Consider the following 273,416-nt stretch of genomic DNA (forward strand, 5'->3'; position numbering starts at 1 on the left):
CCTCAGGACCCAGAAGCCTTCACACTCAAAGAGAAGGGGTAGGTTTCCCAGACCCTCATTGGAGAAACTGCTGTCTCTACCTGCTCAGAGCCTGGCCGGCAACAGGTGTCTGGGATTTAGGGTGGTAGAGAGGGCAGGGCTTTGAGCAGGGTGTAGGCCACAGGAGCCCAGGGGTGCTAGCCCCTGAGGCTCATTTTCTGAAGCTAGCAAAATGTAGCAGCTGGTGTGACAGTGCCCGGTTTAACACGCTGGAGCCTGTCCTGCCCTCTTCTCCATGGCTGTCCCCTTATGCACCCAGCCCAGGCACTCCGGAAGGGCTCTGGAGGGGCTGGGCTGGCTCCCTTGGCACTCTGGAAGTCCTGTCCAGGGGGCGTTGTCTGAGAATGGGTCGGGGAGCAGAAGGTGCAAGAAGCCTCCTCCCCCATTGGGCTCTGAGCAGGGAACAGACTTAAGGCCCCCAGAGTGAGGCGAGGCTGTTCTGAACATTGGCTTCTCTGACAGGAGCCTGCTGCAGCTGCCTGCAGCCTTCAGGAAGGCGGCTTCCCAGAACTCCCGGTGAGGCTGGGTCTTTCGGCATGGTGGTGGCAGAGGGGAGACCAGAGAGGCATCACCAGCTTGGGAATGTGTAGGAGAAAGCTCTGCCTGCTTTCTTTGGTGGGTGGGGTCACTGTCGACAGTAAAAGAGCCTGCCCAGCTGGGACATTGCAGTCACCTTAGATTCAGCAGGCTGTGCAGCCCCCAGCTCAACCACTCAACAAGCTGCAAGACTTGAACAGGGTACTTGGTGTCTCCAAGTCCCAGTTTGTCTTCCTTCTGGAGGTGACAATAGTAGCAGCTTCACAGAGGTGTTGTAAGGGTTAAACTAGATGCTGCCTTTCAAGAGTTGCACTACCTGGTAGAGAGAAGCACCCAGCGCTCTTAGCCGTGTCACAGTTACCAGTCACTGCCAGCTCCTCCTGTGAATTCTCTCTTAGCTCTGTCCCCTATCCTGGGCAGTGTCCCCTTGGCTCCCCGAGGGCTCTGAAGGCCCCTCCTGTCACTCAGCAGAGGCAAGACACCCAGCCTGGGCTGCTACCCTGGCCCTTGCCTACCTCCCAGGGCCCCGCCAGCTAGAATAACCATGTCCCTCTCGTTCCCGGGGTGCCGTGTATGCACCCCAGCTTGTGGGCCCAGCTCAGCTCTGCACAGCCCAGGGATTCCACAGATGCCACCACTGCCGCCAAAACCCGGTTCCTCCAGAAGATGCAGACAGCCGTATCCTTGCAGGGTGTGCAGGAGCCCAGGGGGCTTCTGGCTCTAAACCTGGCAGGTTGAAGAGTGGCCCCAGGAAGGGCTGCTATGGGATGGCCAGGGCCCCTGCCAGACCTGTCCTTGGTGGGAGGGGAGGGGCCTGGTTACAGGGAGTTTTCCTGACCCATGTGCAGTCGGGCCGGCCTGGCCCCGTGCTCAGTGCTGTGGAGGTGGAGGCGGAGGTGGGGCACCTGCAGGAGGCCTGCTCGCTGCTGAGACTGCGCATGAGGGAGGAGCTCTCTGCGGGTCAGTGGGCCGATGCAGGTCCCGGGAGGGTGAGGGGAGGACAGAGTGCGGGGAGGGTTTCTAGACTGGCATGGCCCCAGCCTGCCCCCCCACCCCCCGCGACTTTCGCATAGCCCCCACTGACTGGATGCAGGAGTACCGCTGCCTGCTCACCCTGGAGGGGCTGCAGGCTGTCGCCAGGCAGTGTCTCCACAGGCTGCAGGAGCTGCTTGCCGGTAAGGCCCTGCCCCTGCCCTGCCACCTGTACCGAGGCCTGGACCTGGGTCAGGTACTCTGGCCAGCCTTGCCCGTGTCTCCAGGAAGGGTGTGAGCAGGCCCTTCCCACGCCACCCAGCAGTGCTGGGCTCTTGCCCGCTGTCCTGTGGGACCAGCCCACCTTCCTTACCGCTTCGGGACACCCCCCCCCACCGCCGGCTCGCAACAAGCAGACCCTCATCACTCTGAGCAGTTGGCTTGTTTATGCAGCGCTGAAAAAGCAGCATATGAGAATCAAAAAGACACTGGGAGGTGACTCTCCAGGTATTGCAAGAGGTGGTTATTCGGGGGCAACAGCGCTTCTTTTCTCCCTTGTATTTTTTAATTGCTTGAAGTTTTAAGAGTAAAGATATTTAATTTGTCAAAAGCAAAGTCAGTCTCAAAACAGTCATGTGTAAGCACAGTAAAGGAAACCAGGAGGCAGAGGGACCGCACAAAGGAACCCCCTGCCACAGTGAGCCCAGGCCCACCTCACCCCATCTTGTGCTGGGCTGTTCTGGAAGCCTGACTGCACCCCTGAAGGGGGGCAGGGGGTGAGGAGGAGGTGCCTGGACAACTGGGCACAGCCGGCCTCATGTAGCCACATCCTCCTGTCCACGAATCACTGGCAGAGCAGCCTCTGGGACCGTGTCCTGTGGGGAGGCCCTCCAGGGCCCCCCTGCCCTGTGGAGGTGGAGCAGACCCCTTCTGGAGCCCCCAGCTGCTTCTCTACTCCAGCACCCAGGAGCTGCAGACCCTGGCGACCCTCAGGCTGCGGGTGGCCATGCTGGACCAGCAGGTGCACCTGGAAAAGGTACTTCTGGAACAGGAGGTGGGGAGTGTGCGGCTGGGTGCCTGGGGGAGCCATTGGCCATGGGGAGGACTCCGGGTCTGGAGCCTGGTGAGGGCTCCTTCTCAACAGGACGGCCGGGGGTCAGGCTTGACTGTGCTGCACCCCCAGGACCTAGGGGGTGAGGGGTGGGCTCCTGAGTCTGTGCATGGGCCAGGGCAGCAGGACAGCCTGAAGGCTCAGAAGGCATGGGGGGCCTTGAAGCCTGTCCTGCGATCACCCCACCGCCTAGGCCAGCCACCCAGGACTCGGGCCCCCTGAGACCTGGCTCTGCACTGCCCCCAGGTCCTAATGGCTGAACTCCTCCCCCTGGTGAGCTCCCAGGAGCCGCCCTCGCTGGCCCTGTGCCGGGCTGTGCACAGCCTGCTCTGCGAGGCAGGCGAGCGCTTCCTCACCATCCTGCACGATGACCCTGCCGATAGCCCTCCCCCCACGCCCGGGCCTCAGGACCCCATCAGGGAGAGTCCCCTCCTCCCTGGTCGGAGTTAAGTGAGGGGGTTGAGGGGATTCTCCCTGTTGCTGTGGGCATGGGGACCAGAGACGCCTGTACCCCTAGGAAACCTGGGTTTCAGCTGCAGCAGGGCTGCCTGGCTCTTGTCCGACAGCTGAGCCTGGGGGCAGAGCTGGAGGCCAGAGGCTGAAAGGAGCCTTTCTTCACTGCCTCTGCTTCCTCTCACCGTAAACCTAAGGGCCGCTTGTGTGATATTAAAGCTACTTTGGAAAGCATATATATTTATTTATTTTATTTATTTATTTTTTTTTTTTTTTTGAGACAGAGTCTCACTTTGTTGCCCGGGCTAGAGTGAGTGCCGTGGCATCAGCCTAGCTCACAGCAACCTCAGACTCCTGGGCTTAAGCGATCCTACTGCCTCAGCCTCCCGAGTAGCTGGGACTACAGGCATGAGCCACCATGCCCGGCTAATTTTTTTGTATATATATTTTTAGTTGGCCAGATAATTTCTTTCTATTTTTAGTAGAGACGGGGTCTCACTCTTGCTCAGGCTGGTCTCGAACTCCTGACCTCGAGCGATCCACCCGCCTCGGCCTCCCAGAGCTAGGATTACAGGCGTGAGCCACCGCGCCCGGCCGGAAAGCATATATATTTAAATCATACCAAGGTGGGACTTGGGAGGGTAGGTTGTTCTTGCTTTTTGTTTCCTTATGGTTTTATTTATCAAGTATATCATTGCTTGATACTTACTCTGTGGGATAAAAAAGAGTATATGTCAAGTGCATTTGTCAAGCATCTGAATATCCCTTCCGTACAAAGTAGGGGGCGTTTGCCCCAGCACGCCTAAAACCCCCGCCCCCATGCCTAGAGCTGTACTCTGCTCATCAGACACAAAAGCCGCAAGCCTGCGTCGGAGAGCGGGCCAGTCTCTGCCCACAGCCACCTAGCTCTGCTTCCCGCTGTCTCCCGGTGCCTGGGTCCAACACCTCCTGGCGCTGGTGCTGTGGCAGGTATGAGGTCCGCCTCTCTCAGGGACAAGGCCCTTTACACCACCCAGTCCACTGTCACCTCCCAGGCTCCCCCCAGTCCCCGCTGAAGGAAGCATCGCTTCCCCAGGAAGGCAGCAGGGATCGTGGCGGCCACAGACTGGGGTTTGCATCATGACTTGTTTCCTGCTGTGGGATTTCCGGCAAGATCCTTGAGGAGCCTTAGCCTCAGTCCCCAGGCTTGTCCCCGCTGTCATGCCAGGGGACCAGTTATTACCCTGCAGGGCTGGCGTGAAGATTAATGAAATGGTACATCTAATGGCCTTAGCCGTGGAGGCTGCGGCATTAGCCGAGGCCAGTGCTCAGCGCACTCGGTAAATGGACCTTTACTGAGGGCCTGCGTGTCCCAGGTGATCCTCGGAGCTGGGCCTGGCCCTTTGTGTGGTCAGTTCTGGAGCTTGCCACACTGGGCTGTGGATGGGGACCTGCGACCAGGAAAAATACCAGCCTCTTCCCCAAGGTGCTCAGGCCCCTGCAGGCGGCAGCACAGGAGGTGGTAGCACCTGGGAAACCAGGTCTTCCCAGAGCCAGCTGAAGCGCTGGTTATAGGTGATGGTGAAGCAGCTCCAAGGTGGCTTCTCGGTGCCCGCAGGAGGTCCTGCTTGTGAGGACCTGACAGCTGGCAGGCCAGAGGCGTGCTCGGACACAGAGTCGGGGTTGAGGGCAGCTGAGGACCAGATGGCAGAGACCGAAGTAGGAAGCAGAAGGCTGTGGTCCTCACTGCACTGAGGGGCCCCTCTCGGGACAGAACAGGAAACCCAGGCACAGTGAGCCCAGAGCGGAGGAGACCCTGTGGGCTGCCCTGCCCTGCTAGGCTGACACCCAGTCCCAGGGGAGTGAGGTCAGCTAGCTGTGGCCTTTCTGGCCACCCCACTGCTGTCTCCAGAGCTTATACCCCAGTACTCTGATGTGAGGGACCCATTAAATCCCTGAATGCCACCACACCCTGCTACTGTACACCCCAGCGCTGGTAGTCTGCCCAGAATTACTTCACTGGCTGCCTCACTTGGTTTATTGTCCACCACCCCCACAGGGCGTTTGCCCAAGGAGGACAGGGGCACTATCCGTCTCTACCCCTGGCCAGGCCCAGGTTGGAGCCCAGCGGTCATTGGCTCAACTATCCACTATCCCGGGGCCAGTCCAAGGCACAGTGGTGTCCTGCAGGTCACTGGGGGCGCGCCAGGGCTTTCTTGGGCAGCAAAACGCCCTGGATATCTTGCGGGAGGAGGGTGGTGCCTAAGTGGGTCCGGGTCCCAACTCAAGGGTTCAGGGCAAGAAAAGCAGACTGCCCTCCGGATCAACAACGCCTGCCCACCCTGATTCCTCACCAAAGCGGGGAGGAGGCGTCTAACTCCCCGGGCGAACCCGATGGCGTCAGCGTGTCCCAGGCCAATTGGCTTTGACGTGACGGGTCTGGACGTGAGCGGGGACTGCGCGGCGCCCACACCACCCCCTGAGCGCGGGCACCGCATCAGCGGCATGAGCGCGCCAGAGCCTCCGCCCGCGGCGCCCACTTCGCCAGGCCTCGCGCACCCGGAGTCCCCCGGGGCTCTGCGCGCACTGCTCTTGGCCACCGGTGGCGCGGGGGGCTCGTGGCCGCGCTGTGTCCTGCCGTTCGGGGCCGTGGCCGTGCTGGCCGGTGCCGCCGCCACGGCCATCACTTTCTCGCTGCGCGGACCCCGCCTGGACCTGGCCCAGGGCGCGTCGCTGGCCGCGCTCGGCGCGGGCCTCGGGCTCCTGACCACCGCCTTTCTGTGCTGGCGCGCTCGGCGGCGGCGCCGGCGCAGGGCCGGGCGCGGGGGGCGAAGGGAGCCAGGGACGCCCTGAGCCAGCGCGCGAGGCCCCCTCCCTTCGCGGTCACAGCGAGCCTGGCGGGCGACGTGCCGAGCGCGGGTCGCGGAAGCCACCTCCCACACTCCCTCCGCAAACCGTTTCTTTCCGAACCCTTTGGGCGGAGGCGGCTACGGGCCATTTCCCTCCCCTGCCTCTCTGCGTTGCCCCCTCCGCTCAACGTCGCTTTTCGGCGCTTCGCTTGGCGCGCAGAGCTGGTCGCGACCGCAGGGCCGGCGTGGCTGAGCGCGGGGCGGGCGGGACGCGGCCGGGTGTGACCGCTCTGCGCCTGGGCGGGCGCAGCGAGCCGTGCCCCTCCCGGAGCGGTCTGCCTTCCGCACTGGGTTGGAAGGCCCTCGAGGCATAATAGGCGCTCAATAAATGTGCAATTCATGAACAAGTGGTGGCTTGCAAGCTTGGGGGGGGGGACATAGGTCCTGGGCTGGGCCGGGAATTATTTGATCAATCGGCCTTTTAAGGGAAAGACCCTCTGCTCCCTGCGGCTGGGGACGGTCATGTCCCTCCATCCCCTGTGCCCCAAACGGGAGCTGCCACCCGGGGGGAGGGGAGGCCCAGCAGCCCGAGGTGCAGGTGGGGGGAGGGGAGGCGGAGCTGCTTTGTCGCAGAAGGTGCCAGGAGTGGGCAGGGCCAGTGGAGAGGTGGGAGGTGTGAGAGGCCCCAGTCTGGGGCTGGGACAGGTGGCTGGGTCCACAGGGAGCAATGAGCCTCGTCTGGGGGCTGTGGGGAAGGCCCTCCCTAACTCCCTTACACCATCTGCGAGGGGAGGCAGAGGAGAACGTGCGCAGAGGACTACCCGGCAGGGGCCTTGCAGCCTGCAGCCTCCTCCCTGGGGAGCTGGTGACACAATAGCCCTCAGGGGCTCGGCCTCCCGCCTGCTGACCCAGATGAGCATTCGCAGCGGGGCTGAGCCTGGGCGTCACCTACTTCCACCCCCACCAGAGGCCACCAGACTTCCTGCAGACCCCAGCCCCAGCTCACAGGGAGGCTGGGCTGGAGACAAAGCCAGCCCCACTGACGGCTGGGAGAGCTGTGCCCCGCCGCGTCCACCCTCCGCAGCCTGGCGAATCCAGCGGGGTCCTGAAGTCCAGAGACGCCCGGGGCTTCCCTGGAGGCTTGTCTGTGGCTCGGTGGGACCCCTGTGTCAGGACTGGGCATTTCTCTGGAGCCAGAAGGACCTTGAAGAAGGTGGTTGGGAAGGTGCTAGGTCCGAACTTGACCCATTCCAGAGCACAGCATAAGGACCTGCGAAGTCCTCCACTCCCATTGTGAAAGACACATGCTCTGTGGGGAAGCTAAGAGTCTGTGCCCTGCAGCACCAGGGGGCAGGGGCTGGGAGGGGAAGAGAGAGGCCAGCAGCCCCTCTGCCCTCTGCTCAGTCCTGCCACCACCATCCTGCATCTGTGACTGTCAGGCCTGGGAAAAGGCCCACCAGTGGGTGGCAGTTGCTCCAGGAGCCAAGCCAGGTGCCCCATCACCCTGTCTTCCTCCTCCTCCAAGGTCAGGCCCTCCCGCCCCCTTCTTTGCTCTGGCTTCCCCTGCGAGGCCCCAGTGTCCTCCTGCTCCTCCCCTCCCAAGCAGCACAGTGTCTCTGCTTCTTGTCCACGCTTTGCCTGCTGGTCCTTGCATCTCTGGCCCTGTCCAGGGTAGCAGCTCTGCCTACACAGACACACCCATGTGGCCCCCTCCACGTGCTGCAGGGCCTGGCCTGGGGTCGTGTGTGGACGTTCAGGCCTCAGGGCTGCCCCTCTGCCTGGGGCTGACCCCAGTCCTCCCTGGGGTGCTTAGTCCCCTCTGTAGAGGACCTAAAGGTATAGGGAAGGGGATTTCTCTGTCCAGAGCGATCCCTGGCCATTCTTTGCTGGGGTCGGTCCCAGCAGCAGCTGCCCCCTCCCCAGCTAGTGCACAGGCCACCCAGCTAAGCTTCTGCCTCTGTTTCCCTGCCCAAACCTGCTAGGATGTGGGCCAGCAGGCTCAGGAGTTCTGACACTGAGCCATTTGTGAGCAGCCCCTCCCTGGGGATGAAACGCCACTCCTTGTCCCTCCAGGGGTCCTCAACAGCTAACCATGCCCCTGAATGCCACCGGCCTCCTGGTGGACCACACTGCCTGCGCACCCCTCAGCCGAGCTCAGGCCTTCCCCGACAGGAGGAGGGAAGACCGCAGGCAGCTCCTGCCTCAGGGCTGACACCTATGCCAGCTCGCCCCATCCTCCCAACCTCCGCAAAGTGGAGGAAACACAGGCATCTGGCCGATGAGGAAACTGCGGAACCCAAATCACACAGCCAGAAATTGGAGCAATTTGGATTCAAAATCAGACCTGCCCCCAATCCTGGGTTCTTTCTACTAGAGCAGACTGTTGCTTTGGGGATACCTCCCTAACCCCTCTCCCGGCTCCCTTACCCAGGGGGCACAGGGCCTCTGCCGTCAGACCCAGGCGAGCCCACCTGATGGGCCCAGACCCCCGCCCAGCGCGTGGCACAGCCCCAGGAGCAGTCAATGCCTGGCTCTGGGCCGGGGACCCTGCTGGGTGGTCCCCAATGGGCTGTGAGGCTGAGCTGCCCCCTCCAGACCCCTCCCGCCAGCGCCAGCGCATTCCTGGCTCCCTGGCCCCTCCCCCGCTCCCGGGCCTCCCAGCCCCCTCCCCCGCTGGCCCAGCCTGAGTCTGAATCTGCTTCTGATTCCAGCTCTGCCGGCGAGGCCCCCTCCCCTCCCTTCCCTCCTTCCCGGCCCGAGCAGCCCCGCCCCCGGCTGGGCCCAGGCTTGCGCCTGCTGCGCCCCCCACCCGCTCCTGGCACAGCTCGTCTGCCCTCGCTGCAGCCGGGAGGAGGCGGCGGCCCGGGGACCCCTGGCCCCGCCCGCCCCCAGCCCTTCCCGGGAGGCCGGGAGACCTGCTCCGCCCGGCCCTCGGTGGGTGAGTGCTAGCCGCGGGCGGCGGGTGGGGCCTCCTCAGGGCGGAGGCACCGGGGAGCGAGGCGACGCCTGTCAACGCTCCAGGCCCAGAAGGAGGACGCGCCAACATCCCCGCTGCTGCACTCGGCCCGGCGTCCGGCTGCTGCTCCCACCACTGGGCCCGGGCTGGGGCTGCCGGGACAGCACTGCGAGGAGCAGGAGGAGCCTGGGACCGGCTCTGCCTCCCCGAGGGCAGCATCGTGGGGCCCCTAGCTGGCTGACCCAAGGTGGCTCTGGCCATGCACTGCTGGCCTTGGGGGCTGCTGCTGACCGCCAGCACTCTCTTGGCCGCACTGAGCCCGGGGCCGCCTGTGCCCACAGACCCTTGCCATGATGAGGGGGGCGCACCCCGCAGCTGCGTGCCAGGCCTGGTGAATGCAGCTCTAGGCCGCCAGGTGCTGGCATCCAGCACGTGCGGGCGGCCGGCCACCCGGGCCTGTGATGCTTCGGACTTGCGGCGGGCACATCCTGCTGCCCTCCTGACCTCTGCAGGGGGCACGGCAAGCCCTCTGTGTTGGCGCTCAGACTTGCTGCCCCGGGTTCCCCTCAACGTGACCCTCACGGTGCCCCTGGGCAAGGCTTTCGAGCTGGTCTTCGTGAGCCTGCGCTTCTGCTCGGCCCCTCCGGTGTCAGCGGCCGTGCTCAAGTCACAGGACCATGGCCGCAGCTGGGCCCCCCTCGGCTTCTTCTCCTCCCACTGTGGCCTGGACTACGGCCGCCCCCCTGCCCCTGCCGATGGCCCGGCTGGCCCAGGGCCTGAGGCCCTGTGCTTTCCTGCACCCCAGGCCCAGCCCGACGGTGGTGGCCTTCTGGCCTTCAGTGTGCAGGATGGCAGCCCGTCAGGCCTGGATCTGGACAGCAGCCCGGTGCTCCAAGACTGGGTGACCGCCACAGATATCCGCATAGTGCTCACAAGGCCTGCCACACTCGCAGACACCAGGGACTCGGAGGCCACAGTCCCATACTCCTACTCAGCCACTGAGCTCCAGGTGGGCGGTCGCTGCAAGTGTAATGGGCATGCTTCACGGTGCCTGCCGGACACCCAGGGCCACCTGATCTGCGACTGCCGGCATGGCACCGAGGGCCCTGACTGCGGCCGCTGCAAGCCCTTCTACTGCGACAGGCCGTGGCAGCGGGCCACCGCCCGGGAGTCCCACGCCTGCCTTGGTGAGGCCTTGGAAGGTGGCCTGGGGATCTCGGATCCGGCCAGCATGCCCCTGACCTGTCCCTCCCTGCAGCTTGCTCCTGCAACGGCCACGCCCGCCGCTGCCGCTTCAACATGGAGCTGTACCGACTGTCTGGCCGCCGCAGTGGGGGTGTCTGCCTCAACTGCCGGCACAACACTGCTGGCCGCCACTGCCACTACTGCCGGGAGGGCTTCTATCGAGACCCTGGCCGTGCCCTGAGTGACCGTCGCGCTTGCAGGGGTGAGCCTGCTTCCAGCCACCCGCATGCCCTCAGCTCCTGGTCCCCAGAGCCCCAGATGGGGTTCTGATCAGGCCCTTCCCACCTCTGCCCTCAGCCTGCGACTGTCACCCCGTGGGTGCTGCTGGCAAAACCTGCAACCAGACCACAGGCCAGTGTCCCTGCAAGGACGGGGTCACTGGCCTCACCTGCAACCGCTGTGCCCCTGGCTTCCAGCAGAGCCGCTCTCCGGTGGCACCCTGTGTTAGTGAGTGACCCTGCCCTGCCTCAGCCACCCCAGCTCCCTGCTGTTTGTTGCCTGTCTGTCCCTGGGGCCCTGCAGACGCCCCTGCTCCTCCATGGCCGGCCATTCTCCCACCCTCTTCGCAGAGACCCCTGTCCCTGGACCCACTGAGGAGAGCAGTCCTGTGGAGCCCCAGGGTGAGTGGACAGGGAACAGGGGCCCTGAGTCAGGTATGACCATGGGGGAGGGTGCGACGGGTGGGGGGCAGTGGGGTTCTGTGCCAGCCTTCCACCCTCCCCCCAGACTGTGACTCGCACTGCAGACCTGCCAGTGGCAACTACCGCATCAGCCTGAGGAAGTTCTGCAGGAAGGACTATGGTAGGCCGCCTTGGGCCTCCCGCCTCGACCTTCTCCCCTTCCTCCTCCCGCCTTGCCCCTCCTCCGCCAACCTCCCCTTAGAATACCTTGACCCTCGCTGCCCAAGTGCCCCCCCACCGTCGCCGGCCCGGTCCCTCTAGCCCCCGCCGTCCTCTGTGCCCTCGCCGCGCCCTGTGCTCCCGCGCGCGGCCCGCCCCTTCTGACCCCGCCCCTCTCGCCTTCCCCGCAGCGGTGCAGGTGGCGGTGGGCGCCCGCGGTGAGGCACGCGGCGCGTGGACGCGCTTCCCGGTGGCGGTGCTCGCCGTGTTCCGGAGCGGCGAGGAGCGTGCGCGGCGCGGGAGCAGCGCGCTGTGGGTGCCGGCCCAGGACGCGGCCTGCGGCTGCCCGCGCCTGCTACCCGGCCGCCGCTACCTGCTGCTGGGGGGCGGGCCGGGAGCCGCGGGCGGGGGCGCGGGGGCCCGGGGGCCGGGGCTCAGCGCGGCCCGCGGAAGCCTCGTGCTGCCCTGGAGGGACGCGTGGACGCGGCGCCTGCGGAGGCTGCAGCGGCGCGAGCGGCGGGGGCGCTGCGGCGCGGCCTGAGCCGCGGGCGGGGCGCACAGTCAGGCGCAAGTTCACCCCGCGCCTTCACCCGCCGGGGAGTCTGCTCGCCTCCCGCGTGTCGCCGTCTGGGCCCCCGCCTCGTCCCCGCCCGGCACCTCCCTCGGTGCCTCACGCCTGGGTCTCAGAGGGGTGTGACGACGCCGCGACAGGCGCCCCGAGTCCGAAGTGCGAGATAGCTCTAGGTTGCTTCCTGGAGGCACTTGGGCAGCTGTTATCTCCAGGGCTCCCCGGTCTCCCCACCCTCAACGCTGCCTGCCCTCTCCCAGGGCACTGCGACACCCCAGAAGGCTGCAAACCCCCTGTGATGCCAGAGCCTCTCCGGGTTCAGAGAACATTCCAGGGGCTACTGTAATTAAAACCCTGCACCCCCCCCCACGCGGTGATCCACCCGCGAAAGCTCTGACCTTCCCAAAAGCCACGGTGGCCACCATAGAGGCCTGTGACCCCCATGGGGCTCGGTGACCCAAGTCCACTGCCCGGACCGTGACCCCCCGCCTCCTGCCGGGGCCCGCGGAGGGTGCTGTGGCCCCTCCCCGCGCGGACGGCCGCCCCTGTCCAACTCGGGGCAGGGTTCTCCGGTCCCTCCATCGGTCCCGGCCTGTCTCTGTGGCTGGACGCCCGTGTCCCTGCCTCTGGTCTCCGTCCGGCGGCCTCTGCGCCACATTTCTGAGCCTCGGGCTCCCCCGCTCGGGTCTCGCCCCGAGGACCCTCCTGCGCCCCTTATCCGCCGGCTCGGGACGACACGTCACGCCCTCGCGGCCCCGGGTTCACGCGTGACCCGGCCGGGCAGGACTCCAGCGGGCAGCTGTCCGGGCTCCCCACGCCCGCAGCTCCCAACGCGCTCGGCTAGCCCCGGGGGACCTCCGCCGGGGGACCGGCCCTCCCGGCGCATGCTCCCGCCGCAGCCGCCGCGGCGTCAGCGCGCATGCCCAGAGTCCGCCGGGCCGCGACCCGCGGGCGTTTGGGGTGGGCAGCGGGCGGCGCGTGCTCGGCGGGGGCGGGGCCGCTTGCGCGCGTGCGCAGAAAGCCGCCACCGTCGCGCGGAGAGCGGAGGAGCCCGCGGCACTGCGCGGAGGTGGGTGCGCGCGGGGGCGTGACGGGGTCGCGGGGCCGCAGGGCCCCGGCGCCGCTGTCACCGCGGCGGGGGACGCCGGGGAGCGGGCTTGGGGACTGGGCTGCGGGGCCTCGTCAGAGGCGGGCGTGCGGGGGGCCACGCGCCGCTCAGGGGGCTCCGGAACCTGGCAGCGCCCGGCGGACCGGCCTGGGGCTGGGGCACGACGCAGGAGAGGGCGAAGTGGCTTCGGAAAGAGCTGTCTCTGTGTCATTGTCTCCTCGGGGTACTTTCCGTCTCTGCCGGGTAGGAAATCCTCTTGTGGACTCCGTCAAAATTGCAAGATTCTCTGATAGGTTTTGCCCTCGAAGACCGGCAGCTCCTCCCAGCCCTCCACTTGCCCCAAGGTGACACACCTGTCCACCTTACCTAGGTGTCTACCCAGCTTCTGAGCCCTGTCCAGCGGGTGACCTCCTGGCCGCTGTGCCAGGCTCTGGCCTGGGAAGTGGAAGCACAGCTGGGGGTAGAGCTGGCACCACCTGGGCTGGCTGCACCTGGGCGTGCTCCCCTCTGGGCAGGGGTGCTGGGGCCCTGGCCACAGGTTTTCTCTGGTGACAGTACAGACAGGCTGGGAAGCGAAACATATGTGCTGCAGGCCTGGGTTACTACTTGCTGTGCTGACATTAAAGGCCGAAGGCTGTTAAGAGCCACCTGGGCTGTGTGCAGGTACAGGCTGACTGTTGGGGTAGTGGCTGTGGTGGTGACGTTGGGTTCGCTGTTTTTCCCCTGGCAGCTTATTCCTAGTAAGGAGGAGTCTGTCTGCTTTTCCAGGTCTAACAATCACCAGAAGGTGATTTTCCTTATTTTGCTGTATGGTTGCTCTAGAGTCAGCAGGTGATTCCTGGCAGTTTGCAGAAACAACCATTCTGTTTGGGATGTGCTGCCATTTCCTTCACTTGAGGGCAAGGACTTCACCTTCACGTTCTATCCCCAGCACACGGTAGGCACCTGTAAATGTTGGTTCAATTGCCGTGAGGACAAGCGGGCAGGTTGTTTTCATTTTAAGGAAACTGGACCAGGAGAAACTCGCCCAGATAACAAAAGACCAAGACATTCCTCCAAGATTTTACAGTTTCTGTGCCTAGCCAGTGGCACGACCCCTGCGTGCGCATCGTTTTATTCTGGCTTGATCCTCATCTAATCTCCTCAGCACTCAGATAAATCCTGTGCATGAAGTATCTGTTGGGTAACAAGTGCTGTGTTGAGAAACATTCCTGTTTTTCCCTGTGAGTAGGGCTAGAGCCACATTGTATCCATCTTGGCTCTCCCACGGCCTGGCGTGGGATGGGTCGGAGGTTTTCTCTGAATGGTTGTTGAAGTGGATCAGGGTGCTCTTGTCGGAACCATGGATGTGAACCAATGCAGTGGCCCTCAGCCGGGTTCAGGGTGACCTTCTGGGGACGCAGAAGTAAGCTAGTAATCTAGGCAGGGTTTTCCTAGCAGTACATTTTACCACCCTAGGTCTGCAAGTTCACCTGCAGATGGGCCTTGTTAGCTCTCACTGACCACATCTGCCAGCAGGTTTAAGTGACCTTGGGCACACAGTGTTGCTCTTAATTCTCTACAGATGGAGTCAACCTCGGAAGACCTATTTAAGTGTTTGCCTTTAGATGGTTTCTTGTTGAACTTACATAAGGACTATGCAGCAGGTTGTAAAAAAGCACTTAACGCTGACCCTGTTCAATGTTCTACCTATTTGAGCATAGCTTTTCTGTTATGACAACTCTGTACGTGGAAGAAGTCCTTTTCAACTCAAAGCAGCAATTTCAGTGGCTGTTTCAAACATTGCCTTTCAAATAGAGATAATATCAGAGAAAGAAAACCTCAGGCTTTGACTGAGAATGAACTTGAATTCATTGTTCAGTGATTTTCTCTATCCTTTTAGCATGCGTGGTTTTTTTGTTTTGTCCGAGACAGGGTCTCGCTCCATTGCCCAGGCTGGAGTGCAGTGGCGTCATCACAGCTCATTGCAGCCTCCAACTCCTGGGCTCAAGCGATCCTCCTGCCTCAGCTTCCCAAGTAGCTGGGACTACAGGTGTGCACCACCACACCTAGCTGATTTTTCTGTTTTTTTGTAGAAATGGAGTCTTGCTCTTGCTCAGGCTGGTCTCAAACTCCAGCCTCAAGCAGTCTTCACACCTTGGCCTCCCACAGTGCTAGGATTACAGGCATGAGCCACCACACCAGGCTTCAGCATGCGTTTATTGAATTCACACCTCATGTAAGGAGGCACCGTGCCACGTGCTCTGTGGCTAGGATGTTGAGTAATGCTTGGTTTCTGCCCTTGAGCTTACGGTGCGGTGAGGAGACGGGTGAATGGACATGGTAGGCGCTCTGACAGAGGCAGGGGAGGTTACAGTGGGTTCGGAGGCGTGGTGTCAGGCCGCATGAGGCGGGTGGTGGTCCTGAGAAGGACTTGAGCTTTGTGTTGAGGGTGGTTGGGAGCGGCAAGGCCGTGAGAGGGAAAGAGCCTTCTGGGCAAAGGGACAAGTGCGTGAAGTAACAAGGACGTGGCGTCCTCCCACCAGCTGCTGGGAGAATGGCGGTGGGCAGCCCTGGGAGGAGGGCTGAGCAGGGAGAGGAAGCGAGGGAGTTGGGCTGGCAGCAGACCTGGAAGGGCCTTGAGCGCCAGCCCAAGACTTTGACTTTCACCCTGAGCGGCAGGAAGCCGTTGAAGATCTTGGGTTTGTGAGTAATGGATCAGATTCATGTCTTTGGAGGATGAGTGGGAAGTGGAGGCCAGGGTGGGCTGGGGGAGGCCTGCACGGAGGCCGGGGTGCACCCAGAGACACGCAAGCACGGAAGGAAGAGCAAGACTCGGAGACCAGTGGCTGCAGGATGGGAAGGGCCAGGGAGGAGGGAGGGAACGCTGCTGGCAGCTGGCGGTGCCGGGCCCTGCAGGGCGTGTGTGGGAAGGGAGCAGGCCTGGGGAAAGGTCCTGACTTTCCCATGGAGATGCTGATCTGGTCACCAGTGACGTCCAGGTGGTGGGTAGACACAGGCTGGTCTGGAGCCAAGGAGAGCGTACCCGGCTGGAGAGCGTTTTGCAGGTGCCGTGTGGCGTCCGGGCTGAGGAGTGGATTGCGTCGTCCCGAGAGTGTGCAGGTGAGAAAAAGAGTGCTGAACCCTACAGGCACCTAATAGTATGTTCTAAGACAGTAAATAGGTAACAGAAGGCCAATGAGTAGCCCATTGCTTTTTGGGGGATGGGGGCAAGGAGTGGGCTTCTAACCTCTATCACAGAGATGTAGTGTGTCTCTTAGAGTGAAGGAACGTGAGCTGTTACAGCGGCACACTCGCACGGCTGCAGTGTCCTTCCGACGGCCTTCTTGTTTCACGAGTCAGTTTGCCTTTTGGGGAACCTCCAGACTGGGGGTCACTCACCTCAAAGGACCCCATTTATGTCCAGGCCAAGGGTCGGTCCTGTCAGAGCGTTCTCACTCTTAGAACTCTGGACAAAGCCTTCTCGAGCCCTGAGACCCAGGGTTGCTGCTGTCATATGTGCAGGCAGCATGGTCTGCCCTGTACAAGGGACCAAGGACACGCCACATGCGACTCTGGAACTGTGTGTCTGCCTGATGTTACACAGTCTTAATTGGCTGGTGGGTGATTCTGTCACCAGTAAAAGCCCTTCCACTGACTGTGGCCTTGGAAGTGGAGTTGGTCACCTGGGTCCCGCCAAAAGCTCTGTCCCTTCAGCCTTTCCTTGTGTCACATTGTCCTCAGTCCCTAGTTATCCTCCGTGATCCTTTCCCAGTGAGAGTCTTTCTAGGCTTCCTGTCTTGGTAAACTGCTGGGCCTTAGAAGGATCGAGGTGTGGACGTTAACTCTTCCATCTTCCGGGGCTGTCCCCTCCCTGCACACAGGGGCACCATTGTTACCAGCAGCCCAGTGGGTCTCAGGCTGCCGCCTCAGGCCCTGTGGCTGCTTGGCACCCGTGAGTCTAGACTATAGAACTATCTTTTAATCTGAGCCACGGAAGACGCCCACGGGCCCGCACTCACTGAGCCAGACAGCCCTGAACGGGCTCTGCCCTCCCCGGCCCCGTCCTTTGCCCACGCTGTCTCTGCTGTGTCCTGGGGCTAAGGCCCAGCTGGGGCAGGTGCTGGCTCCAGGAATCCTTCCCTGGTCCTCTGCCCTTGTGGGCCTGGGGCCCAGACGCCCCATGTGCTCCTGTCAGGGGACCTGCGCCTTGCACTGGCGTGGTTAGCACACGTCAACTGAGCTGGGGTGACTGAGGGCAGGGCAGGGTCGGGCCTCCGTGCCCCAGCCTCAGGATGCTGGCATCCGGGAAGCATGTCTCGAATGCTTTGTTAGAATGATTAAACCTGCATGACTTCGTCCTGGCTGGCTGGCTCACTCAGTCTGAAGACAATCGTGAAGAACCTGCTATGTGCCTGGCCTTCCAAGGCGCACCTGTCACGGGCACCCGTCAGAACGCACTTCCTCTGCTGCTTCTGTGCCCTGGCGGGTGTCTTTCCAGACCTGCTGTCGGGGAGACCCTTTGCGCTCAGAAAGTGCTGATTCTGGGCTGGCGGAGCCCGTTCCAACTCCAGCCCTGCCTGTGGGCGGGCCAGACCGGCTGGGGGAAGGCGTTCTGCCTGAGACAGGGACACAGGGACCGTCTTGAGAGGCCAGCCAAGGATGGGACTCAGACTGCCCTGTGGGACCCCCTGCAGTGGCTCAGGAGCCACCGTTAACGTGCGTTTGAACTTCCAGCCAGCAGAGCAGGTGGGCCAGCTGGCCCGTGGTGCCCTGACTCACACCTCATTGCTGGCCACACCCGTTGTACCTGGCACGTGCCACCATTGTGTGTCAGCAGCAGAGAGCCCACTATCAGGTTCCCTGGCAGCCGGCTACCTGGAGTCACTGCGGAATGCCGGGCGCCATTAATATTTGAAAAATCCCTGTGCGCTGCTCCAGGGCTGAGGCCAAGCACACCTCACGGTCCTGGCACGCAAAGGTGCCGCCCGGAGGTCTCGTGCCTGGGACAAGCTGGCTGATGCTCCCTGTCGTCACGTGGCCTTCAAAATTAAATTTTCATCTCAGGCCCAAGTAGCTTGTGATTTGCTTGAGTGTCTGCCTGTTTCCTTCTCCTGTTTCCCCTCCCCAGGGCACACTGGGTGTCGTGTGAGGCACCTGGGTGCGGAAGGCACCCTGCGCTGGAAGAGTGGCCATACGGGACGGCTGCTGGGGTGAGGGCAGATTTGAATGGGAGGAGTTGAGCTCTGCCAGCTCCATTCTGCCCGGGGGCCGTGTGAGGGCCTGGGAGGGAGGGGCGACTGGACGAGAGGAGAAAGGGGACACAGGGACAGGTGTGACAGTCCCTCCGAATGTAGCATGGGGACTGCGTTGGCACAGTGTGGCCAGGACTCCTGAAGCTGCTGCGGGGCCAGGCAGGGATTCGGGTGGAGAGCAGCGTGCCCGTGAGCCCGGGCAGCAGCGCCGGGCGTCGGAGCGAGCAGCACTGGAGGCAGCAGAGCACGAACGCTGGGACGTTCACAGGGCACCGGGAAGCAGCTGGAGGGACGGGCCTGGAGCCCACAGCAGGATTCCAGGCTCAGAAGAGGGTGGGCTCCCGCAAAAACAGCGAGGAAGCGGTGAGGAGATGGCGTTTGGGGGTGGCAGGCGAGATAAGGGCCCAAAGGGGTCCGTTAGACTTGGCAGCCGCGGGGAGGGGCGAAGGCAGCTGGAGGAAGGAAGGAAAGGGAGGAGGCCAGAGCGGGTCGGCCTTGGCGCTCCGGTGCCGTGTTTGGGGCTTGCGTGTGGCACAGGAGGTGAGAGCTGGGGCCTGGGGGGCGGGAGTGCAGCGGAGTGGGGTGCTCCTGCCCGACGGCCCCCTGCCTCTGGGGCAGTGGGTGGGAGGCTGCCGAGGCCTGCCAGGCTGCCAGCTGGCACGAGGCTCGAGCTCGGGACCAGGACGGTGAGCAGGCGGCAGGATGTCCCCCACCCCCAGGCTCTCGTGCCTCGGGCTGGCTTCCTTGTACGGTTTTTCCATGTGGCTGAGACAGGAGGAGGGACGCGGGGGCTTGGCGTGACTCAGCAGGCTGAGCCGGCAAAGGGGTAAAGCCGGGAGGCGCTGGCAGGTGGGAGGAGGGCCGTGAGGAGCCCTAGGACGGGGCTTACGACGGGGTGTAGGAGTATGTGACCTCTGCGCGGGGTGGTTTTCTGGGATGACCAGAAAAGAGGCAGAGATGCCCACTTGGCCCTCGAGTGGTGGCAGCACAGAGAGAAGGCTGGGAACCAGAGAGGGGGCAGGGTGCCGGGGAGGGGACAGCGCCCTGGGGAGGGCCTGCGTGCTGTCCGGCCGGGCGGAGGAAGTGCATGTTTGGGGAGGGGATGACATGTGTGTTTGCCATAGACAAGTGCCAGAGCAGAAAAGAAGGTGGGAGCTGGCGGGGGTGGGGGGTGCCAAAAGCAGAGCAGCAGGGTCAGGAGGCCTGGGGAGACCAGTGACTGGAGTCACCCTGGTTAGTGACACCGTTACCACTGGTTATCCTGCCCGAATCAGGCATCATCCTGCAGCCGAGGGGCTCACTGGGCTCTCACCTGTGCCATGCGGGGCCTCTCCCACTTCCGGCATTGTGCACGGGAAGCCCGGGCAGCCCCACCCTGCGTGCAGTGGACACCTGGCGGCCAGCCTGCCCCCTCCTCGCCACCCACCTTGTCGCCCCCTGGCCACATGGTTCTGCTGCCTCTGCACCCACCCTCCAGGCTGCCACCTGGCAGATCTTTCTGGAATGAAAGCCTGATCACGAGTCTTCACCTCAGTACCCTGGTGGCCCCCTTATCAGTGGGATGGGGTTGAGGCCCCTCCGTGGGGCAGAGGCCTCCCTCCCCCATTTAGAAACGCTCCCAGGAAGTAGCGGTTTGTAGCCCCCCAAACACAGCAAGTCTTGGATTTCCGTGTGGGGGCTGTGCTGGCCCCTCACCTGCAACGCCACCTGCCCCCCGAGCCCCCGCTTGGTGGCATGGCCTCCAGGGCGGCCTTCCGTGCTGTGGCATAGTCGCCCCGAGTTGCTTCTCTGCCTTACGGGTGTCTACAAATCAGCTCCGACTGTACCGAAAGGTGTTTTCTTTCCATATTTGCTGTACCTAGCTCAGTGCCAGGGACCTTGCATAGGCACGCGGAAGGTTCCAGAAAGATATGCTTGGTGGACAGAGGAGGCCAGTCAAGGGTCAGGGCCCACGGTGATGTCCTGTCGTTCCGGGGCTGAGGGGCCCTGGGGGTTGAGCATTCGCCCCTCGGGAGTTGCTTGTGTCGGCGGCGGCGTCCCGCAGGTCTCAGGAGGACGCGGTGGGGGTTTCCTGGCCCTCCCCAGTGGGCCGGGGGAGGACTGGGCCCTCCTGAGGAAGCCAGACCGGACCTGAGAGGAAGCTTCTTGCAACAGGAGGAGGGTGTCCACACCTGTGGGTGAATGCTGGCAGCCACCCTCCCGTCCCTGCCCAGTGTGTTCCTCCCGCCTCCTCTTCCCTGGCTCTGGGCCGCATGTGCCTCTGGGACATCTCCCGCTCCCCGCCTGTCCCAGCACCTGTGCTACCTGACTCTCCACCCAGATGCCCTTCCTGGCTCTGTCCCATGAGCCTGCCCGGCACAAGCCCTTAGTGCCCAGACGTGCCCTGCCCCACCGTCCCCCACTGGCCAGCGCCCTGGAGTGTCCCCACCCCCCAGAGCATCTCCTTGTCAGGCAGCAGACGTGTGCGCCCGGGGGCTGCAGTGGAGCTTGGTCGTGTCACCTCTGTTGTCCTCCCTGGCCCAGCAGGTTGGTGCCAGGGGCTCCACCCTCCCGGACCGATGGTCTCTTTCCTATCTGTGCCGGGTTAGCAAGGGCGAGGGGCTCCGTTAGGGGAACCTGCCTGCGGAGTGCGCCTCTCCCTGCCAGGCAGAAATCCTCAGGGACCAAAGTGCCTCCTCTTTGCGCTCCTGTTGTCCCCTGTCCTCAGGTGCCCAGGGCTCCCCACACGCTTGGGGCGCCCGGCCTTACTCTGCATGCCTGATCCCGCACCCAGACTGGAGAGGAGCTGAGCAAGCAGCACCTGATGCCCGAGCCCTGCTCTGTGACAGTGACTAAGGCTCAGCCGGCAGAGCCCTGGGGCCTTGTGAGCCCTGCGGGCCCCAGGGGCTGGCCCTGTGGCCTGGTGGGTGTGGTGGCCAGGCCAAGGCACCAGCTCTTCACGCTGGAGTCGTGGTGAGCGCCGGCCTCTCGCAGTTTGTCCTTTGGTGGCATCTGGGTGTGTGTGCAGCCCCCCAACTCATGTGCCGTGGGCTCGCTTGGGACACGTGGGCCGTGAGGCCCCCTGGGCCCTGCCTCCAACCCCAGCAGCGCTGGCATTTGTTTGAGAAGCGTCTGTACTGAAACTGGCACTTAAAACTCCAAAATGAGCAGAGCGCGGTGGCTCGGGCCTGTAGTCCCAGCACTTTGGGAGGCTGAGGCTGGAGTTCGAGGCCGCAGCGAGCCGTGATCCTGCCGCTGCACTTCAGCCTGGGCGACAGAAAACTCCAAAATGGAGTTTCCCTGGGCTGCGATTCTCTGTTCATTGCTTGACCCTCAGCCAGAGTCCCGTGTGGCCTGGTCTCTGTCCCCCTATCAGGCCACACTGTCGATGGGGTCCACCCTCCCCGGCATGGCCTCGTCCCGGCCCCCAGAGTCCCATCTGGACTCTGCCTCCCATCCTCCCCCAGCTCTTCCAGCCCCTCCTCCTCCTCCACGGCCACGAGGGGGTTTCTAAATGCAGATCTGATACCACCTGCTCAGACCTCCCCCAGCCCCTGTGGGGAGCCCCTCCTCGCCATTACCCTCCCTGCCTCTGTGCCTCTGGGCACGCACCGTCCCCCCCCCGCAGGCCCACACCCCGTCTTTGTGGGTTTGGGGTGCAGGTGCCCTCTGCTGCATCCCGCCTGCTGCTCTCCCGCACTTCCTGGGTGCTGGGGTGCAACCTCCTCTTGGGCCTCTTCTGCTCTCCCCAGCGCCCAGCCTGGGACCTGCACAGTCCCTCTGGGGAGAGGGGAGCCGGGGGCATGTGGCTGTGCCGGCCACTCCCCTTCCGTTAACCGTTAACGGCCCCCCCAGCCGCAGGCCCAGTGGGGAGTTAAGATATAATCACCTAAACCTGTGGTTCTGTTTTTGTCACATGAAAGAGAGTTTGTTTGCAAATCCAATTGTTTGGGAAAATCACATCCCCCACTTAAGAGGTGAGAAGTGCAGCAGGTCTCTGACTCCTCAGGCCCGGCAGCAGTGTTTGGGGACAGCAGGGCATTGAGAAGCTTGCTGGGGAGGCAGCTGGGGCACCTGTGCCTCTCTGGTGACTTGTGGGCTGGGGCTCAGGGGCGCTAGAGGGTGGCCATGAGCGCTCTGGAGTCCCCAGACTAGGATCCGTCCTCCCTATGCTTGGGGACCCCGGGAGCCTCTCTGTGTCGCGATCCTCTCCTCTCTGAAGTGGAGCCAACACCTGCACCGGCTGTGCTCGGGGTTGGCGAGAAGGTGTGTGAAGCTAAATCGCTGCCACCAGCGGCCCCCGGGAGGGGGCGAGGGGGTTGTCTGCTTGGGGGGGGCCCTGCTTGGTCCTGGGTGTCTCCTGCTACTGTGCACGGGGAGGCCGGTCCCCACGTACCACCTGCTCCTCCCACCCCACCTCCCGGCCAGACGGGCCCCTCGTGGAGTGGGGAGCCATGGACTCCTCCCTCCCTGCCCCCGGCCCCTTCCTGGGTGTTCGCTGGGGAGGACGGATTTGGGGGGTTATTTGAGCTCCCGTAAGAGTGAGCACCTGTGCTGCCGTGGGGCGTTCCTGGCTGAAGTGTCTCCTGTAGGAACCGCCATCCCCAGAGGAGGCCGTCCCGGCTCCAAGCCTGGAGCTATTTAAGGGGTGTCTGAGCCTGTGGTCTCACCCCTTGGCAGACCCAGGACCAAGTACTGTGGCCAGAGGGCACCGTGGTCATGTGCGTCACCTGTAGCAAGATAACATGCTGGGGAAATGGAAAATCACTCATTTCCACTTAAGTGTTCCTTTGAGGACCGTTTGCTTCCCATCTGCAGGTCCCTGGGTTGGTGAGGAAAAGGCCGCGTAGCTCACTGGAGGCGGCTTTCTGGGTGGGAAAGAAGCAGCAGGATGGTGGCAGTGGGGGGACAGTGAGGGGGTGTTCTGTGGGGTGCTGCCCACCCGGCCCCCGCAGCCGCACCCCTCTGCAGGATGGAGCAGGCATCGGCCCAAGGGGTCTGTTACTGCCCAGACACTTGATGCCTCCCTAGTGCCAGGCCCTAGACCCTGGGGACATCTGAGCCACCCTGGCCTGCCAGCTGGGCCGGGTGCCTTCTATGAACAACCTCCATTGATCCTCGAAACAGAAACATCAGTTGGATCACATCCCTTCCCTGCTTCCCACTGCTCTCAGGAGAAAATCCAACCTCCTCGGCACCACTGGGCCACCTGCCCCTCTAGCCTGTCTCTGCTGTTCCTGCCTCAGGGCCTTTGCACTTGCACTTCCATTGTCCTGACTACTTCCTTCTCCTCACTTCGGCTCCAATGCCACCTCTTGGGTAAGATCTACCCTGAGGACCCTTTGTAAAGTAGCCGTCACCCTCCAGACCCGCCAGCGCACTGTGTGGAACCCCCGCCACCTTGAAATGGTCATTGTCTGTACTTCTTGTGGGCCTAACACAGTGTCTAGTGGAATTTTTCCTGTTTTCCCAGAATTGCTGGCGAGGCCAAGAGACACAGTGCTTCCCCACCGCCCAAAGTCAGGGAGCTGCAGGTGGCTGGGCTGAGAGAGGGCCGCCTGGCAGAACCAGCCCTGCCCACCTCCACGCCCCTGCGGTGAACTCGGGGCTGTGGGGGGGCTTTAGGTGAGTGCAGTGTTTGTGGCGGGAAAGCATTTCCTCCCTCCCTCCTGAGGCCCAGGGAAAGGGGTTTCCCAGGAAAGCCGTCTCACAGCCAGGGGCACTGGAGCAGGGGCTGCGGGCTGCCCTGGGCCGCGCGGCCGGCAGAGAGTGGGTTTCCTGGGATATGCGCTCGTGGGCTGTCACCCGCACCCCACCCAGGGAGTGCAGAGTGAGCGCGCAAGGCAGTCGCAGGCGTTGCTTGGGAACTGAAACCCGCGAGGCGGTGGCTAGTATTTGTTAGCTCTGCTGTATAGACGGGGAGGCTGCACGTTTAGGGAGCGTGCACGGCTCGGCCGAGGTCTAAGCAAACAAGTGGCAAAGCTGGACTTCGTGGCCGGGCGTCTGGCTTCAGAGCTAGACCGTTCCCTGCATCAGCCCCGCGACCGCCCAGGCAGGACGAGGACGCTGGCGCCTCCTCCAGGTGTGGCGCCTCTGTCAGCAGCTGGGGGACCGCGGGGCAGAGGCGAAGCCCTGCTGGCGGCGTGGGAGCAGGTGTGGCCGTGCTGTGTAGCAGCAGCAGGTGGGCGACCGGGACAGGCGCTGCAGCGAGAGAGGCCCACCTCCAGCCCGTGGTTGCCCCAGCCTGTCGGGATCACTTTCCTCCCTCTCCTGCCTCCCCGGCCCAGCGACCAGTTTAAAGAAAGCCGAACTCCGCTGTGAGTGTGTATAAAGGCAAGGAAAAGGTTTCGGAGAATACATAGCAAACTGGTAATGGTAATTATCTTTAGGTAGAGGGGTTGTGGGATTAGAGGGGATGATTTAAACAGAACTCTAAGTCTTTACTCTGTAATTTGGTACTATTTGACTTTTTTGTGATTATGTATTCATGTATCACTTGTGTAATAAAAAAAATTTTTTTAACCTAAGGAAACCAACCCAGGCCTGGTTGTTATAAATGCCCTATGGAGGTCATTACAGACCTCGTTTGCCTGGCCCCAGAAACGCTGGGCTCTCTTTTTGGGTGGGGGCTTGGGGAAGAGGCGAGAACCCAGGGGCACCTTCAGGCTCTTCGGCAAGAGTCCTTTCCTCTGTGTGCCTCCGAATCCAGCATGTCCCTGGACCACTTGCTGCAGCCTAAAACTCAGGGTCTGCTTCTCCCTGGAGGAACTTTGCAAGGTGCAGTCATCGCTTTTGGAGCTTCCAGTTTAATATTCAACCTGAACCTGGGGCCAGCTGAGTGAAGGTTGGCGCTGTCCTGCCCAGCTCCTGTTCTGTTTATAAACATCTTTATTGCCCTGAGAAGGAGCCAGTTCTTTTCACTCAAACAGGATGGGTCAGGGGTTGCTGCAGAGGTCCGTGAGCCCAGAGCCGACAGGCGGGAACCTGCGGCCTCGGTGCTGCTTAGGTCAGTTACTCATGGAAGAGCGTGCGATGTGGCCTGGCCGCGGGACGCGAGACCTGCGGGGCAGCTAGGGGAGGAGGGGACCCTCCCGCCCTCCTTCCCAGGACAGCGCAAACTGATCAACTGCCATGAGGGTTTCTTTTCTCCTAAGGAGGAAGGTGCCGGCCCTGGTGGGGGCCTCATCCTACTGCGGGCGTATTAAAGTCAATTTAATATGATTTTAATGTTTTCATGAGAAAACCTTGTTTTAATTAATGCTTTCTGTGGCGGAGCCCCTGTGGAAACTGTGTCAGTGGACGTATCCCTGGACTAACTGAAAGCAGGGACTCAAGTCATCGTGCACCGTGTTCACAGCAGCGTCCTTGCCAATAGCCAGGGGAAGGACATGACCCAGTGTCCGTCACAGACGACGGATAAACCACGTGGTCTCCGTGTGACGGAATAGTATTCCGCCTTCAAAAGGAGGGACATTCTGACACTTGCTGTAACGCTGGTGAACCTTGAGGACATTACGCTAAGTGAAATAAGGCAGACCCAGAAGGACAGACACGTGCGATGCCACTTACACGAGGCACCTGTCATGGTCACACGGTGGCTGTCTGGGGGGTGAGGAGTTTCAGTTTGGGAAGGTGAAAAGGTTCAGCCCACCAGCGTGAAGACACTTAATGTCCCTGAACTATGCACTTAAAAATGGCTAAAACGGAGGCCGAGGTGGGAGGATCGTTTGAGCTCAGGAGTTCAAGACCAGCCTGAGCAAGAGCAAGACCCTGTCTCTACTAAAAAAATATAGAAAGAAATTAGCTGGACAACTAAAAATATGTATAGAAAAGATCAGCTGGGCATGGTGGCACGTGCCTGTAGTCCCAGCTACTCGGGAGGCTGAGGCAGTAGGATGGCTTGAGCCCAGGAGTTTGAGGTTGCTGTGAGCTAGGCTGACGCCACGGCACTCTAGCCCGGGTGACAGAGTGAGACTCTGCCTAAAAAAAAAAAAAAAAAAAATGGCTAAAACTGGTGATTCAGTGGGAGAGTGAGTGAGTCAAAAAAAAAGGTAAAAGTCAAAAATGGCTAAAACTAGCCCGGCTCAGTGGCTCACACCTATAATCCCAGCACGTGGGGAGCTCGAGGTGGGAGGATCACCTGAGGCCAGGAGTTCAAGGTTATACAGCTCTGTGACTCTAAGATGATGCCCCTGCACTCCAGCCTGGGTGACAGAATGTCTTTGAAAAAACAAAAAGGCTAAAACAGTAAATCTGTGTCGCGTGTATTTCACCACACACGAGAGAACACGGCATGGAGGTGCTTTCTCACATGTCTCACAGGTGCAGTTTCCACACTACAATTTTCTACCTTTCATGCAAGGTTTTAAAGTAGCATTTGCATTTTCTGTTTTTAGAAATAGATGCAGGGGAAGCCAGAACTCACTGAAATAGGCCTCTGTGACCTCTCTGGACACCGTGCCGTCCCAGGCGGAAAGGTCAGTCTGACGTGTGTGCCCAGGACAGCAGCCTTTGGCGACGGCGGCCGCCTGTCCTCCAGCGGGTCTCAGAAAGCACATCTTACCCGTTTCTTTAACGTCTGCCCGAACCCAGCCGCCGCCCGTCATGGAGACCAAGCCCCCAGTACTCCTGGTTCATTTGGACCCAGCAATGTCTCATTTTGAAGCTGTGACCCCCTCCATTTGTTCCTCACCTCTCCCTCTTGCCCGCGCCCGTTCCCCACCAGCGACTCTGCTCTGGAGTGACCTGCCTGAAACATAGCTTTCAAGCTCACAGTTTTATAAAGTTCGGAGCTGGCTTCAGAATTCCAGCCCGGGCACGTGGACCGGGGACGTGGACCGGGGACGTGTGCGTTTTCCTTACAGCACACGGCTGGCTAAAGCCTCAGAACTGGCCGGCGCCTTCTCACAAGCCCCCCGGCCACAGGGTGGTTGGGAGCCTAGCGTGACCCCCCTGTGCCCAGCAGAGAGTTGTTTTCAGCAGAGTCAGGCTCTCGAAGCCCTTCTGGGAACTCTGTCTCTGGCCTCTCGTTAGTCAGAACTGTGTGGCCAACGCCAGTAATGTCACAAGCTCCGTGAAGGGAAGCTAACTCGAGTTCGTGACGACTTCTCAGAATAGTCACTTGTCTTAGCTGGTACCTTTGTAATACTCATAGAAAGATTAAAGCAAAAAACGTTTTGTACAGTGTGAACCTTTAAACACACGACCTGAAAATGTGTTTTTACTCCTACAGAGTGTGAGATGGCGCACGGGTTAGCGGGAGGCCCTCGGAGAGGGGTCTGGAGGATTTAGTGCCTCTTCGTTCGCCCCCTGGCTGCCCGGGTCCTCCCCTGGGCACAGCGGGCACCATGGACTCCCCGGGGTACAACTGCTTCGTGGACAGGGACAAGATGGACGCCGCCATCCAGGACCTGGGGCCCAAGGAGCTGAGCTGCACGGAGCTGCAGGAGCTGAAGCAGCTAGCGCGCCAGGGCTACTGGGCTCGCAGCCACGCCCTGCGGGGGAAGGTGTACCAGCGTCTGATCCGCGACATCCCCTGCCGCACGGTCACGCCGGACGCCAGCGTGTACAGTGACATCGTGGGCAAGATTGTGGGCAAGCACAGCACCAGCAGCCTGCCCCTGCCCGAGTTCGTGGACAACACGCAGGTGCCCAGCTACTGCCTGAACGCGCGCGGCGAGGGGGCGGTACGCAAGATCCTCCTGTGCATCGCCAACCAGTTCCCCGACGTGTCCTTCTGCCCCGCGCTGCCGGCCGTGGTGGCCCTGCTGCTGCACTACAGCATCGACGAGGCCGAGTGCTTCGAGAAGGCCTGCCGCATCCTAGCCTGCAACGACCCCGGCCGCAAGCTGATCGACCAGAGCTTCCTGGCCTTCGAGTCCTCCTGCATGACGTTCGGGGACCTGGTGAACAAGTACTGCCAGGCGGCCCACAAGCTGATGGTGGCCGTGTCGGAGGACGTCCTGCAGGTCTACGCGGACTGGCAGCGCTGGCTGTTCGGGGAGCTGCCCCTCAGCCACTTCGCCCGCGTCTTCGACGTCTTCCTGGTGGAGGGGTACAAGGTGCTGTACCGCGTCGCCCTGGCGATTCTCAAGTTCTTCCACAAGGTGAGAGCGGGGCAGCCGCTCGCGTCCGACAGCGTGAAGCAGGACATCCGCGAGTTCGTGAAGGACATCGCCAAGACCGTGTCCCCCGAGAAGCTGCTGGAGAAAGCGTTCGCCATCCGCCTGTTCTCGCGCAAGGAGATCCAGCTGCTGCAGATGGCCAACGAGAAGGCCCTGAAGCAGAAGGGCATCACCGTCAAGCAGAAGAGGTAGGAGCCGCGGCCGCCGGGTGGGGCAGGGGGGTGGGTGGTGAGCAGAAGGGGTAGGAGCCGCCGGCCGGGGAGGGGGCGGGGGTGAGCGCAGACTGCCGGCCTCGGGCTGCCGCCCGTTGCCCACCCATCGTGAGTGGGCAGAAGGACCCTGGAAGACAGGAACGGCCCTCCTGGTCCTATCCTAGAGGTCGGCCCGAGGCTGAGATGGGAGCTGGCTGCCGAGCGTGGGGTCAGGAGGCCTGTGGGGCCGGGCCCACCCCCCGCGGTCATCGCAGAGCAGCCCCTGCTCTGCCCTCCAGCTCTGGGCTGCGTGGCCAGCCGTCCCGTGGCTGCCGGACGTGGCCTCCCTGCCCTGAGCACAGGCCCTGGGGAGCAGGGCAGGGAAGGGACATGGTGTCCCAAGACGGCTTAGCAGCTGACACTGTGACCATGCCACGGCGGGGCCTATTGGCATAGAGTCCTCTTTCTCCTGGGCCAAAGGAAGGTGCATCTGGGGACGGGGACTCACCACTAACCTCTCCTTGTCTGTTTTATTTTTCTTCTCCGTGTCCGTTGCTTCCTCCTGTTTTTTCAGTGTCTCACTTTCTAAAAGGTAGGTCTGAAAGCGCGTCTCCACGCCGGCTCTGTCTCTCTGCCGCCGGCTCTGCGCCGGCCGCTGGCTGTTTCCCAGGCCTGGCTGGCTCTTGCAGCCCAGCTTTCCCGGCCCCTCTGTCTGTCCGCGTGCCTCAGTTGTGCTGTCTGCCGCTGCTCGGCTGGCCCTGAAGCCCTGTCTTGCCAGAGCAGTCACTCTCTGTCTTGATTTCTTAGAGAAAAGGTGCTTTTGTCCCAACCCGGGCTGGGCCTTCTTCCCTCTCTGTAGCGGGGCGGGAGGCCCCTGGGAGCGGTCCTTCCTGTCCAGCCCAGAACCAGGCTCCCAACCTGGCCCAGGAGGTGAGAAGCTCCCTCCAGGCTTAGTTCCAGAGGTTCCGGGGGCCAGCTCGGGGCTGGGGCGTGGTCGGGGTCCTGGTCTCCCCGCACTCTGACCCCTGCCTGCTCTCCCCAGGCAGTTTGTGCACTTGGCCGTCCACGCGGAGAACTTCCGCTCGGAGATCGTCAGCGTGAAGGAGATGAGAGACATCTGGTCCTGGGTCCCCGAGCGCTTCGCCCTCTGCCAGCCCCTCCTGCTGTTCTCGTCGCTGCAGCATGGGTACAGCCTGACGAGGTAAGGCCCTGCAGCGGGGGCGGGGCACGGAGGGCGGGGCGAGCTGCGGAGCTGCCCCCTCGAGTCCTGCCTGTGACGGCTGGACGTGGCCTGGAGCCCAGGCACTTGGTGAGGTCCCGCCTCTCCCTGTGGTGCCTGAGAATCGGGGGCCCCTTTTCTAGGCATCTGTCATTCCCAGGCCATCCAGACCTTGGGGGTCCCTGCCGGGCACCCCACAGCTCAGGGCCCCGTGTGGGCCCCGTGGAGACACGAGGCGGGACTCCCACGTCAGGAGCTCACAGAACTGTGGGGAGAGGAGCACGTGGGCGACGGGCCCTGGCTTCACCCGCTGCCCCTGTGCCCCCAAGTGGTTTCTGACGGGCGTCCCGGGCACGCTGCCCTCCAAGGCGGCTCTGCTGGGCGCGTCCAGTGCTTGGCACGGCTCCCCTTAAGCCTTGATGGCAGGTGGCCTTGGAAGGTCTGGTCTGGGCCCCAGGTGACCTGGCAGAGATGATGCCGACAGTGCTGGCCCAGCCACCAGGCAGCACCGTCTGTAGAGCCACGAGTGTTTTGGCGCTGCTGAAGCCACACTACCCGGGCACACCAGGGACGCCAGCCAAGCCCTGGGCACCTCCCCAGGCTTCCCGGTGCCGCCGGCTCCCCACATGCCAGGCTCCCCAGGACACACCGAGCCTCCTGCAGTGGGACCTGTTCCGCTGGTTCTTGCTTCCCCGAAGCACCTGGCCTTCGGCTCTGCCCCGGAGCCATCTGCCACGAAGCTTCTCCCAGCGACACTGGGACAGACAGGCCCAGGATGGCCCAGAAGGGCCTGGGTGGGAGGAGGTCAGGGCGGGGGTGTTGTCAGGTCCTCGGCCACCACGCCTGGTCCCCAGAGAGAGGGAAGTGCAGTTCCCAGGCCCGTCCACCCCCAAACAGCCGGGTCGAGGGTCTGTGCGAGCTGGTCGGAGGCGCGGGGGGAGGGCGTGCCGGCGGCCGCTGGCACATGTGCTCTCTGGCCCAGGTTCTACTTCCAGTGCGAAGGACACGAGCCCACCCTCCTGCTCATCAAGACCACACAGAAGGAGGTGAGGAGGGACCCGAGGAGCAGGGTGCTCTGGGGGGCCGTGTCTCCCCGGGCTGATGTCAAAGTCAGAGCCGGGATGTCGCCAGCACACGGGGCTCGGCCTACGCTTGAGACCACGGAGGGGAATGAGGGTAGCCCAGAGGCGACCACCCACCTCCCTCAGGGCCAGCCCCAAGCCCTGGCGGGACAGGGGGTGCGCCCACCCCAGACTCTGCCTTTCCCAGGCTGCTGCCTCCCCAAGTGGTGGTGGAGACTGCCCCGCGGCACAGCTCCCAGCTGGGCCCCTCGCAAACCCAAGCAAGGTGACACCCGGGGCTGGCGGGGCGGCCTCACCTGGCCCTTCCTCCCCAGGTGTGTGGAGCTTACCTGTCAACAGACTGGAGTGAGAGACAGAAGTTTGGCGGCAAGCTGGGCTTCTTCGGGACCGGAGAATGCTTTGTGTTTAGGGTGAGTGGGGCCAAGCGCAGCCCCCGTGTAGGCCCAGCAGCCACAGTCCCCCGGGGAGCTCGGGGTCGAGCTGGCCGCCCCACTCCCAGACCTGCCTTGCTTTTGTCACAGTGGGTACCCTGCAGGACAAGCTCCTCGTTGCTTCTGGGTTTGGGTTCTTAGACTGTGTGCTCCATGACGGGGGCTTTACCTGCCTGCACACGACCTCCCAGGCCCCTGGCTCGCCCCCCACCCGCCGTGGGCTCTGGATAAAGACCCTTGGGATGAAAACGGGCCGTGGCTCTTGGGGGCCCGGGCACCAGTCCCTCATGCTGCCCTTCCGCCCCAGCTGCAGCCGGAGGTGCAGCGCTACGAGTGGGTGGTCATCCGGCACCCGGAGCTGACTAAGCCGACATCCCTCGTGTCCTCGGAGACCACTGCCACCCCCGCCACGCTCAGCCACTCCGTCTCCTCGGACCCCGCTGACCGCCTCTCGCCGTTCCTGGCCACTCGGCACTTCAACCTGCCCTCCAAGACCGAGTCCATGTTCATGGCGGGGGGCAGCGACTGCCTCATCGTCGGTGGGCCCCCCGCTCGGGCCCTGCCTGCCCTGGGGAGGGCACAGGGAGGATGGCGGCCGAAGCCCCCCGCCCAGCCCCTCTGACCAGGATGGCAGCTGCCTCACCGGAGCCCCCGTACCATGGGTTGTCAGGAGTGGCCCAGGCACAAGGAGCGGGAGCCATGGGCTGGGAAGCGGGGTCCAGCCACCCAGGGGCTTTGGAGGGTCAAAGGTCAGCCTGTGGTTTTCGAGAGGCCTCTGCAGGTGGGGAAGCCTGGGGCAGTGCCGACCGCCTGGAGGGGGCTGCCGGCCATCGGGTGGAGGGGCGGCCGCTGACCTGAGCATCCCACAGGCGGAGGTGGTGGCCAGGCGCTTTACATCGACGGGGACCTGAACCGGGGCCGCACGGGCCACTGTGACACCTTCAACAACCAGCCCCTCTGCTCTGAGAACTTTCTCATTGCTGCCATCGAGGCCTGGGGCTTCCAAGACCCTGACATTCAGTGACAGGCCTGCGCCAACGGTGACTGAGTCCCCGCCGTGGGGGGGCAGAGGCTGGGCCCCTCCCCAGGGAGCTGAGAGTGAACAGACCCGCGTGGGGGGCAGGGTTGGGGCCGGGCCTGGCACGGCTGGCCTGGTGCCCCCCACCCCCAGCACCTGGAGGCATCTTCCTCCCCTACCCCGTGCCATGGCTCTCCTTGAGGGGCTGCGTCCTGAGCTCGAGGCCTTGGGTGGGGGCTCCCTGTCATCACTCACTGTGGAGGCTTTGCGCCTGGGGGGTCAGGAAATGCAGAAGGAGCCTGCCGCCAAGTGTGGGGCCGCGGGGCCCCCTGCTGGTGCCGCGTGGTGTTGCTCCCCTCCTGAGTGTGGGTCCCGGGAGGAGACAGGCACCGGGGCTGCTTCCTGGCAAGATCCCCGCCCACCCCAGCCCCAGGACCCTCTGCCTGGCCTCTGGCCCTGCTCCCCAGCCCCTCCCAGCCTCCCCAACCGTGACCCCACGCAGGTCCACAGGGCTGCATCTGCCGCTGCTGGGGGCTCTACCCCCTCCCTGGGGGGCCGGCGGGATGGGGCTGACCTCATGTCCTTGTGTTTCTGCAGGGCCCGAAGCTCTTGCCGGCCTCACCTGGAGAGGTGGCCCTGGGAGGGGCCCTCTGTGAACGACCCAAACCAGCCTGATACACCCCCAAGGGTCTGCGCAGAGAAGCCGGGACCCACCGGGGCTTCCCAGCCTCCTCCTCTCCAGCCCGATGGCTTCCCTGAGCCCCCTGCAGCCTCTGTGGCTGCCCGTTTCACCTCTGTCACTGCAGTGACCGGGGCCCTGCTCCTGTCCACACCCCTCAGCGTGGCCAGCTCTCAGCCCACTGCCCCTCCTCTTCACCAGGCCCTGCGCCCTCCCCGGGGCCCCGTGTGGTGCACATTCTCCCTCTGCCCGTCGTGGCGCTGTGGCTGGCCATAGGCCAGAACTTTCCATGTGTCTCTCCCCTACAGCCCCGGGGGCTGGTCCCCTGTCCTGCCTGAGCCCTGCGCAGGCCACAATGCACAGGAGGTGCCGGGGAGGACATGCCACCCGGCACTGCAGGGAGCAGCCCCACCCCATGACTCCCCCTCCTGCCTTGTGACCTCCTTCCCCTGGTCTTGGAGGCACCATGGGGGGAAGAGGGGAGACACAGAGGCCCAAGGGCTGTGCCAGCGCCAGGGAGGCCTGGGTCACGGGTGCAGATGGCAGGGGTCCTGCCCCGCCCCGGCCCCACGCGGCTCCAGCCAGCACCATTCGGGGAGCCTGTGCCCATCTCCGCTCGTTTGCTTGCTCTTCCTGTGTGGGGGTCATCCTCTGCCCATCTGTTTGTGTCACCTCTGAACGTGGCCACAGTGGTTCAGAAGGAAGGACCAGAACCCCGTGTGGCTTTGGGCAAGCTGGTAACCCTGTCTGGAACTCAGTTTGCCCAACTGTGAAGTGGGCGCATCATTCTGCCCTGCTGTCCCCAAGGGGAGAGGGTTGGGAGGGGGTGTCCCTGCTCACCCCCACTGACCGAGGCAGCCCTCCCCACCCCTCCTCCGCGCCCCACAGCCCTGGTCTGGGCCGCCAACTTAGGTGTTCATTAAACACAGTCTTGTAGTGTTGACTCCAGGGGTCCAAGTCTGGTCTCTTCAGCCAGAGGGGTCCCCAGGGGCTTCCCTGGGGCCTGCAGCCAAATGGGGTCGGGGGCTGCACCTGCAGTGTTCGTCCTCGTCCTCGCTTTGTCACCGGGACACTACAGCCTTCCCCAAACGCAGCGTGACTGTGGGGCCCCACCGCGGACTTCCTGGGCTGGGAGTTGGTTTTCTGGTGAGAAAGTCCGGCAGGTTCTGTGTGGCCGCCCCGAGGGCCGGGGCCACTTAGTCACGACTTCGACGTCATGAACCAGGCTCTGTGCGTGTGTGTGAGATACTTAGTTTCTCTAAATTTAGTATCTTCTAACATTTCTGCTAACCTAGAAAGTATGTGTGATTATTGTCTCTATTTTTCTTTTTTTTTCTACTGTCAGATGGGTAATGTCGTAGCAAGGTTTGAGGGAGGCTCATCTCATGCATGCGCATGAAAACCCAATCATCATGCCTGTGAACTACAAAAGGACCTCTCTTTTTTTTTTATCATTGTCTTTGGCTGGGCACGGTGGCTCATGCCTGTAATCCCAGCACTCTGGGAGGCCGAGGTGGGAGGATCACTTGAGGTCAGGAGTTCGAGACCAGCCTGAGCAAGAGCGAGACCCCGTCTCTACTAAAAATAGAAAGAAATTAGCTGAACAACTAAAAATATATAGAAAAAATTAGCTGGGCATGGTGGCACGTGCCTGTAGTCCCAGCTACTCGGGAGGCTGAGGCAGGAGGATCACTTGAGCCCAGGAGTCTGAGGTTGCTGTGAGCTAGGCTGACGCCACGGCACTCTAGCCCGGGCAAGAGAGTGAGACTCTTTCTCAAAAAAAAAAAAAAATAAATAGCCAAAATTGGATGGAATTGCTTAATGAATTATTTTTGAGAAACATTTAAATCTTTATTCTTTAATTATTTTAATACACCACTTTGCACTGAATAAACATTTATTTTTAAAACAACAAAATTGAACCTAATTTAAACCAGTTTGTTAAATAAAATGAATTCGGTAAAGCAGACTGTAGCCTTTAGGGCTTCAGAAAAATCAGGTGTTTTTTTTTTTAATTTATAAGAGGAATGCTTTTAGATTTTATGAGTATTTCAGAGTTTTAATTATTGAACTAAAATATTTTCATGTTTTCTATTTTTATAAGCGGCCTGCTTAATTTTTTGAGTTTTTCAGTGCTATGTATTTTAGACCATACTGACAATTTCAGAAGGCCTTCAAATTTGTCTTATCTATTTCCCAAACCCAGAAGGTCTTTGCAGTCTCCTTAAGTATTTTATATTTAATAATTTAGTTTTCGTACCTTTTTACTTTGAAGTTCTCGATTTGAGGAGGAGTTGCAGAGGTGGCAGGGTGTCCACACGCCCTCACCCAACTTCCCCCAGCGTCAACGTCAAAACAAAGACATTAACGTGGACGCCGTGCCGTTAACTAAACCACAGATCCCGCGTAGATGTCCGGTTTTTCCCACCTCCAGGAAAAGATTTAATGTTTATAGCTATTTACTTTCTCACATTTTTACAAAGTCCAGAATGTCATCAAGATTAACACTGGCCCCCAAAATTTTTTTGCCGTTAATTAGGCAACGTAGCCACCGTCTCAAGCGTGGATTCACTTGGCTTCTCGGTGGTTCTCTTCCTCAGCCTGTGTCTTGTCTGCATGGAAAAATGACCGCGTGAAACAGGCGTGCCAGGCAAGCCTCACAGGCACTTCACGCGACGTCCATGGTATGCAGAAAAGTGTGTGGATTTTTAAAAATAATCTGGTGTAGTTTTTTTAATGATCTTCATCATGTTAGTGTCAGATTGTGCTCAAGAAGTAGTTACCACGTCACGTGATTCATTGCTGAAAACAAAACGCCTCACAGGTTTGCAGAGTCACTCATTTTACAGAACTGTGTGGTATTTGTCACCCTGCTTGGGACCACGGAAGCAGAGTCAGTGGACACAGGGTCACGTAGACACATGACACGGAGACAACACTAAGGAAACCTTCCACCACGGAGTGCTGGGTCCACAGTCACCTGGTGGCTCACCGAGTGTCACAAGTTAAAGCCGTTTTATCCGGCGAGGTGCTCCTGGCCTGAGGAGGCCTCGCCTCGCCCTGCGAGGCCGTGGGCGTGGGCAAGCTGACGCCGTCCTCGCCGCCCGGCTCCTGGTTCTCTCCCTGCGTGTCCGAGGACACGTTCAGTCCAAAGCCTGTGAACAAAAGACTGACGGGAAAAAAGAGTGGCAGGAATAATTTTACCTTCTAGTTGTTGTGAAGGCTGGTTAGTGGGTTTGAACAACGGTTTTCTGGACTGACTCTTTGGAGCATCCGAACGAATGTAATAAAAAATAGACGACTGCACAGCGAACAAATGATTTGCAGCCAAGTCCAGCTTTGAAAGAGTGAAAATGAGTGATTTAGTGATGTGTGTTTGGTTGGTGTTAATGTGAACCCTAAATAAAACTGAGAACTCACAGAACATCACTGTGAAACACTCAACGTGAAAAAGCTTGCCAGGGCGGGACGCCGGACGAGCAGCAGCGGATGCGGAATGCGCTGCCACCGTCACGTGGAATCGAAGAGACGGTTCGGCTGGTGGAGGCTGCCCGCGAGCAGGTTCTCTGCACTGGGCAGACAGGTACAGACCGTGCTCCGTTTGCTGCCATCGGCCACTGCAGCCCACAGGATTCCCTGGTTTGCTTATTTCCTTCCATTCACGGTGCCCGTCCCACGGTTGCACTCAGCTAATGTTCGGGGAATGGACAGGAGCTGCCATCAGGAGTCATTGTCAAAAGTCAGGAATCCCATGGATGAGACAAGAACCCACCACGGTGGTGCACGGCTGTAGTCCCAGCTGCCCAGGAAGCCGAGGCGGGAGGTCCGCTTGAGCCCAGGAGTTTGAGATTATAGTGAGCTGTGATCGTGCCACTGCCCTCCAGCCTGAGCAACATAGTGAGACCCTGTCTCTTAAAAAATTGTATGATCTCTTTCATTTGCAAAACCCAGTATCAAAAAGCAAACTCACGTCTCTCATTCAAAATGAGAATATTTTATTTGGAAGATTACATAAGTCAATATTAATATCCTTTCTAATATCTTATATTCCAATTGTGTATCTATATAATATAATGAAAAATGGAACACGTTTGTTTGTTTTTTGAGACAGAGTCTCACTCTGTCACCCAGGCTAGAGTGCCGTGGCATCAGCCTAGCTCACAGCAACCTCAAACTCCTGGGCTCAAGCGATCCTCCCGCCTCAGCCTCCCGAGTAGCTGGGACTACAGGTGCTGGCCATCATACTGGCTAATTTTTTCTATTTTTGGTAGAGACGGGGTCTCACTCTTGCTCAGGCTGGTCTCAAACTCCTGACCTCGAGTGCTTCTCCCACTTCGGCCTCCCAGAGTGCTGGGATTCCAGGCGTGAGCCACCAAGCCCGGCCGAACACCTTTTTCCTTCAAGCCCAGAACGGATGTCCCCTCCCTGTCCAGTTCCTCCCAGTGAGACTGTGGGCGCCCCTCACTCCCTTCCCGTGGCTACTGTGGGACTCTGCTTGCCGTCTGTGAAGCTGCCTCTGTCCACTCTGTCCTCTCCGATTTCTCTTACCCGGACTCGCCATGACGATGGACACATCCTCCTCTTCTGCCACCTAACATGAGCACTTTCCTGCTGAGCCCTCAGGTGATCGCTGGGGGACAGCTGGGAGGCTGGGCCTGAGTCTAAGTCCCCAGGTGCTCACTGGCGCTAGCTTTTGTCAGTTCCTCTGATGAACCAGGAGCCTGTGCTCTGGCCTTTGGGGGCACTGTCCCTTCCCAGGAGGCTTCCCCGAGGCCCCCGCCCAGCTGAGACCCTGTCATAACTGCCAGTCTCCCCCCACCCGCCCGCCGCCTGGAGACCGACAGCCTCCTGGGCACCCGGCAGGGCAGCAGGAACGGAAGCCCCCCCGGGTGGTCCTCCTGCCTGTGCCACTGGTGTCAGTCCAGGGCAATCCTTGAGATGCGTTCCTGGCGCCTGCGTCTGGGGGAGGCCCCCAGCGTTCCCTGCAGAAACGTCTTCCTCTTACTGTAAGTGCCTCGGACGGTCCTGTGGTTGACATTGGGCACTGACACAGGCCAGAATTGGGCAAGACCTGTTCCTGCGTGGGGAGCGGAGACTGCCCTGGCCCGGGTGGGGGGGTTGGGGGGAGGGTGCAGAGCTGTGTCCTCAGGTGTTTCGGGGGCCTGCCTCCCTCAGGGCGGCTCAGCAGGGTGGGGGGCACAGTGTTGGTCCAGAGCCGGACCAGGCAGGGCTGCCCTCCCCTCCGGCTTCCCCCGCACCTGCCTCCCCTCGGCCTGTCGTGGAACTCCTTTGTTTTACTGTCTTTCTCAAAAACCGAAGTGAAATTTGCATAACATACAATTAGCCATCTTAAAGCGCACAGAATTCAGAGTGTTGTGAAACCGGCCCCTCTAGGTGGTTCCACGGCATTCTCCCTGTCTCAGGAGGGAAGCTTGTCCCCTGTAAGCAGTTGCTCCCCATTTCTCTCCATCTTAGGGTTTTTGGAAAGGCGAAATGTGCACCTAGTAGAAGACGAATACAGAATGGAGACGTACGAGTGGGACGCTGGTCTCCCCAACCCGGACCACCCGTAGGAACCACGGGTGTGTGCGTGTGTTTGCGGGCAGCGCACCTGTGCCCTCTCCTCTGCCCTGCCTCCTGTCCCCCACCCGCATCGTAGGGACCCTTCCACAGTGAACTGTGGGTGCCTGCTTCAGGCTCATTCACAGCGGCCCGTGCTCCGTGGTTGGAATGGCTTGTGACTCATTTAAATATAAACTGGATCGTGTCTCTTCCCTGCTCAAAACCCCCTTCATCTTCTAAGTCCCCATCCCGAGATCACCTCTTCTGGGGACCCTCCCCCGTGTACCACCTCTGCTTCTTGCAAGCACATTTTTGGTTTAGTGCTGGCCGGGCCCCTGGGGACGCCGCTGCTCCCGTGTGGGCTGCCAGCTCTCCGAGGGCAGGGCGCCCCCGCTGGCCTGGGCGCTCAGAGCCTCACGCAGTGCCTGGCGCTCAGCCGCTCGGTTACAGCCCAGTGGGTGGGTTCAGGCTGCAGGCGGACGGGGCTGGAGGTGGGAGCCCTGGCGGTGGAATGTGAGGAGGTCATCCTGGCCTTCAGGTGTACCCCCATGCCAGACGTGGGGCCAAGGTAGATGTGGCGCCCCCTGGCCATCAGGGCTGAGGATTCACTGGCACTTTCTGAGAACCTGCTCCCTCAGCCCAGCCCAGCCCAGGCGCTGGATCCTCCCTCCACGGCCCCCTGGTGGTCAGGGTCATGGGGCTCCCTGCCTGCCCCGTCCGGTCTTGTCCTTTTGTGTCAACCCTCAAAGTTGGCATGAGCTAGAAGGGGGAGCTGCCCTGTCCTTGAGGTCTGCCCCGTCATCCGCCTCTGCCCTCTCACCCCTCTCGGTGTTGGTGTCCAGCAGGCACAGCTGGGGATTCTCGGTACCCACCTGCCACCCTCAACCGCACCTGTGTTGCAGGGAGCAACGGTGGCTGGTGGCGGGTCTTACTTGCACTGAGTTGTATTTGCCTACAGCACAGTTTTTACTTAAAAAAAAATTCTTATGCCAGGCATGGTGACTGGAGCCTGTAATCCCAGCTACTTGAGAGGCTGAGGCAGGGGGATGGCTTGAGGCCAGGAGTTTGAGACCAGCCTGGGCAATATATCAAGACCCCCATCTCTACCAACAAGAGAAAAAAAGAACCTTGTGTCATTTTATAAACCTAACTTTTAGTTATAAAAAAACCCCACCTTTAGTTATTACCGCCCCCCCCCCAGAATAGTACAACGGCATCCTCGTTCCGTATCCCCCACGCAGGCGGCCCTGTGTGTCCAGGTGGAGAAGCTGGCTGCCATCTCCGTGTGGGGCCACCTCTGGGTGTCTTCCTGGTGACTCAGAACAGGCTGTCCACGGGGAGAAGGCGCCTGCCAGGGCCCTCCGTCTGTGGACGAGGCCGCTGTGTGGGGCTGCTGCCTCCCCTTCCTTCTTCTCTGGAACAGCTTCTGGGGGTGTGTTCATCTTGCCAATCATTTGAAGCCACTGGGGACTTTATCCCTGGTCTCTCCCCACCCCCATACACACACCTTCCCTCAGCCTCTGCAAAGTGCCTGCAGCGTCTCAGGACCCCACCGCACGTCTCCCTCTACTCCCCCCATGGGAGTCTCTGACCCGACTTTCCCAAAACCTCTCCCCCAGTTCCTGGAAGTCCCCGCGCCTGCGGAAGCAGGGCCGGGCTGGGGCTCGTGACCTGTGACTGCACACCAGGGGGAAGTAGCTACGAGGGAGAAGAGAGATGTGTGCCCGGCCATCCCGGTCTTCAGCCCCTTGCCACCCCCACCCAGAGTCCACTGCACCCCAGGGCCCTGCCCAGTGCTGGGGACACCAGGGGGAAGGAGGCCTGGGTCCTGCCAGCCCCTTCACTGGTCACCAGCCGTTTGCCAAGCCCTGCACAGTGGCAGGCCCGGGCCCTGGGGCTTTAGTTTCAGTTCCGTCACTCACCGGCTGCCCGCCCATGACCCGGGCAAGGCTCTTAACTTCCCTGGGCCTGTTTCCGTGTCCACGAAATGATGGTGACAGTGAGAGTGAAACGTGCTATTACCCAGAAGGTACTTAGGACACGGCCTGGCACACCTCGGTGCTCAGTAAATGTTAGCTAGATGTCAGGGCACCCTGCCCCAGGGGCTAGGGGCCCAGAAAGAGGCACAGAGCCCTGCAATGGGGAAGCAGTGCGTGGAAAATAGTACCATGGAGTGAGAAAGGGGCACCCAGAAAGGGAGGTGCCTGGCGGAGAGGAAGAGGGGAAGAAAGGGAGGGTAGGAGGGCTTCGTGGAGAAGGTGGTGTTCTAAACACTGAGCTGCATTCTCTAAGGAAGGAGGGAGGGCCGGGCACAGTCGCTCATGCCTATAATCCCAGCACTTTGGGAGCCCAGGAGTTGGGGGCTATAGTGAGCTGTGATCGTGCTGCTAAGTGCCGGTTAGAAAGCTCCTGTGGTTCAGAGTGAAGACCTGGGTGACGGGGGGTTGGGGAGGTGAGACTGGGCAGGCAGAGCAGGTGAGAGAGGTGAGAAGACCCAGGCCGGCAGGTGGGGGAGAGCAGAGCAGAGAGCGGGGAGGCACAGACCTTGGGACTCCTGAGTAAGTAAGAGGGAGGCGGAAGGAGCAGTGGTGTCACAGGGCTGCTGGTGTGCGCAGCTTTTGCCAGCGTGGGAATAACTGAGTGGACGCCGGTGGTTATGGGCTGGGGGGGTGAGCTCAGCTTAAGACACGCTGGTTCGAGGTGACAGTAGCCCCGCTAGACCCAGCGTGAAGTCTCACGCCAGAACTGCAGCAGGAAATGAGAGGGCGGCAGACGCCAGTAAGACCTGCTCCCTATCCTGCCCAGGGAGCAGCCTCCCCAACGTCCATCTTGGTATTTCACCCGCGGCGGGGTTAAGTGCACTTTGCTCACCCCTGCGCGTTTGGCTGCGCTGTTTCTACTGCTGCCTTTCCTCTCCTTGCTCGGAATTCTCCTCCTGCACTCGGCCTCTCTGGCCCAGAGCCAGTGCCACCTCGCTGGCATGGGCTTCTCTGGGCCTGTACCCCAAGTGCCTGGAGTGACGGGCCAGGCACTGGATGTTCCCTCACTCAGAGGGTGGTCAGGCTGGACAGGTGCAGGTGAGGGACAGGACAATATAAGATGGAGGACAAAGCCATGGGAGGATGGGATCACTCAGGGGAAGGGCAAAGCCGGGGAGCCTTGGAGACACCCAGGACCCGCACTGCAGCTGAGGCTATGGGCCTGGGCCTGCCCTGTGACCACAGGAAGAATGAGGTGTCTGAGCTGTAGCAAGTCAGCCGGAGAGGGAAGAGAGGGTGTGGAGAAGTGGGCAGGTCAGAGGCCCACTCGGCCTGACAGATGTCCCTCTGCTTAGAGGGATGGTCATCACCAGTGACCTTGGCAAGGGCAAGGAGCTGGGGAGGGAAGGGCAGAGGAAGAGGTGGAGACACAGAGTGAAGATTCCTCTTTTCAGAAACCAGAGTCAAGCAAGAAAGAGGGAGGTGGAGGAAGGGCTTCTGGCCTATCTGCTGCTTCCTCCCCTTTGTACCAGGACAGATTTGGCCCCCTCTGTGGGCTGCAAGTTCAGAAAGTGGCAGACCCAGCCTAGCCAGGTGGAAAGGGCCTGAGGGCAGTTCCTGTTGTGGAAGGTGGGGCTGAATGGCCAGCTGGAGGGCCAGGCCAGGGAAGGTGACCCCACAGCCTTCAAGAAGAAGCTGATGAGCTGGCAACCAGGCCACTCAGGGGGAGCGCCCTAACCTAGGCTGAGGGCTGAGGGCTCAAGGGAGACCCAGGCCTGGTGGCAGCTGCCCAGGGCTCCTGAAAGGGATGGGATGGAGAGGGCACCGGGAGCCAGAGCTGGCGGATGGAGATGACATCTGGCTGGGGTGCGGGGACTGCCACAGGGGGATCAGCAGGGCAGTGTCAGCCCTGGCGGGGACGCCTGCACGGCGTTGGGAGCCGATCCCACTTCAAGGGTGCTCTGGAAAGAAAGGCGGCCCTGCAGGTGCGGGTTTTGTGCTTGGTCAAGGGACAGACAGGCAGGAGAACCCGGACGCCAGAACGTGCAGAAATCCGGGGGGCCTCTACACAGTGCGCACCGACAGGCCTTCAGAGCAGTCACGCCTGCACCTTGAAGGGCAGAAACACCCCTCAAGTAACATTTGCGTGCCAGATGCAAGGGAGGAGGGACGTTGGGGAGGCGGCTCCCTGTTCTCGGAAGCGAGGGGTGAAGTCACCGACCACTGGGTCTGAGGATGGTGGGTGGGTCTGGAGGAGACGGGACGTGGTGGAGGGAGGTGACCGGGAACAACACAGGCCAGGACTCCCAGGTGGGGGCCGGGAGCCGTCCCCGCCGGAGCGGAGGCGGCAGCGCCCCGCACTCGGGGTCTCAGACGCTTAGCTCGGCCCAGGGGGCGTGGAGAGATCCCGGCAGACCGTGCTCGAGCCCGCGCCTTTCCCGGGGCGCGGAGCCAGGCCTGGGGCAAGGCCGTGAGAACCCTGCGGGGCGGGAGGGCCCGGGGCTCCGCGCCGGGGAGCGAGGAGGCCTCCCCGGGAACCCAGCCCCGCGGGCGCAGCGCAGCCGCAGAGGAGGCGGGGCACCCGCAGGTCCCGCCCCATATGGTAATATCGCACTACCGCCCCGCCCCGACCCCGGGGCCGGACGGGTCCAAGCCGCGAGCTCGAGAGGCCAGTGGCGCCCAGAGGCGCACCCTTAGAGGCCGAGGGCGCGGGGCCGGGCGCCAGAGCCAGGCCGACAGGCCGGCAGCGCAGCCCGGGGACGGTCAGCGGGCCGCTCAAGTGTCCCAGGCCGTGGCTCCCCCGCCGGCGCGAAGTGGTACGGCCCTCAGGGGCGTGGCCCGGGTCATGTGACGCAGCCCTGGCCGCCATTTTGTTCTGCGGTGCTGGTATTTAGAGCGCAGCAGCTGCGGGGCCGGTCGCCCTCGCCGCCGCCTGTCCGCCCGCCTGCGCGCCCGCCCGCCGCACCCTGCCCGCGCGCGCCCCAGCTTCGGCCGCAGAGCTCGCCCTTCCCCACCCGCAGACATGTCCGAGACCAAGAGCCCCGAGTATGCTTCGTTTTTTGCCGTCATGGGCGCCTCGTCCGCCATGATCTTCAGCGGTGAGCGCCGGGGCAGGAGGGACCCGCGGGGCAGGGGTGCCGGGGGCGCGCGTGGGGCTCGTGCCCGTGGTTCGCCGGGGCTCGGTGTCTGACGTCACTCTGACGTAATCCCGAGCTGTTTGGGGGGCCCAGCCTCGCGTGACTGCGGGCGGGGGTCGGGGTCCCGAGGGCTGCGGGAGGCTAGGATGCGGGCCTCGGGGTTCCCGGGGGTCCCGGGCCGGCGGCCCTGCCAGCGGCCGTGTCGGTGCGGGGGTGGGGCGGCGGCGCCGCTGCCATCTTAGCCCCGGCAGAGGCGAGAGGAAGGTTGGGGTGGGGGCGCGGGGGGCGGCGCGCGGTCCTGCGCCTGCTCCGCACCCCCCCCATTTCTGCAGGCAGGTGTGACATCACGCCTCGGAAAGCTCCCTGTCCGTGGGCGGCGGCGGCAGCGGCGGGGGTCGGGCCCAGGAGCGCCTGGGAGGAGAGTCCCTGGTACTCCCTGGCCGGTGGGAGCCTGTGTCCCCGTCAAGGTCCACAGCCCTCGCCCATGTGGCGGCCGGGCCCCTGCGGGGGTCAGGTGGGCCTGTACCAGAGACAGGTGCTTCCGGTTAGAGGTGTCACGGTTTCCCAATAGCCCTGTCCTGTGGGTTGGTTGAGAAAGCTGGGCTGAGGGGTGGGTCCTGAGAGCCCTCAGGGACACAGGGGTGGAGTGTATGGAAATGGAGGGGGAGAGAGGAAGGCCGGCCGCTATCAGCGCTGGCTGTGTGTGTGGACGCTTGCTGCTGAGTGTCTGCTTTTGGGCGGGCTAGAGAGTGGCATGGGGTGTCAAATTTACAGGATTTGGTCTTTGTTCCTTAGGAGAGAGTCTTCCACTTCTGGCCCTAACGAATGGATGGATGCATGAATGAATGAATGACTTTCAGTTTTCCTTGCTGAGGCCTGGAGTTGGGAGGGGCTGCCCTGGGCCTGTAGAAGGGGCTTCCAGGGTTCTCCATGGCAGCCTGCTTTTGAAGTTGGGCCCTGACAGTCCTGGGTTGTCAAATTTAGTGGAAATTGGTTTACCTGGGAGAAAAGTGATTGAGCTAGGCCCAGGAATGCGGGACCCAGGGAGGTAAGTTGTGACCCAGTCTCGGCTCCTGTGGACTGGTCTGGCCTGGTCTGGTCCCCGCCTCCTCGGTTAAGTCTGGTTTTAGGCTTTGATGACCTCGCCCTGCCACACCCTCCCTGGTGAGAGTGGGGGAGGCTCACAGTTCAGGTATGTGGAGGGTTTGAACTCCAAACAGTCTCTGCTGCCTGTAAACACCTGTGGGGTGGGGGCTTGGGACTCAGCTCTCTTGGGGGCCTCCCTCTGCCTGGGCCTGTCTGCCAGTCGTTTGTGGCTGAGCTAGCCCTGCCCTTCCAATCATGTGCAAGTCAGGGGTCATTTGTGGTGGGAGAAACGGTCTAGACTTCCCCTTCCCCTCCCAGGCACCGCCTGCTCTTTCCACACCTACAGGGCTTCCTCAGGTGCTGCCACACACCCAGCCCCCAGCCAAGGGGGCTGTTCTTTGCCCCCAGAATGCCTCCTGAGACTCCTGTGCTTGGCCACCTGTGGATGCTGCTGTAGCTGCCATGCATCCGTCCATCTGCAGATTTTGATTGAGCTCCTCCTACCAGCACACTAGGTGCTGGGCACATCAGCAGACTAACGAGCCCTGCCCATATGGGACTCGTGTTCTGGCTGTCACTGCTTGCTCCTGAAGCCCCGAGTTTGCTCGTTGAGCCCTTTCTGTGCACCCAGCTTCCTGCTCCCCTTTGCGTCAAGAACCTACGTGTGCTTTGCAACAGAGCCTGGCCTTCAGGTGTCTGGAAATGATGGAGGACAGGGTATCAGTGGCCTAGGCCTTTCCTTCCATTGCAGATCCTGGTGTGACCCCGTGAGGCTCCTCTCTCTGTATCCTCATTTCCACTCCTTTTCCTCATGTGGGGCTCAGTGTGGCCCTGTGGTTGCTAGCCTCTCACTTGGCCTGTCAGGTCAACTTCTGACTTTGTTTCTGCCGTCCAGACGTGCCTTTCCCTGGGACTTGTCTTCATCTCCTTTGCTTACATGAACAAGCCCTTCCGTCTTCCTGTGGCCTCTGCTATTGCTGCCAGGCTGGCTTCAAGCTCTGTCCCAGCTCCTGGCACTGCCCGCCTAGGACTCGGCTGATTGGCCCATGCACAACTTTCAAGCCCCCCATTCCACGTCCCACTGTCCAGCTTCCCCCTTTTCCATATGACAAACATCCTGTTGATGCTTTCTTCATCATGTCTTCCAAGAAGCTGTCATTTGCTCCCTTTCCATATTTTCTGTGACTTCCTCCCTCCTGGTGGGCACCCCATTTTGGTGCTTGTGTTCTGGAGCTGCCTCCTGCCTCCACTCTTCCTGTCTCTCGCTCAGTCTGTCGTTGTGGTGAGGTCTGCCTTCTGCAGCCCTGGCAGGCTCGGTCCCCAGAGCTACTATCTAGGGCCCTCCAGGCTGGTCTGCTTTATCTCCTGTTGCTCTGGCTCCTGCTGCTCATCCTGGTTTCTTCCCCTGTTCCTCAGGTTGCCGCCCTCTTCCGCCCCACCAGCTACATGATTGCCCTGCTGCCTTCTGTAGGCACGGGCCCGGCTCACTGCCTGCTCTGCTGGGCGCTGGCCTCGCAGGGTCCCACTCCCGCTGGCGCTGACTTCCCTCTGTTCAGCCACCCACCCGGTGCTGCTGCAGCCTGTGCTCTCCCTGTCCAGTAACACGTCCCCACGGGTGTGAGCCATGCTCTGGTCTCTTGCGCATACATGATGCTGCCTGACGTGGTGCTGGACCTGCAGTGGGAGCCCCCAGAATACACTGTACCTAGGAGAGGTCCAGGACAGACCCTCGAAGACGGGCCCCAGGCAGAAGGCACTCATGTCTGGCCACTTTAGGGATGGTGGGGGGAGGCAGTGTGGCTGCCCCAGCCTCCTTCTTCCGTCTTGTGACTCCTTGGCCTGCGCCATCTTGTTTGGCTCCTCCACATACGCTGTCCAGAATCATTTTGTCTTCTTGCTCTGTCTTCCTGCGACTCCTTGCTCACTGCCATTTCGGCTTCCACTCTCCCCCCACCCTCTTTCCCACTCTCTTGTGACGTGTTGCCAGGTCTGGAGGTCACTGTACCTGTGTCTTCTGAGCCCTGGGAAGGAGAGCCCCTCTTACCTCACTCTTGCTCAGTGCTGAGCACAGAGTAGGCATCATTTGTGGCCCAAAGAGATGAATAAAATGTGCAGAGGAATGGCTGGGGTGGTCCTGTCCCTTCTGCCTCTGACCTACGTTGTCTTCTGTGGGTCAGGCCAGGTATCCATCTGCTCCCCCAAAAGGACCATGGCATGAGTGCCTTGGGCAGAGATGGGGAACGGGGCTCTCAATGCAGCCTGCTCAAGCAGCTTAGTAGGTCCCTGTGGTGGCCCTGGAGGGCAGGTGGCAGACATCAGAGGAGCCATCCGAGCCCCACCATGGCTCTATTCTGTGTTGACATTCTCCCTTCGAGGCCAGCAAGGGGAAAAAACTTCCTGAAAAGGAAGGCAGCGTCCCCTTTGGAGAGGGGGAGGGACAGCTCCAGAGGAAACAGGGCACCCTAGAGTCTCATTTCCCCTGTACCGATGTGGTGGGAGGCTCAGGTGGCTCAGCCAGGCTTCTGAGCCCAAGGCCTCGTGGTCAGGCTGGGTGATGACTGAGACAGCCCTGTCCTGTCTTCAGCTCTCCCTTTCTCCTGTCTGGTTAGTGGAGAAGATTCTCTAATGTGTCCAGGGCCTGCTATGTGGTCGAGGGTGCTGAGACCTGCCCTTTGTGGAAGAGCCCTCAGCCTTCCCTGTAGCGTGTTTAGGGCTTGGCATCTTGGGAAATTTGGTGGGCTGGGCAGGGAGTCAAGGAAGCTCTGGCCTAGTGGGGCCGGAGTCACCAGGTTGGCTGCCTCTGACCCTGAGGTCACACCCAGTGGCAGTAGCCATGCCATCTGGCCTGTGGTGGCTCTTCCAGCATGTTGTCCCTGGGCAATAGCCACAAGGGCTGGCTGGCTGACCCTGGCCCAACGTCTGGGCTGCTGAGATACAGTCAACTTAGTACTTTCCCGGGGGCTTTCCTGACTTGAGTGCCAGGGATTCTGGGTGGGACAAGGGTGCTCAGAATCCCAACCAAGGCTCCTGGGGCCCCAGCTGTCTTCTTCACCATGTGTCTGGGCTGCCTGAGGTTGTGGGTGGCTGTATGGAGGCTCCCAAGGAGTATGGGGTCTGTGCAGCAGGCTTGCGCAGGCTGGGGTTGCACAGCAGAGCTGGGAGCCCCAGATAGGCTTAGAGGGCTGTAAAGGCCACTGCTGGAGGAAGAGCTGGACTGAAGGGGTGAGGGGGCCTGGGGCCCCAGGTAGGGGAAAGGAGGGAGTGGCTGCCCTGGCTAGGTGCCTTCGCAGCTCCCTCTGCATGTGGTTACTTGGGATAACTCAGAGCTGTGCCACAGGCGCCCCCTCCAGCCCCCAGGTGGCCAGTGTGCTGCTCTGGGCTCACCTCGTCCCCCTCCCACAGCCCTGGGGGCCGCCTATGGCACTGCCAAGAGCGGCACGGGCATCGCGGCCATGTCTGTCATGCGGCCGGAGCTGATCATGAAGTCCATCATCCCGGTGGTCATGGCTGGCATCATCGCCATCTACGGCCTGGTGGTGGCTGTGCTCATCGCCAACTCCCTGAACGAGGGCATCAACCTGTACAGGTGAGTGCTGGGTCTGCCCTGCTCGGCTTGGAGGACTGTGGGCAGGGGCGGCGGGCAGGTGCAGGAGACCCCGCGGCCGTGCTCCCCTGGCCGGCCGGCTACTGATGGCAGGTCCGTGTCTTTTCTCCCCCCAGGAGTTTCCTCCAGCTGGGCGCGGGCCTGAGTGTGGGCCTGAGCGGGCTGGCGGCCGGCTTCGCTATTGGCATCGTGGGGGACGCCGGGGTGCGGGGCACTGCCCAGCAGCCGCGCCTGTTCGTCGGCATGATCCTGATCCTCATCTTCGCCGAGGTGCTCGGCCTCTACGGTCTCATTGTCGCCCTCATCCTCTCTACAAAGTAGCCCCACTCCGAGCCCACCAGCCACAGAATACGATGTAAAGACCACCCCTCCTCATTCCAGAACGAACAGCCCGGCACGCAGCACGGGGCGCCCCCGTAGTCGGTCTTGTACATGCGCAGTGTCCTAGTGCCCGTCCTTGCCCGCCCCGCCCCCGCCCCCGCCCCCGCCCCGTGCCTCGGCCGCTGGCTGCCCCTCACCCCGCCGCCGGCGAGGACCCCAGAGTGCTGTGTGTAAGGGTGCATTAGAGCTGTCATTCCCTCTCACTGGATGTTTATTTATAAAGAGCCGATCTGTCCATCCGTCTGTGGAGCAGCCCTCGTCTCCCTCCTCTATAGTACCCCAGTAGTTGCGCCGCAGGCCGTTCACTGGGATGCGGGCAGAGCCCCGCCCTCGGGCCTGGGGCGGTGTGCGGCCCGCGGCCGGAGCGCTGTCAATAAAGTTCTCGGTTGTGACTGGAGCCCGTGTCTGCGCCGCTTGTGGGGGGCGGGGCGGGCCGCGCGGGCGCAGCGTCACGGCTGCCGCTCGGCGCTGCCGGTCACGTGGGCCCCGCGGTCACGTGGGCGCGACAGTCACGTGGCGCGCCGGCCCAGTCAGCTGAGAGTCACGCGGGCGCGGCGGCGCCCTGGCTCCCGGTTCGGCGCGGGCGCGGGATTCGCCGCCGCGGGCTCCCGGCGCCGCGGCTCAGGATGCGCGCCGGGCAGGGCGCGGCGCGGGCCCCGGTGCTCCAGTTCACCAACTGCCGCATTCTGCGGGGCGGGGCGCTGCTCAGGTGCGCGGCTGGGGGCGCGGGCTGGCGGGGCGGGGGCCGCGGGGTCGGACGGCGATCCGAGCGCCTGCCGCTCCGTCCTTAGGGAGGATCTGTGGGTGCGCGGGGGCCGCATCCTGGACCCGGAGAAGCTGTTCTTCGAGGAACGGCTCGTGGCCGACGAGCAGCGGGACTGCGGGGGCCGCATCCTGGCGCCCGGCTTCATCGACGTGCAGATCAACGGTGCGGCCCGGGGCGGGGCAGGGGGCCCCGGGGGAGCTCTGAGCACCGTGCGACCCCGACTTTTGTGTGGTGGCAGGTGGATTTGGTGTTGACTTCTCCCAGGCCACGGAGGATGTGGGTTCAGGGGTCGCCCTGGTGGCTCGGAGGATCCTGTCGCATGGTGTCACTTCCTTCTGCCCCACCCTGGTCACTTCCCCACCGGAGGTTTATCACAAGGTGAGGTCAGACTCCGGCCTCCAGCGAAGGAGGCCCGCACAGCCAGTCCCTTCATTTTCAACCCCCATGCCCTCCTGCCCCAGCTCACGCCCCGTGGCACTTGGGCCTGGCCTTCCCTCTGGCCTCTCTCCACCTGGGCCTGGGGTCCCGCCGCTGGCCTTTCTCCATCACTTGTCCGTCTGCCTGGCTGCTGTCCCCACACTTGCTGGCTCAGCACCTGGACCTGCGCAGGCCCTCCCCACTCTGCTCGCTGCCTGCCTCCGTGCTTCAGAAAGCGCCCCTGACCGAGGTTGCGGGGACTTCCTGATTGCCACACCAGTCACCGGTCAGGCTCTTCCTCCTCAACCTGTCGGTGGTTGTGACTCAGTGGAGACTCTCCGGCTCCTGTGCGGCTCTTGCCTGCATCCCCACCCTTGGACCTTCCTTCGCCCTAGGAGGAGTTCTGGTGTTCTCGGTTTGGCTTTAAGTATTTATTTTTTATCTAGGTTTTTTGCTGCGCTTTATTATTCAGGTTCGTGCTGGCTGTAGGTATGTTATTGTTTTTTCTCTGAACTGTTTGGGAATAGGTTGCATACACTACGTTTGTTTGTTCCTTAATACTTAACTATTTCTTAAAAACATGGGTGTTTTTTTATGCACCCATGATAGCTAGTGAGTTTAGGAAATCGACACTGTTAATATTCAGTTCAGTGTGTTCTAGTTTCGTTGATTGCCCCAGCCGTTTTTTTTTTCTCAATTACAGGATTCATTGCAGGGTCATGATGACCCTGCCCAGAGGGTCCCTTTCAGGGACGCAGAGTCAGAGCAGGGAGCTGTTGGGGTCGACTGTGGGCTCTGGGTTCGGGCTTCCTGGGTTTGGTCCTGGCATCTAACTTCATCTGTCGGCTGGAGGACTCTGGACAACCTTACTCCCTCTGACCCTGTTTCCTCAAACCTGGAACAGGAACAGTGATTGGCTACGTGACAGCATTGTTGCGTTGGGCTCAGGATTGGGCTTGGTTAAGCACTTGGTAAATCTCAGCTATGGATGTCTTTCTGGGATTTTCCACCACTCTCCCATTGGAGTCAGTTGTCGAAAAACCAAACTTGTCTTCTGGCTTCAAACCGGTGCCTGATTCTCCCAGCTGGTCTCCCTGCCCAAGTGACTTTTCCATTATCTGGGACTCAGCAGGTCACCCCCAGCCCTGCCCCCGCCCTGCAGCATTCCTTTCCTATCTGCTGAGCCTTCTCTCTCCCCAGGCACACTCCCTTCTCCTGCCCCAGGTTCTCTGCCTGGAAGGCCTTCCCCTGGGGCCTGTGGTGGCCAGCTGGTTCCAGGCCTCCCCGCCATGCCGGGCACACCGCCCATGCTTGTGCACGGGAGGGACCGCCTGCTCTTTGTCCCTAGGAGTCTGGCAAGTAGCACGTTTTCTTCTCATATCTGCTGCAGTCCAGGTACCCTATAGACCCTCGTCAAACACTTCCCAGATGAAGCCCTTGGGAGGCGGAGCGTAAAACTGTTGAGGGTGGAAATTGTATAGGGCTCTGGACATGAAAACTTACTGCTGTATCTTCTTAGAAACCAGACAAGCCTTCACGTGGCTCATTCCCCCACCTTTCTCCAGGCCCCATTTCACCCACGGTGGAATTGGATGGCAGCTTTGCTGGATGGTACCCAGGTTTTTTGTTGTCATGTTCTGGTCCATTGAGACCACCTGCTCCTTTTTGGGTGGTATCCTCTGGCCCTGCCCTTTGCTGCCATACCTAGAGGCAGATCTGATTATGTTGTTCTCTGCTTCAAGCCTATTTGCTGAGCCTAGGTCAGGCACCTCCTCAGGGTGGCAGCCAGGCCACTGCCTCTGGCTCCACACGCCCTCTACTTAGTGCTCATTTGCTTTCCCTCTTTAAGGCTCTGGAAAAACTCAACATTATCTCTTCCCTAATCTGTAGTGGACTTGTATATCCACCTGGCTTGTTAGGAAAAAGCAGCCCTTTGTCCCAACCAGTTCCAACCCTAGAGACAGTCACTTTCAATTCAAATGACTCTTTGGAATTTGCCCCTATGTCTCTAAAAAATAAGCTGGTATCTCCACTCAGCTCTTTAGTTTCAGGCAGCCGTGTGGCTTCCCACCAGGACAGTTGAAGATTAGCCCTCTCATCCTTTTCTGTCCCCTCGTTCTCCCCAGGTACCACTGCGTGGATCAGGCAGCAGGACTGTGAGAGGCTCCTGGCGCAGTTATGTCTTCTTACCCGCTGACCCTGCTTTCCTTGGAGTCAATATTGTCTCCTTAATTTGTTAGCTACTAGCTGGATTCCAAGTTGCCTACCCGTTGACCCACTTTGTTGGGCTGTGTAGACTCACCATGGGGTCTGTCAATTTTGTGTTTCTGCAGAAGCCTTTGGGACCTGGTCTCCCGGCACTGGCTGTCCTGGGAACTCCCTTCCCCTCACCTGGGGATGTCCCCTGGCCTCTTTCTGCTGGGTCTCTTATGCCCAGGGTCCAATGTCTTTCTCTTGGCTTGTTTATGGCTTCATTTTGGTAGAGCAAATCCTCCAGTAACTTACAGAGAAAGGATCACAAGAGGTCAAGTTTTTGAGATCTTGAAGGACTGAAAAGTCTTTATTCTCTTGACTGATGGCTTGGCTGGGTTAGAATTCTAGGTCAGAAGTCGTTTTCCTCTAGAATTCTAAAGGTACTGCTGTGTTCTTCCTGGACTGCAAATGGAAAGTCTGAAACTGTTTGAACCCTGACCCTTTGTAGGTGACCTGTTTCTTCTCTCTGGAAGCTTAAGGAATCTTTCCTCTGTCCCTGGATCCTGAAGTCTCAGCGTGGCACATTGTGGGGACAGGGGAGTTCATCCATTTTGCTGGCTGTTGGCAGGCCTGTCAATCTGGAAGTTCAATTTTTGGTTTTGTTCTTTTGCTTTTTTTGTGTTACTTTTTTGATGATTTTTTTCCTTCTGGTTTTTCTGTTGTCTCTTTGTAGGAGTCCTGTTAGCCCACTATTAGGCTTCCTGGACGGGGTCCCTACTTTTTCCTTTCATTTTCTTTCTCTTTGACTTTCTTTTTTTTTTTCTTCCTTTTTTTGAGACAGAGTCTCACTCTGTTGCCCAGGCTAGAGTGCCATGGCATCAGCCTAGCTCACAGCAACCTCAAACTTCTGGGCTCAAGTGATGCTCCTGCCTCAGCCTCCCGAGTAGCTGGGACTACAGGCGTGCGCCACCATGCCCAGCTAATTTTTTTTCTATATATATTTTTAGCTGTCCAGGTCATTTCTTTCTATTTTTAGTAGAGATGGGGTCTCGCTCTTGCTCAGGCTGGTCTCGAGCTCCTGACCTTAAGTGATCCTCCCACCTTAGCCTCCCAGAGTGCTAGGATTACAGGCGTGAGCCACTGCGCATGGCCGACTTTGATTTTCTTTTCTGGACATTCCCTCAACTGTTTTTTTTTTTTTTTTTGCTATTAGAGACAGGATCTTGCTGTGTTTCCCCAGCTGGAGTGCAGTGATGCAATCACAGCTCACTATAGCCTCCAACTCTTAGGCTCAAGCAATCCTCCCACCCCAGCCTCCTGAGTAGCTGAGGCTACAGGCGCACATCACCATGCCCGACTAATTTTTTAATTTTTTGTAGAGATGGGGTCTCACTCTGGAGTGCAGTCTTGTGATCACAGCTCACTGTAACCTCGAACTCCTGGGCTCAAGCAGTCAGCCTCCCGAGTAGCTGGGACAGCAGGTGTATGCACTGTGTCTGGCTCATACGTTTAATTTTGAAGTGCTTGCTTTGTCCTCCCCTACCCTGCCCCGTGTTCCTTTTTCTAACACTTGGTTCTTGTTTCATCGATGCAAACCTCTTACCACCTTGAGGGTATTAATGATGGCTCTTTCCTCTGTCCTTGTATCCTCTGGGGTTTGGCTTCCCCTACTCGCTCCGTCCTCGTTTGCTGTGCCCTGTGTCTCCTTAGCGGGGCTTTCCCAAGCTGCCTGGCAAACTTGATTGTGTGCTGAACAGGCACCAGCAGACTGGCTGGGAGCACCCAGCCTGGTGGCGGGTTTCCTGGGGACAGTCGTAGGTTGGTCCCTGGGTCCTTTCTCTTGGGCTGGTCCTGTCCCGGGAGAAGAGAGGACAGGCCTGGCTGGCACCTGCTGAGGGCCACACGAACACACACTTCCACTTAAGTACCTGCTTCCCACCGTGCCTCAAACTCCCCCTTGCACAGAGGCCCACGGTTACTTCTGTGTATGCTCCGCTGGGTACGCTTGGGGCGGGAGCTGCAGGGACCCAGCTACGCCTTAGTGAGTCTCCTTTGTTGGTCCCCATCACCCCGCGTCTCAAGGCACCAGGCGCTGCCAAGGCCTGGGCCTGTGGGGTCACTTTCCCCACTGCGTGTGCCCACCCAGTGTCTGCCCCGTGTCTGCCTGCTGAGCTGAGTCTGCCTGCCCCCTCCTGTCCTTTACCCCTGGGTTTGACCCTATTAAAAATCCCTTAGTTTTGTTTGGGGTGGGGAGTTCCAGTGGAGGGCATAGTCCAGCCACCATCCTTACCCTGCCCTTGGCCATGGATCCCATCGTTGTGGCGGCTGTGCTTTTCCTGACTGACCACTGTTGGGTGTCTTTGGCTACCTTCTAATACCTGAGGGATGGCCAGCGGGTGCTGGGCCCTGAACTCTGTCCTGTGATCTCTGACCTTGGCTGGGCTGTGACCTCTGGACACTAGGCCATGGGGGCAGGGCTTTAACAGCTGGTTCCCCCCAGGTCCTTCCTCAGATCCCTGTGACGAGTGGTGGTCCCCATGGGGCAGGGGTCCTCGGTGAGTGGCTGACCCCCTCTCCACCCCACCCTGGGAGGCTCCTGGGGCACCTGTTGGCAGCCCCTCCCCCTCCAGATGCCCAACTGCGGAGGGAGGGTGGGGGGGTGAGGTGAGGGGCTGGGGCAGGGTGGGGGCCCTGCTAGAGCCGCTCTGCTCCCTCCCCCAGGGCTGCACCTAGAGGGTCCGTTCATCAGCCGGGAGAAGCGGGGCGCGCACCCCGAGGCCCACCTCCGCTCCTTTGAGGCCAACGCCTTCCACGATGTGTTGGCCACCTACGGGCCCCTGGACAACGTCCGCATTGTGACGCTGGCCCCCGAGCTGGGCCGCAGCCACGAGGTGATCCGGGAGCTGACAGCACGTGGCATCTGTGTGTCCCTAGGTGAGTGGGGCCATCTCCATGGGGGGGCGGCCAGGGGCCCTGGGCCAGGTGCAGAGTCTGAGTCCAGGCCCTTGCCCAGGGCACTCGGTGGCTGACCTGCGGGCAGCAGAAGCAGCGGTGCAGAGTGGAGCCACCTTCATCACCCACCTCTTCAATGCCATGCTGCCTGTGAGCGCCTCCCCAGCTCCCCTGGGGGGTCCGAGGTGGGACGGGGCTCTGCCCTGCTGTTGCTCACCTGTCTCCTCCTGACCCTGTGCAGTTCCACCACCGTGACCCAGGCATTGTGGGGCTCCTGACCAGTGACCAGCTGCCCCCGGGCCGTGGCATCTTCTACGGGATGATCGCTGATGGCACACACACCAACCCGGCCGCCCTGCGAATCGCCCACCGGGCCCATCCCCAGGGTGAGCCTCGGGGTGTGGCGGGGAGGGGAGGGGATGGTGGCCGGCGGGCAGGTCATGAGGTTCCCTTCTCCCCAGGGCTGGTGCTGGTCACTGATGCTATCCCTGCCCTGGGTCTGGGCAATGGCCGTCACACGCTGGGACAGCAGGAGGTAGAGGTGGATGGGCTGACGGCCTACGTGGCAGGTGAGCGGCACCCGCCTCATTCACTGCCCTTGTGAGAATAGCCCCTCTGCCCCTCTGTGGTGGGAGGAGAGAACCCAAATGTACCCTGCTTGCCCATTGGACCCCAGCCACGACCTGGTGGCCCACAGCCCCTCAGAGCCCGGCCTCTGCTCTCAAGGCACCACGACGCTGAGTGGCAGCATAGCGCCGATGGATGTCTGCGTGCGGCACTTCCTGCAGGCCACAGGTCAGTGGGCCAGTGCTGAGCATGCGCATCGGGGCCACGCCTGCATCTGGGAGAAGCTGGAGGGAAGAGTGGGGCCCCCCCAGGCCCTGTCCCGCATCCTTTGTCTATGGCTGATGGGTTCCCAGGGCATGGACCGGCCCCTGGGGATTTGCCAAGGCCCTGCCTGTGCGCTTACGCAGTGACTCGAGCCCAGGATGACAGGCAGTCCCCCTGAGCACTCAGAGCTGGGGTCCTTGTTAACCTGCTACAAAGTCCCTGAGATGGGAGCTCTGGAGCTGTGGGGTGTGGGGGCTGCTGGCACAGCCATGGGGGTTGGGGATTGTCACCAAGCTTTGTCCCCTGAGCAGGCTGCAGCGTGGAGTCGGCCCTGGAGGCTGCGTCCTTGCACCCTGCACAGCTGCTGGGGCTGGAGAAGTGTAAGGGGACCCTGGACTTTGGAGCTGATGCAGGTGAGGGCTGGCGCAGGGCAGCCCGGCAGCCTTGGCTTTGCCTGCAAATGTGAGAGTTCTTGGGGGGCCTGGGAAGGGCGGGTCTTCCCCAGTGTCTACTCCCAGGTGGTCTTGCCTGGCTGCCAGCCTCATCCTGGTCCCTGGTGTCTGTCAGGCTAGGCTTTCTGGTGTCCAGGACAAGGCCGGGCAAGGGTTTGCAGGGAGCATTGTCCCTGTTCTCAGCTGCTGGGAGTTGGAGCTCTTGGTTTCAGCACCTCTGTCAGTCTGTGATGGGTCAGGGTGTCCTGCACGAATTGCTCCCTGGGCCTCAGTTTCCCCACCAGCCTCAGGTTGTGGGGAAGGATTCCAGGTGGAGGTGGGGTAGTGGCCCTGCCCAGCCCTTTCCTCACCGGCTGGCTCTGACCCAGACTTCGTGGTGCTCGATGACTCCCTCCATGTTCGGGCCACCTACATCTCGGGTGAGCTGGTGTGGCAGGCAGAGGAGGCCAGGCAGTGATGAGGACCTCGGCTGGAGAGGACACCTGGCCCCAGCTGGACACTCGTCAGGGCCAGGCAGTTGGGGAGCTGGCCTCCAGGGCGAGAGTGGAGCCCTGCCCCAGGCTGACAGCTACAGCTCTTGTGGCCACTCTGGAGGCGACCGGATAAATGTGCGCCCAGCGGGGACTCGCCCGTCTCTGGGTTTTGCTTGCACTCGACACTGGGCTCCTTGCTGTTTGCTCCTGCCCTGGTACCCTTCTGGGGACAGCATTTGTGGCTTGGGGGTGGGAATGGCTGGATTCCAGCTCAGCCCGGGCCTGTGGGGCCCCAGTGGAGGAGACAGGGTCCCTCCCTGGTAGGTGGCCCTGCCTGAGGCCTGCAGACACACAGGAAGACGTTAGGATGAGCAATGAATGGGGGCAGATGGGGACGCTGGTCAGGGCGGGCAGCATGGAGTGGAAGCCATGGGCTGCAGGTGGCAGAGCTGGCAGGAGTGGGCCTGGCATAGGGAGTGCGGACAGCGTCAGGAGTTTGCTGTCTGCACTCCGGACCTGGGTGGGCAGAGCGGAGCCCAAGGCCTAACCTGGGCCAGGGCACAGTGCCAGGGCCTGCACTGCAATACTTGACCTTCGGGAAGGAGTCCACACTGGCCTCAGCACCCTCTGAGTACAGGAGGCGGTAGTGGCCCGAGCGCCTGACCCCTGCTCCCTGGCCTGCCCAGCGCTCAGTCAAACCACCTCACAGCCCTGGTGGATAATCAAGGTTCCATTTCCTTTGGCGTCTTCTCTCAACAACCCCATCTGCTGGCCTGATCCCCATGAGCTCTCCCACGTCCCAGTGCACAGGCAGTGTGGGGACCCTGTCTGGTGTTGGCGGGCAGCTGGGTGTCACCAGTGTCCTGTGCCCTGAAACCGTTTGCCCTGTTGGTGTCATCCTGCAGCCTTCCCTGTTCCCTCGGCCCTGGCAGTGCACCCCCGATCCACTTTCCCACCCCCGTGGGGAGCACGGGCTGTTGGGCTTCTTGGGTAGCTTCGAGGCCGGTGGGCTTTGGGGACCCCCTGGCTCTGAGGACGACCAGGACATGGGGGACAGATGTCGGGGTGGGTGGGTGTAGCCCCAGGTCTGGGGTGGGCGGCCCCCTTCCCCTTGCATACAGGTGCTTGCAGTTCTCAGTGCAGGATGTTGTGGACGCCACTGCACCTGGCTTGGCCACTGTTTCCTTCTGCGTCTGCTGCAAAGCCCACCAAAGGAAATGTCTGCAGGCCCAAAGTGACAAAGGTGGTCTCCAGCTCCCACCTGTGTCTGAGGGTGAATGGCCTTCTGCAGGGCCTCACTGGCCCAGGGCTGAGGGAGGGCCTGGGCAGGTACCACCTGTGGGGGCACAGGGGACCTGTCTCAGCCCACATGCCCCCAGGGTGCTCACCTTCAGTCCAAGAGTGTGCCGAGGGATCCTGACCTGAGAGGCGTGGGGTGCAGGGGTGCCTGGGGCCCACCGTGGACAGTGCTGGGCCCTCTGTATGTGGCTGGCCAACCTCTGCATGTGCCAGGTCCTAGGGGAGGGCCTGCCCGCAAGGCCTGTCCATGGGATAGCGGTGGCAGGGGGGAACAGATGGACTTCTCGGCAAACATTAAAAGCTCAGCAGGGCTTGCACACCTCCCTTGCTGGTTGTAAGTACTTGGTGTTGTCCCTTCTCTTACCAAAAATCCAGAGGTGTCCTCTGCGTCATCCCATTTCTCAGGTGGGGAAACCAGCACCAAGTCCTGGAGCTGGGGAGCCCCTGGCGGGCCCTGCTCCGTCCAGCTCACCGCCAAGCCCCCTCTCTGGTGGACAAGCTGGTTGAGATGGGTGGGCAGCAGGCTGCCCAGGGTGACAGGAGCCAGTACTGGGAAGAGCACTTCAGGCCAGGGCCAGAGGCCAGGCAGGGCCTTAGTGTGTTGAAACAAAGCCGGTGGGGCGTGGGGAGTGAGTGGGCGCTGGGCTGCGGAAGGAGTGTGGGTCTTATTTGAGGGGGGGAATGCTGGGGGCGGGGAGCTTTGGTTTTTTTTGTAACTGTAACAGTGGCATTAAGTACATTCACATTGTGTCCATGGCCACCATCCATCTCCAGAACTGTTCCATCTTCCAAACTGAAATTCTGTACCCCCAAACACTCCGCGCCCCCGACAGCCCCAGTCTGCTCTTTCCGAGCCCCTGAAGTCTGGGCGGGAGGCTGCGGACGGGGAGGTGGCGCCCAGGTGTCTGGATGGCGCGGAGGTGGACGTGTTGGGGAGACCTGGCGTCGTGGCCCGTCGCGCCCTGGAGGAAAGTGGACGCCAGAGACCCCGCGTGGGCCCCACGCACAGCGCCGGGCTGGGAAGGCGCTGCTCGGCTCGCGAGGGCCGCCTGGTGGCCGGGCCTGGGAGCGCAGCGGCCTTCCACTTGGCGCGCCGGCCGGCCGCGGGTTCGAGTCCCGGCGCTCACGGACACAGCCGGTCATTTCACCGTCCGGGCCTCCTGGGCTCCAAGCGCGGCGACGCCATGCGCTCGGGGCCGCGCGGCGACTCGTGGAGGGGTTCCAGGCCGTCCGAACCTGAGAACCTGGCTGGGAGGTGTGGGGGCGGGGGCGTGAGTCAGCGGCCACCGCGCCGGGACGGTGGCGGGCCCGGGCGGCGGGATGCCCGCGATGGATCCGGCCCTGCCCCGTCCGCCGCGCCGCGCCCGCGTCCTGCGCCCCGGGTGCCGGCCCGCCCCGCGAGTGTGGGAAGGATGCGGCGCGGGACGCGCCTGCCGCGGGCGGGGCTTCTGGGGGACGGGTCCCCGCGGGCGACCAGCGAGCACTGCGGTCGACGGGCGCGGGCCGGAGCCGAGAGCCCGCTCTCCGGGCGGGGAGGCCGAACGGCGGGCCGCGGCCTGCTCGGAGGTTCCCGGGCTCGGGGTGGATCTGGTGTCGCGGAACTGGATGGGCGCAGCGCGGGGTGGCACCAGCGGGGGAGGGGGGCAGCTGTGCTCCGACCCGAGGCCGGGGGCGTCTCCTCGGCCCCGCTTCCCAGCTCCCAGTCCTCGGGAGGCTGCCCGGGCCGACCGAGCCCCGCGTCCCGTTCCGCCCGGCTCCTGCTGCGCCTTTTACCCGTTTATGTCACGTGCTTTTTTTCTGAATGGGTCTGCGCTTTTGCCGTTGCTTTGCTGTTCGCCGCTTTGGAGTGGAACGGCACGAGTGGAGAACTCCCCAGGTGTGGCTGTGCGGGTCTGGCTCGCCAGTGTAAGAAGGTGCCCGGTATTCCCCAAGGTGGCAGGGTGCCACCCAACCTCCTGGCCAGACCCCACCCCACCCCAGCGGGGGACGCACCTGGCGGTGGGGGACCCCAGACCCAAAAGGGGCTCTGCGTGGCACTCCTCTTGGCCCTGTGGGTTTCTGGCCCCAGAAGGGCCCTCCGAATGAGTTTCCTGTTGCTGCTGGAACAAAATCACCACGAACTTAGCGGTTTCAAACAACACATATTTATTATTTAGCAGTTCTGCAAGGCTGAGTCAGAAATGGGTCTCAGTGAGCTAAAGTCAAGGTGGTGGCAGATATTTGTTTCTTCCTAGAGGCTCCAGGGGAGAATCCATTTTCCTACCTTTCTCATCTTCCAGGGCTGCGGGCGTTCTGGATGGCGGCCCCTCCCATTTGCAAAGCCAGCAGTGGCGGGTGAGTCCGTCTCACTTTGCGTCACTGCGACCCTCACTCTTCCTGTCTTTTGCTCTCATCTTTTGGGAATGCTCGGGATTATACTGGGCCCCCCTGGGTATCGATGTTCTCAACTGTTAGGGACTTTTACCAGTTTTTGGAGTGAGCCCACTTTACAGCTGAGGAAATTGAGGTTTAGGGAGGGGAAGTTACTTGCCTGAGATCTCATGCACGTCTGTCTGTTGTCTGATTCCCAGTCAAATTTTTTTGTCACTTGGCATGGTTTATATAGGAGGACATTTGCCCAGGGAGCTTGGAAACCACAGGATTCCTTTGTTACCTTTCATCGGAGCATCTGCAGCCACCAGCAAATGCATCCTGGAAGCCTCGGCTTGGTGAGCAGGGACTTGCGGGGCAGAGGCAGGAAACCATAGCAGTTGTTTTTTGAGAGCCCCCCTTCTCTCAGCTGAGTGTACCCTAACTGGTCTGTGTGCCTTTTCTTTTGTCCCCGTTTTCCAGACCCTGCAGAGCAGCTGCAGGGACAGTCTCAATTCCATCCCTTTATTAAAAGGATTTGTTTTGTAAAATTTGGATTCAGTCAAAAGGTCGCACTCAAGGACCCAGAAGGCCACATGTGGCCCCAGGGCCACAGGTTGCCCACCTCTGGTCTAGAAATAGAAACCAGGCTGGGTCCCTTGCCTGCGGAGTTCTTGGGCTTTACAGTGCAATGCCTTCTACAGGCTCAAAAGCCTCAGACAGCAGTTGGGGGCTTGGGCTGCACTTCTTGCCTGGCTTCTCCCCGTCTCCCTGCTTGCTGGCAGGTTGGAACTGCCTGCTCTGCCAATGACTAGTAGCCGTGGCTGCTGGCCTTGAAGGTGGCCCCCCAGTGATGGACCCTCCTGGAAGTTACACTCTGTGTGTCCCCTTCCACTTTCTATCAGGGTTGTGTGTGGGACCAGTGGATACGGTGTTTCACTGCCAGAGTTAGTTTACAAAACACACTGCAGCTTCTGTCTTCATTGGGTTCTCTCTCTTTTCATAACTGGCCTTGAGGAAAGCCAGCTGCCGTGGCACGAAGACATTCAGACTGCCTGCAGAGAGGCCCACGGTGTGGAAATAATCCTCTTTGGAAGGGGATCTTTTGGCCCTATTCCAACCTTTAGATGACTTGGCACTGGCTGCCCTGCATGGCACCCACATGAGCACACCCAGGGCAGCCCATACAGCCAGGCCTCTCCCAATTCCCGACCCGCAGAAACCACGAGATAACATGCTTGTTGTTTTATGGGTCTACATCTTGGGATGGTTTGTTACACAGCAGTAGGTTACTAGTACACTAGCTGTCCGATGTTCCTTAGGCTCTGAACCCCACTTCCTCCCTTGTGCCCTGAGGGTGGCAGGAGTGAGGGCTCTGAGAGAAGCAGCACAGCCACCACAGCCATGCCAGAGCCCGGGACCTGGTGCACAGCCAGCGAGCACTCCCTGTACCTGCACAGCCCCCAGCCCCTGCAGGTGGTCATCTTGCCCCTCCCTGGGCAGAACATGACCTCACAATGTCAGGCAAGTCACTGCGTCCTTGGCCCGAGGTCATCCTTTGGCTCCAGACAGTCTCTGGGCAGGAAAGAGTCAGATAAGAGGCAGGGGGTGGTCCCTCTCTCCAGCACGGTGTCAATGAACTGCTGGGCCAGGCGAGACCATCTGCCCCATGACCCCATCTGCCCCATGACCGCTGTCCACAGTGAACTGTGATTGTGCTTCCTTTCTGGTACAGCTATTTCTTGGGAATATTCCTAATCTCTCTGTCAGCTTTTCAATTCAACTTTCTATGTGGTGAGAATCTATCGTGTTCAGTATTTTTCTGGAGTCTTCTGGAACCCTGCTCCACTTGGGTCCAGGTGCTCCCTGCTGACAGCTTTTATTCTCCTCACCACGCATTTAAACATGTACTTTCCTCCCTGGGGCACTCCTGCAACTCCATTTGCCTGATTTTGTTTCTTCCCCACAGCACATATTGTCTGCTAATGTGCCATAAGATTTGCATGTTCATTATACTTGCACTCTTCCCCTACTCCTGCCAGTGGTACTGGAGTTCCACAAGGGCAGAGACTTTTGGGTTTTGTTCACTGATGAATCACTAGTGTCTTGTGCAGTACGTGGCCTGGAAGGGAGGCTCAATAAATAATTGTTAAATGGACTTCTCTTCATCACACTCCTGTGCATTCTGTTTCTTTTTGTTTCCTGGATCTCAGGTCTTTCTTGGTTTATTCCCTTATTTGGTAGAGCACATCCTTCAGTAACTTTCTGAGAAAAGGTGCTCGTGATATATTTAGATTCTATAGTTATGCACATATTTACACTCATGTTTACTGTAGTCTGGCAGATTTCCTCACATGGAAGATGGTATTAAATACTGAGTATCTATCTCATAAGGTGGTAATGAGAAGTAAGTAAGTCATATGAAATGGTTAGCATTCTCTCAGTACAAGTTTGTACTACCTTTTTTTTTTGGTTTGTTGTATATGAAGGGGTGGGGGTTTGTGAGGACGGGTGCTCAGTTGCCTTGTTTGTTTTTTGTTGAGACAGAGTCTCACTCGCCACCCTGGGTAGAGTGCAGTGGCACCATTGTCACTGCAACCTCTGACTCCTGGGCTGTAAGTGATCCTTCTGCATCAGTCTCCTAGGTAGCTGGGACTACAGGTGCATGCCCCACACCTGGCTGGGGTTTTTTTTTTTCTTGTTTTTTTGGTAGAGATGGGGTCTCACTCTTATTCAGGCTGGTCTTGAACTTTGAAACTCAAACAATCCTCTGGTCTCAGCCTCCCAGAGTGCTAGGATTATAAGCATAAGCCACCGCGCCCGGCCTTTTACTACTTTTGGAGGACTAAAATAAATATAAAAGAATGGTTATTGGGTGGCAGTTGAACACAGAGGCTAAAAAGAGGGCATTGGAGTTGATCATGGCTAGTTCTGAGTCCTGTGCTCTGTGACCTACTATGATGAAAATCCCTGAAGCCTTGGTTTCCTCATGTAAACAATGGGAAGGATCATAGCACCTACAATTCATGGGGCTGTTGGGTGGCACAGGCAGATACACTGCTCTTAATACGTAGAGGGCTACTGATGTAGAATAATGTTACCCATGTTTTCCAATTTTTTTTTTTTTTGAGGCAGAGTCTCACTCTGTCACCCTGGGTAGAGTGCTATGGTGTCATCATAGGTCGCAGCAACCTCAAACTCCTGAGCTCAAGCGATCCTCCTGCTTCAGTCTCCTGAGTAGCTGGGACTACAGGTATGTGCCCTGACGTCCGACTAATATTTCTATTTTTAGGGGAGATGGGGTCTCACTCTTGCTCAGGCTGGTCTTGAACTCCTGACCTCAAGCAGTCCTCCTGTCTCAGCTTTCCAGAGTGCTAGGATGACAGACGTGCGCCACCGAGCATGGCCCCATGTTCCCAAATGTTGAATGTGTCTTGGTATGGTGACAAGAGATGATGTCTACCTTGAACTTGCAATTCCATATGCTAAGAATTTATCCTAAGGAAATAAGTAAAAGTATGCGTGGATTTAAGTGCAGGGCCTTGTTAATGAGAAAAAAATGTGGGAACCATTTTAATGTTGTTAAGAGAGAGTTTGGCCTGGGAAACATAGCAAGACCCCGTCTCTACAAAAAAAATTTTAAAATTAGCCATTCGTGGTGACAAGTGCCTGTAGTCCCAGCTACTCAGGAGGCTGAGGTGGGAGGATGGCTTGAGCCCAGGAGTTTGAGGTTGCAGTGGACTGTGATGATACCACTGCACTCTAGCTCAGGCAACAGAGTGAGACCCTATCTCTCTCATGCACACAAAAGGGCTGGGCACGGTGGCTCATGCCTGTAATCCTAGCATTTTGGGAGGCTGAGGCAGGAGGATCACTTGAGCTCAGGAGTTCTGGACCAGCCTGAGCAACAGTGAGACCCCGTCTCTACTAAAAATGGAAAGATTAGCCGGGCATGGTGGTGCATGCCTGTAGGCACAGCTACTCGGGAGGCTGAAGCAGGAGGATCACTTGAGCCCAGGAGTTTGAGGTTGCTGTGAGCTAGGCTGATGCCATGGCACTCTAGCCCAGGCAACAGAGTGAGACTCTGTTTCAAAAGAAAAAAAAAAAAAAGAACTTGGTGAACACAGGGATCCATAAACTATGGAATATTTCCCCATAGGAGTCCTCTTCACGTGTTGCAACTGAAGAGAGCTGTACAGGATACAGAATGATACATTGTTAAGTGAAAAAAAAAAAAAAGCAAGTATCAAAGCAGCGTGAACAGCTTCAGCCCTTCTTGGGGGTAAGGATTACATTTGCTTTTTGTTGTTGTTTAAGGTGTATAAACATGCAGAGGACAGGAAGACTGGATAGTTAGACAGGGTCTGTGTAACCTAGAGGCAGATGTACAGACTCTGGCACGTGTCTGTCCTGGTACTACACTACCTTGGGCAAGTTACAGAATTGCCCTGTGCCTTGGTTTCCTCATCTGAAAAGTGGGGCAACAATACCAGGGATGCTTGTTTAGAGTAAATGAGATTAGGCATGAAAATGCCTCACTTAGAGTAAGTGCTGAGTAAACGTTAGTGGCTGTTACTGCTATTCAACAATTTATTCTGCCCACCTGGGATAATGGATTCATTTATTTTATTGTTACTTGTATTGTCTAAATTTTTATTTTTTATTTTATTTTTTTATTTTTTTGAGACAGAGTCTCACTCTGTTGCCCGGGCTAGAGTGAGTGCTGTGGTGTCAGCCTAGCTCACAGCAACCTCAAACTCTTGGGCTTAAGTGATCCTACTGCCTCAGCCTCCCGAGTAGCTAGGATTACAGGCATGTGCCACCATGCCCAGCTAATTTTTTCTATATATATATTTAGCTGTCCATATAATTTCTTTCTATTTTTAGTAGAGACGGGGTCTCGCTCTTGCTCAGGCTGGTCTCGAACCCTGACCTTGAGCGATCCACCCGCCTCGGCCTCCCAGTGCTAGGATTACAGGCGTGAGCCACCGAGCCCGGCCTAAATTTTTATTTTTTATAATAAAGATATATTTCTCTTGGAAATAGAAAAAAAGGACTATTCAAAAATATGCAAAGTGTCAGTAACAAGGATGATCCTAATTTTGCTTAAAACATTAACATCGCACAATAATGTGAATGTAATGTCGCTGAATTGTACACTTAAAAACTGGTTAAGATGGTAAATTTTATGTGTCTTTTATCACAATTAAAAAAAAAACCCCAGCATCAACATCATCTTCAACAGTTACAACGACAAAGGAAAAAAAAGCCCCCATACGCATATTTATAGGCAAAGACAAAAGTTCTGAGAGTGTCTTCGGGACTATGAACGGTAATAGGATGGGCTTATTTTCTGCCTTATAAATGTGGCTTTACAGCCCGAATTTCCCTCCGCGAGCGCTTGTTAGCTGTGAAACTAGTAAAGTTGCGTCTCCTGGCGTTTGCGAAGGCCGGCTCCAGCGGCCAGGCCACGGGTTCGAGGCCAGCCCCGCCGTTGCCTCGGGCGTGACCTTGGCAGCCCCTCTGAGCCTCAGTTTCCCCGTCTGTCAGCTCGGGATGACAGCTCGCCCCCCGCCCTGCCCGGCCCCGCCCGCGGGCCCCGGGATTGGCTCGCGCGGGGTCGCCCTCCCCAGGCGGGGCCGGGCCGCTCCCGCCCGCCAGGTCCCAACCCGGAAATGCAGCTGGGGCGGGGGCGGAGCCCGCCTGGGCCGCGGCGGAGCGATGACGGGCTCGGCCAATGGGCGCGGACGGCGGCGACCGTGCGGCGGAAGTTCCGCCCGGCGTCGCGCGGGGGCGGGGCGGCGCCGGGGGCGGCGGGCGGCGGGGCGGGCGCAGGATGAGGGCGGCCATTGCTGGGGCTTCGCTGCGGGGAGGAGGACGCTGAGGAGGCGCCGAGCCGCGCAGCGCTGCGGGGGAGGCGCCCGCGCTGACGCGGGGCCCATGGCCAGGACCACCAGCCAGCTGGTGAGTGCGCGGCGGCGGGCTGGGCGTGGCGGCCGCCCGGGTCCGCGAGGCGCGACGGCCCCGGGTCCCGAGGGCCGGGCGGCGCCTCATCTGCTGCCGGGCGGCCGGGCCGGAGACAGCGGGCGCCGGCCAGGGGCGCCGCTCGGGTGCTGTGGGGAGCCGGGGCTCCGGCCCGGGCTGCGGCAGGCGCCGGGGGCGCTGACAGACACGCGGCGGGCGGGGGAGGCCGGGGAGGTGTCACCGGGCCAGGCGGGGTGGAAGTGCTTGGAAAGTTTGTTTTCTGCTTGGCGCAGGCTGGAGCCGAGTCTCCGGGTTACCTTTCGGTTGTGTCTGCGGAGGAACCGTCCTGGGTCTTCACCTGGAACGGGGTTCCGGTGCCTCCGCCTGCAAGAGAAGCAGAAGGTGCGAGTTCTCGCTGAAAGCACCTGATGCTCCAGGACCCCGTTTCCGAGTACTTGAGTAGAGCGGTCTGGTAAACTCCTTTCACTGCCCGGCGAATGGGCATTTGGGTGCTTTTCCTGCCTTGTGGCTCTGCTCGGTGTTGTGGGAAGCCCCTGGGAGGCCGGGCTTGAAGGCGTCACTCCGAGGAAAGTAAGCTTGACAGGTAGGAAAGATTTTAGGGGAAAAGACCCAAACGAACCACTTGTTGGGTGAAATGTTTTGCTAAAAGTATCTCTGGCGTGTCTGTGTATTTTCTATGTTGCTAAAAGTATCCTTAGTGTTTTTATGTTTTTTACTTGTTAAGTTCTGGAGTCTTAGGAGAATGGTTTAAGAATTTATACCTTGTATGCAATGTGAAGTGGGCGATGAAAGAATGTCTAGAGAACTTGCAAAATTTTATTTAAAAGACAAATCGTTTAAATGAAGGAAGAGCCAAGAAATTTACTTGACCCCTTCCAGGACTCAGCTGTGTGGTAGTGGTTCTTATTCTTTTTTGGAGGGTCATGGGGGGTCATGAGCCCCTTTGAGAATCTGAGGAAAGATATGGTCCCTCTTCTGAGAAAAGCGCACAGCTACACTGAATTTTGTAACTGCTTCAGAGGGTCTTTGAACCTTCAGCTCATCTGTGGATTCAGGTTGAGAACCCTGTTTTATAGAGATGTGTGGTAATTGATCTGAAGTCTCAGAGAAGCAGGACCTGTCAGTTTAGAAAAACGGTGAAAGGAGAAAGGGATGCCTTTTTACTGTTGAGACAGATGTGGCTATACCCTGGAGTGCCTGGGCTAACTCGCAAAAGCACGAATTAGGCTGCTTGGCGAATGTCAGCGGAGGCTGGGGCCTTCGGTCAGAGTGAAGCGTATGGAGTGAACTTGCGCACAGTGACACTGTTGCAGTGCAAGGTGTGTATTTGACAGCATCGTGGGAAGAAGAAAAGAGCACATTTTCTCATGGCTTTGGCAGTTGCACATGCGGACATTTGCGCTTTTCTTGACACAGGGCAGCTTTTTAGTGCAAAAACACTGGAATCCAATGAACAAAAATGATTTACAGAATAGAGGATAGAGTTCCACGTAAGGAAGTGTGGGGAACCAGGCTTTTGCATCTTTGTGGAGATTCACCCACAGGTATGTATGTGCCATATTTCCTGTCAGTAATGGCAGAGACAGCCCAGTGTTGGATTTTCACCTGGGACAGATAGATTTTCAGGGTTCAAGTGGGTTTGCATCTGGACTTTAAGGTGGTATCCTAGGCCCTGTATATGAGAAGCCCCCCTCCCAATGACTGACTTTCCCATGTCTTTGTGCGCGTGCACAGCCAACAGGGGGAGCAGTGCCAGCTGTGAAGGTAGGACTGGCCAGCCCGGTCTGAGTCCAGCTGGGCCGGAGGCTGTGAGTACCCTTTATTGTGCTGACTGGCTGGAAGGCAGGCACTTCGCTAGGTACCTTCACACCATGTTGCAAGGTGGATGTCCTTCCTATTTTACAGGGGCAGAAACTGAGGTACAGTGAGGGTAAGTACCTGCCTCATTAATTAAGTAGAGTGCAATTTGGCAGTGACCCCAGTGTCTCCTGCCCCTCAGGTAAGGAACCCCAGAGAGAGGGTCTGCCAGGCAGCTCAGCATAAGGAAGTCCTCAGTGCCACTGCCAGGATGTCTTTCCAGGGGCTGGGCCTGAATGTGTTGACTGTGCCATGCTGGAGCAGGAGAGATGTCTTCCTATGGAAGGACGGCACACACGTGTTTTTGGGCAGATGGCTGGGCTCTGTGACCCCTGGGGCTCAGCCTACTGCTGTCAGAAAGCAGCTGTTAGGAAAGAAGCTCTGCTTCCGCCTTTTTAAGGGCTGCTACTCCTGAATGGGGGGTGAGGCTTGGAATCCTCTCTTTGGAACGACGTGTAATGATTTTGTTAGACATAGAATTGAGGGATTAGGCTGAGTGGCTCTCTGCACACTCTAGGGTGGTTCTGTCTTCTGTAAGGGTGGCTGCAAAAGCTGTAGGAAAAGCAGACAGCATGGAGAAAAGTGGCTTCCGATTTCTATACTCCCTCTTGGGTAGCTTCTCCTCATGTGGCTGGTCCAGTGTACATCAGGATTTGTCTCTGTCCCTGGCAGTGTCGTGACAGCTGGAACAAACTGAGTCCAGAGCTGGCAAGGTGAGGTCCTGATACTAACAAGAGGTGGAAGATTAGGTAGGTTCTGCTCTTCTGACATGTGTTGTATGAGGTGGACCTAGCAGCAGAGTTGTGGGGCCTGAGAAGAGGCTTTGGGCAGCTCTTCAAGGCAGGTCTTAGACTCTAGGCTGTCTTCAGCACAGCTTTGAGGAGAGGAACAGGTGGCTTCTGGGTGTGTCCCCCTTTTCAGCCTCTGCTCTCATCCCCTGAGCCAGGGTGTGAGTGCTCATGGGCAGCTGATTGGCGCTGCGGGGGCATGTAGTCAGGCAAGCGGGTGAGCTGGGAAGCGCTGCAGAAATGAGGGTGTGTGCAGCCAGTCTCTTCAGGGATGATGTGTTTGGAGGAGAGTGAATCTTTGTGGAAATAGACTTTGCCAGGCTCGCACATGGTGTTTCAGTTCTGTGAGGAGAGCATGTAGTCGCTGCTGAGGAACACTGGGTGTGGAAATGACTCCCTCAGCAGGTGCAAGGGCTAAGGCCAGTGTGTGTGTGTGTGTGTGTGTGTGTGTGCGCGTGCGCGCGCACGCACGCGAGTGCACCACGCCTGCCTGTGTGATGACAGGTGGCAATGGGGGTGCACAGTGCAGTTGTTTTGAAGGCAGGTTCAAAGGGCAGTTTGCTGGGGAGGAAGTGCTGGTGTGGAAACTCTTAGGTTTTAGGCATGGATTGCTCAGGTCTTTTCAGCAGTGTGTTCTTCCGTAACTGGACTGCATTCTTCACTTGCTCAGACCATTTAAAAAAATTAATTGAATATTGAGAACAGGTTGTATGTTCAGGCTCTAGCTGGCAGATCCCAGGCAGGGTGCATTTTCTCAAACAATAATGGGGAATGTGTTCTGGTGTGTTCTTTCAGAGGAGAAAGGCCTGTTTGGGTTCATGATGGTTGTTGGGATCTATTTTCTGTACCTGATATTGGTTGCATTTATATAGTTACACATCTGTTTCTATTCGTTTGTCCTATATTTAAACGGCAATTTTTACTCCAAGAAATTCCAGGTCATTTTGAATCTGTTAAGAGAGATACTCAGTGCATTATAAAGGAGTGGCTTTTAAAAGGGGCTTCAAATCCCTTACCAGAGCACCTGATTCTGGTTTCTGTTTAAATAGTTGACTTACACGTAAGCCCATAGAATCTAGAAGTGACAGTGTTGCAGATTCTGTGTATGAAGAGCATGGGTGAATCTGACATCAGCAGCCCTTTACTGAGCACAGCCCCCTACAGAATAAACAGTGTGTGGTTTCTGTCTGGAATTTGGCCTGATGAAGGTGGGCATATAATAGTTCCTGGATGGGCCAGTGACTTTCTTCCCTTCACAGACAGGATTAAGGGCCCTTTGTACCAGCCTCCGTGCTGGGGACTGGCCCAATCTGTGTTTCATATCAGCTTGCACCTACAGGGAATCGAAATATTTAAAGACGTGGTTGGAAGGTATGTCTGGAAGTTGGTTCTGGAGGTCCGCGTCTTCTGCGTGTTTGTGGAGCGAGTGGCAGGTCTGCCCACGTTGGAGGGCCGGTGAGAGGCTGTGTGTCTCAGCAGTATGGCAGTCAGAATTCATCCGGCTAAAGGTTTGGTTTTTACAATAAATTCATTGTTAAAGTCCCATTCTTCAACTTTTTTGTCCCATTTTGGAATTAATTTTACTGCAGTAGAAAGGGGTTGTGGCTCAGAGTGACAGCTGTACATTGGCTGCCAGAGAGGCTGATAGGACTTGGGGAGAATCCTCACTGATGTGCTTTGACCCGAGGGAAGTCTAGAGGAAGGTTTGAGCTCCCATTGCAGTTCTCCCTCTGTGCTTCCAGAGGTGGGAGACAGGACAGCGCCTGCAGCAGCCTTGGTACCTTCCAGTCTTTTTTTTTTTTTTTTTTGAGACAGAGTCTCTCACTCTGTTGCCTGGGCTAGAGTGCCGTGGCGTCAGCCTAGCTCACAGCAACCTCAAACTCCTGGGCTCAAGCCATCCTCCTCCCTCAGCCTCCCGAGTACCTGGGACTGCAGACATGCGCCACCATGCCCAGCTAATTTTTTTCTATATATATTTTTAGTTGTCCATATAATTTCTTTCTATTTTTTTTTTTAGTAGAGACGGGGCCTCACTCTTGCTCAGGCTGGTCTCAAACTCCTGAGCTCAAACGATCCACCCACCTTGGCCTCCCAGAGTGCTAGGATTACAGGTGTGAGCCACCATGCCCAGCCTACCTTGCAGTCTTGAGTGTGGTGCTGTGTGCCCCCCGGGCTTGTAGTGTAGCTGGGCTGGGGGACAGGACGGGGGGGGGGGGGGGCGGGGCCAGGACGGTGAAGGAGGCATTCACCTCTGCAGGGGGCCGCTCTGCACGCTGCATTCTCCTCTTCCATGACCATCGCTGTCCTTCTTCTCCCCCTTTTCTGGTGAGGGAGGATGCCAAGGCCTTGCTGGCTGGGTCCCCAGGTGCTCCTGCCTCTCCCCCTCCTCTCCTGGCCTGTCACTGTGTTCCTCTTCCGTGAGGGGCTCTGCCTCAGATGACCTGCCAGGGCCTCTCTTACCAGCCTGCACGGCCCAGGGACTGTCGGGATGTGCATGGCTGCTCTGTTGTAGTCAGTTCTCATCTTCTCCAGGCCCTTCCTCTTTGCGGGAAGAAATTCCTCCATGGGAACCCCCCTGTGGCTGTGCAGTCTTTTCTGACCAGTCTGCCTTTTCCCCCAGGCCTTTGGTCTGCACTGGAGTCTGTTACATGGTCCATGTTCTGTTTCTCTAACACAAGTTTTGCACCTTGTTGTGTCTTCATTTTTCTGAGCCTGGAGTCTCTAGGTGGCATCTGTTACTCTCTTTCGTGCTTTCTCTTTGTGGTTCTCATACCTGGGCTTCCTGTGGTGTATTGGTCACACGCCTGCCTGTCTTAACCATTTTTGCTTTTTATTAAGAAAAACGTGTCTGAATCCTGCATGTAGATCCTGACTCTCCCTGGTTCAGAGCTGTGTATGTTTGAGGGGTGCAGGGTCTCACCATAAACTGTTGTCTATTTAAGGCCAAATATGAAGGCTTTCCAAATGATGACCAAGTCAATGGTTAAAAACACGGACCCATGTTCCACCTGTTCATTATCCATGGAAATATTTTAAAAGGGTATAACTTTTTTCTGTATGTATATTACACTACAATAAAAAGTTTGTTTTTTTGTGGTGGAGTCTTGCTTTGTCACCTGGGCTAGAGTGCCATGTCGTCAGCCTAGCTCACAGCAACCTCAAAGTCCTGGCCTCAAGCGATCTTCCTGCCTCAGCCTCCCGAGTAGCTGGGACTACAGGTGCTCGCCACCATGGCTGGCTAATTTTTCTATTTTTAGTAGAGATGAGGTCTCTTGCTCAGGCTGGTCTCGAACTCCTGACCTCAAGCGATTGTCCTGCCTTGGCCTCCTAGAGTGCTAGGATTACAGGGGTGAGCCTCCACGCCGGGCCTACAATAAAACGTTTTAAAATGTAAATAGTTTAACAACACTTTGCCAGGTTGCAGGACAATGTGAACATACATAATGCCACAGGTTAAAATGGTAAGTTTTATGTATCTATATTTTATCACAATTTAAAAAGAAATCACTTTCCCCAAATGAAATGGCAATAGGTAGTGTTTGAGGATGGAAGCTGGAACTCACTGCTGAGGTGGGGGTGGCACTGGTAAGTCACCAGTATGCATTCAGAGAGAGAGAGAGACTATTTGATATAACAATTCAGTTTTTGGGAATTTAAGTTCAGAAAATAATTAAGGTGTATGAAAGATTTTGCTACTAGAATATTTGTCACAGCTCTGAAATAGGGGAGAATTGGAAATACCCTGAATTCCCCTCAGCCAGAGAGAGGCTGAGAACACTGATGAGTCCCTGTACACAACATGCTCAGCGCAGACGCAATTTTTTCTCCCAATACTTTCCATCTACTTTTGGGTGAAGGCCAACTGTGTTTTCCTGAGAGGTGGTTGCAAAGTGTCTGTAAGTGAAAAGACCTGGTTGCAAAGCAGCACCGTGGCATAACTTTTCCAAGGCCCAGAAAAAAGCCTGGAAGGTGGTTTCTGGAGGAGGTTGATGGGGCTGGAGCGGGACCAGGCGTTCAGCTCGCCGCAGGGAGACGGCGGTGAGTGGGGGGTCCTGGCCCCTGTCCTCTGGGGCTCACCGAACTGACAGTGGTCCTTTCCCCTTAGTTTTTATTTTGAACAATTTCTAAACTAAAAAGAGTTGAAAGCATAGTACGATGAATATCCATTGTCCCTTCCTTAGCTTCTGCCAGTTGTTACCTTGCCTGATACTTGTTGTGTGTGCTCCCTCACCTCCAGAAGTTTCGTTCTCTTCTTTTTATCATGTGAAAGTAAGCCACAAACGTGGTGGCACACAGCACACTCACCCCACATTCTTCCCCAGGTGCCTTTGGAGCACAAGGGCCACCTCCTCACACACTCATCTTCACCACCACACCTGAGACAGCTGGCATCGACACTAAGTTATCCAGTATGCAGGCCACTTGGTCCCCAAAACCATCTTTTTTTTTTTTTTTGAGGCAGAGTCCTGCTCTGTCACCCTGGCTAGAGTGCCATGGCGTCAGCCCAGCTCACAGCAACCTCAAACTCCTGGGCTCAAGCGATCCTTCTGCCTCAGCCTCCCGAGTAGCTGGGACTACAGGCATGCAGCACCATGCCAGGCTAATTTTTTGTGTATATTTTTAGTTGTCCAGATCATTTCTATTTTTTAGTAGAGACGGGGTCTTGCTCTTGCTCAGGCTGGTTTCGAACTCCTGAGCTCAAACAATCCTCCCGCCTAGGCCTCCCAGAGTGCTAGGATTATAGGCGTGAGCCACTGCACCTGGCCTCAAAACCATCTTTATAGCTATCTTTCTTTAGTAGCCAGGATCCAATCAAGAATTACTCATTTATGTGTCTCTTTAGTTTCCTTTAATCCAGAACAGTTACCTTGCCTTTTTTTTCTTTCAAACAGGGGCATATTTTGAAATATGAGGCTAGCGATCTTGTATAATGTCCCACAATCTAGATTTATCTCATTGTTTCCTCATTAGATTAGATTCAGGCTAAGTGTTTGTGGCAAGGGTACTGCTTAGAGTGTCATTTGTAATGCATTTTTTTTTAAATAGACTTTATTTTTTAGAACAGTTTAAATTTGGAACTGTTGTTCCACAGTTGTTACAACTGTGGGTCAATTGTAAAGACAATAGAGTTGCCAAATACCTGGGCCCAGTTTCCTCTATTACTGACAAATCAGCGTTGTACATTTGTTACAAGTAATGGACCAGTGTTAATACACAGTAAACCAAAGTCTATAATTTATTCAGAATTCCTTAGTTTTTACCTCATAGCCTTTTATCTCAGGATCCCATCCAAGGTCCCAGTGACATTTGGCTGTCATGTCACCTTAGGCTTCTCTTGGCTGTGGCAGTTTCTCTGACGTCCTTGCTGTTTGATGACCTTGACAGTTGTGAGGAGTGCTGGCCAGGTGTCCTGTAGGTGTCCCTCCACGAGATTTGTCCGGTGTCTTTCTCATGATTAGACTGGGGTTACGGGTTTGGGGAGGGAGGGCACCGAGATGAAGTGTCATTTTCATCACATATCAAGGGTCTGTGCTATGGAAATGCTGTATCAGCGTTGATGTTGACCTTGATCACCTGGCTGAGGCAGTGTTTGTCAGGTTCCTCCCCTGTGAAGTTATCCCCCTCCCAGCCTTCCCGTACTGTATTCTTTGGAAGAAAGTCACTGTGTGCAGCCCACAGCTAACAAGTGGGGAGTTATGCACTCTCTTCATTTATATTTTGTCAGAATCTACTAATTTTTTTTTTTTTTTTTTTTGAGACAGAGTCTCGCTCTGGTGCCTGGGCTAGAGTGCTATGGCGTTAGCCTAGCTCACAGCAACCTCAAACTCTTGGGCTCAAGCAATCCTTCTGCCTCAGCCTCCCAAGTAGCTAGGACTACAAGGCATGCACCACCATGTCCGGCTAATTTTTTCTATATATTTTTAGTTGTCCAGATAATTTCTTTCTATTTTTAGTAGAGATGGGGGTCTCGCTTTTGCTCAGGCTGGTCTCGAACTCCTGAGCTCAAACGATCCACCCGCCTCGGCCTCCCAGAGTGCTAGGATTACAGGCGTGAGCCACCGTGCCTGGCCAGACTATACTAATTTTTATTAGTATGAGCATGTTTACTTATCACAACTAATTTGGTATCAGTACAAGCTGCATTGGCGCATTATTTCTGGACAGGTTTTGGCATTGTTGGAGATGATAAATGAAGAAAAAAAGGTAATAGTTGGAATTCTAGGCCTGCCTTTGAAGTTTTACCTTTGGAAAGGGTGATAACTAGGTATTGTTTGCATAACTGAGTGACAGAACATTTGGTTTTATTGAAATTTAAAATTAAAAGTAATCTCGAGTTCAAGATGATATCTTGAATCTGTCTTTGAAGCAAGAGATGTCTAATTCTTGGGTCCCTGACTGATGGAGGATCTCTGGTGTAGCTGGCCGTCACCAGTTGTCACTCCCATCTGTCTAGAGCTAGCTGTTGTCTTGATGTGAGGGCGCGTGCCCTAAGTGGACAGTGCTTCACAGTCTGACTTCTGGGATTGAGAGGGATGCATCTTTTGCCGCTAACATCAGCGCAGGTGTTATGCTGGTGTGGCCTTCGCCCACGGCTTATCCACACGAGGCTTGGCAGCCTCCCAGCTTCCCTCACAGAAGTGGAGAGTGACTGAGTGGCTCGGGTGCATGGTTTTGGAGCCACAGCCTGGGGGAACTGGATCTGACAATTGAATCCTGAGCCCAGAGGATGGGATCTTTCTTGCATCTCTCTGTCATCTAGATCTTTTCTTTTCATTCATCAGGACCTACCTGACCGTTGAAAGGTTATATTTCAAAACCATTGGTTGCTTTGTATACTAAGACCCTTCCTGGGAATTTTTCTTTTTTTTTTTTTTTTTTGAGATGGGGTCTTGCCTTGTTGCCCAGGTTGGATTCCCACTCCTGTGCTCAAGCAATGCTCCTGCTTAAGCCTCCTGAGTAGCTGGAATTACAGGTGCTCGCCACTGTGCCCAGCTCCTTCTTGGGAAATTTTGACTACCAAATGTTGTATTAAATCTGGGTGAGTTGAATATAGTGTCAGGCATGCAGTGTTCTGAGCTGACACTCTCCACATTGGCCCTGCCACCGTGTCCTCACATGGCCAGGCCCTGAGTTCCTAACCTATGGGAGAGCTTTGCCCAAGAAGCACCATGCCAAGGCAGTCACCACAAGGCAGTCGTTTTCCCAACAGGATGACTCTTTCCCTGAAGATCTTAGGATCAGATCCTAGGGGCTCTTCTGACCTGAAGCTCCTTTTCTTCCCTGACATGCGGGGCCCTGATTCGGTCGTCTCTTTTGCTGCTTGGGCAAGGTCCAAGAGGGCTTTTCCTAGGCCTTGACTTTTTTCATATTTCTAAGGTGTCTTGTGCTGTCTGTGGGTGGGTGGTGCAGCTACCTGCAGAGCCACAGCTGGGCTCCCAGGATGCTTGTGTAGCTGGTGGTCCTGGGGGACCCCAGCACTCAGTGTCAGAGGAGCCCCCCTTGTCTCAAGGTTTCCTGCTGTGCACCCAAGCAGGGTGTCCAATGAGTGTTGAGTGAGTGAGAGCCCCACGACTGGGGGAGGGGTGGGGTGAGTCCCCTGTCAGACCCTTAGACCCAGTATGTGCCCACATGGGCCAGGATGTATCACTACCTGGACTTCCCTTTGGGAAATGATGGGATGGACTAGTCTTTGGGAGAATGGCCTGAGCATTGACTTTGCTCAGTCATGTCTTGGGAAGCTTTGATCTGGAGAACCCCAGTGGCCAGACACTGGGGAAGCAGCGAAGTTATCAGCTGACTTAACCAGCACGTCAGGAAGTCTGATGGCTGCTCATTTCCGGGTCGTGTCATTATTATGGGGAGTCCTTCCTCGAGGGTGAGCACTTAGCTGTTTTGCATGTCTCTCTCCCAGCTGGGACTTGCGCTGGACTGAGGACTGCACTGTTCCTCAGAGCACTTGCAGCAGCTCAGCATTTACTGCCTGCTTTTTCCATTGTTAACTCATTTTTTCTTCCTGCAGTTTGGCATTTTTATTTCATGAGTTTTTTTCATTGGTCAAAATTATAGTCTTTCACTGACTGTATGTACATAGCTAGTTATTATCAGACATACAGTTTTAAAAATGTGCATCTAAATCATCTAAATATAGATTTTATTTGTGAATGTATTTTATTCTCCAAAAAAAGGTCTTTTGAACAAAATGATGCTTTTTTTTTTTAACCTTAGCAAACTCTGCTTTTGTTAAGATTTTTCAGGTATTTTGTGCAATGTCCCTCGTTTGGGTTTGTCTGATGTTTTCTTATGATTGGACAGGTTATGGGTTAGGAAGAATCCCACAGAAGTGAGGTGCCCTTAGTGCATCATATCAGGGGTATGTGACATCCACATGACTTATTGCTAGTGATGCTGAATAAAATTAGTTTTACCTTTGCTTTTTTTTTTTTCCTCGTTGAGATGAGGTCTTGTCATGTTGCTCAGGCTGGGTCTCAAACTCCGGGGCTCAAGTGATCCTCCTCCAGGCTCCCAAAGTGCTGGAACCACGTGTATGTGCCACCATGCCTGGCAAAATTAGTTTTACTGTACTAAAATTAGGTCTATGGTCCTGCTCTACTCTCTGCTACTTGCAGTTTGTGTCATAGATCATAGGACAACCACGGTATTTTAATTTTGGGAGAGATCTTTATGGTTACCCAGTTGGATCCTTCCACTTTCCAGATGGAGACACTTAGGACCTGGAGGGCTTCTGACCATGTACCACATGGAGTCCAGGCACCTCCCTGCTCTGACCACTTTCTGCAGGCACGGACACTCCCAGGGCACTCTGCAGAGACAGAGACGTCCTCAGCAGTGCACATGAGCCTGGACTTGCTCACAGAACGGCTTTCTAGTCAGAGGCAGGTCCGTGTCCCTCTGGAGGACTTGAAGGTGGCTGTTTGTGATCTAATCTGCTCCGCTTACGCGGGCTCAGTCGCTGTGTGCTTTCTTGGCAGGTGGGACGATGGATTTGTATCACCTGGCCTTTGTAAAATAGGTGGTCAGCTTTGATACATTCTCCTCTAGTTCTTTTTCTTTCAGGTGAAGCTACAGTGTTGTTTATTGTCTGCAGACCTGTGCCTTGGGACCTCACCTGTGGGCTTTTATGTTGTTTGAGGCTTTTAAATTGAACAGGGTGGACGTTCTTCTAGTGCAGAACTCAGAAGGTAGGCGTTTCAGGAAATTCGTGAGTTTAGTTTGTTTCCTACCCATCTACAGATTCACCCCTCCAGCTTCCTTTCCGCACGACCACAGCAAAAACAGGACGCAGACGGTAGGAGTTGGCTGGAAGACCAGGCACAGGTATAACGGGAACACACCTTGAGGGGATGATGGTGGTGACTGGCAGTTGGTAATTGGGGCCTGTGCAGGCACTGGGCTGAGAGGCCTCAACGTCAGTGCTGCCCAGGTCTCTGGCCTGTCTGCGGCTTGTGTTGAGGTGCTCGGAGTTGGAGAGAAGGCGAGAGACCAGACTGTGCCCCCAGCCTCGTCTCTGGTAGCTAAACTCTAAAGTGGTGATTGCTTGGAGGTGTGAGAGAATATCATGCTTGACAAAATCTTTTTCTTTTTTTCTTTTTATTCTTTTGGCCACCCCCAGTCTGAAGGAGACAAAATAGACCTTTCTGCATGCTGATAACGATGTGCCCTTCTCCTCTGGAGTTAGCCATTAACATTGGGATAAAGTCTCTCTGTGTCTCAGTTGCCCATTATTGTCCCCAGCAAGAAACTCCTTATTCAAAATTTGCAGATAAGAAGCCCAGGAAGGGGCTGGGCATGGTGGCTCACGCCTGTAATCCTAGCACTCTGGGAGGCCGAGGCGAGAGGATTGCTCGAGGTCAGGAGTTTGAGACCAGCCTGAGCAAGAGTGAGACCCCCGTCTCTACCAAAAATAGAAAGAAATGACCTGGACAGCTAAAAATATATATAGAAAAAAATTAGCCGGGTATGGTGGTGCATGCCTGTAGTCCCAGCTACTCGGGAGGCTGAGGCAGGAGGATCGCTTGAGCCCAGGAGTTTGAGGTTGCTGTGAGCTAGGCTAACGCCACGGCACTGTAACCCAGGGAACAGAGCGAGACTGTCTCAAAAAAAAAAAAAAAAAAAAAAGGCCCAGGAAAGGAGAGCATCTGTTCCTGTGCTGTTTCAGGTGTCAGGCATGCTTGGTGAGAGATAAGCTGGGTCTCACGTGGTTGCAAACCTGTTAGGGGAGTGTGCTAGAGGGGTGTGCCTCAGTGACATCTATATATACATGGCCAGTGGCATTCTAGGGGCTGTTGTTGTTTTTTTGTTTTTCTTCTATTTCAAGGAGAAGGGTAGCTTCAGAGGATTAAAAAATACAAATCTGACCACATCAATCCAGCATTTTCCTTACAAGATCACCTATTAAGGTTGTTAGAACAGTTATCCATGGTACTGTGGTCATACCTTTGTATTTGACAAACACTGAGTGAACAGAATCCAAAGCATCTTAAGGAACTCTGTGTGACGTCTGAGAGGTCCCTTGGCTGCTCTGGGGAATCCAGCACCTTGCCTAGGGAGACTCTGTTCATGTGGGGAATACAGAAGCCATGGCCAGCAGGGACAGAGTAACACAGTGCACGCTGAGGTTGAAGGACAGAGGAGAAAGGCAGAGCTAGTGGGCTAGTGTGAGCAAGAGGCCGGTGACCAGGGCTGCTGCAGCAACTAGAGGGGTCCCCTGCCCAGCAGAGTACGGATTGTTCTTGAAGGGGAGTGCCAGTCCAGCCAGTGGGGATGAGGAGGGCTTGGTGGGGCTGGGACCCAGAAGGGAAGGTTCTCGTCTCATTGGAAGTGCCCATGCACTCCAGACTTCATTTCGGTGTTTGACGTTTTCGTCTTGGAGGCCGAGGAGGTTTCCTGTAAGGAGCTGGGTCAGACACTGAGCAGTGGGAAAGAGGCGGCCAGGGCAGGAGGGCAAATGCTTAGCACCTGCCAGCTCTCAGCTACCAGTAGATTCCCAGACTAGATCGTGGGGAAAACATTTCCTGAATGAATGTAATTCCCAAAGGAAGATTCATATTTAAGTGGTATATAAGTAATGTGGCTTCAGGTTGGAAACTCACTTTTTCCTAGTTGTCAGCTTTGGTATGTTAAATTATTAATTTTGGCAAAACAGAAGGGAAGAGCCTGTTGATATGATTATTTTCTGACTAAGAATAGGTTTCACTGAGTAAAGCTTTTAATGCATCATCATTCTAAATTTTATCCAAGGTGATTTGGCTGTGAAGTGGAATCTCAAGCATATGGATTGGGTTAATTATCTTTGAAGTGCTGCTGCTTTTCTGATACAGCTCCCGGTAGTTAATGATTCCTGACCCTGGAAGCTACTAGATCATTTATCTACTCATTAGCCAGTTTGAGTGAAAGAACCGACAAAGCTGGAGGAATGCTCAGAAGGTTTATGGGCCCCACGTGGTCTCAGCAGTGTCCAGGGAGGACTTAGTGGCTCCTGTGGTGGATGGGTCCCTCAGAGGTCCCTCCTGCACCCTCTCCTCACCAAGAGAGGGTCCTGGGGGCCATTCCTGCTGACCCTGGCAGGCTGCCCTTGTCCTTTGCAGTTTTCAAAGTGACTGCTTAGAGGAAACCTAGACCTGCCCTCCCCTCACTCAGAGATCATCACTCTTAACATGTTGATATCTGTCTTTTTTAAGCCAAATTTGGGACATAATTTTGCCTCCTGTTTTCACTTAACATTTTGCGTGAGCATTTCTTTATTTTTTTTTTCTTTTCTTCTTATTACATTGCTCTACTAGAGTGAGCATTTCCTTTTTTTTTTTGAGACAGAGTCTCGCTCTGTTGCCCGGGCTAGAGTGAGTGCTGTGGCGTCAGCCTAGCTCACAGCAACCTCAAACTCCTGGGCTTAAGCGATCCTACTGCCTCAGCCTCTCCAGTAGCTGGGACCACAGGCATGCGCCACCATGCCCGGCTAATTTTTTCTATATATATTTTTAGTTCAGCTAATTTCTTTCTATTTTTAGTAGAGACGGGGTCTCGCTGTTGCTCAGGCTGGTCTCGAACTCCTGACCTCGAGCAATCCTCTCACCTCGGCCTCCCAGAGTGCTAGGATTACAGGTGTGAGCCACTGCGCCCGGCCTAGTGAGCATTTCTTTAACACTCCACTTCTAGTGGCTGCATAATACTACTTTCTGTGGGTGAACCACTGTCGTCCTGTTCGTAGGCATTTGCTTAGGTTGTTTCCAGTTGTTAGGAGTAATTTCTTTTTCTTTTCTTTTAAAGACAAGAGTCTCGCTCTGTCACTCCGGATAGAGTGCAGTGGCAGCATCATAGCTCACAGCAACCCCAAACTCCTAGGCTCAAGCGATCCTCCTGCATCAGCCTCCCGAGTAGCTGGGACTACAGGCGTGCCACCATACACACTGGCTAATTTTTTCTGTTTTTGGTAGAGATGGGGTCTTGCTCAGGCTGGTCTTGAACTCCTGACCTCAAGCAATCCTCCTGCCTCAGCCTCTCAGAGTGCTATTGCACAGCAGTTGCTCTTTGTGGTGGAAGCCTGTGGGGGTGGGAGAAGGCAGCGGTGGTCACTTCCCTGACACCCCCTGCCTCCACCTGGTCTTGGGCTAGCTTTGGGGGATTTCCTGGGGTGAGAGGAGGTTCTTACCAGAATGTTCTTTGTGATTGACCACAGCCAGCCTGAGAACAGTATCCCTTTGGGGATGAGCTGGTTGGGTTTGGGGTCAGCTTCCCACAGCTTTTATACAGTGGCCTATAGAAAGATGTTCCCATTTGCTGTGTGTGTGTGTATCTGTCTGTTGGTTGCACCTGTTGCAGTGCATTCCAAAGCTCTGGGCTCCAGAGCACACGTTGGCATTTAAAGGCAGCTTGACTTTTTGAGTTGGGGATCCTTTCCATTGCTAGCTGAAGCGCTAAGCTGTGTGACAGCATCTTGACCATAGAAGGCTCTGATTTCAGTCTTGATTCCCCTCCTGTGTATTAGGGAACTCAGCCTTCCTATATAGTTTTGTCCTGGAGGTTAGAGTTGGGCCTCCTAATGTGGTAGGTATTTAATGCAGTTTTACTCACAGATAAATGAACAGCATTTGGATACGGGACATGCTTCATTTTGGCCTTGAAAAGCTTATTTTATGATCTAATGACACTTGATTGGGAAAGCTTTATGCATGTGTCTGTTATTTAATAATAAAGTGCTTATAGCTGGTGCCCTATGAGCTGGGCCTGCTCAGGTGCTTCTTGTGGATTAACTCATTAAGTCCTCAGGCCTGGGAGGTCAGTTCTCCTCCTCCCTGGCTTGCAGATGGAGAGGTGCGGTAACTTGTCCGAGGTCAGAGGGCTAAGGCGGAGCTGGGATCCCAGCCCCAGGCAGTGTAGGAGCTCTGACATTGCACCTGTAATGTATCTGTCACTTTGAGGCCCCAGGACTGGTTCATGTGCAAAGGGTTTAGACAGTTTAGTAACTAATGATTAGTCTTTTGGGTCTATTCTGGTGATACTGTGGACTTAAATTCTTCCTCAGCAGGTTCACAGGAGAAAAAAAACCTGTTAACAGCCAATATGTATTTAATCTAATTCTAATTCCTCAAGTACCGGGTGTGCGGAGAACAGCGGCCTCCTGAGGCTGGAAGACTGTTTCTTGTTGCACCAGCCCTGAGTCTTCGGAAGCCTCTCGTTTCCCAAGCTCATTCTTTATATATTTTTTTCATGTTCACCTGTGGTTCCATGCATCATTCTTTATATAAAATCCTTGCTTAATTTGCATTTTATCTTTCTTAGAGAAGATACAGAGGAATCTAAGGGACACCAGTCCACCCTCTCCCTCCAAATTTAGCCTCTTGCCTGCCTGTACTGACCACGAGTCTTCTCTTTATAGTCCTGGGCTCAGTTAGCATGGGGCTCCTGGTATGTGCTCAATGGGTATGTGTTAGGGGACTGAATGGGTAAATCACTTTTCATTGTAAAAGTATCTTAAACTACATTTCAAAATAGAGGAGGAAAAACCACCCATGTTCTCCCACTCTAACACAGTCCCGCAGAACCGTTCTGGAGAAGAAACATGTGCTCAGTCGGCCTCCCAGGCGCCTTGGGAAGCTGAAGACCTGGGACGCAGTCCCCAGCTCCCGCGGCTCTGGGCCACGCTGGGGCTTCTCCCCTGCACGCTTGCCTTGGCCTTCCGAGACCTGGGCAAGTCGCATCACCTCTCTACTTCCCCATCTGCCCATGCAAGACTGACTTCCCACCAGGCAATTAGGGGCTCTGAGGTGTGCTTTAAAAATATAAGGCTCTGTATTTTAAAAGATAAGCTTCCATCTACCTGGCAATTAGTCTCCTAAGGGTTAGTGAAGCGTTGTCTGCAGCTTTGGAAGACTGGAGGTGTCTGGTGTGTGAGACTTGATGGGAGTTGGAAAAGAAACCCATGGGTCGTTTGTTTCCCTTTGCCCCCAAATTCATTTGCATTTTAATCTGTTTGTCAATCAAATGGTTGTTACATTTAACAGTTTTGAATGTTGGATACTGGACATTTTGTGATTGACATTTTTATAAACACTTGTTAGTGACTGAGCAATGGGCTGTGTACCTCAGTGGAGTCTCGATCTCTTTTTGGTGGATATGAAAATGTAATTAGATCTCAAAGTAATTTCCTTTTTTTTTTTTTTGAAACAGGGTCTTCTTGTTCTGTCCACCCAGGCTGGAGTGCAGTTGCACAAGGTCACTGCAGCCTTGAACTCCTGGGGTCAAACCATGCTCTCACCTCAGCACCTCCCTACCCCCCCCCCAGTAGCTGGGGCTTCAGGTGTGTGCCACCACGCCCTGCTAAAACTTTCACTTGAGGGTTTCTGCTTCTAAAAGAAGGGAACTGCTGAATTCAGTACTCAAGAAAGTCAAGTTATTCTTATATACACATTGTATAAAAAAGTGAATTCCTCAGGAAACAGTTTACAAATGGACTGTATTTTTTACGAGTTCATCTGGAAATCAGTTATTTAAAACTCAGAGCTTATTTTCCGGTCAGAGATGTGGTTCCAGCGGGGGGCTGAGGGCAGTAGTTCTTGCTGAAACCCTAAGTGCTCGCTCTGGACGGGAACAGAATGCGGCACCCCCACTTAGGGAGTCAGCGAGTGCACGTTGGTGAGAGCTGTGATTCATGCTGAGTGATGTGGAGGGTGAGACTCACTTTCCAGAGACTCTGGGGCAGTGCCCAGCAGCTGTAAGGACTTCGAGTGCTGGTGGCACTGACCCTCTTGGCTAAACTCGGTTTAGAACCTTGGTCCTTCCATGTTCTCAGTAGGTCTGCACGTCTTTCATGTGTCTGAGCAATGATGATGATACTTGTCCTGACAACTGAGTAGGACGCAGGAGAGAGGACAGAAGGGGGGTCCTATCCTGAGGGGGGAGACTGATTGGTTGAGAGGACTGGAAAGTGGGTGTGGAAGGGTGGGTGTTGGGGCCCAGTCGGTGGGAGGCTCCTGGTAGGGAAGGAGCCACACCCCGCAGGCAGGCCCTGGCCACGGGGAACCGTGTTTGCCACTGGGGTGAGGCTGCTGGCGAGGCAGGCTGCAGTCCCAGCCTTCCCTTGGATGTAAGGGGTTGTGAGTAGGACAGGCCAGTGAGCAGATCATAGCTGGAAGGAAGGACGGCTCTCACAGTAACACTGTGCCTACTGGGTAGGCGGACTATGCCTGTCGGTGACCTTCTCTTGTTAGGAGCTTCATTTTATTAGGGAGGACATGATGGTAGGCACACCTAGGGTTTTGTTGCTTTAAATTTCTCCAGAGATTTAAATTTCAGAAGGTATTGAGTAACCAAAAATATTTGCATGCCCTAATTTTTGAGTCACCAAGTGGGTGGCAAACCGATGGGGCTGTGCAGGGAGGAATGACTTACCCAGGGCCCAGAGTCCCTGGGCTCTGCAGGGCTGACGAGGGGGCACTTCAGGAGCCTGGTGGGGCCCTCCCCAGCACGTGGGCCACTGGCAGTGTGTGTCCTCCAGATCGGGGCAGATGGTCTCGGAGTGCTGTCTATGCAGCTTAATCACCACCTAAAAATGCTGCAAAATCTGCCCTTTAGAACAACAGCTATAGTACAAATAAACATTTAGGTTTTCACACTCAAAGAGGGCTTTTTCCTCAGGCTTTTCATTTCACACTTGATGTTTGAAAATGCTTTAGAAGGTAATATTGCAACCATCTTCTTTTTTTTTTAACTGCATAAGTAAAATTGCTTATTAAAACATACCTATGGTAGCAAGTTGTGATGGCCTTGAAGAGCAGGCAAGAGCACTGTTAACCTTATAGACATCGCCTCTCCAGGGAGGGGCCGAGAGGTGCTTGGCTGCTGTGCTGTGGCCAACGCAGGAAGGAAATTGCAGAATTCCACGAAGGCAGAAGGCTGCCAGTAGACAGGCCCCGTGTCACCATGCCCGTGAGAGTGGCAGTGGTCTGGTGGGAGCATCTGAGGGCCTGGGGCGATGTGCATGCCTGGGCCGTGAGCCGTGCTAGGCTGCATCAGGAGTCAGGGGGTCAGGAGGTACCTAGACAGTTACGGACGATCCCACCCTGTGGTCTGAGGTGTCTAGAGGGCACCGAAGTGACCCCAGAAAAGGGTATTCTGGGGCACTGAGGTCCCTGCCTGGCAGCCAAGGGCTGGAATGCTGGGATTCCAGACCTGCTTCTGCCTCTGGGCCTTTGCTCTGCCTGGGGGGCTGCCCAGATGTCTTCGGGGCTCTCCCCCGTCTTGTGTCCTTGCTCAGATATTACCTTCCCAGTAGGGGCTTCTGATTGAATTTGTTCCACCTCATCCAGATAGTCCTGTGCTCCTTTCACATTTTATTTTTCTCATGGTATTTTTTTTTTTTTTTTTTTTTGAGACTGGGTCTTGCTTTGTTGCCTGGACTGGAGTACAGTATGGTGTTGTCATAGCTTTCTGCAACTCCTGGGCTCAAGCGGTCCTCCTGCTTCAGCCTCCTGAGTAGGTGGGACTAGGTGTGCACCACCATGTCTGGCTAATTTTTAAAATTTTTTGTGTGGACAGGGTCTTGCTATGTTGTCCAGGCTGACCATGAATTCCTGGGCTCAAGTGATCCTCTCATCTCGGCCTCCCAAAGTGCTGGGATTACAGGCATGAGCCATTGCACTGGCCTCTCATGGTAGTTATTACCATCTGACATAATGTACAGTTTACTTGTTTTTTTTTTAGCTTTGCTCCGCTGGAATGAGAGCTTCTTAAGAGCATGGGCTTGTTTTTGTTCTTTGCTGTGTCTCCAGTGTTCCAATGTATGGCACGTGGTGGGTGCTCAGTGAGCATTGTGGTTGTGATGGGCCTGTGTTTGCTTAATGTCATTGTAGGGGCTGTGAGGTGCTGGTGGAGTGCTGCTGTTTCATACAAAGCATGTGATGGAAAAGCAGGTGGGGGGGGGCGTCTGTCTGTATTACATCATCTGTTATTGCTGTTTCAAAAATCCAGAGTTCCTTCTGCACTTCCCTTGGATGTTGATTTCAGAATGACTGATTTTTCTTTCTGACTCACGAAGGCTCCTGTATTTTGCATTTGAAACATTGGGGACGTGAAACTTTGTTTTGTTTTTGGTTTTTTGGGTTTTTTTTGAGACAGAGTCTGACTCTCTTGCCCGGGCTAGAGTGCCGTGGCATCAGCCTAGCTCACAGCAACCTCAAACTCCTGGGCTCAAGCCATCCTCCTGCCTCAGCCTCCCAGGTAGCTGGGACTACAGGCATGCGCCACCATGCCCTGCTAATTTTTTCTATTTTTAGTTGTTTGACTAATTTCTTTCTATTTTTAATAGAGACGGGGTCTTGCTCTTGCTCGGGCTGGTCTCGAACTCCTGAGCTCAAGCAATCCTCCCGCCTCGGCCTCCCAAAGTGCTAGGATTACAGGCGTGAGCCACGGCACCCGGCTGGGACGTGAAACTTTGAAATGTGTGGTGCACATCAGCTCTTGTCACATTTGACATTGTGCCATTGCAGTGCCGTGCAAACCGTCGTCACCCTCCCCTGTGCCAGTGCTGCAGCTCTTCCGCCAGTCTGCTGAGGTCCTGGCCCGCCCTCCCCGGCTCCACAGCAGCCAAGGGGCTGCCTGGACTCTCCCAGCCCCATCGGCTCCCTGTAGCCACCCCCACCACTTTAACTGGAGGGCTCTGTGCTGAGGTCACCCCGTAGGATGCATGTACACTTTCTGTAGGCACGGACCACGTCTGTCTGGCGGTGTCTCTAGGGCCTTGCTAGTACAGCAGCCATGTTGGTTGAGTGATTGGGTAAATACGTGGTTAATTTACCTCCTGTAAGAAACTTTTTTTTTTTTTTTAAGAGACAGGGTCTTGCTCTGTTACTCAGGCTGGAGTGGAGTGGTGCAGTCATAGCTCACTGCAGGCTCAAAACTCCTGCCTCAGCCTCCGGAGTAGCTGGGACTACAGGTGTGTGTGACCCTGTCTGGTCTCTCCTTTAAGAAACTTTTACCAGCCTGAGCAAGAGCGAGACCCCGTCTCTACTAAAAATAGAAAGAAATTATATGGACAGCTAAAAATATATATAGAAAAAATTAGCTGGGCCTGGTGGTACCTGCCTGTAGTCCCAGCTACTTGGGAGGCTGAGGCAGGAGGATCACTTGAGCCCAGGAGTTTGAGGTTGCTGTGAGCTGGGCTGACGCCACGGCACTCACTCTAGCCCGGGCAACAAAGTGAGATTCTGTCTCAAAAAAAAAGAAAGAAACTTTTAGCGAAGCGAATGCATATATTCTGAGGAAATAACAGAAAAACATGCCATTGGAGAGTGTGGTGTCCTGCAGAAGCCACTCCATGTCCTGAGTTGTATGTAGCTGAGCAAGCTCAGGGCCTTGGATCTCCCCTTGGCCCTTCCAGGACTGTGGATGTGCCGTGAGCTATGCAGGTACCACCAATGTGCCTCCTGAGTGGGGCAGATGACGGGACTGGAGAGATTCCAGAGGGTGAAGGCAGCGGAGTCCTGGAAATTCTGTGTAGAGGGTCTGGTGGCCCCGCACTGGATGGAGGTGCTGCCCTGCTGATGTGTTTGTGAACACCGCAGTCTTTTCCCGGCCCCTCAGCTTGGGCTGGGCCCTCACCCCTGCCTCTCATCAGCAGGATCGTCTCCGTCCTCTGGCTCCAGCTTAGTCTTTTGCTTCATGCCACCAAACAGAGTCAAGTACAGCTTAGCTCAGGCTCCAGAGCATTCTACACCTGCCTTTGCTGTCTGATGGCTTCACACAGGTGTCAACAGCAAACTAAGACAACTAACTAGTTTGTATTAACTTATACTAAAGTGACATGTACACCTTAAAGGGGAGGCTTATTACCTTTGAACCTTTCATTGGAATTGTACTTTTGGGCCAGGTGATGCTGCCAGGCATCTGTTGAAGGTAAGAGTTAGTATTAGGTGTGTTAATGTTCACAGATAGAAAAAGCCTGGACTTAAACCTTTCTCTTGTGATGGGCTCTGGGAGTTAGACGAAACGTGATATGTTTCTTTAACTACTGTCTGAATCCTAAATCACCCACAGGGTGTAGTGCTAAGAATATGCTCATGGTGGGGAGTTGGAGTTTAATGCTCCTTTACCTGCTGCTAGGGTGGGCTGAGGGTGTGGCTCCTTTCCAGAAAGGTGATTCCTCCCTGTAGGGAACAGCTGCTCAGGACAGGCTCCGGAGGGTGTCGGTCACTCAGCCAGGGCTTCTCACGTACCAGTTTCCTGGCTGGATGTGTTCCTACTCTGCAGTGGCTTGCTCTTCCATAGAAAAAACAGGGTGTTCTTAGCAGTCAGACCCAACTGCCTAGATGTGTTTTTCATCCCCGTTCCATGCTCAGTTTGCTTCTTTAAAAAAAATTCTTAAATCAGAGAAATTATTGGGTATAATCCTACAGTAAATGAAATGTCAAAGGCTGACATTTGGAAACAGCATTGTCAAGCAAAGTTCCAGCCAAAATCCACGACCGTGACCAGCTGAGCCAGGAGTTCATGAGAAATTGAAAAAGAAAGTGAGGACTCACACCGTGGCAGTGTCTCGCGGACACGGGTCTTGGGTGTCTTACCTGCATCTGCTGTTGGATTGTTGACTGCTCTCCTGCGATGAGGGGGATTGTGGGCCAGTCTCACGGGAAGGAATGGCTTCCGCCAAGACATCCAGATTAGTGGCATCTTTGCTGGTTTAGCATGTCACACCTTCTGCTACTAAGGAAGTGGTAGGTCTTCTCAGCCCTAGCGGTCTGCCCGATCCCCTCCTCTCAGCCCCTGTGGTGGTCCGGGCTCTGCAACTTTCCTCCCAAAACCTCCTCCAGCTCCCTCAGCCCCTCAGATCCTCCCTTCCCTGGACCCCTGTGAGGCTCTGCGAGTGTCTGAAGTATATTCCGCGTGTGCTTGATTCTGCTGCAGTTTAGCATTTGTCAATTTAAAATCACATCCCCTTGTTGGGAATCTTACTGCCATTTTGTACTGTGTGTATCATGGAGATCAATTTTCTGTTTCGCAAACATAACATTGGGATTTTTACAATACTCTGCTTCAGACTGGGCAGCATTTAGCCTCTGGGGCTCCCAGCGTCCTGTGCTGCCTTCTTTCTCCACTTCCGTCCTGAGGGGTGACTGCGGCCGGGCTGCCCACGCCTCATGCTGAGCTTAGAGGCCACTGGAGACTCAGTGGGCTTTTCCCTGGTGGAGCAGGGTTGAGTCTGTGAGGACGGAGCAGGGCTTCTCAGCGGGAACTGTTGGCCTTCAGGCCAGTTGTTCTTTGCGGTGGTGTCAGCCTGTTTGTTGTGGGATGGTTGGCAGCGTCCCTGCCTTGGCCCGCCAGGCACTAGTCACTTTCTTCTTCCCGCAGTTACGGTGACCAAAAACGTCTCCAGACATGTCTCACCGGGGGGCACAGTTGCCCTGTGAGAATCACTGGGATGGACTTCGTGCCAGGGCCTGACTTCCTGAGACTGGCCATTCCCAGGGGTGTCAGCAGCGGAGCCCTGTGTTGAGGCAGCCCCAGGACCATTCTCATGTTCACTGCTGTGGACCAGACACGCGTGTCCCCCAGGGGCGGAGTTTTGATAGCACATCTGGCCCAACCAGGTGTTTTTAGGGGCTGGGTTTAGAGTCCTCTTCATCAAAATATGTCCACACACAGTGATCCTGTTGAAGCCTAAGTGCAATCTTTGTGGGTATTCTAAGTTGTCTGTCTCTGCTGCCCCCCAGCCAACACCACCAGTAAGGACAACACACACTTCTTGGCCTTCGAATCTCAGTTCTCCTGGCACCTCTCGTTCTGTCACACACCTGCGTAGGTGGACTGGGCGTTTTCCATAGTGCTTCCCTGAGGAAACAAGTTATCCACGATGCTCCACGTCCTCCCAACCAGTGCCTGTCAGTGTTACAGGGTCCCTTGGGTCAGGACGAGGTCTGTTGGGATAGCTCATTGGTTGTCAGTGTGCCTTATGCTCTGGCTGGCAGCTGGCACAGTGCCCGGGAGCCTTGGGCCAACTGCCTGGTTGGCGCCTGGGCGAGGGTGAGGTGCAAATGTGTACTTTCTAAGGGGCAGTGCTTTCCTTTTGGGGATCTGTTTTGGAGACCCTTTTTATAACCATGGAAACCACTTTGTTTAGAAGAAAAGAATGCTCTTCGAAACACGTGTGTGTGAATCAGTCTCCTCAGACTTGCCTTTCAGTTGTCTTTGTCTCTGGGGGTGGCTCTCCAGGGGCTGGAACTCTGTTCAAAATAGTCAGGAAGTTTGAGCTGGATTTAGCTCAAAATGCTCCTGAAGGCAGCGTAAGTGTTCTTTGCTGTTTTGTGTCCCTCTGGGGTGCTTGATATCAGGGTTGTCTGTCCCCAGCACAGGCCCAGTTCTTCAGTGCCCCTTGTGTCCTGTTGATGTGGATGCCGGTACCTCAGCCACCGCGCTGACCTTCCAGAAAAATGGTTACTCTTGTGTGTTGCTCACAGCATTTCTCAGGGCTGAGGTCCTGCCACCAAGAAGAAGCAAGGCTGCCTGCTCCTGGGCCAAAACTCCCACATGGCAGCCACATCGGCACCCTTGCCAGGCGCGTCTCTGGGTCTGGGAGCATGTCGATGTACAGTCACGTTTTTCCAGGTCTGTGAACCAGCCTGTCAAGTTTTGTTATTTAAGAAATTCATTCATGTTTGAGGCTGGGTGTGGTGGCTCACGCCTGTAATCCTGGCACTCTGGGAGGCTGAGGCCAGAAAATTGCTTGGCGTCAGGAGTTCAAGACCAGCCTGATCAAGAGCAAGACCCCGTCTCACCAAAAAATAAAACATTTAGCCAGTCATGGTGGCACTTGCCTGTAGTCCCAGCTACTCAGGAGGCTGAGGCAGGAGGATCGCTTGAGTCCTGGAGTTGGAGGTGGCAGTGAGCTATGATGATGCCACTGCACTCTAGTCTGGGTGACAGAATGAGATTCTGTCTCAAAAAAAAAAAAAATTCATTCATGTCTGGGATTATACTCAGTAGTTCACTTGTCAGTTTTTAATTAAAAGCAATGCATTCCCTTAAATCTCGCTTAGATCGAAGCTTCTTATGCAAAAGCTGTCTAGAGGTTGACCTGTACAGCTGCACACCCCTCGGGTGCTGTTCTGTGTCAGGACCTGCGCTGCTCTGTGCTGGGACCAGGACTGAGCTGGACCCCTCATCTGGCGAAGAAGTGGCTGGAGCCTAACTTTGGGAGGCTGGCGTTTGCCACTGTCCCATGCGTCCCTCCCACTGTTGCCTTGAGTTGTGCTTGGCAGAAGGCTGGGCACACAGACCAAGTAGATTCGCCCACGTCGGTCTGACTTCACGGTGTGGGACAGGCAGTGCTCGCTTCCCCCCCCATGGGGCAGTGATGGCTGCCCGCAGTGGCCAGGCGAGGGCAGCGGTGCTGTAGTGCCCAGGACTGCACAGCACGGAGGGCTCCTCCTTCCGCCTCCCTCCCTGTGCATGTCCCTGTAGGTCAGCAGAGTCCTGCTGTTCCACAGTTCAAGGTCTGCTCACAGGGTGGCCCTGAGCCCCTTCTCTGTGTCCAGGAAACTGGTAAGGTGACTTAGTGTCCATGTAATGTGTCTGGCCTATCTTGTGAGGATAGTCCAGGCAGATCACAGTTTTTGTTGACTTGAGCCTGGTAATTACGACCTGTTTCCCACTTACCATCGCTTCTGAAGATGGAAAGTTCTTGCTAATCTCTGAGGGGAGAGTAACTAGAGTCTGATTATACTTACATTATGTTGTAACAGGTGCTAGTTATAGGGACAAATCGTCAATGTACCGACTGAACCTCAGAACTAACTGTAACTCCTGGTTCTTCTTGTGAAATGGAGTATTCACGAAATTGGTGCGGCACACATGGCTTACTGCTGAGCCTCTGAGCTTTCGGGAAAACAGCTTTCTGTAATAATGTGCTCCTTGGTACCTGGTCCAGCCAGACATTCTGTGTCGCTGGTCACACACGTGCCGGGGTCTGGCCCTCGCTGGAGCCTGCAGGCAGGCCACACATTGGGGAAAGCGTTCCGTCATTGAGCTTCGGGAGTCCCTGATTAAAGAGTTCACGGGCATTTCGGTGAGTCCAAGAGTCCAGAGGACTCTGTGCTTCCAGGGACGCCAGAGCCTGATGTTCTCTCTGGCTGCTGAGCCAGCTTCTTGGACACGCGATGAGCATTTCTCCACCCTAGAGGCCACCAGCCTGCCTTTGCCAGCACAAAGCTTGGAACCGTTGGTTTAAAATTATATTTAGCTTGGATTTTTGTTTTTTATTTTGTTCTGGTTTTATTAAAATGTGTCAAAAAGAAAAATCCACAATCCCACTACTTTCACAACCACTTTTTTTTTTTTTTTTTGAGACAGAGTCTTACTCTGTCACCCGGGCTAGAGTGCTGTGGCGTCAGCCTAGCTCACAGCAACCTCAAACTCCTGGGCTCAAGTGATCCTCCTGCCTCAGCCTCCCAAGTAGCTGGGACTACAGGCGTGCGCCACCATGCCTGGCTGATTTTTTTGTATGTATATTTTTAGTTGGCCAGCTAATTTTTTTCTATTTTTTAGTAGAGACGGGGTCTCGCTCTTGCTCAGGCTGGTCTCGAACTCCTGAGCTCAAACAATCCGCCCGCCTCGGCCTCCCAAAGTGCTAGGATTACAGGTGTGAGCGCCTGGCCAACAATCACTTTTTAATTTGTCATTTTCTTGTCAGTCTCTCTTGTAGGTGTGCTTGTAATATTTTTGCCGTGTTAATATTCATATAATTTTGTGTGTGTGTGTGTGTATATATTTTGTCACCCAGGCTGGACTGCAGTGGTATCATCACAGCTCGCTGCAACCTCAAGCCCCTGAGCTTGCATGATCCTCCTGCCTCAGCTTCCCAAGAAGCTGGAACTACAGGCGTGCACCACCATGCCTGGCTAAATTTTCTATTCTTTTGTAGAGACAGGATCTCGTTCTTCCTCAGGCGTGTCCCTAACTCCTTGCCTCAAGGAATCTTCCTGCGTCAGCTTCCCATAGTGCTAGGATTACAGGTGTGAGTCATTGTGCTGGCCAATTTTGTATTCTTTTATACAGATATTTCATTTTTTAATTAGACGTAATTTCAAACTTGTAGAAAAGTTGCCAGAAAAGTACAGAAAATCCTAATATCCAGACCTGGGGCATGGGCATGGGTGAGACTGAGGCAAGATGATCATGATCAACCTGGGCAATGTAGTGAGACTTCCTTCGTCTCTTTTGTTTTTTGTGTTTTTGTTTTTTGAGATAAAGTTTTGCTCTGTCACTCCGGGCAGAGTGCAGTGGCATCATCATAGCTCACTGCAACCTCAAACTTCCAGGCTATAGCCTCCCGAGTAGCTGGGACTGCAGGTATGTGCCACCACACCCAGCTAATTTTTTCTCTTTTTGGTAGAGAAAAGGTCTTGCTCTTGCTCAAGCTGGTGTCGAACTCCTGGCCTCAAGTGATCTATGCCTTGGCCTCTCAGAGTGCTGGGATTACAGGCATGAGCCACCACACCCAGCCAATACCTCCTCTCTTAAGAAAACAAAGAAAAGAAAAGTCTAGTATCCCGTTACCCCAGATTCACCAGTTGCTTTAATTTTGTAACTATGTTTCCATAGCTTTTTTATGTTTTTAAGGGCTGCATAATATTTCATCAAGTGTATATGCTCCAGCTTACTTAATCATTTCTGTGTTGTGAACATGTGGGCTGCTCTAAGGTTTTGCTGTAATATCCAAAGCTGCAGTGGAATATTTTATAAATGTGGCTTTAAAACACTGTTGAATCATTCTCTTAGGCTGAATTTCTGGGAGGGAGACTAAGGGTGATGACTGTGTGTCTGAGGGGTTTTTATATGGAAAATACTTGCATGTATTTGAATGTAGTGTTCAACTTACTAAGCTGCATGTGCTGAAGATTTTAGTGGGAATTTTAACACCTACTAGCACTCTAGAAAATGTATGCATTTTGTTGATCAGATTCTTTTAGATATTTGTTCCAAAGTCAGTTGGTCATGTTTCACTGTCTGTCTGGTTAACTCCTTCATATTTTTTATGCCTTGCCTGGAGTTGTGATGAGCTTACTAGGCTGTAGGAAAGGGCAGCCTGTCTCCTCCTGGCGGCGGTGCAGGTCCAGAGCTGGGACAGTGCGTGTCTTCCGGGAGACCCTGTCTGTGCCACTTTCTTGGGGAGGCCTCCCATGAGCAGCTGAGCTGCTGCGCCCCAGGGACTGCCCAGGCGCCACCTGTCCCTGCTGGCTGCCACTGCCCTTCTCCATCTCCGTGCTCATCACGTTTGGGTCACAGGATGTTCTGTCTAGATTTGTTTTTGTCCTGTGATGTGCTTTGAGACTGCAAGATGAGCGATTCCATCAATGCTGCGTTGGTGGCCGAGGTGGCTTCCTGCTGTGCACTGTTGGTTGCTGCGTGCCCACCAGGCCTTTGGCTTCACAGTTGTCTGTGTGTACCCTTCCCCACGGGGAGGGAGAAAGTCCTTGTCTAAGCTTTAATAAAAAACATACACAATACATGAAATAGCTCTGTAGGTCACACTCCCTTATTTATTTAAAGTAATAAAATCAAGTGCTCAGTTGTATTCAGCCATTTATATTACAGTATTATCCGTTTTACCACCTTTGTGTGTCATTACACATGCATGACTTTTCCAGTTTTGGCTTATTTTGATTAATATGTTTTAGTGTTTAAAAGGGTTACAACTTGGCCAGCGACAGCCCCTCCCAGCTGGCTTTGCTGCTTTTCTGTCCCAACTCAGATGCATGAGGAGGCTCCCCTGTCCTCAGATGGGGTGTGGGTTCCAGAACATACTAAGACAGGAGTCAGGTGCTCTTCTGGGTTCTTTAAGTGGGGAGTAGTATCAGAAGCCAACACCTGGGTGCCCCGAGTTCATCTCGTGTTGTTCTAGCACAGTCTGGGGGTGGGCAGGCCAGCGTCACCATGTGAGAACACCTCAGTGTTAGAGCTGGAGGAGGGGGTTTTATGGCTGTGGCACAACTTTACATGTTGCTGATTTTGCTTTGAGTGCTGTCTGATGTTTTCTTAGTGCCCACTTTCATTGTTCACTGTGTTTACCCTCGCTCATCTCTTTTGTATTTGTGTTCTCATGGACAACTGTTCGTAGTCATTTTGTTGACAGTTGTCAAATTGCTTTCTAGAAACGTTTCCACAGCCGCACGGGTTCAGCGCCAGCCCCAGTTGTATGAGTCCGCTTGCTTTAGCATAGCCTTGCTGTGCGGTAAACAGTGTAATCAGCACTCTTGTCTATCCGTCCCCCATAATTAACAGTGTGCAGTGCTATCTCTGGTAGCTTGAGCTTGGCCTTGGGGACAGTGCTGAGGGAGAGGGTGAGGCACTGCCCTGGGGAGTAGCGGATGGATGGAGCAGGGAGGAGGACACAGAAGAGGAGGGAAGGGCTGTAGCCCGACAGAGAGCAGGTCAGACAGCCTGCCCTGTCCTTGGGTTTGTGCTTCAGCAATGCCGAGGTGAAGTGCTCACACTTGAGTTCATCCGTTCAGGGTGAGTGAGCCACGTTGAGTCTTACTTCTCTTTCCTCTCTGTCCAACAGTATGACACCGTTCCTATCCAGTCCAGTGTGGTGTTATGTTCCTGCCCGTCCCCATCAATGGTGAGGACCCAGACTGAGTCTGGCACTGCCCCTGGCGTTCCCGGTGGTGGGAGCAGGCAGGGCCCCACCATGGACGGCACCAGAGCCGAGTCCCGGCCGAGTTCCAGCTCCCTGCATGCTGCCGCCCAGCCGCCACCACAGCCTCGGAAGAAACGGCCCGAAGACTTCAAGTTTGGGAAAATTCTCGGTGAAGGTTCTTTTTCGACAGTGAGTATATGCTGCAGTTGTTTGTCAAGTGAGTGTGTTTTACTTGGGAAGGCTGACCTTCCTGGTGGCTCGCTGGGAAGGCTGACCTTCCTGGTGGCTCGCTGGGGTGTCCAGACACAAGGCTGGTGTTCCCTCTAGGAGGCAGGTCTCAGGCCCTTCGTGGGTTGGCTTGTGTTGTGAAGGCCACTTGATCCTTCGGGGGCTGGACTCTCCCTGAGCAGATCACATGAGGAGTGTGGCTAAAATATATAATCCTGGTTTTATAGATGAGAGTTTTAAAAAGCACTTCTTAATGGTTTATGTTTTTTTTGTTTGTTTGTTTGTTTTTGGTGGTTTTTTTAAGAGGCAGGGTCTCACTCTGTTGCCCAGGCTGGACTACAATGACCCGATCATAGCTCACTGTAGCCTTGAACTCCTGGGCTCAAGTGATCCTCCCACCTCAGCCTCCAGAGTAGCCAGGACTACAGGCATGTGCCACCATGCCTGGCTAGCTTTTACATTTTTTGTAGAGATGGGGGTTTTGCTATGTTGCCCTGGCCGGTCTTGAACTCCTGGTTTCAGGCTATCCTCCTGCCTCAACTTCCTAGAGTGCTGGGATTACAGGTGTGAGCCACTGCTCCAGGTCTGGTTTTTTGTAGTTAATTTCATTTTAACCTGACATTAACAAGTTATATTCTGTGTCTTGTGTCCCACTGGCAGGGCCCCAGGAAGCTTTTCTTCTCCTGAGATTGAAAGTCACTGTCAATAGTTAGTATCAGTATTAGTATCTCTTCAGAGTTCTTTGGGAACATTTAATCTTTTTTATTTCTGTTTTTTTTTTAAATATATAAAACAGTACATCCTGGACATTTTCTAGAGATGCAGCCTCCAGATTGTTGTGTTCTGACTTTCATGAAGAGAAATGTCACAGTACTGTCAGGTCACACTCGTGGTAACTCTTTTTGCAACTACAATGAGTCTTAACCTGTGTTGTGGTTTTTCCGAAGCAAAGAAATGAAGATGCAAGGCAGCAGCCCTTCTGCTGAGGTGGTGCCCACAAAGCCACTGGTGTCTGTGGCTGTGGTGAGGGTTGTGGCAGGTTTAGGGGGAGGCCCAGGCATCTGCCCCACCCCCGGCTCTGGGGTACACAGTTGCAATCTACGCCCCCCCCATCCAGAGACAGATGGCCGTGCTGCTGTGGCCTCTGGTGGCTGAGCGTGTGCAGAGGCTGCTGGGCGCTGCCCGCCCTGCACAGCCCAGGGAGCTCCCAAATGCTGTCTTTCTTGCCTGACTTCTGTGAAGAAACCATATGTGAAATTTGTTTTTCTTTTCTTTTTTACATTTATGAAATACTACTATTTTTTAATATGTAGTTTTGGAGACAATCTTGCTCTGTTGCCTGGGTGGAATGCAGTGGCGTCATCCTAGCTCACTGCAACCTCAAACTCCTGGGCTCAAGCAATCCTCCTGCCTCAGCCTCCCGAGTAGCTGGGACTACAGGCATGCGCCACCATGCCCGGCTAATCTTTCTATTTTTAGTAGAGACGGGGTCTCACTCTTGCTCAGACTGGTCTTGAGCCCCTGAGCTCAAGTGATTCTCCTACCTCAGCCTCCCAGAGTGCTGGGATTGCAGGTGTGAGCTGCCCTGCCTGGCCCATTTATGAAACATTTTAAAACATAAAGAACATAGAATATTATAGCTCACCCGTATTCCCAACATCTTGTTTTAATTAATGTTAACTTTTGCTGTCCTTACACTTTTAATTTAGATGTTTAAACTGTAACTTTTGTGAAAGAATTTTATTTATGAGAGGGTTGTGCCCTCATGCAAAGCCTCCAACCATGGGAGAGTCCCCTGTAGTTCTGGTACTCACAGATCCTTCAGAAGGAAGAAACTTTTGAGAAGAGCCTCTGCGTTCTGCTTGGTTGCTCACGTAGTCCTGTAGAAGAAGAGGTCTCCCTCTTCCTCAGTTTTCTGCTTTATGTGTATCTTGGCTGGAAGAAGAGGACCTAGAATTGCCCACATCTGGGTCCCCAGTGGGTGGAGAACAGGAGCCGTGCTTTCTGGAGCTGCAGCCCTGTCCTTGTCCGGTGCCTTTCTGCACCCGTGCCAGGGAGGTGCCTGGGAGAGCACTGTGAGCTGGAGCTGCTCTTCCAGGGCCCCTTGGCATTCACAGAGCTGGGGCTCAGTTATGTGTGTTACCCTCGGTTCTTTCTCACCAGTCCTGGAATGGGTATCACTTAATGTTTGATTTCTGGGGGAGGGTCAAGGGCGAGGGCAGTTGTGAGGCTGGGCAGGTCCTGGCTTGGCAGCCCAGTGCGGCGCTGGGGAGCGGGGCCCTGGCGGCAGCACTCACTGCCAGGCTTGCCCTGCCGCCACCCTGGTAACGTGGAGGCACATGTTGTTCTCCGGAAGAAGGACCCTCCCTGCTTGTGGGAAACCTTACAAATTGTTGAATTTAGACAAGAGATGACACAAATACATCCTTAGAAATGATTCCACTAAATATTAGTACTTTCTAACAATTCTTTCTTCCTTTTTTCTACGTACGTAGCTAGTACACGCTCCTCTGAAGAAATACAGCGTTGCATAATGTGTAGTCTGGAGATGGGAAGTCCTGCCCAGCCCCTCCTCGCTCCTTAGCAGATGAGAACTATCCACACAGGGTGTATCCCCCCGGAAAGATCTTTCCACGCGAGCACATACAATCTGACTGCGTTCTCCTTGATGCGCGCAGGGCATTTCTCACCCTCCTTGTCCAGGGTGGCTTCTGACGGGGCCTGTAAAGAGCCCTGCCGTGGACGTTCCTCCTTCCCAGGGCCGAGGTGAACCTGGCCCGTGGCCTCCTGAAGGTCTTCTGCCAGGCTGAGGGAATGTCATGGGACAGTTTTCATCTGCTCTCTGGCCCTTAGGCTGTCCCTACGCAGGTGTCTCAGGAGACACATTGGCATCATCTGGCTGGTGGGGGGGGCCTCCTGTGGCAGAGGTGCCCTAGGCCTATCCAGTGTTTCCAGTTTGATGCCTCAAGGTGTGCCCAGCGTTGCGTGTGTAGAACTGTCTTTTCCATGGTGGGGGTGCCATGTTGGAGTGCTGTCCCTGAGGTAGAGTTTGAGCTTAAGGCTCAGGTGTGCTGCAGAGAGGACAGGGCTGGAAGCATGGGGCACCTTGGGAAGGTGGCTTGCTCTGTGGGCACAAAGAGCCATGTGTTTGTTTAGTTCCCTATGCCCTTCATAACCATGTTCATGTTTATAGTATTCATCAAAAGATGTGGATGGTAACAATTATTTGGAAAAGCCCAAATTCAGAGTGGCTTTTTGCACTGAATGTATACTAGGACGTATTCTTGAAGTTTTCTTTTCAGAGACTCCCCAGTGCCCACTTGTGGTGGTATTTGCTACACCTTCCCACACTTCAGGAAGGGCTTGTCAGTCTGAGAGGCTCCCGGATTGTACTTCCACCGCACCATGAGGGCTACTGGCAGCTGATCAAGAACCTTCTGAAAACAATGGAGAGATTGATGTGTTTGCTGTTAACTATCAGAACAAGTTAACAGGAGCACTGGCCTCATTAGTGTAGGACCAGGAGTATTGGAATGTAGTTTCAAACCTTCAGGGGGAATGGGGAGTTTGTATGTGGTTGTAGGGTGACTTGTCAACTCTAAATCCTGGTTATTACATTTTTTTCTTTCTCTTTTCCCCTTTTTCTTTCCTAACCAGGTTGTCCTGGCTCGAGAACTGGCAACCTCCAGGGAATATGCTAGTAAGTGCTAAGTCTGGTGAGCTGTGTGTCTGGGATGCAGGGATGGCACGGTGTCTGCGGGCGGGGCAGCCCGGGTGACAGGGCCCAGGCTTTCTGTGCTATCCTCAGGGTGCAGGACACTGTTGGTCTCAGACCATGAAGCTGGTGTGTATGATTTTTGAAAAAATAATCTGTACCAGTTACCTCTGAGTTGTGTCTTCAGTGTTTATTATTGTTTCTGATTGTTAGTAACTAACTTCTCTCTTCACCTTAAGTTAAAATTCTAGAGAAACGGCATATTATAAAAGAGAACAAGGTCCCATATGTGACCAGAGAGCGAGATGTGATGTCACGCCTGGATCACCCCTTCTTTGTTAAGCTTTACTTCACGTTTCAGGATGACGAAAAGCTATGTATCCTTTGCATGGGCGGTGCCATCTGAAACCATACCAGTCACCCTGGTTTGGGAATCGTGACCCCGTTGTTTTCACAAGCAGCCCCTCCCTGAAGGGCAAGGGTACAGCAAGAACCCCCATCCCGCTGCTTGGATCGCTGGCATTCAGGGAGGCAACTGGGCAGTGCCAAAGGCATGGCTGAGGTGCAGGACAGAGAAAGTTACCTTAAGGGGAAACTGCCAGACGTTGTTGAGGTTTTTATTGATTAACATTTCATCTAAAGTATTGTTGCCTGTTATTTTAACCCATGGTTGCTGGGCATTTGTGCAGAAGCATTCCCTCATCCCACTAACTGATGTCCTTGGGGGAGCTGTTCGTGTCTATTCCTGTGCTCAGATGACGCAGTGGCCCGAGGTGGTCGGCCTCCCCAGGCTCCTGGGGCGCACTGGCCTCCCTGTCCTCTTCGGCCCTGGGCTGTGGGGTTTGGTTAGAGGGATGTCTCTACTGGACCCAGCTCCTGTTTGAGAAGTCCAGGGAGTGACCATGGACGGCTGAGCCCTCTCCCTGCCTTCCCAGGGAGCTGTCCTCGCCTCTTGGGGCCCTCACTGCCCACTGTCACTCTGATGGCTCTGTCCCTCACTCTCTGCACTGGCCAGACTGTTTCTTCAGCAGAGATTTGATTCACCTTCTGCTGCTACCTGCTTTGTTGGCGTCCCTTGCTCCCCAGCCTCTCATCGAGCCCCTAGAGAACCTTGCTTAGGATCAGGGAGGCAGGGCCCAGTGGAAGTCAGGGTGGGTCCTGCCTCTGGGCCGGCCATACTATCCACGCTCCCAGCAGATGCCCCTTACCTTCCTGTCCCCAGGTCTCCGTGGAGGCAGGCCCCCCCCCCGCCAAAAGCTGGCCCAGGTGCCTTTGTGCTCGGCTTCGCCATCCCTCCTGGGGTGGGGCCTGAGGGCTCTTATCGTCTCCACCCCCACCGGATTCTTCTGTGCGAAAACTTGGCTCCGTCCTCCTCCCACTTTGACACCATCTTCTGACTCCTTCACGTGCCGGCTGAATTTTTTTATTCCTTTGTTTACTTGGAAGGTCCTTGTTGCATGCAGGGTGATGGAGACATTCTAGCAAATACAGTGAAGGCTCTGCCCTCATTAAGTTAAGAGGAGTCAGAGGAGGACTTGGACATGCACAGAGTGTCAGCAGATGTATCGCAGACTTCCAGGTGGCACGGCGTGCTGCTAAGGTAGTGAGGCCGGGTAAGAGCTGTCTGGACGCTGAGGCTCTTTGGGCTCGGAGGTCTGAGGAGATGATGTTCTGGAAACTTGGACACACTAGGGCAGGAGCGTCAGAGCCTGCGGGGCAGCCAGTGCGTGGCCCTGAGGTGGGGGGTGCGTGGAGGAGTGAGAAAGCTGGTCATGGGCTAGCTCGTTGAGCACGTGGTAGCCTGGTGCTGATTTTGGATTTTCTTCCTTTTGTGGCGGGAAGTGAGGGATTTACTCTGACTGGCTGCTCGTGGTCCAGGCTGGAGGACAGGGCCTGGGGGCAGTGGTGGAGGTTCTTTCTTATAAGCAGACTGGACAAGAGGGTGGAGTCATGACGGCTCCTGGGAGTTTGGCTGCAGAGCCTGGTGTGCGGTGACGGCTCTGACGACCCAGGAGAGGCCAGGCTGGGGGCGGGTGCTGGGTTGGCATTCCACGCATCAGCTGGTACTGCTGTCCAGGGCCGGGTGGGCTCTTGGGTGGCTGCCAGCAGAGCTCCAGGAGGAGTCGGGGCGATGTGCAGACCTGGAGTTTCTCAGTGAGCTGGCTGGCCACCCAGAGGTTGGCTCGTCTAGAGACAGAGCCTGGGGGCAGCCTGACACCAGGTGCATGGATCCATGCAGGGACCTGCCGCAGTTCACCTTCACCAGATGCAGGCTCGGCTCTGGGTTGGGGGTCAAACACAGTGGCCAGGCAGAGGGCGGCCAGGGGTGCAGTGGGGGAGCCTTTCTTTTGAGCACCATGAAGGCTGTGGCCAGGCCTCACACCTGGGCTCCTGGAGGTGGTGCTGCTACTGGGGACGCTCTGCAGCCAGCCCAGATCGGGCCGCGTGTCCAGCCAGTGCTGAGCTCCAGCCTAGGCCGAGCAGGCCAGAGCTGGTGGCCCCAACGGCTTGTGGCAACGACGTTCTCACCGCGTAGGCTGCTGGGTGAGGAGACGTGGGCACCAGCCTTCCCTCGTAGAGGAGCAGCATGGAGAGGCAAGGGGGCTCTGAGACCCGTTGCTTTCCATGAAGTAAAGAGAGGTTTGTGTTTTTTTCTCAGGTTCCTGTCAACTTTGTCCAGGTTGGGAGGGCTGGGTGCTCAGGGGTGGCCTGGACAGGTGTGGCAGCTTTGGTTGCTGCTCCCTTCCCTCTGGAGTTTGTCCTCGGTGTCCTGAAGCTTCAGGTTCCTTCCTTAGTGGGAGATGACAGTGCCTGGGCAAACAGAAACCAGAACGGAACAAACTGCCCAGCCTGGCACCCTGAGCACGCGCTGCCCTTCCCAGCCTTGAGAGCCGCTGCCCAGGGCAGGCGGGCACTTGGGTCCCTGGGTCGTAGGCTGTCAGCAAGGCTGAAGTACCTGCAGATTGATTTCCAGTAATAGGCACAAATGTTTGGTGCTCTCAGGGGGAAACAGTTATATGGGATCCATTCATTGTCAACCCTAAATCCTCTAGGGAAAGGAAAATGCAAACGCAACCCCGCACAGTGCGGTGGTGCCCGGGGAGAAGGTGGCTGTCTCTTTCCGGTGGGTCCCTAACAAACAGAATGAATCAAGAACTTCATAAGTGGCTTTTCTCTCAGAAAACATGTTCCTTTTATCCACAGAAGGAGCAGTCACATGAGTGTACTCAGCACAGCACAGGGAGTCTCCGCCAAGGTTAGGAGCTGCAGTGCTATTTTGAATGCACCCTTCCCCCACCCCAATTTTTCTTTCTTTCTAATTTTTTTTTTTTAGAGATAGGGCTTTGCTCTGTTGCCCAGGCTAGAGTGCAGTGGCATCATCACAGCTCACCGCAACCTCCAACTCCTGAGCTCAAGTGATCCTCCTGTCTCAGCCTCCCCAGTAGCTGAGACCAGAGGTGTGCACCACCACACCCCACTAGTTTTTCTTATTTTTTTGTAGAGATGGGATCTCGCTATGTTGCCCAGGCAGGTCTTGAACTGGCCTCAAGTGATCCTTCTGCCTCAGCCTCTCAGAATGTTGAGATTACAGTGTGAGCCACCGTCCCTGACACCCACTACCCCGCAAAAGCTGTTCTTTCTGCAGTTGAAGCCTGCACATGAGTTGTTTAGTTGTTTGTGCCTTTGACAAGGGGCTGCAGGTCCTGTCTCTAGTGGTTCCCTTCCGCTGAGGCCATAGCCACCTTCTGGAGACAGTGTGGTCCAGAGGGGTGGTCTGGGCCGAGAGGGGTGGTGCACGTTTCTCTGGGGACTGTGTCATTGTGTTCCTGGTGAGAAGCCTCCAGCTGTGCCTAGTCTTGTAGCCTGGGCCTGGGCTTCCTGTCAGACCCAGTAGCCACAGATACAACCATGGCATGCTGTCTTGGGCCACAGGTACTTTGAGTTTGCACCTAATTTCAATAAATTCTTAATTGGACCTTTAAGGTTTTTAAAAAATGACTTTTACTCTCTTCCTTAACTGTACAATATTCAGATTTTGGCCTTAGTTATGCCAAAAACGGAGAACTACTTAAATACATTCGCAAAATCGGTTCATTCGATGAGACCTGCACCCGATTCTACACAGCTGAAATCGTGTCTGCCTTGGAGTACCTGCACGGCAAGGGCATCATCCACAGGTGACCGGGGCGCCCTGGCTGGTGTTGGCGGGGCGGTCAGTTTAATTATCAGGGCCCATGAGCTACGGCTAATGCCCAGGCCATCCTAGCCCTCTGGGGTCAGCCTTGGCGTGCTCTCTGCAGCGAGGAACTGAACTGCTGGCTGGCGCTGAGAGACTCGCCTGTAGATGCCAGGCCAGGGGTCTTTCTTGCCAAGCTAAGGGTATTTTTCCCCATCTTAACTGATGCTTTTGTCAGTTGTAGCTTTTGTGTATACTTATTTGTGGCCTCGTTTTCCATGATTTTCTGATAAAGTCAAATTGGAGGTGTTTCTAAACTCTTTATGAGTTAAAACTGAGAGACACTTACTTCAGTAAAGTTTATTAAAATAGTAGCTGCTGTTACGAAGTGATTTATTTTGAATGTCCTTATCGTATGCGGTTGATACTTGTTCAGTGTGAACTTTAGACCTCTAGGTTGTGAGTCTGTAGATTATAAGCATTCATTAGTTCATTTTGTTTTCAGGAAAATTTAGAGTATGTTATAATGTGGTTGTTGTAAGTATTTTATCTCAATGTAAAAATCTACTTTTACAGGGATCTTAAACCAGAAAACATTTTGTTAAATGAAGATATGCACATCCAGATCACAGATTTTGGAACAGCAAAAGTATTGTCCCCAGAGAGCAAGCAAGGTGTGTAAGATTTATTTCTAGCAAAGCCTGGCTCTGCTTGAGACCAGAAGCAACTTGTGAGAAATGTATTGTCTTCTTTGTTAATGACAGAAGTTTGTGATACTGTTGCTATCGTAACAGAGATCTCCAGCTTTTCCCAGGGAAGGCCCTGCCGTGCCAGATCTTACAGAGCAGCCCCAGGCGGTGTGTCTGGTCTGGCGAGTGGAGTGGGGAAGGTCACCCGTTCTCACCGGCGCCTGCTGTGGCTCATCCTCCCTAGTTGTCTTCCTGGACAGTGCTGGATGCCACGCCACGTTCGTGCCTGGTCCCACGCATAGGGAGTGTAGTGGGTGTGGTCAGCTCTGGCTCCTCGTGTGGTAGTGTCTGGGGAGCACACCCTGTACCCCGGGGCCCTCCCTCCGTCCCCCTGTCTGTTGCCCTGTCTGGGGTGTGCAGCTGCCTGTGGTGGCCCAGGCACTCTGATTTCAGTGAGGTTCTAGAAAATCACAGAACGAAGGGGTGCTGATTTTACCTGGTGGTCAAGTGTATGTTTATAATCGCAGAGCCTCCTAGTCCTGCTCCCTTAGGGTAGTCTCTGGCCTTGGAGTATATCGTGACGACCCCATTACCTGAGCAGGTATTGCTGAAAGTACACTCAGACCGTCAAAGTGACCTGAGCGGTCTCGGCCAGCCTAGGGCATTTTGCTGCCCTTAAGGTCCTTGTTGGATGGAAATCCTAAACTCTGGAAGTGTAAAGAATGGCAGTTGAACTTTTGAAGACTGTTCTAGAGTGTTGTGGAGAGACGATAAAGCCACTGGGATGAAGTCTGGGGGAAGCTGAAGGCTGTCGTGTGCGTTACGTGACCTTGAAAAGGAGCCTTGGGTCTTCAGACGAGTGATGCCCTTGCTGTCCCGGCCTCGAGGCCAGTGGGGCCTCTGTGCAGGGCCTCCGCCCGGTCCCGGGGTGCCTGCCAGAGAAAGGCCTCCATAGAGAATGCCAAGGGGGTGGGTGTGAGTGTTGGTTTGCTGGGGGAAGAAAGATTCAAAGGCAGTGTCCCCGTTGTTGCAGTTGCTTTCCCGAGGAAAAGGGAACAGGAGCCCATAGTGGCGGCCTCCCAGCTTGCTCACAGGTGCAGCGAGCTGGCACACGGCAGCTGGAGTGGAGACGAGTCCAGTTTAGCGGAGCAGGCGTTCAGAACTCTACTTAGTAGCGCTTCTGTTCCTTTTGCATTGGCCTGTAGTCCATGTACACAGTGCCACTGGGAGGTGAGCCAGTGCCCTTCGCGGCCTGTCGTGGTACCTTGGGGTAGTGCTGGCTTCCTCCACATGGGTCTTTGTCTTCTGGCTGTTTTTCTACCCTGTGTCTTCACCCTGAGGATTCTTGCTACGATTCCATCAGCGAGTGCTTTCATCTCTGCACAGGCATGGAGGCACTAAGACCTCATCTTGGATTTGGGAACTTCTCTGAGAATCCTAAATCATCACTTTTTGGGGGCTGAAAACAAAACTTGCAATCAAGGAAGAGGCTCTGATTTCCTGAGGTGGCCTAGTTCTGCTGCCCCTCCCCTGCCTTTTGTCCCCCATCCCCTCTTCCCTGTCCAACAGTCTGTGAGGATTGAGTGCCTCAGAAAGTCCTCCTGGCACTTCTGAGATATCCCAAAACCTTGATCTCTTTGATATTCCCATTAAATGGTAACCATTTTACTGGCCAGTAATTTTTTTTTTTTTGGAGGGAGGTTCTCACTCTGTCACCCAGGCCTAGAGTGCAGTGATACCATCATAGCTTACTGCATCCTTAAACTCCAGGGCTCAAGTGGTTCTCCTGCCTGAGCCTCCTGGGTGCCGGGACTATAGTCACACACCACCATGCCCGGCTAGCTTTTCTATTTTTTGTAGAGACGGGGTCTTGCTCTTGCTGAGGCTGGTCTTGAGCTCCTGGCCTCAAGCGATTCTCCCACCTCGGCCACCCAGAGTGCTAGGATTACAGGGGTGAGCCGTCGTGCTCGGCCTGGTTATCTTATTTTTATGGACACAATAAACCTTACAACCCCAAACATTGTCTGTGGCAAAGTTTGTACCAGACAGGAACTTCGTCTCCCAAGTTTTCTCCTTAGTGTCTGTGAGCTGCTTGTTGTCCCTGTGCTGCTGACTCTTCCTGCTCACGGGCAGCTGAGCTGGGGACCCAGCCGTGGCCCTGCAGTCGGCCTTGGGAACCGCCTACCTGGGCTCTGCCCTGGGCATGCCTGTCTTCATAGGGATTTTCTTTGGAACCTGATAGCTGGCACAGGGCCAGCCTTCTTGTCCTTCAGCCGCTGAAAATAAAAGAAGGTAAGTGGTGAAATAATGAATAAATCTTTTCGTTTTCGAAGCAGGAGGCTAGCATCCTTACATTGTTGAAAACCAGGGACAATCACTTGTGTATGTAGATGAATTGGTGGGTTTTTTTTCCCTTTCTTCAAGGAAAAGAGAAAAACTATGTAATTATGTGGAGAATTCATTTTAGTGATGTACTCTCATTTTAAAGTAGTTCACAATCTTAGAATTTATTTTTGTTGGCTTTTTACTTTTGTGCAGAGATGGTTTCCCCAAAACATCTTCAAAGCTTTTAGAATAAAAGTGTTGGTGGGAGCAAGGTTCACCCAGGTTCATTAGCTGTGCAGTGAGCATGTTATACCCTCCTCCTAGCAGAAGGCAGGTTGTCCCGTGTCACCTCTGTCCCGGGGGGGTAGTGTTCGGTGGGGAGGTGGTGGGAGTTGGGGCAGGGCAACCATTGAGGGCCTGTGGGATTGGGGAGGACTTTTGGCTTCTGATCTTACCATGACAAGGGCAGCTTGATCACTTGGAGTAAGCCCCTTGTCTGTGGCTGTGTCTTTGGCCTTTGCCCTCCTTGCAAGAAGAGCCTTGGGGAGCTCAGGGTGTTCTGGAGGTTCAGTCTTGAGGTTTGTTTCTGGAAACTTGTGGGTTTTTTTTTTTTTTTTTGAGACAGAGTTTCGCTCTCTTGCCCGGGCTGAGTACCGTGGCGTCAGCCTAGCTCACAGCAACCTCAAACTCCTGGGCTCAGGCAATCCTATTGCCTCAGCCTCCCGAGTAGCTGGGACTACAGGTATGCACCACCATGCCTGACTAATTTTTTCTATGTGTTTTTAGTTGTCTAGCTAATGTCTTTCTATTTTTTTTAGTAGAGATGGAGTCTTGCTATTGCTCAGGCTGGTGTCGAACTCCTGAGTTCAAACACTCTGCCCGCCTCGGCCTCCCAGAGTGCTAGGATTATAGGCGTGAGCCACCGCACCCGGCCCCATACCATTTTTATACATAAAATATTGACAGTAATTACTTAATATCTCATGATATTCAGAGGTTAAATTCCCAGTTGTCTCATGCATCATAATTTTTGTCGTTTACTTGAATCAGGATCCAAACAAGGTCTGCATACATTTCTTTTAATCTGTAGTTTCCCCTCCATTTTAATTTTTCCCCTTTCAGTTTGTTGAAGAAACCAGGTCACTTGTCTGCCTGAGGACACTGGAGTTTGCTGAATGCGTCTCTGTGGAGTCACTTGCGGGTTCCTGTCTCCTCTGTATTTCCTGGGAGTTGTCTGGCCACTAGATCAGATCGATGCCCTCCTTTCCCCACTCAAAGCCTGATAGGGGGTGTTTTTTATCAGGTTGCATTTATCACCCAGGCACCTCTCTGTGATGTCAGCAGCTGTTTATAGCCATAATTGGCCTAAATTCATTAATTCATTAGAGATGCAGAATGGTCCTAATCTAATTTATTCGCAAGGTAGAATTGTGTAAAGAGAAACTTCTTAGCAACTATTTAACCAGTGGTATTGTTTGTAAAGGAGAGACAGGATAAATGCTAGCTTCTTTCTCTTTTATTTGCGATTTCTGAAAACCACGAATTGGTTCACCATTATCCTCCAGTGACGATTAATTCATTAAAAAATTATTACCCCTACCTCGCGCCATACACAGACGTTAACTCAGAATGCATTAGAGATCTGAATGTGAGAGTGACAACTACAACATTTAGAAGAAAGTAATAGGAGTCAATGTTTGTGACCTTAGGTTAGGCAGTGGTTTCCTAGATATAATGCCAAAAGGACAAGCAATGAAAGAAAAAGTGGGTAAGTTAGACTATAAGTTTAAGAACTTTTGTACTACAAGGGATAGCATCAAGAAGGTGAAAAGACAACCCACTGAAAAGGAAAAAAATGTCTGCAAATTATCTATCTGATAAGGGACTTCTATCTGGAATATAAGGAGCTCTTGTAACTCAGTAATTAAAAAAAAATAAATAAAACTGGGCAAAGGGCCTGGATAGACATTTCTTCAAAGAAGAGATGTACAAATGGCCAATAAGCACATGAAAAGTTGCTCAGCATTGTTAGTCATCAGGGAAATGCAAATCAAAACCACAGTGAGATACCATTTCACACCCACTGGATGGCTATAATCAAAATTTTAGACAGATAATAACAGGTGTTAGCAAGGATGTGGAGAAATTGGAATCCACGTTACGCTGTGGGTGGGAATGTCAAATGGTACAGCCACTTTGGAAAACAGTCTGGCAGCTCCTCAGAAGGAAATATAATTACCATGTGACCCAGCAGTTGCACTCCTAGGTATGTTACCCAAAAGAAATGAAAACATGTATTCAAACAAAAACTTGTATTAAAATGTTCATAGCATTATTCACAGTAGCCAAAACGTGGAAACAACCCACATGTCGCCAGCAGATGAATGGATAAGCACATTATGGTCTGCCCGTGTGATGGAATATTACTCGGCCATAAGGAGGAAGGAGGTCATGCAGGCTGCAACGTGGACGAACTGTGGAAAGGTGGCTCTCAGTGGAAGCTTGCTGGGGGGGTGTAGGGACTGCATTGAGTCCGCAGATGAGATCAGTTTAGAGAGTATCAATCACCATCTTAGCCAATATTAAGTCTTCTGAGCCATCACCATGAGCTGTCTTTCCATTTATTTAGATCTTTTGTAATTTCTTCAAAAATGTATGCAATGAAACGATCTCTACTAGGACAGAAAGAAAAAAAATACGTTGTAGTTTTTAGGACATAAGAAGCTTTGTACTTTTGTTAAATTTATTCCTAAGTATTTTATTTTTGAATACTATTGTAAATAGAATTGTTTTCTTAATTTTATTTTCAGATTGTTCATCCACAAGTGTATAGAAACACAGTTGATTTTTGTATACTAAGCTGTGTCCTGTACCCTTGCTGAACTCTTTAATCAGTTGCAATAGTTTCTTAGTGGAGTTTCTGTAATACATATGGGATCATGTGATCTGTGATTAGAACTAGTTCTATTTCTTTCCGTCTAATCTGGATGCCTTTTCTTGCCTAATTACTCTGGCTAAGACCTCTATTACAGTGTCAATTAGGTGTGGCGAGGAGTGGGTGTCCTTGTCTTGTTCCTGTGTTGGAGGGAAAGCTTTCAGCTGTTCATCATACTGCACGATGAGTGCCGTGGGTTTTTGTACGTGCCCTTTACCTACCTCAGGGTGTTCCCAGCTATGCCTAGTTCACGAAATGTTTTTGTCACGTAGAGGTGTTGAATTTTTGTCAAATGCTTTTTCTGCTTCTACTGAAATGACCATATGGGGTTTTTTTTTGGTTCTTTATTCTGATGATGTGATGTAGTGCGTTGATTTTTGTATGTTGAACTGACCTTGCACTCACACACTTGATTGTAGTGCTAATCCATTCTGTACGTTGCTACACTTGGTTTGCTAGTTTTTCGTCCGAGGGCTAGTCACACTTTGTGCAGTGTTTTCTGTGCTTCAGGTGTAGATTTGTGGATAAGGTGGCAGCCTGCAGCCTTGGCTTTGAAGAGAGTGTGGGTGTGTTCTGAGCTCAGAGTCACTTCTTTAGGTCCTCCCTCCCCACTGGCTTCTCTGAGTCTGACTGGCAGATCTGTGGCGCCCAGGGTGGCCGCAGTCCAGGATGTGGCACAGTTTCTTTGAACCACTTTGAGAGTAGAGACAACAACCGGGCCTGAGAGCCTTCTCTTTTGCCCCGACTTGTGTGGGTACCACGGGTGGATCGGTGGTGTGGAAGAGGCAGCAGCAGCCAACAGTTGGTTCTGTGCTTGAGTTTCCAGGAGCTGGAGAAGGTCGGTCTGTGGCTGATCTCTGGCTTCCAGAGGGAAGTAACTAGGTTCTCTGTGGTTTTCTAACACGCTATCTGGGGCTCTTAACCTGGGTGTCGCAGATGAAAGTCAGGGCATCCATGAAGCTGGATAGGAGAACATTACTTATTTTCACTGACCTTCCGGTGAAGTTTAACATTTCTTTCCATTATGAATGTAGGCAACAAATGTCTCTGTTGCTAGCAGAAATCACAGATACGTTCACATCCTATTAACAGTTGTCACATTACAGTAATGGCGGCATACCTGTTACGCTTACCACTGCTGCAGAATTGCTGTGTAATTAGACTTGCTAAATCTTGTTATTTAATGCATTAAAACAAATCATGTATTACTATATCCCAAATCTATTAATATTTTGACACTTATATTTCATTATATTCACTTGCCTTTGTAGTCCTGTATATTTCATGCATTTAGAAAATGATTCTCAGCACAGTCATCTTCTCCACACCCCAACCTGTCACTAGGTTAACTAACGAGAGGTCCTTTTTCAAGGGGGTGACTTTGCATATTCCCAGGGGCTTGGAGTCCCACCTTTGGGAAGGCAAGCAAAGGAAGCAAGGGCAGGGGACACTGAGGAAAGGAGGGCAGGCTCAGAGGACCTCGAGGAGCCAGGAGGAGGTGAGTGGAAGGGCAGTGTTGGGCGGAATAGCTGGGGGGCACATGTAGCTATTTAAAAACATCAGCAGTTCTGTGTACTGTTTGATAGTGTGAATTATTTAATTATGCACAATATTTGTCCTTCCATATGAAAATGTATTTTTTAGAACTTAATAACATTTTAAAAAAGTAGAAATCACCAAAGTAACATATAATTGTAGCCAAGATTGAAAACACTGAATAAGTAAGTAAAGTATCCAGTGACGTCCCTGTCTCCGCCAGTGGCTACGGCCCTTGATTTTTTGGCATCTACCCAGAAGAACAAAAATCATTCTATAAAAAAGACACCTGCACCTGAATGTTTATAGCAGCACAATTCACAATTGCAAAGATGTGGAAACAACCCAAATGCCCATCAATTCATGAATGGATTAGCAAAATGTGGTATATGTGTACCATGGAATATTACTCAGCTATAAGAATTAATGGTGATATGGCATCTCTTTGGTTCTCCTGGAGAGAGTTGGAACCCATTCTATTAAGTGAAGTATCCCCAAAATGGAAAAATAAGCACCACATGTACTCACCAGCAAACTGGTTTCCCTGATCATCACCTAAGTGCACATTGGAATAACACCAATTGGGTATCGGACAGAGGTGGGGGCTGGGGGGAAGGGATGGGTGTATACTACTTGATGAGTGCGATGCGCACTGTCTGGGGAATGGACACGCTTGAAGTTCTGACTGGGGGGATGGGGGGAGGGGATGGGGTATACCTATGTGATGAGTGCGATGTGCACTGTCTGGGGAATGGACACTCTTGAAGCTCAGACTCGGGGGGATGGGGGAGTATGGGCAATATATATAACCTGAACTTTTGTACCCCCATAATAGCTGAAATTAAAATAAAATAAAAGTCTGTTGCCCAGGCTGGAGTGCAGTGACGCCATTGTAGCTCACTGCAGCCTTAACTCCTGGGCTTCAAGGATCCTCCTACTTCAGCCTCCCGAGTAGCTGGGACGTGCCGGGCCCTGTTCCATCCTTTAGGATCAGGTGCTAGAAGTGGATTTGCTGTGTTGGGGACAGGAGGTCCATCCTTTATGACTTTTGTTGCTTATTAGAAAGTTGTCCCCCAAACTTACGCTATGGTGTATCCCCACCAGCAATGTTGCACCTGCTCCCCAAATTCTTGCCAACACTATTCTTTTTTCTCTTGCTGATTTGATAGGCTATCATGTTTTAATTTGCGTTTCTTTGGTTAGTTGGGTGGTTAAATAGCTTTGTTTGTTTTTGGCTCTTGGTTTGGTTTTTTTTTTCAGGAATCTCCTCTGTGTTCTGGGCAGTATTATTCAGGGTCCTGGCAGGACACAAATGCAGCCATGAAGTCTTTATGTGGAAGTCATTTACTGAAGGGACCATTTACAGAGCTGGATCTGTGAGCCTCCCTTGGCCTGACCCCAGGGGCCAGGTTGGGGGCAGCTCAGAACCCGCCTGCGGGCAGGACAAGTGCAGACAGCGGCTGTGCTCTGTGGTGGCCCGAGCCCCGTCCAGCCCCTGAGCAGTGGGAGCTGGCTGGCTGGGGTTGCGGTGTGCTCTGTCAGGCCACGGCTGCTGAGGAGTCCTCTCGGTGCTTAAGGGCCACTGGGTGATGGCTGTGTCTGTGATGAGTGGATCCAGGGGTCTTGGTGCCCACCTTACAGTCTGCAAGCGAACTTGGTGACCTTGTGCAGCACAGGCCAGTACTAGAAGTGGCAGAATGTGGAGGAGGGTCCCTGGATGAGGCCTGAGTCTCGTTCTCCTGTGGCCCCTTGACTTTCCAGCTGTTTGTGACTGAGAGTAGGGCTGTCCCTGGCCTGGAGCTATTTCCTGTGTGCCTGCCATGTGTCTGGGAGTGCATTCAGGCCCCACAGGTCCAGCAGTGAGCGAAACAGGACCCCTCGCCTTCATGTCCCCTGGTGGGGTGCTGCTGGCAGAATGGCAGACACGTGTGCTGAACAGGTTTTCCAGTGGTGTATCACAGGGGTGCCAGAGAGGAGAGGCGCACAGTGGTGTAGGGGTGTTGCTGAGCAGCTCACCTTTGAGCCAGCCCAGGGGTGCCCTGGACAAGCCTCGCTCCTGGGAGTGGTCAGTCCGCTACAGGCGACCAGCACCGCCCTGCAGGAGATCCCCGGGCTGCCCACACCTAAGCCATAATGTCCTGATGCACCGACACCGCCTATGTGGCTGCCGTGATTGTCAACCGAGTGCCTGTCAGAGCATGACCTTTTTCTCTCTCCCTCTTCTCAGCCAGGGCCAACTCGTTTGTAGGAACAGCACAGTACGTCTCTCCAGAGCTGCTCACCGAAAAATCGGCCTGTAAAAGGTAACTTGCTTTTATCTGATCCATACTTCTTTTTTCTTTAAAATAGCTGCTAAGTTTTTTCATGAGGAATTAATATTTGAGAGATTGTCTTTGCCTTTGAATAGCTAGGCATACTTTGAAAGAATTTAGCGTTTTAGATACACATGTGTGCTACTTTATTGTTATATTTTATACTACTTGGGTTGGTTAATGCTTTTTGGTTTCAGATTTGATCTTATTTATTTAGTAAAAACTATTTAGTGGGGAAAGTGTGGCTCTCTTTGGGGAGCCTGGCTGCAGGGGTGTGTGGTGGAGCAGGCTCTACAGAGCGCAGGGGAGGCCCCGGGGGCAGTGGACATGGAAGGAGAAGGATGGAGGCGGTTTCCAGCAGGCATGAGGGTCTTCGAGAGGTACAGCTGGGCCTTAGAGGTGGCTCTGATAGCAAAAATTAGAGGTGTGGGCGGTGCTGGGGGCGTAGGGCTGGCGAGGGTCTGGGATGGGGAGAATGGAGACAGGCCAGTGCAGGCAGTGGGCAGCAGGGGCGAGGAGTCAGGGAGCCGGCAGCTGGGTCAGGAGAAGTGAAGGGCCCTGTGTTGGGTGGGCGTGAGGCAGGTGGGAGACTGAGAGAGGGACATCAGAATCTGGGGTGTCACAGTTTGGAGAGTAGTTCTCTGGAATGAAGGTGTTACTTGTAGGGTGGAGAAAGCCTTTAGCATTGCTGTGGAGAGATCTCCAAGCTCGACTAACACATGCCTGAGCGCCTACCCTCTGTGTGAAAAGGGGGGAATGTGCATGCTGGGTTCTCTAGGAGCAAGTTCAGGGCACGGATAACTATAGTCGTTGCCTCTGGGAATGGAGCAGGGTTGTGAGGGAGGCATCACTGTATCTTTTTATGTTTTTAAACTTTTTAATCACGTGATATTCATTAAAAATAGTTAAGAATTTTTTTTTCTGATTTTAAAATCCATACCTATTCATTGTAAAGACTTCTTGGAAAATAAGTCTCTGAACCCACTTGCATCACAAATAATAATTTGGTGCACAGATGTGTCTTTCCAGTCCTCTGTTTGTGTGTACTCTGTGTGGGCTTACGTGATTTGTATGTGGTTGGAGTCAGACTGGATGGCCAGTTTGAATCCTGCTCCTCATGGTTCTTTGATGAACATTCCCTGTGTCATTGAAATTATTTGCAGACATCGTTAACAGCTGTGTGGTTTTCTGTTGTATGAGTTTATCGTAGTTTATTGAACTCTTCCTTTGCTGCTGTTGGTGGAAGTGTTTCTCATTTATTCAGCACATACCAGCTTGCCTGGGTGGCACAGGAGAAGGGCACTCTGCCTGGGGAGGTGTCCTGTTGTTCACCTAGTAGGAGGGAAGGATGCTTGCTGGGCCGAGTTCCTCCGTTTGGATTTTTTTTTAAGAGACAGGGTCTTGCTCTGTCAGCCCAGGATGGAGTGCAGTGCTGTAATCACGGTGCTCACTGCAGCCTCAAACTCTGGGGCTCAAGCCATCCTCCCACCTTGGCCTCCCAGAATTGGGATTACAGGTGTGAGCCTCTATACCTGGCCCAGTTGGGTTTCAAGAAGTGTCATGGCTTGGTCTAACTGATCATTAAAAACAATCCTTGGTACATACTACTTTCCAGAAACATTATACTGGCTTCCCCATTTATTAATTACTTATTATTTATTTATTGTTTTAAAATAGAGATAGGGTCTTGTTCTGTCACCCAGGCTAGAGTGCAGTGGCGTGATTGTACCTCACTGCAACCTTGAACTCCTGGGCTCAAGTGATTCTTTTGCCTCAGCCTCCTGAGTAGCTGGGACTACAGGCACACACCACCACGCCTGGCTAATTTTTTTGTTTATTTTTTGTAGAGATGAGGTCTCACTATGTTGCTCAGGCTGGTCTTTTTTTTTTTTTGAAGGGGGTGTTGTGTGCAGGGATGGTCAGTTTCCTTTGTTGTTGTTGAGATAGTCTCCCACTCTGCCGCCTGAGTAGAGCGCAGTGGTGTCATTGTAGTTCACTGCAACCTCCGACTCGTGGGCTCAAGTGATCCTCCTGCCTCAGCCTCCCAGGTAGCTGGGACTGTAGGTGCATGCCACCACGCCTGGCTAATTTTTTCTATTTTTGGTAGAGATGGGGTCTTGCTCTTGTTCAGGCTGGTTTCGAACCCCTGAGCTCAAGCAATCCTCCCACCTAAGCCTCCCAGAGTGCTAGGATTACAGATGTGAGCCTCTGCACTCAGCCTTCCCCTTTTATTTTTTATTGGATTAAAAATAATTTAAATTCTAAAATACATGTTCATGATAAAACATTTGATAGTTTTTGGGCTACCCAAAAAGGCCTTTCTGCTTGAATCCCTTACTCCAGAGATGATCCCGTCAAGCACTGAAATAGCTCTGTTCCCACTGCCGTGCTCTCTGCTTCCACACTGAAAGGTGGATGCTTTTCTGCCTGTTTCCCTGTGTTGCTCCCCAGTTTAACTAGACTAAACAGTAAGGGAAACCACACATAGAAGCTACAGTCATTCATCGCTTAAGTATAGAGATACGTTCTGAGAAACACATCGTTAGGCGATTTCATTGTTGTGAGAACATCAGAGTGTCCTTACAGGAGCCTAGATGGCTCAGCCTGCCACACACTTGTGTGTGTACCTGTGTGGTACAGCCTGTTGCTGTCGGGCTACAAACCTGTGGAGCATGTTACTGTACTGAACACTGCAGGCAACTGTAACACAATGTGAAGTATTTGTGTATCTAAACGTTGGTTACTGTAGAAAAGGTGCAGTAAAAAAACGGTCTTACGGGACCACCATCATATACGCGGTCTGCCATCCATGTGAAACGGTACGCGGCACACGGCTGTAGTTATCAAATGGCCTTTGCTCTGTGTGTGTACGTTGTGGACCAGATTTCTGCGTTGCATTTTTAAGCCCCCATTAAGCGCCTTATCTGTGCGGGACCCTGTGGATGCTGGTGACACAGGGTACGAAGACAGAGCTTTCCCCTAAGGTCCCCGGGGTTTGGTTGACATCCTGTCTGAAGTGGTGGTTTTCACCCACCTTGCGATTTCACCCAGCAGAAGGCCAGGCTGTGGCCTCGCCCTGAAGCTGACTGTGTGCAGCAGCCCAGGGGCCTGCGCACGCCCAGCGCATGGGGGGAGGAGCTGGGAGTGGAGGCCGGACTTGGAGGAGATCACAGTGTAGATGGGCCTTGGGCTGGCGCTGGCCCTGAGGGTGGGATGGGGTGTCAGGTGAGGGGCAGCCCTGCAGGCCCCTAACAGCTGGGGACCCTTGGGAAACCTAGCTGTGTTCTGGAAATAACTTTAAATTTACAACTGTAGTGTTTTTCTTTTAAAATGGATAATTGAAGTGTTTATGAAGGGGAGGGGTGGGGCTTTTCACAGCGGAATCCAAGAAGGGAGAGACGCACCCTGCTCTGTACACACCTGGGGATGTTCTCATTTGCCTCCTTGGTGTGTGAGTTTGTACCTCATCTGGGCTGAGCACTGAGTTGGTTGGAAGGGAGAACCTGCATTTTGTGTGAGTGGCACCTTCTTGCCCTTGACTCGGGCGAGCCCTCCCAGCCCGGCCTGGCCCCCTACCTTCCTGGGCACTGGGAGGAGGGTGCTAGCCATCGGCTTTCCCTGTCATTTCACTGGAAACAGTGCCAGCGCCTTCTTTAACCTCCCGTCCCCTGCCCTTTGCTTGAGCTGGTTGTGTGTGGAAATTGGTAACCCCTGTGGGAAGTGGCAGCGCTTCGGGGACAGCTGAACAACTGATGGCTACCATGTGTAGACTCCCGCCAGGCCCTGCCTTCACACCTAACTGGTCTTAAAGGGCAGAGGACGTTGGAGGTGACAGGTAGAAGGTGAACTGTGCCTGTCTCTTAGCTTTTACAAATGTTGTTGTTCTTTATTTTCTCCCTATCTTAAAGTTCAGACCTCTGGGCTCTTGGATGCATAATATACCAGCTTGTGGCAGGACTCCCGCCGTTCCGAGCCGGGTAAGGAGACAGTGTTTCCTGGGCCTCTGAGCCCATCATGGTGCCCCCCTCCTGACAGAGGCTGTGCCCAATTAGGGCAGGGACTTTGATGGGCGCTCATGAGTGTGTGGCCTGGTGGTTTGTTTCCATCTGTGCCAGGCAACCGGGGGAGGTGCTGTGCCATCCTGGGGAAAGCACATCCTCGCACGTGGAGGTTTGTAGGAGCCTGCCTGGGGTGATTTTTTTGTGTTTTTTTAATTTTACAGAAACGAATATCTTATATTTCAGAAGATCATTAAGTTGGAATATGACTTCCCAGAAAAATTCTTCCCTAAGGCAAGAGACCTTGTGGAAAAACTTTTGGTAAATATTTTGGATTTCCTCCTGGTAAGATGACCCACTAAACGCGTCCTGAGTCCCTCGGAACTGCGCTCACAGAGGCCTTCCTGGAGGCACCTGTGTTTAAGAAAATGTTTTTAGGTTGATAGTGATTACAGATAATCATATCTTGTATCTCATGTCATTATAAGTCCCTCAATTCCCAGATGTCTGATTCTTGACGGGAAACTACTATATCAGGAATTATAAAATAAAAATAATTAAATATAAATAAGAGGGAAACTACTGTATCATTTTGCAGTTGCTCGTCACATAGCATGTTAAGTTACTTGTGGTAGAGCAGCTGCATTTGTTATGGTGGCAGATGCTGTAAATCCTATTTCAGTGACTTCTGTAAATGTCAACTTTAGAGTAAGCTACACGAGGATTTTAAAGATCAACCCGGGTAATACAACAAAGAAACAGATTTACCTGGGGAAGGTGTGTCAGCCTGTGTCCTAGAAACAAGTGTCCCAGCACTGCTGTGCTTTCCTCCTTACCTGGATGTTTTGGGGAGCGGGGTCAGTCCTGCCTGCGAGTGTGGTCCCAGGGTTGGGCACCCGCGTGGCCTGTTGTGGGGCCAGTAAAGTCCGCATTCCACCTCTGCCACCTGTCCTGCCTGTCTCCTTCCCTGTCATGGGGGCCGAGGTTTGGTCCTCTTGAGGGTCAAAAGGGTGTGGCCCTGCCACTGGGGGAGATGGCTCTGCAGCCCTCCCCTCCTTGCCTATGAGGGCCTGCCATCCAGACCAGCTGTTCCTTCTATGTGTTCTTTAAGTGAGTCATCTGTCAGTTCCTTGTTTTAGGTCCTAACTGTGTGTTTTACAAGGTTACTTGCTGCTGTTCATGCTGTTTTGAGGTTGAGATTCATTTTCAGTGGCGGGTGGGAGGGCTCGGGGTGGGGCAGAGTCTTGAGAGCTGCCACGGGACCTTGGAACATGCCTCAGTCATCCCTGGTGCTCTGTGGGGTGGGTGGGCCTAGGGGCTGGGCCATGGTGTCCCTGCTCCTTCCAGGAGATACTGAGAATTGAAAAAAATCACTCGAAAAGAATCTTTGTCAGAATTGCATTTTCACCCTCACAATGAGTTGTCTTAACTACTATTCAAGGTTTTAGATGCCACAAAGCGGTTGGGCTGTGAAGAAATGGAAGGGTACACGCCTCTTAAAGCCCATCCGTTCTTTGAGTCCATCACGTGGGAGAACCTGCACCAGCAGACACCGCCAAAGCTCACGGCTTACTTGCCAGCCATGTCGGAGGACGACGAGGACTGCTACGGCAACGTAAGCCAGCTCCGTGTGGGGTGGCCCAGGCAGAGATGAGTCCTGCTGCTCGTGCTCTGCCCACGTGGCTCCCCTGTGCATGTTGCTCCCACTTGTGGCAGGACCTTGTGCACGATGAGTGGCTGCGAGGGGAAGATGGAGCTGATTTTGTAGACCTGTTAGTGGTTGAACATCTTGCTGCCGTGAGGTGGTGGCTGGTGAGGTGCCCTGGGTGGGCTGGTTCCTTGTTCTCATTTCCCCAGCTGCGGTTGGTCTGACGAGTTTTCACCCAGAGGGTGTAGCTGGAGCCAGGGGGAGCAGCGCCCGCACTTGCTCCCTGTAGAGCCCTGTGAGGCTCCCTGGCAGCTACTTTGAGCCTGGTGCGTTTGTTACTGTGTATCTGGGACAGTCTGGAATGCCGCTTACCTTTTCGACAGAAGCCTGGAGTGCCGCCGTTCTGAACTTCCGTGATACGGTGTTGGAGGTGGGCGCTGGCCACTGTCTGCTTCGGTGCATGTAGGAGCAGGTGCTGCCCAGCGCCGGGGACACCGCCCCGGGTCTACGGGACATTGAGGGTGCTGGCTTTGAGGTTGCTTGTCTCCCAAGACTTGATGCAGATAGAGGGTCTTAAATGCACTGTGTTCTCTAAAGTCTTTCGTTGTGGGGAAATGTGAGCCATGCCCAGAAGGGACAGAGGCCGTCCTGAGGGGCAGGCTCCTCACTGCTTCCAGGCGCGTTCCATCTACCCTGGTATTCGAATGTGATTGTAAAAGTTGCCATTGTCGTTGATACCTGTTCTTCTGGCTTGACTTCTGTCCCTGTGGCTTATTCTAACCACTGACCATGTATGGAGCTCCACTTCAGTTGACTAGGGAATTCTAGATTTTCTCTAAGGCATCCAAAGCTAAATTAAAATTACTACTGGTATTGCTTCTTGGAGATCAAGGGTTCCCTGTGTCTCCTGCCCCCTGCACAGCACGCCCTCCCTTCTCAGTCCTCAAGTGCCCTTTGTGCCCAAACTTGAAGGGAGCTGGGCCTGGAGAGCAGTCTGTGCCAACCTGCCAACCTCCCACTCGGGGCCGTCCGCGGCCCCTGTGAGTGCAGACTGCTGAGGACTTAGCCCCAGGAGCCCACCCTGGGTGCTCCTGGTCATGCCAGCGAGAGTGGCAGGAGCTGCTGGGCCTGCTGTTGCTGCGTAAGTCGCACCTGGGACTGGCAGGCAGCAGTTTGGCCCATGGGCTTCGGGCCCTGTTGCTAGTCACTCCTGGGAGGTAGCCGAGCACGGAAGGAGCCATGTAGGCTCCACTTGTGTCTGATCTCAGCACCCAGAGCTTCTCTTCACATGGGGTGTGGGTACCCCTCGGCCCCGTGTCGGTGCCTGTTGGGAACTCTGGCTTCTCGACACGCAGGCTCCGGTTGCCGTCTGTGAAGTTGGGCTCGAGGTGGGAGCAGCTTGCTTTCTTTTTGTTAGATGGCTCATCCTTAGCTTCCAAGAGCTGTGTGGTTTGAAAGGCTTGGGCAATGTCCAGGCAGCGAGCCCCCCATGCCAAACCCGCGTTCGGGTGGTGAGCGAGTGTTGGGAAAGATGTTGGCCTGGAGGGGTGGTGCGCACAACCGGAGCCTGTGCTGCTGCCTCCCTGCAGGGGGCGTGGACAGCAGGCCACAGAGGGGACAGTTACCTCTGAGAGGCTCTAAGAGTTGGTGGCCTTTTCAGCAGGGAGGGGGCTTCTGCTGGTGGGGAGGGGCTGGCAGCTGTCATCCACTCTTGATTGGGGGCGAACAGGTACTTCATTTTCTCCAGTTTGCATCATTTCCTGCCAATTGCCAATGGCGATATTTGTCGCTGGACTCAGCACTTTTGGAGACTAGTGAACGGGCCCGAGGCTGGTGCATCTTGGAGGAAGGGTCGTGTGGAGCCCTGCCTCCCTGTCCGCTGGGGAGCACCTCATCCAGCCCGTGTCCCCCTTGTCCACACGTCCTTCCTAGGCCCGAGTCTGTGCCTCGTGCTGCTGAGTGGGGAGGGTGGAGAGTAGGACAAGGTATTTGGAGCTTTCTGTGGGGCCAGTACAGTGGAGCCCCCAAGAGGGAGGAATGGCCAGAGATGCCGAAGGCTGGCTGTGAGTTCAGTGTTGGCCAGCAGGCTGTGACCTTGGGCCAGTTTCCAAGCTTCAGTTTCCCCATTTCAGAAGTGGGGACAACATTAATAAATACCTTGCTGGCTCCGAAGGCTTGTGTTACCCCTGGTGGGGTGCCCACAGGAAGCTCTGTAGACTTTGAGATGCTGTGCGGGGGCAGCCTCATGCCCTGGAGCCTTCAGGGAGGAAGTGAGCATGTGCCGGGGACTGTCCTGGAGTCCCTCCCCATGGGGAGCGGCAGGGCAGTGCTGAGGCTGCTGTCTGGTGTGCTGTGTGGCTGCAGGAGTGGGTCCACGCTGCGGAGGGAGGACTGCAGGTGGGGGCTGACCTCTGTGAGTGGCAGCCGGTGCCCTCTTTCTGGAGGCGTGGGGGTGGGTGGGTGGAAGGATGTGCTGCACTTAGCACAGCTGTTGCTGGTGGCAGCTTCTCTTCTGCCCCTCACTGGCCTCAGCAGGGTTCAGGTGTAGGGCATGCAGCCTGGGAGGCCAGCTGGCCAGGTGCCCACCTGCCCAGGTCTGTGCTGGGGGCTCTTTGGCCCCGTCCGCAGCTCCAGGAGTGTTAGTGGACAGGCTTTGCCTGTTTGGCACATTTGTGATTACTTCATTTTTTGTGTCAATACTAGTTTGCAGTTTTCTCTGGAATAACAGGCTTTTGGTCTATATTCAACTAATCTTTGCTGACATTAAAAGTAATGTTTTTTAAAAAACAGAATGCAGTTAAATCGAAATATGTAGTGCCCACCACAGACTCGGAAGACCCTGGGACCAAAACAGGAGGGCACCTGGATGCTAAGGGCCTGCATCCTGGCCTGAGCACAGCTGGGCTTCTGCTGGGAGGAGGGTGGATCCTCTGGTCCCTTCTCTTCCGAGCATACGTCCCAATCCTCCACCTCCAGTGGGCAGCACAGGGGCTGTCAATGCCCCACGGAATGAGGGGCCCCGGGTCCCCCCTTCCTGGAGGTGAAGACTGAGGTTTAGCCCGTCCCATTGGAAGAGGAACTTAGACCAGGCAGGATCCTGCCATGCCTTGGTTAAATGGCCACATGTACACTTAACCAGAGAATCTGAGCTGCCCACACTTGCCAGCAGCACCTGGGCCTTGCACCTGGGTATGTGTGAGCTCACTAGGTGTGAGGGCAGCAACAAGGGGAGTGGGTGTGGGTCTTTGGTCCTCAGAGGTGAGCTGAGGGGCTCTCTCACTTTCCTTTCTTCTCCGCAGTACGACAATCTCCTGAGCCAGTTTGGCTGCATGCAGGTGTCATCGTCTTCTTCCTCCCACTCCTTGTCTGCCCCGGATGCCAGCCTGCCCCAGAGGTCGGGCAGCAACATAGAACAGTACATCCACGATTTGGACACTAATTCTTTTGAACTGGACTTACAGTTTTCCGAAGAAGAGAAGAGGTTATTATTGGAGAAGCAGGCTGGTGGAAACCCTTGGTAAGAATTTGCAGACATAAGTAATACTCCATGTGGAATTGCACTGTGAACACGTGGGAATGGGAGACTCGGGAGCACCTTCGGGGGTCACAGCAAGACCCAAGGTGGGCGTCTTCACCTGGTCCCTGCCTCCCACAGCTACCTTGGATGCCTAGCAAAGGTGGACCCTCAAGGGTGCGGTTGGAAATGGGTGTTTAGGAGGCACTGGGCTCGGGGGGTGGGGGTTGGGGTGGGGAGTGGGTTTGCAACCCTCAGGTGCAGTGGAGGGCAGGGTGAGGGTGGCTCTCCTGCTGTTCCGGCTTTTGGATGTTCCTAGTGTGGATGTAGATACACTGGGATTTAAATAACCGCTGTCCTGTGCTGAGACATTTGGGGCGTTTCCGAGGTTTTGCTGTTGTATGTCATCTTTTCCACACAGCGTTTCCCACTAGACTGGTTATTTCTTTTGGGGTGAACCCTGGGGGTGGCATGTGTTCTGAGGGTGTGCACATTTTAAGAAGGCCGTGGTGTATACCAGTGGTGCCAAGAATCTGAGTTTCCCAGTGGCCTTGCCTGCCCTTGAGTGTTCTGATGCAGTAACAATGGGCTCATGTGAATTTTCACTTTTATGCTAATTGAAGCAGACATTTTCTATGTTCATTGGCCATTCATGTTTATTTTTTTGAGGTAATTGGTGTCTTTTGACTTCTTGTATGTTTTGCATCTTTTTAATTAATTAATTAATTAATTTTTTTTGAGACAGAGCCTTGCTCTGTCACCCTGGCTAGAGTGCCGTGGCGTCAGCCTAGCTCACAGCAACCTCAAACTCCTGGGCTTGAGCAATCCTCCTGCCTCAGCCTCCCGAGTAGCTGGGACTACAGGCATGTGCCACCATGCCAGGCTAATTTTTTTCTATATATATTTTTAGATGTACATATAACTTCTTTCTATTTTTAGTAGAGATGGGGTCTCGATCTTGCTCAGGCCGGTCTCGAACTCCTGACCTCAAGCGATCCACCAGCCTCGGCCTCCCAGAGTGCTAGGATTACAGGCATGAGCCACCGCGCCCGGCCTATTTTGCATCTTTTTAAAATTGATTTTTTAGAGCCATATATATGAAGAATATTCGCCATTGTATATTTTGCCAACGTTTTTCTTCTGTTTGTCTCTTTAGTCTGTTGATGCTGTGTTATATGGAAGTGGCAAATTCTTACAAAATCCATCCTGTCCTTGTGTTTATGTTTTCCATCTTAGTCTGTTGAGAAGGTTGTCTCTGCGCCCATATTTCTACCGGCACTTTCTTCAAGCTTTTATGCTTCCACCTTTTTTTGTGGGCAGAGAGGGGCCCAAGGCAGGTGGGGCGACAGGAAGGAGTGTTGGGGTGATGGGAGGGAAGGACGAGGTGTAGGGGCAGGTTTGAGGACAGTGTGACTTAGGAGTCTTCCATGGGGAGGAACGAGAGAATGGAGGATGTGCTCTCAGCCACTCGCCAGCATGGGGTGAGACTGGGATTCTGAACCTTTAGAAGTTCTCGCCTCTGGAGCAGCGGAGCACAGATGTTGGCCAGTAGCAATCTACAATGCTAGCATTTAAACTTGTCCTTTAACTCACTGTTTCCTACAGGGTTATTGCTAGGGGTATTAATATGTACTGAGCAGGAGAAAGGGTTTTTGGTCAGTTTGAGCAGTGCTGGCTAGGCAGCTCCTGGCAGGTGCGTGGTGTGTGTCCTAGTTGTGCAGGAGCTTCTGGGCTCGTGTGCCGGGCTCTCTGAGAACGGCCTGCCTTGTCCTCTCCACAGGCCTGGCCAGGGGCGCTTTCTCTGCAGAGCCCAGCCAGGAAGTGCTGTCTGCACATGCATGCGTGTCTCAGCTCCTTTGGTGACTCCCCAGACGGCCCCTGTGCATCTCTGCCTTGGTGCTGGGCAGGACAGCAGGTGCCACTGGCTGTAGGCCAAGGTGCACGTCCTCCTGCCCGCTTCCTTTGTGTTCAGGCTTCGCCTCCCTTCCCTCCAGACTTCAGGCCATTTTAGAAGCTGATGACTGCCAAGAGCTTGAGCGATCTCTTAATTTGGTCAGTGGGAGATCCTGCAAGCATAGAGCTGTGTTTCTTGGCAGCCGTGGTGGCTCATGTTTGTAGTCCCAGCACTTTGGGAGGCCAGGGTGGGAGGATCGCTTGAGCCCAGGAGTTAAGGCTGCAGTGAGCTATAATTGCACCACTGTACTTCAGCCTGGGTGACAGAGCAAGATCCTGTCTCTATTTTTTTTTTTTCTTTTCTTTTTTTTTTGAGACAGAGTCTCGCTCTGTTGCCCGGGCTAGAGTGAGTGCCATGGCGTCAGCCTAGCTCACAGCAACCTCAAACTCCTGGGTTTAAGCTGATCCTACTGCCTCAGCCTCCCGGGTAGCTGGGACTACAGGCATGCGCCACCATGCCCGGCTAATTTTTTCTATATATATTTTTAGTTGGCCAGATAATTTCTTTCTATTTTTAGTAGAGACGGGGTCTCACTCTTGCTGAGGCTGGTCTCGAACTCCTGACCTCGAGCGATCCACCCGCCTCGGCCTCCCAGATTGCTAGGATTACAGGCGTGAGCCACCGCGCCCGGCCAAGATCCTGTCTCTAAAAAAAAAAATTTTATCTGAAACTTACTTTGTATTTAATATTTTATTTTAAAATAAAATTTACAATATTCTTCATATTTATGTATGGATCATTGACTTAAAAAGGGAGAAGCCTTGCTTTCTCAGCCCCCTGTGGCACTTCATCTAGAGATGCTAAAAAGCAGCAGCTGACGCTCCAGAGAGCCGTGGCTGGTGGAGGGAGGTGCTCTTCCAGGGAAACTGGGCAAAGCTGCAAATGTAAAGGAAAATGGGACAGAAGCTGCCTTTGCCTTGGCTGCGTGGACCTTAAGGCTGCCTGTTTGTGTCTGTGAACGGACGTTTTCACATGTTGTCATGGTACCAGTTGCAACATCACTTTGAGACTTATCATTCAGAGTTTTCAAGATAAAGGGATTTTTAAATTTAAAAGAATGATTTTAAACACATATGTGATGAGCTCTTTAAAAGCCAAAGTTGGTTGTCGCAGCTTTCAGACTAGAAATTAAAGAGCTGCCGCTCCTACAGAGAATGTGCGTTGTCGAGGCTGGAAGAGCCACATGGTGGCTGGGAGACAAAAGCCTGGAGCTGAGGCGTCCCAGCACGCGGCTGTCCCCAGTGCAGTAGAAACTTGCTGGAGTTGAGGTGTGACTGCAGACACAAAGCGGGACTGACTCTCTGCTGCCAGGTTGTGCTTTTGCCGCCAGGTTGTGCTTTTGCCTTAGAAACGGTGGCTCTGCCGACAGGACTGGGCTTGTTGCTTTGCTCTTGTTCCTCCAGCGTCTTGTCAGAGTCCTTTCGCCTGAGTGCTTGGCAGCGGCACACATGGTGCTGCACCAGTCGAAGTGTGGGGTGAGTGTTTGAATCTCATGGTTTCTTATGGAGCAAATGTGTTCTCCTTTGCACGGATGATACAAAAGCCGTGGTGGGTTGCTGGCTGCTGAGCACGACTGTAGGCCAAGGCACCACAGAGTGCCAAGTGACGCCCGCTCTTCACAGCCACTTGCTCCCAGAGGGGAGAGAACAGAGCTAGTCTCGCTCCTGAATGTTCGTTAACAAAAGGGTCAAGCCATGATTTCTGTGACAGGGCGGCCCGTTTGTCATCTGTGGCAAACGTGTCTTGCTCTTGCTCTGTAAACCTGTCTTGCCCTTCCTCAATAAATTTTGTTTCACGCTTGGAAAAAAAAACAAAACATGACTTTTGTTAATGCCATGTGATGAAACGAGAAGTGTGCAGAAACACTGCAAACCCAAGGGCGGCAGCTGTCTCGCGGAGAAGCACTGGTGTGGCCGTTGGCGTGCTCTGCCTGCGGAGGGCCTTCACGGGCAAGTCTCACAGGCAGACGGAGGCTGTGCAGACGCGGCTGTTTGGCCAGCGTTTTTCTTGAAAACGATTGGAATGAGCTTGCCACTTCAAGGAAAACAACTGCCAGTATTTATACTAATGATAAAATTGAAACCTTCAAGTGAAAATTAGTATTTTGGAAAACTGAGCTTGACATCTTCCCAATACTCAAAGATATTTTTGAAGAGATACATAGTGATAACAGTGAATCAATCTGTTGATATTACAGATTGAAATTGATCTACATAACTCAGCAAACCAATACTTTCCAGGTGACCAGTGTATAGCACTATAAAGTCATATAAGGGTAGAAGATCTATTCAAGCTACGAGGGTAAATTGATGGGATTTTAATGTCGCAGTGCATGAAAAATTCATTGTTAAGAATTCAGATTCCATATTGCAACCAACCTTTAAGAAACTGCCACTTGTTGGGTTGTGGTGTGGTATCAAAGAAGAATATCAACAAATACCTTAAAAGCCTATGAAAATGTTCCTCCCTCTTACACCTATTTACCTGAGTGGGACTGGGTTTTCCACGTCCTCCTGCCTGCGCGAGAGCTCACGTGGAGCGAAGGCACGGCGGGTGGAGAGCCCAGCTCTCTTCTCGTTAGCCACACGTTCAGGAGATTTGCAGAACGTACTGCAGTACCACTCTTCTCATTATTTTGTTTTAGAAAATAGCTATTTTTAAAATGAAATTTATATTGATATGTGTGATGAGTTTATTGTTTTTAATGAATTAAATAAGTATTTGAAAACGTCTCAATTTTAGTTTCTCACGAAGTACACATTGATCAATATAACCCAGGGAAAGGGAAGCTCTCTGGGGTCTTGTGCAGAGTGGAGCGAAGGCTGCCCACCAGCCACCCCTGCGGGCTCCTCCCTTGACTGAGGGGAAGCCAGGTCAGCTCTTGACAAGGTGTCAGAAAAGCTGCAGATGAGCTCTGGCAGCCACTCTGCAGCTCTCCTGCGAGTGGCCATGTGCTTCGCTGCTGCTGGCCTTGGCCTTGGCCCTTGGCCTTGGGCTTGGATCCTTGAAAATGGTCTTTTCAGGGTCTGGGTGGGGGGCATTAGGGGAGGAGGTGAGAGCACTCTGACTTTGGAATCAGGAAAAGGGGGCTTTACATGGTCACCCCTTGTGAATGGATGGGGGTGGGCCCCTCAGTCCCTGCACCCTCATCTGTGCAGAGGTGGGGAGAGAGGTCTCTGTCTGAGGGGAGCCAAAATGCCAGATGTGAAAGTGAGACCATCTGCTGGAAGGTCCCGTTTGTGCTGAGGAGATAGGCGTGTTTCCAGTGTGGGTTTGGCTGTGGCTCTGAATCTCCGGTTGCTGCCTGTGGCCTGCCAGGGAGTAAAAGGGCACTTAGGGCCGGGGCTCTCTTTGGAAGAGTGGGGATTGACTTGTTGACGTAAAAATCCAAAATGCTTTCTTTAAGTGCTTAAACTTTTCAAAGTCGATAAATAGCCTGTTGTAATCTAATTGGTTAATTATCTAAGTGAACGGACTCTGGTGTTTCTACTGATAATGGGGCTTGGTCGACTGCCTCTGTCCATCCCTCTGAGTTCCAGCCCCTGGCCACAGTGGAGTGGGGCATGTCCCCTGTGGGTGAAGCTAGGGAGGTGGGGCCCGTGCTGTGTGTGGGGGGTCCTCGTCTGCTCCCTGTAGCGCCGGGCTGTGCTGTCGCTGCAGCCTCAGCCTCACCAGTGTGAGTGATGGCACTGCTGTGAGGGTCTCTGTGGTCGTCTGGCTTTTCCTTAGGGTAGGTTTCTGGACATGAGGTTACTTCTCCACGCACATTTCCAAATTGCTTTTCAGCGAGTCCTCGTTCCAGGCCATCGGTACCAAGTGAGAACAGCACTTGGGGCAGCTCCGTGCCAGGGCTCCCGGCACCCCAGGGGACAGTGGGCGGTGGTGCTCAGTTCCATTCCTGTGTTCAGGGCCGCTGAGGACTTTTTTGTGCCACCTGATGCCTCTTTTGGGAGTTTCCAGTTTGTGTCCTTTGTTCAGATTTCTGTTGAGAGATTAGGCCTTTCATGGCACTTTTTAGTTGCTCCGTGGAGTACAGATGTTGCCCCTTTGTAGGCTGTAGTTGCTGGAAATCTCTCCCCATCTGTTTGCCTGTTATCTGGGTTATTTTCGAAGGTAGAGGTTGTCTCTGTTCTCGTGGAGTCATGTCTGTTGCCCAGTGTTCGATGACTTCTTTTGCTTTCAGCTTGGAAGGTAACTCTGCCCGCATAGGCTTGAGGAATTATCCTCTTATCTTTTCCTTCTAGTCCTTCTCTTCAGTTAGTATCTTGAACTGTCTCCCTTGCCATCCTTTCTGGCACTTTGGTGCATTGTGCAGGCTGAGGCTGGAAAGACACCGTCAGTCCCCATCACCTCCATGCCAGGCTTCCCTGAGACCTGGAATCCGGTGCCTGCAGCCCCGTGCACCTGCAGCCGGGCGGGCTCCCTGAGGAGTTGGCCAGTGAGAGCTCTCCCCAGGCTGAGTGCAGAGGAACTCTCTGCCTCCCACACTGACTGTCCCCCCAGTGTGGTCTAACCAATCTGTCTTCTCTGAATCATCCCTTGCGATTCTTTACCTGATGTTAAACCCTCACGCGATAGGGCCTGTCTGTCAGAACGGGCTTCTGGTCGGGCTCCGTGGGTTTGTCTGTGTATTTGGTGCTTTGTGTTGCGGGAGCTCGTGTGTGTGTGTGTGTGTGTGTGTGTGTGTGTGTGTGTGTGTGTGTGTGTGTGTGTGTGTGTGTGTGTGTGTGTGTGTGTGTGTGTCTCTCCCTGGCTAGAGTGAGTGCCGTGGCATCAGCCTCGCTCACAGCAACCTCAAACTCCTGGGCTCAAGCGATCCTCCTGCCTGAGCCTCCTGAATAGCTGGGACTACAGGCACGTGCCACCATGCCCAGCTACTGCAACCTCAAACTCCTGGGCTCAAGCGATCCTCCTGCCTGAGCCTCCTGAATAGCTGGGACTACAGGCACGTGCCACCATGCCCAGCTACTGCAACCTCAAACTCCTGGGCTCAAGCGATCCTCCTGCCTGAGCCTCCTGAATAGCTGGGACTACAGGCACGTGCCACCATGCCCAGCTACTGTTTTCTATTTTTAGTTGTTTGGCTAATTTCTTTTTATTTTCAGTCGAGACGGGGTCTCGCTCTTGCTCAGGCTGGTCTCGAACTCCTGAGCTGAAGCAGTCCTCCCACTTCGGCCTCCCAGAGTGCTAGGATTACAGGCGTGAGCCACTGCGCCCGCCCAAGATCTTAGTTGTTTGCAAAACCCACACAGTGCCTCGGTGGTGACAAGGCCTCTCTCAGGGCAAGCCTGGCACTGGTCAGGTCGGGTGGGTCACATGGTGCTGCCAGCTCTGCCAGCCTTCTTACTGGCAGAGCTTCTTCTTGGTCCTGTGGGGAGCCAGGCAGGTATGTGGATGTGCTCAGATCTTTACTTGGTCGTCCTATGCCTCTTTCTTTTTCTTTTCTTTCTTTCTTTCTTTTTTTTTTTTTTTGAGACAGGGTTTCACTCTGTCACCTGGACTGGAGTGTAGTGGCATCATCATAGCTCACTGTAACCTCAAACTCCTGGGCTCAAGTGATCCTCCCACCTCAGCCTCCTGAGTAGCTAAGACTATAGGCATGTGCCACCACACCTGGCTAATTTAAAAAAATTTTTTTTTGCAGAGACAGGGTTTTGCTGTTGCTCAGGCTGGTCTTGAACTCCTGGGGTCAGGTGATCCTCCTGCCTCAGCCTCTCAGAGTGCTGGGATTAAGATGTGTGAGCTACATATACCCAGCCAAATATATTTCTATAGTAGACCCTCTGATCAGGAATTTCACTAAAATCAGATGGAACATAAATCAGTAACTGTTAGTTTTAGCCAAACGAGGTCAACTGCAGATATTAAAACAGTTTCTTAAACTCCTAAGAATCAAAGTGAGGTATACTTGCTAACAACGTGTATTAAATCAAAGCCTGTATTTGAGGCTTTCTTTTCCAAATTCCTGCTGTATTTCAATTAAAGTATTTTAGTGGTAGAAATGCCCAAGGTGTTCTTAAGCCAAGTACAGCTTGAGTCTTTCAGGGCTTTGTGATCCTGATCTACTCAGTGGATCCTGAGCACTGTATCGTGGATCTCAACTTGGGAGTGACTTAAGAATGACCACCTCGTCCTGCTGACTCCCAGTGGCATCCAGTGTGCTTTCGTCACAGCTGTTACGGTGACCACGGCGTGTGTGCGCGCTGCCTGCTTGGTTCTGTGTACCACCCCGTCCACCTCCCCTGCGCAAATGGCGAGAGGTGACAACAGGCCATGTTTGTGGTCTCTGTAGACTCTGGTCCAAACACAAACTAAAAACTCTCCATGGCAATGGGTGCATTTGGAGTTTTCTCCTGTTACTGAAGGGGGTGAGGCTGGATCTTCGAGGGGTGGATAGAGTCCACGGAGGCCACTAGGGAGTTGGTTTGAAGGGAGAAGTGCGGAGAATTTCTGTCTGTAACTCTCATGTGAGTGTCTCATTCTTGTTTCTTTTTTTTTTTGTAGGCATCAGTTTGTAGAGAATAATTTAATACTAAAAATGGGTCCAGTGGATAAGCGAAAGGTGAGTCGAATTCCTGTTGCTTTTTGTGTGAGTTGGTGTCTTCCTCCTGGTCCTAACTCGGGGTCAGATCTCCTTCCTCTGGCTCCTACCACGACCTGTTGGACATAGCTTCCTTCATCTCAGTTCACTTTTTAGCGATCGTCTCGAGCTTTCATAGCTAAGGAGGATTTAAGCCACTTGGGATCAGTTTGGAATCACCCAGGTAGGCAGCAAGCATCAAAGTGCCTCAGCCGGGAGCCCAGGCTCTCACTCGTACGCGGTGCCTGCCGGCTTCAAGCTCTCTGTCAAGTTGAGGATGCAGATATCTTAGCATGTAGTCTACTAGTTCATTAGAAGTGTTTTTAAAGCACTTAAGGGTTGTTCCTTACTGTGTTTTATGGATTAAATGGGTTGTGTCAGAAAATATCAGAGCCCCTGTGCTGGCCTGGGGCTCCTTCCAGGCACGGGCTTCTGACCTCCATTCCTGGCCGGGTCAGCCTGGAGTGAGAATCTGTGAGGGGCTGGGGCATGCCTGCCGAGGGCAGCAGAGGGGCCGGGGAGCACTGGGCCCAGCCGGCGTTGGGGCCGTCTGCGCTGGCTCAGCAGCAAGCACCTGTACTGCCGTGTCCAAGACTTGAGCAGCAGGGCCCAGGTGGGGAGGAGGCGTCCCAGGTGAGTGGACAGGTGGCTGTGGTGGTCCCTGTGCACCGAGTGACTCCGGGGACAGTCCATGCTCTGAGGCAGCAGTAAGTATTTGTCAGCAACCACTTCAGAGCCTTGATAAACAGGGTCTTTTTCTTTTTCTTTTTTTTTTTTTCTGTATCAGGGTTTATTTGCACGCCGACGACAGTTATTGCTCACAGAAGGGCCACATTTATATTATGTAGATCCTGTCAACAAAGTCCTGAAAGGTGAAATTCCGTGGTCACAAGAACTCCGACCGGAGGCCAAGAATTTTAAAACTTTCTTTGTTCACACGGTGAGCCTGTTCCCGAGGATCCCTGTTTGCGGGGTGGTTGGAGGCTTTTGCGCCTCTGAGGGGAAGCATCTAAGTGCTTTGGCCAGCGGGGAGCAGCTGGGGTCGGGGCAGCTGTCTCCCCCTTTCCTGTGTCCCAGGGGCCCATGCTAATGGCTCAGCCCCAGGTGGGGCCAGGACATACCCTGTGCTTGTTTTTCAGTTTGGGGGTGACCTGAGGAGGGCAGGTCATTCACCTGTATATTTAATTTCTGCATTTGTGGAGTGAAGAAACCCACCCTGTTCACATGCTTCCAGAAGGTGCCTGCAGTGCCAGCAGCAGGACCACGATTGCCTCACAGGCTGGGGTGTGGGTTCTGGTGGGCCTCCCTTGGGAACGGTGGATGGCTTCTGTCTTTGCAGCCTAACAGGACGTATTACCTGATGGATCCAAGCGGGAATGCTCACAAGTGGTGCAGAAAGATCCAGGAGGTTTGGAGGCAGCGATACCAGAGCCACCCGGATGCTGCTGTGCAGTGACGTGGCCTGTGGCCGGGCTGCCCTTCGCTGCCAGGACACCTGCCCCAGTGCGGCTCGGCCGCCATCCGGCACGCTTCCAGACCACCTCCAGCCATCTCAAGGGGAACGCAGAAGGCGGAAACCTTGCAGCTTTTTTATTTAAAAGAAAAGAAGAAAAAAAATACCCAACCACACAAAGAACAAAACCAATAACAAACAGGAATTCAGGGTTGCTTTGCTTGCTCTCTGTGCTCCGTGGAGGCTTCCACGCGCCCTTGTCGCTGTGGGGACCCAGCTCCGTGCACGTCAGCCCAGTTCCCGCCCAGACTAGCGGACAGACGTGGCGTTACCAGCTTCTCCTAGCCTCAGTCAGAATCACGTGCTGTGCCCTCCAGCCCCGTGCTGGCCCTGCCCTGGTCGAGGGGACCGGGGGTGTCTTGGCTCTTCCCGCCTCCTGACACATGATCATGGAACCCTTCTCCAGGGAGGGAGCTTCTGCAGTCTCGCTGGGGTGGCCACCAGCCCTGTGCTGGAGGGTTCTTGGCTTCTGTGCGTGTCCTCTTTCTTGCGTCCCTGTTGATGGCCCTTAGGTGCGGCGGGGCCCCTTGCGTGTCTCCGGCATGGCTCTGGTGGCAGGGTTTCTGTGGTTTCTGCTGTTTGCAGGCAGACTGCACGCAGTGAGGAGCAGGAGGGCGTGGAGTGACATGGGCAGGCTGCTGAGGGGGTGGGGGTGCCACCCGAGGGCTCGGCTTCCTGGTTCCACTGAGCTTGTTGGTCTCTGGGGCTGGAAGCTGAGCCCATGCCCTGGAGGGGGTGGCAGCGGAAGTGAGCCTGGTTAGCACCCCCAGGGTCATTGCAGGGGAGACAGAGTCCTGCCCCGAGCCCCAGGTGAGGCCAGGGAGGTGCCTTGGAGAATTCAGCCAGAGCAGATTGGGCCTGCTGTCCTCCACAGGGAGGAATGAGGCCCGGGCCCTTCCGAGAGTCTCTTGAAAGGTTTGAGTGTGTAGGCCTCCCTGATGGGCGAAGTAGGGTCTGAGAGAGAATCCTGGGATTAACAGACCAGGTGTTTCAGTCTCCTGCAGACAGCACCTGAGTGCAGGTGCCCAGTGTCACATGCACCGTTTTTGTATTATGGTTAAACATTTCTCAGAGCTGAGTTTTTACATCTCTTCGTTGAAAACCTAAAAGCCTCCTTATGTTGCTGAGTCACCTAGACCCATAAAGGGTGGACTTTGCCTGTTGGCGCTGCGTGGCAGGTGAGAATAGTGCACTTACCCTGGGCTTGCCTGGTCTGGTTTCCTCTGCTTCCCTTCCATGCATTAGTGGTGTGCGCTGCTGTGTAGTACAGTCCGAACGCATCAGTGTGTTGCCTTGCTACTCCCCAGGTGGAGAGAGCTGCTGGGGCCTGGCAGGGCTGGGCTGTCCTGTTCCCGGTGGGGCAGCCGACAGTCTCGCGGGGGAGAGGCAGGCGTTGCTGCCTCACAGACATGCCTCTGACTCGAATGTGCCTGGGGCATGAACAGCTTTGCCACTTCTATAGACTTTCACAAAGGCCACCAGCAAAAGGCCCGTACAGAAAAGGTTCCCGTAACCCCTCCTGTCCCCTCGTCCTCCTCCTCATATGACCCATCAGTCACCCTGTGTGCCAGGTCCAAATTGAGAGTAATGGTAAGAGTGGCTCCTCTTAAACGAGGCGAGTGCAGATGTGGGGTGTTCTGTCATGCTGGGGCAGTGAGGGAGCCCCAGTGACTATGAGTCGTGTGCAGTTCCGGCGTTGCAGGGAGCAGGACCCTCTGGGGCCCAGCACAGAGCCCTGGGCCTGTAGCCAGAGGCTGAGCCCCTCTCTTCCTCTTAGCTTTTGAAAAGGCTTACCTTTCTCAGGTGGGTCTCACTTGGCTGTTTCTTTCAGGAATTTGTGTTCAAGCTTACTCCCCTTCATCAGCTATTTTACCCTTCTCAGAATGTCCTGCGTCTGTGTGTGTAGGAGCTGCTTCCTAACTCTCCTGACTGCAAACACAGATGCAGGAGAGACGTCTTTCCTGGGCATCTAGGTACAGGGAAACAAGCAGAGCTGAGACTCAGCTTTAATAAGAACACTTGGCTGGGCTGCTGGGGGAGAATCTTCCGTTGCGTTCTTCCCTCTGGATAGCGCCACTACCTCCTGGGCTTCACCGACAAGCTCCGTCTTAACCTCCAAAACCACAGAATTAGGGGTTCAAAGCTGGCGCTCGCAGCTGACAACTGAAACATCTGCCCTGCCTAAGCTGATGCCAGTCGAGCCCTTCTCGTGGGTTACCTTTTTCCTCACTGAGTCCCTTTTTTCCTTGCCTTTAATTTTTAAAGGCCCATGCATATTCTTTTCTTACCTGTACTTACTCGTATCAACTGAAGTTTTATCCATCCCATCCTCAGAGCCATCACCTGGCATGCCAGGTGCCTTACATTCTAAGGTGGGACGTGGGTGACAGTCTGCGTACATGGGAATATAATTGTTGATTTATCCAAGGTGAGAAAATTAGTGCCCTGTTGTTTAATAGATCCAAAGAGCCATGTGTCGGTTCCTAAGAGTGGGCAAGGGTAAATGTAAGTGCTGAGACCACACCCTATGTGTCCTCTTGGTTCAGAGGGGAGGATGCCACCAGGAGGCTGTGGTCACTGTCAACTCAGACAGCCCACTGCATCTTGCTCTTCCCTGGCGACACAGAGGAAGCCAGGTATCAAGGGGTTGTTTCCCCCCCCTCCTCCTGTGGCAGCGGCCAGGGCAGTGAGCAGTCCCCGAGTGGAGCACTAAGTCTCTCCACCCCAGTGAGTGGCAGCACAGTGTGGCTACCATTTGGAATCTTAACTTGTTGGAGACCTGTTAAAAATTTGCTTTGAGGAGGACAGCTCATGACATGCCACAGCTAGGGAAATGTGGCCAACTCCAGCCCCCTTAGGACATGCTGTGGTATTTGTGGCCGATGCCCGAAGGAATTGCAGGGACAGGCCCATGGCTCAGACGCCCACGGTACCTGTACAGGGGCTGTGGGTGATTCTGTACTTTCTTCAAACTAACGTTTATTTTCTGAAAAAAGCCATTATAGGCTCCCCACCTGGAGGGAGACCACTGTGAACATTTTGGTCTCCCATGTCCTGCCCCTCCCCGCCCCCCTTTGTTTGCTTTTTTAACTAAACTGGGAACATACAACATAAACTGTTTTGCATCTAGCTTTTTTCACTTGGGTTTTTTTTTTAAAGCATTTTCCCACGTCTTGAGTAATTGAAAAACATGTCTTTAACAATTGTAGAGTTTAATGGTTGTAAATTTTATCATAATTTATCTGACCATCTCCCTATTGTAAACATTTGCGTGGTTTCTGGTTTTTCACTATTTAAATGATGCTGTGATGAATATCCTTATAAATCTTTGGTTCTTGACTCTTGACTTTTTTTCCCCCTTAGATGCCTAGAAGTGGTATTTTTGGTCAAAGAGTTTGTTCATTTTAAAGATACTACTCTCTTCTCTCTTGACCTGATGCTTAGATGCTCAGAGTTCCATTAACAGAACTTCCTTAGCTGTGTCCTACAGATTCTGAACAAATCAGTTTCTGATAAGCTGTGTGTTCCAAAGAATGTTTGAATAAGACCACTCTTTTTTTAAATGCTGAAATGATGTCATTACTGCAATCCATTCGTGACAGGTTTTTCCAAGAGCCGGTTTCCTTATTTGTGTTGCAGGAATCTGGCTGTGCCTGCATGTTAGTTCTCCTCATCCCTGCTGCTATGGCTTTCAAGTGCTTGGTGATATTTTCAGAATCTTGTACTTTGTGTCCACAATGGTACTGAATTTGCATCTGCACAGTCAGCAGAGATAAAGTGTTGAACTGACCTTGCCACATGCTTAATGGGTGATTTGTAATTAAGTTTATAGACTCAGAAAGTACATTAGGCCATTTGGAATCAGTAGCAGAGCAAAACCTCTACTTGGAAAAGAAACTGTGTAGATGATTGGATTTTACAGAAGCGTGTTTGTTGTCCTCTCCCACTCCCCCACCTCGGTAAGAAGGTTTAGTGGTTCAGAAGAGCACGGTGGCCAGGCCTTTTCACGGTAGAATGTGCTCGTCCTGGCTGGTATGGACTTAAGGCCTTCTCCTCCCCACTCCCTGCCCACACTGTTGTAGGTTGCCTAGTTGTCTTCAAGTCCGGACCACCCAAGTTTGGTTGCATTCTTAATGTCTCCACTTTTGTTGGGGTCCATTGATTCTGAGGGGAAACATGCATGAGACATATTTCTAGGCGCCACACTCAGTGCTACTTGACTGTACTAGAGATTATGGCTGAATTGTGCAGTATTAGGTCTCCTGCCCTCTGACGCCCCGAGGCCCCTCCCCTGGCTGGCCACAGACCCAGATCGCTGGCTGCTGAGATTTCTGGCTGTTGGAGCTGCAGTGAGAATGTGGTGAAGGTACTGTTCTTGGAGATGTCGCCATAGCTTTTTTCCATTTCGTTTCTTTTCAAACCTAACATGAACCGATGGTGACTCAAGGCGCAGGGGGTGGCCCTTTCTTAGGCAGCATACACCACAGAGGCCCTAGAATCAGGGCTGGAGTCACTTCCAGAGCCTCTGAGGGGCACCCACTTGGGGCCCAAGATTGCAGGGTTGTAAATCAGGCTGCCTGTGGAGAAGCTATCCGGGGAGGAAGCAAAGAGCAGTTTCATCTGCTGCTGAGATGGCCATGATGGGCAACTAAATGAGCCTACGTGCATACCTGAATTTTCCCCATAACTCATTTCTTCAATATGAAGAAACACCAAACTATGTATAGAGAACTTTTTACATAAGGCAAACCTTTTTTTTTTTTTTAGCTGTGTAACCCACCCTAGTCTAACCGTCTGGCTGAGTGACTACTAATAGAGGGTTCATTTTGCTGGTGAAAGCCTCTATTACTGTAAGTTTGGAAGTTGGCAAAATTAAATGTTACAGTATTTAGAGCTGCTGTAGCTGTTCCTTAACAACATAAAATAGGATGAATCAATAGTATGTTGTTAGCTGTCTTTCAGATTGGTGGCAGTCAGTTAGAACGTGTAATATTCTCTACCTGGTCTGTAGCTGTAACTGTGATGTACAGGCAAAGCAAAAATTAAGAGAAAACTTATGAAAACAAATAATGCAATGATATTAGGATATACACTTTTGTATTTTTATTCTTATATAAGGTTATTTGCTGGCTATTGTTGGCCTCTAGTTCCGTCTGTGTTATTTAAATTCTAATATATGAATTATTTGGATTGAATTCATGTTCGGGGCCACGGTATTGTATGTATTGATGTACAGCCTTGAATGTGAATAATTACTGTAAACTATATTTTACAACTTTTTTTCTGGCTTTATTATATAAATTTTCTATTTGGTCAATGATTTAATCATATAATTTAATGAATCTGTTTATTCTTTTTTTTTTTTTTTTTTCCAAATATTTGTGCTTCAGGTGTAGTTACCGGATGATGAATTTTCCTTGTATGCTCGGTAGTCTTGTAATAAAAGCATGTAGGATGTAGACGTTCGCTGGCGTGCCTCTTCCTCTGACCGCGGACTGGAGCGGGATCGGCGTCCACGCGCCGCTTCTGCGAGCTGAGGCCGGCGAGCCCCGCCGAACCCGAGGCCACGTTCCGCCGCTAGCCTCCCGCGTCGGCGCCGGGGCCACGGGCAGCCCGCTCCGGCCGGAAGGGGGCACGACCGGTCGCTTTTCCGGACCGGAACTTCCGCCGCCCGCGTGACGCCGGGCGGGCGCTTTACGAGGGCGGACCTGGGGGGCGGGACAGCGCTCAGGGGACGGTATTAAAGGCCGGACGCTTCCGGTAGAGGGGAGCTGTGGCGGGGCTTGCTGGGATCATGGCGGAGAATCACTGCGAGCTGCTGCCGCCGGCCCCGGACGGCCTCGGGGCGGGGCTGGGGGGCGGCCTGTGCCGCCGCTGCAGCGCGGGGCTCGGCGCCCTGGCCCAGCGCCCCGGTAGCGTGTCCAAGTGGGTCCGGCTCAACGTCGGCGGCACCTACTTCCTCACCACCCGGCAGACGCTGTGCCGGGACCCGAAATCCTTCCTGTACCGCTTGTGCCAGGCCGACCCCGACCTGGACTCGGACAAGGTGAGGGCCGCGCGGGCCAGCCGGGAGGGTCGGGCCGCCCTGGCCTGCGGTCCGTCGCACACCCCCTGCTCGGCGCGGAGGAGACCTCAGCGGGAGCGGGCCACTCTCCTCCGGCTCCGAGCCTCGCGCTACCTAGTCGCCAGCTCGACCCGGTCTCCCTCCGACTCCCTGGGCCGGGGAAGGAGAGGATGGCGCCCTGGCACCCACCGCCCTGAAGGATCCCCAGTCGCTTTACCTTGGGGTGCTTCTCTCTCTCTTGCCCTCTCTGCTCTTCGGTGGAGGAGGTTTCCTAGACCCCGGACTTTGCTTTGGATCTACTTTTTCTAACTAAAGTCTTCGGCCCGGGTGTGCGAACACCTCTTCTCCGTCCCCGTGTACTTGCTGGCTCTGGAAACAGAACACTTGGTTTGTCTTTCCTTTTACACTCCGGACGTTTGAATTAACGTTGGCGTGGGGGTTGATGCGGGAGGCCCTCTTCTCCCAGTGACTTGCATTTAGAGAGTTGGCACTCTATCCTTCGCATTCACGACACGCACCCACTCAGAAGCTCTTAGAAGGTGCCATCCGTAGTATGATTTTCCGAAGAGAATATTGCTCTTATTAAGGGGTGGCTTAGGATGTCAGGGAGAGGCCAGGTAGGGAATCTTCTTCAATCGGCATTTTAATTAGCTTTGTTTTCTCACTACCCTCGCAAAAGGATAGGAATTCTCAGGTTAGTTTGCAACTTGTCTTTCACCAACTTAGATGTGCATACTGTAATTTGGAGTATTACTGCAGATGGTAATAGAAACTATTTTGATTATTACCATTATTTTACAAGAGTTGTATGAAAGAGGGAGTGCTAACAAGGTTGAAACTCAGAAAAAAGCATGTTTGAAGAAAAGTTGTTATCTATATTTATCTTAGGCATTTCACAAGCTGTGTACTAACTTCGCTGGGTCTCTCAGTTGAGCCTGCGTGATTGCACTTGGCTTTGCGCCTTGCTAGCTTGACGTTGCTGTGCCTGAGGCTTCCCGGAAAGATTCGGATCCCTCTTCAAGTTTTATTTTTTTTTTTATTCTTTTTTTTTTTTGAGACAGAGTCTCACTCTGTTGCCCAGGCTAGAGTGCCCATGGCGTCAGCCTAGCTCACAGCAACCTTAAACTCCTGGGCTCAAGTGATCTTCCTGCCTCAGCCTCCTGAGTAGCTGGGACTACAGATGTGTGCCACCATGCCCGGCTAATTTTTTCTATATATTTTTAGTTGTCCAGCTAATTTCTTTCTATTTTTAGTAGAGATGGGGTCTCGCTCTTGCTCAGGCTGGTCTCAAACTCCTGAGCTCAAAGGATCCTCCCACCTCGGCCTCCCAGAGTTCTAGGATTACAGGCATGAGCCACCACGCCTGACCCCTCTTCAAGTTTGAGAAGCCTGACAAACCATTCTCTACGTGGCATGACCTTACGATCAGGAAATAAGAACTCTTGAGTTACTGCAAAACAATCCATCGTGGGTAGAAATTAGGGTTTGAGATGCTAACACTCCTGTGGTGCACCTTCCTCCCACAACCCCTGCTCCACCCCAGCTGTTTCCATTGCTTATTTGACCGAGCTCTCTGCTCTTAGAGAATTGACCTAGCAGAAAATGACAGTCATCTCCAAGATGGAAATAGGCTTTTGTTAGCAATGGTTTTCTTTTTATAGTGTGGGTGTGTGTTTTACTGTTTGGTTTTTCTTTTTGAACAATGTGTCTTAGTGGTCATTTGCCTGCCTTGCTACTCAAGCATTCCTGTTTTGTACGTTAAATTAGATTTTAAATTGCTCTTGTCCATTGGGTTCTTTTCAGACAATGGCTGTCCATTCAGCACTGGAACAGTTGAGTCTGAGCCGATTAATTTTAGCACGTTTAAGCCAATTCATGCCTTTATTTTGCTGTCTCTTAAGACCACTTTAACAATTATGCTTTACTATAGGAATCCTGGGGGGGAGTTGTTAATCTGTCAGAACGTATCTGTGTTGTAGCTGCCTTTTTTGTCATCATCCATTTAACTACATTTGATTTCCAAATTGTGAATCCAAAGTTCAGAACATGAAGGTGATATAGCAGATACAGTCTCTGTCTTGTAAAACAATTGATAGTAAATAAGGCTAGTTTTAGTTACAGATAACTTGCCAGAAAGAGTACTGCTAATTCACATTAGTCATGCTACTAAAGTGTTTTACTTACAAATGAGAAAATGTATAAAATGCTCTATGTTCTCAGTTTTTTTTTTTTTGTTTTTTTTTCCTGCCTGTGGTTCTGATGAAAGACTGTCCCAGGAGATTCCGCCTAGATAATTAAATTGTGAGAGAGGAATCTAAGGAGGAGGGTGGAGGGGAAGGGGTGTCAGAAGTGGGAGGTCACTAATTACACGGTGGAAGACAAACAAACAGGATGTTGATTCACATGTAATGATCTCCAAGCCCTGACCTCAGAGCTGAGATTAACGAAAGGGTATCTGGCTTGGTTTCCTGGAGTAAAAGAGCTCGAGTGTGGGCCTGGTGGGAGAGTCTTTGCCCAGATTCCACTGGTGCTTGCTGAGCACCTGGCTTGTAGAATGTGCTCTGGACAGGACCTGGGTGGGAGATTTAAGGGGGAGGAATCCCCAAGAAGCTGCAGAACTTGAGGAGCCTGAGGGGTCAGGAGAGCACCCTGCTAAAGCAGACTGGTGGGGAGGGGAGCTGTAGACAGGCAGGTTGTTAGGGGGGTGCGGAATGCCACGCACAGGAGGGGCTGGCTTGACTGCCCTCCCCGCCCCACATCTAGGCTTCTAGGCTGCATCTGCCCCCTCTGGGTCTTTGGGGCCCAGCTTGAGACCCATGGACCCCTGTTCCCAAACCCTTAGCCTTTTGTCTCGAGCCAAAGGGCGACTCAAGGCCGGGTGTGAACGCTCACTTCCCCCTGCAACTTCCTCCAGCGGGACTGTGGCTGTGCTGTGCATTTCAGTACCTGCTCACCCGTGTCATTTTCTCTTCCACCTTGTCCTAGGGGCAGGCCAGATGGAATACTCCTTCCCAAAGTCTTGATTCGTTTTGGTTGTGTATCTTTGTATGCTATGCCACCCGGCCCACAGGCAGTGTTGGAAACAAAGTAGAGTTGGTTTCTAGCAGACCCAGCCCCTACTTCAGTGCGGAAGTACTTTGGGAGTTGAAGGGAAATGGGAAATGCCACTTTACGCTGCGAAACCACTCAGTTTGAGGAGGATTCGAGGAGGGTTCAGTCTCTGCAGCTGAGCCAGGCCTGGAGAAAATTGCTGATTGCACTAACTTTCGCTCTTTGAACAGGGCCGTGGTCCCGGCTTCAGTGTTGCAGACATGGTGGCATTTGATGGGCCCCTGGAGGGGTGGGACAGTCATAATGCTTCTGACGACAGTGCACTCAGTGTTGGCAAGACTTCTAGCGTTGGAAGGACAAGAAGGATACTTTACAGACAGGGCGAAGTGATGGGGAGCACAGTCTTTGAAGCTGCTTGGCAGGAGAAGCGGGGATCGCTGGAATGGAAATGGCAGGTTCCGTTCATGTAACTGGTGCTGGGGACAGTTGTGTTGGCCTCAGTGCGAGCCGTGAGTGGGCGTCAGAGATGCTGATGCATTTTGTTTCACACTTCAGCTGAGGGTGTAGCGCTGCGAGTGTGCTTCACCCCAGCCGCGAGTGTGGTTTATTCGCGCCGTGAGCGGATGGTCCCTGCTAGTGCTGTGGGCTCCCCGCCCCTACCCCGCTGCAGCAGGTTCCCGTCCTCTGTGACTCTGTGGTCACCTCTCCACAAGACACCTTGTTTGAAAGCCCCTCTGACCTGAGCCAGGCCACAAGTCAGAGCTGTAAGTTCCTGAGAAAAGGACTTGCTTTTTGTGATAAAAATGAACCTTCCTGTGAAGAGCTTGTTTTGGGGCCCGGGGCCTTCAGGCGTTCTTGCCCCCAGACACCTGAGGCAAGGTGGGGGGGGATGGTTGTCTTTCTGCCAGCTGCAAATGCAGCCTTCAGTTGCTCCAGTCCAGCAGGGCAGCGACTAGTCTTGCCTGAGAGCACGGAAAACGCTGGTCCACCTGCCAGTGTGTGCAAGTGAAGTTTCATGGGAACACAGAGATGCCCGTTTGCTCATGGCCCCAGTCCTACACACGGGTGTGCACTGGCACGGCACCCACGTGGGGGTGCGCCCGCATCCCTCCCCAGCGTCGTCTGTGTCCTGTGGGGTTCTGGCTGCTTCTGGGGTGGGCTTCCGTGGTCTTTGGACTTGTTCTGTGAGTCAGGCTGGGGTGGCAGTCCTGGAGGTCATGCTCTGGGACGGCTCTTTGTTGCCCAGGGGCCGGGTAGGGTTTTCAATACAGGTGAGGGAGGGGCTGGCACGCCGGGCGCTGGGCAGTCCTCAGGGAGGAGGAAGAGCGAAGGAGCTGAAGGCTGCCCTTCAGCCCCGAGAGGAGGAAGGGAGGACTCTGCCCTCCATCTGCTGCACGGGCGTGTGGGGAGAGCAGAGGCCACCTAGCAGGAAACCAGGAGGGCAGTGGCTGTGGGGACAGCTGGTCAGGAGGGCTTGGGCACCTCACAGCTACAAGTGAACCCCTGGCTGTGGTGTCCTGTCTGCAGAGTGTCCTGGGATGAGGTCCTGCCTGCCAGCACCGAGGGGTAGAGCCTGGTGGCTGGGGGGTCCTCGCCCCCAGGCTTGCAGGGCCACTTCTTGGGGGTGTTTGCAGCCGGGGAGCCTGGCTTGTTCCTGTGGGGGCCTCTGCCCCTGTCATCATTTTCCTGCCTATTTTCTGTTGTTTTATTTATTTATTTAGTTACTTAGTTTAGAGACAAGGTCTCTCTCTGTTGCCCAGGCTGGAGTGCAGTGCTGTTGTCATAGCTCATAGCAACCAGCCTCCAACCCCTGGGCTCAAGCCATCCTCCTGTCTCAGCCTCCTGAGTAGGTGGGACTACTGGCATGCCACTACACCTGGCTAATTTTTCATATTTTTTTTTTTTTTTTTTTTTTTTTTTTTTTTAGAGATGGGGTCTCACTGTGTTGCTTAGGCTGGTCTTGAACTCCTGACCTCAAATGATCCTCCCGCCTCAGCCTCCCAGAGTTCTGGGATGACAGGCGTGAGCCACCACACCCGGCCTCACCTGTTTTCATTTAGTTGTTTTTCTAATGCCAGCAGCTTTGTGTTAAGTACCCGCTTACACCTGTATGGTAAGGAGTGTGATATCGGTTGGGGACTCATTTGCAGGTTTTCTGTAGCTAGAGTGTCCCTAGGGAGGAAGCCACCTGGGAAATCTAGTGGGTGGACATGCCCTTGCCTGTGACATGGATGTTCACAGCAGCTGCCACCTGCACAGGTGGCCTGCAGTGGTGGCAAGCAGCATCTGCCTGACCGTCACCTCCCAGCCTCGGGCTGACCCAGTGCCCGCTTTCGTCTGTGGCACAGTCAGTGAGACCTCCGCTCCTAGGAGGGCTCCTGCCCTGCTGAGCGAGAGGCGGCGCTCGGAAGCAGACCTCGGGCCTCAGGGAGGTGGGAGAGCCGGCCTCTTCCCAGAGAGGCCCCGGGAGCAACGGAATCGATTTCAGTGCAGGGTCTGCGTGAGGCCTTGCGCGCGCCAGCCTCACTCCTCACTGCGTTTTCAAGGCAAGTGGCTGTGCTGAGGGGCGTGGCCTGGGGGACAGGTGCTCTGCCAGGCAGCAGCGTGGGGGTGGAGAAAGCTGCTGCCAGGGTCTGACCGTGCCTAGCGGAGCGGCCAGGGCTCATGCCGCCCCTCTGAGCACGGCCTTCCTGGCCAGAAACCGGCTGAGGGCGCCGCTCTGGAGCTGGGGAGGGGTGCACGGGGCCCAGCCCACCCACTTTCAGGAGATGCATCGCTGGGGTCCAAGCAGGTTGGCTGTGGAGCCTCCCTCCGTCTCAGCACTACTGGTCGGGGTCTCATGGGGGTGCCCGAGGCGTGGGCTCAGTCCCACCTTTGCTCACTTACTCCTCTCGAGGAGACAGCTTTGGGTGCCCAACCTCAGCATGGCCAGGGTGCTGCCTCTGTGCCCCATGGCTGGCGGCTCAGGCTCAGGGCTCGGCCTCGCTGGTGGGCCCATTGATGCCAACTTGGGCACAGCCATTCTAGGTCAGACGCTGATTCAGTGAGAAGTGGGGCAGATCAGTAAAGGAAAACGATGTGTCGAGAAAGCAGTCTTAATTCTGGCTCTTTTACAAGAAAACACAACAGACCTTCCCCACTACATAAATGTGGCACATGCTTGTTACATAAATCGTGGGAGGGACAGGAAGTGGAGGGAAGAAGAAATTGCCCTCGTGTCTCGCTGGGCAGCTGCAGTCTGTGGGTCTGGGTCCCGGCTGCCTCTCTTCAGCGCCCGTTAGTCTCCATGAGTGCAGCCACACAAGTTGTAGGCACTTGGAGCCGGGTGGCCGGGCTGTGTGGGCAGGCACAGGGCTGGGCCTCCATCCTCCTCCGGCTGCGCTGACACCCCAGGTAATCCTGTCACTGCATTTACGTATGTGAGCCTGAGATTGACTCTGAATTCTGGATGTTTTGCATTTCTCTATTCTTTTTCTTTATTTCTGCATTAGGATGGAGGCCCCAAGCTGCATTACCCATGTTAGGACACGAGGTGCCCAGGGCCCTGGCCGGGTTCTTGCCTGGGGCTGGGCTGGTCAGCACTGTCCTTAGGTGCCATGAGCAACCCTTGCTGACGGTGTGACAGTCCGGGGCCTGCGTCTCCCCCAGCTTGGAGCGCTGAGAGACCCAGCCCGTGCGTGCACCCAAGCAAGGCTCAGGCCTCAACACAGATTAGTTCCAGTGGGGTTTGGGGGTCTTGGGTTAGGAACTTGGAGAAGTTGAAATCTCCCACTGAAGGCTTTGAAGAGCTCCCCCCACCACTGCCCCCCGTCCGGGCTCTGCTGGCCCTGGCCTGGCCCTCTGCCCGGGCAGTGGCCTGGTTTTTGAAGGAAACCCACCCTGTTGGAGGAGCCCACAAGAAGGAAGAGACCAGAAAGCTCTGATGTGACACCACAGAGGAGACAGGTTTGAAATTTTCTTCCATGGGCGTGGCCTGCCATGAGGCCATTGACTCTTCAGCCTCGGGCAAGCCCTTGCTCTGCTGGGGTCCTGAGTCCCGGTGGTCTCAAGGTGGGTGTGGCCTCTGTGGCTTCAGTTCCTGAAAGAGCCTTGGGGGGTGGCAGCTGGAGCCTGGGGACACCCTGAGGTCTTCAGGCTCAGGGGCTTGAGCGATGTGGGAAGAACGTGGCATGAGGGTCCCTGTGTGCAGCCCACTCTAGTGGAGGCCGGCCTGAGCAGCAGGTGTGTCTAGAGTGGCCAGCAGGTTCTGGAATGCCCCAGAGCTGGGGTGTGTTCCTGAGGGCAGGAGGGTGCTGGCTCTGGGCAGCTGGGTTTTTGTTGTGCATTTGAGGGCCTGACCCCAGCTGTCACCAGAGGTGCTTTTGGCCACGCTTTCTAAATTGGTGTGACTGCCCCATAGTGGTGTCCTCTGAGGTTTTGGGGGAAATGTTTTTATATTAAAAAAAGAACAGGGGCTGGGCATGGTGGTTTGCTCCTGTAATCCCAGCACTTTGGGAGGCTGAGGCAGAGGATCGCTTGAGACCAGGAGTTTAAGACCTGCCTGGTCAACATAGTGAGACCCCATCTCTACCAAAAAATAGAAAAGTTAACTGAGTGTGGTGGTGCGCAGCTGTAGTTCCAGCTACTGGGGAGGCCGAGGCAGGAGGATCACTTGAGCCCAGGGGTTCGAGGCTGCAGTGAGCTATGGTTGAACCTCTGCACTCCAGCCCAGGTGACAGAGTGAGAACCTGTCTCAAAAACAAACAGTTAAAAAGAACAAGGATTCAAGTGTAAAATTCATGTGGATTTTAAGATAAGCCGCGAACGTCATTTGAGGCATCCAAAACCAGCACGCGGGGGTGCTGCTCTAGCTGACCCCTTGCTGGGCCTCACTCTCCTGGGCTCTGGCTCTACCATTCCTTGCCTCTGTGGCCAGGACACATGGCTTCCTTTCCCTTGGAATTTGTCACACCCGCCAAGATGGGGCCCTGAGCGCCGTGCTGCCTCCTTGATGGAGGGAGGCTGGGCTGGAGCTCACACCGTGAAGCTGGAGGGAGCTCCAGGGTCATCTTGGCTAAAGGTCTCATTTGGCAGATGGAGAAACTGAGGCCCAGAGAGGAATGACTCCTCTGCAAGTGACTGAGCACGAGCCCGGCCCTTTGGTGGTTGGCCTTCCACCTGCTGTGTCCTGCCCGCCGGCCCCAGCACCGTCCTCTTAGGCTCTGTGGGAGGGTGTATTTGGGGTCTCTCTGCTCTCCTGCCCTGGCTCCCGGTGAGGACAGCAGTGGCATCTTGGACCCTTTGGTCTCATCTTCTGGGTGTCTCTGAGGGGCTATTCCTTTAAACTCTCCTCTTATTTGGAAGCAGGTGGGGGTCCCCACGCGGTGCCAGCCTGCCCGTCCCTGGACAGCTGGGAATTCGGCACACAGGCTGCTGGCCCCAAGCACAGGGCACAGGCTGGGGGACCCGAGCCTGCACCACAGTGTCGGGAGGGCTCGCCGGGGCTGCAGAGCCAGCCCACCGTGGTCAGAAGGTCATGCACAGCCAGCACAGTCTCACTTCAGGGGCCCTGAGGAGGTGCCATTGCCCCAGCTGGTGCACTTGACCTTGAAGAGCCCCACGTCCGGTATTTGGGTGCATCCTGCCCTGGCTCTAGTTCCTGCCAAGCACCCGCCAGCAAAGCCACCTCTTGAAGGGGCTCACCTACCTGTCCCCGTGTCTTTCCAGCGTCACAGGCCTGGGTCCCTGTGGGCGCCTCCCGCGGCTCAGGGCACCAGTGGCGCTCGGTACTCTCTTTCTTCTGCTGCGTCCCAGTGCCAAGTAAGATGCCTGGCGCCACCTTTGCCAAGGGGCCCTTGCTCGCCAGCTGGGCGCTGCTGTGGGTGCGGGACACGGGTGGTGGGCACAGGCCTGGGGCACCCCTGGTGCTTGTAGCTGCCCTCGTCCCATTTTACTCAGAAGAAACTGAGGCATGGGGTGGCCTGGCCTTGAGCCCACCATCTGACCCACCGAGGCCAAGCCCGGAGACTGAGGCCCTCAGTGACGAGGGGGCTCTCCTGGGTTTGTCCGGGCGGAGGTGATCCTCCACCTGATCAATCTGATCTCTCCTTGACCTTCGGCCAGCAGCCTGTCCAGGTGTTCTGATGTCACACGGTGGACACGCTCCCTTCGTGGGGTGGGGCAGCCCCGCCTTTCTCTCCAGACTGGCCCCAGAAGCAGGACTGCCAAAGCGTCCTTTGTCCAGAAGCTGCTCTGCGTAGTCTTAGGCTTTGTTTGGAGAACAGTAGGGGTGTGGAGGGTTGGGAGAAGAGCCTGGGGTCTGGGCTGGGAGGCAGGCCCCCCGAGGGCACCTCCAGGAATACAGGTGTGGGGGCCCGTGGGTGGGGGAGGCTCTGGCCTGTGCTTCCTGAGCCGGGCGGGCACCGAGGTGGAGCTGGAGGGTCTGTGAGGGGCAGGGCCCGTGGGGGAGAGAAGGGGCACAGAGGTACTCAGGCCACCAAGGCTCCCAGTTCCAGTGCCCCTGTGTCTGGAGCTCTGGTTGGTTTCTCTCAGCCACAGCGCTGCTTTGTCCCTTTGACCCAAGAAGAGCAGGTTTTTACAGCTTCTGTGGTGGGCTCTGGGGGAAAAAACACTTGGAATCATGAGGTTTTACTGCCCCAGCTGCAGAGTTTGATATCCATGAATGAAGAACAGGGTCCTGACACAGGCTGTAGCTAGGTGGTCGAGACGCCTCCAGCCCGCCCAGCAGCAGTGCCGGACGCCGTCCTCCCGAGCCCTGGTGCTCTCCGCGGAGCCCAGCGTTCTTGTGGCCTGCGCCTGCTGAGGCCCGACCGAGCTGGGGAAGCCGCTGTCTGCCCGGGAAGGCCACGTGCACCCTCTGATTGTGGACTGACGTTCTCTGCTGAGCACTGGCCATGGCCTTGCTGAGGGAGAGCTGGGCAGGCACCCGGGGAGGCGGGCCTGCAGGAGGGCGGGTGTGGGTTCTCGACATCTGTCCAGGGAGAAGCCTGGCACCAGGAGGGCAGCCTCTGGCTGGGGAGGCCGGTGTCTGGAGCAGGCTCTGGAGCTGCCTTCCAGAGCATCTGGTGGGGAAGGGTCTGTCCCTGAGGCCGTTCCCGCACTTCCTCAGAGCTGTAAGGAGAGGGCTGCTCCACCATGGCCTCACCTTGGGGCCAACACAGGCATGTCCTCTTGATGCAAATGGAACTTAAAACTTGCCTTACACTTGCCACGGTGACAGGGTAGCCTAGAGGCTGCGCCTGGCAGGGCGAGGCAGCACCACGTACGAGTTCCCCAAGGTGCCCCGGATGTGGGTCCCATTTGGGGTGACCTGATGCCTCTGAAACTCTTTGATGCCAGTCGCCCGGCCTCAGTTTAGCCGCGGGAACTTGGTTTCTCATCTAGGACTCGCGGTGTCTTGTTCTTTGCAGGATGAAACAGGTGCCTATCTAATCGACAGAGACCCCACCTACTTTGGGCCCGTGCTGAACTACTTGAGACATGGGAAGCTGGTCATCAACAAAGACCTCGCGGAGGAAGGTGAGCGGTCCTTCTGCACAGATGCCTGAGCTTTGGGGGCAGGGGACCCAACGATGGTACCGATGGGTCCGTTTAAGATGTAGACCTGGCTGGGCGAGGTGGCTCACGCCTGTAATCCTAGCACTCTGGGAGGCTGAAGCGGGAGGATCGCTCAAGGTCAGGAGTTCGAGACTAGCCTGAGCAAGAGCGAGACCCCGTCTACTAAAAATAGAAAGAAATTAGCTGGACAACTAAAAATATATAGGAAAAATTAGTCTGGCATGGTGGCGCATGCCTGTACTTGCAGCTACTCAGGAGGCTGAGGCAGGAGGATTGCTTGAGCCCAGGAGTTTGAGGTTGCTGTGAGCTAGGCTGACGCCACGGCACTCTAGCCAGGGCAACAAAGTGACACTCTGTCTCAAAAAAAAAAAAAAAAAAACAAAAAAAGATGCAGGCCCCTCTGTCTGGAGCCCGCTGCCGGGGCAAGTCCTGCACCTGTGAGTAGGGCGGGGGCCCTCGTTCCCTCCAGAGACGGTCTCATGAGGCCGTGACAAGACAGACACCTGTGAGCCTCCTAGCAAGGTGGGAGGGCCTGAGCCGCACTCCCTGGCCACAGGCGTTTGAGGGCTCTGCCTTTCAAGTGTCTCGTTATTGACCCCTGTCGGGGTGGGGGTTCTTCCTGGGGAGACCGCGGGTTCTCACAGTGGTCCAAAGCCCGGGTTAGGATGTACCTGCTGAGTCTCGTAGGTGTGCCTCAACCTGGCGTGACCGGCCTGCTCTCTTGCAAGGACAGCTTGGGGGTGGCTGGCATCTCTGTGCCGTCACTGGTTGCTGTGGCACATTCCTACTGGTCACAGCACACAGGGCGGGACACCCACTCGCGAGCCGCCTGGCCTCAGGCCCGAGGCTGCCTGTCCGCATGCTCTGGTGTGGGCTCAGGAGAGCCGGGGAGGCCTTGTCCCCGAAGGCCCTGGGAGGTCTGGGCACCTTTGCTCAGGAGTGGCTCTGGCTCCTCCTGCCCTGGCCACATCTCTGGAATGGTCCTTCCATGCCTGCTGCGTCTCACTCGGTTTCTTTCCTCGGCTTTGGGATCTGCCCCCTTCTCTCGAGTTCTGCAGCCCCCAGGGTTGCTGGTGCTGCTGCCCAGGTCACTGTGCAGAGGCTGTGAGGACACTTTGTATCCACTCGCGTTGTCTTTGGCAGTGAACCGTTGTCACACACTGCTTGCTTGGGACGGCTCCTGTGTGCAGTGTGCAGCTGCGCCGTGGCCCGTCCCGAGCGGGGCTTGCTCAGCTCGGGGGCTGCACACACGTTGCCCCTGTCCCGTCTCCGTAGCCGCCGAGGGGGAGCCTGGCACTGAAGCGTCTGGCTGGGTGGGATGCCCTGGGGGCGACACTATGGGTCTGGGGACAGGGAGTCTGTGCTGTCCTGGGTGGCTCGGTTCCCGGTGGCCCTGCCCTGAGTAGGTCACTGTGTTGTCCTGAGCTGTCATGTCGTACGCGCAGCTTCCCTTTGGAGGGCTGAAGAAATTGAGCAGACCCGGAGGGTCCCTAAAGCAGGGTCCTCGCAGTCTGTCCTTAAGGATTCCTGGGAGGGTTCGAGGTCCTAGATGTGGCGAGGCACCGACGGCAGTGCTGGGAGGGTCCCGGAGCTGGGAGACCCTCTCAGCGGGCCACAGTCTTGCCTGTGATGGGAAACTGAGGTGCTGAGTGGCTCAGATGCGTGCAGGAGGCACCTGGCCAGGCCTGAGCCTGACATCTCCCGACCCTGGCCACAGGCCGCGTGCAGCAGGAAGAGCCAGCACAGGACAGGTGACCTCCGGGCCTCTCCGCTCCCCAGTGTGCGTGCATCCGGCGTGGATGTGCGCCGAGCCGCCTTTGAACCAGCTGTTCTGCACCTAGTGGGTTGTTTGCGACCCTGTGCCTGGAGCCCCGGGAACTTGCCACTTGCAGTGAGCGTCTGGAGTCTGCCAGGACGGGGCCCGGAGGGTCCTGCGGGCCTCGGCTGGGCCTGGCTGTCCATGGCGGGCGGGATGGGCGCAAAACATTTACTCCTTGGCTTGGTCTGGTCTGCTGAAAGTTACGGTTGGTTTTCTCTATTCCAGGAGTATTGGAGGAAGCGGAATTTTATAACATCACCTCATTAATAAAACTGGTAAAGGACAAAATTAGAGAACGAGACAGCAAAACGTCACAGGTGAGACAAGTGACGAATGGGCCGGAAGCCTGCAAGGCCTGGCAGAAGTGTGGGTCCCTCTCCTGCCTCCCCTGGCTGCTGGGCAGCCTCCAGCTTGGGGCCTTGGGACGGGAGCTGGCACTGTCCTACCGATCATTCTGTCACTGTCTTAGTGCCCGATGACTCTGCCGTCCTGCCTGCTCCCCTGGCGGCACCGTCTGGCTCTGCCTGGCCTACCGTGGGCAGCCCGGCTCCTGGGGGAAGGGACAGCGCCGGCGCTAGCCTGAGAAAGGCTGTGGAGGAGGGGAGGGCCCTGAGGGGACGGGGGAGCCCTCCGAAGGGGGCGTGCAGGCAGGGGACTGGCCTGAGGGCGATGGCGGGGAGCCCTGGGCTTGGCTTGACTGGAAAGGAGGGCGGTGCCGAGTCTGCCTCCCCACCCACTCGGGAGGGAGAGACCCTGCTCTTGGGTCCTGGTGCACAGTCACCCCAGCAATCAGTCTTACTCGCTGTCCTGCAGATGGAAGCACTGAGGCTGTGTGACTGGGAGACCAGTGTGTGACTTTGTCACTGCGTGTTCCTAGCATGAGTCACTGCCTTAACATCAGGGACCAGGGCTCCTGAGGCCCTTCCCCTTTGATGTCACATGTCCTTGTCCGTGTTCCACACCACGCTCGAGGCTCGTATGTGCAGCTGCCTCCTCTTGGCTGGCTAGCGGCCTGTGAGGGCAGAACTGTGTCCGGGCGGCTCTAGGACCAGAGCCCGCCTGGGTCGCAGCGCAGTGACTGTGCGGCAGGCTGTGGTCAGGAGACAGATGCAGTTTCAGGGAGCCAGTGCAGCTGGGGGCGCGTGTCCCAGCTGCTGTGCCTGTTGCAGAGCTTCCTGCCGCGGCAGGAGGCAGGTTTGGGCAGCATCACCCCAGCCCTTCCTGACACTCCTGTCCTCCAGGTTGGCTTAGGGGCTTCCTGTCATCCGTGTGGAGCAGACACGGGACACTCTTGAGTGTTCCTGTCTAGCCACAGGTGTTCTGGGATTTCAGGAACATGACTCATTTTATTTTGGAATTTAGAAATAGAAATATTTTTGGAGGCGAACGAGGACCAGAAAACAGCATCTGCTGCAGGCCAAGCGTTTGCTTCCGTGGACGTGTGCAGGTTGCTTTGGGCCCCGTGACCCGAGCTGAGAGGTGGAGAGCTAGCCTCGGCCTCGCTCGGGCCCCCTGGAAAGCTTCCGCGAGTCAGCGCGTGGGCGGGGCTGCTCGGCCGGGGACAGGAGCGGCGTGTGGCTTGGCCTGGTCCCATGACGGCTGTGTTCTTGCAGGTGCCCGTGAAGCACGTGTACCGCGTGCTCCAGTGTCAGGAGGAGGAGCTCACGCAGATGGTCTCTACCATGTCCGACGGCTGGAAGTTCGAGCAGGTGAGGGCTGCGGCTGGGCTGACAGCCCTTGGTGCAGCTGGACTTCCGCTTACAAAGGCCCCAGGTCCTCAGGGACCGGCTGAGGCACTCACCTCCTGGTGGCTCCTGGAGACGCAGGGCTCGCTTTGTGTCCTCCGGGCCTGGGGGCTCACAGACAGCAGCTTGCGCGGTCCTGGGTGGACTCGCCTGGGAGTTCGGGTGGGGCTGGAGGGCATCGAAGGTCCTGCCCCTGCCCGACCCACGTTCTCCCTCTGCAGCTCTTCCTGTTACTGCAGCCCATCCTTCTGGGGGCCGCCTCTCTGTGCTCCGACACCCCCGTGTGTGGCCTGGCCCTACGCCCGCTCCTGCTGCCCCTGCCCGCTCGTGCCCGGGAGGGGCTGCTGGCTCCGGTTGTCCCTCCTCCCTCTCTGGTCTTGCCGGCCCGAGTCGGGTCGGGGCTGGGGGCTTTCACGAGTGCCACGGGGAGCACTGCCGTGTCAGTGCAGGGCCTGCGCTTCCCCGGCGGCCTCAGCAGGAGGCGTGGCTGCGTGGTGTGAGCCGTGCTGTGGCTCTGTGCTTCGTCGTCGGGAGCTCAGGACACCGGCAGCGTGGGCTCTGCGGGGGGTGCTTGCCTGCGGTCTCGTCTCCGCGTAGCTCTTCATAGGCGGACACTGAGCTTGGGGACCGGGACCCTGTCTGGTCTCCGTCCTGACAGTTGGCTCTGTCGCTGGCTTCTGTCTAAGGCAGGTTCTGTCCACGGCGAGGGGCCCTGCCAGAGAGAGTGGTTCTCCACGGCCCCTGCTCAGCAAGGCGTCCTTTTTCTTTGAGTCTTTTGAAATAGTGGATCACTCTGTACAGAGCTTGGAGTCCCCTTGAAATGTCACTAAAGACAGGTTCGGTCAGCATTGCATCCACGCTCCATGCCGGACCCTGGGCTGGTAGGCAGCAGCTTGTCGGTGCAGGCCCTGTCCTGCCAGGGGCCGTGTTTCCCACGCTCGGACCCCATCAAAACTGCCAGAGACTCACAGGAACATCCCCTGCTGGCGGGACAGCCCTGCCCATGGGGTGGTTCCTCAGTGGTGCCCATAGGAAGCTGTGTCACCTGTTCAGAACCCGTGAGAGGGCCTCACAGCACCTGTGGCTCTTCTGCTGTCTGTGGCTTTTCTGGCCAGAAGGGAGGCTCTCCTGCCTCCTGGACCCCCCGCCCATGGCCAGCGCCAGGACCTCGTCCATAGCACTTCGGGGTGGGTCCCAAATCCACTGCAGAGAGTGGGTGTCTTCCCCCTTCTTGAGCAGGCAGGTTGGCCCTCAGCCCCACGCGGCGTGTCTGGTGGCCTGGAGGGATGCGGGTGGGTTAGAGAGCCCGAGGGTGTGCCCACCGGGTCCCAGTGGGACCCACCCAGACTTTGAGGCACAGCTTCCCAGCAGCTCTTTCAGATTTTGCACCTGGGCCCTGGGCTCCTTCCTCCAGGTGGCCGGAGCCACTGGCCTCGCGTTCTCTGCCCTGCTGGGAGTCGGTCGCGGCAGCAGTCCTGCTTCCCTGGGGAAGGCCTGGTGGCAGCTCCCCCCCCCCCCACCCCCATGTGTGCATGCGCCGCAGCGCCGGGCCGGCCCCACTGTCCTCCAGCCTTCCCCTGGCTGGTTGGTCCCTGTGCCCTGTTTGCCCAGCTGGAAACGCTGAGCAAACTCTGTCCCTGCGAGGAAGAGCCTGCGTGGGGGCTGCGTGGCGGCTCAGGTGCGTCACGTGTTCACACAGGTGTTTCAGGAGTTGGTGTTTTGTGGGTTCCTTAACTATCTCCTGAAACCCGCCCTCAGTTTCCCCGAGGGCTGGCGGTCTCTGCTGTGGCTGTTTGCCGGCTGCGGCTTCCCTCATGGTGGGCGTTGGAGCCGGCGCCTGTCACACGGGGCCTCCCACCTGTCTCCCCAGCTCGTCAGCATCGGCTCCTCCTACAACTACGGGAACGAAGACCAGGCGGAGTTCCTGTGCGTGGTTTCCAAGGAGCTGCACAACACCCCCTACGGCACGGCCAGCGAGCCCAGCGAGAAAGCCAAGGTGAGCGCTGGGCGCTGCTGCCGTGGCTGCGGGTTGCCCCTCCCGGTGGGGCGCTGGCCGGGGGGCGGGTGGGGGGGGCTGCCGCCACCTGAAGGGCAGGTTTTGGAAGGTTTTTCTTAGAGTTTCCCTGTTTCTCGCCATTGTCAGTGAGCCGGGTCCAGGCCCCCCGGGGGGGCCACCCTCACGTGACTCCTGCCTGGCTGGTCGGAGCAGGGTCTCCCATGGAACGAGGGGTCTCTGAACACAGGCTCCCCCTCGGGTGAGCTCTGCGGTTCCCTCCTGTCTCGTGGCACAGCTGGCCCGGAAGTGTTTTCTGGGCCTGCTGGCAGGGGCTATGCTTTTAAGAAATGCCTCTGTGGGCTGTTTTCTTGGGGGACCCAGGGATCCTGTGTTCGCAGGGGCCTGCCACCCATGGTGACCGTCGGGCAGGCCCCGCGCCCATCCCCTGAGTGCATGGATGGGCCCTCAGGGCCAGCAGCTGCCTCACCACGTCCAGCCTGGTCTTGGGACGTGTGTTTCGTGTGTAACAGGAGCGTGTCCTACGGGTCCTGTAATTCTTAGGTTCCAGAGTGTCCGCCCACACGTGGGCAGCCCCCGTGTGGACTGGCACGGGCCCTCTGTCTCCTGAGGAGCCTGGTGGCAGCCGGGGAAAACAGGGAACCACCTGCCTCACTGGCTTTTGGTTTAGCCCTGTAGCCCTGCCTCTTGGTGACCCATTCTGGTGGCATTTCCTCTGGGCGTGTTCTTAAGGTTGGGGCTCCAGGACAGGACAGATGCATCTGTCCTTGTAGAATCTGGCATTGGCCTGGGCTGGCTCCACCTGGCAGGACTCCTGGACCTCTGTGCCAGGCGTGGCGGGGAGCCTGCAGCCTGCTGAGGGGGTCTGGGGGCCTGGGACATGGGGACAGGCCTCTCTGGGCCCACAGGTGACCCTGGTAAAGGCTCAGGCATTGCCAAAGGGCCTTCGGAGGAGGTACAGGAAAAGGCCAGAACTGGAAGGGTTTTAACTGATGACATTAAACCCAGGACCCCTGGGGTGTCCTCAGACTCGGGGCTGAGGCCTCTGGGTGGCTGCCAGCAGCGTCTGTCATCAGGGCTGGCAGCCACCTGCCCGGGACCCACCTGTGAGCCTTCCCAGGTCTTCTTGGGAGGTGTGGGCCTGGGAGCAAGTAGAGTCCCCAAGCGTGTCTCAAGGAGGCCGTGCCCATGGCCGCGTTCTCACCACTTGTGACATGAGGATGCGTCCTCGCTGTGGCCGCCCGGGCCTGAGCCCCTGCTCCTGGGCCCCTGCAGGCTCCTGCCAGTGCCGGTGCCAGGCCCAGGGACGTGCTTCCACCTGGGGTCTAGAAGGTGGCCCCACCTCCCCAGAGCCCCAAGCCTGGTCAGGAGCGGGCCCCCCTCCCTCTCTCTGAGCATTTGCAGGGGTTCTTTTATAAACTGTTTTATTTTTAGAAGCTTTTTATTTCTGGACTTAAATGGTTTTCATAACCAAGCTCACCGGGGCTCAGTTCCCTCAGGTGGCTCTTCAGCTGCAGAGAGGACACGTTCTGTGCAGTGAGGAAGCCCCAAGTGTGACCCCAAATCCCTCTGCTGTGGAATTGTGGCCGTTTTCTCTCCAAAAATACCTGGCTGTGAAGTGGGGCGGCCGCGCGTCTTCTAAATGGGGCAGCGGCTCCCGGGAGGCGGAGCGTGGTTCCGGCCTCTAGGGGCTGGGGAGGTCGGGGGCCAGAGCTGGAGGACGGGGGGTGGGGGCTGCCCGTGTGCAGCCTGGCTGGAGCAGGGCTGCATGTTCTGCAGGGAGCAAGTCTCTGCTGTCCCTCCTCACTGGTGTCCCTGCAGCGTCTGGTGGCCTCCAGGTGTTGGGCAACCTTCTCCCCCATTCAAGTTGCAAATGGTGGCAGCTGCCAGCAGAGGGACAGTCCCCGCACGGGCGCCCCTCCCAACACCAGCTGCCAGCACAGGGGCCCCAGAACCACTGTTAGGCTGGAGAACTTGCTGGAAAGACTCACAGATGCACCAAGAACGGTTTGACTCAGGGCCCTTGTTTATTACAGAGGAATGGAGCGAGATGCGTGGGGGCAGAGGCCCGGAGAGGCCCCCCCCCCCCTGGAGTCAGGGCCTGTCCCCTCCCGCCACCCCTGGGGTGGTGCCTGCCAGAGAAGTTGGGCCCTGGTGTGCAGGGTGTTTCTGGGGCTCCCTCAAAGCGGCGTGACTGGTTGGCGGACTGATCGCTGTGCCGTGTGCTGCCCTTGGCCTGGGCACCTCAGCCCTGAGGCCCCACCCCCATCACCCAGCAGTGGGGCCTGTCCCGTGTGACCCCAGCCCCCAGGCCGGCAGGGGCCCTCCTGTCAGGACAGGCCAAGGCCCAAGGCCAGGCCTCTTTCTGGGCGGGGTTTGCCCAGCATGGCAGGGGGCGCAGCGCTGGGACCTTAGGATACAGGCCGCCGTCGGCAGGTGAGGCTGCTGCCCTGGGCAGGAGCGGCCCCTGCGCCCTCGCCCTTCCCCCCGTGGTGTGGTCCGGGCGTGGGGGTTGGTCCCAGGGCTCCCAAGCCGCTGGGGGGCATCCCTCGGGTCTGCCGAATCATGCCCTCATGTGTCTTCTCTCCACGACGCATGCTGCCCGCCCAGAGTGACGACGAGGACGAAGGTCATGAAGGGAGTGACTCAGATTAAGTGTAGATGTCATGGTGAGCTCTGCATCCTTGCGATTGACCCCTGCACCGTAGACTCCCTGACCCTGTGACCCAGCTGACCCTTGGCCTCAGTGCCCCGTGTGTCTGTCCCGTGCTCGGTGTCGACCATAGACCCACAGTAGAACTGCCTGCGGGGTGGGGGCTGTTTGAGGATGCTGGGCACCGCGTTGTCATCATTCCCTCCGTGACACTGTGGGCAGGAGGACAGGCGCTTGCGGGGGCGGGGAGAGTCCTTTGTGCCAGCGGATGGCAGCAGGTGTGGACGCGGGGGGCGGGGTAGTGTGCGCTCACTCCACTCCGCCAGCCCAGGGGGCCACCTCCCTGCCTGGCTCAGGTCATGGGCTCAGGGCCACGGGGTGAAGGCCACATGGCAGATGGTGGACCCCGATCTTGGATGCCAGAGCCCAGGATCTCCTGCTCTGCCTGAGCCCGCCCAGGCCGGGGCTGCCCCTGTCTGGTCCCAGAAGCCGTGTCAGCCCAATGGGCCCGGCCGAGGGCCGTTGCCTGTGGTGTGTGACTCCCAGGTCCCCGGCCGCTGGTCCCTGCGGTTCGACGCAGGCCTCCCTGTGGAGGGTGGCCCTGCATGGGAGCCTGCCCGGAAGAGGAGGGTCTCACCCAAAGTCTGTCCCGGACAGACAGTGCTATGGCGGTCACAGGCCCTGGGGCTCCTGGCCAGGTCATCCCTGCTTAGTCCTGCTGACTTCCCTCTGCCCGGTGCCTCCGGCTCTGCACGGGGCTGGTGGTGGCTCAGGGCCCAGTGGGGGCAGCAGCAGGGTCACCCTGTCACCCTGCTGCTGCCCTCGCATGGTGGGGGGGGTGCCCTGCAGAGGCGCTGGAGAGCTAGCAGGAGCCGTGGGCTGGGCAGGGACCTCCCAGGGAGACAGGCAGGAGTGACAGGAGCGAAGGTGCCATCTCTTGAGCCACTCAGGACGCGCCTTCCCGCTGACGACACGCTCCTCGGGAGTGGTCTGGTGGGAGTCACCGCGCTGAGCCGTGCCAGGCTGGGCTCGTGGTGTCCGGTGCTCTGGCCTGGCGGTGAGCAGCCTGGGCCTCCCGGCAAGCTTGCCAGCTGCAGTGCTCCCCCCCTGCCCTGGCCTGCAGGCTGCTGGGGCTCATTTTGCAGGTTCGGCTGAGCCTTGGCCAGGGCCCGGCCGGTCCTCTGGGAGCCCCAGGCAGAGGCGGGGCCAGTGAGGGGGGCCAGGGTGGGGGAGGGATTCCTGGAGAGCCGTGTATGTGAAGGTGGAACGCGGTGTGGGGTCAGGCGAGGAGAGGGGAGGGACAGGTCCGGGCCGGGGCTGCTCTAGGGCCCAGCTGCACATGCCTGTCTGAGGCCTGGGCCCATCAGGCATGTGGGGAGTCCCCAGGTGGGCTCTGCTCTTGGGGCGGCAGCCGCAGGCTGAGAAGCAGGTGGGGGCCGAGGCAAAGGGCACTGAGTAGGAGGGGGCAGGTTCCCTGGGCCGACAGAGCAGGGACCGCCCTGGGGGGGGGGGGGTCTCTGGAGTCTCGCCAGCAGCTGTTCCCCTTGAGGGCCATGCCGGGGGTCTCAGGTTGGGGCAGGGGCAGCAGGGTTGCCGAGGGGCTGGTGGGGACTGGTGAGCCTGGGCGGGGCCTGTGTGCAAGGTGAGGGTGCCATGGGCAGGGGCGGAGGCCTGGGCTGGCCCGCAGGCACTCTGGCCTGCTGGGCCGGGTTCCCGGGCCTGGCGATGCCCTCTGGGGGTGTGGGCGACTCCGGGCCTGTGGGCTCTGCTCTTCGGCGCAGGCGCTTGGGCCCGGCCAGAGCCCTCATTCTCTGCATTCGGTGTCTTTCAGATTTTGCAAGAACGGGGCTCAAGAATGTGAGGGCCACAGTACTGACAGCTGAAGAAATGAACTACTTTTTCCCAAGATGCAACGAACCGCCTTGTCCAGGAAGCTTGGCTGTGAGAAGAAACCTGCTTTTGATCATTTTCCTAGAGATCTGGGTGTGAATCCTTTTTTGCCTCTGAGGTGGGTGGTGAGAGACGGGCCCAGCTGTCCAAGGCCAGGCGTCCCCACAGGGAGGAGGCGCCGTGGCCAGCGGGCGCTGTCTCTGGGGGCCTTGTTCGGATTTTTCCAAGTGCCACATGGGACCGAGGCAGGATGCTTCCAGTGAGCCCGTGTGGTCGCTGAAGACCGTTCAGAGGGCAGCGTTCTTGGTGCTACGTGAACAGTGTGTGCAGGCAGCTGCTGCGTCGACGGCCGGCCTCCGGTCTGGGTGTCCTCTGGTCACCCGCTCAGTGCCAGACCCTGGTCCTTGGTCAGGGTGTGCTCATGTGACGGTTTCTCAGCCTGGGCAGCAGCTCCTGACAGCGGTGGCTTCTGTGTCGTGACTACTTTCTGGGCGTTGCAGCCTCCTGCAGCAACAGGCTGCGCCCGGGCTGCTCAGCCGGGATGGTCAAGGCTTCTCCATTTGTATTTTTCAGGCGAGAGAACTTTGTATCCCTTTTCTCAAGCGTGGGTGGGCTCCCGGCTGTTTGTACTCTAGAGACGCCTGCACGTGTTGCTCCATGTGGACCGGCCCGTGCCACCCTCCAGCAGGAGGTGGTGGCATTGCTCGTCCTCCCACCCTGGGCTCGGGGGGAGCCGGCGCCCCTCAGTGCCTTGCAGCGCCTGGGACGGAGGTCGGGCTGGAGGCCGTGCACCGGTTCTGGAGCCGCAGCTCGGGGTTGTGCCGACAGTCCGGGATGTTTACAGCGCACCACACACGGCTCTCGCCCGCTCTCGCGTTCTCTTTGTCTAACTATGCAGTTTCTATTTCTGGGACATTTGAGACTTCCCACAACCTGCCCGGGCTCCGCCACCTGCCGTGACGCGGGAGCTGCGAGGACCCCTTTAGACGACGCTGCCTGCGTGCCTGGAGCACAGACCTCGGCTGGCTGCGGGGCTCGTCCTGCCGGGGACCCGGCTCGAACAAGCAAGCGCTTTGCCTCCTGGACTCGGCCTCCCACGGGAGCTGCGCACACCGACCGGGGCTGCCGGGCGCAGGTCAGAGGCTCTGCCACCGTCTAGTGTCAAACGCCTCCGGAGCCTTCTTGCCCAGGCCTTTCCCCTCTCCTTGCCAATAACCTGAGTAACCAAGTTCTCCAGCACCTAGGACTTACCTCCTCCCTTTTGTAAGGTCTCTTGTATGTTGTTAAATGTTCGGCTTCAACCGTTCCTCACGGCCTCTGCGCAGGGCAGGGGCGGCCGCCGGGGCGCGGCCGTGGCGTGCTCGCCGCTTACGACATTTGGTTTAGGACTTTGACATAATAGATAGGCTTGTGGTTTTTTTTTTAATTTAAAGATATTAAGACTTAATTCACTAAAATTTATTCTAAGGGGATATTTATACTTTTATACTTTTTTAGGTATCCGTATTTTATCAGCTTACAGTTTAATGCCTAAGTTTCCCCTGAAAATAGCAAATAAAATTGTGTATTTAAGAATGAGCATCGCGACTGTTGGTGTCTTAAAACGCTCGGGAGGGGAAACGCCGCTCAGGCTGCCGGCCGGGGCTCGGCCTCCCCAGGCAGAGGCTGGGCTGGAGCCCCCATCCGCGCTTGTGTCCCTGCTGGGAAGGCTCGGGCCAGGGCCGGTGGATGAGAGCTTGCCACCTCCTGCTGACATGCCCCCATCCTGGGGGACAGGAGACCATACACAAGTGACTTTTTAAGAGACGAGGCCTCATGATGTTGCCAAGGCTGGACTCCAACTCCTGGCCTCAAGAGACCCTCTCTTGTCGTAGCCTCCCACGTAGCTGAGACACAAGTGACGTTTTCTGAAAGTGCTGCTACCTCACGGAGTTCATGTCCACCGCTCTTGTCTCTCCTCCTGGGCGGAGGCACAGGTGCTGAGCTCAGCGTGGGAGCAGAGTGCCCTGGGGCCGCCACCCCCGCTGCCCTGCCGGCTGCTCCACGGAAGCTCAGCTGCTGGGTCCCTGCTCTTGGAGAGAAGTTCCTGTTCCCAGTGTCCCTTGGGGGCTCTGGCTGCCTGACATCGGCCAAGAATTCCTCGACCCCAGATGCTGGAGTCTCTCCCGGCCTGGTTCTATTTCCAGGCGTGTGGCCGGCCGAGCTAGCTGATGGGCCCGTCCCGACCCCAGGCCCTGCTGAGGACTGTCCTGCCCTCCTGGATGGAGTGGGAGCTGCCTACAGCAGGGCCGAGGGGCTTCCAGGTGCTCAGTGTGCAGCCAAGGGGTCTTCCAGTGGTCTGGAACCTGGACAGGCCTGGCGGCCCCTTGTCCAGGCAACCCATGGGCACTTGGGAGAGGCCTGAGCATGGCAGGTGTCCCCAAAGCCGGACCCCGTCTCCCATCCGAGCAAAGGCTGGCTGTCCAGTTTGCGTCCTGGGCCAGGCTGAATGCCCTCGGGGCCACTGGGTCTGCTGGGTGGCGGGGAGCCCTGGGCCAGCCTGCCCTCCATGGGGGCAGGGGCGCTGGGGAGGCAGGTCTCTCGAGGCAGGGTCAGGCCACCAGCCCTGTGGCTCCCAGAAGCCAGAGTGGGGAGGCAGGGGAGGGAGGTGGGGCTCGGAGCATGCACCTTCCCCATGCAGTTGCCCAGCCACGGGGCTTTCTGCAGAGCCCAGGCCTGGAACCTTCCAGGGCACTGCAGGGGGCAGGCACCCCTCCTTGGCACCTCTCCCCTCCCCTTCTCTTAATTTATTGGTGTCCAAGGGTCTCCATCTTCCGTCCTCCAGAGCTGGTGGCTGTGGCTGGCTGGTGCCCGACCCTGCAGATGGCTGTGCCAGCCGCAGCCTGCAGGGTAGGGGGTCTGGCTTTGGGGCCTCCCTCCCTCCCTGCCACTGGCTGCTCCACCTGAGTGCCGGGGGGGGGCACTTTGCCCTCAGACCACCCACCCTACACCGATGCCCCCGTGTCTGGGGCTCAGCTCACGGCAGGGCCTGCCTGTGCTGACCCCTCACCCTGGTCTGAGGCCAGCAGGGCTCCTGGCATGGCAGTTTTCCTTCCTCGGGCTCCCAGGCGGATCGTGATGCGTGTGCATGTGTGTGGGGGGTGGTGTGTGGGCGCGTGTGACACTCACATGTGGGCTTCCGGTTGCAGCCCCTGAAGGGGTGTCTGGCCCCGGCACCCGCCTCACCTGCGGGCTGCTGTGGCTGGCCGAGGTGGCCTTTCACTGTGACCCCGCCGGACTGAGCCCAGGGTGCTGGCTCCAGCCTCCCCTGCCTGCCTGTCCCTTGAGTTCTTCCTGCGGCTGGAAGGGGCCCTGCTGCCACCGCCCACCTGGCAAATGGCTCTGTTTGGCGGCAGCGTGGAAGTTGCATTTGAGCTGTGCCCCCGCCCAGGGTGGGAGAGGGAGCCTGGGATGAAACCTGGGACGTGTCTCTTGCTACCATCCTGCTTCCAACACTAAGCTTAGTAGGAACCTGAAATCACATGAAATAGACCTGTTTTCCCTCTTAAACCCAGGTCGCGGCGGAGTGTTCTGCAGGCAGCTGTGAGCCTTCCTGGGTCTGGGTGAGGGCTGGCGACGTGGGTGGGGTGGGGCTGTGTTCTGGGAGCCTGGTCCCTGCCCGGTGTCACCCAGGAGCCAGCCTTCGTCCAGGCCTCACCACAGAGGTGCAGGGTGGGTGGTGGGAGGCCCCCCCCAGAGACGACCTCACCTCCTCTGACCTCCCCTGACCCCCCCCTGCCTCAGCCTGGCGCTCGCCCCTGGGGCTGTCCTCAGAGCACCACGCCCCGCCCCCCACCCTCTGCCGGCTTCGCACCTGCGTCCCCCATGGAAGTGTCCTCAGGGCACAGACACAGCGGCCAAGTGGCACCCCGGGGGGATTCCTTATGTTTTGTTCCCAACTGTGTCCCCAGGGCCAGAGCTCAGCAGGTGCTTGCTAGGTGGGTACTGATTCCTTCCCTGCCCTGTGGCGGGGCCGGCTGTGCTCGTGCAAGTGCAAATCACTAATGATGCGAGGACAAGGACACAGAACCAGAGGGCCACGCGGTTCTCACCCCAAAACCAACAGCTGAGAACTCCTACTGCCGACCCAGGAAGGGGCATCATCTGACCTTCGACCACCCAAGGCTCACAGGGCCCGGGCATCGCCCTCCCACCGGCCTCGCTCGGCACCTATTTACAACCAGCGAGGGAAGAAACGCCCTAGGACCAGGCTCCAAGGATCCAGAGCTGCAGATCTGAGGAGCACGGCCTGGGGACATGCAGGCTGGGCGGGTACAGCCAGGGCGGGACACCTGCAAGGGACCCCATACAGGACAGGGGTGGGTGGCCCGGCAGGCGGAGACTGCCTGGGGGCAGAGAGCCCCCCTCATCCTCAGGACGGCCCGGGGCTGCCCGCGCTGGAGGGCTGAGCTCGGAGGCACCTGCTCCCCAGCAAAACCAGCGCAGCCGCGGGGCGTGTCCTTCTGGGCTTATGGAAACCAGAGAGGCACGACGGGCTCCACCACGGAGGAGCCAGAAGATTCGCCGCCAGGAGGCCTGATCCGCGCCCAGCGACTCGGGGCTCGCGGCAAAGGCGGGAGGGAACGGGCACCAGAACCAGCGAGGGGAACCAGCGAGGGGGCAGTGTGTTCTTTATGCAGAACTAAGGTCACGTGTGGCCCGGTCTTGGGCCTGGCCCACGGAGGCGACCGCACGGAATCAGGCCGGAGCACACGCGTTGTAGCTTCTAACTCTGCCAGCTGCAGCCACGCACAGAGCCCGTCCCGCACACAGGGCCGGTCGTCACCGCCCCGCGCTGCCCCGCACAGCCGGCACCCGGCCCTCGTCAGCAGGCCCCGCACGTGGGGGTCTTGCCCGGGCCTGCCGACCCCTCCGGCCCCCGGCGATGGCCAGACAGCACGGTCCCCGCGGCCCCGCGGCCAGTGCTCCTCACACCCCGCCCGTCAGGACGGCGTTCCGAGCGCGTTTGTGGATCTGCTGCTGGGCGGACGGGAAGCTCAGGCCACAGCCTGACCGCGGAGAGGCCCCGGTCAGCGTCCGACCTCGGCCGCGGGACTCACACCAGACAGCAGGTCGGACACGGAGTGCATTTCCTAGCAAGCAGACGTTCTTGACAGAGCTGGTAATGGCCGCACGCTTTACATACAGTTAGCACGGGCTGCACACTCCCAGTCATGAAGCACTTAGCAAACCGTGAACGTGTATTTCAGGGATGTCCTAGGGCTCTGCAGAGAAACAGGAAGTGACCTCTGTAACCCATGCGCCCCCCGGCAACCCTCCATCCCCCATGGTGGTGCTTGCTAGTGCTCGGTTGCCCTGACAACCAGACTTCCTGGCCCCAGGTGTCCCGGCTGCTGAGCTGTGTCCAGGTGTCTCCAGCAGCCTGAAAACAAAACCCACACAATGACCTTACGAGCTTTGTGAACTAAAATAAAACTTTAAGGCTCACCCCTCCACGGGCTGACTGAATGGACCCCCTCATGGCCAAAGGAATAGCCTAAAACTAAATTGCCTGCCAAGAGGAGGGAGGTCAGACATGCCTTATCAGGCCCCCCTCCCTTCTTGGGGACATCCTTTGTAACCCATTAACAGGCCTAAGGGTACACAAGACAAACCTGCAGGTCCTCAATTTACACAACAAATCTATGTGTGGTGGCTTATCTCTGATAAACAGCTGCTTATGTTGAAACATTCCAAGCCTTTACACAAAGCTTCATGTCCTTAACCAATTATAAGCCAAAGGATCTTCAAACCCACCTATAACCTGTAAGCCCCTGCTTCGAGATGGCCCACCTTCTCGGACCAAACCAATGTGTGCCTCCCACGTGTTGATTTATGACTTTACCTGTAACCCCTGTCTCCCTGAAAGGTATAAAACCAAACCGTAGCCCAGCCACAGCGAGTCCACTTGCTCAAGGCTTCTTGGGCGTGGCTCCATGTCATGGTCCTCAAATTTGGCTCAGAGTAAATCTCTTTAAAATTATTTTACAGAGTTTGGCTTTTTTTCCGTTGACACTTTTATTGGTTTGGGATAAATATGAAAATGCTTCTATCAACGGAAATTAGACTTAGCAACAGGGATTTTTAGGATTAATCTACTCCACGTATTTAAGCTATGCCAGGCTGCAGGGCACAGGCGTGACCATTCCTCTGCTTCCGTTTCCTGCGGCTGAAAATCAGCCGGAGCTCGCTGGGCCTGGGCGACCCGTCCGCGTGTCAGCAGACACACGTCCCCACCCGCTCGGGGGTCAGCGCTGCCCGGTGTCCCCGGTGCTGCCGCCGGGCACAGGCTGCCACAGGTGGAGCCAGGCGTGTCCAGTCACGTGAGCTCCAGCACACCTGGGACGTGGGCGGGAGTCTCCCACACCACGGCCGGCACGTGCCCAGGTCAGAGGTCAGGGTGGCCCCAGGGCTGCTGCCCCCACAGACGTGGTCTCTGTCCCTAGTGGACACGCAGGAGCTCTCTCCCTGCCCGCTGTGGCCGTGCCACCCTGGCCGCCCTTACACTCCACGAAAGTCAGCTGTCCCCAGCCCTCCTGCCAGGTCGGCAGTGACAGACAGCACCAGGGCACAGGGGCGGAGAGACCAGGGTCCGCTGAGGGACAGCCCCCCACAGACCCACCTGGGCACCCAGTGGCTGACCAGGCCAGAGTGTGTGTCCCTGGGGGGACAGGAACAAGGACTGGACAAGAAGAATGGACGCCCGGGCCCTAGCCCGGGACCCAGTGGCCTCTGGAGACAGCCACAGTCTCACCCAGGGAGGGGACTGGGTGGCACAGCAATGCAAGGGGGGGCAGCGACACGGGGGGGCAGCGACGCAGGGGGGGCAGCCACGCAGGGGTTGGGGGGCAGCCACGTCCCGGGCAGCAGGTGCTCGACGCCTGGAAAAGCCAGGAACGCTTCCTCCCAGAAAAGCCCGCGCACAGGATCACGTCTCAGTCCAGGCAGGTGACAGGAGTCCCGTCCACGGGGACCCCCCCACCAGCCCGGATGAGCCCCCTACTTCCCTGGAGGGCCAGGCCCACTCGGGCTTGATTCTTATGACAAAAGAAATAAAAGTTATAAGGTTTGAAACAGAAAAAATATGATCGCCTACACAGAAAATTTAAAAACAAAACAAAGATAAGAAAATTACAGAAAACGAGCTCAACTACTCAGCAGCATTAGCAAAATCTCGGACACGACATTAAAAAGGACCCTCGAGGATGCCTGGGCCCCGAGTCATCCTTCTGAAAAATAAAGGAAGGAATGAGGAGTTTGTCCGACCTTCCCAGAGCAGCTGAGTTTACGGCAACCAGACGGCTCGCGAGGGACGTGACTGTGATGGAAACTTCCAGATAACCAAGGCAGGGCGCGCTGCAGTCAGCACCACCCGAGCAGGCCCAGGGGTGCCCATCCAGGGACGCCACAGAAAGGGACTCGGATCTGCCCCGAGTGCGCATCGCACTCACAGCCGTCGGGGCAGCGAGGGCCTCAGGCCTGGCAGGGCGGGACCAGGACCACGAACGAGGGACGAGACACGTGCAGACACATCAAGCCAACCCGTCAGGGCCTTAGTTGGACAAAGCAGCTGAGGGGTGGACGGGGACCCGGCCCGAGGCAGGTGGTCGCCTGCAGTGCGCTTTCGTTAGCAGGTAAGAGACGGAAAATGAATGAGCGAAGCCATCAGCTCCAGACGTTGGAAAAGAATAAAATAAACCCTTTCCTCCCAGGAGGAGGAAACCTACACAAAGTAACACTTAATGAGCTGGATGCATTTTTAAAAATCTGATGAATAAAACCATTTCTTTGAAAGGAGCCACAAAGGGGCCACCGACAGCCGATCTGACCACGGGAAAGAAGAGGAGGGACCCGAGTGGCACTCGGGCCACGCAGGACCAAGACCGATGGTGGGCGGGGCCGCCCTGCACAGGGGACACGGAGCAAGTCCCGGAACCGCGGAGACTAGGGGTGCTAAGATCCCGTCACCCGCCATGATGCCACACGCAGGAAACATGGCCACCACGTCCTTGCCGTGCTCTGGATAAGAAGCAAACGCCGGCCAAACGCCCCTCGTCCCCACGATCTGATACACAGAAAACTACAAATGGCTGAGACGGAGTCTAGACAGAGGCACCAGATGGACCCAGGACTGGAGTATGGACTCAGACCAGAACTCTGCGTGCTGAAGAGACGTTTCCGAACCAGAGACGGGAACGGGACATGACGGGAGAGATTCGGAGCGAACAGACCATCAATGATCGTGTGGACGCGAAGATGTCGTCTTTAGGATGCATTTTCTCCTAGGTTCCACTGGATAATTGTCACCGCTATTACTAAGTGAAAAAATGGAACGAAAGAAATGTACACAATACGGCCTGGTTTGGGTAAAGCAAACACTGACCCCTAAACCCTGTGTGTGTGCATGTGTACATGTGTGTGCACCGTGTCACGTGTACTTGTGCACCTGTGTGCACGTGTGTGCGTGTGCCTGCTTGTGCACAGAGCTGAGTCGGCACGAGAGAAGGAAGGGCATGACTGGAGGTTAACACGGCTGGAGGACAGAAACCCGATGAAAAGACCACCCTGAAAACGAGAGCCCCCGTGAGGCCGTGTGCACACGTGCAGAACGCAGAGCCCACCCCACACACGGGCCTGCACACATGCTGGGGGCCCAGCGTCTGCCCAGAGGCGGCTGTCCTCTCCTCCCGCCCCGCGCCGGCCGCACACGGGCCACACGCCCGCCGCGGGTCCCGAGGGTCTCGGCCAGGAGCACCGGCTGCTCCCGGGGGGCAGCACCCTGGCCCGGCCCCGTTCTGCGACTCTCTGCTCCCCCGTCTTCCCTGCCAGCAGCAGAAGCCGGCCCCGGGCAGCACCACCTGCCAAGGCTGGTGTCCCGGTGGCCAAGCAGACAGACAGCACGGTGACGTGGTGACAAAGAGGAAGGACCGGGCAGAAACACAACTGCTGGAGCCAAGAAAGACGCCAAGACTCTGGGGGAGAGCGTCGGGGATTCCAGAAAGGCGCCGGCCCGAGGAGGGGACTTGGTCCCAGAGGCCGAGGAGGTGGCCTGGGGGCCTCCCTCTCCGGTGCTCACGGCCAACTGAGGCCGCTTGTGGTGAGAAGGCAGCAGCAGCTGGGGGAGAACCCTCTGGAAGCTCCTGGGAGGAACCTGCTGAGCTCCCTGCGGGCAGGCCCTGCTCCGCACGGACAGGCTCTAATGAAAGCTGCCAACTGGGCCAGTGAGCCCCTCGTCACGCTGCACTTTTAAAGCATGAACTTAAAAGCAGCGAGGGTGAAGGGTCACACGGGCGTTTGGTCCCAGCTGGCGGGAGGCGCTGCCATGAGGGACGACCCCAAGCGCAGCGTCCAGGCCACGCGGCCCTCGCCTGGGTCAGGGACGGCCCGAGACAGACCCGGTGAGGCGGGGGAGGGGGCAACACCCGGCAAGAGCCCAAGACACGGCCTGTCTGCGCCAGCCCCTGCGACCAGGGCGGACCCCCGCGCTCTCCTGTGCCCCCACCCAGCCCCCCGCCGGCCCCCACTGACCTGCTGCCTCCTGGGGGTGCTCAGCCCGGGCCCCGCTCCCCGAGCTCCAGCGCGGCGTCTCCCCAGCCCGCTGTGCGCGGCAGCACTCGCCGACACCTGGCCCTGGGACCAGCTGGCATTTATCTGCCGGGGCTTCGCCAACAGCGCTTCCTCCTGAAAGGAAGGCCGGACGCCCAGGCCCCAGGGAGTCCGGTTCTCACCTGAAGGGACTGCGGTTAACAGAGCACATTTTCCTATAAAGCAGAGCTCCCCAACCTTTTCGGCACCGGGGACCGGTTTCATGGAAGATAATTTTCCATGGACCGGGGTGCGGTGGGTGTCGTGGGGGGGGGGGAGGTGCGGAGCTCAGGCGGTGCCGGGCGGCCCGTTTCCCAGCAGGCCTTGGACGGTGCGGGGCACGCAGCACCCCCAGGCCCCATCCTGGAACTGCCACCCCTGCAGCGCCCGGGGGGAGCGGGGCCACGCGTCCACCCCCAGTCTGGTCCCCCTGCTCGGCCCCACCCCTGCGTCCTGCCAGGAGGGCCCCGCGGTGCCAGGTGGAGATGCCGTCACTGTCCCTGTGTTGCCTGCGGGCCGACCCTCCCACGCCCAAGCACACTGAGCCAAAAACAACCACAGAAAGGACAAGTGCAAATGCCTCCTGGGGCCACGGCGCTCCACGGGCGAAAGGGCCGGTCTCCCCCCACCCCCATGGCTGTGTCTGGGCACGAGGACCCTGCCAAACGCCCTGGGGGCAGCCGGAGGAAGCCCCATGGCAACCTGGCCCGTGGGGACCGCCCTGTCCTCACGCAAGGCTGCTGCTCGGTCCCAGGTGGCAGGTGCAGCTCCTGGTCACGAGGCCCTTCCCACGCATCTCTCTCCCACCCTCACACCCTGGTGGCCGGTGCTCGGGGCTGTGGGCCTGGGCTGGGCTGGGCCTGACATCCCCGGAAATTTCCGCCCGCCCAGAGCCCTGGTCCGGCCGCTGCCGCCTCCTCGGGCCCCAGTGCTGCTGACTGAGGCCACCGACCGAGACCGTGCCGGCGGGACTCCCCGCTCTGACCCAGGCGGCGGAATGGGACGCACTCGGGGCTCTCAGAAGGAAATCACTGAGGTGTGGGTTTTTCCTTATTTATTTGTAAGAACTCTTTACATATGAAATGCTGCTCTTTTGTGTGTAAGGCAAATGTTTGTCCTGGGTTTGTTTTTGTTTTTACAGCTTGTCCCAGCCTCTCCATTTCATTCCTAGTGTTTTGACATAAATTATTAATACTTGTATGGTCAAATGATCCAGGTTTGTTGCTTGTTTAATTATATCTTCACCACGGCAGTGTGAGCCTCAGGAGGGCAGGGACTGGCTGGCATTGGCTCGCCCAACTCTAGCCCAGCCCGGCAGCTGCGGGGACCCCTCCCTGGCCGCCAGCCCGCCCCGTGTTGGGCGACAGCGTACACGGACAGCTCACAGCTCACAGTGTGACTTTAAGTTTCCTTTTCTCCAGAAATCCCTCCCTCGGGAGCCCAGCTGCGAGGTGGGTTGGTAGAAGGTACTGCAGTGGGTGGAGCACCCTGTTCCGAGCAGGGCCGTGTGCGCCCCAGCACGGCAGGAACAGCCCAGCCTGCACCCTGCACCCCGTCCTCCCACGGGACCCCACGGCCCGCACCTCCCCGCCCCCCACTCAACACCAGCTGCAAGACTTCTGGGTCCCTGCCTGGATGCCAGAGCTGCTCAGGGGACAGACGGCTGGGACAGCTCTAGCATCAGGTGTGACCCTGGGTGCTACTTACAAAGGGACAGCGTGGGCCTGGGCAGGCTCAGAGGCGGGTGAGGAGCGCCAGGAGGACCAGCAGGACGGTGGGGGCAGCCTGGCAGGGCGCGAGGTTCCGGCCAAGGGGCTGCTGGCCCCGGGGACCTCTCTGCTGGCCGCCCGGCCTGGCCCGCTGGAACTGCAGTTCGGGAATGACCCGATGGATCCAGTTGTGGTGGGAAGTGACCCGGATGTAGACGCCAGGGCGGTTCTCCCGGGCACAGCCCTCGCCCCAGCTGATCACCCCAGCCTGCAGCCAGGACTGGCCCACCAGGCACACCAGGGGGCCGCCGGAGTCGCCCTGTGGGTCAGCAGAGGCACTGTCAGAGCCCACCCAGCTCCGCGCGGCTGGTACTCACACCTGTGCTCGACTCTGCCCTGCGTCCGCCTCTCTCCCCTCAGCCTCCCGGCCTTCCTTTTCTTCACTAAGGTCCCCATTTCTCTAGTGTCCCCAGATCACCCGTGCTAGTCACCTAGGGGATGTTTCCTAGGCCCCACCCCAGACCCACTGACTCACACCCTCCCGGGGTTCCAGGCATCTGCTTTTCCAAAACAAGCGTCCCCGCCGATTGGCTTGGATGCTCAGCCCACGCAGTGGGGGCATCGCCCGCCTGGAGCGGGGCCCTGAGGCCAGGGCTGCGTTCCCTCGGCCACGTCCCCTACCTTGCAGGCATCCTTCTTGCCCTCGGCGAAGCCGGCACAGATCATGTCGTCCTTAATGGTTTTGGGCTGGAAGCCAGACTCGGCGTCTTTGCTGTAGAGCAGGTTGCACTTGGGCGTGTCGATGATGGGCACAGCCAGCTTCTGCAGGATCCGGGGATTGGGCAGGTTGTCTGCGGAGGGAAGCAGCCTGAGCTCAGTGGGGTCTCGGTGAGGCCCATGGCAGCCCCTGCTCCATCCCTCCCCATCTTTTTCTTCCTTTCTTTATTTTCCCTCCGAGACAGGGTCTCGCTCTGTCTCCTGGGCTACAGTGCACTGGCGTCATCACAGCTCACAGTATCCTCAGACTTCTGGTTCAAGCAATCCTCCTGTCTCTGCCTCCCAAGTAGCTGGGACTACAGGTGTGTGTCACCACGCCCAGCTAGTTTTTCTATTTTTGTAGAGATGGGGTCTCACTATATTGTCCAGGCTGGTCTCGAACTCTTGGCCTCAAGTGATCCTCCCATCTCGGCCTCCCAAAGTGCAGGATTACAGGCATGAGCCACCATGCCCAGCCTTTCCCTGCCCATCTTGTGCTGGTGGTTAGACCTCTCCTGGCTCAGGGCTTGGTGGACCGACTTCCTCCCTCTTTCTAAGCGCCAGGTGGGGCTTTCTGCCCCTTCCCTCCACTTCTCTGGGCTCGGCCTTCTGGGTCCGCTGCCCACACCCGCCCGTGTGAGTTGAGATCCTGTGTAGGCACCTACTCCAGGCATGTGCCCCGTTCTCCCTGGGCCACCCCCTTGCTCACCTTGCTCACTGGGGCTGCCCCAGCCCGTGACCCAGCAGTTTGTGCCCGTCTCAAAGATGACCGAGGGGTCGGGCACGCACACGGGGAGGATGTAATTGGTGAACGTCACTGGTGCCTCCAGCTCCACCAGGGCCACGTCGGCACTGGAGGCCATGCCCCGGTACAGGGGGTTGCTCTCCACCCGCTTCACCCGGGCGTACACGGCGTGTGGCCCTGGCTGCACCAGCTGCCGCGCCCCCAGCAGGACCCGGTACAGGGATGTTTTGGAGGTGCTGGAGGGGGAGAGCAGAGAGTTGGTCTGGGCATCCCCTCCTCATGAGGGGCCGGAGGTGCTCCTTGGCCCACGGCAGTGCCTGACACCCCTCTGCACACTGTCGCCAAGGCCGGCCCCTGCAGTGGGGCCCAGCAGCTCGGGGTGTGGGAACTCAGGCCAGGCCACCTGGCCTTGATTCCCTCTCTATCCCTGGCCCCTGGGTGACCTTGGGCAAGTCACCGAACACGTTCTCTGTGACTCAGCTTCCTCATCTGTAACAGGGGGACAGTAACAGTCCCTACCTGAAAGGCTGGCTGCGAGAGGTGAAGGGGAGGACCCCACACGGGGTGCGCAAGGCCCAGCCTGGCCTGGCTGGGGGCAGGCGACCTGCTCTCTGAGCCTGAGCTTCTGGATTTGAGATGTGGGTTTATAAGAATCCCAGAGCCGCGAGGGGAGATGCTTGGGAAACCCTGCAGGCCTGGGCCAGCACGCTGGGGACGGGGTGGCCTGGCCCTTTGGTCAGGGATTGATTGCACAGGTGACCTTGGAGGAAGGGACATTCTGCTCCAGTCCCGGCGAGGAAGAGTGTGTCCTGGATTTGAGATGGGGAGGCCAGGGTGAGGGAGGAGTCGGCCCGCATTCCCGGCACAGGGCCCCAGGAGTGGCACAGCGCCTCGCTGGCAAGACCAGCAGACAGGCTGGCGGGAGGAAGGGCTGGGGGCAGCGACTGCAGCTGGAAGTCAGCCCTGGTGTCGGGCCTAAAGGCAGCAGGGGTGGAAGGCGGCCAGGGCCCCACAGGCCGCTGGGCGGGCGCCGGGCGGGCGCCGCTGTCCGCGGTGCTGAAGTGGCGGGCGTGGGGTGCAGGGACTCACTTGGAGAAGCAGTGCGCCGCGGTGAGGACCCACCGCTCCGTGATGAGGCTGCCCCCGCAGAAGTGGCTCCCATTGTGCTGGATGCTGACCTGCCAGGGCCACTCGCCCTCCAGGGCGTCCTGCCCACCCACCATCCGGTTCAGCGTCTGCGGGCGCCCGCAGGCTGGGGGGACACAGCGGGGGTGGGCGCTCGCTGGGGCTCCATGCTCCGCTTCCCCCAATCCCACACTCCACCTTCTACTTTCTGCTCGATCCTCAGCCCCCTGCCCGCTGCCCGAGGGGTGCCCCGCACTCAGGGTAGCTTCTGGCACAGGCAGACCCTGCAGGCTGCTGCAGCCCCGGGGAGCCTGGCTGCCCCCCATGTGGAAGGCAGCATAAGCCCCACCTCTGGGGGTGGGGGGCTGGTTGGGATGACACACTGTCCCAGGGCCTGGCACAGAACAGGTGCTGGCTGGGGTATCACGCCCTCCGAGAGGAAGGCGACCCAGAGGGGGACAGTCACTGTTGGGGGTGATCTCCAGACCCTGCCCCCGGCCCTCAGCCCCACACCTCAGTGCGCATTTGACCTTCCTCCTCCTTTCCGGCTCCAGTTCTGCGGAGCCACAGCCTCTCCTAACTTTGTGTCAGGAAATGTTAGGAATGTTCCCTGCACAACCATTGTCCCTTCTGGGCACGTGTGGGTGTGTCCCTGGCAGGTCTTGCAGCTCTCAGTCAGGCTGGCTCCTGTCCCTCCCACCCAAGGGCCTGGGATGCTTACCTCTTGACACCTTGGCCCCCTGCGTCCCTGGAAGGGAGAGAAAAGCGGTGATCAGCCACCTGCCAAGGCCTGCTCCTCCCCTGCCCCACCTGCTGGTGTGTGCAGCCCCTGCCCCCTTCCCCTCCCCCGCCTCCTCAGGGCTCAGGAGGGACATTGGAGGAGGGGCCAGGGGTCTTCCTTTCCCCGAGGCCTGGCTCTGCAGTGTTTACAGGCCCAGGCCTGGGGGTCAGAGCTTATCTGCAAGGGCAAACAGTCTCCCTGCCACACGGGTGGGGGGGCAATCAGGAGATGCCAGTACAGGGACCCTGTGGCCTGGTGTCCCCTTCTCATCCTTGCCAGGGTCTCTCCCTCAACACCCTACACCCACCCTTGTCTGGAAGCTTCAGGGGAGGGCCCGGCCTCCAGCCCCGGCACCGTGGGGTCTCCCTTTCTCCCTGGAACAGCCCGGAGCCAGATCACAAGAGCCCCGGGGGCTTCCTCAGGGTCTGTTCTAGAGGGAGCGAGTCCCCTTCAGTTCTTCCCTCAGTCTCACTGCCATTCCGAGCCTCCTCTCTGGCCTCAGGGGAGTAGAGAAGCTGGCCCAGTGGGCCCGAGGGCCAGCCCTCCAGGACTCTCTCTCCGGCATTCCAACAGGCTCTGCCCCTGGAGCCCAAGACCCCTGCTGGGCCACAGGCGCCCCATCCTCCAGGGGGAGGGGCCAGGCAGAGAAATGAGGACTGGGGCCATTCGGGGGAAACCAGGAACAGGGGTCCCCTGCTCCCCACACCTCTGGACACAGGGAGGCTGTGACGTGGCCTTCGCCAAGTGCTGGAACCTCCACCCGGGCCAGAGACCCCAGCCAGGGAGGCAGCCCGCAGCCCAGGGTCAGCACCACCGGAAACGAGAGAGACCTCGGCGCCCCACACCCTGCGAATCTGGTTCCTGGGGGCAGGTCTGGGGCGGGGATTAGAGCAGCCACCTCTTCACGCCTCAGCCCTCAGCCCCAGTGTCTTTCGGGGCCCAGAGGGCAGGAAAACTTTCTGTGGATCAAGTCTTCACTCTGACCAGAGAAGATAACCAATGCTGTGGAGTCGAGGGGCCATGGGGACAGGAAGTGGCCGTGGGATGTCGGGGACCCTGAGGATTTTTACAGGATCCTCATTCTTGCCACAAGGGTCCCAGCTAAGGGACACGTGGGGGATGAGGACGCAGAGGAGGGGTCTCCGGACGGGGAGGAGGAGCGGGTGGCTGCTGGCTGGGAGGCCGAGCAGCAAGGGGCAGCGGGAAGTCTGCCCTGGACACTGCTCATTCCTTGTGTCCATGAGGTGGCCGTTTAACGTGGCAGATGCCCCCTGGGGGATCATCGCCCCCGGCCCCCAAGGCAATTTAGGTTCCCAGCACCTGACCCCTTGCTCTTTCTCAGGCCTGGCCATGTTGCCTGCAAGGTGCGGTGCCATCTGCCACCCTCTGTCCTCGCTGTGACACTCGTCCTCCCCCCTCCACCCCCAGGAGTGTGCAGGAGCCTCGTCCTGGTTCTCCCTGTGCGCCCACAGCAACCCTCCTTCCCGGGCAGACCTCTCCTCACTAGTGCAACCTGCTGCTGCTTGTGTAGCCCAAGCCTCTCCTCTGAGTGTTTTCTCTCCCCACCCCCCACCCAGATGCGCTTTCCTCCCAGTCTCTACAAGTCTGAACCTCGACCTAGAGATCAAGGCCTAACTGAAGTGCCACCTCTTCCGGGAAGCCCTCCTTGCATCCACAGGCCATCTTGGAAGCGTCGCGCCCTCTCCTGACCTCTCTGTCCTCCCAGCAGGCCTCCCAGAGCTCTGCCCACCTCACCCTGGAGTTACAGTCAGCGTCTCATCCCACTTCTAGGCCCAGGAGGTCCGTGAAGGCAGAGCCTGCATCTGGGGCTTGAGCTCAGGAATGTGTGGAGGGACAGAGGAGAGTGGATGTGGGGGGCTGGCTAGGAAGGGGTGATGTGGGGAGCTGGGCCCTTCAGGGTGGGCATCCTGTTGAGAACTGGACAAGACCGCCAGTGGGTCAGGGCCCTCATCCTGGGCCCAGAGCCCCTGACACTCCCGTGGCTGGTGGGGCTGGGTGAGGCCTAAAGCCCCAGGCAGCACTAGCCAGAGGCCTGGTGGAGGTTCTGGGTCCCCCTGGCTGGGGGTGAGGGTGGCACCTGGGAGTCCAGCCTCTTGTCACCATGGACTGTAAGCCAAATGCAGCCCCGTTTTCCACTTTGGCAATGACCTTGATTACTCAACCCATGGGGAGCAATCGCTGCCTTACAGTCCCGTGGAGAGGGGCTTCCCTCAATGATGCCATTATCCTCGTGCCCAAGGCCAGGAGTGGGAGGTCACTGGGCCACCCTGGTGCCCTCCTAGCCCAGAGAACGAGGAAGCCGGAGCACTGGCCTAGCTGCCATCTGGGTGACCTGGCCCAGCCCTAGGAGGTGACTTGAGGACAGGGAAGTGTGGCTGCCAGGCTGGCCTGGTTGGCCCAGGAATGTGGGAGGGTTTCCCTGGCAGAGAGTAGCCCACCCCAAAGGGAGGGGCTGGCACCTGCTGACTCTGACCCAGGACGAGGGCACTGTGGGCACCGCCTGCTCCTCGGTCAGTGGGAGGGGCCTCTGCAGCCTGCACCCCGCCCCCACTCTCTGCTGAGCCCCCTGCTATGGCAGCCCAGGGATTGGGAGCCCCCATGTCTCCAGCTGGGGACAGGCTGAGATGAGGACACCAGGGAGCAAGCCCTGAGCTGAGCACCCTGCGAGTGCCCAAGGAAAGGCAGGGAGGAGGCCCCTGCCAATCCCGGCCCCCAGGTCCTCTCAGGCCTGCACCCACACTCCCTGTCCTGCCCTCCCCACTTCGGGTTCCCCAGGTGGCACATCCGGGACCTTCCTGCCTAGCTTTGGGACGGCACAGTTGGGGCGGGGAGGGGGGCTTGGCCGGCTGCAGGGAGCGCAGGCCTCTGGAGGCACCAGCCCCTCCCCGCGCCTTCCAGACTCACCAAACCGCAGCAGCAGCAGCAGCAGCAGCAGCAGCAGCTCCACCACCAGGGGCCGCCTCATGTCCTCGGGCCTGGCAGGGGCGCTGGGCCTGGGTCGGCGACGCGAGTTCCAGAGCACTGGCGCTGCCCGGCTCCATGAAGTGGGTTTTATGCCAGAGCTGAGCGCCAGCCCGGCTATGCCGCCCAACCTGTCGGCCCGGCCCGGCCAGCTCTGCTCCACAGGAAGGAGGCACCCCAGAACCCGGCTCCTCCGTGACCTGGCCCTGAACCCCCAAGTCCGCGGGCCAGACCCTTCGCCCCAACACGCCGCAGGGTGCTGGTGCGGGGTGTGCCCGCTTCTCCGGGTGCTTGTGGCCCGGGGCTGGCCCAGTATGGTGACCAGGACCCCCAAAGGGCCCCACGTGAGCTGACCACAGCCCACCGGTGGGACCCTCCCCGTCCCCTTCTCTGGCCTGTTGATTCGCTCAGCAGGTGCCGCCTGCCGGGCTCCGGGAACCAAAGAGTGGGGCCGGGCTCCCTCTCCAGTGGGAGAAGCCAGGGTCAGGCTTGGGGCAGGAGGAGCAGGGGAGGGACTGCAGGTGGCCGGGGGGCCCCAGCGCCCCTCCGCCCAGGACACCCCGTCCCTGAAGGCGCCGCCCTGTCCCGGCGGGCGGGTGGGGGCTTCCCAGCACCGGGTGGAGGCGGCTCCGGGAAGGCCCCGCGTCCCGCCCGACGGCAGCGCCGGAGCAGGTCGTCCGGGGCGCGGGGCTGGCGTCAGAACTGCGCAGGCCGCGCGGGGGCTCTGGATGGCAGACCAGCCCCTGCCTCGGTTTCCCCGCCGGCGCGGCCGGCACGCGGACCTGGAGCGCGGGGTCCCGCCAGGCAGTGGGGTCCTCGGGGGCCGCCGGGGCCGGGACCCCCCCACCCCGAGGTCTCGCTTCGCTCCCGGCCCCCTGGCGGGCAGGGGGCGCCTCCCGCAGGCGAGGGCTCCAGGTGCCCGCGGTCCCCCCAGCCCCTGCCCAGCCCTGGGGTCCCGCGGGCGGTGGGGTGCAGGGCCCTGGGGTCTGGAGAGAGACACTCTAAAGCTGCAGGTCCCCAGCCTGTTGGGGATCCCAGCGCCTCCCCCCTGCCCCCCTCATCGCCCTGTCGCCACCCCTCAACCCACCCCCACCCCCCACCCTGTGCCTGGAAGAATTGTCTTCCATGAAACCAATCCCTGGTGCCAAAATGGTTGGGGACCACTGCTTTAAGGGGTAAAAATATGTCTAATTATAAACCCTGGGGAGTGTTTCCCAGCGTCTGGGTGGCCGCATTTCTGCAGCCATCCTACCACGACTCTCCCAATCTCAGAGGTGGTTCCAGAGCTTTGGGGCTACTCTCTCCTGGGCAGCTTTCTCTGTCCCTGACCCCGCTTTTTAAAAGCCAGTTCCTCTCAGAGTGGCTCTGCCTCAAAGCCAAGCAAGCCACAAAACCAGGATTCGCTTCAGAAAGTGAGGGGCCAGGGAAAGCTGGAGTCCCGAGGAACGAGGTACAGGGACCTCAGTGACTGGAGCAACAGCGGGGCCTCACCCACCTGCCAGCCCCCGAGCCCCCAGAGCTGGTCCGTCCTCACACCACCCGCCAAACACCTGGGGACGGGATTAGATGCCAGAAAGGTTTTTGTGTTTTTAAAAACCAATCTTTCCTAAAAAAAAAAATAGTATTAGACATTTGTCAGCCCTCTGGAGAGATAAGAGCTTTCTAAGGTTGGACGTCACGGGAGACAGCACAAAAGAAAAGAGCTGTGGCCCAAAGTTAAAAGTACCGGTGACATCAGTTACAAAGTCAGACGGCAGACGATGGGAAAGCCGTCTGTGGGAAACTGGGCAGAGTGCTGGCACCGTGGCACCCACCGGGCTCAGGAAACCGATGGGAAACCACTGAGACCCTGAGAGTGACATGGGTGAAGGTCACGGACAAGGCGGCCAAAGCGGAAACTAATTGGGTTAATTGAGCTGCTGAGAAACGTTCAGCCTCAGTGATTAAGTAAATGCAAATCTAAGCAGCAGCAAGAAGGTGCCGTTTTGTGCGGGGCGGCCAGGCCTGCAGGAACCTTGGCAGTCAGAGCATCAGGGAACCGGCCCTGCTGGAACTGGTGGGTCTTCCTGTGGCTTCAGCTCTGCAGAAGTTATTCCCTTCGTGTCAATGCCTTCACCGCTGGGAGTCTATCCATACAGAAAAAGCATTTTGGCCAAAGGTGTTATTGGCCAGATTATTTATATTCACAAAAACAAACAAAAAACTCAAATAAACAACTAGTAAGGGTAATGGCAAATCATATATCTGAATAGAATTCATAAAAATGACATTTTCATGGAAATTGGGCAAATAGAGAAAATGCTCCTGATGTTAATATGAGGGGAAGTAGAAAAGGGGACATAGGCCGGGCGTGGTGGCTCACACCTGTAATCCTAGCACTCTGGGAGGCCGAGGCGGGAGGATTGTTTGAGCTCAGGAGTTCGAGACCAGCCTGAGCAAGAGCGAGACCCCTGTCTCTACTAAAAAAATAGAAAGATATAGGCCGGGCGCGGTGGCTCACGCCTGTAATCCTAGCACTCTGGGAGGCCGAGGCGGGTGGATCGCTCGAGGTCAGGAGTTCGAGACCAGCCTGAGCAAGAGCGAGACCCCGTCTCTACTAAAAATAGAAAGAAATTATATGGCTAACTAAAAATCTATATAGAAAAAATTAGCTGGGCATAGTGGCGCATGCCTGTAGTCCCAGCTACTTGGGAGGCTGAGGCAGTAGGATCGCTTAAGCCCAGGAGTCTGAGGTTGCTGTGAGCTAGGCTGACGCCACGGCACTCATTCTAGCCTGGGCAACAAAGCAAGACTCTGTCTTAAAAAAAAAAAAAAAAATAGAAAGATATTATCTGGCCAACTAAAAATATATAGAGAAAAAAATTAGACGGGCATGGTGGTGCATGCCTGTAGTCCCAGCTACTCGGGAGGCTGAGGCAGTAGGATCGCTTAAGCCCAGGAGTCTGAGGTTGCTGTGAGCTAGGCTGACGCCACGGCACTCACTCTAGCCCGGGCAACAAAGCGAGACTCTGTCTCAAAAAAAAAAAAAGAAAGAAATAAAGAAAAGGGGGCAAAAAGATGTATAGCAAGTGTAATAACTATGAAAAAAATGTAAACTTCAAAACAACAACAGCAACATCCATAAGAAAAAGCTGCAGAATGTTCCACAGGGGGCAGATGGGGGTAGCTCTGTGGCCGCAGTACAGGCCACGGAAGACAACTTAGGCGCCTGGAACACAACAGGTGTTGGTGGCCAGGGTGGGGTGGCCGTTCCTGGGGCCTTCCTCAAAGCCTCCGCTTCAAATCCACTGATTTGAATCTTTTGAATTCTTTCATCTCTAATCCACTTTTAAGCCCACATAGTTTTTATTCCAGACATTATATTTTTCAGTTCTAGAATTTCTATTGGGTCTCTTTCTATAGTTTATATTTCTCATATGAAATCTCATACATTTTCATTCATTATGAGCACATTTTCCTTTACATTCTTACGAATGGTTATAAACCATTCATGGCAGACGAGCTCTAAGGAGCCCCGTCGTCCCCACCTGCTGGCGTCCATGCCCTGGTACAATACACAATTCCCTCCTTTTGAGTGTGGGAGGAAACTGTGACTTGCTTCTCAAAGTGGCCAAGAGTCATCCCGGCATGTTACTTCTGTGCTGAATTACACTGTGTGACTGTATGGTTAGCAGACTCACTCCAGAGACTTCTCTCCCGGGCTGGCTGCACAGGAGTGAACGGCCCTGCTGGGAGGCTCCCGTGGCAGACTGCTGAGCACAGCCTCCAGCAGCCAGTTCCGTCCCACAACTACAAGGACATAAATTCTGCTGACAACCCGAGCAGGTGTGGAACCAGAGTCTTTGCCCTCAAGCCTCCAGTTGAGAACGAGGCCTGACTGATATCTTGGCCACAGCCTTGGGAGACCCTAAGCAAAGGACCCAGCTAAGTCACGCCCAGAGTCTGGATCCACAGAACTGGGAGACGATAAACGTGTGTTGCCCTAAGCTGCCAGGTTTGTGGTCATTTGTTATGCAGCAATATATAATTATTATTATTTTTGAGACATAGTCTCACTCTGTCACCCCAGCTAGAGTGCAGTGGTATTATAGTAGCTCACTGCAACCTCAAATTCCTAGACTCAAACGATCCTCCTGCCTCAACCTCCCGAGTAGCTGGGACTACAGGTGCCACCACCATGCCCAGCTAATTGTTCTATTTTTGTTGAGCGGGGTCTCCCTGTATGTTACTCAGGCTGGTCTTGAACTCCTAGCCTCAAGCAATCCTCTGGCCTCAGCCTCCCAAAGTGCTAGGATTACAGGCATGAGCCACTCCACTTGGCCTATATGACAAATTAAACATTGAAAACAACTGCTTTAAAACCCCTGTCCACCAATTCTGACATCTGGATCATCTCAGGACTTAAATTTCATTTAAATGAAGTCCTAGAACATGCAAAATCACTTTATAGGAACAGATATCAGATCTGTGAAGGAACTTTCTTGGGCAATGAAAATGCTCTATATCTTGATGGGAGTTAGGGTGAAACACGTGGAAATCTTTGTCAAGATTCAGTGAGTGGCACACTTAGAATGGGTGCATTCTATTGGATGTAAAGTTGGATGTAAAGAGGCTTTAGAAGCAGTTGCCCTTTCTCTTGTTGTTTTCCCTGTGCCACGAGAACAGCAGGTACCTAGTCGGAGCTGCCCCCTCCTGGAGCCAGAACAAGAGGCCTGTGGATCAGGCCACGGCAGACGCAGCCCCGTCCCTCCCTAGTGGTACGTGCTGACCCAAGTCTCGGCCTCCCTGTTTCTGTCTGTTCCTGGCCTCACCACCTACACCGAGGTGCCTGTTCTTAGCCTAGAGCAGAGTTTGGATCCCCCAACTCAGAATCCTTCCCTGGCTGACTTTCGCCTTTGCAGCTCTTTCAGTTTTTGGCTTCCCAGGCCTTGCATGCTGTGCAAGGAGGGCTGACCGTGAGGATATTAAGGAGAACGAGTTCAGGTGAGAGTCATGGTCAGGGCCAATGTCAGGCGAAGATCTTCAGGAAATTGAGAGAGCCCAGGTTAACCCCTCATTCCCTCCCTCTCCTTGTCCTCAAACACTCACTGAGCACCGTGGGCATTTCCTGTGCGAGGCCTTAGAAAAAGGAAAACGATTACAGCCTTGCTCTGTCCCTCCACTCGGGCTACCGTCTGACTGCAGAGGTGTCCTGGTGAACATTCAGTGACGGACTTTCTGGGAGAACACAGTAAAATGATTAGGAAGTCATAAATTTTGAGTATTTTCCACCTTTGTTTTTTTTTTTGGGGGGGGGGAGACAGAGTCTCACTCTGTTGCCAAGGCTAGAATGCTGTGGTGTCAGCCTAGCTCACAGCAACCTCAAATTCCTGGGCTCGAGCAATCCTCCTGCCTCAGCCTCCTGAGTAGCTGGGACTACAGGCATGCGCCCCCATGCCAGGCTAACATTTTCTATATGTTTTTAGCTGTCCAGATCATTTTTTTCTATTTTTAATAGAGATGGGGGTCTGGCTCTTGCTCAGGCTGGTCTCGAACTCCTGACTTTTAGCGATCCTCCCGCCTCGGCCTCCCAAAGTGCTAGGATTACAGGCCTGAGCCACTGCGCCCGGCCCACCTTTGTTTTTAATATAATTTAATTGTAGGTTTATATGATTGGATTTTTTTGTTTGTTTGAGGCAGGGTTCTTCTGTTGCCCAGGCTGAAGTGCTCGAACTTAGCTCACTGCAGCCTCCAATCCCTGGACTCAAGCCATCCTTCCACCTCAGCCTCCCAAGTAACTTACCTGGGACTACACGCACGTGCCGCCACGTCGGCTAATTTTAAAAAATTAAAAATATTTCCTTTTTTTTTTTTTTAGAGACAGGGTCTCGCCACGTTGCCCAGGCTGGTCTCCAACCCCAGGGTTCCCTCCTGGAACGCGCCGCCTGGCGCAGGGACACGCCCAGCCGGGAGGGGGCGCCACCGCGAGGAGCGAGGCGGGCGCGGTGCCTCGCCAGGCCACCGGGGGGCGACAGACACAGACAAAGCGCGGCGGGGAGCGGAGGCGGAGAGCCCGGGGTCAGCCGCTGGGCCTCTTCTCTGCCCCCAGGGACGACGGAGACGCTGCTCCCGCTACTTCAGGCGTGTCCCGGGCAGCGCCGCTGGCAGGGGCCCGAGGTTCCTCGTCTGGAGAACCCGCGCTCTGGCCCGCGGCGCCCGGACTGTTCCCGCAGACCGCGCAGGCGCGCCCGGGCGGCTGCCATACCCGGCGTCCTCTGCGGCCGGAAGTCGGCCCGGCCGGCCTTCCGGGCATCTCTTGCGCAATCACTGCGCTTCTTGTGTCTGGGTATCCCGAGCGAGTGCAGGCCATTTGTTGGCTGGAGTTAATTAATCACCAGGCAGTTAGTTTATATTTTCCCCGATCCTGAGGCCAGCTGGATTAGTGAGGAAGGACTAGGGACAAGAGCTTCCTCTTGAGTCACCCTAAGGCAGCAGCACCCGGGAGATGCAGGGAAGGAGACAGCCCAGGCTTCCGGTAGGGGCCGGGCTCGGGCAGTGAAGCCTGGAGTTTGGATGAGGAAGCCTGGATTCTCCTCCCAGACCTCCCGCCAGTTCTGCCGGACCTTGAGCAAAGCCTTTAAGTCTGCTGGGCCCCGGTTTCTTCAGCAAACACTGATGCTCCCTAACAACCATTTCCCTCCTTCCTCGCTCCTCGCTCCTCCCCCCGCCCCCAACAAAGCAAACGCAGACCCTCGGAAGACACTGGCCCGCCTTCCCGGGCCAGATGTTTATTAAATGTCTCCCAGACACGACTGTGTCCACAAGTTGACTGCAACTCAATGCATATCGTTATGGGTGCATTGCATTTACTCTGTGGAGAGAGGTGCATGTTTAATGAAACGTGGTGGAGGCTTCAAAGCTAATGGCCCTGTGACGTTTCAGTCCTGGCCTTCCTACTTCCCAGCCATGTGAATTGGGACCAACTCCTCCGTCTCTGAGCTCATTTCCTCATAGGTATGGCGGGGAAGATGATGCTTTGGGCAGAGCAAGGAGGTGGCTTGTTGAGCATAGTAGGGAACAGTATTTGGAACTGAGGCCCAGGTAATTCTCCGGAAGCCTCAGCCCTGCAAACTGTGGATCTGGGACAATAATCCCTGAGACCACAGCTGATAGGAAGCAAGTTTAGGAGGATTCAGAGGGCTAATTGGGATAGGGGAAGGCAGGAGAAATGAGGAGGACCTTAACCACGGTCCCAACCTGGAGAGTCTGGGACTTACTCAGGTCGGTTCCTGCACTGACCTGCATATTTAACAACCAGTTTTTTTTTTTTTTTTTACAGGCTTGAAACAATCAGAGCAGGCTTGCTGGGGACCCTGGAGGCCCACTGTGTCCACAGGAATTAACTCCCTAATTGCTAGATTTGGGGGAATGTCTAGTGGAGGGACTGGAGCAGCTGGGCAGTAAGGGGTACCTGGGGGGCTTGGGGAAGTGGCTCATTACCAGCCCGTAGTTGGCACTCAATTTGGCTCTATCAGGGCATACTGGCTGGAAATCTGCCTTGCTTAGGGAGCAGCAGGTACTAGGTGTGGGGCAAATGGAGGTTGGCAATGCAGCTTGGTGAGCAGGTGAGGCTGCACTCCTTGGCACTTCAAGGCTGGGGTCAACCAGTGGAGTCTCAGCTCCCTGGGGCCCTTGAACATTTCAGCAACAGCCCCCCTCCTGGCACCCCCCCCACCCCCAGCCATAGAACTTTGCTAGGTTTTCTTGTCCTCTGAGCTTTGGGATGTGGGAAAATCCTTTCCCCTTGCTGTTTCTAGCTGAGGCATTTCCTGTCTCCTCTGTCTTCAAACCACCGCTCTCCTCTTTCACAACAGACTTGAGACCACCATGATTAGCAACAAAAAAAACTAGTTCTTTCTTCACCAGCAAGAAAGACTGAATCCTCCAATCCTGCCAGGATACAAGGGGAAATATTTGCATTCTGTTTTTCTATGGTAAGGAAAGAGAAGAAAAACAAAGCACTTATAACTTTCTTTCTAGAGTGTAGTTTGATAATATCTATCATCAAAAGTTGTAAATAAGTTTATAACCTTTGACCTAGTAGTTTTCCTTCTAGGAATGTAACTTGAGGAAATAACCGGAAATGCTTTCAAAGATTTATGAACAAATTTATTGACAAATTATGTACAGTAGTAAAAGGAAGGAATGTCTAGTGTCAGAGGGCATGGGCTGGGTACCTTATGGCACACTATTGGCTTAGTTTGTTCACTGCTATAACAGAATTCATGAGACTGGGTAATTTGTAATAAACAGAAATTTATTGGCTCATGATTCTAGAGGCTGGTAAATGCAAGATCAAGGGGCCACAGCCTGTGAGGGCCTTCGTGCTGTGTCATGACATAGCAGAAACCATCACATGGTGAGAAAGTGTGCACACAAGAGGGGAAGAGGGTAGAACTCGTACTTTTATCATGAACCCACTCTCACAATAACTAACCCACTCCTAAAATACTGGCATCAATCCATTCCTGAGAGCAGAGGCCTCGTGGTGACCTAATCACCTCTTAAAGTTACCACCTTTCAATACTGTTGCATTGAGGATTAATTTCCAACACATGAACTTTGGGGGATACATTCAAATCATAGCAATTATATAATGCAATATTATATGAACTTTAATAACCATGTCACGAATGGTTTGTTAACATAGGAAGATGCCAAAAATACTGCATTTTTTTTTTTTTTGAGACAGAGTCTCACTTTGTTGCCCGGGCTAGAGTGAGTGCCGTGGCGTCAGCCTAGCTCACAGCAACCTCAGACTCCTGGGCTTAAGCAATCCTCCTGCCTCAGCCTCCCGAGTAGCTGGGACTACAGGGATGCGCCACCATGCCCGGCTAATTTTTTCTATATATATTTTTAGTTATCCAGATAATTTATTTCTATTTTTAGTAGAGACGGGGTCTTGCTCAGGCTGATCTTGAACTCCTGACCTCGAGCGATCCACCCGCCTCGGCCTCCCAGAGGGCTAGGATTACAGGCGTGAGCCACCGCGCCCGGCCAAAATACTGAATTTTAAAAGCAGATTAAAATCATGGAGCAATATGATTCCAATAATATCAAAAGACAATGATATAATCTGTACCTCATTTTATTAATTAAATAAGAATTTGTAAATTGTGTTTCATTTTATCAACCAATTGATTCAACAAACCTGGGGTGTCGCCACATGCCAGGCAGTGAAGATATATAACATTAATAGCAAGCTGTTAAAAGTATAATTTTCAAAAAAATAAAGCATGACTTTCAAATAAATATAAAATGAGCATGTTTCCAAGATTTTAACTCAGTAATGAATGAGGAAAGCCGGACGGTGTTAGAACTTGTTTAAAAGAGACTCTGAAGGAGCGAGGAAATGTAATGTTTGGAATCATCTTGACTGCAGGACGGAGGGGAGAAACAGCTATTTGTACAACAGCCTAGTCAAAGACAAAGGCACGAAGGACCCCACAGATGAGCTAACTGCAAAGGATCTGCATGATGTTAGCACGCCCATGAGAGGACACCCTAACACCTTCCCTGTCATTCCAGTCATGCACAACTTCTCATGAGAAAAACAGTTCCTGTCTTCATGGAGCATGCAGTCTACTAAGGCAGTTTGTAAATAAACACGTTAAAATAAAACTTGGCTGGGTGCGGGGGCTCACGCCTATAATCCTAGCACTCTGGGAGGCTGAGGTGGGAGGATCGCACAAGGTCAGGAGTTCAAGGCCAGCCTGAGCAAGAGTGAGACCTCGTCTCTACTAAAAATGGAAAGAAATTATATGGACAACTAAAAAATATATATATAGAAAAAATTAGCCGGGCATGGTGGCACGTGCCTATAGTCCCAGCTACTTGGGAGGCTGAGGCAGGAGGATTGCTTGAGCCCAGGAGTTTGAGGTTGCTGTGAGCTAGGCTGATGCCACGGAACTCAAGCCCAGGCAACAGAGCCAGATTCTGTCTCAAAAAAAAAAAAAAAATGAGAGAAATGAACAGGCTGCCGTTAAAGGATAATTTTCACAAAAAGGTAAAACTATGACTTTCCTAAGATCATCTCAGAGGTTTTATTTAACTTACCAATTAGTGAGGGAACCAGTTAAAATACTGCAACTTTGTTCAAGAGAGGACTCGAAACACCACACACTTACTGCCAGGTAAGTACTAATAATACCGAAATGCTTTTGCCAGCAGATGCAAAACTGTCAAAACTGTCCATCCCCACCAAGGGACACAATTTGCATTTCTATGAACAGGAATTATTTGCATTACTGTCAGTTTTCTGCCAACTAACTCCTATGTCTATGGAGGTGTAGAGTTGCCAGCTTAGAGACAAACAAGGCACGTTTCCCTCCCTGCCCCAGGATCAGATAAGCCCTGGTGGACCCTGTTGTAAGTGTAGCCAGGAATCTCACTTCCTCACTTTTCCCTACAGGGGTGGGTACAAAAAAATAACAGGGAAAGTGTCACTTAACCTAAGGCCTGAACAGAAGGTGCCAACTCTGAATGCACCACCCGGAGGCCTTCCAGATAGACAGCACAGCACGTGCAAAGGCCCTTAGGTGGACGGGGCCTTAGAGGAAGCAGAGGGCCGGGGAGGCTGGACAGGTGTGAGCTGGGGAGGGGATGGGAAGGCAGAGCGCCAGCAGGGGTGGATGGGGCGGGGCTGCCAGGGAGGAGATGAGGATTAGAGGATCTCCTTCTAACTGCGGCTGGCCCCGTTGGACGGTTCTGAACTGGGAAGTGCCGGGATGTAATCTAAATTGTGCTAAGCACCTCTGATTGCTCTGGGGGGAAGAGACTGGAGGGACCCAGGGGACCTGTCAGGGCTGTTGCAGCGTCGGGGAAAGTGACGGGGCCCTGTGCACACGCAGAGGAGCACCTGGACCCCAGCTGGTGCTAGGGCAGAAATGCCGCCACTCGCCAGGAGATGGGGACGGGTCAGGGGAGAAGCGAGGTTGCCGCCTTTGTGACAGAGGTAAAGGTCTGAAAAAGGGCCATGAAGTCTTTCATGAGTTGTCTTTTTAGTGCCCCCCCTTTGGGAATTAAAACTTGCATTCCTGCCCAAGGCCAGTCATCAAAGGAGCAGAAAAATGTTCTTTGCTGTTTGTTCTCGATTATCTTAAACCACAGGAGATGGCTCGACAGAATTGTCCCAACAAAGGTCCCAAGATCGTCCTCTCTGGAGATAAGGCCACAGTAACCCAAGACTGAAACCACCAATCACAGTTAAGCAACAACAGCCCGAAGCAGAGACATGTGACACGGGTCACGCAGACCTGAGCCCAACCATTGAAACCCCTCTTTTACAAAGCCCTGGTTTTGTGTTTAAAGGCAGGAAAGGTCTTTGAGATGCTAGTCTGCCCTGCTCATTTGCCAACAGATTAATAAATTTCTCTTTCCTCTTTCGTCAAACCACTTGACCTCATTCTTCGTTCTCATTGATTCGGCCTTGGGGACGAGTACCAAGCTTTCAGTAACACCCGGGCTTACGGCTAGAGCACCCGGGTGAGTGGTGGTGCCATTTTCTGTGGGGGTTGGCCTGGGGGAGGGTCGAACTTGATGGACTCTCCCCATTCCCTGGTTTGAGGGGCCTGATCAAAGTCCAAGTCCCAGTGCCCAGATCATGGCCTGAAGGCCCAGCTGTGAGCTGTGACTGCATGTGGGGCTTCACGCCACCTGGTACAGGGGTGGGCCAATGCCACCTGTCCCCCTGGCACCTGGGCCTCTCCACCCCGGAGCTGCCTGTCCTCCTGGCTGGGGAAACCCTCCATGCTCTGACTTACCTGCAGCCTCTCATTAGCAGTAATTAGCAGAGTCACTCATTTCCCTGGAGGGGTGAGTGGGGAGGAACATGGTTGGAGGTGGCTCCCCACCCCGTGGGGGTGGCCAGAGCTGGTTTCTCCACGCTTCCTCTCCCGGCAGGCATGACACAGCTGCCCAGGGCACCCCAGGGGCCAGGTCACAGCTCAGCAGGTTCCCCTGAAGGAGGGACTGCAGATCCCAGCTCTGCACAGCTCACCCTGGGACCCCCTGGCCAATCCCTGTGTGGTCGGCCGCTTCCTCTCCCATGATGCTCAACGCCCTGAAGCAGGTGGTCAGCCCCAGGCTGTGACCTCTGATCTCAGGACTCTGAGGTCCTGCCCCCTCTCCTCTGAGTCACTGTGAGTCACCGAGAGTGTGAGGAGCTGCCCGGCCTGGTGACAGGCACCCAGCGAGTCAGCTTACCTGCTCGCCACTTCCTCTGTGCGACCTCCCCTGGCTCCATCCCTGTGCTTCCCATCCTAGAGCCCTCCCTCTCTGCCTCCGGGTGGCGGAGTTTGCAAACTCCTTCCAGACCGAGTTCTTAGCACTGGGGCTTCGAGTTGCAGCAAGAGTAGGAGGGAGGGAAGAATCCCTGACTGCGTGGGAGTCTGGGCCCAGAGTGCTGACCCTGTCACAGGCGTTTGCCGTCTGTGTGGAACAGTGGGCACCTTGGGTGGGGGAGACCGATTTTGTAGCATTTGTTGATTTCTATGGTACGCACTGTCCCACCACACATGACTGATTTCAAGATACATGATATCAGCTGCTTGCAATTTGCAAAATTTTTGAAAATGTAACCATCAGCTCTTGTTTTTGTTGTTACAGAGACAGAGGTCTTGTTATGTTGCCCAGGCTGGTCTCTAACTCCTGGGCTCAAGAAATCCTCCGGCCTCAGCCCCCAAAGCGCCCGAGTAGCTGGGGTTACAGGTGCACACCACCACGCCTGGCCCTAACTACCAGCTCCCGGGCGCTGGCGGAGGCAGCTGCGACGCTGCCCTTTAACCGAGGGAATTTTAAGGTAGACGAGCAGGCAAAGCCCAGGGGCTCCAGGCTCACCTGTGATCAACTGAATTAACCAGACATGGGGGGATGTCCTTGCGGTGTGGGGGCCATAGGAGTTTTTCCAGCAATCCGAGGGAGCGGGAGGGGCTGCGAGGTTCTGGCACTCAGAGTGGACAGTCCAAGGACATTTCCAGAGGCGCCTCCAAGGGCAGCGAAGCCCTGAGTGACAGGCAGGTTACCAGGGAAACAGGTTCCAAGGACAGCTCAGAAGTGAGGTTAGATGGGAGGAAGGACGTCCGTGGGAAGGTGGCGCAACGCCAGCGTCATCTCAGCCTCCAGTGCCCCTGGGCCAAGAGGCCCGGCTCCTGCCACCATTAGTGCCCCGGAAAGCCCTGCCTGTCCCGCTGCTCCGCCCCACTCCGCTCTGCGGGGCCACCAGCCCGTCTCACCTGAGCTGCCCTTTCTCGTGTGGTCCCGACGGCTCTGGCCAGTGCTGACCGGTCCCTGTCACAGCTGAACCAGCCGAGGCCGGGGCTGGAGAGGAGCTGTCGTCTGCTCAGCAGTGCTCTGCCCGCTCGAGCTTAACCTGAGTCGCCCCAGGAGGACATTGAGTTCTGCTCTGTCCCCAGCTGTGCCCTCTAAGAGCAGGGTTGAGAACCCAAATGCCCCAGGACCCAGGGTGGACCTGGTGCAGTGGCCAGGGTCACAGGCGGGGAGGGGGCTGCTGCAATCCATGAAGATTCCAATTTTTGATGAAAAGGTGGGAATCCAGATTTTATTTTTTGTAGTTGTAGTAAAATACACATAAGATTTACCACATTAGCCGTTTTCCAATACCTTCATTTTGTTGTGTAACCATCACCTCCGTCCATCTCCAGACGCTTCCGTCCTCCCAAACTGAAACTGTCCCTGTCAGCTGCTCGCTCCCTGCTCACCCCGCCCTTCCCTTCCCTGCGCCCCCGACGGTTCCGGGCCTCACCTGAGCAGATCCTGACAGTCTCCATCCTTTGTCGTCGGCTTCTCTCCCTGAGCCTCATGTCTTCAAGCTCATCCACCTTGTGGCCTGTGTGGGTGCTTTGTCCCTTTTTACGGCTAAATAATATTCCGCTGTGTGGCCAGAGCACATCTGGTTCCTGCATTTGTCTGTCCACAGACACACGGTCGTGGACACACTCTGCTTTTGTGTGTCGTGAATGACGCCGCCGTGAACGTTCGCGTGTTGTACGTGTGTCCGTGTCAGCAGGGTTCACGCGGATTCGTGTGTATCCGTGTTCACAGCAGCAGCATTGGAAATTCAGTGTTTCCAAATGCGAAACACAGCACTGCAGGTCTGCGAACCCACGGGCCGTCTCAGCAGCCTCCGGGCTCCGCACTCGACTCCGGGTCTGCTCCGGCCCCTCAGGTCCTGTCCCCTTGGCCTTAGGGAAAGCTCTAGAATCTGTCCTCTCACCGCCCCATCGACTCTCTCCTAGGCCTGCGGGTACCCCCTTCTTCCTCCCTAGCCTCCCCATGGCCAGGTCCCAGCGGGGTGAGCGGCGGGATCCTGCGACGACGGTGGTCAGAGCCACCGGGGCCCGGGTCTCACAGAGCAAAGGCTGCTGACGTGACTTCCGCTGCCACCCTGCCCCTGCTGCCCACCGCGGCCCCCAGTCCTCGGCTGCTCCAGGGCTGGAATGTTCTCCCCCACGGCTGCCGCTCGCTAGAGACCTGCCCGGGCTCCTTGCCTTGCAGCCCGCCCCTCCCCACACGCGGTGCCTGCTGCCGTGTTCCCCACTGATGTTGCCAGCTATGAGACTGAGTCACTTATCTCTTGGACTCTGTTTCCCCACGAGGGCCGGTCTGCAGTGGTCGTGTTTGCTGCCGTATCCCCAGCTCGTAGGACGGTGCCTGACGCACAGCTGCTGCCCAGTAAACGAGTGCTTGTTGACTGAGTTAACTACGCAGGGAGAGTGTCTTATTTCCTTGACTACACCAGGGGCGTAGCACAGTCCCGTAGTAGCAGGCGCTTAGTAGACTCCTGTGGACAAAGTATCTCCTGACGCCTGGGCCCACATCTGAAATGCTCCTGCGGGGGAGTCGCTTCTTTGGCTTAAGCGTTGCCAGCTCCGGCTGCTGCTAGCACGCAAGTCACCACTGCCTCAGTGCAGGTCGCCCAGTGGCCCTGAGACCAGGCTGGCGCAGGCGGCAGGCGTGGGCAGCAGCGATGCCCAGCGGGACGCCTGGTGTGGGTCTGGTGCGGGGTAGGCACTCAATAAACATTTTGCTGAATCAATGTTGAATCGGGCAGGGTCTCCGCCCCCCGGCCCTTCAGAGACTGCTCGCCGCACCCTGGGAATTGGGGACACGTGCCAGGAAGTCTTCACCTGGCTCCACAGGACTTCCTCTGGCCCTCTGGGGCCCTTCTCCTTGGGGCCCTCTTCCTGGCCACCCCGGCCCGAGGATGGCAGCATCTCGGGCAGGGCACATGCCCCGTGGGTCCCCAGGGCAGTAAGCCAGGTTTTAGGCAGAGCAAGCTGGAACGGAGAGGAAACTGGGGAGGGAGGAGACTGGAACCATCAGTCCCCAGCCACCTCCAGACTCACCTCTTCCACACTCATTTATTCATTCAACAAACATCCATTGAGACCCGATGTGCAGCAGGCACCAAACACCACCCTGAGGATCCACGGGGAGCCTCCCCTCTGCACCCTGTCCCTCTGCTTGGGGAGCCACAGCACAGCGCCCAGCTTCATGGGGGCCCTCCAGGGGCCGTGTCACAGCCTCTGTGCCCCTCCACGAGGCCCCACTCTCATCCCCCAGTCACCTGCCCCCACCCCCAGGAAGACATGAGCCTCTGAACGCAGGGCCTGTCTTGTTCATCTCTGTGTGTCCTGGTGCCTGGCACAGGGCCTGGTATTCAGCAGGTGCCCAATAAATGTCAAGTGAGCTGGGGAGGCCAACCACCTCAGTTCCAGAAGGGAGTGGGTTGGGGAGCAGGGGGTGCAGGGCCAGCCGCGGGCACAGGGGCCCCAGGACAGACCAGGTGAGGAGGCCCAGGGATGCTACCCCTCGCCTGGCCACTGTGTGCGGGCGTTTTCCTGCAGTGCCCCAACCCCTCAGAGTCCTGGGAGGGAGACCAGTGCGTCACCCGGGGCTCCTGCAGCCCCTGGCTCAGCCTGGCCCTGGGTGCTCCGCTGCAGGGAGGGGCAGCCTTGCCAGCAGTAGACCCCAGCTGCCTTTGACCTTCGCAGCAACAGTCCTGCGGCCACCCTAACCCCTGACAGACAGCAGAGGTGGCGACATGGGGTTCACCCGGGCAGGGCCTGGATGGCACTGAGGACAGACTGTCCTGAGCAGAGCTGCGGAGCTCTGCCAGAGGGCTCTGACCTGCAGTCTCCAGGACGTCGGGCTCACCGGTCCCTCCCCTCCGAGCCTCTGCACCCATTTCCCCTCTGTCTGGAACGATGTCACCCTCCCAGTCACCATGCCTCTGCGGGGCCAACCTTGCTCTTCTCCAGGGCCTTGAGTCAAAGGCCCCTTTCCTGGGCAGCCTTTGCTGACCCCCCCACGATTGGGGTCAGGTTCCCCAAAGCTCCCACCCCAGCACTGGGGACCCTGTGCAAAATGATCCACCCCCGGCCGGAGCTCCCCTGCGTCTAGTCCCACACCTGTCTGCAGAATTGGGGTTCAGATCTGCGTTTCACCACTCACTGACCGGTTGGGGGACCTTGGGCAAGTCACTTAGCCTCCCTGAGCTGCCTCAGTTTCCCCCTCTGCAGGCTGGGAGTAATAAGGAAATTCGAGGATGGTTGTTTGAGTCACCCCTCCAGCCATAGCCAGCCCCCCCCACCCCCCGGGTGTGCTGCTTGGATGAGAGAATGGACCTCAAGTCGCCGCCTGTCTGGAGGAAGCCTGCTCCTGCTCAGAGGGGCTGGCAAGTGTGGCCCCCACAGGGTGCAGGCAGGGCTGAGTCAGCGCCGAGTCCGCCCCCAGGCCCAGCTCCTCCTCCACCCTCGGCCCGGCCCCCCCAGCCCAGCGGCTTTGAACCCTGGGGGTTCCTGGCAGAGGTAGCCACAGGCCAGCCCAGGTGCCCGCAGGCTCCTCCCCTTCCCGGGAGTCCAGGTGAGAGGTGAGCGCAGTGACAGGGCTGAGCCCCACCCACAGGGACAACTGGAGGGCAGCCCCAGGGATGGCGGCTCCAGGGATGGAGGCCACTCGGGCCTGATTCACAGCTTTCCGGGAAGTGGGTTAACGGGATTCCAGGGCCCCAGGTGGGGCCAGGTCTCCAGGCTGAGTCACAGGACCCAGGTCCCTGGAGGTGGGAGCCGTTACAAGCCCCCTTGCCAGCCCTCAGACCCCAAGGCCCTGGGGCACCCCCAACACCCAGTACCAAAGCCCTCAGCCTCCCCGACCCTCTTCCTTCCAGTGCTATGGGGACCTTCTCCGCAACCTGGGCAGTCTTTGCCAGGGACCACTGGGCCCGGGTCCCCTCACCTGCCCCTCCAGAGGCCACCTCCTGGACCCACGGCCGCGAGCCTGGGCCTGAGCCCACCCTCAGCCCGAGCCCCCTGTCCCCTAGCGGCTCATTTCCTCCCCACAGCCCCACCCGCCCCGTCACCCCCAGCCTGGGTGGCCGAGACTGAGCTGCTGGGGAGACTGGTCTGACGGCATTCCGCCTCCCCGGATAAAACCTGAGGCGACCCACAGGGAACCCTACACACTCAGGCCACCCGCCACGCCTGTCCCAACCTGCGCAGCCCGCGGGTCCCTCGAGCCTGCCGCCTGCTGGGCTCCCCCTCCATCGGCCATGGTGGTTTCCAGACCCCCCCCAGCCCTGGGTGGGGCCCGACTCCGGATCGTGACCTCCCTGCTGCTGCTGGCGGCTTCCACAGGTGAGTCCCAGGCTGCCCCTCCCTCCCCCGCAGGCGGCCACCTCCTCCGCTCAGACTCTTCCCTTCCGCCGGCCCGGAGCCGTCTCTCCCCTGCGTTTGGTTCTCTCCGGCCGGCTACTCGCCCCGCGGAGCCCGGTTTCCTCTAGAGCTGAGGGTCGAGTGGAAGGATACGGTGTGCGCCCAGCACACAGTAGGGCCGTGGTCGCCGGGTGCCTCCTCTCCCACCCTGTCCGTCCAGCTCCCGCCGCGCCTCCTGGCTCACCTGTGAGGCAGCAGGTTTTGTTTCTGGGGCAGGAGGCCACGGGGAGGGCTCTGGGCGGCAGCAGCGTCCAGGCCCCAAATGGGCTGGGGTCTGTGCTTCCCGAGCCTGCGCCCCATCTCCCTGGGAGGAGCCTGTCCCTCATCCCGTCCCCTGTCCAATCCCTCCTCCCGGCTGGCGGGACGGAGCCCCACTCAGGCTGGGCAGGGGCCGGCAGAGGGCAGGGCGGCAGCTGCCAGGCCTGGAGGGGCCCTGGGCGGGGGGGGGCTCCTCTCCCCGCCGGCCTGACCCTCCCTTCTCTCACCCTCAGCCACCCTGAAAGCGGCCAAGATACCCGGTGAGTGAGAGCTGCCCTTGGGGACGGGAAGGAAAGCCGGAGGGGGCAGGGCAGGCCCTCCTGTCTGTCTGTGGGGACAGGTCCAAGGGGCCTGGGGTGAGAGGGGCGCTGGAGTGGAGGGGAGGCAGGAAGAGGAGGATGGGCCTGGAGGTGCCAGGCAGGTGGGCAGAGTGGAAGTGGCCTGGGGGAGGGGACAGACCAGAGGTCACAGAGTGGGACTGAAGGGCCCACGGAAGGACAGCACAGAGGAGGATGAGCTGGTGGGGGAGGGAGAGACGCCAGGATGTGGTGGGATGTGGTGTGGCTTGAGCCCAGCCTGTGGCTGGGGATGCCGGGAGCTGGAGGTGACAGAATCTTGGCCCTACCCCGCCAGCACCCCCAGCCTGCGGGAAGCCCCAGCGGCTGGACCGGGTAGTGGGCGGCCAGGACAGCGCCGATGCCGAGTGGCCGTGGGTCGTGAGCATCCAGAAGAACGGGACCCACCACTGCGCGGGCTCCCTGCTCAGCAGCCGCTGGGTGGCCACAGCTGCCCACTGTTTCAAGGGGTATGCACAGCCAGGCCTGTCCGTGTGGCCTTCCGGGACCCAGGTGTCCTCCCCACGCAGCCCCCACTTCCATGCCTCTGCCCAGCCTTGGTGCCCCTCCGTAGAGACTCTCTTGCCTTCAGGGCCTCCCTAACTTTGCTGTTGCCCCAGACACTTCCTCCCAGAGCCCTCCTGGCTGACCCCACCCCTTCCCTTCCAGGAATCTGGACAAGCCGTCCCTGTTCTCGGTGCTGCTGGGGGCCTGGCAGCTGGGGCGCCCTGGCCCTCGGTCCCAGAAGGTGGGCATCGCCTGGGTGCTGCCCCACCCCGTGTACTCCTGGAAGGAGGGTGCCCGTGCTGACATCGCCCTGGTGCGCCTGGAGCACCCCATCCGGTTCTCTGAGCGCATCCTGCCCATCTGCCTGCCGGACCCCTCTGTCCACCTCCCTGCAGACACCGACTGCTGGATTGTGGGCTGGGGGAGTGTCCGGGATGGAGGTGCGGCTTCTTCCCCTCCCAGGTGGTTGGGGACAGATGGGGACCGAGGGTGGCAGGCACTCAGAGACACAGGTGCCATGAGCAGCAAGGGGTAGAGGTCAGAGGCACAGCATGACAGAGACAGAAGAGAAGATGGGCTGTGACCTGGAGATGTGAAGTCACAGAGACCTAAGTGGACGATCTTGGGTCATTTCTTGTTCAAAGGTATCTTTGTGTTTCGAGGCAGCAGCAGGCAGACGGACGAAGCTATTCGTTGATACAGGAAGGGCGAGAGGTGTGCGGGGCAAGAGCTGAACGCGGGTCAATGTGAAGAGCCTGAGCAGGGTGGGGATGGGGACCCCTGGTGGCAGCATGCCACAATTGCAGGCAAAACTCCCAGGAGGAAATCCAGTCTCCGTGATGGTAAAATATAATTTCCGAACCAGTCTGCAGGTTTGGAAAACATCATCTAGAAACACAAACCAGATTGAATAAATCAAGAGGCAACGAAGCAGCAAGAGAAAGTCAGGTGACAGGTAGAAAGACAGATGCATGATGGATGGGGACGGGGCCAAGGAAAGAAAACATACAGGCAGAGACGGGATGAAAGAGATGCAGTGGAGACCTGGGAGAGACAGATTTCGAGAGAGACAGACGGAGACTAAGTAAGGACAAAGTGTAAGAAAAATGGGATTTTAACCAGATTCCAGAAGAATTAAGAGAAATGACAGCAGGTGGGGTACGTGAGGGTCCCCCTGCCTCTGAGGTTGCAGCCTCCCCAGGGGCTTCTGCGAGAGCTGGTTGTGACCTGGAGAGGTCCACAGGCCAACCCCAGGAGGGCGTGGGGGGGTCCCGCAATATCCAACGTCAAATGGACACTTCCTGAACACTTGTTCTGTGGCAGTCCCCGTGCTGGGTGACGATGCAGCCCCTGAGACACAGAAAGCCAGGACCAGGGCTCTGAACCATCTGGGGCACCGGAGAGCTTGTTACAGAGGCAGGTCTCAGGCTCCACGTCCAGGTTCTCGTTCAGTGGGGCCAGAGGTGCAGACCTGAATCCGGTTTTCTGAAAGCAGCTTGGGAGAGGCTGGACAGAGCTGCTCCGTTAGCCTTCGAGAAACGCTGCCAGTGGGAAGGGACACAGTGCCCTGAGGAGGACTAGGAGGGGAGACCCCGAGCCTGACTCTGTCCTCCTTGTGCCCAGTGCCCCTGCACCACCCTCAGACCCTGCAGAAGCTGAAGGTTCCCATCATCGACTGGGACACCTGCAGCCGGCTGTACTGGCGGGGTGCCGGCCAGGGAGCCATCACCGAGGACATGCTGTGCGCCGGCTACCTGGAGGGGCAGCGAGATGCCTGCCTGGTGAGCACCCCACCCCGCTTCCCTCCCACACTGGCTCAGGGCCTGGAGAAAGAGCCAGCATCAGCCCTGTCCCCGCCGGGCTCCGTCACCTTTCCCTGGGCCCCTCCCTGGACTATGCTGGGCCCACAGTCCCCCAGTCCCTACCGCCAGCCTCAGCCTGGCCCAGCCGTTCTCTGATCTGCGCAGACGCCAGGTGTACACTGAGCACCCGGCTGCCTCATCGCAGGAGCCGGCGCTGTCCCCGCCATGGTCTGCAGCTCCGGCGACCGTGGTGGAGGGTGGCGGAAGGGTGTGACGGTCAGCACCGGGCTGGACCACTAGAGGCCGGTCGTAATCGCGCCTCCGAAGCGCTTCTTTCTGCAGAACAGAGATCGCAATAAGGGCACAAGGCGGCACGAAGTGCGCTGGAAGCGGGTCTGGAGGGCGCGTCCTTCCCGCCGACCTGGCGTGGGTCCTGGGCTCTGCCCACCCCTGCCCCGGGGTCCCTAACGTCCCCCCCTCTTCTCCCGCAGGGCGACTCCGGAGGCCCCCTGATGTGCCAGGTGGACGGCGCCTGGCTGCTGGCCGGCGTCATCAGCTGGGGCGAGGGCTGCGCGGAGCGCAACCGGCCCGGCGTCTACACCAGCGTCTCCGCGCACCGCGCCTGGGTGGAGAGGGTCGCGCAGGGCGTGCAGCTCCGCGGGCGCGCGCAGGGGAGCCCCGGGGCCGCCGCGCCCCACTAGGCCCGCGGGACGCCGAGTGCGCGGCCTCTGCTCCAAACGAGCGTCCACCCCGGGGTCCCCCTCGAGGCGCGCGTCTGGGGGCAGCAGGCCCCGCCCGCGGGCCGAAGCACCTTTGTGTATATATTATGTTAATGATTTGTACAGTTGTTTGTAACCCTGCCCACATATCTTATTTATTCTTCCAATGTCAATAAATTATTTATTCTCCGGTTCCTGGTTTTGCCCATGTCTCCCACAATTGACCACTGCTCCTCACCCCCGGGGGCTGATTCACTGCTGATCCTCTACGTGCCCCTGCGGAGGAAGGAGCAGGACAAAGAGACCACAGGGCTCTGGGCTCTCACGGTTTCCAGGGGTGGGGGGCACTGGTCCAAGCTGGGGGTCTGTCTGGCTTCCTGTGGCTACAACCTGGGCTGACACTCCGCAGCCCACAGCCACTCACCTGCAGCCGGGCTCTGGCTCCAGGACCCAGCCCATCCGCCTCCCCAGGGCCTGGGGGCCGACCCAGCCCACCGTCCCTGTAGCCAGTGGATTTGCAGCTGGTTTTGGTGAGTGTGTGAACCGCTTAGTAGCTGGTGCAGAAGAGATTCCTCCAAAGCAAAGCCAAGAAAACAACCAGGTCTGATCACGTTGAACAAAGAGATAGTCCTTTGCCACAAAATGTCCCCAGCTAGAAAGGGTCAAGGGAGTGGGAGTTTTGAAAAGGCCACACGGGTTTCTGTGTGCATGTCCTTTGTTGGGAGTGCAGTTCTCAAATATTTCCTCACCCTGTTTTGATTACCTTTATGTTATTAGATCACTGTAAATGCTGCAGGGTTGTTTTTGTTAAAAAACAAACAAATAAACAACAAAAACTGGCCTCTGCCTGCCAGAGAACCAGCCTGGGGCATGCTGGGGTGACTGGGGCGTCCCCATGGTCCCTCCCTCTGCGACCTGGTCCCCCCTTTGACCTGTATTTCTACTCTCTGGCTCGCCATACACCCCGCCTTCCTTCAGCTCCCTTCCCTCACTAGCCCTCATTTGCTGGCCCCACTCTCTACCTCAGTTTCTCCCTCTGTCCTTGGCCTCTCTCCTCCTCCCTTCCCCCCCTTTCTGTCCCTGAGTGCCCCCTCCCCGCGTTTCTCTTCCTCGTTTCTATCTCTCTCCTCTGTCATGGGGTCTCTCCCTTCCGTCTCTCCTCTCACCCCAGCCCTCCCCCTCGCTTTGCCCCCAGACCCCCCACCCCCATCTCCCTCTCCTCTCCTGTCCCTCTTCTGTCCTGCTGTGTCTCTTCCTTCTCACTCTTGCTCTCTGACCCTCCGCTCTCAGGCCTGTCTCTCTACCCCGCCCCTCCATCAACTCCCTTAAATGTGATCCTTACGGAAGCCCTGAGAAAGCAATGCCTAGAAATTTCTGCTGGGGGCAGAGAATCACCCCATAATGGTGGGACGCTCAGACAAGGGCGGGGATTTCTCTGAGTTGGGAGGTCACCTCCAGGTAGCCTCTGGGCCCTCCTTGCTGGTTCTATGGGATCCCAGGGGCCCGAGGGTCAGGCTGGGGTGTGACGTGGGGAGCGGGCCCTGGCTCTCCAGTGCAACAGGACTTCCGATGATCCCTCTCCCAGTCAGGGTGGGGGTCCAGGAGCTGACAGCATAGTCGCCCCCCAGGCCCTGCAGGGTTGAGCCAGTCGGGAGCCTTCCCTTGGGGGGTTCTGCAGGTGCGTGGTGTGTGCACCCTGCTCAGAATCACGGTCAGTCCACGTGCTCAAGCCTCACTGGACACACAGTAGCCCCCTTCTCCTTGGCTGGAGCCTGGCCCAGGAATAGGCCCCAAATATGGACCACTCCAGGTGGAGAGGCCTCACTACTTTGGTCCCACTGTCACCTGCCTCTAGGGGCTGCAGACAGACACCCCTGGGCTTCCAGGCTGTCCCCGAGAGAGGGCATCCCACACCTCACTCCTGGGCAGGCGTCTCTGACTGTCTTCAACCTTCTGCACAGGAAAGCCCTTTGCAGAGCTCTCCCTACTGCCCCAAGGGCAGGGTGGGACCATCTGGCCCTAGTGACAAATGTCCTTGCGGAAAGAACTGCCTTGGCTGCAGGCTGTGTGGTCTGGCTTCGCCTCCTTCACACACTCCTTCCAAGCTCCATCCTCAGGTCACTAACCCTCTAGGGGACTTTCACCCCGTTGGTACCTGGGACCTCCCAACTTCCCTTTACTCTGCATCCAGAACAAGTGTTTGAAAACACACCTTTAACTGCAGGACTTCCCTTGGTGGCAGGCTCCTTTGGTTGGCTAAGCCAACATCCATTTCACCTCCTCTCCCTTGTGTCTTCCACCTCCAAGGCTGGAAGCTACGTGCTCACTCCCAGTCTCCCTCACGGTCACACATACCTGTGGGACTAAGTGTTGGCCAATGAGTTACGAAGACTTTCTTTTTTTCCTGATAAAAAGGACTTACTCAGCTGGCATCATCCTTTCTCACCTACTCCTTCTAGTCTTGGATGCAGATGCAATGCCCACACTTTGGCAGCCATCTTGTGACCATAAGGCTACAACTCGACCTGCTAAGGACAGTCAACCAAGACTCGGCAGCTATGGGTGGGACGACATGACCGAGATGCTGCCCCCCTCTGAGACACCCTGTCTCTTTCCAGGCTTCTTGCTTGCTTTAAGCCACTCATGGTTGGATTTTCTTTTACTTGCAGCTAAATGCATTCCTAACTTATACCTGCTTCAAACCCTCTATTTTCTTATTTTTAGATTTGCAGAAAACTTTTTTTGTTATCATGGACCCAGTATGTCAGATTTCATCAGCACAACTGAATCACATATAAATTACCCAGATTAGGAAGGCCTTGAATTCCCACCCGTCCGTCCACAAGAATTTTGGACCCTCAAAGTGTTCCCCAGTTAGTTTCAGTTATGCCCAGGTTTTTATATCACATCTATTCAAGAACAAGTGTTGGCTGGGCCAGTTGGCTCACGTCTGTAATCCCAGCACTTTGGGAGGCGGAGGTGGGAGGATCGCTTGGGCCCAGGAGCTCGAGACCAGCCTGGGCAACATAGTGACACCTTGTCTCTACAAAACAAACAAACAAACAACAACAAAAAACTAGCCCACTGTGGTGTTGCGTACCTATAGTCCCAGCCACTTGGGAGGCTGAGGTGGGAGGATCACTCGAGCTCAGGAGTTTATGACTGCAATGAGCTATAATTGCACCACTGCACTCCAACCTGGGCAACACAGCAAGACCTTGTCAAAAAAAAAAAAAAAAAAGAAAAAGAAAAAAAAACCAAAACACCAAAACCCAAAAAACCCCACGTCTTCCCTTTCTCTTTCTCTCCCTTTTCTCTCCCTTTCCTGTTGGAAGTGTCCCAGTTAGTGTTGCTGCCCAGGAAGGCAGGTGAGGGAGTCTCACTGCTGCACCGGGTGGCGGTGTTCTTACAGCCCACCAACACGCACACTGAGGCACCGTCTCCCCAGGCTCCCTGGACCACCCCTTGCAGGCCTGGCTGGGCAGTATGAGGACCCACATCATGGTGGAAAGAATGGCTTTTCCCAGCTCTACTCACACTCTGTCACCTGTGTCCAGGCGGTTGTATTCACAGTACCACAAAGTCACTCATGGAGATGTCCATTCAATGGGCCTAAGGACTGATTTCCCGTGAGCATCTGCAAACCCGTGTGACAGGCAACCAAGGCATACAACAGTTTTCAAGGGCACAGTTGTCTCAATCTACACTGAGGGGGAGCAATCACTTTCGCGGAACAAAATCAATTTCGCTTGTTCTTTCTCAGCTTCCCAACCTGCAAATGAGGACGGCCCCAGGCCAGTCCCTGGGCTTCAGGGACTTCTACTCACTCTCTAGGTGGTACCGCTTGGTTTCACGCTTCATATACCATCACTAGCCGGGTGACTCGAGCCAGAAAGCTCTCCCTGCACGTCCACCTAGCTACTCAACGTCTCCACGTGAATCTGGCACAGACATCTCAACCTTAACACGACCCCAGTGAATCCTCACGTTGCCACCCAAGTCGGTGCTCCACTGGCACCAAGTCCCATCTCAGCAAAAGGCAAGGGTGCATCCTTCCGACTGCTCCGTTTGACAGACTCGGAGCACAGTGACGTTACGTGCTGGGAGCATGCAGAGCAACCGGGACCCTTGCATGTTGCCGGTGGGAATGCGGAGCTCCTTCGGAAAACTGGCTGAAACTGGCTGGTCACTTCTGGTAAAGTTTAACAGACACAATGCTACTCCTAGGAGGTGTCCAAGAGAAGGAAAAACACAAACACAGAAACCTGTATGCAAATAGTCATAGCAGCTTTCTTCATGATCAGCAGAAGCTGGAGACCACTCAGCGCCTTCAGCTGTTGAGCGGGTGGGCGGACCGCGCCGCAGCTGTTCCGTGGAAGTCTGCCTCGCAGCAGAAAGGAGCAGAGTACACGCCACATGGTGACTCTCACATGTCATGCTGCGTGAAAGATGCCGAACTCCAAAGGCGACATACTGTGCAATGGCATTTGTAGGACATTCTGGAAAAGGCAAAACCGCAGGGACAGAGAGCACATGCGTGGCAACCAGGCTAGGACGGGGAAGCACGGACCACAAAGGAGCACTGGGGGACTTTGGTGGTGAAGGAGCCAGAGCTACGTCTTGATGGCGGTGCCGGGGGCTACACAGCTGCATAAGTTCATCAGAACTCAGAGGACTAGACACTGAAAATGGCGGATTTTCCTGCGCGTAAACTACGCCTTCCTAAACCTGCCTTCAAACACACACCTGCTCCTGATCTGGCTTTCCGTAATAGCCCCCAACCGTATCTGCTGACACCACATGCTGTCGTCCCCACTGGTCTCTTCTCGGCACAGCAGCCAGAGTGGTCCTAAAACCTAAGTCACTCTTCCTCTCAACACCCTCTGACGGCTCCTCATTTTACTCAGAGGAAATGACATCAGCTTTCTGGCATCCCTCCCCCCCATCCCCAGTCACTGTTCTGCAGCCACAGTGGCTTCCTAGTTTTCTGGAGCACAGCAGGCGTGCCCCTGCCCCAGGGCCCTTGCACTTGCAGTTTCCTCTTCCTCCAGATGACTCCTGGCTGGTCCTTCACTTCCTACAGATCTCTGCCCAAACGTCACCATGTCACCATCCTGTTTACAATAGCATTGTTCCCTCTCTCCCCCTAAATGGCTTCTTTTCCTGCTTTTCCTTTCCACGGGACCTTTGTTACTATTTCACATACTATGTATTTTCTTATTTATTTGTTTGTTGCCCTGTACCAAACACACACGTCCCTGAATTTGTCATATTCTGTTGTTACTCTCTGTGTACTTGACCATCTTTCCCGAGAAACATTCTGAGTTTATCAGGGCCAGACTTTTATTGTATTCACCTTGGTACAGTCAGTGTGGGTGCAGCCCAGCCAGGCACATTGCCCGCCGCTAGAGACGAAGCCAGTGCACTGAGACAGCGGGAGTCACAGTGGAGAAAGAGTTTACTGTCACAGGCAGCATGCGAGGAAACGGGAGGGATTTCTCAAATCCATCTCCCCGAGAATTTGAGAGAAAGGGTTTTCAAAGACGGTTTGACAGGCAAAGGGCTAGGCAGTTGGGTCTGGTGATTCGCTGGGGATGAACTCATAGGACAAGGAAGCAGAAATTGTCTTCTTATGTTGAGTCAGTTCCTGGTCTGACCTGTTGGATCACTGGTCTTGTTGGGTCAGTTGGTCCATGAGAATGCAGGGCCTGGAAGGTATCTCAAAGACCAACCTTAGGTTTCACCAGGGTGATGTTATCTGTGGGGGCAATGAAGAAAGCTAAGAATCTTCATGCTCATCAGCTCTGTGACTCCTGAGTAGTGAGCAATTATAGGAAAGCCAGCTGGGGACAATGGCTGGGGACACACACACACACACACACACACACACAAACGCACACTATGTCTATAGCTTTGCAGAGTTCAGGCCCCTGCCACTGTTCCCACCTAATGGCCTTTTATTAATTTTATAAAAGGTGGCTTCAGTGTCCAGAAAAAGGGCCTGGCAGAATAGTGGATGTTACTTAGTAAATATTTCACAAGTTAATGGTAATAAATATGATCTATTTCATGAGTTTGGTGGACAATGTGGACATAGCTCTTTTGCCTTTCTAGTTAATTCTCAGTTACCATATTCTCTCCTTAGTAGAGATCATTTCTGTCTTGAGATCTTCCCACTTCATCCATGAAGTATTCAAGAATCCTGGAGGTCTACTCAGTCCAAAGGAACGAGTCCTATGAGAACTGGAAAATTCCATCATTCCTTCAATTCAGTTCCATTGCTTTGGTCAACATCCAATGGTGACACTGATGGTCACTGGTCCCCACAGTCTGACAGACCCTCCCACAGTGCACTGGTAACACCCTTGCTCATCTGGCTCATGGCCAGCCTGCCCTGCTCTCTTACTCACGTGGAATCTGGGGTTGGCGGTCTTCAATGTCATACTCACAGGCCCTCAAGGTCACACTCACATTATGTCCCATTATGCCCTTACTTTGAGATGTCCTGCCTCTTTGGGCCAAACGAATGTATACCTTCCATGTATTGATTTATGATTTTACCTTCAATTCCTGTCTCTGAAAATGTATAAAACCAGGCTGTAACCAGACTTCCTGGGGATCACTTACTCAAGGCTTCTTGGGTTTATGGATCTCTGGACCATGGTCACTCATATTGGCTCAGAATAAACCTCTTTAAATTATTTTACAGAGTTTGGATTTTCCCCCACTAACACCATGTATGAGTTACATCTTCCAAATTTCCTGTTCTGTGACTATATGGGCTCTAGGAAACGCTGTGGATATACACCTGTGTTGGCATTTTTTGTTGCCTAGGTTGTGTATCATGGTGCGTAGCCAAAAGATACTGGGTTTAATCCACAAACCAGGAAGCTGTGGTCATTTGACTGGGGACCCCATAAAGGCTTAATGACAGAGTGCCTTTTAGGCTTGCTCCTTTGCCCTATGCAAATTTACATATGTCATCACTCATATTTGCATACCGAGGGGTTCTTCAGAAGGTCACCTCAGGCTTTAACAGTCCATAGATAAAAGGTCCCATCATATCTTCACCCTAGACAAATGCTGCTCATTAGCAACTAAGAGGGGCCGCTCATGTGATTCCAGATAATGAACACCCTTCTCCAGTGACACAGTCTCCTGCTTGTAAACCTAGAGGAAGCATCATCATAAACTTGACCTCACTTACCTCACTTCCAGTTACAAAACGAATGCCTGGCAGCATCATGTGTATTAATTTATATTTCATTATAACTGGGTGACTCAGAGACTGGCTATTTTCACTCTGGATTTTTGAGATCAATTACAGATTTTCTCCCCTGTATGTGTCTCTAAAAGATAAGGGCATTACAGGAGTTCAAGACCAGTCTGAGCAACATAGCAAGATCCTGTCTCTACATAAAAATTTTTTAAAAATTAGCTGGGTGTGGTGGTGTGTTCTTGTAGCTCCAGCTACTTGGGGGGCTGAGGTGGAAGGATCCCTTGAGCCCAGGAGCTTGAGGTTGCAGTGAGCTATGATGACACCACTGCAATCTAGCCTGGGCAACAGAGCAAGGCCCTGTCTCAAAAAACAAACAAACAAAAAAAACCACACACACACATGCATTAAAAAGGCCTACAGTATCATTATTACACTAAACAAAACTAACAATTCATTAATAGCATCAAATATAATTAGTGTTCACATTTGACATTCCCAGATCATTTTATGGGTTCCAATGTGTGTGTGTTTGAATCAGGATATAAATTGTTAATGGATAATTTTTAAAAATATAAAATCATGACTCATACAAATATAAACTGAACATGTCTCAATGTTTTTATTTAACTCAATGAATGACAGAGCCAATAAGATGTTACAAGTAGTTCAAAAGAGAATTCAGAGTAGATACATATACAGGCCATCAGGAATGTTGAAATTAATTTGCTTAATGGATGAAAAACCAGCTTGTTCCACTGTGGAGGAGGAAAATCCATTAAACTTCTAAAGGCAAAAATCATTCGCAATTCTATAGACAAGAATAATTTGCATTCCTATCACCTATCTAAAATTCACAGAGTCTTAAACAGCTCAAAGGCAGGGTCCTCCACAGAATCGGGAAACCTGCAGGAGTACGCGCTAGGTAACCCCACTGAAGTTACCCAACAGTCTTTCTGCTCCACTCTACAGTCTGTCACAACCATCCTTTACAAAATAAAGTTTACTTATTGCAGTTGACTGCTCTATCTCTGAAGTTTCTTTTATTTTAGAGGTTCTCTCCCCGTATCTTTTTTTCTTGCCACTTTTTGAGTAACTCTGGTCATTTGTCCCTTATTCTCACCATATGGATTTCCTGACTGTATCCCCCTGACGTCTCTAACTCGTTGGTCTGCATGCAGGTTTCCTGTAAGTCTGTAATTACATCTAGAGTCTTGAGCAAATTCAGGTTTGATTTTTCCAGAATAGTCTTCTATCAGGGGGTACCTAATGGTTGCTTGTCTCTGGGTGGTGGGCACTGTTGTTAAAAATCATCGCTTCCTCAGTTCATTCACCAGATTGCAACATGGCGATGTTCCTGCTTCCTTTGGTATCTGGCATTCTTCCATAAAGACAAGCTTAGCTTCAACATCTATTTAATTACTGTCAAAATAATGAGTTATTTCCTTAGCACGCTCCAAAAATGAGGGATGAGGTCTTTTTTGCGGTATCATCATGAACACATGGATTTATCTTTATTTGATGTATTTCAGCCACTGGAAGTTATTGTCCCCATGGATGCTCAGACTGTCCCATCTTTGGCTCCCGAGGGGGACCCCCCCCCTTCCCAGACGACGCCGGAGGCCAAGGAGCAGACGCGGCCGGGAGACGCCCGGGGAACCCCACGGGCACACGCAGGAAGCCCCCCGCAGACCCTCCGGAAGCCGCCGGAAGTCCATTGAAAGCCCCTCCCCCCCGGAAAACTGCTGAAAACGGACAGGAAGGCGCCCCCCCCCCCCGCAGCGCCCCCTGTCGGCGGAGTCGCCGGCACAGCCGGAATGAGGTTTGCGGCGAGGCCACGTGAGCGCCTCTGCGCCGAGGCAGCATGGGTGGGTTTGGGGCTGAGAAGCCACGACTGGGGGGGCGGTGGCTTCAACGACTGTGGGCTCACCGGGCCAGGGCGACCTCAGAGCGCAGGCGCCTGGCGGTGTCCCCCCGCCTCGGGGCTTGGCTGCCCAGCGCACCTGCCCCGGCCGCCCCCTGTCCCTGGACTGGGGCCGCAGGTTTTGGGCGGCGGTAGGACGAAATCATCCCTGGAAAAGGTGTATTCCGAGTTGACCCTTCCTGGCCTGGAGGCTGCGCCCTGGCTGCGTTTGTTCCCATAGCAACAAACAGGGGTCCCTTGGGCTCCTGCGGGGCAGATAGGCTTGGCCGAGGGACGGGCTCTCCGGGGGCTGCAGTTGGCTCCGCTGAGAAGGCAGAGGTGGCCTCGTCGGTCGGTCAGTCGCTGGCTGGTCTGTGTGGAGACATCACATCTCCTGGCACGGGATGGGGACAAGAGGAGGGTTGGACCCCCCTTTAACCAGGAGCAGAGTCCAACTCTCCCAGGCAAAGTGGGTGAAGTGGTGGTGGCCTCCTGCCTGCCTGTAGGACGGGCGAGGCTTCCACACCTCAGCCCAGTGGGGGGACTGGCCAGCTCCTCTGACCTCTGGGTCCTCGGAGGGACTGGCCTGAGGGGGCCGCGGCACCCCAGCCTCCTCCAATCCATCCCCCGGAATACGCAGGACAGGAGCCCGAGCGGCGTCTGAGAAGAGGGTGGGTTCTGCCAGGCACAGCGGGCTCCAGCGTGATTGCCACTATTAATGACCTGCCAACCCCTCCCTTGATGGCCATCCGAGGACTCTGACCCCAGAGCAGCATCCGCACGGAAGGAGAGCCATGGGGCCGCGGGCAGGCTCTCTGCTGCTTCTGCTGCTGCAGCTGCTGCCAGGTGAGGGGTGTCCCTCCGCCCCTGCCTCCCCCGCCGAGGCCGGCCGTGTGCTCCCCCTCTGCTCTCTTGTTTTCCAGGGGCCCGCGGGGATGTGCTGCCCACAGGTAAGGGCCAGCCTTGCACAGCCCGGCAAAGAGTGGAGGGTACAGAGTGAGAGCCTGGGGCGGGTCTGATGGCTGGGACTGGAGGGAGCGGCTTTCTGAGAGGGAAGAGAGCAGAAGCCCCTCACCTGCCGGGTCCTCCACAGAGTGCGGCCATTCCCTGGATGTCGGGAGGACTGTGCGAGGCCAAGACACACCAGCAGGACGGTGGCCATGGCAGGTTGGCGTATGGATGGCCGAGTCGGGGCACATGTGTGGGGGCACCCTCATCCACCCCAGCTGGGTGCTCACGGCTGCCCACTGCTTCCTCAAGTGAGTGGGGCTGGGCCAGAGGGAGCTGGGTGCTCCCCACCTCCCCTCCGTCAGCACTGCCCTCAGCCGGCCGTGTCTCTGTCCCCTCCTAGGTCTGTGGACCCCAGGGCCTACAGCGTTAAAATCGGAGGACTGACAGTGTCCGCTTTGGAGCCTCACACTTCCATGGTGCCCGTGGAGAGGCTCCTCGTCCACCCCTTGTACCACAAACACAAGCTGTCCAGTGGAGACATTGCCCTGCTCCAGCTGGCCTCCCCCGTGCAGCCCTCCGACTTCACCCCCATCTGCCTCCCAACACCCCACGACTCCTTCACTGTTGGGACCCTGTGCTGGGTAACAGGCTGGGGCTCCATCCTTCAGAGAGGTAAGGGGCACGAGTACTCAGCCAGGCCCTACTCCTGGCCAAGGAGGACTGGCCCCAGGGCACATGCTGAGGCCCTCTGTCCTGGGAGCCCCACCTGCCTGTGCCCTGCCCGGGTGCTGTCCACCAAGGTCTGCACGTTCCTCTTCTCTCCCCACCCCAACCCGCCCCACCCCTGAAGCTGGGAGCACTTGGGGCCAGGGACCTTGCTGTCCAAATTGTGGGACTCCCCTTGGCCATCGTGACAACCCATGTTGGATCTGGGAGATCTTGTGCCGGGGTCCACGATTCTGCCCATTGTTGGATGCATCAGCTGAGGCTGAGAGATCACGAGATGAACCAGGGTCACAGGTTCCCAGGTGCAGGGTCTGGGCTCGACCCCGCTCCCTGAGCCCCCATCTCTTGGCTTGGGGTATTGGGAGGGGCGGGGACGAGGTGGAGGTCCAGGCCACCGTGCTCACAGGTATGGGAAGGGGGGGCTCACCTGATAGGGACGAGACTCGAGGTGGACTCAGGCTGGGCCCTCTGTCTCGTTCAGCCCTGTCAAGTGTCCTTGAGGAAGTGGCTGTGCCCCTGTTGGACTCGAACATGTGCGAGCTGTTGTACCATCTCGGAGAGTCCAACCTGGTGGGGCTGCGCCTCATCAAGGACGACATGCTGTGTGCTGGCTTTGTCGAGGGCAAGAAAGAGTCCTGCAAGGTGACAGCAGCTTCTGGGCACCCTGTCCCGATCTGTGGGCTCTCCAGGTGCACACTGTCCTGGGCTCTGTCTCCACATCCCACACGCCAGGGGCTCCAGAAGGGACAGAGTCCTTGCCCAGTCCCCGTGGCCTCAGCAGGGCATGCTCCCAGGTGAGTGGGACACAGGTGTCTTCCTCAACTCTCCCCCAGGGTGACTCCGGGGGGCCGCTGGTCTGTGCCGTCAACAACACGTGGATCCAGGTCGGGATTGTGAGCTGGGGGTTTGGCTGTATTTGGGCCTACCGGCCTGGCGTCTACACCCGAGTGTCAGCCTACACAGACTGGATTCAGAAAACGCTGTCCGAGTATCAATCAGGCGCCTCCGAGTCCCACCCAGGCACCCCTGGGCCCCTGTCAAGCACCTCTGAGTCTCGCCCAGGTGCCCCGGGGTCCCCGTCAAGTGCCTCTAAGTTCCCCCCAGGTGCCCCAGGGTCCCACCCAGGTGGCCCCTTGTCCCGCCCAGGCTCCTCAGGGTCTGCCCTAGGCGCCCCTGGGGCCTGCCGGGCGCTGCTGCCTGTGCTGTGGGCCTTCCCCTCGCTTGGGGCCCTGTGAGCCAGGCCCTCTTCTGGTGGGGTTTGTTGAATCTGCTAATAAAAAATGCAAGTTATGTATTTTATTTGCTTTTCTCTCCCATTTTTTCTAGTAACTCGTTTTTGCTATATTTTACAAATGTATCTGGCCGTGGTAGCTTGGAAAAACATAGTCCTGCACCACAGAGTTTGCGGAGCCTTGTCCTGGACTCTGTGTTTCATCTGCGTATCTTTGTAGTTAGGCCACTGTGTGCTCCGTTTCCCTCCCAAGAGTGTCTCAAAAGTTGGATGATGAGTTAAATAGTGGTCGTGACTCAGGCAACCCGGGAGCCCACGCCCTTGCAGCCCACGGGATTTTCAGTCTCAGGCATCCTCGGTGGACGCCATGGCCCTCAGTCGCCGATGGCGGGCCTTGTTCTCCCGGCTCTGGCCAGCGGTGCGTCCATAGTCCCCACCCTGCTGCGCGGGGGCCTGCGGGGCTGCCCTGGGCACTGACGGGGACCCTGGGGCGCAGCAGGCCCTCGCCAGCTTGCTGGGCAGCGCCCTCTGGCTGTGTCTTAGCGGCGGGGACAGAGCGGCCCCGGCAGAGCCTGTGCGGCACTTCCGGGAAGGGGCACTTTGAGGAATTTCCATCCTCTTGCTCCCAGTTGAATAAACTCCCCCACCTCCCTTAGACGGCTGGCGAGTGGCTGTGGGGGAGGACCACCTGCTGGCCTGGTCGTGATCCGGGACCCAGGACCTGCGCGGGGGTCGGGGGGACTCTCCACCTTGGAGGGGCTGTCTAGAAGGCTCCATGGAGGGGGCTGCGGGCAGCCTGGGCTCGAAGCCCAGTGTGGCATGGGGGGAGGGTGGCGATGGGTGGTAGAACTGTCACCTGAAGCCTCTGCCTCCCCGAGACAGGCAGCCGCACGGCCTCTCGGTTGTGTCCGGGAGAAAATTTAGATCACGTATTGCCCGAGAAGACAAGATGCTCTAGAGTCATTCGTTACTTTTCCTGTGGGCTCCTCTTTACAGAGTCCTCAGGGGAACGCCCAGTCCCCTCCCTTGGCGCTCCGTCCCTCTCCTGCGCCTGCAGCTCGTCAGGGGCAGACCCCAGGGGCGCACCGGCTTCTTCAGGAACTCGGCGTCGAGGTGCGGTTTCCGGCCTTTCAGCTTCTTTGCCATGTCCAATAACTTTCTCTTGCGAGTAACTTTCATGTGCCACGTTGCTGATGAATTCTCCAGCTCTCTGCTCCCGTAGTAACCCCTGCCAGAAATCAGTGAGGAGGGGAGGGTGGGGGATTAAACCAGAATCCAAAACTCCGTTCTTCTGCATTTCCGTTTAGCATTTTATGGCTGGCAAAAGTTCTGAGTCCGAACCACTAGGAGGTTTCAAATGCAAGCCCGCTCCTTAGCCGCCAGCCCCTTCCAGCCCTCCCTAAGTGACCAATGGCCAGAGCCTCTGCGCCACGCGCCAGCCCTGCTCCCGGACCGCGCCCACCACGCGGCCTGTGAGTCCCTGTGCGTGTGTGTGTATTTGTGTGTATCTTTGTGTGTGTCTCTGTATTTGCGTGTATATCTGTATCTCTGTGTTTGTGTATGTGTCTGTGTGTGTGTGTCTGTGTGTATGTCTGTGTCTGTGTGTGTGTGTCTGTGTGTGTGTGTCTGTGTGTGTGTCTGTCTGTGTGTGACTGTGTGTGGTGACTGTGTGTGTGTGTGTGCGCGTGTGGTGACTGTGTGTCTCTCAGCCCCCCATTGCCGGCAGTAGGGGGCGCAGATGCTACTGGACCCCACCCCAGGGGAGGCTCCAGCCCTCCGCTCTCCCCAGGCGCCGTCCAGCTGACGGTGAGCGGGAAGGAGGAGTCTGAACCGAAGGCAGAAACTGCAGCCGGGTTGGGGGGGGGGGGCCCTGGCTCTGCACTCGGCCCCCTTTGTCTCCTCCCCAGGCCCCCACAGTGCTGTTTGTGGAGGATTTAGAAGACTGGCGGTTCTGCATGTAAAGCAGTGCTCCCAGCCTTTTTGGCCCCATGGACTGGTTTCATGGGAGACAATTTTTCCACAGGTGGGAGTGCAGGGTGGGTAGGGGAAGGGTGGGGGGAGGCAGAGCTCAGGTGGTGACTCACGGCCTGTGTTACTGACAGGCCACGGCCCAGGGTTGGGGACCGCAGTTAGAAAGCACCTCTCACCTGGGCTTATTGCAACAGACCAAGACGGTTCTCCTGGTGCCGGTGTGGGCGGTGCAGGTGTGGGGCCAGGTGTGGGGCCGGGCGTGGGGCCGGGCGTGGGGCCAGGACACTGCCCGCCCACCCGACCGCGAGGCGGCCAGCACCAAGACTCTCTCAAGGGCACCCGGCTGGCTGGCTGGCCTGTCCGTGTGCCAGGCGGCCTCCAACAGGCCCTGGGACAGTGACATTGTTCAGAGACAGGCTGGGGCGGGAGCCACGCGGTTCAATGTTATGTAAGAGGAAACAATTCGTGGCCAACGCATAAATGCTCCTTCAGAGTTGAGCCAGTACACGGATGAGGAAGTGGTACGATTGACTCAGATGTTCCGGAAGGCTGACAGGCTGCCTGTGTCCAAAGGCCACAGACTCCCAGGGAATGTCTGGCCAAGGATGGGGAGCAGGAGCAGAGGTGGGAGCTCAGTGTAGGGGGGCAGTGCCTTCCTCAGCGCGGAGCCCAGGGTGTGTGCCCAGTGCCCGCCTCCCCTCTGCACGCACGGCGAGGAATCCACAGGCACACGGCAGACCTGCCGATGCGTTGCGTGCGCCTGGACCCCGGTTTCCAGAGCAAGAGAACGCACGGTGTGGGTGCTAAAGTATTTGGGCACTTGGGGCACAGGGACACTCAGGAGAGGACATCCTCTCCCTGGTGGTGGGGGGGGGCGGGCAGGGGCTGGGCCAACACGTGAGCAGGGAGTGGCAAGCGGACTGTGGGATTCAGGCTTAAATTTCATGACTCACCTCCCTCAGCCTGGGCTTCCTCATCTGTAAAAATGGGAGATTAATACCAGGGGTGTTTGTGATGATTAAACGAGGTATCAATTGTGCAAGCACCTAGCATAGGGCCTGGTCCAAAATTGGTACACAATGAATGTCAGTGTGTTTTTCCATCCATTTATTTACCCACCCACCCATCCATCCATGCAGCTGCCTACCACCTACCTACCCACCCACCCATCCATCCATGCACTTACCCATCCATCCATCCACCTACCCACCCACCCATCCATCCATCCCTCCACTTACCTACCCACCCATCTATCTATCCACTTACCTACCCACCCATCCATCCATGCACCTGCCTACCACCTACCTACGCACCCACCCACGCATCCATCCACGCACCCACCCACCCACACATCCATCCATCCATCCATCCACCCACCCACCATCCATCCATCCACTTGCCTACCTATCCATTCATCCATCCATCCTCTCACCAGGAAAATGAGCCTGATCACAGCGGACTTACCAGCACACTAGTAGACTAGCACCCTTACTCAAAACACTTCAGCAGAAACCAGTTTCCACAAGCAGTTCTTGGGACCCAATTCCTTTTGTCAAATAATTTTTCATTATTGTCCAAACCGCCCTCCCTTCCACCCCTCCACCAGCCCTCTCAACCCTCAGTTTCAAACGTGATCTCGTGGAAGTGCGGAAGGCTGGCTTCTCTGGTCTCTTCTTGTGTCTCGCAAGTGGCCCTGGACAACTTTTCTTCCTGGATGCCTCCTCCTGTCCTCAGAGAGACTCTTTCTCCCGTAAAGCCACCTTCAGTGGCTAGATGTCCTCTTTATTAACATTTAACCCTTTTATATGTCTAAAATGCATTCTAAAATACTGGAAGCAGATATGTCAAAATGTCAACAATGAGTATCTCTGGGTAGGGGGAATTCTTTTTAAATTTAGCCATCTTTCCTAAAATTTCTGCAGTATACATGCATGACTTTTGTCACTGGAAGCATAATATTTAAAAATATTTCTATTACCTCTCCTCTCCTCTGTCAAAGCTTCTTTTCCTATTTTACCAACTTTTGGAATGTTTTTAGCCCATTTGTTGAATGAGTTTTATGCCCTTAAGATCAAGGTAGTATGGACATTTCTAGCTTCAAGTCAGAAAACAAAGACCTTCAGAGCAAGTCCAGTCTGTGTGCTGCAGAACGAGAGGCAGCCATGACTGTCACCGCACCAGTTTGCACGTCTCTGCTGTCTCGCCGTGAGGCTGACCGGCGAGCCCGGGCAGGGGCCTGACGGGAGAAGGGTGAGAAGAACCCGCTTGTGCTGGACGGTGTGTGGCCTTTAGACCTTTCTTTTTCTAATTTTTTTTTTTTTTTTTTGAGACAGAGTCTCACTCTGTCACCCTGGCTAGAGTGCCGTGGCATCAGCCTAGCTCACAGCAACCTCAAACTCCTGGGCTCAAGCGATCCTCCTGCCTCAGCCTCCCAAGTAGCTGGAACTACAGGCAGGCGGCACCATGCCCGGCTAATTTTTTCTATATATATTTTTAGCTGTCCATATAATGTCTTTCTATTTTTAGTAGAGATGAGGTCTCACTCTTGCTCAGGCTGGTCTCGAACTCCTGAGCTCAAACGATCCACCTGCCTTGGCCTCCCAGAGTGCTAGGATTACAGGCGTGAGCCACCGCATCCGGCCTAGGCCTTTCTTTTCCCAGTGTGCCAAGATAACAGCCAGAAAGAAAAAGGAGTTTAATATTAAAAAAGTCAAACAGCTGGGCAAAAGATTTGGGGAGAGGCACACAAGGAAGATACACGAGTGAACAAGGTACACACAAAGAACGTGCTCTACCTCGTCAGTTACCGGAACGTCCAGCTTAGAAAGATGATCTGTGCTGCCGCTGGCAGGGACGTGGGTGGCGAAGGGGACACTCCGGCACTGCTGGCGGGAAGGCAAAGTGTACAGCCACCTTGGGAGGCTGCTTGGCACTTCCTTACAGACTTACACGTACACTCACCCACATGAGTCATCAATTCCACGTCTCCATGTTTACCCAGGAGGGATGAAAACTCTCTGTGTCTATGCAGAGACTCACGTACAAATGTTCATGGGAGCTCTATTCATCATAGCTCCAAACAAACAGCCCAAGTGTTCATCCACTGGTGAGCAGGTAAGTAAAGTGAGGTCTAGATAAAACGAACTGCTACTCAGCCATAGAAAGGAATAAATGACTGAACTGCAAATAACGTAGATGAATCTCGAAACAGCATCCTGAACCAAGGCGGACATGGAAAGGTGTGTATCGCATGATTTCGTTTATGTGAAGCTTAAGAAAAGGCAACACTAGGCTGGGCGCGGTGGCTCACGCCTGTAATCCTAGCACTCTGGGAGGCTGAGGCAGGTGGATCGTTTGAGCTGAGGAGCAAGACCCCGTCTCTACTAAAAAAATAGAAAGAAAGTAGCTGGCCACCTAAAAAATATATAGGAAAAATTAGCTGGGCATGGTGGTGCATGCCTGTAGTCCCAGCTACTCAGGAGGCTGAGGCAGGAGGATGGCTTGAGCCCAGGAGCTTGAGGTTGCTGAGAGCTAGGCTGACACCATGGCACTCTAGCCCGGGCAACAGAGTGAGACTCTGTCTCAAAAAAATAAAAAAAAATAAAAAGAAAAAAAAGAAAAAGAAGAAAAGGCAACGCTAGTTGACACTGACAGAAAGCAGATAGGTCTTTGCCTGGAACTGAGTGTGGGGAGATTTAAAAGTCAAGGAGGCAATTTTTGGGGTGATGGAAACTTTCTGTATTTTGCTGGTGGTGGTTATGACCTACATGTACATTTTTCAAAAGTCATCAAAGTACAGACAAAACATAGATGCGTTTTATTATATGCAAGTTGACCTCAATAAAGTCAATTAAAACTCACAACAAGAAAACTAGGACAGAATGCAGTTAAATATCAAAACTCCGTAGAGGGTAGGGTGATCTAACCTTCGAGAACTAGACAAAACCGTAAAGAAAAACGTGAACAGATCTGATACATAAAATTGAAAACTTCTGTGTGCAGAAATATTTTAAGGTCAAATAAAATGTGAGATAAAACGTTTGGCGTGATTGCTTACTGGTCCAGGGCTTCCAACTGGAGCGGTGACAAAGTTCGGGAAACGGAGCTGGTGCCCACACAACACTGCCTGTGTGCCTAATGTCGCTGAATTGTACACTTTAAAATGTTTTAAATGCTAAATTTTATGTTATGTGTATTCTACCATACTAAAAAATATTTGCTAACCTCTCACGACATATAAATTGATATAGAAAATACCATAGCGCCCCTTCTGTCGCTGGATAACCCCAGAGAGAGTGGGGACCAGGGTTAGTGGGGGTGGAAGGGTGGGGGGTGGAAGGGTGGGGGGTGGTGGGGAGGCTGAGATGAAATGAGCCAGTCCCCGAGCGCTGCCTACTGAAGTCTCGGGCCAGGTAATTCTTCACTGGAGGGGAGGGTGGGGGACTGTCCTGTGAAAGACACTTAGCAGCATCCCTGGCCCCCACCCACGAGGGTCCAGTAATACCGACCCCCCAAGCATGACAACCAAACATAGCTCCAGACATGGCCCAGTGTTCCCTGGGAATCCTGAATAACCCCAGGTGAGGACTGATGTCCTAAGCCAAGGGGTTTGGTCCCCACCTTGGGAAAATTTGTGGCTCCCCAAATAAAACAAAGTTCAGATCCCTTTGGCCCAACAGAGAGTCTCCTGGGGCTGTGGTCTTGGCTACCACCTGCCTACCCACCCACCCATCCATCCCTCCACCTACCAGAGCAGCTGCCCCTCCTGGGAGGGGCAGCAACAGGTTTCTGCTCCTCAGCTGCAGTCGCTGGGGAGATGCCTCCAACGAGTGCATTCCCTGGGCAGGTTCTCCAGCCCCTGATGGAGACCCGGCCACGGACATGCCGGGCAGAGGCCCCTTGCAGAGGACACCGACCCCTCTGGCCAGTGGAGACCAGGCAGCTCTGGGTTCTGCACCTTCCTCTGTGACTGCGGGTGCCAGGCTGCCCCAGCATGTGTCTGTGGCCGCACCCTGCTCCCCGCTCTGCCGCCACCTCTTAGTTTCCAGTAGGATCAAACACGGTGACCATATCATTCCTGGTCTTGGGATTGACACATGGTAATGACAAGAAAAGTGTGCCTCCCAGCCCCCCGGGGGAGCCCCAGGGCCCCCAGCCCTCCGGCCTCCCGGGGGGTGTGGGGACTGGCCCTGAGAGCATTCCTGTTGGCTCACTTCCCTGCTCGTCTTGCCCTGGATGCAAACCTGTGCCCTCCGTCCCAGCTGCCCTGGCCTGAGCTGAGCGTCCCCTGGTCCCCTCACGGAGCCTGAAGTGACACAGGCTTGGGAAGAAGGTGCAAGTCCTTCATGAGGCTGGACTGTGGAACCTCTGAAGGAGGTCCCTTCTCGGGGTCTTCTGGCTGCCTTGGTAGTAAGTAACAGAAACCTACTCCAGGAAGCTGAAAAGACCCCCCGTCTTCACCGGCCGTAGTGTGCAATCCTGACTCCGCCGCTCTACCCGAGAAGCTCCCCTCTCTCCTGACTGCTCCCACTGGTTTCTGCCTCTTGGGACTTCTCCCAAAGCGCCCAAAGTGTCTTGGGTTAGGGTTGCCAAATTTAGTAAATAAAAGTGTACTACACCAAGGCTGGAGGATGGCTCGAGGCCAGGAGTTCAGGACCAGCTTGAGCAAGAGCGAGACCCCTTCTCTACAAAAAAATAGAACAATTAGCTGGGCGTGGTGGTGCACGCTTGTAGTCCCAGCTGCTTGGGAGGCTGAAGCAGGAGCCCAGGAATTTGAGGCTGTAGTGAGCTATGATGACAACACTGCACTCCTGCCTGGGCCACAGAGGGAGACCCTGTCTCAAAAAAAATAAAAAAGAAAAAAAAATATATGTATATATACACACATTATACCTTGTTCAACTTGAATTTCAAATAAACAATGAATAATTTTTTAGTACAAGTATGTCCTGCGCAGTATTTGGAATACACTTAAACTTTAAAAATTCAGTATTCACGACATAGTTATACTAACAAGAATGCAATGTTTGGGATACACTTACACTAAAAAAGTTGCATTGTTTGTCTGAAATTCAAGTTGAGCTGGGTGTCCTGCCTTGGCCCTGGCAGCCCTACCTGGGAGGTATCGTGGGGCAGAAGGGCAGGAGTAAGCGGGGTTAGGAGTGACTTCTGGCCCTGAGGACCCCGGCTCAGTCCTGGGTGGAACACGGCTGCCCAGGGTCCCCATTCACATGCAACACCCGGCAAAGCAGAGGCTGGCTTGCGGCTCTCCGGCCCTGCGAATGCCCGGTCCAGCTTGGGCCTGTCTCTGGCCCACTCGGCTTAGGGGAGGGGTCTCAGTGTGGCTGCTGCCACCTCAGTCTAGGTGGACTGGGGAGGGTCTCTCGAGGGGAAATTGTGGGCTGGCAGACCCCACAGAAGAGGGTTTCGAGAGCCCCCAGTGGGGAAGCTGCCCCACCCTCTTAGGGAACCGTCCTCACCTGCCCGCAGGAGGTGACTGCCCAGGGCACAGCCTGGCTGTGGCCGCTGCCCCCGCCAGCTTGCAGCAGCCCACCCGGTCCCCAAGGACACTCAGGAACAGACGCAGAGGCAGGGAGTGAGGGCTCTAGGCCTGCACCTGTGGCCCCACACCCACCCCGGGGCCAGACTCTTTGGAGACCAAAGAGGGGAGTGTGCCCTAAGGAGGCCGAGGGAGGGCAGGTCCGAGGACAGGCTGGTCGTTGTCAGGCAGAGCAAAGCACCGCCGTTCTGGATGGGGAGGAGGCCCGGAGGGGGCTGCACAGTCACGGGCTGCGATGGCACCCAGGGGCAGCACGGGCGTCCCCAGGGATGTGCCGGCACGAGTCCAGCGCAGAAACTGGGTAGAACCCAGGAAGGACTTCCCGGCGGGGTGGCAGGAGGACTTGGACTCTCCCAGCGTTGGCTGTGGTTGGGTTGGGGTGGACCAGAGCCCCCGCTGCCCATCGCCCCAGGCCGCCCGCAGTCCCCCTCGGCGCCGGCCCCCAGCTCTGCGCCCGCCCCGGCAGCGGCCTCCCTGCATCGGCTCCAAGTGGGCACCTGCCCCAGAGAAGCCGTCACCCCAGGGCCAGAGAGCCTCGAGGGAGGGGTCTTAGTCAGCCGGGGCCCCCACCCCTGTCGTTTTCCCCTCAGGCAGGTGGGATCCCGTGTGCTCCCCTGGGGGGCAGGGAGACCAGGTGACCCCAGGCTGCAGGCGGCAAGGCCAGAGCAGCAAGTCCCCGTGATGAATAAAGTTTCTGCCAACATGTGAGCCGTCGTGGTCCCGTCACCAAGGCAGTGGGCTCCAGGCCTCTGAGCTCCCACACCCCCGTTCTGACCCTTTGTTGGAGCACTGAGCCTCTCCCTGCCCCTCACAAGGCGGTGGCTGCTATGGGAGGGGGGGCGTCAGTGCTGTCACTTTTCAAGTCAACACCGTCCCCTCCCTGACCACCCTTGCTGCACCAGGAGGCATCAAGCGCAGGGTCCCCCTCCCCAGGCAGCTGCCCACCCCAAGAGAGGGTCAGGCTTCTCTTTAGTACTGAAGACAGAGCTCCCTTCCAGCAAGCCAGGGCCAGGAAACTAATTAAGCCCCAGAACGTGTCCTCTGGCCCCAAAGAGCAGTTGGCAAGGTCAGACAGGAGGTCCCCAGTGCACGCCAGCGACTTGTCATCCCTCATGCAGGAAGGAAAGGAGTTTCTCCTCCTGCCGGGCACCTGCAGACACACTTATCAAAGTGTTTTCCTAAGTGTGTCCTGTGCCTGTGCCACACTCAATGGCGAGTCGGAAAACAATCCGCGTTGTGAACTAGCGACGGGAGTGGGTTTCAGGATGTCTGTGACAACTGCAGCCTGTGAGGTCGGTGAGGTCACGTAGATATTGGAGGAAACGCGACATGCCCAGCAGAGGACAATAGGAATAAAGAGGTCATTGTGTTTTTCACATCCCAGTTCATGGAATCCCTGAAGTTTGTCCACAGACCCGAGGCTAAGAAGGAACTCGCCAGCAGCCTTTACAACTAGACAGAAACACACAGCAGAGAAGAGAAGGGAAATGTCAGTGTGAATCTCACGCAGAAAGGTGAGGGTTGGTTGGGGAATCTTTGCCCCAGCCTGGGGATCAGGGCCCGGACTTTGCAGCTGGACCCCCTCGAGTGGAACCCCTCCCTGGCCACATACCGCTGAGTGGGATGAGTCACTTTGCTCTCTGTGCCTCAGTTTCCTCATTGTGCAAATGGGGACAATAGGTGTCTGACCCCTATATTATTGTGAGCAGGGACTTTAGACGGGGTCCCCGGAAGAGGGCCTGGCACATCCCTGATCACTGAGGGCTTGGCTACGGCATTGGACGGCTGTGTTTCTGGCGTCATGAATGTAATGAATTCATTCCTTCAATTCATGGTCAAAATGGTTTGAAGCCTTATCCCTGGGGGATGCTGGCCTTGGCAAGCCTGACATGGGATTCGAGGTTTGGGAACGGGGATACGAAGAGTGGGCCAGGTCTAGGGCCCTTATTAGTTTCCTGTGCTGCTGTAGGAAATGACCGTGCTTTGAGGGGCACTGTCCCCAGCTATCTCCGGCTCTGGCCTTTGCCCAGAGATCTCTCGAGCTGGAACACCCTCCTCCCCTTGTCTCCACTCAGCCAATTCTCCCTCATCCTTTAAGACTTAGCTCAGACAGCACCTCCTCCAGGAAGACTTCCCTGAAGCACACCCTCACCACCTCTCCTCTGGGCAGCTGCCCACACACAGCCACTGCATGTGTGCCCATCAGTGCAGGTGCTGCCGTGACCTGCCGCCATCTGCTTCTGCATCTGCCCCCACGGGGCGGCCAGCCCCGCATCTGCACACCTGGCCTCTTCTGTGCACCCCCAGGGCCCGGGGAGCCCGGTGTGGACGCCCTTGGCAAATGACTGCTGCGTGAATGGGTGAACGCGGGGCTTCCCTGAGGCCCCCTGGCCACTCGGAGAAGCCTGGCACTGAGCCCGGCCCGGAGAGGCAGCGGGATGGGCCTGGGGGCCGGGGCAGTGGTGGCCCTGGAGGCAGACTCCTCAGTCTTTGCAGGCAGGCCCCGCGACCTTGGCGGAGTCACCCCTGCCCCACCCTTCAGCTTGGTTCTCTGGGCTCCAGGCCCGGGAGCTTTGTGCCCCAGGAGGCGGGAAGGCTTTGGCAATGCTGGTGGTACCCAGGACCCAAGCACCACACTGGACGCCCTGTCCCTGCAGAAGCTTTATTTATTGGTGACGTCAGATTCAGCGTCACAACTCCGTTACCCCAGGACTGTTAGCCACCACACCCCAGCTGGCTTCAGTGTTAGTGACTTTGCACACTGCCCTGTAACTATGTGCTGACAAGTTAGGTGGTAGTTTGTGCCACAGTGGTGTCCTCCACTAGCGGAAAATCCCAGGTAAAGCCGATGCCCTTGAGGCCGAGGAGTCCATACTGGCCGAAGATGCCCGTGAGCACCTGTCCCGGTTGGCTGGGGTAGGCAGAGAACTCCTTGCCAGCGATCTTCCCAAAGGAGAGGCAGCCTCTTAGGTTGGTGCACACAGACAGGAAATGGACTAACATGTCGAATGAGCCGTGGATCTCGGTGATGTACTCGCCCGGCCACAGGAGGAGTTCCTGGCTCGTCCCACCCGAGGCGCCACGTCGATCATCCCAGCTGTCTCCAAATTTCACCTGGATACTGCGAGGGGGGTGAAGTTTGAACCCCTGCCATCTGGGGTGACCCAGCCCCTCCCCGAGCCTCCATGCTCCCACCCTCCCCTCCTGACACAGGGACAGCAGCCCTGGCAGAGTTTGGGTCCCCGAGATGGACCTGCTGGCCTCAAACCCTTGCCCTGCCACTGTCAGGCCCGTGACCTTGAGCTGGTCACCCAGGATCTCCAGGACTCAGCTCCTCATCTGCAGAGCGGGGGTGGTTGTTGGAGGCGTCACCCAGATCGTGGTAGGAGAGCCCGTGTGGGCCAGGTCGTCACGGCCCTCAGGAGGGGCCGCAGCTGTCCCGGCGGCTCACAGCGGGGCTGTCCCTGGCCAAGCTGGGGCCTCCTGAGCCCGAGTCACTCCCAGCGGAGCAGCTCTGGGGCTGATGAGTAGGTGACTTCCCACACTCGCCAGCCTGGCCAGCTCGCCCTCCTAGACCAGCCCAGGGAGCAGGGCCAGGACGTACCGTGGAGTAGGAGGGAGGGGGCAGGTGAGGGGAGAGGAGGTGGCTGAGGAACAGGGACACATGGAAGGGAGGTGTCCAGGGGCTCTAAGGGCCCAGCTGGCCTCACGGAGTCCCCAGGAGCCAGGCAGGACGTTCCCAGGCTCTGGCTGCACTGGGATGGGGTGTTGGGCGGTGGCCGGGAGCCCACTCACCTTTTGATGTTGTTAATAGCACCGATGAACACCCGCAGCCCCGTGATTTCATGATCGTAGTACTCAGAGGTACTGAAATAAGTGCCTCCTCCCAGCCCGTACTGCCCTGCAGGGAGGAAAGAAACGGGAGAGGAGCCCACACCACGGGGATAGGCAGGTGGGCTCTGCAGCACAGGGGACATGCCCCTCCGGGCAGATAGGGTGGCCTGTGACCAGAGTCCACCTGTGACAAGGGCTGGGGTGAGTCCCGTGCCCTCCCGGATGGAGAGGGGAGGTGGCCACCTGGGCCGGGCGGGGGGACCAGCGGGACTTACGGGCGGCCCAGCAGGGGCGGCTCCCCAGGAGGGCGAGAGTCAGCAGCAGCAGCATGGCCCGTGGCGCGTCCAGGGCTCCGGGGAGAAGAGCGGAGGCCTCCCGACTCCCACCGGGACCGTCTGCGCCAGGGAGTCTTGCTGTGCCTGGGTGCCCTCCACCTGCCCTTTATACCCTCCGAGCCCCGTGGGCCCCTGTCCAGAAGGAAGGAGCGAGGGGCCACCAGGGCCAGGAAGGGGCTGGGCGGCGGGACTCTTCCTGGGGGAGGCTCCCGGTCGTGCAGTGTTTGCTGTCCTGGCCCTGCAGCCTACATAAACAGCACTGGGGACAGTGACAGGCATTTCACGTTCACCTCTGGGTTCTCTCTCCTCAGCACCTGCACAGACCTTGACTGCAGAGGAGGGGAGAGGTTTGCTCGGAGCCTTGTCCAGCCCAGCCAGACAGGATTGAGCCCGGGCAGTGGCAGGTCAGGTGCCCACAGATGCTCTGCCACGGGGGACCTGGACGCAGGACCCCTCCAGGCCCAGGCAGCTCCTGCTGTCTGCCAGGCTTTCTGGCGCCCAGCCGGGCTCCCCGCTGACCCTGAGAGCCAGGGTGGACGGTCCAGTTCTTTGTGCCCTAAGCAGGGGCTCAGGGGCACTGCAGACCCTGGCCCTCCATGTCTTGTCCTCGGAAGGTGGCCGTGGTCTCTCCTGTGTGCCGGGTCTAGGCACAGGGGGATGAACCTGGCTTGATGGGTTTACGGGCCCCGGGAGGGAAGGGCACCAAAGGTGCGGTCAGTGCCCTGACAGGGGGTGGAGGGGCGGGGGCGGGCCATTGTCCCGGGCAGGCCTTCTGAGGGCGCCTACGGCCAGGCCGTGGGTCCGCCTTACCCAGGCGACAACAGGGCACGCTGGGAGGGATCCTATGAAGGTGGGCAGGGACCCCTGTTTGCATAAAACCCCTGTCTGGAGATGTTTCATTCCAAGGAATTTGAAGGAACCAAAGCCACCCGTTTGGGAAGGAACTGGGGTCTGGGGAAGTGGTCGGGTCGTAGGATAAGGATGGGGACAAGGGACAAAGGTCCTCAGACACCCACCCGCGAGCAGGTCGAGGGGACCGAGAGCTCAGTGGAGGTTCCATGCGTGTCCTGTGCACAGCTGGGGTGACGTGGCGGCTGAAGCCCAGGCTGTGCCCGGGGCCTCCGACCCTGGGGCGACGGCCTCGGGGTGGGGGTCATCAGCGCAGCGCCAGAGCCGGATGCCGCCCAGGCCCGACCTCGCTGCGCGCTGGGGTGGGACACGGGGCGCTTGCGTCACCGCTTTGTGCTGTCATGGCCTCACCTGCTCTGCCGGGATAACGACAGAACCTACTCAGCGGCGGCCGTGAGGACCCAGGGCACTCGCCACGGAAGGGCCGGTCACCCGCAGTTTGCCTTCGCGCCGTGCGGGCAGGTGTGCTAAGTTCTTCTCTGGAAAGAGCAAAATTAGAAACACCGGACGTGTCCACCCAGAGACGGCTGAGTGCACACTGGGGGGCATCCTCCCTGGGGGGCTGTGCGGGGGTGGGGAGGGCAGCAGGCCCGCTGTCCCCGCATGTCCAGATGCCCCACATGCGTCCAAGGAAAGGGGGTGCAGAGAATGGCTCCGTCTGGGCACAGCCTGACTCTGCAGGTGCTGGCTCAGCAGGAACAGGGGACACCGGTCTCATGGGTCTCACAGGGATGACAGTGGAGGACGGACCGCAGGCGGGGCACTTCCATCACCTGCGCCAGGTGCCTGCGCCAGGGTGGGCAAACGGTGGCTCGGGCCAAACCAGCCTCCACCCGCGTCTGCACAGCGCAGGAGCCACAAGTGCGTTTTACATGTTAAAACTGTTAGGAACAATAAACAATGATGTTTTATGAAAGATGACAATTCTTTGAGATTCCGATGCGGGTGTTCACAGGCGCTAGCAGCCCACGGCCACGTGCCTTCAGATCCCCGTCGAGGCCTCGAGAGGAGCCTCCTTCGCGGAGGCGGAGGGGGAAGAGGCCGAAGCTCTCGGCAAGCGCAGCTCTGGGGCCGGAGCGGGAGCCGGGGGCTGCTCAGAGCGGCTGCTGTCCTGGCCCAGCCCAGCCCGAGGGCACTTTTCCTGGTGTGGCTGCCAGCCCCGTCGCCTTCCTTCTCACTGCAGGCTGGCAGGGTTGGTGCCCAGGAGGGTCCGTCTGGCCGGGACTCCAGGAAGCGGCCGCTGGGGTGGCCTGGGGGCCGGAGGAGCAGACAGTGGCCAGCCTGGCCAGAGGAATCCGGGACCTGCCCAAGTGCACACTGGGGGTGCATTTCCAGAGTGCACCAGGCGGTGAGCACAGATGCACCTGCACACGTGCACTTGAACATGCACGATGCACACGTGAGGGCTACCCAAACACACACAGAGCCCGCAGACACGATACACTCCTGCAGCCCTGTGTGCGCAGGCTTGCCGGGTAGCCCACCTGGTGGGAGGTTCCGGTTCTACAGAATCCTGCCCACCTCTCCCCCCACCCCCCGTCCACCCTGGCCCAGTGCTGGCCCTGAGCCACGCTTGGGGACACTCAACACAGGCCCTTTGTCCCTCGGGATCAGGGCTCTCCAAGACGGGGATTTACTGAGCATTTATTTCCTGGCCCGGGCACGCCCCAGTCCCAACTCTGCCAGGACACGACAATGAGGCCTTCTCCTGCCAGCAGTGGTGGGCCCTGGGCTGGCTGGCCCTGGTGTCAGGGGTTGGGTTAGCGGCACTCGGCCCTGGGACCCCTGCCCTCCACGTGTGGGGCTTGGAAGCCGCCTCTGAGGCCTGGGGCTCAGCAGACAGAGTGTCTCCATCTGCAGCGCCCTCAGAGCCGCGGGGGCCTCGCGGGAAGCCCCAGCCTCAGAAGGAGGGCGGAGCCTGTGCCCCTGGCTCAGGTCTGGGGCAGGCCTGGCAGATCCCTGGAGCCTTGGGGACAGGAGAGCAGAGCCTGCCTGGTGGGGGAGGGAGCAGTCAGAGCAGAGGGGCATTTCTGTCCCCTCCCAGGGAAGGCCCTCGGCTGTCAGGAAGGAGCCGTGAAAGGGGAAGGCACGGGGACAGTTGGGGTATAATTCCTGAAACAGCACGCCCAGCCCCTTTTCCAATGGGACTCTGATCGGTGCCACACTCTGTGCTAGGTGTCGCATCTGCACACACTTCTCCCCAGACAAAGTCAACACTTGCACTGGACAACAAGGACACCGAACCACCTATTGTCCATCTCTGTGATTTTGATTACTCTGAGCACCTCGTATAAGTGGAATCTTACAGAACTTGTGTTCTTGGACTGGCTCATTTCACTGAGTGTTCTCAAGGTTCAGTCATGTCATAGCATGTGCCAGAATTTCCTTCCTTTTCAAGGCTCAACAATATTCCATTGTTCATGTACAATACAATCCACTAATCCACTCATCCGTCCGTGCACACTCGGGCCGCGTCCCTGTTCCAGCAGCTGTGAGTAGCGCCACTGTGAAGATGGGATGCGATCATCTCTTCCCAACCCTGGTTTCAGCAGGGTGTGGACTCAGACATGGATTGCTGCACCCTGTGGGAATTAATTCTATGTTTAACTTTTTGAGGAAGTGCCATACTGTTTTCCACAGAAACTGCACCATTTTACATTCCCACCAACAGTGAACAAGGGTTCCAATTTCTCCACATCCTACCAAGACTTGTTGTTTTCTGTTTACATGTTTGTAACCATCCAAGTGGGTATGAGGTGGTAGCTGATTGCAGTTTGCATTTGCATTTATTGCTGATTAGGGATGCTGGGCACCTTTCCCTGTGCTTATGGGCCATTTGTGCATCATCAGAGAAGCGTCTACTCAGGTTGTTTCTCTATTTTTGAATTGAGTGTTAGGAGTTTTCTCTCTCTCTCTCTTTTTTTTTTTTTTTTTTTTGAGACAGCGTCTCACTCTGTTGCCCTGGCTAAAGTGAGTGTCGTGCAGTCAGCCTAGCTCACAGCAACCTCAAACTCCCGGGCTCAAGCGATCCTCCTGCCTCAGCCTCCCAAGTAGCTGGGACTACAGGCATGTGCCACCATGCCTGGCTTATTTTTTCTATATATATTTTTAGTTGTCCAGCTAATGTGTTTCTATTTTTAGTAGAGTAGGGGTCTCACTCTTGCTCAGACTGGTCTCAAACCCCTGAGCTCAAACGATCTGCCCACCTCGGCCTCCCAGACTGCTAGGATTACAGGTGTGAGCCACAGTGCCCGGCCAGTTTTCTATATACTCTGGTAACAATCCCTACCAGATGTTTGATTTGCAAATATTCTCTCCTATTTTACACTAGTTTGACACACAAAACGTTTCCATTTCCAAGAAGGCTAATTTGTCTATTTTTTTCTTTTGTTGCCTGCGACTTTGCTGTCATGTCTAAGAAGTCGCTGCCAAATCCAACATCATGAAGCTTCTGCCCTATGGTTTCTGCTAAGGCTTTTGTAGTTTCAGGTCTTACATTTAGGTCTTTGATCTGTTGTGCGTTAATGTCTGCACTTGCTGCGAGGTCAGGGTCCAGTGTCATTACTTTGCATGTGGATGGTCAGTGTTCCCAGCACCATTTGTTGAAAAGCCTGTCCTTTCCCCACTGAGTGGTCCCGTCCAATCATGTGACCGCGCGTGCGAGGGTTTATTTCCAGGCTCTCTGTTCTACTCCATTGATCTGTGTGTCTGTATGTACGCCAGGACCACCCTGTGTGATACTGTAGGTTTTTACCTAGGTTTGAAATGAGGAAGCGTGAGTCCTCTGGCTTCGCTCTTTTTCAAGATTGCTTTACTACTCGGGGCCCTTGAGATTCCGTGGGAATTTTAGGATGGGCTGCTGCTTTCTGCAAAATGACCCATTGGAATTTTGATGAGGATTGCATTGAATCTGCCATCGGTTTGGGCGGCATTGACACCTCAGCAATATGAATCCTCCCACTCCATTAGCATGAGATGTGCGTCCTTTTATTTTGATGTCTTCTTTAATTTCTTTCAGCAACATTTTATCATTTTCATTGTACAAATTTTTCATCTCCTTGGTGAGATTCCTTCCTGAGTACATAATTCTTTTTGGTGCTATTATAAAAGAAGTTGTTTGTGTAATTTCCCTCTTAGTTATCCTTGTTAGTGAATACAAATACAAGTGATTTTTGTGTGTTCACTTTGTATCTTGCTACATTGCTGAATTCATATTAGTTCTAACAGATTTTTCGGTGGAATCTTGAGGGTTTTCTACACACAAGATCATGTCATCTGGAAACAGGGTTAATTTTTTACTTCTTCCTTTCCAATTTGGACGCCTTTTATTTCTTTTTCTTGCCTAATTGCTCTGTCTAGAACTTCAGTACTATGCTGCATAGAAGTGTTGAGAGCAGGCAGCCCTGGTATACTCGGGGTTTTGACTGATGCATATGTCTGTGTAACCCAGACTCCTTCCAAGATATAGAACTTGACTTTGACCCCAGAAAGCTCCCCTCTGCTGGATCCCAGTTAATTCTTCCCCCTCCCACCTCCAGGCAACCACTGTTCACCTCCAAAGTTCTTAACCACGTGACAACTCAGGCAGCACAGCTGTCTTAGGAATACATGGAAAATGAAATTGATCCAACCAAGAGAGGAGCCAAAATAAAGATCTTACATGGTAAACTGAGTTTATTTACATACAGAACAAATATGAAGCATCTGTTACAGAGCAGACTAGGAAAGTTATAAACGTTAACAACCTACAAACAATATGGAACTACCCAGAATTTCTATGGCTGCCAGAATAAATCACCACAAACTTGGTGGCTTCAAACAATAGGAATTTATTGTCTCACATTTCTGGAGGCCAGAGGTCGAAATGAAGTTGGGACACGGGGCTGTGTCCCCGCAAAGACTTCAGGGGAAGGTCCGTCCCTCCCTCTCCCAGGTTCTGGGTCTGCGGGTGCCCTGGGCTTGGAGACGCTTCACTCTCATCTCTGCCTCCATCTTCAGGTGGCCTTCTCTTCGTCCCTGTGTCTCCTTCTCTGTCATTCATAAGGACACCTCCCCTTGGATTTAGGCCTGTTCTCTCCTGGATGGTCTCCTCTCCAGATCCCTGCCTTAATGACTTCTGCTATGACCCTTAGGCCAAATAAGGTCTCATTCTGAGGCTCGGGGTAGACATAGCCCTTTTGAGGAAGCCACAATTCAACCCACTCTAGGGAGTTCCCCAAACGATGAGCTTGAGGTTTGCCTGGGCTCACTGTGTCCCAGCTGGAAGCCCCCAAGTCCCACACTGAGACCCCTGCTCCCATCAACGCAGCCCCATCGGGCCCCTTCCTCCGAGGGGCCCCTCACGCTGGGGTCCAGCGCTCTGGGAGAATTACTCCCTCGTGAACATCTGCTTGTTGTTCTCTAGAGTTTGCAGCAGTCTGGGAGAGGCAGGTACGTGTGTCTAGTCCTCAGTCCCGACCTGACCTATGCCCTGTCCGCCCTTCCTCTGCCGGTCTTACAGCCTGCCGTTCCCAACAAAGATTTCTGGAATGGTGTTCAAATGATATGGTTATTTTCAGATGGTGGGAATTAGGACACTTTTCTTTCTTTTCTTTTTTCTTTCGTTCTTGCTTGAGACAGGGTCTCGCTCTGTTGCCCAGGCTGGAGTGCAGTGGGGTCATCACAGCTCACTGCAGCCTCACACTGCCGGGCTCAGCCTCCCCAGTAGCTGGGAACACAGCTGAGCACCCTAGCTAATCGTTCCCTTCCCTCCTGCCTTCCTCCCTTCTCGTCCCATCTCCTTCCCTTTCTTGAGATGGGGTCTCCCACGTTGCTCAGGCTGGTCTCCACCTCCTGGCCTCAGGCCATCCTCCCGCCTCGGCCTCCCACAGCGCTGGGATTACAGCGTGAGCCCCCGCGCCCGGCCCCATTATATTCTTTGTGTTACTTTAACTGAAAGAAAATTGTACCAATCTTACAAAAACTAAGTGATTATTCTTTTTACAACGGAGGTGCGATTTCCTACGTGTGGGCTCCCAGGGCCGAGCAAGCGGGAGGCGTCAGTGTCGGGAGCAGACTGGGCCGCGGGTCCCCTGCGCCGCCGGGGCGGGTGCGGGGCCTCTGCCTCGAAACCCTGAAAAGTGGGACGCCCCTTTGACTGCGACATCGCACACGTAGGACGTCGATCCCGGGACCGAGGACGAAGGGCTGCCAGGCTCTGGAAAGGGAGGGCGCGGGGCAATGGCCGCAGCGACACTCGTCGCCAGCCCAGCGCCAACACCGGGGGCGGTTAGCAGTTGGTTCTGGGCATTTTCCAACCTTTCCTCTTCATGCCCCTTCTGCCGACTGTGTTTTCTAAGAAGCGCGCGTGGTGTCCCGCCGTGGGAAGCGAGTCGGGCTCCGCGGGGACGTGCGCGGCTCCCGCCGTCCCGCACCGCGCGGCAACTCCGCGGCGGCCTCGGCTCAGCGCGCCCCCTGGCGTCCCGCGGGCGCACTGCAAGGGCCTGAGGCCACCCGGAAGGCGCAGGATGCGCGACTCGGGGGTCCTGGGGCAGGGAGGGCCCGGGAAGGGGAGGCTCTCTTCCTCTCAAAGTCCTGCCAGCTGGGCATATGCATTGATGCTGGTGATGACAATGACGTCAAATTACTGTAAGAGGTCTTGGAAAATGACCCCCTCCCTGGGTCATTTTTTTTTTTTTGACCTAGAAGCATAGATTCAAGGTGTCCTGAATGTACCCACCCATGGGCTTTTTCTTTCTTTCTGTTGTTGTTCTCTCCCTGGTGCCTCAGACTTCACCAGTGAAAGCTGATGAGCAGACTTAATGATCTTCCCCTGGGACTTCCTGACCACTCGCCATGCACCACCCACAGCTGAGCGTTGGATCGGACCCCCTGCAGCCCCCATGACTTCAGGCCTCACAGGCCTGACCTGCGGTGCACAACCCGCTCTGGAAGCCCTGGCCCTGGGTTGGTCCGGGAAGGGGATTTGAGGCTGCCCCTCCGGTTCTCCTGGCTGAGTCATCCATGGTAAAATTCCTTTCTCCTTGGTGATTCTTGTGGTCTCAGTAATTGGCTCTCTGTGCAGCAAGGAATCCGACCTGGGTCAGACCCCTTTTGGGTTTTGTAAGGTAAGTATAGCCAGCATATGCACAGGCCTTACTCTGGGCCCGGTGTTCCTATGATTGTGTCATGTCGTCACTCATTTCATCCTCACAACAGTCTACAAGATAAGTACAACATTTGAAATACAAAAATGCTAAGTACTGAGACATTCAATAACTGAGTTCATGTACATACTAAGGGATAGGAGCAGGATTTGAACCTAGGCAGTGTAGCTCTGTGGATACTGCAAAGATGGCGACAATTCTTCATAGCTCTTACCATGAGGAGATGGAATCAGGTTTTCCACCCTGTGTGTGTGAGCTGGCCTTGAGACTTGCTGTCGGCTAAATGAAGTGAAAGTGTCATTGTATGAGTTCTGAGGCCTGGCATCTTCTGCTTTTGTGGCTCTTGGGACCCCTCCCACCAATGCCATCTGACTAAGCCAAGCTGGCCTGCTGGAGAGTGAGCCACCACGTGGAGATGAGCTGAGGTGTCCTAGCCCACAGCCAGCCCCCACCAGCCAGCACATGACTGAGGTAAGCAGAGCGTGGCCCAGAATAGAACTCATAGCTGAGTCCAGCCCAAAATGCTGACACAGAAAACTGTGAGTCAAATAAATGGTGGCAACTCTGGTGGTCTCAGTAATTGGCTCTGTGTGCAGTGAGTAATTGGACCTGGGTCAGACCCCTTTTGGGTTTGGTAACAGTGGATTTAAGCCACTGAAGTTTGGTATGATTTGTTATGCAGCAAAAGCTAACTGACACAGGCTCCAAAATGTAGGTTCTTCTATATATTAGTGCCTTGTATGGTAAGGAGTCAATAAGTATTGCACCATTTTGCATTCCCATGAGCAGTGTTTGAGTTCTGATTTATTCACATTCTCACCCACACTTGTTTTCTATTTTGTTTTGTTTTGTTGTTGTTTTAAAGTTGAAGCTTTCCTCGTGGATGTGAAGTGGTATTTCATTGTGGTTTTGGTTTAACTTTCCTTAAACACTAATGATGTTAAACATTTTCATTTGCTTGTTGGCCATTTGTATATCTTCTCTGGGGAAATGTGTGTCCAAGTCCTCTGCCCGTTTTCTAACTGGACCATCTGCTGTTGTGTTGCTGTGGAGTTGTAAGAGTTCTTCAGACATTCTAGATATTAAACTTTTAATACATGATTTTGAAATATTTTCTCCATCCTATAGGTTTTCTTGATAATGTCCATTGATGCCAACAATTTACATGTTTATGCAGTCTAAGTTGTTATTGTTTTCATTTCTTGTGCTTTTGGTGTGAAATCTGAGAATCCATTGCCAAATCCTAGATCATGAAGATTTACCCTTAGTTTTCTTCTTCTAGTTTTATGGCTTTAGCTCTTATATTTGGATCGTTGATCCATTTTGACTGAATTTTTATATATGCAATGAGGTATATGGAGTGAGGTAGGAATCCAATGTTATTATTTGGCATGTGGTTATCCAATTGTCCCATCACCGTCTTTTAAAGAATCAATTCTTTCCTCATTTGACAGTCTTGGTACGCTAGTCATAAATCAATTGACCATAGATATCTGGGTTCATTTAGGGACCATATTATATTCCATTGGTAATTATGTGTTTACAATGTGGCCACGTCCACACTGTTTTAATTACTGTAGCTTTGTTTACATTTTGAAATTGGCTGGGAGCAGTGGCTCATACCTGTAATCCCAGCACTTTGGGAAGCTGAGACAAGAGGATTGCTTGAGGCTAGGAGTTTGAGACCAGCGTGGGCAACATAGCAAGACTTTGTCTCTACAAAAAAAAAAAAAAAAAATCAACTGGATGTGGTGGCCCATGCATATAGACCTATCTACTTGGGAGACTGAGGAAGGAGAATTGCTTGAGCCCAGGAGTTTGAGGTTGCAGTGAGCTATGATCGTGCCATTGTACTTCAGCCTGGGTGACAGAGCAAGACCCCATCTCAAAAAAAAAAAAAAGGCAAGGGAGTCCTCTAACTTTATTTTAATCTGTTTCCTACTGCTCTAACAGAATACCACAGTCAGAATAACTTAAAAAGAAAAGATGTTTATTTGCTTTGTGGTTTTGAAGACAAGGAAGTGCGAGAACATGACACTGGCATCAGGTGAGTCTTCCATGAAGAAAGGCAAGGAAGTGGACAAAACCAAGACAGGATGGAGGCTAAACTTCATCCTTTTATTGGGAACCCACTCCCACGATGACAGCACTAATCCACTCAGGCAGGCAGAGCTCTCATGACCTTGTCACCTCTTAAAGGTCCTAAGTTTTAATGCCATTGCAGTGGCAATTATTTCAATGTAAGGTTTGGAAGAGACATTCAAACCATATCAGGGGAGGCTGCCAACCAATAGTGTTTTCTCCACAGCACCCCCAGCCCCAGCCTTCACAGCCCATGACACGCTGGAGCTACTATTGTTCTTCCATCAATTACCTTCCGACTTGAACTGACAGAAGGTTCTGTTGTTTGCAACCAAAACCTGGATAATGACTTAGGAGTTAAGGTGGGGTCTGGGCCTGAACTGGACATGAGCAAACAGGAGGGAGTTGTCTACAAGTCCACTTGGGTTCACAGAAAGCTCTGCAAGCATCAACTTGAACATACATAATCTTTATTAGCAATCAAGACAGAGAGGACTGGAGCTAGATCCAGCAGTGCCCATGACCTAGGGGAGCATGCCAAGGCTGTGGTGCCTGCTGCACCCTCACAGCCTCTGGTGGACCCAGACCGGCTGCAGAAGTTGGGAGGACCACAGCAGAGTGAGGAGCAGCAGTAACCTGGAGAAGTCTGGCCTGGATGTACTGCAGGACATGACCTTCTGGATCCAGGTGAAGTGCCTACTGACGTTGGCGTAGACACCGGGCCGGTTGGGCCAACCACAGCCTATTCCCCAGCTCACGACTCCAACCAGATACCACAGTCCTTCCTTGTCGCAGACCAAGGGCCCACCTGAGTCACCCTGGGGAGCAGCATGAGTGAGACCAGCCTGGGGCAGGCTCAGGAAGAAGAGGAGGGGCTAGGAGAGCAGGAGGGCCCATGGGGCTGGATACAAATCCTGTTTCTCTCCTGGCAGCAACTGAGCTTCAGTTTCTGCATCTGCAAAGTGGGGCGATAGCCTCCCAGGGTTGGTGGGATGATCCAAGCAGGTATAATTTATACCAAATGAAAAGCATGTTTTACAGGCTGGGTAAATAAGGACTGCAAATGTTTCCTCAAAAACAAACCCCAAGGGTGGGTTTGTGTGGGCACATGGTGTTGCTCTCAGGCCTGGGGTTGGGAAGGGTGGGATTCCCCAATGGAGTACAGGCACTCACTCTGCAAGTGTCTACGCTGCCATTCTCAGCACCAGCACAAAACATGGAATCATCAACCGTACTGCGGCCTGAAGGCTGTTGGAACAGGTAGTTACACCTGGTATTGTTTAAGACGGTGAGCTGTGCTTCCTGGAGGTTGTAGGGAGCTGGAACAGATGCTGGGGGGGAAAGGACAGAGAAACACAGCAAACTTAGACTCTCCCCCAACATCTGGGGCAGGGGGAAGAGGAAGGTCCCATGTTACAGTGGCAGGGGGGTGTCCCTGGCACAGCCACAGTGCCTGGATATTGCTCTTGATGACTTCCCAGCACCCAGCACAACACGGGCAGTTAATGATATCATAGAGGGAGCCAATGGATGGACAGGTGTTATAGCTCCCCCGAGACTGGGTTTCTCTATTGATAGAATGAAGATAATAGTCCCTGCCTGAGCCAGTGGAGAGATTCCTTAGACAAAGCATGGTGGGAGAGGCGTCAAGGTGGATGAGAATGTTTGTTTAATACACTACAACTGCAGGATTCAGGCCAAAGGTTGCCAAATTTGATGAAAGACATGAATATACAGATTCAAGAAGCTAAGCAAACTCCCAGTAGGATAAACAAACACAAAGAGACCAAGGCTGAGATTTGTTCTTGTTTTTTTTTTTGGATGACAGCAGATGGCGCCAGTTTCTGCTCCTCATGTCTCCCTCCATCACCTTAAGATTTTATTATAATGTTATAATCAAACGTGCAAAGACAAATACAGAATCTGGTGAACAGCAGGAGAGAAATGACTCATCAAGGACCAGGGATCTTCTACAACATTAACGGCCAATTTCTTTTCAGAATCCGTGGAGCCCAGCAGGCAGTGGGATGACATATTTAAAGTATTGAAGGAAAGAGTCAACCAAGAATCCTTCAAAAAAATGAAGGATATATTCTCAGATAAACAAAAGCTGAGAGAGTTTGTCACTAGTAGACCTATCCTACAAAAAACCAGAAAAGGAGTCCCTTCAGGCTGAAATGAAAGGACACCAGAGAGTAATTCAAAGTCATGCAAAGAAATAAAGAGCCCTGGTAAAAGTCACTAATAAGTCAGTAATATTTTTGATTTATAACTTCTCTCTTTTCCTAAGCAATTTAAAAGACAAATGCATAAAACAGAAAGTATGAATCTGTGTTTATGGTTACACAATGAATAAAGATGTAAACTGTAATAACAACAATATAATGTGCAGAAAGGGAGCGGTATAGGAACTGAGATTTTTGTATGCTATTGAGCTAAGTTGGTATAAATTGAAAATAGATTATTATAGTTTAAGATGTTAACAATAATCCCTAGGGCAACCACTAAGAAACTAACTCAAATATATATAGAAAAGGAAATGAGAAAGGAATCAATATGGTACACTAAAAAATCAGTTAAACATAGGCCGGGCGTGGTGGCTCACGCCTGTAATCCTAGCACTCTGGGAGGCCGAGGCACGAGGATTGCTCGAGGTCAGGAGTTCGAGACCAGCCTGAGCAAGAGCAAGACTCCGTCTCTACTAAAAATAGAAAGAAATTATATGGACAGCTAAAAATATCTATAGAAAAATTAGCAGGCATGGTGGCACATGCCTGTAGTCCCAGCTACTTGGGAGGCTGAGGCAGGAGGATCGCTTGAGCCCAGGAGTTTGAGGTTGCTGTGAGCTAGGCTGATGCCACGGCACTCTAGCCTGGGCAACAGAGTGAGACTCTGTCTCAAAAAAAAAAAAAAAAATTAGTGGTGTTTGTATAAACTCACAATGAACAATGCAAAAAGGAAATCGAGAAAACACCCATTTACAATAGCATCAAAGAGTATAAAACAAGAATAAATTTAATTTTGGAGGTACAAGAATTGTACAAAGATCTTCAATACATTGCTGAAAGAAATTAAAGCCTTAAATAAATGGAAACACACTGTGTGTTCATGATGGGAGACCTGTTAAGATGGCAATACTCCCCAAAGCAATCTACATATTCAATGCTATCTCTATCCAAATCTCAATGGCCTTTTCTTACAAAATATCACAAGCTGAGTCTAAAATTCACATAAACATATAAAAGGACCCTAAATAAGCAAAACAGTATCCAAAAAGTAGAACAAAGTTGGAGGACTCACACTTCCACATTTCAAAACATATTGTAACGCTATAGGAATCAAACAGTGTGGTCTTGGCAGACGGATAGACACATGTCCAGTGGAATAGAACTGTGAGTCTAAGAATAAACCCAGACATCTATGGCTAAGCAATTTTCAATAAGGGTGCAAGACAATACAATGGGGGAGAGAATAGCCTCTCCAAGAAATGACGCTTGGACAATTGGATATCCACATGCAAAGAAATGAAGTTGGAAACCTACCTCTCTTCATCTATAAAAACCAACTCAAACTCGATCAAAGTCATAAATGTAAGAGTGAAAACTATAAAACTCTTCCCCAAAACAGGGGTAAATCTTCACAACTTGGCATTTGGCAATGGTTTCTTAGCTATGACACCAAAAGCACAAGCAGCAAAGGGAAAAATAAATAATTTTGACTTCATCAAAATTAAAAACTTTTTTCAATACTATCAAAAGAAAGGGAAAAGAAAACCTACAGAACGGGAGAAGATATTTGCAAATCATATATTTGATAAGTGTCTAGTATCCAGAATATATAGCAATGATACAATTCAATAACAACAACAACAAAAACCCCTAATTTAAAAATGGGCAAAGGATATGAATAGGTATTTCTCTAAGTAATATATACAAATGGCCAAAAAGCACAAGAGAGATGCTCAGCATCATCTGTCATTAGGGAAATGCAAGTGAAAACCCCAATGAGACACTGCTTCACACCCACTAGGAAGGCCACAGTCAAAAAATTAGAAAATAAGAAGTGTTGACAAGAATGGGGAGGAACGGAACCCTCATTTTTGATAGGAATGTAAAATGGTGCAGTTACTATAGAACACTGTTTGGTGGTTCCTCAAAAAGTTAAACATAGAATTACAGTATGATACAGCAATTGCACCCCTAAATATATACCTACAATAATTGAAAAGGTGTGTTCCAACATATGCTTGTGCACTAATCTTGATAGCAATTCTCATCACAGCACTGACAAGGTAAACACAATGCAGCTGGCTGTAGATGGAAGAATGGGTAAACAAACATGGAACACAACTCAGCCATAAAAAGATTGAGGTTCTTCTGCAGGCTACGACACGGCTGAACCTTTAAGACGCTACGTTATGTGAAAGAAGCCAGACCAAAAAGAACATATGTTGTGTGATTCTATTTATGTGGGAGGTCAGAATAGGGAAATCCAGACAGAAAGTGGATGAATGGTGGGGCCGCAGGCCTGGGGGATGGGGGACTGGGAGTAACGACTGAGTAAAGTGACCTTCCACTTTGAGATGAGGAATCTGCAATTAGACAGTGGTGATGGTTGCACATCATTATGAATTTATTAAATACCACTGAACTGTATACCTCAAAATTGCACACTTAAGACTTTGATGGCTGTAAATTAAGTCTCAATTTAAAAAAATCACTGCCTGAGGCTTTTGTTACCACGCTGACCCCAAACCTCCCCCACCCCTGCAGCCTGGCCTCCCTCTCAAACTCTCCTTCTGGCCCCCACAGTCTCAGGCAGCGAGAACTGAGTGTTTGGTTCCTGCCCTGGCAGGTGGGAGCCAGCGCAGAAAGGCAGGTGAGGAGAGGAGGGGAGCAGGCCGGCAGGGGGTCCCGCCGTGCCCAGGCCACTGGTGGGCTGCTGTGCCTGTGTGGCAAATGAAGATGGTGGGTAATGCCGGGGCCACCCCAACCCTCCATCCCCCCAACCCCATCTGTCCCCAGCCTCACTCTCATTTTCCCTGAGTGACCCCCAGCCGGTCACCCAGCAGTCTGGCCGGTGCAGGAACATGAAGGTGGATGACAGGACACAAATGGGCTGGATGTACTTAGAGTAGGTGACAGAGGTGGCCAGTCTCAACAGGGCAATGTCATTGCTATGGCTATTGCCATGGTAGCTGGGGTTCACAATGATATCTTTCACTCTGTATCGATTGATGTAGGCCCGAATGTTCCAGAAGGATGGCAGAAGATTTAGCTCTCCAAGCTGGACCCACCAGTTGGAGGCATTACGGTACCTGGCAAAAGAGAGTGGTTGGTGGCCCTGGAAGGAGAGTTGGCCACCAGAGCACACCTGGGGGCCCCATCCATGATGTGAGACTGTGGGGCAGGTACTACTTACTCATCCTGGCTGCCATTAGCAAGTTCCTCTCATGGGCCCAACACCCCCTGTAGACATGGGAGAGCCCAGAGAGGCCAAAACCAAAGTCTCACATCCTGGGGCCTGTGGCAGGGTTGAGTAGGAGGGTGGGGTCTTGTTAGCTCTAGGATACTCGAATTGAGCCAAGGCCTCCATGGGGATTCCCATGCAGGCCCAAAGTAGGACCAGATACACCTGGGCAATGTGGGCGCACTCCAGGATACAGTCAACACAGCTTCCCTGGGAGTGCTCGCCACAGCCGGGCTCGGTGCTCCACACCTGTGGTACACATCCAGCCGGTGGTGGAGTGACAGAGGCATGGAGGGTGGTGCCGTGCGGGTTGGAAAAAATAACAACACACCCAAGCACGAGCTGAAATGTTCTGGGAAAGCATTCTGGAAGAACCTGAACAAGGTTCCCCCAAAGACAACTGGTGTCACCAGGTGCAGCCGGACCTGGGGCTCAGAAGAAAAACAGACATCGCAACCAACGTCACAGGCCCCTACGCCCCCACGTGCCCCCAGACTCACATTTTGAAGCAGTGCGCAGCCGAGAGCACCCAGCGGCGGCTGAGCAGGCTCCCTCCACAGAAGTAGCCATCTTGCACTCGCAGGAGGGCCTGCCACGGCCAGCGTCCCCGCACTGTCTGCACTCCGCCCACCAGGAGTGCCTGAATGTCGCGATGGCCGCAGGGCCCTGGGACGCACAGACGGACCCGGCTCAGCTGCCAAGCAGGCCCGCCCCTCCCGGCCTCGCCCCGCGGCGCGTGCAGGGGGTCCACGGGAATCCGCGCGTCCTCCCAGGGCCCCGGCTTATGCGTCCCGGGGTCGTGTCCCGGTGGAGGAAGGTGACCGGGGACACTCCCACGTGGTCCGCAGGGCCCGCCCCTCCCCCCAGGGCCCTTCAGTTACTTGACAGCAGCCTCGTGTCCGTGGGACCTGGGGCGGGAGAGGAATGGATGAGGCGCCCTCTGCGCCCCGGCCCACGTGCACCGCGCAGGGAGGCGCGATCCGGGCGCCTTACCTGACAACAGGTCCCCCTCCCGCCACTCTGGGAGGTGGCAGGAAGGTGAGCTACCCGTGTCCCCTGTGCCGCACCCCAACCCCGCAGCCCCCGTGTCGTCCCCTCACCGCGCCCTCCCCCCGCGACCCCCGTGCCGCCCCCCGCGCCCCCAGCCTGGCAGCGGGGCCCGGAGCTCACCCGGCTTCCCGAGGGCCCCCCGCGCCAGCAGCAGCGCCAGCAGCAGCGCCCCGGCCCGCGCGCCCATGGCCTCGGCTCTGCAGCGTGGCGCCCCCTCTGCTTCCTCCTGCTCCAGGCCGGCGGGGCGCCCCCTGGGCAGCGGGAGCCAGGGCGGCCCAGGCCCAGCACCTGCCCCAGCTGGGCCTCCTGGGCCCCGGGCTGTCTGGGGACCCTCAGGCCTCACAGCGCCCTGGCTTGAGTCTTGAGGGGGCTGTAGGACCCAGCGTGAGCTCCCTATCTGGAGCAGCGTCCTTGCATGGTCTCCAGGCAGCTCCCTAGGTTAGTCTTAGAATAGGGGTTGGGGCTGTGAACCTCAATTTCCCACCTGTGTGAGGACTGCTGGCCCTGAGCTGGCCCTCAAGCTCCTACACAGTGGACCCCTTCTTTCTCCCAGTGCGATTCTAGAGGCCTCCTGGTCTGTGACATTGGTGGCACCTGGACCCAGGCAGGGGCGGTGAGTTGCGGGTCCAACTGTGGCCTCCCTGAGAAGCTGGGCACTTGCACCGGCGTCACCATCCACACCACGTGCCCTGCCAGCACAATCTGCAGCTCAACCCCAGATGACAGCAGCTTCTCGCCAAGGCTTGCTGGGACCTTCTTCTCAGGCCTGTTGCTGCTGCTGGGACCCCTGAGGGGACCCTTGTTTCCCCAGGGCTTACCTAACAGGGCATCCCATTACCTCAGCCTCTATGTTCCAAATTCGTGCACTATCTGTGCTCCTGGCTAGTAGCAGCTTCTCGAAGCTACCCCCTGCTCGTCCCCTCCCTGGGTAGCCACCTGCTGCGATCCACCCAGCTCCCAGTCCTCCAGGGACCCTCTCTGGCCCCTCCCCCTACAGAAAGCCATCCCTCATCCCCACAACTCTCCCTCCTCAAACCCTTGTGGCCCTCAGCTCAGCCCTGGGTTCTCACTTGTCCCCCACAAGCCCTAAGCTGCTCTGTACCCTCCCTGCCAGCCTGTGGGCTCCCAGGGACAGAGCCTGGCATCTTCACCTCCTTTTCACCCCTGCCCACAGGGCAGAGCCACGGGCTGCAGCCACTGCTACGGGTTCCTTTGGTGGTTTCTGCCACTGTTGGAATCGAGCTTTCCAGCCCATGAGGCTGGGGGTGGGGTCCCTTTGCAGGTGTGTCTGTCCCTGAGGCAATAAAGCCTGGGGCTGGCAGGACACTTCCTCCCCCCTGGGGGGTCCTCCCTGTCTATGAGCCACAGCTGCCTCCAGGGCCCAGAAAGGTATCCACGGAAATACCTCCTGTGTATGGGGACTTGGCCCATAGAGTGTCACCAGATGTTCACAGCAGCCCTGGGAGGTGCACACTATTAGGACCTGTGGAGAAAAAAGTGACTCCATCTTGGATGCTAATTATCCGTGTTGACTTCTGAATAACCCTGTTCCCGTGCACACCTCCTGATTTCTACTGTATTTCCATAGCATAGGAACACGTGCTCACTATAAATCCTGCCTTTAGATCAAAGCAACCTTAATGTTATAGCACCAGTTATAGGTTCAGACACACAGCATGCGTGCCTGTCCTGGGCATTGCGCAGAGCATGTCACCCTTTCCCTCTCATACCTAAGCCCTGGGTACCGGGCAGCAGGTGTGGAGATTTAGCATCTTGATGTGGTCCAACTTCTCCCATAAGTTCCCCAAATAAATCATCCTTTACCAACAAACTGGATTTGTCTGACTGACTGGCTCTTTGGTTTCTCAGCTCTTTCTGCATTTGGGGATCACTTTGAATATGTGGCCCTTTTAAAAAACAGCCCCACTTTCAGGCCACTGTCCTCAACAGCCCTGCCCCTGGGCTCAGTGGGCAGCAGAGCAGCACATCCTGGGGGTACTAAGGTCACCTGGAGGCCTGGGGGCGAATCCTAGGGTCCTGGGCAGGGGACTTCTGGGTTACAGAAAAGAAGAGGCTCATTCAGGGCGACCGGTCCCTGGGCCACGCCAGGGAGTGCGATTGGGGACCCGGCCCACAGGAGTGGAAAGCCAGGGCGCTGTGAGGCCTGAGGGTCCCCAGACAGCCCGGGGCCCAGGAGGCCCAGCTGGGGCAGGTGCTGGGCCTGGGCCGCCCTGGCTCCCGCTCCCCAGGGGGCGCCCCGCCGGCCTGGAGCAGGAGGAAGCAGAGGGGGCGCCAAGCTGCAGAGCCGAGGCCATGGGCGCGCGGGCCGGGGCGCTGCTGCTGGCGCTGCTGCTGGCGCGGGGGGCCCTCGGGAAGCCGGGTGAGCTCCGGGCCCCGCTGCCGGGCTGGGGGCGCGCGGGCGGCACGGGGGGCGTGGGGGTCGCGGTGGGGCAACACGGGGGGCGCGCGGGCGGCAGAGAGGGGAGGCGGGGGCAGCAAGGGAGCCGCGGGGGGAGGGCGCGGTGAGGGGACGACACGGGGGCTGCGGGGTTGGGGTGCGGCACAGGGGACACGGGTAGCTCACCTTCCTGCCACCTCCCAGAGTGGCGGGAGGGGGACCTGTTGTCAGGTAAGGCGCCCGGATCGCGCCTCCCTGCGCGGTGCACGTGGGCCGGGGCGCAGAGGGCGCCTCATCTATTCCTCTCCCGCCCCAGGTCCCATGGACAGGAGGCGAGTGCTGCTATCAAGTAACTCATGGGCCCTGGGGGGGGGGGGCGGGCCCTGCGGACCACATGGGAGGGTCCCCAGTCACCTTCATCCACCTGGACAGGAACCCAGGATGCGCACGGGGACTCTGGGAGGGCGCGCGGATCCCCGGGGACACCCTGTACGCACCGCGGGTCTGGGGACAAGGCCGGGAGAGGCGGGCCTGCTTCGCTTCTGAGCCGGGGTCCGTCTGTCCGTCCCAGGGCCCTGCGGTCGGCGGACCACCCAGTCGCGCGTGGTGGGTGGAGATGACTCGCAGCTTGGGCGCTGGCCATGGCAGGGGAGCCTGCGTTTCTGGGGCTCCCACCTTTGCGGAGTGAGCCTCCTCAGCCGCCGCTGGGTGCTCACAGCTGCTCACTGCTTCCGCAGGTGAGTCTGCGGTCAGGTGGGGCTGGCTGGGGCAGGTGGGAGAGCAGTGCCCCTGACCTTGGTCTGCAGTCTGGGCCAGCACCTGGGCATGCACAGTGCACGTCGGTGCAGTCTGGTGTTCTCCTGAGCCCTAGGCTGAGCTTCCACTGGTTACACCCACTCGGGTTTCCTTTGGTGACCCTGGAGGGAACCCTATTCAGGTTCTTCCGGAATGTTCTTCCGGAATATTTCTACGTTCATTTGGGGGTATTCTTTTTTTTTTCCTTAACCCAAATGGCACCAACCTCTATGCCATCTGCCCTCATTCCACCTCTGGTGGCTGTGTGCCACAGGCGTGCAGGACAGGGACGAGGGGCACCTGCTGGGCACCGAGCCTGGCCGTGGCGCCCACTCCCAGGGAAGCGGTGCTGGCTGCATCCTGCTGGGCACCCACACTGCCGGGCGCATCTGCTCATTCTTCTTTGCCGCTGTCTGGGGGTCCCGCTGGAGGACTCGGCTCGATTCAAGTATCCTTAGGACAGCTCTGTGAGCTGACAAGACCCCACCCTCCCTCACAGTCCCCAGGTTCTGGGCCTTTGGCTGTGGCCTCTCTGGGCTGTCCCATGTCTACAGGGGCTGTTGTGCCCAGGGGAAGGACTTGCTAATGGCGCCCGGGAGGGGCAGGAGTAGCAACCCCACAGCCTCACCTCCTGCATTTTGCTCTCAGGTGGCCAATCCCGCATCCAGGGCCCCTGACTGCTCTCTCCTCCCTACCAGGTCGACTAACCCCTTTTCGTGGTCGGTCCAGTTTGGCGAGCTGACTTCCATGCCGTCTTTCTGGAACCTGCAGGCCTACTACAATCGTTACCAGGTGCAGAATATTTATATAAGGCCCAAGTTCCAGGGGTTATCACCCTATGACATCGCCATGGTGAAGCTGTCCACCCCCGTCGTGTACACTAACCACATCCAGCCCATCTGTCTCCTGGCCTCCACATTAGAGTTCGAGAACCGGACGGACTGCTGGGTGACCGGCTGGGGGCATATCAAAGAGCATCAGCGTGAGGCTGGGGTCAGGCGGGTCTGGGGGTGGGGTCCTACCCTCATTCATCTGTGCTCAAGACTCAGACACAGCAGCACCCCCACGGCCTGGGCATGGTGGGACCCCCTGCCGGCCTGCTCCCCTCTTCTCTTCACCTGCCTTTCTGCGCTGGCTCCCACCTGCCAGGGCAGGAACCAAACACTCAGTTCTCGCTGCCCCAGACTGTGGGGGCCAGAAGGAGAGTTTGAGAGGGAGGCCAGGCTGCGGGGAGCAGGGGGGAGGGATGGGGACAGCCTGGTGACAGAGGACTCAGCCACATCCCCATGATGCTCACGAACCCCCAGGCATTAGCTCCCCTCTCTGGCTCATCAAGAGTAGCATGCCAGGCCCACCCCCGGCCTGTGCCACCCCTCCTTAGAGAGGAGGCTCAAATTGCTGTCTTTCTCTGTCCCCCATCCCCCAATAGCTCTGCCATATCCCTACACCCTCCAGGAAGTGCAAGTTGCCATCATAAACGCCTCCATGTGCAACCATCTGTTCCAACGAACCGATTTCCGCATGGACGTCTGGGGAGACATGGTTTGCGCTGGTTATCCCGAAGGCGGCAAGGATGCCTGCCAAGTGAGTGTCCCTCGCACCACCCCCAGTCCCGGGGCCTAGAGCAGCCTGTGTCCCTTACCTCGTTTCATCCGTACACCAACCCTGGGAGGCAGAGGGTGTGGGCCCACTTTGCAGATGCAGGACCTGGGGCTTGGTGGCTGCCCGGGGAGGAGTAGGATTTGCACCCAGTCCCATGGCCCGTCCTGCTCTCCCGGCCTCTCTGCTGCTCCCTGCCCCTGCCCCAGGCTGGGCTCACCCATGTTGCTCCCCAGGGTGACTCAGGTGGACCCTTGGTCTGCGACAGGAAGGGGCTGTGGTATCAGGTTGGAATCGTGAGCTGGGGAGTAGGCTGTGGTCGGCCCAACCGGCCTGGTGTCTACACCAACGTCAGCCAGCACTTCAGATGGATCCTGAGGGTGATGACCCAGAGTGGCATGCCCAGGCCAGACCCCTCCCTGCCGCTGCTCCTCACGCTGCTCGGGGCTCCCCAACTCCTGCAGCTTGAGGCTTGAGTGTCCTGCGCCCGTGAGGATCGAGTCACCTGTGGAGCCAGACTCTGGTCTCTCCTGTCCTGGGTGCTAATAAACACATTTGAGAGATGCCTGGCAGAGCATTCCTCCAGCCTGGGGGCCCCCTGACAACTTCCTCCCTGTCACCCATGTCCAGTTCAGGCCCTGAGCTGCCCTAACCCCTAAGTCTTTGCCCGGCCATGTGCATTGGCCCAGGTTTCGTTACAAGCGGCAGAGCTCTCTCCGGGAAGATCCTGGCTGGAAGAGCAGTAGCAGCTGCAGCGTGTCCGGGGCTGGGAAGGCTGGGGGTGGGGGTGCCAAGGAGGAAACACTGCCAACGTCCCCATCCCGGGCTTCCCCGGCACACACACGCCAGCCACTCCCCATCTCACCACGGTCCCTGCAAGGCTGGCCGAGACCAGGACCTGGTACAGGGAGTTTATCTGGCAGGGGGTCCCAGGGAGCACAGGTGAAGAAGTAGGGAGACCAAGGCAGGGGAGGGGCCGGGCACAATGGCCCATGCCTGTAATTCTAGCACTGTGGGAGGCCGAAGTCGGAGGATTGCTTGAGGTCAGGAGTTTGAGACCAGCCTGAGGGAGAGTGAGAACCTGTCTCTACTAAAAATAGAGAAAATTATCTGGGCGTGGTGGCGCATGCCTGTAGTCCCAGCTACTCGGGAGGCTGAGGCAGGAGGATTGCTTGATCCCAGGAGTCTGAGGTTGCTGTGAGCTAGGCTGACACTGTCGTACTCTAGCCCAGGCAACAGACTGAGACTCTGTCTCAAAAATGATAATAATAATAATGATAATACAAAGGCAGGGAAGGAAATGTTCTAATGAGTTTGTATGACCAAGGAGGTCGCCATTTTCACCCATTGAGCTATACAGTCCTGCCAGGGGCCTCAGCATTGGCCCACTGAGGACAAGGAGACTAGTGGTGGGCATTTCTCTCTTGACACTGCAGCTCCCGTCACACGTAGAGGATTTGTAACCATGGGACAGCCCAAACTGGGCCTACCCTGTTGATAACAAAATGTTGAGTTGCCTTTTAAGTATAACAGAGCCCAAAATTGCAAGTTATGTAGCTCAGGCACGTACAATAGAAAGCTCTTTGATCTCTAAAATACCCAGAATTAATGATTCCTCCCCTTGGGACCCAGAAGACTGGGACATGACTGGAACCTGACTGCTGGAACTCTTTCAGAAGTGAGGGGTCTGTTGGCCAAAAAAATTCAGGCCTAAAAGCTGCCTCAACATACCTTGCCGTCAATGGCCAAATGTGAAGCCCTGCAGTCACTGCCCACCAAGCCAACATTCCTCACACCTTTCCCTTCCCCGCTGAGCCCTGACACTTGCCCCAGCCCCCCAGTCAGGAAGATAGCTGAGCCTCCTGTCTCCCTTCTGGCAGGCTTTGCAATGAAGCCTCTTTTCTCAAAGCTGGTGCCAAGATGTTGGCTCCTGTGCACTTCAGGCAGGGAGCCCATTAGCTGGAGAACAAATTTTGGTGCCCAGGATGGGGCCGCTGCCAGCCCAAGGCACTGTTGCTTCTCGGTGGGGGCCCCTCACCAACCCTGAGTGGTGTCACTTAGACCCGTTTACCTAGAGGCTTTGATGGGAGGTCCCTGTTTTCTGCCATCTCACTTTAGTTTCTGCAAGACCGACTTGCTCTTTTGAGGAAAGAAATTGCTTCTAGGAGTCCACTTGCTCAAGGCTTCTTGGGTGTGGCTCCGGTAAAAAAAAAAAAGAAAAAAAAAGAAATTGCTTCTGGATCAGACATCTTTTGGGGTGAATACTTCATTAATATGGGCTTATACCTTAAATTGTCTTTGGTCTAGGTTTGTGGGTGACAGTCCCACACCAGGGACATCTCAGTCAGGTCCCAGTTAGAGTCCCGCAGGTTAAGGGCAGAGGTACTGAGTTCGTTTTGGTTTACGTTTTCACTTGTCTCTGTGTCTGTGTTTTTGGTTTGTGTAACTATTTGGGCAAACAAGTTAAAAATTTTGATGGTCACAGCAACAGCCTCATTAGAGGTTTATTAAATGAAGGTCCTTGGACTCCGAAGGTCAAAGACAGCAGTCAAAGACAGCGCTCCCTCTCCCCTTTTAGGGTGTTCCTAGATGATTAGGACCAGGGGTATTGTAGTTGTATGACCCATGACATGAAGCTGTCTTACAGGAAATCCCACCGGAAGAACATGCCCCATTCCTGGGTTAGAGGGGACTTCAACAGCTGGTCCCCGAGGTGCACATAAGGGGCCAGGTCACCCCAGCACATTGAACAACCCAACACTCTCCTGTGTTCAGGACCCTCTGACACACATGAGAGGTGGTAGCCTGCCCACGGGTGATTCTCTGGGAAGGGATCCCCTAATACCACTCCATAGACCCCAAGCACCTCCTCACCGCAGGGTCTTGCTTCAGCCATTGCAGACAAATTTCTATACAAAATGAGGAAATTTAACAGCATAACTGACTGTTGAGTTATGAATCAATGATAAAGAAAAACAATGATTTTCTTTTGTAATACTACTTGGCCTCAATATTCATAGGGATCAAAGGAAAAATGATCAAAGAATGGTTCTCTAAACTATAATAGTATTCTGCAACTAGACCAGTTCTGTAAAAGAAAGGAAAATTGGGATAAGACCCCTTACTTACAATCTTTTATGTCCTTAAACCAAAATAAGAATTTACAAAAGAGATCACAGTTCAAAGCGAGAATCCACAGAGAAAACCTGTCCTTCCAGAATCCAGATCAGATAATAATCTTATCTTCCCTCATTTGCTGTCTGCTACCTGCTGTGTGCTGCACTGGGAGCACCTGGAACTTCCGCCCTGGGCTCTCACCTGTGCACCTTTCACTGGGAAACCAGGACCAGGAGTCCGCTGGTTTCGCTGAGAACTGTGAATCACTGACCCTGAGGGTGGTCTCATGGACCCGACTCAGCTGTCCGTTCACAGCTGGGATTGGAGGGCAGCTTGAGTACATTGGCAGCCCCACAACTTCACCCACAAGAAAGGAGAGGTGCCTGCAGGCTCCATGCAGTCTCGTGGGGCCTTTCACAGGGCAGCGGGCAGAGGAGTAGGCTAAGAGCCCTCCAGATGGTGAACACGGCCGCCTGGCATTCTGTGGGTCCTTCCTCCACCTGGACACGACCCCAGGACCATCGTTTAGCAACAGGTGACCTGCTGTTAGGCCTTCAGTTGGCCCTGAATGAAGACTTGGTAATGAGCTTGAACGGGGGCTCCTGCTGTGGGCCAGGTCCTGGGTCCTGGAGGAAGTAGTGGGTAGAGGGGAGAGGGCCACAGGGCTGGGACCTCTGGGGTCCAGAAAAGAAAAGGCTTGTTCAGGGCCACCGGTCCCTGGGCCACGCCAGGGAGTGCGATTGGGGACCCGGCCCACAGGAGCGGAAAGCCAGGGCGCTGTGAGGCCTGAGGGTCCCCAGACAGCCCGGGGCCCAGGAGGCCCAGCTGGGGCAGGTGCTGGGCCTGGGCCGCCCTGGCTCCCGCTCCCCAGGGGGCGCCCCGCCGGCCTGGAGCAGGAGGAAGCAGAGGGGGCGCCACGCTGCAGAGCCGAGGCCATGGGCGCGCGGGCCGGGGCGCTGCTGCTGGCGCTGCTGCTGGCGCGGGGGGCCCTCGGGGAGCCGGGTGAGCTCCGGGCCCCGCTGCCGGGCTAGGGGCGCGGGGGCGGCACGGGGGGCGCGGGGTCGCGGTGGGGCAACACGGGCGGCGCGGGTGGCTCACCTTCCTGCCTCCTCCCAGAGTCGCGGGAGGCGGACCTGTTGTCAGGTAAGGCGCCCGGATCACGCCTCCCTGCGCGGTGCACGTGGGCCGGGGCGCAGAGGGCGCCTCATCTATTCCTCTCCCGCCCCAGGTCCCACGGACACGAGGCTGCTGTCAAGTAACTGAAGGGCCCTGGGGGGAGGGGCGGGCCCTGCAGACCACGTGGGAGTGTCCCCGGTCACCTTCTTCCACCGGGACACGACCCCGGGACGCATAAGCCGGGGCCCTGGGAGGACGCGCGGATTCCCGGGGACCCCCTGCACGCGCCGCGGGGCGAGGCCGGGAGGGGCGGGCCTGCTTGGCAGCTGAGCCGGGTCCGTCTGTGCGTCCCAGGGCCCTGCGGCCACCGCGACATTCACCCACTGGTGGTGGGCAGAGTGGAGACAGTGCGCGGGCGCTGGCCGTGGCAGGTCAGCCTGCGCTTCGAGAAGAGCCACTGGTGCGGAGGGAGCCTGCTCAGCCGCCGCTGGGTGCTCTCGGCTGCGCACTGCTTCCGAACGTGAGTCTGGGGGACCGTGCCGGCAGGGGGTCTGAGCGGGGACGACGGTGGGGCTGCTGACTTCCTAAGGGCATCCAGGATGAGTCAGTAGTACCTGCCCCACAGCATCAGGTCATGGTCTGGGCACCCCAGGTGTGCTCTGGTGGCCAACTCTCCTTTCCGGGCCCCTGACTGTTCTCTTTTGCCAGGAACTATGATCCTTCCAAGTGGTCGGCGCAGCTCGGGGAGCTGACTTCCAAGCCATCTGTGTGGAGTGTGCGGGCCCACGCGAATCAACACAGGGTGCGGGACATCATTGTGAACTCCCGCTACAAGGAAGTTTTTTTTTATTCAACGACATAGCCCTGCTTGAGCTGGCCACCTCTGTCACGTACACTAAGTACATCCAGCCCATTTGTGTCCTATCGTCCACCTTCATGTTCCAGCACCGGCCAGACTGCTGGGTGACCGGCTGGGGGTCACTCAGGGAAAATGAGAGTGAGGCTGGGGACAGACGGGGTGGGGGAATGGAGGGTTGGGGTGGCCCCGGCATTACCCACCATCTCCATTTGCCACACAGGCACAGCAGCCCCCCAGTGGCCTGGGCACGGCGGGACCCCCTGCCGGCCTGCTCCCCTCTTCTCCTCACCTGCCTTTCTGCGCTGGCTCCCACCTGCCAGGGCAGGAACCAAACACTCAGTTCTTGCTGCCCGAGACTGTGGGGGCCAGAAGGAGAGTTTGAGAGGGAGGCCAGGCTGCAGGGGCTGGGGTAGGGGTTGGGGTCAGCGTGGTAACAAAAGCCTCAGGCAGGGATTTTTTTAAATTGAGACTTAATTTACAGCCATCAAAGTCTTAAGTGTGCAGTTTTGAAGTATACAATTCAGTGATATTTAGTATACAGTCATACATCGCTTATGGTTGGGGATACTTTCTGAAAAATGCGTCATTAGGGGACTTGGTCATGGTAGGATCACGCGCTGGGGTATGGGGTCGCCTGTTGCTCCTGGGCTTCAAGCCTGCGCCTCCTATGAACATTGTGGATAATGTGGGCAGGGACAACAGCACGGTCAGTGTTTCTGTATCTAACCAGAGAAAACGAACAGTACACGTACAGTATGGTAGATTAAAGATGGTACACATGTGCAGGGTACCTTATCATGCATGGATCTGTCAGGACTGGAAGGCGCCCCGGCCAGGGAGCGGGAAGTGAGTGTGAGGGCCTGGGCGTTGCTGGATGCTACACACACTGTGCGCTTACACTACACTAAGTTTATAAAATAATATTTTTCTTTCTTCAATCACAAATTAACCTTAGCTTTCTGTAACTTTTTTACCTTACAAATGTTTTAATTTTTCACAAGTTTTTGACTCTTTTGTAACAACACTTAGCGGAAAACACAAACACACTGTATGGCCATACTAAAATATTTTCTTTCTTTATATCCTTTTTCTATAAGCTGCTTTCTGTTTAAAAATGTGTTTCCCCTTTTAAAACCTTTTTCTTAAAAACTAAGACACAAACCCACACTTTGGCGTAGGCCTACTCAGGATCAGGATGAGATGTCACTAGGCCATAGGAATTTTCAGCTCCACTGTAATCCTATGGGACCACTGTTGCTGGCTGAACTGTAGCTGTGCCTCACAGGACTGTGTTTACAAAGTCGGACAGCCACCTGTCTGACTGCAGATCTCAGAATGGAGTCGCGTACTCCTCGGTCCTTACTCCCAGTCCCCACATTCCCCCAGGGCCACGACCCAGGACACCACTAATGTGCTTTCTGTCTGTGTGGATTTGCCTAATCTGACACTCCATGGTAACAGAATCATACAACATGTGGCCTTTTTCCACATAACGTAGTGTTTTCAAGGTTTACCCACTTTGTGGTGTGTTATCAATACTGCATTTCACTCTTTCTGGCGGGCTCTTAATTTAACCGTTTAAATTGTACAATTTAGTGTCATTTAGTGCATTCCCAATATTGCATAATCATCGACTCTGTTGAGTTGCAAAAAATATCCATCCCCCCCGCCAAAGGAGAGCCCTACACCCGCTTACCAGTCATTCCTAACTGGCCCCTCCCTCCCGCCCTTGAGAAGCACTGGCCACCTGTCTCTGATTTACCTGTAATCATACAATACGTGGCTTTTTGTGTCTGGCTGCTTTCATTAGCAGAGTGTCTTTAAAGTTCATCCATGTTGCAGTATATGGAAGAACTTCATTTCTTTTTATGGCTGAGTAATATTCCACCACATAGATAAACCATAGTTTGTCCGTTCTTCCATTAATGGACAACTGGGTTGCCTCTGCCTTTTCACTATTGTGAATAGAGCTGCTATTAAGATGTATATACAAGTGTATGTTGCAACACCTCTTTTCAGTTATTTTGAGTGCATTTCAGGAGTACAATTGTTGCATTATATGGTAATTCTATGTTCAATTTTTGGAGGAACTGCTAAACAGTGTTCCATATCAGTTGCACCATTTTACATTCCCATCAGCAATGAAGGTTATAACTTCTCCCTGTTCTCATCAGTGCTTGGTATTTGGGGATTTTTAAATCACAGCCATTCTAGAGGGTGTGAGTGATATCTCGTTGTGTGTTTTCATTTGCATTTCCCCAATGACAGAGGATGTTGAGCATTTTTCATGTGCTTCTTGGCCATTTGTATATGTTCCTTGGAGAAATACCTATTTAAATCCTTTGCCCATTTTAAAATAAGGTTTTTTTTGCGGTTGAATTATAAGAGTTCTTATATATTCTGGATACTAGACCCATATCAAATATATGATTTGCAAATATTTTCTCCAGTTCCGTAGATTTTCTTTTCCTTTTCTTAATAGTGTCCTTTGTTATACAAATATTTTTAATTTTGATGACAGCCAAATTATTTACTTTTTCTTTTACTGTTTGTGCTGTTGGTGTCATAGCTAAGAAACCATCACCAAATCCCAAGTCATGAAGTCATCCCATGTTTTCTTGAAGAGTTTTATAGTTTTAGCTCTTACATTTATGTCTTGGATCCATTTTGAGTTGATTTTTGTAGATGATGTGAAGGTTCCCATTTCATTCTTTTGCATGTGGATATCCAGCTGTCCAAGCACCATTTGTTGCAAAGACTCCTCTCCCTCCATTGAATTATATAGTACACTTGTCAAAAATCAATTCTCCATAGATGCGTGGGTTTATTTCTAGACTCACAATTCTATTGTATTTTTCTGTGTGTCTGTTCTCATGCCAGGACCACACTATTTGATTTCTGTAGCTTTGTAGTATGTTTTGAAAGTGGGAAGTGTTAGTTCTCCAACTGTGTTCTACTTTTTCAATAATGTTTTGGTTACTTAGGGTCCCTTGATATCTGCATGAATTTTATAATCAGCTTGTCAATTTCTGCAGAAAAGGCCATCGAGATTTGAATAGAGATTGCATTGAATATGTAGATTGCTTTGGGGAGTATTGCCATCTTCTTAAGTCCCCAATCATGAACACACATGTGTTTCCATTTATTTAGATCTTCTTTTATTTCTTCCAGCAACGTACTGTAGTTTTTTGTGTACATTTTGTACCTCTTCCATTCAATCTATTCGTGTTTTATTCTTTTTGATGCTATTGTAAATGGAATGTTTTCTTAATTTCCTTTTTGGATTGTTCACTGTTAGTGCACAGAAAAACAACTGATGTTTGCAAGTTAATTTTGTATCCTGCAACAGCTGAACTTGTTTATTAGTTCTGACAGTTTTTTTGTGCAATGTTTAGGGATTTCTACACATAAGATCATGTCATTTGTATACAGAGATAATTTTACTTCTTCCTTTCTGATTTGGAGGCCTTTTATTTCTTTTTCTTACCTAAGTGCTCTGGCTGAGACTCCCAGTACTCTGTGGAATAGAAGTGGTGCGAGCGGGCATCCTCGCCTTGTTCCTGATCTTAGAAGAAAAGCTTTGAGGTTTTCACTGTTGAGTATAGTTTTAGCTGTGGGCTTTTCCTATGTGGCCTTTATTCTGAGGAGGTAGTTTGCTTCTATCCCTAGTTTGCAGAGTGCATTTTTTCTCATGAAAGGGTGCTGTATTTTGTCAAATGCTTTTTCTGCATCAACTGAGATGATCATGTCGTTGTTTCCTTCATTCTATTAATGTGGTATGCTATATTGATTGATTTTCAAATTTTTTTTTTTTTTTTTTGAGACAGAGTCTCACTCTGTTGCCCGGCTAGAGTGAGTGCCGTGGTGTCAGCCTAGCTCACAGCAACCTCAAACTCCTGGGCTCAAGCAATCCTCCTGCCTCAGCCTCCCGAGTAGCTGGGACTACAGGCATGCGCCACCATGCCCGGCTAATTTTTTCTATATATATTTTTAGTTGGCCAGATAATTTCTTTCTATTTTTAGTAGAGACGGGGTCTCGCTCTTGCTCAGGCTGGTCTTGAACTCCTGACCTCGAGTGATCCACCGGCCTTGGCCTCCCAGAGTGCTAGGATTACAGGCGTGAGCCACCGTGCCCTGGCCTGATTTTCAAATTTTGAACCACCCTGCCCATGTGGGATAAATCTTACCTCATCAGGGTGGACAACAATCCCTTTAATATGCTGCTGAACTCAATGTACTAGTATTTTGTTGACGATTTTTACATGTATATTCATAAGAGATTGGTTTGCAGTTTTATTTTTGTGTGTGTGTGATGTCCGTGTCTGGTTTGGGGTCAAGGTAATACTGGCTTCATAGAATGAGGTAGGAAGTGTCCCCTTCTCTTCTGTCTTTAGGAAGAGTTCAAAGAGTGTTGGTGGGCCTGGCACAGTGGCTCACGCCTGTAATCCTAGCACTCTGGGAGGCCAAGGAGGGAGGATCACTCGAGGTCAGGAGTTCAAGGCCAGCCTGAGCAAGAGCAAGACCCCGTCTCTACTAAAAATAGAAAGAAATGATCTGGACAGCTAAAAATATACAGAAAAAATTAGCCAGGCATGGTGGCGCATGCCTGTATTCCCAGCTACTCGGGAGGCTGAGGCAGGAGGATTGCTTGAGCCCAGGAGTTTGAGATTGCTGTGAGCTAGGCTGACGCCATGGCACTGTAGCCCAGGCAACAGAGTGAGACTCTGTCTCAAAAAAAAAAAAAAAAAGAGTGTTGGTGAGTTTTTGTTGTTGTTGTTTTGTGGGTTTTTTTTTTTTTTTTTTTTTTGAGGCCAGGTCTTGCATTGTCACCAGGCTGGAGTGCAGTGGTGCAGTCATAGCTCACAGCAACCTTAAACTCTTGGGCTCAATTGATCCTCCCACCTTAGCCTCCCAAGTAGCTGGGACTACAGGCCCACACCACCATGCCTGGCTAGTTTTATTTATGGTTTTTGGAGAGATAGGGTCTTGCTGTGTTGCCCAGCAACTCCTGGCCTCAAGCGATCCTCCCTTCTTGGACTCCCGAAGCTCTGGGATTACAAGCACGAGCCACTGCATGCAGCCAGGATTGGTGTTAATTCTTCTTCAAGTGTAGAATTTGCCTGTGAAGCTATCTGATCCTGAGATTTTTCTTTTTCGGGAGATTTTTTATTTCTGATTCAATCTCTTTACTTGTAAATCTGTTCAGATTTTGTTTCTTCCTGAGTCAGTTTTGGTAGTTTGTGTGTCTCTACTAGGAATTTTTCCATTTCCTCTAGGTTATCTGATTTGTTGGTGTAAAATTGTTCATAATATTCTCTTATAGTCCTTTTATTTCTATAAGGACAGTAGTGATGTCCCCGCTTTCACTGTCAATTTTGTTGATCTTTCAAAGAAACAACTTTTGGTTTCATTAATTTCCTTTTTTGCTTTCTACTCTTTGGTTTGTTTTTCTCTATCCTACTTTTTATTATTTCCTTTTTCCTGCTATTTTTTTAAATTATGCTCTTCTTTTTCTAGTCTTTTTTTTTTTTTTTTTGAGACAAGAGTCTTGCTCTTTTACCCTGGCTAGAGTGCCATGGCATGAGCCTAGCTCACAGCAACCTCAAACTCCTGGGCTCAGGCAATCCTCCTGCCTCAGCCTCCCGAGTAGCTGGGACTACAGGCATGCACCACCAGGCCCGGATAATTTTTTCTATATATATTTTTAGTTGTCCAGATAATTTCTTTCTATTTTTAGTAGAGATGGGGTCTCTCTCTTGCTCAGGCTGGTCTCGAACCCCTGAACTCAAACAATCCACCCGCCTCGGCCTCCCAAGTGCTAGGATTTCAGGTGTGAGCCACCGCGCCCGGCCCTTTTTCTAGTCTTAAGATGTAACATTAGGTTATTGATTTTGGATTTTCCTTCTTTATTAATATAGGCATTTATAGCTGAAATTTCCTTCTGAGAGCTACTTTTCCTGCACCCCATAAGTTTTCATCTGTTGTTTTCCTTTCTATTCATCTCAAAGTACTTTGTAACTTTCCTTGTGATGTCTTCTTTGACCCATTGGTTGATTAAGAGTGTGTTGTTTAATTTCCACATATATGTGGATTTTTTAGTGTTTATTATGTTACTGATTTCTAGTCTTATTCCATTTTGGTCAGTGAAGATGTTTTGTATGAATTCAATCTTTTCGAATTTACTGTGACTTATTTTGTGACCTGCCATGTGGTCTATCTGGGAGAATGTTCCACGTGCCCTTGAGAAGAATGTATATCCTGCTGTTATTTGGGCGGACTGTCCTGTGTGTATGTGAGGAGTAACTGATTCAGAGTGTTGTTCTAGTCCTCTGTTTTCTTGTTGATCTCTCTGCTTGTTCTACCCACTGTTAAAAGTGGGGCTTTAAAGTCTCCAGCTGTTATTGTAGAACTGTCTCTTTTTCCCACCAATTCTGTCAATTTTGCTTCATATATTTTGGGTCTCAGTTGTTAGGTGTGTACATGTTTATAATTATTATATTTTCTTTATGATTTCACTTTTATTAATATATAATATTCTTTATACAGGACAAGTTTTCATTTAAAGTTTATTCTGTCTTTTATTAATAGAGCAACCTAAGCTCTTTTTGGTAACTATTAATATTTCCATGAAATCTTTTTTTCCAGCATTTCATTTTCAACCTGTGAGTGTCTTTGGATCTAAAGTGAATCTCTTCTAGACAGTGTGTAGCTGGATCTTGTGTTTTTAAGCCATTTTGCCAATCATTGCTTTTTGCTTGGTGCATTTTATCTATTTATAGTAAAAGTAATTACTGATTCAGAAAGAATTACTTCTACCATGTTGTTATTTGAATATGTGTACCTATTTTTAAAATCTTTTTGTTTCTTATTTGATGTTTAAGTGATTTTTTTTGTTAGTCTACCATATTTATTTCCTTGTCAATTCCTTTCTGTGTATATTTTAGTTAGTTTCTTAGTGGTTGCTCTAGGAATTATAATTAACATTTTAAACATATGACAATCTATTTTGAATTTTTACCAACTTAGCTTCAATAATATACAAAATCTCTGTTTCCATATAGCTCCCTTTCTCCACATTGTGTTGTTATTGCTACAATTTACTTCTTTACTCATTTTGTAAATATTGATATACATTCATAATTATTGTTTTATGCATTTGTCTTTTAAATTGTATAGAAAACAGAGAAGTTATAAACCAAGAATGCAATAATACAGGTTTTTAGGTACCTATGTAATGGCCTTTATCAGGGCTCTTTTTTTCTTCCTATGGCTGAGACACTGTCTGGCCTCCTTTGATTTCAGCCCAAAGGACTCCTGTCTCCATTTCTTTTAGGATAGGTCTGCTACTGATGAACACTCTCAGCTTTTGTTTCACTGAAACTGTCTTGATTTTTCCTTCATTTTTTGAAGGATAGTTTCCCCTAATATAAAATTTTTGGTTGACTGTTTTCTACTTTCAGAACTTTAAATACACTATCCCACTGCCTTCCGGTTTCCATGGAATTCTGAAAAGAAATCGGCTGTTAATCTTGTTGAAGAGCCCTGGTCCTTAATGAGTCATTTCTGTCTTGCTGTTTACAACTCTCTTTGTCTTTCATGGTTTGATTATACTGTATTTTAGTGTGGATTTCTTTGTGTTTATCCTACGTAGAATTTTCTCAGCTTTTTGAATCTGTAGAGTCACGTCTTTCATCCAATTTGGCAAGTTTTGACCTAGATCATGCAACTGTAGTATAGTAATTATAAACATTCTCATCTACCTTAGCCCCTTCCCTGCCATGCGTTGGCTAAGGACTCTCTCCACTGGCTCAGGCCAGTGCTATCATGTCCATTCTACAAATAGGGAAACTGAGTCCCAGAGGGAGCTTTAACAGCCTGTCCATCCATTGGGTCAGGTCCTTTTACGATATTTTTTTCCCCAGCATCCATAACTCTAAGGAACTTCTGTGATATTCTTAATTATGCATGATGTGCTGGATAAGCAATGTTCTGGGCACTGTGGGTGTGGCAGAGACACCATCACCACGAAACATGTGCCCTCCCTCCTCCCCCTGCCCTAGATGGCCGAGGAGAGGCTAAGGTTGCTGCCTTTCTCTGTCCTTTCCCCAGCATCTCTTCCACCTCCCTACAACCTCCGGGAAGGGCAGGTCACCATCCTAAACAACACCAGATGTAACGACCTGTTGGAACACCCCGCAGACCACAGTATAATCCAGAATTCCATGTTTTGTGCTGGTGTCGAGAATGGCGCATAGATGCCTGCAAAGTGAGTGCCTGTACCCCACCAGGGAATCCCACCCTTCCCAACCCCGAGCCTGAGAGCAACCCACATGTGCCCACACAAACCCACCCTGGGGGGTTATTTTTGAGGAACTATTTTAGTCCTTATTTACCAAGGTTATAAAACATGATTTTCATTTTGAATAAATTGTACCTCCTCTGATCATCCCACCAACCCTGGGAGGCTATTTCCCCACTTTGCAGATGCAGAAACTGAAGCTCAGTTGCTGCCAGGGGAGGAGTAGGATTTGCACCCAGCCCCATGGCCCCTCCTGCTCTCCCAGCCCCTCATCTGCTCCCTGAGCCTGCTCCAGGCTGGGCTCACCCATGCTGCTCCCCAGGGTGACTCAGGTGGGCCCTTGGTCTGCGACAAGGATGGACTGTGGTATCTGGTTGGAGTCGTGAGCTGGGGAAGGGGCTGTGGTCGGCCCAACCGGCCTGGTGTCTACACCAACGTCAGCCAGTACTTCACCTGGACCCAGATGATGATGTCCTGCAGTACACCCAGGCCAGACCCCTCCGGGTTACTGCTGCTCCTCACTCTGCTGTGGTCCCCCTGACTCCTGCAGCTGGTCTGAGTCCACCAGAGCCCATGAAGGTGCAGTGGGCACCACAGCCTTGGCACACTCCTCTTGGGCCGTGGGCACAGCAGGGTCAGGGCTGCCTGCTGGACCTGGCTCCAGTCCCCTCTCCTGATTGTTAATAAAGATTATGTTCAAATTGATGCTTGCAGAGCTTTCTGTGGATCCAAGTGGCCAAGACCCCATCCTAACTCTTAAATCTTTTTCTAGGTTTTGTTGCAAACAGCAGAACCCTCTTCTGTTAGTTCAATCAGGATGATAATTGATGGAAACAGTAGTAGCTCCAGGGTGGCAGGGTCTGGGAAGTCCGGGCTGGGGGTGCCTTGGAGGAAATGCTCCCAATGCCCCCCCCATTGCAGGGTTCCCCCTCTCACAAGTGCCAGACACTCCTGGTCTTACCATGTTCCCCCAAGGTCGACTGGGACCAAGACTTGGGTGCAGGTAGTTTATTTGGAAGATGATCTTAGGAAGCAAAGGTGAGGAGATAGGGAAACTGAGGCAGGGAAGGAAGAAATTCTGATGAATTTGTTCAAACTAGAAGGTTGCCAGAGAAGACCAGAGAGGCACAGTCCTACTGAGGCCTCAGCATTGGCCCTCTGAGGACAAGGACACTAGGGGAGGGCATTTGTCTCTTGACTCCCCCACACCCATTGGGGGTGGTCCTGGGGGAATGGGATGTTCCAGAGTTTCAGCTGAGCCCGGGTGAGGCTGTCAGCACCGGGGGAGCTGCAGCAGCAGCACCTTAAGTGGCTGTGGGGGATGGGGGGCAGCAACCGTGTCTGCCCCCCATCAGCACCCGCTGACCCACATCCCTAAACTGAGGACCCACCTCCCACTTTACATGTTGAGATGACAGTTCTGCTAGGATGTTTGTTTTGAAAAGGTGAATTTGTTTCCAAGCAGTTGGAATATTAGAGAACCATTTAACATAACAGTAATTTTTTCTTTCTTCACGCACGAGTTCCTCCAGAGAAACGCCAGGTGAGCACAGACAGGTGCAACCCGCTGCAGCACGCCTCGCGGGAAGACGCAGATGTGTGTACACACGTGCACGCGCACTCGGATGCTTTTTACTCCACCAGAACTTAACCACTAATAGCCTGCTATTGACTGGAAGCCTTACCAATAAAACAGTCAATTAACACATATTTTGTATGTTATATGCATTTATACTGTATTCTTACAATAAAATAAGCTATAATTTAAAAGAGAAAATGCTATTAGTAAAATCATTAAGGAAGAGAAAAATATGTACTATTTATTTAGTGGAAGCGGATCACCATCAAGGCCTCCGTCCTCGCCATCTTCAGGCTGAGTAGGCTGAGGAGGAGGAGGAAGAGGAGGGGGTGCTCTTGCAGTCTCTTGGGCAGCAGAAGCCACAGGAATGGGCGAAGCGGAAGGGGAGACACGAGGGGCCAGCACGCGGGCTGTGACTTACTGAAAAGAACCCACGTGTGAGTGGACGTGCGCAGCGCAGAGCCATGTGTTCGTGGCTCAGTTGTGATAAGAAACAGCCCCGGGCACTAGGCGTGTTCATTCTTGCCAGAGATTAGACACAGAGAGAAAAGCAGGAGGCCATGTGGCCAAAGAGGCACAGATTGGCGTGACGTGGCCACAAGCCATGGAATGCAGGCAGCCTCTACAAGCTGGATGAGCCAAAGACAGGGACTGTCCCCTAGAGACTCGAGAAGGAACACAGCCCTGACAACACGTGTCAGACTTCTGACCTGCAGAACTGAAAGATAATAAATTTGTGTGGTTTTTAAGCTACTAAGTTTGTGGTGATTTGTTACAGAAGCCAAAAGAAACTAATACACACCCCAGACCTTGACCTTTCTCGGTACCCTCCACCCCTAGCCTTCACTCTCACATGACCACTCGGCAAGGTCCGAGCCCCAGAGCCCCCCAGGGAAGAGGTTTCAGCCCCTTTGGACCAGGCTGTACAGTGAGACGTTCATTCTACTGTGACACAGGAAACACACCCATCAGCTACAGTAGCCAAACTCACAGTGTCGGGGAAGTACCAAGTCCTGTTCCAGGGGCTCCCCCTGACGTCCCTGCTCACAACACTGTAAGGATGGGACTTCCATGTCCCCGCTTGCAAAGCGAGAAAACCGAGGCGCGGAGGCTGCAGTGAGCTTTCCCAGGGAGCGGCGGCCAGCGGTGGAGTTGGAGTCCCAGGTGAGCTCCGCCTGCTGCAACGTCTGGGCCCCGAGCCCCAGACCAAGGCAAAGATGGCACAACCAGCCCTCACCTTTCTGCACAGGTGCGCGCTGACAGCAGAGTTGGGAGAGGGAGGGAGGGGCTGAGAGTGGGGAACAAACAGGCGCTGGACCTTGCGCACAGGGTGATGGGTGGGGGTGGGGAAGGTGGGGGGTTTGGGGGGGGAGCATTGGAGGAGAATGACCTGCGCTCGCTCTCTCAGCATCCACTTAGAGAAGGGGGACAACTGTGTCCCGGGTGGGCCCTGCTGAAGGTCACCCTCTGGGAGCCCTGCGGGTGGCTGGAGGGGGGGGCCACCCAGGTGTCAGGCAGCCACCAGCTCTGCCTCCGCCACCTCCACCTCACCACCAACAGCGGGCAGCACTCTGGCTCTGGGAAGGCCGTAGGGCTGCCGTGAGGACAAGAAACCTCCTGGCATCAAATGAGTTGAAGGCCGTCAGTGTGGGTTTCAGCGTCACGGGCCCTCTGGCGTCGGCACTGAGTGGACCCCTGCAGACGAGAGCCCTCCATGAATGCCACCCAGACCCCGGAACCGGGCAGGGAGGCCGTCTGGGCTCCCGTGTGGTCCACTGATTCCATGAGGCCCCAAAGCCTTTAGGGGGCACGTCTAGACGTGAGAGAATTCCCAGGTGAAACTCTAAAGGTAACTTGAGATGCCCAAAGGATGAGCAGCTCCCAAGAACCAGCGTGGAGCTCACTCTTTGGCCCCAGCAACCTGGAGTGGGAATCCAGAAGTCTGTGGCCAAGGACGGGAGGAAAAATAATTTGTAACTGCTGTGGGGCAAACCACCACGTGCCAAATACGAACCTAACTCAGTGACCAAGGGGGATTTATCCAGCAATGAAAGGGTGGTTCAAAATAAGCAAATCAATGCATGAGCACCACAGTAACAGAATAAGAGGAGAAGTACACGAGCTTACCTCAGTAGGCACAGAAAAATCACCTGACAAAACCCAATACCCTTTCATGATGGAAACACTAAGTAAACTAGGAACAGAACAGAACTTAATAAATGAAGAACGTTTACGGAAAACCCGCAGCTGGCATCATACTCAATGGTGAAAGACTGAGAGCTTCGCCCCGAGATCTGGGATAAGACAAAGACGCCATTGGAACCACGGCTGCGCAACAAGGTACTGGAGATCCTAGCCAGAGCAAGTAGGTAAGCAAAAGAAATGAAAGGCATCCACACTGGAAAGGAAGATGTAAAACCATCTCTATTTGCAGATGATGTGACTCTGCACAGAGAAAATCCCATATAATCCATTAAAAAGCCACGAGGGCTAATAAACCAATTGAACAAACTTGCAGGGTACAAGATCAACACACAAAAATCAGTCATGTTTTTATACATCAGCAATGAGCAATACAAAAAAGAAAACTAAGAAAACCATTCCATTTAAAATAGCATCCAAAAGAATCAAATACCTACAAATAAATTTAACCAAGTGTTCGCCAGTGAGCAGGTCTGTGCAAACCTATCCCCAAAGGCTGAGGAACCTGAGAGGCTGAAGGAAGGCTGACAAAACCAATTTCTCAGAAAGAAACATTTAGTAGGGACTTATGAACAGAAGCCAGGTCTCTGGAGGCTGCAAGAAGGGAGGGTGGATCCCCGAGCCTAACCCCCAGAGCAGGGACCATACACCACAGGGAAGGAATGGGCAGGGCAATTGAAGCTGACCCCTCAGGAAAGGCAGGAATGCTCCAATAATCTGCCTAAGGGCAGGATTTACAGTAACACCACATAGAGGCATTCCCAGAACAGGGGTTAATGGTGGATTAGCATGCAGGGTGGAGCTGCTTTAGCCTCCACACCAAGGAAGTGAGAGGCTGTTGCACTGAAAAGTACAAACCATTAATAAAAAAATTCAATGAATGGAAATAAAATAATAAATGGAAAGACAACTCAAGTTCAAAGATCGGAAGATTTAATATTGTTAACATGACAATCCTCCCCAATACAATCTACAGATTCAATGCAGTATCTACCAAAATTCCAATGAGTTATTTTTCAGAAATGGAAAAGCCAATCCTCAGATGCATATGGAACGAAAGGGAGCCCCAAACAGGCAAAACAAAACAAATGTGAAATAGAAAAATAAAGTCAGAGGACTTGCATTTTCCAATTTCCTTTTTCTTTTTTTTTTTTTTTTTTTTTGAGACAGGGTCTCACTTTGTCACCCATGCTGCAGAGCAGTGGCAGGATCATAGATCATAGCCCACTTGAACCTCAAACTCCTAGGTTCAAGAAATTCTCCTTCCTCAGCCTCCCTCCCAAGTAGCCAGGTCTACAGGCACAGGCCACCATGTCCAGTTAATTTTTTTTTTTGAAAGACAATGTCTTGCTATGTTTCCTAAGCTAGTCTCAAATTCCCAAAGTGCTGGGATTACAGATATGAGCCACTGCTCCCAGCCCAATTTCAATTTAATACAAAGCTACAGTAATTAAAAAACAGTGTGGAAATGGCACCATTGAAAATACATATAGACTAATGGAATATGACATAGTCCAGAAATGAACCCAAATATCCATGCTCAATTGACTTATGACAAAAGTACCAAGAACCATCCAATGAGGAAAGAAAGGATTCTTAAAAAAATGGTGATGGGACAACATACAAAAGAATAAAGTTGGATCCCTATCTCATTTGATACACAAAAATTAAGTCACAATGGATCAACAACCCAAAGAAAAGAGCTAAAGCTGTGAAAGTACAAGAAGAAAACTAAGGGTAAATCTTCATGATCTAGGATTTATCAATGGATTCTCCGATTTGATACCAAAAGCACGAGGAACAAAAGAAAACAATGATAACTTAGACTGCATAAAAATTTAAAATGTTGTTGTCAAAGGACATTATTGGCCAGGCGCGGTGGCTCATGCCTGTAATCCTAGCACTCTGGGAGGCGGAGGCAGGAGGATCGTTCGAGGTCAGGAGTTCGAGACCAGAATGAGCAAGAGCGAGACCCTGTCTTTACTAAAAAAATAGAAAGAAATTAACCGGACAATTAAAACTATATAGAAAAAATTAGCCAGGCATGGTGGCACATGCCTGTAGTCCCAGCTACTTGGGAGGTTGAGGCAGGAGGATCGCTTGAGCCCAGGAGTTTGAGGTTGTTGTGAGCTAGGCTGACACCACGGCACTCTAGCCCAGGCAACAGAGTGAGACTCTGTCTAAAAAAAAAAAAAAGGACATTATCAACACAGTATGGAGAAAATATTTCCAAATCACGTATTAGATAAAGGTTTAATACCCAGAATGTCTGAAGAACTCTTACAACTCCACAGCAACACAACAGCAGATGGTCCAGTTAGAAAACAGGCAGAGGACGTGGACACACATTTCCCCAGAGAAGATATACAAATGGCCAACAAGCAAATGAAAATGTTTAACATCATTAGTGTTTCAGGAAAGTCAAATCAAAACCACAATGAAATACCACTTCACATCCACGAGGAAAGCTTCAAATTTAAAATAACAACAAAACAAAACAAAATAGAAAACAAGTGTGGGTGAGAATGTGAATAAATCAGAACTCAAACACTGCTCATGGGAATGCAAAATGGTGCAATACTTATTGACTCCCTACCACAATAAGGCACTAATATATAGAAGAACCCGGACTTTGGAGCCTGTGTCAGTTAGCTTTTGCTGCATAACAAACCATACCAAATTTCAGCGGCTTTAATTCACTGTTACCAAACTCAAAAGGGGTCTGACCCAGGTCGGATTCCTTGCTGCACAGAGAGCCAATTACTGAGACCACAAGAATCACCAAGGAGAAAGGAATTTTACCATGGATGACTCAGCCAGGAGAACCGGAGGGGCAGCCTCAAATCCCCTTCCCGGACCAACCCAGGGCCAGGGCTTCCAGAGCGGGTTGTGCACCGCAGGTCAGGCCTGTGAGGCCTGAAGTCATGGGGGCTGCAGGGGGTCCGATCCAACGCTCAGCTGTGGGTGGTGCATGGCGAGTGGTCGGGAAGTCCCGGGGGAAGATCATTAAGTCTGCTCATCAGCTTTCACTGGTGAAGTCTGAGGCACCAGGGAGAGAACAACAACAGAAAGAAAGAAAAAAAACCATGTGTGGGTACATTCAGGACACCTTGAATCTATGCTCCTAGGTAAAAAAAAAAATGACCCAGGGAGGGGGTCATTTTGCAAGACCTCTTACAGTAATTTGACGTCATCGTCATCACCAGCATCAATGCATATGCCCAGCTGGCAGGACTTTGAGAGGAAGAGAGCCTCCCCTTCCCGGGCCCTCCCTGCCCCAGGACCCCCGAGTTGCGCATCCTGCGCCTTCCGGGTGGCCTCAGGCCCTTGCAGTGCGCCCGCGGGACGCCAGGGGGCGCGCTGAGCCGAGGCCGCCGCGGAGTTGCCGCGCGATGCGGGACGGCGGGAGCCGCGCACGTCCCCGCGGAGCCCGACTCGCTTCCCACGGCGGGACACCACGCGCGCTTCTTAGAAAACACAGTCGGCAGAAGGGGCATGAAGAGGAAAGGTTGGAAAATGCCCAGAACCAACTGCTAACCGCCCCCGGTGTTGGCGCTGGGCTGGCGACGAGTGTCGCTGCGGCCATTGCCCCGCGCCCTCCCTTTCCAGAGCCTGGCAGCCCTTCGTCCTCGGTCCCGGGATCGACGTCCTACGTGTGCGATGTCGCAGTCAAAGGGGCGTCCCACTTTTCAGGGTTTCGAGGCAGAGGCCCCGCACCTGCCCCGGCGGCGCAGGGGACCCGCGGCCCAGTCTGCTCCCGACACTGACGCCTCCCGCTTGCTCGGCCCTGGGAGCCCACACGTAGGAAATCGCACCTCCGTTGTAAAAAGAATAATCACTTAGTTTTTGTAAGATTGGTACAATTTTCTTTCAGTTAAAGTAACACAAAGAATATAATGGGGCCGGGCGCGGGGGCTCACGCTGTAATCCCAGCGCTGTGGGAGGCCGAGGCGGGAGGATGGCCTGAGGCCAGGAGGTGGAGACCAGCCTGAGCAACGTGGGAGACCCCATCTCAAGAAAGGGAAGGAGATGGGACGAGAAGGGAGGAAGGCAGGAGGGAAGGGAACGATTAGCTAGGGTGCTCAGCTGTGTTCCCAGCTACTGGGGAGGCTGAGCCCGGCAGTGTGAGGCTGCAGTGAGCTGTGATGACCCCACTGCACTCCAGCCTGGGCAACAGAGCGAGACCCTGTCTCAAGCAAGAACGAAAGAAAAAAGAAAAGAAAGAAAAGTGTCCTAATTCCCACCATCTGAAAATAACCATATCATTTGAACACCATTCTAGAAATCTTTGTTGGGAACGGCAGGCTGCAAGACCGGCAGAGGAAGGGCGGACAGGGCATAGGTCAGGTCGGGACTGAGGACTAGACACACGTACCTGCCTCTCCCAGACTGCTGCAAACTCTAGAAAACAACAAGCAGATGTTCACGAGGGAGTAATTCTCCCAGAGCGCTGGACCCCAGCGTGAGGGGCCCCTCGGAGGAAGGGGCCCGATGGGGCTGCGTTGATGGGAGCAGGGGTCTCAGTGTGGGACTTGGGGGCTTCCAGCTGGGACACAGTGAGCCCAGGCAAACCTCAAGCTCATCGTTTGGGGAACTCCCTAGAGTGGGTTGAATTGTGGCTTCCTCAAAAGGGCTATGTCTACCCTGAGCCTCAGAATGAGACCTTATTTGGCCTAAGGGTCGTAGCAGAAGTCATTAAGGCAGGGACCTGGAGAGGAGACCATCCAGGAGAGAACAGGCCTAAATCCAAGGGGAGGTGTCCCTATGAATGACAGAGAAGGAGACACAGGGACGAGGAGAAGGCCACCTGAAGATGGAGGCAGAGGCGAGAGTGAAGCGTCTCCAAGCCCAGGGCACCCGCAGACCCAGAGCTTGGAAGAAGGAGGGATGGACCTTCCCCTGAAGTCTTTGCGGGGACACAGCCTCGTGTCCCAACTTCATTTTGACCTCTGGCCTCCAGAAATGTGAGAGAATAAATTCCTATTGTTTGAGGCCACCAAGTTTGTGGTGATTTATTCTGGCAGCCATAGAAATTCTGGGTAGTTCTGTATTGTTTGTAGGTTGTTAACGTTTATAACTTTCCTAGTCTGCTCTGTAACAGATGCTTCATATTTGTTCTGTATGTAAATAAACTCAGTTTACCATGTAAGATCTTTATTTTGGCTCCTCTCTTGGTTGGATCAATTTCATTTTCCATGTATTCCTAAGACAGCTGTGCTGCCTGAGTTGTCACGTGGTTAAGAACTTTGGAGGTGAACAGTGGTTGCCTAGAGGTGGGAGGGGGAGGAATTAACCTGGATCCAGCAGGGGGGAGCTTTCTGGGTCAAAGTCAAGTTCTATATCTTGGAAGGAGTCTGGGTTACACAGACATATGCATCAGTCAAAACCCCGAGCGTACCAGGGGTGCCTGCTCTCAACACTTCTATTCAGCATAGTACTGAAGTTCTAGACAGAGCAATTAGGCAAGAAAAAGAAATAAAAGAGGCCGGGCGCGGTGGCTCACGCCTGTAATCCTAGCACTCTGGGAGGCCAAGGCGGGTGGATCGCTCGAGGTCAGGAGTTCGAGACCAGCCTGAGCAAGACCCCGTCTCTACTAAAAATAGAAACAAATTAGCTGGCCAACTAAAAATATATATAGAAAAAATTAGCCGGGCATGGTGGCGCATGCCTGTAGTCCCAGCTACTTGGGAGGCTGAGGCAGTAGGATCGCTTAAGCCCGGGAGTTTGAGGTTGCTGTGAGCTAGGCTGACGCCACGGCACTCACTCTAGCCCGGGCAACAGAGCGAGACTCTGTCTCAAAAAAAAAAAAAAAAAAAAGAAAGAAATAAAAGGCATCCAAATTGGAAAGGAAGAAGTAAAAAATTAACCCTGTTTCCAGATGACATGATCTTGTGTGTAGAAAACCCTCAAGATTCCACAGAAAAATCTGTTAGAACTAATATGAATTCAGCAATATAGCAAGATACAAAGTGAACACACAAAAATCACTTGTATTTGTATTCACTAACAAGGAAAACTAAGAGGGAAATTACACAAACAACTTCGTTTATAATAGCACCAAAAAGAATTATATACTCAGGAAGGAATCTCACCAAGGAGATGAAAAATTTGTACAATGAAAATGATAAAATGTTGCTGAAAGAAATTAAAGAAGACATCAAAATAAAAGGACACACATCTCATGCTAATGGAGTGGGAGGATTCATATTGCTGAGGTGTCAATGCCGCCCAAACTGATGGCAGATTCAATGCAATCCTCATCAAAATTCCAATGGGTCATTTTGCAGAAAGCAGCAGCCCATCCTAAAATTCCCATGGAATCTCAAGGGCCCCGAGTAGTAAAGCAATCTTGAAAAAGAGCGAAGCCAGAGGACTCACGCTTCCTCATTTCAAAACTAGGTAAAAACCTACAGTATCAACACAGGGTGGTCCTGGCGTACATACAGACACACAGATCAATGGAGTAGAACAGAGAGCCTGGAAATAAACCCTCGCACGCGCGGTCACATGATTGGACGGGACCACTCAGCGGGGAAAGGACAGGCTTTTCAACAAATGGTGCTGGGAACGCTGAACATCCACATGCAAAGTAATGACACTGGACCCTGACCTCGCAGCAAGTGCAGACATTAACACACAACAGATCAAAGACCTAAATGTAAGACCTGAAACTACAAAAGCCTTAGCAGAAACCATAGGGCAGAAGCTTCATGATGTTGGATTTGGCAGCGACTTCTTAGACATGACAGCAAAGTCGCAGGCAACAAAAGAAAAAAATAGACAAATTAGCCTTCTTGGAAATGGAAACGTTTTGTGTGTCAAACTAGTGTAAAATAGGAGAGAATATTTGCAAATCAAACATCTGGTAGGGATTGTTACCAGAGTATATAGAAAACTGGCCGGGCACTGTGGCTCACACCTGTAATCCTAGCAGTCTGGGAGGCCGAGGTGGGCAGATCGTTTGAGCTCAGGGGTTTGAGACCAGTCTGAGCAAGAGTGAGACCCCTACTCTACTAAAAATAGAAACACATTAGCTGGACAACTAAAAATATATATAGAAAAAATAAGCCAGGCATGGTGGCACATGCCTGTAGTCCCAGCTACTTGGGAGGCTGAGGCAGGAGGATCGCTTGAGCCCGGGAGTTTGAGGTTGCTGTGAGCTAGGCTGACTGCACGACACTCACTTTAGCCAGGGCAACAGAGTGAGACGCTGTCTCAAAAAAAAAAAAAAAAAAAGAGAGAGAGAGAGAAAACTCCTAACACTCAATTCAAAAATAGAGAAACAACCTGAGTAGACGCTTCTCTGATGATGCACAAATGGCCCATAAGCACAGGGAAAGGTGCCCAGCATCTCTAATCAGCAATAAATGCAAATGCAAACTGCAATCAGCTACCACCTCATACCCACTTGGATGGTTACAAACATGTAAACAGAAAACAACAAGTCTTGGTAGGATGTGGAGAAATTGGAACCCTTGTTCACTGTTGGTGGGAATGTAAAATGGTGCAGTTTCTGTGGAAAACAGTATGGCACTTCCTCAAAAAGTTAAACATAGAATTAATTCCCACAGGGTGCAGCAATCCATGTCTGAGTCCACACCCTGCTGAAACCAGGGTTGGGAAGAGATGATCGCATCCCATCTTCACAGTGGCGCTACTCACAGCCGCTGGAACAGGGACGCGGCCCGAGTGTGCACGGACGGATGAGTGGATTGTGTGAGTGAGTGAGGTGCAGTCAAGCACAGAGCCAGAGTGTGTGGCCCAGCCAGGCTGCTCAGGTCCCCAGCCATGTGCCAGGGGCACAGTTCTTACCGAAAGGTGAGTACTTGTTCTCGAGGCCACATCAGAAGAATGAGAACACGCGGTTTGAGGAGGAAGGAAAGAGAAGTTTGATTACTTTGCCAGCAGAGGAGGAGGATGGAGATGCCTGTCTGTGCCGTCGTCCTCACAATGAGCAGAAACGCAGAGCTTTCCAGGATGGGTTCTCAGCTTCAGGCAGTTACTCTTCCGCTACAGTTGAGGCTTCTAAACCCCCCATCTCGCTGAACACAATCTCCCGACCTCCCCCCAGGACCTTAGGTAAACAAGGAGAAATTTTCTTTCTTTCTTTTTTTTTTTTTTTGAGACAGAGTGTCACTTTGTTGCCCTGGCTAGAGTGAGTGCCGTGGCGTCAGCCTAGCTCACAGCAACCTCAAACTCCTGGGCTCAAGCAATCCTACTGCCTCAGCCTCCCGAGTAGCTGGGACTACAGGCATGCACCACCATGCCCGGCTAATTTTTTCTCTATATATTTTAGTTGGCCAGCTAATTTGTTTCTATTTTTTTTAGTAGAGACGGGGGTCTCGCTCTTGCTGAGGCTGGTCTCGAACTCCTGACCTCGAGCAATCCACCCCCCTCGGCCTCCCAGAGTGCTAGGATTACAGGCGTGAGCCACCGTGCCTGGCCCTCTTTCTTACGTGCCCTAGTCCAGTTCTCAGCAAACCCCAAAGGCAGATGGAAATTCTGCTGGGCACAATACACAGCTGTGAGCACTTGCACCCGGTGGGGGGTGGCCAGGTGGGAGGCGTTTTTTCCCCCTGCCCTACTCTGTGCAAATGGCTGTGGTGGGTGTTAGTTACCCCCAGCTGTTTCTCCAATCAGCTGTGCCTCTGGCATCCATCAGAGCCCGCAGTGCCTCCCCGCAGATTGACTCCTCTCCCCTCCCGGGGAGTTGGTGCCCTGTCCCACCCATGCCTGGGGGTGGGGGCAAGAGGCACCCTGTCCCCCAACGCCCTCACCACAGGGCAGCAGGATGTGCCCACTGGTTCCCCCCTTTTGCCAGGGGAATTCAACTGTTTAGCTAAACCATTAACTGTATCCCAGACCTTTAACCTTCTACTAGGTCATTAAATATGAAATGCCCCACCTAGAATCAAACAAGGTCAGGAGTTCAAGACCAGCCGGAGCAAGAGCAAGACCCCATCTCTACTAAAAAATAGAAATAAATTAACTGGACAACTAAAAATATGTAGAAAAGGTTAGCCGGGCATGGTGGCACATGCCTGTAGTCCCAGCTACTCGGGAGGCTGAGGCAGGAGGATCACTTGAGCCCAGGAGTTTGAGGTTGCTGTGAGCTAGGCTGCCTCCACAGCACTCTAGCCCGGGCAACAGAGCAAGACTCTGGCTCAAAAAAAAAAAAAAAAAAGAAAAAGAATCAAACAAGGTAATCGAACATTTTCTACCCAATAACCCAACACATATGGGATCTTGTCCCATTTCCTTGACCTTTGACAAAATAATTTCAGTTATAAGACAGTAAAATTTAAAGTTTCATTTAACAGCCAGTTTTCCTCATACTCCAGCACACACATTGGATTACAATAAAACCATTTTCCTTAGATGTAGGTTAGCAGCTGTAAGTTAACCATCCAGCCAAAATTTTTCCCAAGAGACTTTTAGATGGAACTTTCCTATGTTGCAACAAAACTTTCCAAACAAACACAGACAACAGAATTCTCAACACAAAATGCCAGGCCTATCAAACAAATAGGAATCCAAAGGGGACAAAGGCCATCCAAACTGCACCTCAATGGTGCCCCAAATGCCCCGCCACAGGCCAGAAGGTTCACAAATGTGAATCCAGGGAGATCAATTCTAATCCCCCCCTCCCCCTCGTCATTCCCTGGGAAACCCTTCTGAAATGGGGGCCTAGTCCCACCTGTTCCCTGGAAACCACAAAGAGCTCCAAACTCAAACCACATCCCTGCTCCACAAAACCACTACATTTGCACCCGCAAACGGCGCCTCTAAACCAACAGGGAGGCCTGAACCCCCTCTACAATGAGTGGAAACAGGGTCTCAGCACCCTGGGGCTTTACTCACAAATGGCCGTGGCTGTCTCGGGGCTTCGCAAATCTATTTCCTTTTCTTCAACTCAGTTCAGGTTGGTCGGAGCGGCGTCCATCCGGAAAGAAAGGCATGGGCTCCTCGGAGCTAATCCTGCCCCAGGACGTGCTAGGAATCCCTTTCTTTCCTACCCAGGAGGCGATGCTCCCACCCCTGGCTTGACCGGGAGCGCCCCCTGCCTCTTCCAGCCGTCCAGGGTGCCACTCACCTGGGAAGCCGCCAATGGCCACACCAGAGACGCCAAATCTGTTATCAAAAGCTCGCACCTGTTCTCCAGGCTGCATCAGAACGAGAACACGCGGTTTGAGGAGGAAGGAAAGAGAAGTTTGATTACTCTGCCAGCAGAGGAGGAGGATGGAGATGCCTGTCTGTGCCGTCGTCCTCACAATGAGCAGAAACACAGAGCTTTCCCGGATGGGTTCTCAGCTTCAGGCAGTTACTGTTCCGCTATAGTGGATGGTTCAGATCGTCCCATCTCGCTGAAGACAATCCCCGGACCTCCCTTTACCAGGACTGGGCTGTGCCATCTCCTTCAGCACAAATAACAAAAGACAAACTGTGCCCCTCCCAGCCACGGCCTGAAGCCGGGATGCAGGCTCTAGTTCTCAAAAAGGAGTGGAGGAGGTTTTAAAGAGACAGAAAATATTTTTGCTTTTTTTTTTTTTCCCTAGGCCATTCCCTCTGTTACTATTCCCCACAACCAGTATTTCCTTTCCATATCTATCAGAGGAATGACTCTATCGGGCTACCGCTCTGGTACACAGGTGAGGCTAAGCCCGTGCCGTTCACGCCTTCATCGTGCAGGGCAGGCCCCGAGCAAATGGGCCAGACACCTGCAGAGGGGCCCCGGGTCTTCGGCAATGGGGGCTGTTTCCAGCCCCCAAGAGGGGAGGTCAGGAGAGCAGGGAGAGCCCCGGGTCCCAGCAGGTACGAGCCCCAATGAGGATGGTGGTGCTACGCAGGTGGTATGGTCTGAATGTTTGTGTGCCCCCAATTTCGTAAGTTCAAGCCCCAACGTGAGGGTGTTAGGAGGTGAGGCCTTTGGAGGTCATCAGGTTTTGATGAGGCCATGTGGAAGGACCCCCATATTGGGGTTAGTGTCCTTGTAAGATGAGGAGACCACAGCTGTCCCCACCCCCTGACCCCATGTGAGGACCTGACCAGGGGCACAGGCTCCGCCCTCCTTCTGAGGCTGGGGCTTCCCGCGAGGCCCCCGCGGCTCTGAGGGCGCTGCAGATGGAGACACTCTGTCTGCTGAGCCCCAGACCTCAGAGGCGGCTTCCAAG

General features: G+C 55.3%; 14 protein-coding genes, 1 long non-coding RNA gene and 1 pseudogene across 26 annotated transcripts in view; 11 read left to right on the top strand and 5 right to left on the bottom strand.

Annotated features, from left to right (window-relative positions):
- TEDC2 (tubulin epsilon and delta complex 2) overlaps nucleotides 1-3,348 on the top strand; it is a 4,421-nt gene extending 1,073 nt beyond the window's left edge. Inside the window, exons 4-10 of one of the 2 annotated variants that reach the window (XM_045541211.1) lie at nucleotides 1-38; nucleotides 502-555; nucleotides 1,161-1,254; nucleotides 1,425-1,536; nucleotides 1,650-1,751; nucleotides 2,408-2,584; nucleotides 2,906-3,009. The exon at nucleotides 1-38 is cut by the window's left edge and continues 371 nt beyond it. In XM_045541211.1, the coding sequence (XP_045397167.1) occupies nucleotides 1-38; nucleotides 502-555; nucleotides 1,161-1,254; nucleotides 1,425-1,536; nucleotides 1,650-1,751; nucleotides 2,408-2,584; nucleotides 2,906-2,919 (591 nt within the window). In that variant the 3' untranslated portion in view covers nucleotides 2,920-3,009. Of the gene's footprint in view, nucleotides 39-501; nucleotides 556-1,160; nucleotides 1,255-1,424; nucleotides 1,537-1,649; nucleotides 1,752-2,402; nucleotides 2,585-2,905 lie in introns of both variants that reach the window. The other variant, XM_045541210.1, reaches the window with a different exon arrangement.
- Nucleotides 3,349-8,760: 5,412 nt separating this feature from the next.
- Nucleotides 8,761-11,535, top strand: NTN3 (netrin 3). Its single transcript, XM_045541212.1, has 6 exons — nucleotides 8,761-10,083; nucleotides 10,155-10,343; nucleotides 10,439-10,588; nucleotides 10,711-10,761; nucleotides 10,868-10,942; nucleotides 11,172-11,535. The coding sequence occupies exons 1-6, from the start codon at nucleotides 9,156-9,158 to the stop codon at nucleotides 11,519-11,521; spliced, it is 1,743 nt and encodes a 580-aa protein (XP_045397168.1). The 5' UTR covers nucleotides 8,761-9,155; the 3' UTR covers nucleotides 11,522-11,535.
- Nucleotides 11,536-12,543: 1,008 nt separating this feature from the next.
- On the top strand, nucleotides 12,544-33,556 carry TBC1D24 (TBC1 domain family member 24). 4 transcript variants are annotated; one of them, XM_045541213.1, is made up of 9 exons: nucleotides 12,544-12,617; nucleotides 26,266-26,346; nucleotides 27,102-28,181; nucleotides 29,227-29,385; nucleotides 30,386-30,449; nucleotides 30,800-30,895; nucleotides 31,224-31,455; nucleotides 31,786-31,956; nucleotides 32,532-33,556. In XM_045541213.1, exons 3-8 carry the CDS (start codon nucleotides 27,217-27,219, stop codon nucleotides 31,938-31,940), a joined length of 1,671 nt encoding a protein of 556 aa, XP_045397169.1. In that variant the 5' UTR covers nucleotides 12,544-12,617; nucleotides 26,266-26,346; nucleotides 27,102-27,216; the 3' UTR covers nucleotides 31,941-31,956; nucleotides 32,532-33,556. The 4 variants fall into 4 exon arrangements, with proteins under 4 accessions (XP_045397169.1, XP_045397170.1, XP_045397171.1 ...); XM_045541214.1 differs by lacking the exon at nucleotides 12,544-12,617 and adding an exon at nucleotides 15,544-15,758; XM_045541215.1 differs by lacking the exon at nucleotides 12,544-12,617 and adding an exon at nucleotides 18,365-18,430.
- A 396-nt stretch (nucleotides 33,557-33,952) lies between these two features.
- Nucleotides 33,953-34,048, bottom strand: LOC123633798 (annotated as a pseudogene).
- Nucleotides 34,049-43,138: 9,090 nt separating this feature from the next.
- On the top strand, nucleotides 43,139-48,759 carry ATP6V0C (ATPase H+ transporting V0 subunit c). The gene is made up of 3 exons (XM_045541218.1): nucleotides 43,139-43,252; nucleotides 47,780-47,963; nucleotides 48,098-48,759. Exons 1-3 carry the CDS (start codon nucleotides 43,177-43,179, stop codon nucleotides 48,300-48,302), a joined length of 465 nt encoding a protein of 154 aa, XP_045397174.1. The 5' UTR covers nucleotides 43,139-43,176; the 3' UTR covers nucleotides 48,303-48,759.
- Nucleotides 48,760-48,916: 157 nt separating this feature from the next.
- AMDHD2 (amidohydrolase domain containing 2) lies at nucleotides 48,917-61,464 on the top strand. Of its 5 annotated transcripts, XM_045541220.1 has the most exons (13): nucleotides 48,953-49,071; nucleotides 49,154-49,290; nucleotides 49,367-49,506; nucleotides 54,239-54,293; nucleotides 54,460-54,672; nucleotides 54,752-54,840; nucleotides 54,932-55,076; nucleotides 55,152-55,259; nucleotides 55,417-55,485; nucleotides 55,833-55,934; nucleotides 60,025-60,079; nucleotides 60,351-60,453; nucleotides 61,417-61,464. In XM_045541220.1, the coding sequence occupies exons 1-13, from the start codon at nucleotides 48,989-48,991 to the stop codon at nucleotides 61,447-61,449; spliced, it is 1,332 nt and encodes a 443-aa protein (XP_045397176.1). In that variant the 5' UTR covers nucleotides 48,953-48,988; the 3' UTR covers nucleotides 61,450-61,464. The 5 variants fall into 5 exon arrangements, 3 of the variants coding, with proteins under 3 accessions (XP_045397175.1, XP_045397177.1, XP_045397176.1); XM_045541219.1 differs by lacking the exon at nucleotides 61,417-61,464 and having other exon boundaries at nucleotides 48,917-49,071; nucleotides 60,351-60,571; XM_045541221.1 differs by lacking the exons at nucleotides 60,025-60,079; nucleotides 60,351-60,453; nucleotides 61,417-61,464 and adding an exon at nucleotides 56,342-58,086 and having other exon boundaries at nucleotides 48,917-49,071.
- Nucleotides 61,465-65,887: 4,423 nt separating this feature from the next.
- PDPK1 (3-phosphoinositide dependent protein kinase 1) lies at nucleotides 65,888-133,085 on the top strand. The gene is made up of 14 exons (XM_045541222.1): nucleotides 65,888-66,058; nucleotides 95,792-96,058; nucleotides 99,755-99,797; nucleotides 100,052-100,189; nucleotides 103,846-103,990; nucleotides 104,566-104,663; nucleotides 113,702-113,777; nucleotides 117,695-117,763; nucleotides 118,009-118,105; nucleotides 119,226-119,399; nucleotides 122,732-122,949; nucleotides 131,405-131,462; nucleotides 132,268-132,420; nucleotides 132,820-133,085. The coding sequence occupies exons 1-14, from the start codon at nucleotides 66,035-66,037 to the stop codon at nucleotides 132,934-132,936; spliced, it is 1,677 nt and encodes a 558-aa protein (XP_045397178.1). The 5' UTR covers nucleotides 65,888-66,034; the 3' UTR covers nucleotides 132,937-133,085.
- Nucleotides 133,086-138,713: 5,628 nt separating this feature from the next.
- Nucleotides 138,714-161,365, top strand: KCTD5 (potassium channel tetramerization domain containing 5). Its single transcript, XM_045541223.1, has 6 exons — nucleotides 138,714-139,039; nucleotides 149,518-149,626; nucleotides 151,710-151,801; nucleotides 153,098-153,193; nucleotides 155,100-155,225; nucleotides 159,728-161,365. The coding sequence occupies exons 1-6, from the start codon at nucleotides 138,788-138,790 to the stop codon at nucleotides 159,755-159,757; spliced, it is 705 nt and encodes a 234-aa protein (XP_045397179.1). The 5' UTR covers nucleotides 138,714-138,787; the 3' UTR covers nucleotides 159,758-161,365.
- Nucleotides 161,366-170,449: 9,084 nt separating this feature from the next.
- On the bottom strand, nucleotides 170,450-178,554 carry PRSS27 (serine protease 27). Of its 2 annotated transcripts, XM_045541225.1 has the most exons (6): nucleotides 177,452-178,554; nucleotides 174,467-174,493; nucleotides 173,710-173,872; nucleotides 172,585-172,856; nucleotides 171,801-171,970; nucleotides 170,450-171,438 (listed from the first exon to the last, which is right to left on the bottom strand). In XM_045541225.1, the coding sequence occupies exons 1-6, from the start codon at nucleotides 177,510-177,512 to the stop codon at nucleotides 171,145-171,147; spliced, it is 987 nt and encodes a 328-aa protein (XP_045397181.1). In that variant the 5' UTR covers nucleotides 177,513-178,554; the 3' UTR covers nucleotides 170,450-171,144. The 2 variants fall into 2 exon arrangements, with proteins under 2 accessions (XP_045397181.1, XP_045397182.1); XM_045541226.1 differs by lacking the exon at nucleotides 173,710-173,872 and having other exon boundaries at nucleotides 177,452-177,680.
- Nucleotides 178,555-178,616: 62 nt separating this feature from the next.
- Nucleotides 178,617-183,746, bottom strand: LOC123631507. The gene is made up of 3 exons (XR_006733176.1): nucleotides 183,291-183,746; nucleotides 182,597-182,725; nucleotides 178,617-179,634 (listed from the first exon to the last, which is right to left on the bottom strand). It is a non-coding gene; the product is annotated as an uncharacterized LOC123631507 (long non-coding RNA).
- Nucleotides 183,747-194,925: 11,179 nt separating this feature from the next.
- Nucleotides 194,926-199,090, top strand: PRSS22 (serine protease 22). The gene is made up of 6 exons (XM_045541227.1): nucleotides 194,926-195,201; nucleotides 195,771-195,797; nucleotides 196,171-196,342; nucleotides 196,542-196,819; nucleotides 198,003-198,160; nucleotides 198,673-199,090. The coding sequence occupies exons 1-6, from the start codon at nucleotides 195,117-195,119 to the stop codon at nucleotides 198,880-198,882; spliced, it is 930 nt and encodes a 309-aa protein (XP_045397183.1). The 5' UTR covers nucleotides 194,926-195,116; the 3' UTR covers nucleotides 198,883-199,090.
- Nucleotides 199,091-209,198: 10,108 nt separating this feature from the next.
- On the top strand, nucleotides 209,199-210,995 carry LOC123631373 (serine protease 30-like). The gene is made up of 4 exons (XM_045540940.1): nucleotides 209,199-209,278; nucleotides 209,371-209,642; nucleotides 210,178-210,338; nucleotides 210,530-210,995. The coding sequence occupies exons 1-4, from the start codon at nucleotides 209,199-209,201 to the stop codon at nucleotides 210,929-210,931; spliced, it is 915 nt and encodes a 304-aa protein (XP_045396896.1). The 3' UTR covers nucleotides 210,932-210,995.
- Nucleotides 210,996-222,168: 11,173 nt separating this feature from the next.
- On the bottom strand, nucleotides 222,169-223,689 carry LOC123631509 (zymogen granule protein 16 homolog B-like). Its single transcript, XM_045541228.1, has 3 exons — nucleotides 223,567-223,689; nucleotides 223,253-223,358; nucleotides 222,169-222,578 (listed from the first exon to the last, which is right to left on the bottom strand). Exons 1-3 carry the CDS (start codon nucleotides 223,619-223,621, stop codon nucleotides 222,245-222,247), a joined length of 495 nt encoding a protein of 164 aa, XP_045397184.1. The 5' UTR covers nucleotides 223,622-223,689; the 3' UTR covers nucleotides 222,169-222,244.
- Nucleotides 223,690-230,573: 6,884 nt separating this feature from the next.
- LOC123631375 (serine protease 41-like) lies at nucleotides 230,574-240,468 on the bottom strand. Its single transcript, XM_045540941.1, has 8 exons — nucleotides 240,402-240,468; nucleotides 240,225-240,251; nucleotides 239,732-239,897; nucleotides 238,793-239,079; nucleotides 234,936-235,093; nucleotides 234,330-234,580; nucleotides 230,833-231,059; nucleotides 230,574-230,731 (listed from the first exon to the last, which is right to left on the bottom strand). The coding sequence occupies exons 1-8, from the start codon at nucleotides 240,466-240,468 to the stop codon at nucleotides 230,574-230,576; spliced, it is 1,341 nt and encodes a 446-aa protein (XP_045396897.1).
- Nucleotides 240,469-242,594: 2,126 nt separating this feature from the next.
- PRSS21 (serine protease 21) lies at nucleotides 242,595-245,554 on the top strand. Of its 3 annotated transcripts, none has more exons than XM_045542089.1 (6): nucleotides 242,595-242,661; nucleotides 242,884-242,910; nucleotides 243,251-243,416; nucleotides 244,143-244,456; nucleotides 244,904-245,058; nucleotides 245,310-245,554. In XM_045542089.1, the coding sequence occupies exons 1-6, from the start codon at nucleotides 242,595-242,597 to the stop codon at nucleotides 245,547-245,549; spliced, it is 969 nt and encodes a 322-aa protein (XP_045398045.1). In that variant the 3' UTR covers nucleotides 245,550-245,554. The 3 variants fall into 3 exon arrangements, with proteins under 3 accessions (XP_045398045.1, XP_045398047.1, XP_045398046.1); XM_045542091.1 differs by having other exon boundaries at nucleotides 244,904-245,016; XM_045542090.1 differs by having other exon boundaries at nucleotides 244,173-244,456.
- Nucleotides 245,555-249,125: 3,571 nt separating this feature from the next.
- LOC123632271 (serine protease 41-like) lies at nucleotides 249,126-259,127 on the top strand. The gene is given in 8 exon segments (XM_045542336.1): nucleotides 249,126-249,192; nucleotides 249,307-249,333; nucleotides 249,661-249,826; nucleotides 250,015-250,147; nucleotides 250,150-250,303; nucleotides 258,275-258,412; nucleotides 258,415-258,431; nucleotides 258,787-259,127. Coding segments are annotated over 8 exon segments (921 nt in total). The 3' UTR covers nucleotides 259,006-259,127.
- The last annotated feature ends 14,289 nt before the right edge of the window (nucleotides 259,128-273,416 follow it).

The sequence above is a fragment of the Lemur catta genome, chromosome 2 (assembly GCF_020740605.2).
Source record: "Lemur catta isolate mLemCat1 chromosome 2, mLemCat1.pri, whole genome shotgun sequence".
Taxonomy (NCBI): Eukaryota; Metazoa; Chordata; class Mammalia; order Primates; family Lemuridae; genus Lemur; species Lemur catta.

Bases quoted from the DNA above. Each gene is read 5' to 3' on its own strand.
- LOC123631375 (XM_045540941.1), bottom strand. From the start codon at position 240,468: ATGGGCGCGCGGGCCGGGGCGCTGCTGCTGGCGCTGCTGCTGGCGCGG. The intron at 240,252-240,401 runs GTGAGCTCCGGG...GCCACCTCCCAG, and splicing joins GGGGGCCCTCGGGAAGCCGG to AGTGGCGGGAGGGGGACCTG. The intron at 239,080-239,731 runs GTGAGTCTGGGG...CTCTTTTGCCAG, and splicing joins GCTGCGCACTGCTTCAAAAT to GTACCGTAATGCCTCCAACT.
- TBC1D24 (XM_045541213.1), top strand. From the start codon at position 27,217: ATGGACTCCCCGGGGTACAACTGCTTCGTGGACAGGGACAAGATGGAC. The intron at 30,896-31,223 runs GTGAGTGGGGCC...CTTCCGCCCCAG, and splicing joins GAGAATGCTTTGTGTTTAGG to CTGCAGCCGGAGGTGCAGCG. The intron at 31,456-31,785 runs GTGGGCCCCCCG...AGCATCCCACAG, and splicing joins CAGCGACTGCCTCATCGTCG to GCGGAGGTGGTGGCCAGGCG.
- AMDHD2 (XM_045541219.1), top strand. From the start codon at position 48,989: ATGCGCGCCGGGCAGGGCGCGGCGCGGGCCCCGGTGCTCCAGTTCACC. The intron at 55,486-55,832 runs GTCAGTGGGCCA...TCCCCTGAGCAG, and splicing joins GCACTTCCTGCAGGCCACAG to GCTGCAGCGTGGAGTCGGCC. The intron at 55,935-60,024 runs GTGAGGGCTGGC...CTCATCTTCCAG, and splicing joins GGACTTTGGAGCTGATGCAG to GGCTGCGGGCGTTCTGGATG.
- KCTD5 (XM_045541223.1), top strand. From the start codon at position 138,788: ATGGCGGAGAATCACTGCGAGCTGCTGCCGCCGGCCCCGGACGGCCTC. The intron at 153,194-155,099 runs GTGAGGGCTGCG...CTGTCTCCCCAG, and splicing joins ACGGCTGGAAGTTCGAGCAG to CTCGTCAGCATCGGCTCCTC. The intron at 155,226-159,727 runs GTGAGCGCTGGG...GGTGTCTTTCAG, and splicing joins AGCCCAGCGAGAAAGCCAAG to ATTTTGCAAGAACGGGGCTC.
- PRSS27 (XM_045541225.1), bottom strand. From the start codon at position 177,512: ATGAGGCGGCCCCTGGTGGTGGAGCTGCTGCTGCTGCTGCTGCTGCTG. The intron at 173,873-174,466 runs GTAAGCATCCCA...GTGTCCCCCCAG, and splicing joins GGGGGCCAAGGTGTCAAGAG to CCTGCGGGCGCCCGCAGACG. The intron at 171,971-172,584 runs GTGAGCAAGGGG...TTCCCTCCGCAG, and splicing joins GGGCAGCCCCAGTGAGCAAG to ACAACCTGCCCAATCCCCGG.
- ATP6V0C (XM_045541218.1), top strand. From the start codon at position 43,177: ATGTCCGAGACCAAGAGCCCCGAGTATGCTTCGTTTTTTGCCGTCATG. The intron at 43,253-47,779 runs GTGAGCGCCGGG...CCCCTCCCACAG, and splicing joins GTCCGCCATGATCTTCAGCG to CCCTGGGGGCCGCCTATGGC. The intron at 47,964-48,097 runs GTGAGTGCTGGG...TTCTCCCCCCAG, and splicing joins GAGGGCATCAACCTGTACAG to GAGTTTCCTCCAGCTGGGCG.
- NTN3 (XM_045541212.1), top strand. From the start codon at position 9,156: ATGCACTGCTGGCCTTGGGGGCTGCTGCTGACCGCCAGCACTCTCTTG. The intron at 10,344-10,438 runs GTGAGCCTGCTT...CTCTGCCCTCAG, and splicing joins TGACCGTCGCGCTTGCAGGG to CCTGCGACTGTCACCCCGTG. The intron at 10,762-10,867 runs GTGAGTGGACAG...CCCTCCCCCCAG, and splicing joins CAGTCCTGTGGAGCCCCAGG to ACTGTGACTCGCACTGCAGA.
- PRSS21 (XM_045542089.1), top strand. From the start codon at position 242,595: ATGGGCGCGCGGGCCGGGGCGCTGCTGCTGGCGCTGCTGCTGGCGCGG. The intron at 242,911-243,250 runs GTAAGGCGCCCG...TGTCCGTCCCAG, and splicing joins GGAGGGGGACCTGTTGTCAG to GGCCCTGCGGTCGGCGGACC. The intron at 244,457-244,903 runs GTGAGGCTGGGG...ATCCCCCAATAG, and splicing joins GCATATCAAAGAGCATCAGC to CTCTGCCATATCCCTACACC.
- PDPK1 (XM_045541222.1), top strand. From the start codon at position 66,035: ATGGCCAGGACCACCAGCCAGCTG. The intron at 119,400-122,731 runs GTAAGCCAGCTC...TCTTCTCCGCAG, and splicing joins ACGAGGACTGCTACGGCAAC to TACGACAATCTCCTGAGCCA. The intron at 132,421-132,819 runs GTGAGCCTGTTC...CTGTCTTTGCAG, and splicing joins AAACTTTCTTTGTTCACACG to CCTAACAGGACGTATTACCT.
- PRSS22 (XM_045541227.1), top strand. From the start codon at position 195,117: ATGGTGGTTTCCAGACCCCCCCCAGCCCTGGGTGGGGCCCGACTCCGG. The intron at 195,798-196,170 runs GTGAGTGAGAGC...CTACCCCGCCAG, and splicing joins GAAAGCGGCCAAGATACCCG to CACCCCCAGCCTGCGGGAAG. The intron at 198,161-198,672 runs GTGAGCACCCCA...CTTCTCCCGCAG, and splicing joins GGCAGCGAGATGCCTGCCTG to GGCGACTCCGGAGGCCCCCT.
- LOC123631509 (XM_045541228.1), bottom strand. From the start codon at position 223,621: ATGCTGCTGCTGCTGACTCTCGCCCTCCTGGGGAGCCGCCCCTGCTGG. The intron at 223,359-223,566 runs GTAAGTCCCGCT...TCCTCCCTGCAG, and splicing joins CCGCCCCTGCTGGGCCGCCC to GGCAGTACGGGCTGGGAGGA. The intron at 222,579-223,252 runs GTGAGTGGGCTC...CCCCCCTCGCAG, and splicing joins GCTATTAACAACATCAAAAG to TATCCAGGTGAAATTTGGAG.
- LOC123631373 (XM_045540940.1), top strand. From the start codon at position 209,199: ATGGCCGAGTCGGGGCACATGTGTGGGGGCACCCTCATCCACCCCAGC. The intron at 209,279-209,370 runs GTGAGTGGGGCT...GTCCCCTCCTAG, and splicing joins GCTGCCCACTGCTTCCTCAA to GTCTGTGGACCCCAGGGCCT. The intron at 210,339-210,529 runs GTGACAGCAGCT...ACTCTCCCCCAG, and splicing joins GCAAGAAAGAGTCCTGCAAG to GGTGACTCCGGGGGGCCGCT.